The sequence below is a fragment of the Lutra lutra genome, chromosome 3 (genome assembly GCF_902655055.1).
Source record: "Lutra lutra chromosome 3, mLutLut1.2, whole genome shotgun sequence".
Classification (NCBI taxonomy): Eukaryota; Metazoa; Chordata; class Mammalia; order Carnivora; family Mustelidae; genus Lutra; species Lutra lutra.
In genome coordinates, this window is record NC_062280.1 from 68,162,536 (window position 1) to 68,450,379 (window position 287,844).

Consider the following 287,844-nt stretch of genomic DNA (forward strand, 5'->3'; position numbering starts at 1 on the left):
GCTGGTTTTTCCGAGCCAGATGTTCTGGTGGCTTGTCTCTGATGCTGACCCCAGGGTCCAAGTGCCCAATGTGGGATGCCAAGGCCCTGCTCCTCCTGAGGAAGCACGGCTCTCTCGTTGATCTCTCTCCCTACTGTGCTGCCACACTGGGGATTGCCCCTCCTACCCATCTCTGCCTCTCCTACCCATCACGATGTGGTCCTTTATATCTTTCATTGTAGAGAGCAGTTCATGATGTTTTCAGATCTTTTCCAGAGGGAAACAGCCCATATGTGGCAGTAGACTTGGAATGGTCATGGGAGGGGAAGAATTCAGGATCTTTGTATAACACCATCTTCCCCGCTGAATCTTAAAAAGTAGCTGCTAAGCACTTTTTGAATTAGATTAAGCCTTCAGAACATTTAAGTTCAGTTGTACTTAATGATCAGATAACATGTCAAAATTTAAAGTGGGACTGCAGAAAGACCTGTCAGTATCGAGGTATAAGGCTAAGGTTTTCACGTTTCAAATAGCAATGTAATTAAATTCTTAAGCTAAAAGAACTGTCTACATTAGCACTAAAACATAGCTAATCACATCTGATGTCAGTCAACATTGTATTAAGTTAATGAACAGCAAAATGAACAATATACTCTTTAAATGTTTCGCTGAAACTCTCCCATCATTTTGGCTTCATGTAATAAGGTATTTGTAGAATATGGGTTCACATTTTATGGACCATTTAAAGTGAAAGAGTTTTGTTAGCAGAGGGGGATGGTGATCAGTAGGAAATAAACCCGACTCTACTTTTGAAAAACAACAAAAAAAAAAAAACCCAAAATCTACTCAACTCCCGACTTAAAAATTAGGGTGATTTCTATACTTCTTCTCAACATGCATACACTACAGCTAATTTATATCAAAGATGTTTAAATTATATGAAAAACTGTGTATTTTACCTGCATCAGTGCTGATTCCTAAAGGGAGATCCTTGGCTCATGTCTTAGGGAAAGATGATCTGCTTTAATTCTGAGGACAGAATTCAGGAGACCAAAACCAATGTAAGCTTTAAAATATATTAGAGCCAAAGCTAGCCAGTGACTGAAATTATTCAGCAATGGATCCCAATTTCCCATGTAAAGGAAACAGTAAATGGTTTAGTTTGGCTCAGTTAGCCATCTTGTACCTGTTGGGTTAGTGACCCAAACTATATAGCATTTGTTGGGAAAAACATACGTAGGTGTGTAAGTTGAACTAGGGAGGTAGTTTCATGCTGTGGCTTGTTTTCCTGCATTTCCACACTAGCAGTCCTTTTCATGCACCTGAAAGAGTATGGGAACACAATGATTTATACCACTTATTCCACCTAGTGTTAGATGTATGTGTCCACTTGGTATCTCGCTGAAATTTTAAAAACCAAGCATTTTAATTCAGGACTTTGTGACAATTACTATAGGAACACACTACTTAATTATATGGAAAGATGAAAACGCAAACAACAAAACTGAAAAATTTGTAGGCAGCACCTAAAACACCCAATTAATGCTAACATTTGATTATTATATCTGTATTTTTGAAAAAGAGGATTTGTTGTAATCTAGAGATGAGTAGGTACAGCCCTGAGGCCACTCCTCACAGTGCTGTGTTACTTACCCAGGATTAGCCTTGATAATGACTATTAGGTTCACTTTCACAGCGTGAAGCACTTGATAACTGTCCTGAAATATACTTAAAGAATTTATGAAGTAGATTCTTGAGGAGCCAAGTCAGTCAATATCCTAAATCTTCAAAGCTCCCTTGAAAGGTAATTTTCATAGTCCTTAAATTTTAATTGTCATTTTTATTACTGTTTTGGCTACATTCTCTACAATTTCAGCAGCATCTTAAAGAGACAATGTGTCTGTATGTACAATGAAACAAAATGGCTTGCAACATGAGAAATAAGAGCCACAGTTTAACTGTACAATATTAAGGAGAATCTGTGGTTATCACCTCCTTTTTCGGCAACATGGACAACTTACATGTAGTATCAGTATTGTGAATGTGACAAATAATTCTTACAGGAGTAAAATATAACATCCTGAAAAATAATGGTTTCTACCATACAACGCAGTTAGAAATGTTCACATTTTAACAAATCTGTACAAACCACAAGAAACTTATTTATGGGACCATCATCTCACCTTTCTGATAAGAACCTTCTAGAAATATAGGATAAACATGAACAATTTATAAATCTAGTTATCTATGTGCTCCATAGCCCTAGAACCCAAGAATGTGACTTAATGAACCCTATATGTCCAAGATGGGTCATTTTTACATGCCTTGATTGTTAATGAATGCCAGCCTTTAATATCTATGATGTACAGTCAACTTGCACCTTTAAGGAGGTCATTAGATTTTTTAGCAAAGAAGCAACATCATTTAGCAGCAATTAAAGCGCCTTCAAGAAGACTTAAAAAAAATACAATATCCAATTAGAAAAGCCATATTTTTAAACATTTGTACAAGAATAAGCTGCTGAAACTTGGTAATTGAAATACAACATCTGTACAACAATTTACAATAGAGCTAGAAGGGAATTTATCATTATCCTGCATAGAACTGGTCTTATCTGCATTTGGTTACATACTGTCACTTGTTTATGAACAAGGCCTGGTAACAAAGGGAAAATATCTTAATTCAAACATGTTGAAAACATCAGAGATATTTAGTGAATTCAACTGATTTTAAAACAAGCAGCTCATTTTGTCAAAGGTATAAAGTGTGTAGGAGTAACAGCTCTCCTGTTAATGACTAGTGGAAAAAAAACAAAACAAAACAAAAATGGACACATGGTTTTGAGGTACAACTTGGTAAAAGCCAAAATAGGCAAATGACAAAGTCTAACTATGTCTAATGATTCTAACTCTCACATTCTACTATAAAACACAAATGTCACTGTCATTCAGTTCTTACTTTGGTTTCAGCAGATTAACTGCTGAATGCTGAAGAATGTATCCAGGCACTATAGTTCTTGTGTTAGAAATATTTTTTCCATGTGTTTTTAAATAATGAAAAACTACCCTTCATATTAGAACTCTCTAGTAACAACCAAATGTATTTAAGTATTATAAACGTTATTTACAGTGTTCCCCCAAACAGTTTTTCTTAACATGGTATTCCTGTTTCTGTGCAACAGGCAGTCATCCTTCACTGCTCAAGGTTATAGTCAAAAGTGTACATTTTATTCATTGTCCATGATCCACTCTCATACAAATGACGCCATGAAGAGCTTCAGTTCACAAATAGTTCTCAACCATGTCCTGCGTGAAAAAAAAAATACCAACAGAAAACAATCAAATGCTTTCAAACTCAAGTGTGTATCTGGAAGCAATTCAAAGAGATCATGCCAATTTTGGAGGAAAATCAGTAAGTGATGATGCTTGAGGAAGGGGGTGTGGGGGATGCTGTAAGCCCAGCCATGTGTAAGTTTCCTGAAGAATTCGATCTTCTCATATGCGGGAGAAGGTATGGGTCATTTGCCAGTTGGTGCACATCAAACCGATCTTCTTTTCGGTAGGCCAGACAGCGTCTTATAAAGGCCTTAAAAAAAAAAGGTTCAGAAATTAAAAATTTTGCCCCTTCTCAACATCAGTCAACTGACTCCTATGAGAAGGATGAACACATTTAAGATAATAAGTATGTTTCATTATATATTAAGTATATCTTATTATATCTCACAGCTCTTAGTTCATAGTTTAAAATTATTAATTATTAAAATTCTTACTGCTATCACTTAATGTGCATTAAGGAAAAGTGCATCTCATTTTTAAAGAATTTTATTCCAAGAGTAAAAATTAGCATTTTACTTCTTGTAAACAAGTTGTTGTGAAACATCAAGATTATCCAACGCCAGATCACTTTCATCTTCTAAAACTTATCCAATATCCAAAACAAAAGTTGAAATTCTGTACCCATTAAACAATTCACTTGTCCTTCCCCCAGCACTTGGTAACCACTATTCTGTAAGTGGAATCATACAGTATTTGTCCTTTTGTGTATGGCTTATTTCACTCAGAGTCATCCATACAGTCACATGGATCAGAATTTTGTTTCTTTTTAAGGCTGAATAATGCTCCATTTCATGTACCTACCCCATTTTGTTTATCCATTTATCTGCTGATTGACATGTGCACTGTTTCCACCTTTTGGCTATTATGAATAATGCTGCTGTGAGCAATGGCATATAAATATCTGATCCCTGGACTTGCTGGATGACATGGTAATTACTTTTAAAAACTCAAGTATAACTAACATATAACTTTGTTAGTTTTAGGTGTACAACTTAATTCGATATTTAGATTGCAAAATGATCAGCACAATAAAACTAGTTAATATATGTCACCATTGTTACAAAATTTTTCTTTCGATAAATTTTAAGATCTATTCTCATAGCAACTTTCAAATATATAGTATTACTAATTATAGTCACATACTGTACATTACATTCCTATGACTTATTTTATAACTGGAAGCTTGTCCATTTCACTTATCTCCCAACCCCTACCTTCACTAGTTTGTTCTTTGTATTCATGAACTTGAGTTTGTTTTTTTTTTTAAATAAGATTCTACATATAAGTGAGATCATATGGTATCGATATTTTGCTGACTAATCTCACTTAGCAACTGGCAAGACAGCCTTCTTTCTCATAGCTGATTACATTCCATTGTGTATATACACATTTTCTTGAGCCATTCATTCACTGATGGACACGTAGCTGTTTCCATGTCTTGGTTATTATAAATACTGCTGCAATGAACATGATGGTACAGGCGTGTTTTCCAATTAGTGTTTTCCTTTTCTTGAATAAATACCCAGAAGCAGAATTGCTGGAACATATGGTAGTTATATTTTTAATTTTTTGAGGAACCACCACATTTTCCACAGTAGCCATACCAATTTACACTCTCACTAACAGTGCACAAGGGTTCACTGTTCTCCACACCTTGCTAACACTTATTTATCTTTTTATTATTATTTTCTTAAATAGCCATTCTAACAGGTATGAGGTAGTATCTCACTGTTTTGTTTTGTTTTTTTTTTTAAGCAGGCTCCACATCTAACATGAGGCTTAAACTCACAACCCTGAGATTTAGAGTTGTGTGCTCTACCAACTGAGCCAGCCAGATGTCCCCTCACTATGGTTCTGATTAGCATTTCCCTAATTAATGATGATGAGCACCTTTTCATATACCTGTGCTATCTATTGCCTTTGGAGAATTATGTATTCAGATACTCTGCTCATTTTTACATCAGATTGTTTTTCTTTTTTTTTTTTTTTAAAGTAGGCTCCATGCCCAGTGTGGAGCCAAATGTGAGGCTTGAACTAATGACCCTGAGGATGAAGACCTGAGCTGAGATGAAGAGTCGGACACTTAACCAATTGAGCCACCCAGGTACCCCTTGTTTTTCTGCTACGGAGTTTATATATTTTAAATATTAACCCCTTATCAGCTACAATTTGCAAACATTTTCTTTCATTTGGCAGGTTGCACTTTCATCTTTTTTGATGGTGTATTTTGCTGTGCAGGTGGTTCTTCATTTGATGCAGTCCCACTTGGTTATTTGTGCTTTTGATGTCAGATCCACAAATCCTCACCAAGACTGATGTCAAGGAGATTAATGGCCACATCTTCTTTCAGGAGTTTATTGACTTTAGATCTTACATTCAAGACTTTCATCTATTATGAGTTTTTTTCGTGTACGGTTTAAGACAGTGGTCCAGTTTTCCCAACATCCATTTATTGAAGAGACTGTCCTTTTTGAACTTTATAATCTTGGTTTCTTTGGCGTAAATCAATCAATCATCTATACGTGGGTTTGTTTCTCGGCTCTCTATTCTGTTCCACTGATTTGTCTGTTTTTATGCCAAGATCATACTGTTTTGATTGCTACAGCTTTGAAATGTAGTTCAAAATCAAGGAATTTGATGCCTCTGGCTCTGTTCTTCTTTTTCAAGACTGCTGTGGCTATTCAGAGTCTTTTGTGGTTTCATACAAATTTTAGGATTGGATGATCCATTTTTGTGAAAAATGCTACTGGAATTTTGATAGGGAGTGTATTCAATTTTTAGATTGCTTTGGGTAGTATAGCCTTTTTAATATTCTTCTAATCCATGAGCAAGGAATATCTTTCCATTTATTTGCATTGTCTTCAACTCATTTCACAATGTTGTTTAGTTTTCAGAGTACATATCTTTCACCTCCTTGGTTAAATTTATTCCTAGGTTAAATTGATTCTTTTTGATGCAACTGTAAATAGGACTGTTTCCTTAACCTGATAGTTTATTAGTTTATAGAAAAGCAACAGATTTTTGTGTCCTGAAACTTTACTGAATCAATTGTTTAGTTCTATCAGTTTTGGGCACAGTCTTTAGGAGTTTCTATATATATTGTCATTTGCAAATAGTGACCTTTTTACTTCTTCCTTTCCAACTTGGATGCCTTTTATTTCTGTTTGTTGCCTAACTGCTCTGGCAAGCACTTCCAAATATTATGTTGAATAAAGAAAGCTCCATTTCTCCTTATATAATTCCAGACTTCTAGAATTTTTTTCTGCTAAAACCCCCCTCCATCCTCATTCCATCTTACTGTCCGTTTACTTTGGCTAGAGGGTATGGTGCCATTTTTTTTTTTTCCTTTTTAGCATAAAGACTTTCTTTAGATGAAGGGAACACTAAAGTGATACTGCTATTGGGGTTTGTTTCCTAGGTTGATACTGTATAATCAGTATCCCTTTTCCTTCTCAAATTGGTTCTTATATATTGTCCTTCAAATGTTGTATTAAAAAAAAATCTAACATAAGATGGTACACAAATTCTAAGTATACAGCACAAAGCAACTCTGTAGCTGGCAACCAGAATGAGAACCTCCTAAGTCTCCTCATGCCCCACCCCTATCTAGGCTTTGGCTCTGCTCCCAATCTAGCTGGGTCATCTCTGTCCTGACTTCTACTGTAGTTGAGTTTTGGTTGTTCTGAACTTTACTTAAGTGGAATTACAGCTTATGTTCTCTTTTGCCTGGTGTCTTTCACTCAATATTATATAATATACATTTAATTATATCGAAGTTTTGCAACATTTTCAAGGGTAAACTGATCATTTCCTTTATTTATGGTAGAAATAACTTTAGCTTGTCTTGAAATTCCTAACTTCCACATACATTTGTCAATTAAAAGCATTACAGGAAAACTACAACTAAGATACCTAACTTTAAAATCAAAGCTTAATCACATTAAAAAGTATTTTGTACCTTCTTTGAAATTCATTATATGTAATTTTTTCTCTAAAAACAAACTTAGCTCTTCTTACCCTTATGTCTTGGCTAGCTTACTAGCATTTATCAAAAATCCTTCTGAATCCTTAGGTCTTAATCATTTTGAGTGGTCTCTGAAACTTAAGATGGAGGAATAAAAAAAATGAAGAGTGACTGATATGTCAAAGGCAAAAGCTGGTGACAGAGAGGTTAGGAAGCCTATAAGGAGTAAATGTACTGAAGATGCCCACACTACCAGGTCAGTAAAGGTACTTAATAAAGGTGTCTTATTTCAGGACAAGGTTTGAAAAAAAAACAACACACACAAAACCCCACAAAAAACAATGTACCCCTCTGCCTCCCAGATCTGTGACTGTGGTGCCTGTGAAGAGCCTAAGGCTAGAACCAGAGATGGCTAATTGGGACTTCTTTTTGGCACTATACACTCATTCCTGGTCCTTTCTGTCAGTTAATTTATTTAGTTTCTGTTCCCACCGATGCTGCAGATAGAAAAGGCAGGCAAAATATAGATGCTAGCATTGTCAAGTTCTTTTTAAGGAGCCATATTTACCTTATGAAAAACATGTGATCTTCTTATTCTGAAGCATAATGAATTATCTTCTAAAAGTCATCCAAATAACTTGCTAAAGCCAATTAAGATGCAACAGACAAAATGAAATACAAGACCATTTGCGATTCACAAAAAACCAGTACATTTTCAATTCTGAAGGTCACTATGACCTCAATCAGTGGCAATATCTAACTGTGCTTATCTATATTCTAAAAATACAGAATCTATATAATGCCTGTTTATGAATTATCCTTATGGCCTAGACCAGTCATACCTGGAAAAAAATGGGAACTTCATGTGTTTTTCTTAGGAATTTCATAGGGTTTAAGAAAGAGACGATTCCAACAGGGATCACGGAGATAACAAAGCAGGAGTGAAAATACAAATGTGAAAAGCCACAAGGATGAAAGTGGAAAGACATTAAGCACCATAAACATTTTGTTATTAATTACAAATGCTATTCCATGTTACTAACAGACGAATTAGAACTACAGGAAGCCATTCATCATTGATTCATAGATTGCTTCCTACAAACAGAAGGGATGAAGAAGTCAGGCTTTCTCGAGAGCTACTGTAGGGCAGAAGGTCAACAGTGAATTCTGGGGTCTAGCAGAAGTGAATACTTGGGGCCACAGCTCTGCTATTTACTAGTTCATATGATTCTGGACAAAGTAATTCTGCTATGGCTTAGATGACTTCCTTATAAAATGGAAATAATGAAGATAACTAATCTATACCTCATAAGGCTGTTAAAAGATAAAGTATCAACACAATGCTTGGCACATATCACTAGATGTCAATTATTACTACTTTATTACTTCTTGTACATTTAAGTATCTCAGTATTAGCATAAGCAGATATGTAAAACATAAAGGTCTTGTGATTCTTCCCTAATTTTCAAAGCAAACTGATGTGCTTAAAGAATCAGGGAGTGTATTTGGATCTTTAAAAGGTGAAAACTACGAAAACCAAGGACCGAATGGACAGATTCTACTGTGATAGCAATCCCTTAAAGTACTGTTGACCCTTGAACAATGTGGGGACTTAGGGGGTGCAGCTGAAAATCCAAATATAACTTTTGGCTGCCCAAAAACTTAACTACAAATGGCCTAGTGTTGACGAGAAGACTTAATGATAACATAAACAGTTGAGTAATACAGATTCTGTATGTTATATGTATTATATGCTGTATTCTTTCGATAAAAAGCTAGAGAAAGGAAAATGTTAAGAAAATCATAAGAGAAAAAGTACATTTACAGTACTATACTGTTTGTTAAAGAAATCTACATTAATAATGGACCTGTGCAGTTCAAACCCATGTGGTTCAAAAGTCAACTGTACTTAAGCACAATTTATGAAATGAAATTTACTTTACAAAACCTATTTACATAAATATAATACCTTTGCTTCACTGCTTACAACTGGTTTTACAGGGAACTGGACTTCTGTGGCTTTCAATATTGTATTTTCTTGAAGAATGTCTTGTTGTGATTGATTGTGACCAAATGGCTTAAAAAAAAAAAAAAAGTTTAGAAATTTCTCCCAAAGTATTTAAGCAGAGTAATTATCAGTGAATCCCCAAAATATAAATGATTTGTGTTCTGAAAAATCTTCTTCGTTATCTGGAACTTGGGATGCATTCTCACAGAAACAAAGTTACAACTGATGAGGTGAGTAAACCCATCTAATCGATCCTTAACATAGCTTAAACACGGTGAATAAGCACAGAAAATAATGCTGTTGCGATATATTTAAGATGAAATAAAAATATTAAAAAATCAAAATTTATTTTATGACTGTTTTAAAAGTAAGTAGTAGTGGAAACATATGTGAAAATTCCAAAGAATAAAATACTTTTACTACGGTACTGTCCTTCACTGACAGCTCTGGATTTGTTCCTAACTTGCAGTGACTTCCCACAGAAGTCCCTTCACCCTCTCTCCACACTGATGAAGGAGTTGGGAAGTATCTACAGGAGCTTGCAGCTCTGACTTCAAAATAAAGAGAGGTTTTGGAAGAATTAAGACAAAGTTTGACAGAGTTTCCCTGAGGAAGCACAAGGGGACACTATGCCCAGGCTGAACCTGGTACGTGTGTGCGGTGAGGTAGGAGTGGAGGAGACAATGTGAACAAGTAGAAATAATGGAGTGTTTTGTTGGCTTGAGTATCCCTAACAGGAGAAAATGATGGCACTATTGATAGTTTCTTTCACTTAAAAAAAAGGCAGTGTGTGTGTGTGTAAAGGGACAAAAAGCAGATCAAGAAAGCTGCTAGGACATTAAAATAATCTGTATGACCCATGGAAATTTTAGCAAGAAACAAAGGCCTGGCTTTCCTTAGAAGGATCTACACTGACTTCAAGTTAATGAAATTTTACATTTAAGAGGGAAAATTCAACTTAACTCCACACAGCAGAATGTTGTATACTGTAACTTACCTTTCTACCATAAAGACACTGAAAGAAAATAACACCAACTGACCACACATCGACCTTGTTGGAAATCTTTGGTGGTTCTTTTCCAACTACAAAACACTCGGGAGGTAAATACCTACAGTTTTTTTGGGGAGAAAAGAGGAAAGGATACTATTAACAATCTGTAACTTAAGTCTTCTAAACATACCTGTAGAACACTCAGAATACTAAATACATAAAATCTCAGATGACTTTCATGAATTCAAAACTTTGTAGCATTTACATCCTTGTATCATTTGACTCGAGTCAAAACATACAACTTTGTGATAAAGTATGCAACACACACCTATTATGTGTATTATATATACTAAATTATTTTTCATTTCTGTAGGTAATATACATATATCAGTAGAAATTATAGTGTTCTACTTTGAGTAAGCAATAATAAATGCTCTCCCAAGCCCCTTCACCTGTGTTCAAACTGTAGGCAATTCTCTTCCTAACACACATATCTGACCAGCTGGCTCTTTTGTTTAGAAAAGTACATCATCATGCACTGCCAAGGTAAGACCTCACTGCTCTTGGTTTTAACACAGACCCATCCTATAATAGAAGCAACTGGCTAGGCAGACAATTCACTTAGTTCCCCACACTGCTCCCCCGCCCCCACATGCTTCTTAATGTGACCAAATCTAATGCATTCCCTAACCACTCGTAATCATTTGGTGAGCACCTTTTTATTCTTAAGACCAACTGGACCTCCATAAGCCTCTGTTCCCTCCAGGCTGAGTTTTGCTTCTTCCCCCATGTAAGCAGCTAATATTATGGTACCTCTATTATGTTATTAAACTAAAAATCACACCGAACTGTGAGCAGCTCAAGGAGTTATTATTCCCTGTGCAGTTTCTGAACACTAGCAGGATCTGAAATAAATTAAGTATTCAAAAATACTATTTTCTACTTTTAGGTGCTATTTGTAAGTTCATAATTTTATATAAAGGAAAGTAAAAATAAATTTGTCACACCTTAGCATTTAAATAAAAAGACCCATCAGGGATGCAAGTATCTCCCAACTCTAAAATTTAGATAAACTAAAAAATCCTGAAAAGTTATTATACAGCTAAATGGGAATCTAACTCTTTTCATTTAGTTTTATACTATGCTTAAAATCATTTAAATTTCAGCAAGATATGCACAGATTTCTGAAAAAAACAAATCAAACTTCTTGAAATAGAACCACCAAAGATGGGGCACCTGGGTGGCTCAATGGGTTAAGCCTCTGCCTTCGGCTTAGATCATGATCTCAGGGTCCTGGGGTCGAGCCCCGTGTCCATGTCAGACTCTCTGCTCAGCAGACAGCCTGCTTCCCTCTCTCTCTGCCTGCCTCTGCCTGCTTGTGATCTCTCTTTCAAATAAATAAATAAAATCTAAAAAAAAAAAAAACCACTAAAGATGACCAATAACTCATTTATAATGTAAATCCTTTCCTACACTCCCAAATCAAGTAAAAAGCCAGATTTATGAATAAAAGTATGTATTTCGTGTATATTTATGAGACAAGAACAGCTCTTAAACACTATGCTACACTGTCTCTTGAGACAAAAACCTATAAGCAAGGAGAGAATTATAGGAAAGACACCAAAGCTATTTGGGAAGAAATGACCACCAGGATTTAGTGAAGGACTACATTTGAGACCTGAGAGGGAATGAGGGACAAAACTAATTTTCTTCTCAGTGATACTGACAAATAGTTTACATCTACTCCTAAAAGACTATACAGAATATCCCAATTTACCAAATACAAAGCTAAAAAAGCTACTGTGGCTGTAGGAAACTAACCATTTTTCAAAACATGTTTCTATGGGAAATGCATTCCAGGTTACTACACAGAAATGCTCCAGCCTGAGGAAAATCTCCTTGCCCAGCTTTCCACTAGCAAAGCCAGAGTGCGAGGGAAACAAATAGTGGAAGTCTCTGCAGAGGAAGGATGATCTATTATTGAGAACTGTCTAAATCTATTATTTTAGGCTATCTTCCATGGAATCCAGAGTTCTACGAGAGACTTGTTGCTAAAAGTCTGAAGACTACTGATTGAGGATACCACCTTTTAGGGGGTTACTAGTTTGAATGACTTGACTTTCTTTGGAATCACTTTGATTTTCTTCAAATATGGGCTGAAAAAACTCCATGATTATCTTACTCATACTCCTAGAAAATGCTACAAGCAGAATTTTAAAGTTAAATGACTTTAAAAGAACATATGAACATGACTAATCCCTATTTCATGAAAAGTTCATACAGATCTAGAGCATCTTATGGAACTGGTTATTATGTGCCTAGGCTCTGTGAAGACTGTTCCAGAAACCCCAATGTCACATTTATGTGTGTAGTCTCTATCTTGTTCAGTAAAGTTAAGTACAATTATCTCTCTAATTATAATCTTAGTCCTTTTTGCTAAACTAAGTTTGTCTTGAAATTTTATAGTCTATATTCTTCACTTTGGTGAATTTGACAGTAAGTCTGAAAATTCACACTGAAGTGATTTTTGTCAACACCTAGGTATTCTGAAGGGAATGACATTCCTTTAGACTTAGATCTGTGAACCTACAGTTCTATCTAGAGTTTATATGTATGAAGTTATGAAATGGTATTTCTGAGAGCCAAGTCCAAAGACTAAGAATATTCCAAACTTCTTTCCCATGCATGATCAACAAAACCCACATCTCCAATAAAAACTGTCACCACAGAACCTCTACACAGAGGACTTCATGCTTATGGCTACTGCTTATAATAGTCAGGAAGTTATCTTCACTTAAGTATTTTTAACCGATGATAAACCTCACTTATACAAACAGAAGAAAATCCATGATTCTCCATGTGAGGAGTTACTGGCTGGTAGATACTGAAGTCACTTGCCAATGCCTAGTTCTTCTCCCTTTACTTTGCTGATATTTACGGTTAAGACCAGAAGAGAAAAGAAGACTTGACAACAGTCATCTCCCTCCTGACTCACACTTCATATCAGAACTCTTACCACAGTAAACTCAAAGATATATGAAAATAAAAATTAAACTCTCATAAAAAGTAATCTAGACAATTTTGCTATTTTAAATTATACATTTACCAGTAAGTGCCTGCCCCTTGAGAAGTTAGATCCATTCCATCTACACCATAGCTATCATCATCCATGATCTTGGACAGACCAAAATCAGTGATTTTGATTTCTCCACATGCTGTGCCATCTACCAGAAGGATGTTTCCTAAGAACAAAATATAAAGGCTTTTTTTTTTAATGATACACAGATGACATCGGGGGAACAGATACATATTTAACATACGTAATTAAAAATGTAAATTTAAAATATAATTTTAAAATATGGTGATTCAATGGGCATTTTAAATTCTTCTAGTATTCCACTGACTTTACAGAACTACACCAAAAAGGTTTTCAGATAATTAATAAATATGACTTTTAAAAACTATAGGCTTTAGAACTTTAAAAAGTTTAGACAAATTTTATTAATTACCTGGCTTAAGATCATAATGTATAATAGGGGGTTTGATTTCATTGAGATATCTTAGTGCATTTACAATCTGCATTACAATAGACCTAGCTTCCTTCTCTGACATTAATTTATGTTGCTTCAGATAGAAATCCAAGTCATTGCCTTCACAGTATTCCAACACTGTACAAAACCTACAATGAAGAAGAGAAAAAATTAGACATAAAACATTACCCAATAATTTATTATCACAGTGATGAAATGAAGAGTATATCATCATTACAGAATAAAGAGAGCAAAAGCAAACAGATTTTTTCTTAAAAACTAATCCTTATATTCACTTACGTATCTGTATCCAAGGAGAAATAATCATAGAGTTTAACTATTCTAGGGTGATCCAGTTCTTTGTGTATTCTATATTCTCTGCAGGCGTGTCTACGGGAAGAGAAAGTCTATTTATTCTCCATGACTATTAAATGTATTTTCATTCGATAAAAACCAGAAGGTATTAATACTTACTTGTGGTAGTTTTCCTTCTTCTCATCCCTCCAGCTTTTATTAAGCTGGTGGATCTTCACAGCAGCATATCTTTGTTCATAAAGGTCAAAAGCCTAAGATTCAAGGCACAGAAGAGTTAGGACCAAAGACCAACTGAATGGCTAAAGAGATTAAAAAAAATTGGTGTAATTTTTATAATAATATGGAATTAGAATATACACTACCGTTTTTGGTCTGCTATGACCAAAACAACATATTTACAGTCAGAAACAAGATACAAATTCCATCATATACATCAGAGAAAACTTTAATGTGAAATTTCACATTCAGGTTTCATAAATGCCAATATATTGAATCACGATAAAACAATAAAGCCGTTATTTCTTTTTTTAATATGGATCTGGCTCCTCTACAGTAGCAAAAGCAGTAAGCAGCCAACAAAACAGATGGCTATAGTGTATTTTTTATGGGTTGGATAAAGCAAACCTTTTTCCTCTACCTTTCCTAGCGATCCCTCCCACTTCCTTAAAAATAAACAAGTTTGGGCAAAAAAAATAAAATAAAAATAAACAAGTTCCTAACAATTTCCAACTGTTTAAAAAATTCTAAACTTTATGAAACTGTTCAAACATAAAGATACATCAGTATCACACCTAACTACATCAATAATGATTCCTTAAAAATCTCTTCTAATACCCAACTTGTCTTCAATTTTTATTGGTTGTCTCAAAAAAAGAGGTTTTATACTGGTTTGTTTGATCAACAGCCTTCGTCTTACGAAAAAAAAAAAAAAGAAAGATCAGTCTTCTTTTAAGGTCTCAGGTAATCAAAACATTTTTAAAAAGACTTTAATGTCATTTAAGAGCGATCTAATAATTTAGGTTCTGTGATTTACAGACAAGGTACCCCCTTTAAAAAAAAAAACACTTAAATTTTACGTATTAGAAAGAAGGTCCACAGTCTCTACTCCCCCATCAACTTAACCTAAAAATAAGAACAGCAGACTGTCACAAAACTATAAAAGCCTAAGATCAGAAATATTATAGGATGCAGTAGTTAATAATATTTTGGAGTCAGATAACCTTATCAGCTACAAAACTCTGGGTTGTTGAGAAGATTAAATGGAGTAAAACACATAAACTGTTAAATACTAGCTAATTATATTATTAAAAGCTTAAAGAAATAGAAAAGATTAAAAAGAAAAGTTCATGTGAGGGAATGTAAAAAAGCATAAAGGGTAACAGAAGAAAATAAATACACTATACTAATAAAAATTATCAATATATATGGACTTATATATGACACATTTTTCTCCCAAGATTAGGTGAGTAAAGCATACCCTTCCCATAGGGCTAATAAGGACGATTACTGAGCAACTGATTCAGTATTTCTACCTTGGTGTAGATCAAAGTCTGTCTTTTTTGACTCACAATCTGCTACTTTGTTTCACAGTGGACCTGTCAACCAGTGAAAAGGCTTTGAAGGGGTTGGAGAAAGTGGTTAGTATTTAGGTCAGTACTGAACAAAGTTATTAGGCCCCAATCTGCATTTTCTATTTCCTACATAAGCCCTTTCTTCAAAAAGAAAAGCTCCTCTTAGCCCCTATCTGCGATATTAGAAACAGTGCCAAGGCTATAGGGCACTGGCAGAAGGCTGTCATGAAAGGTCACGACAAAAAGCTCAGAAGCTGGGCAACATTAAGGCTGAGCAAGTGCTAACTATACTTTTGGTGATTTTTAGATTCAGAGTGAGCCATTATGATTTTCTTTTCTACTTTGTGGCTTCAGTAAGCCTACTTGAACCACTAAGTGCTTAACGATGAACTACTATTCGAATCAGAGAACCAGGAATTGGAAGAGCCATAGATCACTTCTCATGAGTGATGAGGGATAGAGCCACGTGGTGCTTAATGCTTGTCCAACTTAACACAACAAAAACAAAATGGTTGACAGTTGAACAAAGATCAGAACTGAAGTTTTCTGAATCCAAATCCCATTATTCTTTCCTAGAGTCAGCAACAGAATCCAGGTTTGTCTTCAGTAAACTGAGAAGGCACAGTCCTTGCCTCACTGAAGAGAGAGTATTTCTAATAATAGTCTGAAGAGCTTACATTTGCTAAGCACCAGTGTTCCTTGAATAGCTCATCTAATCATTACAGCAATCCGGGGCACCTGGGTGATTCAGTGGGTTGAGTGTCTGACTCTTGGATTCAGCTCAGGTCTAGATCTCAGGGTCCTGGGACTGAGCCCTGTGAAGGGCTCCATGCTCAGCATGGAGTTTCTCTCTCCCTCTATCCCTATCCCCATGCTCGCTCTCTCTCTCTCTCAAAAATAAGTAAATAAATGTTTAAAAAAAATCATTACTACAATCCTATGATGTAGGCACTGTTATTATTCCCAGATGGAAGAGTGAGACAGAGGACGGCAAGTCATAAGCCCAAGTATATACAGTTAGTAAACAGCAGTCAGTTCTAGTCAGGATTCAAACCCAGCCTATCTGGCTTCAGAACCCAAGCTCTTAACCACTAATTGTACTAATACATAACAAAACAAAGCACAGAGTGTCAACAAGGAGCTATAAAAGGGAGACCCACAGGGAAGTCTTCTACAGGAATTAAGTTTAAGGTGAGAATAAGCCCTTTGATAAGACTTCATCCTAATTAGGAGCAAATGGGCAGTCCCTGGGGCTTATAAGCAGGCGCATGAGATGATCAGACTGCATTTTATAAAAAAGCCACTACAGCTGCAGCATACATCAATAACTGGAGAGACTCAATGAGCCCTAAAGATGGTAATTAGCTAGGAGGCTCAGGGAGCAATGCAAACAAGAGACAAAGAGGCCTTGAGCTAAGACAGAGAGGAGAAGGGTCATTGCTAGATTTAAGAGAGCTTAATGATATAACTTAGCAGTGGGTACCAGGTACTGGTTTTATGTTGAGGGAAGAAGTTACGGAAAAGGTGGAGCAAAGGATGGCCTCTAGGTTTTTCACTTGAGGGATGGATTAGATGGATGTATTACAGTGGGGAGCAGTGTCAAAAGGAAAGGTTTTGGAGAAGAGGTAGGTAACTTTTGGGTCAGATCTGAATTTGTTCTGCATATGAAGCCTCCATGTGAGGTAAAAAGACTAAGTCATGTATACCAACAGATATGGAGCTCAGAAGGAAAGTGTAAGATGGATATTATGTATACTGCTAAAATAATGGCTTTCTTTTCCTAAGAATGAAAATCCTCTTTGGATTTCTCTTGGTTAGGAGAAACAGGCATTAATGTAGGTCTTTTTGTAAAAAAGTGAAGAGGCCTAACACAAACTTTGGAAAGCAGGAGATACACTTCCCTTCACGCCATTTTGGCTTATGAAAGGTTTCATTGGAAATTCCACTTTTGGATAGCTGGGAAACCTTATTTGAAAAGAAATTCTTCTTTATAGAATATAGGATGATAAAAGACCTTAGGAACTACAATTTTTTAAAAAGATGTATTTATTTACTTGAGAATGAGTGCATGAGTTGGGGGGGAAGAGCAGAGGGAGGGGGACAAGCAGACTCCCCTCTGAGCTTTAAGCCCAACCCCATGACCCTGAGCTGAAATAGAGTCCAACACTTAATGGACTAAGCCACTCAGGAGCCCCAAGAACCACAAAATGTAAAGGTTGGGCAGAAAGATACAACATAAAGTGAAAAAAGGTAAGATACAAAACATTGAACATGGTTGACTAAAATTTTTCTACATTTATACAGGTGCACTTAAGAAATACTGACCTTGGGTAGAGGTTTGGATAAATTTAGGACATGTAAGTCTTGTGACATGTTTAAATTAAGGGGTACAATCTTTCCACAAATGTACTGTATTAAATAGCCACCTGCCTCTCATGATTCTAATGACCATTATTTGTATCAGACTGGCTACTGGTAATGAGGTACCCAGATATCAGTGTGATGCATGGAGTCTCCACTCTTGAGATTAAGACAACATAAGCCATGAGGCTCTTTTGTAATGAGAGCTGGGACATAAAATCAGTCAAAAAATCATAAATCAATCAATGAAAGACAAGTACTTCTTAACCATGTACTTCTCTATCTTTGCTATTTTAGTGTAAGAACAGAAAAAAAAATCTGTATTACCTTATACACTTCACTAAAGCCACCTCTACCAAGCAGATGAAGTAACAAATATCTTTCATTTAACGTTGGGTGATCTTTGAACCTTAAGGGTGGGAGAAAAAGATACTTAGGTACATAAAAACACATACAAAAAGGTTCCTTACCACAATAAAGTTTCACTCTCTCTTCTATTTCAAGCTATTTCTTTCTCAGCAACTCTTCTGCTAATTTTGAATTCCATTCTGTACTGCTTTTCTTTCACGGCTGCACGGCTACTTTCAATCTGAACTCTTTGATGTTCACTAAGCTTAACGTTTAGCTGAACATTCAGGTTCAATAACCAACAGCACTCTGATAAAGACTTACCAAATCCTGTATTTCTAAGAGCTTTATGAAATCCCACAACTACTCAGTAGGAATTATTTCCAATGGAAAAATATACTTTTACATGGGAGTACGGTTAATCAAGATTTTGCAGTAGTACTGACATATGATTAAAAATAATTATATGTATAAATTGGCCTTCATACATGATTAAATTTTACTGTCTTTGGACTTCTTTAAATAAAATTTCAATTCCCAATTAAAAAATGAAAGCTTAAAAAAAAGAAACTTAGAAAAAAAATCACTTACAGATTAATACTCTTAATACTATTTAACATTTACTGCTCCTGCTATATATTAAGCATTTACATGTATTAACTCATTTATTTCTCAGCCAACCCTATGAAGTAGGCCTTGCGACTATCTTTTATTTTACAGATGAGGGCACCACTGCACACAAAGGTTAAGTAACTTGCTCTGGTCGACAGTTAATATATGACAGGGCTGTGCAGAAAAAATTGATTCCAAAATGAGCACTCTTGAAATTAAAAAACAAAACAAAATCCAAAACAATGACAGCTTTATTAATTCCATGTGTAAATATATTTTATTTTATTCAAAGTCAATTGGATAAAGTTTTGGCAATTTCTTTTCCTGAAGAACTTGTTAATAGAAGAGATTTCTGCCAAGTTTTTGTTTTTGCTTTTTTTAAAGTAAACTTTTTTGTAAAGCAAACCCCAATGTGAGGTTCGAACTCACATCCCAAGATCAAGAGTCGCAAACTCTGACTGAGCCAGCGAGGCACTCCACCGTTTGGTTTTAAAGTGAAATGAAAAGCTGTAACAATTCACTTAATTTTCATCAAGTGGGCTAACTCATATCCACAAATAAGTTTGAATATAATTTTCAGAAGAGACAACTGTAAATTAGTTTTGTCCTATCCTCTTTATTAGAACTTTCATCTGGTACATAACTACATTATTTCATTCACCTTATGCAGAGGAAGGATCTGTACATTTATGAATTATACATACACAAATGATCATGAATAGGCCTTCTTTTAAGCAAGATATTTATCGTTCATTAGAGAAACTAGCCATTTCTAACCGTGACTTTCATATTAGGTCATGAAGCTTTAAATGACACAAGTCTTATAGATAAAGTAGAAAAAGACACTCTTCCCTTCCTTCACATCAATTAAATCCCAAGTAGTGCCTTGGTTAATTTCTATCTTCTTCATAAAGCTTCCACCAGTCCACAGTTATTTTCTCTTCTTTTGAGTTAGCATTGTTATCGATGGCACTCATTTTGATAAGCAAGATAAAGACAGAGGCTATAATTTAAACTTATTTCTTCTACAGTTTTTGCATAAATTGAAATAATTTCAACTATGGCTTACTGAAATACTGTTAGTTGAAACAATTTCTCCTTCACTATTGTAGTATTTACTTTGGTATTCAGTCAACAAATATTTGGGGCCTAGCATGTGCCAGGCACTGGTCTAAGGTTTGGGGATAGAGCAAAAATAAAATGAAGTCTCTGCTCTCATGTAGCGTACATTCTAATGTGAGGAGACAGACAACAACAGAAAAATAAATCTAATTCCAGGTAGTGATAAATGCTATGAAAAAATAAAGCAAGGCAAGGATACCGAGAGAAGAGATGGAATGAGGCAAGGACTGCTATCTTATACAGGGTGGCCTAGGGACAGCCTCTCTAATGATCACTTGGAGTGAAATAAGGAGTAAGCCCCTCAGATATTTAGAGGAAGAACACTTCAGGCAGAGGAAATGACATGCACAAAAGTCCTGAGATGGGAATGTGCTAAATAAACATGTTCTAGGGGGCCAGCTTGTGCACAACATATAAATGAAGGGAGGATGACAGAGATGGGGGTGGTGAGGTGGCCAGAGACCAGATCACAAAAGGCCTTCTAAACATGGGAAGGACTTTGGATTTTTTCTTTGGATTTTTTCTAAGTGTTCTGAGAAGCCCCCCAACAAGAAAATATTGTGTGCATGCTCTCCACAGGAGAGAAAAAACTTTTTATCACATAAAATTTGTATATTATGAATAACAACTTACTGCGAATTATCTTCATTATTTATTCTTTTGAGCTCTCGAATATGAAGATTTCTGACTCTTTCCAAACGTTCAAGTTCTGCCTGGATTTCTGCCTCTTCCTGAAAATGAAGAGAGGGGACTATAACAAGCTCAATTTATTTGCAGTATAAAAAAGATATTTTTACCCATGCATCAATTTTTTACAGTGATGGGAAGAATAGTATATTATAAAGTACAACTGAGTTAAAAGACCAAAGCGTACTTTTCAATGCCTGAAAGATGGAAAGAGGTAAGGCAAAAGCCTATTACAAGAAACCATCCTCCACATGAAAATCTATACCTAATGAGATGCTGAGTTTTATTCTGTACTACAAGAAATCTATTTTTATAATATCTAAACTGAAAATGACTGCAAGGTAGTTGAGGCTGACTTATAATGCAAAATGAGATGAAAATTTTATTTCTGGTACATCCTAATTTTAATTTAAGAGGGAATAATTTAATAATACAAAACAAATGAAGGTATTTTACAATAGTCAAAAAAGGAAGAAAGGAAGAAGACAGAACCACTGATTATTTCTAAACCTTACAATGTCTGAAACAAACACACACACACACACACACACACACACAATCTGACCACTCACTTAGGATAAATCCCCCTACACTCTTAGAGACTCTAAAAACAAAAATTATATGGACAGCTGTGGTAGATCCTCAGTTATTAGAGCAGCTCTAGGCAAATTCTAAAGAAATTAACATTTAATATGAAAACTTTGATAAATATATTTCATGTCTCAAAATATACAATTTTGAGAACATTTAAAAAAAAATCAGACCCCAAATAAACAACCACCCACCTTATACATCTCTTTGATTTGTCAATATAAATCTGAATACTCCACCAGGGACAGACAAGGATATACCAAATTTTGGTGGAAAATTCTTGAAATGCCCAATTTTATAATATTTCTGAGTATCTGTTGAGTAAATCAACAAATACAAATTGCCTTGGCCTAAATGTGTATCCACTAACATTATAAATCTATACTACATGGAATAGAAGTTGTTTCTGAATATTACACTTAAACATATCTATATTATATTAGCTCCTTTTAATGATTTATTTTTTATTTAAAAAATCCTTTATCTAAAAAATAATTGTGAAGTTTACTTTGAAAATATAAGTATCATTTCATTCCAAAGCAGAGAGATGTATAAAAGGTGTAACACCTTTATCTAAGGCTTAAACTGAAAGGAATATTCTAAGTATGATAGAGAAAAACAAATGTTTGCAGATTAAAAAAAACAATCTGAGTATATTGTTTGTATTCCATTTGACCCTTAAAGTTATTTTTATTATTTGAAAATGAAACTCAAACATTACTTATTGCAGAGATATTTAATATGGAGTAGGCATTAGATGATAAATAGAAACTTTCACAGTAAATTTAAATGAAGATAAACCTTTCTAGAATTTTGGGGAGATTTTTAAAAATACCTAAACAGACAGTTTTAATTTAACTGAAATTTCTTAATACAGCTTCAGTCACAAATATTTCTTATTTTAATGAAAAAAGAAAAAGTAATAAATAGCCTAAGGGATTAAATAATTGAAAATTCATCACAAGGACAGCAAACAGATTAAAAACTTTTGGAACAAGACTCAAATCATAGCTTAATTGTCTTAATTTATAAAGACCTATAAAGTAGAATAAGAAACTGGCTATATAGGTATGTCCATGAGTATGAAAAATTCAAATTCATTTATACCGCAGAACCCTGAAAGTGTTAACTCTTTCCTTATGTATTACTAACATTTTCGATCTTAAAACTTGCCATTAATTTGATACTCACACATGTAGGAAGCAACTAAACACTTGGTAGGCTGGTAGAATTTTAAATATCCGACAATGTCTAATTATTAGGATAACTACAATAAATTGATTTAACTTTTATTTGAAATTGTGGTATGGGGATACTATTTCAAAAGAGAATTTATAGAAATTAAATTTTGCTGAGTCAATAAATACATAATTATGAGATTCAACTAGATTGTTGATAGAATTAATGTGTTTAATATTTTTTAGTAATCTTCAGAGGTCCATACAATGGCAGTAACCAATATTGCAAAATAAATACTCATTAAAGAAAGTAAAATGTAAAACTGAGGGTTGCTGGGGGGAGGGGGGTTGGGAGAAGGGGGGTAGGGTTATGGACATTGGGGAGGGTATGTGCTATGGTGAGTGCTGTGAAGTGTGTAAACCTGGCGATTCACAGACCTGTACCCCTGGGGATAAAAATATATGTTTATAAAAAAAATTAAAATTAAAATTAAAAATTAAAAAAAAAAAAAAGTAGAATGTAAGTCTTTGTCAGTTAAGTAAACTTTTTATCCTCTATAAAACTTGACAGGTATGTCCCATAAAATCTTACAATCTAAAAGCATAGGCAAGCTACATTTGGTTTGAATTATAAAGGTCACAGGAAAAAACAAAATGTCGGAAGCACTAAGGAAAAAAAAAAAAGAAAAGGAAAAAGCTGGATCCTCCATATTTAAGAGGAAATGTCAAGTAAAGGAACTTTTTTTTTCCTAATAACCAAGTCTTATATAACAATAAACATAATTCCTTCATAGTCAGTGGAATATATTTACATTTTATCTTCAATATTATAATTTATTATTTATTCCACACATCTTGGACCTTAAACTAAAGTGACATACTTCTGGGGGAAAGATAATTCTGAAATGCTTAAACCTCACTGGGGGCAAAAAAAAAAAAAAAAAAGCATACATACTCTTATGGACTGAAGGTTTGTGTTCCCCCCAAATTCATGTTTAAGCCCACTGTGATGGTATTTGGAGATGGGGCCTTTGGGAATTAGATTAGGTCATGAAGGTGGGGCCCTCATGGTGGGATTAGTGGCTTTATATGGAGGGGGAGAGAGAGAGAGTTCTACCCTCCCCATCTGGTCCCCTCTTTGTGGGAGTACAGATAATAGGACATGTGAGGACTTGAGAAGGCAGCCATCTAAAACCAGGAAGAAGGGGCACCTGGGTGGCTCAGTAGGTTAAAGCCTCTGCCTTTGGCTCAGGTCATGATCCCAGGGTCCTGGGACCGAGCCCTACATTGGGCTCTCTGCTCAGTGGGGAGCCTGCTTCCTTCTGTCTCTCTCTCTCTGCCTGCGTCTCTGCCTACTTGTGATCTCTGTCTGTCAAATAAATAAATAAAATCTTAAAGAAAAAAAAGAAAACAACAACAGGAAGAAACAGATCCTCAGAAAAAATCGAACTGTGCAGTACGTACCCTGATCTTGGATTTCCACCTTGTGAGAAAATTAATTTCTGTTGTTTAAGACACCTAGTCTATAGTATTTTGTTACGGCAGCCCAAAAGATTAATACACGTACTTTCAGGCAAATGTTAGGACAATACAGCCTCTTTACATAAAGGGGCAAAGCCCAGTTTTTGTATGGCCCCTGGGTTCAACAGTCTAGAATACAGTAGTCTCATCAACAGATCTACATTTAGTGCAGTCATTTCCAAAGATCTATCCTGTAGACTACACTCTCCTTGCTTGAGATCAGCATTAATCTCTGGGCGGTCCTCAAAATTAATCACTTTCAGAGGGCTCAGGAGAACCAAGTGTGACCCAGACTCACAACTGACCTGAGTTTATAAACAATGGAATCTTCACACCCACGGCAAAAAACTAGGCCAGATTACTAAAATATAAGAGAGAGAATCCAACTAGATAGATGGGGCTTAAGAATACCAATTTCAATCCTTGAGTCATCCACTAGCTGAGCAGTTAAAGCAGAAGAAGAAACATGTATAAGAACAGACTTTTGAGTGAGAGAGAAAGAGAGGTAGGTTTGGAGATCACATTCGGTAAAAGGAAACAGCTCTTTTCTGTTTAAACAGAAAGATACAGCAATGGACAATTTAACCGTATACACTACAGATGTTCTAACAGTATTTTAAAATAAGCTCTTAATATTCTGAATTAAAACCCAAGTCCCATACAAGTATACAACAACAGATCTCAATACTGCCTCATTGCTTAACCTACAAAACACACCACCTCCCAAAACTTTTAACTTTAAAAAATTTATATGGAAGGCAAATTCCACAGCAACTTAACCAAAATGGTTTGTCCTTCAGCATAAGTTTGACATAAAAATGCTTTGTATTTGTAAGCTAAGTCTTTTCTGGCAACTTAATATCCCCTTGGCTCGACTTCCTAAGCCAAAAGTCAGCAACAGTAATATAGAATCTCTGTAAAAATCCAGGTTAAAACTGCTAGGTCGATTTCGGTGCATTTCCCATAATGGCGATTTTTAGAACAGCAACTACTAAAAGAAAGGTGGGGTGTGTAGGCATTAAAGCTATAAAGCTTACAGAATTATAAAATGCATCTTCACATGTAAAACTAATATATTCCCTGAAAAGAATTAAACATACTAGTTTAAACTTCTTTAACAAATCTTGAGTATGTTACATGTTATATCCACAAAAACCCCTCAGTTTGGGGTGCCTGGGTGGCTCAGTGGGTTAAAGCCTCTGCCTTTGGCTCAGGTCATGATCCCAGGGTCCTGGGATCTAGCCCCACATCGGGCTCTCTGCTCAGAAGGGAGCCTGCTTCCTCCTCTCTCTCTGCCTGCCTCTCCCCCTACTTGTGATCTCTGCCTGCCAAATAAATAAATAAAATCTTAAAAAAAAAGACACACACAGGTATAACATTTATATGTAATTAAATTATTTAAAAAAAAACCCTCAGTTTCGAAGAGCTGCTTTTCTATAAAGCCAAGATAAGATAAAGTATTTTGATATATCATTCTCAGCTTGAGAATGAGAGTTGGTAAAAAAAGAAATTCTGTATGGTATACTTTGAAGATGGCAGAAGAGGAGAAAAGCATATCACTTCCAACAGTCTATTCAACAGCACTGTCACATTACTCGGTCTAGGAAAACTAGTTCAGAATGAGGTTTCAAAAAGTTTAACTCCATATTCATTTTACTAATACGAACAATATTAATCTCTCAAAAGCTGGTATCCATAGGTCCTCAAATTTTTTAATTTCATAAACTATAATGTCATTCTAAAACTTCATCACCAGGAAAGTGAAAGGTGAAATTCACAAAGGTACTATTGAAAGCTAATGGAGAGAAAGAGCCGTGCAGAAAAAAAGAATTAAAAAGAAAATCATTAACAATTTACTTAATCTTTATCCCTGTCATATGTCCCCAGATTATTTCTATTACATGCTTTCAAATACTTTAAATGTGGATAGGAGATATGAACCATTAGAAATATGAACCAACCAATCAACAAACCAAAAAAACCCACACAGATAAAGCAAATGTGAACTTCCAGAGATCAATTTTGAAACAATTGACCATAACCCTGTTTTGTATGATTATGTAGATTGAAAACTGGGTCAGAGGAGGAGAAGGGACAAAAATTATGAAATTCCTAAGACTGGGGGGCGAGTTCATTCCTAACTACATAACTACAGGGTCCCTCTACTCCCCTCCGCAATCACTGAGCTGGTTATTACTGATGGGAGCATAGTGTCTCCCTCAGATGTATTTCACTGGCTTAGATAATTATTTTAGAACCTTAATGTGTTCTTCTCTCTACACTTCATTTCCTTCTTTTTTCAGGGGGAGGGTGTGAAGGTAGGGGTGGTATTTTATTCTCTTCAAATGCATAAATACATACATTAAAACCCCTGAGAATAACTGTTAAAATAGGGAGGTTCTGATTCTGTCAGTTCCCCCATTCTATTAGAACAAGACAAAATAAAACCCTTTCCAGCAGCAAATAAATGTAACAATTCAACTGACTGGCAAAATTTAAATATTTAGTACACTTCTTGAAAAAGAAATTACAGCTGCTGTATTAGAAATTCCTTGACGTTAAACGCGAAGCAAGATGCTGACACCACACCATGGCACACACAGGCATCATGCCTTACAGCACATCGTAGTCCTCCACACTGGCTGGTTCCTCTGAACCTTCCTCAGGATTTGCGTGGATTGATAGATTTTTCTTTTTTTAAGTGTGAAAAGATTTAACTTCCTACACAATGATGGAAAGAACTTAGTCTTCTGGACTCTCTTGACGCACATGAATATACAGGTGACCCTTGAACAACATGGATTTAAACTGCACGGGTCCACCTATAGGCAGATTTTTTTCAACAAATTTAAGTACTGTAAATGTATTTTCCTCATAATTTTCTTAATAACATTTTCCTCTCGCTTCTTTTATTGTAAAAATAGAGTATATATTTAATATAGAAAATTTATGTTAATTGACTGCTTATGTTATCGGTTAAGTCTTCTGGTTAAGAGTAGGCTATTAGTAGTTAAGTTTTGGGGGAGACAAAAGTTATATGAGGGTTTTGTGCACTCGGGGGTGGAGGACAGTTGGTGCTCCTAACCCCTGCATTGTTCAAGGGTCAACTGTAAATGGTAAAAGTTATAGTTCTGATTGGGAAGGGCCGGTGGCCAAGCAACTGTTTTCTTTTTTGGTGAAATAGTGATCTCTAGACTGAATTTACAAGCATGAATTGAACTCTGCTCTAACAAATGGCTAACATGACTTCTAAAATTCTTTCTAAAATTAAAAAAATTCTATTACCTATAAAACAACTGGATTAATATTGATTAATTAATATTAATTATAGAAGCACAACACATTTTACCTCTAAATTTTCATTTTGGTAATTGAAAATCAACTACCAGGTTAAGATGTATGACTGCAAATGGGGAAACACAGAGCAAGAAATGTTTATAGATTCATAAGAGTAGGAGGTAAAATATGAACACTGGGAGTCTTCCTATCTACAGCCAGTCCCATATTCTCTCAGCAGAGTCATCTTTTATAGACTACTACTCATTTTTTAAATGAGAAACAGTAGTAAGGACAGAATATCAAGTTTAGAATTCGAACACTCTTGGCACTTTTCTTGCTCAAACATGCCAAGAAATCAGGCACCTCATAACATGGGCTTAATCATGACCTTTTCTACTACAGTGTATTTTCACCAGACTTCCACTGAAAACTACTGTCTTATACGAGTAGCATCTTTTCTTATGTTCTAGAGAAATATAATGTACAATGTGGTTGGCTTTAACTGAGAGAAGAATTCCCAAGAGATTTCTTCCAGTCATGGCCACGAATATAAAGGTGAGCACGTGATTTAGAGATTAAGCCCTCTAGAATTATACTGTTCATTATTTTCATATTTTTATTCAAACCTAAAGTGACAATAAATGTCATATGCAAACTTATTCTTTGGGTTATACTAAGGATTTGATAAATCAGATGACAATGGTATTCTAGAAAGAAAGACCAAAGGAGATATCAAACTTCAAGAATATTTGGGGGTCAATTCACCTAAAACCAATGCCCTGTATTCTCCACTGTTCAAAAGGCTTGTAGACAATCCATTGTCTTCCATTTCAACTAGTTGCATGGTCCACTGTGAAGGAGTGAGAAAAAGAGCTGTGTGCTTGTTCTTGACCTGTAAAGATTTCATCATGGAAGATTAATACTGATGCTGCAGCTGCCTGTTACTGGTTGTTTCTCTTTGCAGATGCCAATATCGGTCAGAGAACAGGATTTCAATGGCAGAGTTGTTGCTATACTGTTATCTCTTCAGAACGGAGGCACAGGGAGAGATGAATGCCACATCGCAAGGAGCAAAGGAGAGAGAGAGAAAGAAATGGTGTCAGGTGGCATGTTGGATGTGATTTTTGTTTTAGTAGAGATTGAGATGACTGCAAATTGTTTAGCTGATTCCTTCGGTCTGCAAGATACACTTGTGTTGGTGTTGATGATTCTTGACTAATCCTGTTTCAATTACAAATTGGTTATGTTTTTCAAAAAAATCTTCCAGCACTTATACTCAGGACTTAAAATTCTCTCTCACTCTTTCTCTCTCTCCCTCTCATGCATACACACAACCCAAAACACATACATTAAGGCCAATCCCTACTAACACTACTTAATATTCCATACTGAGATGTCAAATTTTTTATATGCATTATTTTCTTCAGCTGATCAAATATTTTAAATCTAAAAGGTGACAAAACTTGAAGACTAAATAAAGAGCAACACACACCTGCATGCTGTTCCCATCACACACTTGAGTAACATCAGCGGCAAGACATGGTTAGTAGTCCTATAACTTTCAAAGTTCTTATTTCCTCATCATTTTGGGATACTAAGATGGGTAACTTTTATCATTTAAATACTGACTACAGAGAGAATCTATTACAAGGATGATGGTTTTGCAGGTTTTTTTTTTTAAGTTATTTGTGTTAATTTAGTAATAATCCTAGAAAAGCATATCCATGTAGTTTTCTGCAATTCCAGAATAATCTGAACTACACAAAGAACAACCTAGCAGAACGCCTCACATCAAAAAGATAAATTCCCATACCTAGAATTTATCAAAGACTGGTATCAAAACAGGATCAACCAAAATGCTAATTGGCACAGAAATTGTTAGCTTCCTTAAGTCCAGATTCCACATGTGGCACAGGTACATAAAATGGGATAGTAGTTAGTAACCTTGCCTCAAAGAACCAACTTTTTCAAGACAGAAAATTATTCCCGCTGCCATTACAAGCTTTTAACAGGGGATAACTGCTTAAGTTTGTACATAACTATTGCCAAAGTTATTTTTTAAAAACTGTTTTGGGAATAATTTGCATAGTCTCAACATATTTTATTATATAGCTCTTCTCTGTTCTATTCTTTTAAATCCTTAAGCTACACAAAAGGCAAGATTATTTTAGAGAGCATTTATAGTTTTTATTAAAAATGTGCTTTTTCTGTTGACCTTCAAAATTAAATTTAGAGCAAAAAGCAATAAACCAGCTAATAAGAAATATTCTAGCTGATAAAATAGTCACTAACAATACTCAAGGAAAATAATATGTGAGGCAAAGAGAGTATTTGTGTGTGAAAAACTTAACTGCTCTCCTTTATCTGCAATGAAAATGAAGCCTGCTTCTGAACAAACAAAAAGCAAACACTGCCACTATGCTAAGACATATGCAAAAATGACTGTGTGTGGATTACTTCTTTTGAATACAGAGAACCAACTTGCTGTCTATGTACAACAGAAGAACTGTAAGGAGTAAGTGTATAGATACCACCAATGAAACGGGAATGGAAAAGGTTCAGGTCTGGCTTTGTAGGTTATGGGTGTTATTAATTTTGACAAAACATATGGAGAAGATCTTGGCACTCAAAAAGTTAACATTAATGTTCACTCCAGAATGGTTAAAACTTCAAAGTCTGTAAAAGGTAATATCATGTAATTCTCCTGAAATGGGAATCTGAATCGTGCCTGTATCAGGCAAAGTCTGGAAATAAATCAATAACTTAGTGAATGAGTAAGCAATGATTTGTTAAAAAGAATAACTGAAAATATTAAAGAATTCTTGATATATATTAAAAAAAAAAAGTGATGCTGCAGACTGATTTTTCTAATCTCAGAACAAAACTAATATGCCCTTAAGCTCCCAAAACATCTATTTATGTTAAACATGGACTACTGGAGGCTTTTGCTTAACTTTCATTCCTTACTCTACCCTACTGCTTTGGATTTATTATATTTCTAACTCTGCAGAATAACACAAGATGTGAACTGAACTTTATGATTTATTCAATGGCAAATATACCTTTTCATATTTCAGTTTACCTATTCAATTATTATGATAATCTTTATAAAACACAAAGTACAACATAAATTATTCATTTCAAAAAGTAAACAGGCCTTTAGTCTCATATGTCCAACATCATGGACTTCCCTCAATGAAGTAAGTTTTCTCTTTTGGTACCCACAAATTTAATCTAACAATTCTATTGAACTTTAAGAGTTTAAGAGAAAGAGAGTTTAAGAGAAAGAGACCAAGAGTATGCCAGGCTCCAAAACTAAACCCTAACATAGCTGACATAGTATAGGTTAATTCCTGTGCAGGTTACAAGGACCTTAAAATATTCACATATCAGAACCAGCCTACAGTAGAAACTATATAGTTACAAGGTGGGTACGGTTCATGCCAGGAGCACAGGGAGCTGATAAGAGAGGTGATTATATCTTTTCTCTTAACTGAAGCTTGTTCTCTATGTGTTAAAAGTATCCAATCTACTTTTTTAGAAAACAGAATGACCTATTTTAGTGGCCTATTTTCCAACTGTGCTTTAGAATGCCAAATAAGTTACTTTTAAAAACATGTGACTTAATATTTACTATTTAAATTTGCCACTCAAAAATTAATATACAGTGGTAAGCAGACAATTGGTATTTTTTTGTGCTCTAAGGTGACACTACTTAACTCAATTTTGTTCCCTGCATGTACTACCAACAACTTTCTTTATAATACATTCATTCTTCTCACTCAAAATAGCTTCTTAAAAGAAAATGTGAGACTTCAAGACATAAGAGCGTATTTCAGCATTAGTAGTTTATCCACTCTCCCAAAATATTCCATGATGTTGGTAAAAAAAAACTAATATTGTAAACAGGTTAAGAAGATAAAGTTAGAAATTTAGAGCTGCTCAGTACATCTGATAAAAGCTTAAAAAAATAAAATAGGAAAAAGATTATGGAGGGGACAGTTATTAAAAGAATGAGTAAATTAAAAAACGGAGAAGTTAAACATAGGGAAAGAGGCTAATATGGAGGTTAGAAGTGAAAGCATAGTGTTCTGCAACAGCTTGCAACTGTTTATATAAGTATCTAGACATTTAAGTATACCTTACTTTAGAACACTTACACAGAAGTGTTTCAGAGAAACCGAGTATTTTTAAAGTACCAGGAAACCTTTAAAATCAACCAAGCACAACCAATCAAAACCAGAAGGAAACCCTTCTCGGAAGCTTTTCAAAAACTGATATTTTTTTTGTAATAAAAATTACCAATTCCTAATTTAACTGCTTTATAATTTTAGATTTTATATAACAGGTTTTCATAAAATATAATACACACATGTAAAATCTCGTCACTAGAAAGAATAATTTAAAATTATTATATGTGAAAATAATAACCCTCCCATTTACGTGTCTCGTTATCATGAAAGGTTGGTTAGAAAATAATTTATAAATCTTTATAGGGGACATCTCAAACATATGTCTCTATGAGTTCATTATCAAAATAGCTTAGGTGGACACACAAATACTGGTACTAATTCTATACTATAAAATCCTTCAAGAGTCCCATTACAACTCCATCTGTTACAGAGGATAGACTGACGTTGTCTACTGTATCTCAAAGAGCAGGAAAAGTACTAATTACAACAAAACAAAATACACCTTTAAAAAAAAAAAAAGACCAGGATAAATCATGTTAGAATTTACTGTTAAAGTAGTTTGGGGTTGAAACTTTTCTGAGTAGGGGCATAGACAGATATGACATAGTGAAAAACAGTACTGCAAATTACACACACACACACACACACACACACACACACACACACACACACACACACTTATAATTTTGTTCTGTTCATTGTAATTGAATGGCAGGGGTCTAAAGCACCTTCATAGTATTCCAAAAAACAAAACAGTACACAGTATGATAGCAGCTGCCAAAGAATGGGTTTTTCTGTCCTACCTCACCCCACCCCAGAAAGACAACTTCACTGAAACTATCTAGCTCCGATTAATTCACTCACTCAATTTTATCGACTTTTCAGCCTATTAAAAAATATGTAAGTGGGGCGCCTGGGTGGCTCAGTGGGTTAAAGCCTCTGCTTTCGGCTCAGGTCATGATCCCAGAGTCCTGGGATCGAGCCCCGCATCGGGCTCTCTGCTCAGCGGGGAGCCTGCTTCCTCCTCTCTCTCTGCCTGCCTCTCTGCCTACTTGTGATCTCTGTCAAATAAATAAAATCTTTAAAAAAAAATATGTAAGTAATGTGATAAAAAGCAGAATAAAAAATGGGCCAAAAAAAAAAGAATTTTACATCTGTCAGTAACTTCAATTTGAGTGGGAAAAGCTAGTATCATTAATTTGAAATGGCTTGAACTAAAAATGTGAACTGTAAAAACAATAAACTGATTACAATGTCACAGTTTACAAATCAGTACAAAGCTATACATTATAAAAATTTACTCTAATAACACAGAGCAACATTTTGATAAACTATATGACTTCATACTATTATGATTAGGTTCTTCTAAACTTGCCAATGTACATAAATTAATTGAAACATTTATCAAACATTTGATAGCTTAAAAGTTAAGCCAAAGAAACAAGTTTGTTACTAATTTATAATTATTTCAGTTTATTATAAATGGACACAAACAATATGGAAATTTACATTTCATGTTAAAAAAGCAGCATTATTACAAAAATAGTATTTAAACAGAGTAATTCTAAGACCCTGAAAGTCTGGCCAGGAGTTACTTCTCCACTATAGGGACATGGTATTATCAGGATCTCAATGTTTGTAAGCTGCCACAAGGTAAAGGAATGTTATTTTAATATATTCAACTTAAAAATACAACTTTAATGGCCTTCTTCTTCTTCTTCTTTTTTTTTTTTTGTCTAAACTCTGGGTTCTTTTTCTCTTAAGATGACTTCTCCAATAAGACTTATAATACAAACTCTCCACAACCTCTGGTAACAAACTAAAAATTCAGCATATGCTTCACATACCTTTTTGAGATGTCCTAGTCTAAGTTTGAAAATTTCTTCTTGTTCATGATATTCTGCCAAAGTCAACCTGTCAAAAATGAAATTGTAATTCTAGATATTAAGATTAATAGTTATTACTTATTAACAACCAGCAAAAGAAGGTAAATAAGTGGAAATACTACAATCCTGACAACATTTAACCCAAAATAAGCCAAAAGTTCTTTACAATATTTTTCAGAGTACACCTAATACAGAGTACACCTAGAATTTCAGTCCTAAGGGTACAAGGAAAAAGACATTTTCTCCCTTCATTTTAGTTTGAATTTAGACTCTACAGTCCCACTAAGGCAGCAGAAAAGGAACAATTTGATAAAGAAATAAAATAATCCCTAATAACAATAAATGTTATGAAGAAAACAAAAAAGGGTGGTACGAGAATGACACTGTATTACACTACTTTGTACTGAGTGTTAGGGAGGTGGTCTTGATCTAAACATCTAAAAGACAACAAGAGAACCTGGGCGAGTTACGTTCCAGCAAGTGCAAGGATGCTAAGATGGACACAGGCTGGCATACTGTAAGAAGAGAAAAAAATGTAAGCTCACAGCCAGAGAGGCTGCAAGCAGTAGGAGAGGCAGGCAAGGGTCAGCTTCTATACGGACTTCCAGACCAAGGAATGAATTTCATTTTACTCCAAGAGTACTAGAAAATTACTATGAAGAGGGTCAGTTCAGTTGGGTGTACTGGTTTTATTTACTTATTTATTTATTTATTTCAAAGTGAGGAGGGGCACCTGGGTGGCTCAGTGGGTTAAGCTTCTGCCTTCGCCTCAGGTCATGATCCCGGGGTCCTGGGATTGAGCCCCGCATCAGGCTCTCTGCTCAGCAGGGAGCCTGCTTCCCTTTCTCTCTCTCTGCCTGCTTGTGATCTCTCTCTGTCAAATAAATAAAAATCTTAAAAAAAAAAAAAGTGAGGAAAAGGAATGCTAAAACTATAGTCAAAGCACCAGATTCTTTATAAATAGACATAAGACTTTAAATCTTGAAAGTATTTTATGTTTATTTTATTAATTTCAAATATTCATATATAACTAGTTTAATGTATGTAGAACCATAGTAAGACATATACACTTATAACATTTCCTGAGAAAAAAATTGTTTTTTCTGATTAAAAAACACTCCACAGTAAAACAACTTCCATTTTATATCCCAACACTGAAGGAACTGCTTTTATCAAAACTGTTTGTTTACTCATGTGTTCTGGGGGTATTTGGCATAACTCCTAACCTAGGTATGATTTATTTATATTTATTCAGGTCCCTCAGCAACATTTAGTATGAATGTTATAATAGTATACTATACTATACTACTATAATAGTATACTATACTATAATAATAGTATGAATGTTATTCTCCTTTAGCTAGACAGTAGTTAAATTTACTAATTCTAAAGAAACGATATTGAAAGGAAACAAACAAAAAGCTCCAAGAAATTCAGTTAGTGTTCAACCAGAAACATCTTTTTTTTTTTAAAAGATTTTATTTTATTATTTATTTGACAGAGAGAAATCACAAGTAGGCAGAGAGGCAGGCAGAGAGAGAGGAGGAAGCAGGCTCCCCGCTGAGCAGAAAGCCCGATGTGGGGCTCGAACCCAGGACCTGGGATCATGACCTGAGCCGAAGGCAGCGGCTTAACCCACTGAGCCACCCAGGCGCCCCTCAACTAGAAACATCTTAAGAGTGAAAAATTTAAAATTAAACCTGTCTACCCAGCCTTAGGTTAATACCACTGCTGGATTTTATTATACTAAATACAGCAACAGTGGACAGTTGCAGCAGATGCTCCAAGTAAACTTAAGAGAAGTTTGACTTGTGTGACTACACTGTGACTACTACAGTGTGACTATAGATGGAGTGAAAGGAAGAGGGAAAGGTGATGTTAAAAGGTTTAGAAAGTAAAATGGATAAAATCTCAACTAATCTAATAAAAGCTATAGGTATTTTTGGCAAATAGCTTCTGGGTAGGCATATATGCCACCAATGAAAATTCAGTGCAATCTTGAGTTTCCTAAAATTTTTGAAACTGCATTCTAATAAGAAGTCTGGCTCTCATGCAAACTTGCAAAGCACTTACATAGGCAGATGGCTGGGAATTTCTGTAATTTGGAGCTAAGCATATTTTGTTGTGTTTAGTTGGTATAGTTTTCAACAGCTACTATTCTTGTGAGTTAAAAAATTAATTAATTATCAATTAGTTCCAAGATGATTGTTTGTTGGATATTATTTGGTTAATCTTATAGCATAATGTAATGCATATTTGCTATTTAATATCACTTAATTCTAGTTGTTTGTATGCTGTGTTGCAGTTCAAATCATCCATGTCCCTATAGCTAAAGCAAATGCATACAAATACTTCTTCCCCAAATTTTCTTAGTAGGGTGATAATTCACTGATTTAAAAAACTTTGACCTTAGAGCATTATTTTATAGATGTACTCCTGATATTAAACACATACAATTCTCACTAAAGATAAATGGTAACTTTCATCATCAGCAGAACTTTGCTATTTACTTCCGGCATTTTGATTACTACTGTAACTACTATTAAGCTTCAAATAAGCACTTTCTCTGCTTGGTTTTGAAGCAGTTATAAGCAAAATCTGCAGAAAGTACTAAATACTAGGCTACTCATTTTCTAGGGTGGTGATTCTTACCATTTTATAATCACGGATATCTGAAAATAATCTAAAGGAATTTATAAATTTATAAAAATTTATAAATTTATAAAAATACCCTCTCTAGAAAATTTCACATATACATAAATTTGGGGGTTCATAGCTCTCCGTTTAAGAATTAGGAATCCCAGGTTCTTGTCTCACTAAATAGAAAGCAAACCTCAAAACAGCAAAGAGACATTTCTTACATTTCTCTGCATTTCCTCCCTCTAATATATCTGACATATATTAGAAATTTTAAGATATCTCTGTTATCTATTCCCATCAATGAAAAATGTCTTTTACATACAATGTAAAATATTTTTTACATTTTTACATAAAATGTAAAATATGTGAAAATGAAAAAATATATAAATTTAGATAATACGGATAGATAATTTAGAAATTAATTGAGGCCAGTCCTCTTAAAAGAATGAAAAGAGGGATGTCTGGGTGGCTCAGTCAGTTAAGTGTCTGCCTTCAGCTCAAGTCATAATCCCAGGGTCCTGGGATCAAGTGGAATCACCAGGCTCCTTTCTCAGTGGGGAGCCTGCTTCTCCCTCCCCCTGCTGCTCCCTCTGCTTGTACACTCTCTCTCTGACAAATAAATAAAATCTTTAAAAAAAAAAAGAAGAATGAAAAGAGCTAAGCTAGGATAATGTTAATTTTAATGGCATTCAATTGCTACATAATTATTTTTATGACGTGTTTTTAAGACCCTAAAAAAATTTACACTTTTAAGCAAGTCAGTTGGTTAGGTTACCTAGCAAATCTTTTATTCACAGATTAAGTCTAATTCCTCCTTATATGAATCATATCTGATATTACAGCCTGAATGATTATGTTCAAAAATACACATGTGTGCTTATTTAGGGGCACACTAAAACTCCTAAAGTGGTTTACATAGAACTTTAAAGATTTTATTTATTTGACAGAGAGATAGAGAGAGCCAGAGAGTACAAGCAGGGGGAGCGACAGAGGGAGCAGCTGAGCAGGGAGCCCAACTCAGGGCTTGATCCTAGTTGAGCTGAAAGCAGAAGCTTAACCAACTGAGCCACCCAGGCACCCCTATAAAACTTAATTTTTAAAAGCCAAGAAATATAAACCTCAAACATAAGACTTGTAAACTCTTGATAATCTTCTATAACGAGTCTGAATGGATGAGGACTTTATTTTTAATCCAAAGAACTGTTTTATAATAGTTCGATAGAAATGTGAGATGACTGTAATAGAAGTAACTAATATAAATAACAGAAAACAGGGAATATTCATTTCAAACTAATCTGATGATCAATTTTTTTAAAGACCTTATGTTTAAAAAGGAAATTAACCTGAAGTCTCAAAGTTAAGGAATGCAATCTATGGTAAGTAAGACTTTTACAGGCACTTAAGGAAAAAAAAATTAGCAAGCCCATTTATTTGTACAATTTAGCAAACCTTTACTGAACATTAAGCTATGAGCTATCCACTGAGGATTAGATTTTTAACATGAGGGAGGGTGGGACACAAGACTAGTCTGCCTTTGAAAAGCCCCCAAAAAACCAGGAATAGAAGTTCCTCAACATGATATAGGGCATTTATTAAAAACCCACAAGTGACATCATATTCAAAGGTGAAGGACTGAGAACTTTCCTTTTAAGATGAGAAATAAGAAAATGATGTTTTCACCATTACTATTCAATATTGTGCTGGAAGTCCTACCAGAGAGGTTAAGTAAGAAAAAGAAACATAACAGCATGCATCAGAATGAGAAAAGAAGTAAAACTATCTCTATTTGCAGATAACATAACTCTAGATACAGAAAATCTCGAAGAATGAAGAAAAAAACACCACCAGAGCTAATAAATCAGAAAAGTTGGGGGTACAAAATCAACCCACAAAAAATCAGTTGTGTTTCTATACACCAGCAATGAACACTCTAAATACGATATTAAGACTACAATTCCATTTATAAGAGAATCCAAAAGAGTAAAATACCTAGAAATAAATTTAACCTAGGAAGTGACTTATATACTAAAAACTACAAAACAGTGTTAAGGAAATGAATGGAAACTAACGAAATGAAAAGACTTCTATGTTCATGGGTTAGCAGACTTAATGTTGTTAAGAGGGCAATCCTCTCCAAAGTCAACCATATATTCAATATAATCCTAATCAAAATACATAGGGCCCATTTTGTTAAAATGGAAAAAAAAATTGAAAGGGGTCTCAAAAAGAAAACAACATTGAAAGAGAAAAAACAAAGTTATAGGACTCCCACTACCTATTTCAAAACTTACTATAAAGTTACGGTCATTAAAACAGTTACTACCATAAGGATAATAGAATAGTAACTATTCTATAGGATAGTTACATAGTTATAACTATTCTATAGGAATAGAAATGAGTATGGATATCCATGGCCAGTTGATTTCTGACAAGGTGCCAAGACCACTGAATGGGGGAAAGAATCATCTCTTCAACAAATGGTACTGGGACAACAGGATAACCGCATGCAAAAGAATGAAGTTGGACCCCTACCTCATTCTATATAAAAATTAACCAAAAAGTGATCAATAATCTAAATATAAGAACTAAAACTAGAAAATTCTTAAAACACAGCACGGGGGTAAATGTCTTTGACCATGGATCTGGTAAAGGATTCCTAAATTTGACACCAAAAATATAAGCAAAAAACAAAACAATAAATTTTTAATAAATTAAAATCAAATCAAAGGACATTATCAAGAAAGTAATACAATTTACAGTATGGGAGCAAATATCTACATATATCTGACAAGGGTTTAGTATCTAGAATATATAAAGGACTCTTGTAATTCAACAACAAAAAGACAAGGAGCTGGATTAAAAGCTGAGCAAAAGACTTCAATATCTATACAAAGACCAACAAGCACATTAAAAGACATTCAACATAATGAGCCATTCAGGAATGTAAATCAAAACCACAGTGAGATGACAATTTACAGCTATTAGGATGATTATAATCAAGAAACAGAAAATAAAAAGGGTTGCCAAAGATGTGAAGAAATAGGAAGGAACTCTGGTCTATTACTGGTGGGAACGTAAAATATCGCAGATACGAAAAATAGTTAAGCAGTTCTTCAAGAATTTGAACACAGAACTGCCGTATAACCTTGTAATTCTATTCCTAGGTATATACTTTAAAAAAAAAAAGAAAGGAAAAAAAAGAGAAGAAAAGAAAAAGAAGAAAACATATGTCTCATTCTATCCAGAGTGTGAAAGACACTAAGACTAAGTTTCACAAAAAGCTGCTGTATTTAGAAAAAAAAAAAGAAAAAGGAAGACGTTGTCAACAACATTTTTGCTAATACCCCATAGTGGTGTGAAAGGGTCTTTAAAAGAGTAAGTGTGGAACTCACAGGTCCCCTCAGCCTTCTCAGCAGAAGCAAAAAACAACAATAGGATTATCTAGAAAAGAATATGGAGGATCCTCTTATCTAAAGGAGTAAATGCCTGTGTCAGAGGGGCTAGATCCACAAGACAAGTTTAAACAGAAACACTGCCAGTCTGGAGTTTAAAAGGGCAGAGAGAGCACAAAATGAAAGGCTGTCAGACCCCCAAAATTCCACAAACAAGAAACAGCCTGACAAAGCTACTTAGCTACATATACATGCTAACCTTAATTTAAAAAAAAAAAAAAAAAAAAATCTTTGTGAAAAAGACTCAGAGGAAAGAACCTTGAGACCAGAAGGAGGAGCCATAGCCATAGAAAATTACTACCAGACCTTGAAACCAGTTTGCCTGGACGGATTTTCAAACTACTTGGGATCAGTGACTCCTTTCGGGTTTTATTTTCTGTTTCAACAAAATATCTTTAGCTGTTATCCTATGCCTGTCCCCACCATCGTATTCTGAGAAGAGAGTTGTTTCTTGAGGTTCACAGATCAAGAGGAATTGTTTTTGGGGGTGGATTATACAGATTCTCACCCATACCTAATTTAGATGAGATTCGAAAGTTTGAGCTGATGAAATTTTGATGAGATTTTGGATATTGAGTTGATGCTATAATTGGGATGTTGGGTTGATTCTTTTGGGGATGTTGGGATAGGAAGAATGTATTTTACATGAGGGAAGGATATGAATCTTGGGTCAGAGATGAGACGGGTAAGCAGATATCAGCTTCCAAAGATATCACATCCTAATCTTTGGAGTTTGTGAATACATTACCTTACATAGCAAAAGATTACATGGGATTAAGGTTGCTAATTAGCTGATCTTAACATAAGGTGATTATCCTGGGTAATATAGCTATGACTACACAGAGCAAAGAAAAAAATTTTTATCTGAAGGAAAGTAGGAAAAGACAGAGAAGAGATAACATCTATCCTTGATTAAAGAGGAGCAGCAGAGGGAAGTCAGGAAGAAGAAAAAGGGCATACCAGGCACCATCGTGACTCAAGTATACAGCATGCAGATATGAATGCAAAAAGAAAAATCAATGTACAGTATAGATTAAGGAAGTTCTTCTACTGACTGCTAAGAATTTTAATCAAAGATCAATGCTCGAAGTGCCTGGTTGGCTTGGCTGGTTAATTAAGCCTCTTGACTCTTGATTTTGGCTCAGGTGATGATCTCAGGGCCGTGGGACGGAGCCCCACATCAGGCTCTGTGCTCAGCAGGGAGGCTGCTTGAGATTCTCTCTCCCCCTTTTCCAACCCTCTCCAAAATAAATATTAAAAAAAAAAAAAAATCAATGCTGAATTTTGTCTCATGCTTTTTGGCATCTATTATCATATGATCCTTCTCCTTACATGGAAAAATTTACAGATTTTTTTAAATGTTAAACCAACCCTGGATACCTAAAATAAACCCAACTTGGTCTTAATAAATTATCATTTTTATATATTATATATTTGGTAGCTAATATTTTAAGATTTTTACATTTACGGTTATGAAATGAGATTAGCCTGTAACTTTCCTTCTTTATAGTATCTTTGTTAAATTCTGACACCTAGATTATGCTGGTCTCATAATATAAGCTGGAAGTATTTCTGACTTAGCTATTACTTAAAAGAAAAAAAGTTTTTAAAAAGATTGACACTATTTCTTCCTTAAGTGGATGTTATAATTCATAAATAATGTCATCTGTACCTGGACTTTTATTTTTTTTTAAAGATTTATTTATTTATTTTAGAGAGAGCACAAGGGTAAGAGAGAGAGGGAGAGAGAAACTTTAGCAGACTCCTGGCTGAACGTGGAGCCTAATCCCACAACCCTGAGATCACACCCTGACCCAAGAAACCAAGAGTCAGGTGCTCAACCAAATGCACCATCCAGGGGCCCCTGGACTTTAAATTTTTTAATAACAGATTCAATTTCTTTAACAGTTACAAAACTATTTAGACTTTTGTTTCTTCTAGTGTCAATTCTGGTAAGTTAGATTTTTCTAGAAATTTATCCATTTTACAAAAATTTCAAGTTTAAGCCATTTATATTATTTTGTTTTCCTTTAAATATCTATAGACTCTGTGGTAAATTACCTTTCTTCATTCCTGATAATGGTTGTCTTCTCTCTTTTTCAATTTTATTAGTTTAATTTTGTTTTGGAATAAAACACACACATTTTTTGGATTGGTTGATTCTCTGTATTGTATATGTTTATTTCCTGTATCATTAATTTCTGCTCTTTTTCTTCTTCCTTCTTTGGTTAATTCTACTGCTCATCTTCTAACTTACTGAAATAGATGCTTAATTTATAAAGTTTTAGATTTTCTTCTTTTTGTATATATGTACTTAAGGTTATAAATTTCCCCCGGCTACTGGTCAGATTTATCTCACAAATTTTGCTATATGGCAATTTCATTCTGAAAATATTTTTCTAGTTTCCACTGAGTTTTTTTCACTACTTTATTGTTAGTGATTTCTAGTCTAGTCTAATTCCACTGTGGTCAGGGAACATATTCTATGATTCTAATCGTCTAAATTTTATCCATGAAGTTCAACCAAATATTTAAGAAACAATCCCAGTCCTATATAAACTCCTTCACTCTTTTGAAATTTGTTGAGACTTGCTTTATGACCTAACGTGATAAATTTTTATGTTCAGAGACCATGCTTAAGAACACTTACTCTGTAGATATTAGGGGTAAAAAAAGTGTCAAGTTTATCAATCCCACTGAAATTTTCTATATCCATACTGTGTGTCGTTTTTTTATTGTTTTATTTTTTATCTGTATGTTCAATTACTAAGAAATGTGTGTGTTGAAATCTACTGTAACTTGTGGATCTGTCTATATCTCCTTAAATACTGTCAATTTTTCATTTATCTTGAGGCCACGTTATTCTATGCACACAAATTTACAATTACTTTATGTTCCCAGTAATTTGAGCCATTTATAGTTATGAAATAACCACTTCATTATAATTTTTTTGCCTTAAGTTTTATTGTGTCTCATATAATACAGCTTTCTTTGGTTGGCATTTACCTGGAATATTTTTTTCTTAACTTATAGTACCAATATATCTTTTTCTTTCCCCTCTCTGGTGACTGTTAAGAATTTTTTTCTCTCCGCCTCGATTTTTCTGAAAAACTTTTTATTATTTAAGATTGATTGATTGATTGATTGATTTGACAGACAGAGATTACAAGTATGCAGAGAGGCAGGCAGAGAGAAAGAGAGAGAAGCAGTCTCCCTACTGAGCAGAGAGTCCGATGCAGGGCTTGATCCCAGGACCTTGAGCCCATGACCTGAGCCAAAGGCAGAGGCTTAACCCACTGAGCCACCCAGGCGCCCCGATTTTTCTGAAATTTCATTATGATGTGCCTAGGTATTTCTTTTTATTCATCATACTTAGAATTCTCTGGCCACTGTGAATTTATAGATCGATCTTATTCATCTGCTTTAAAATATTCTCAGTTATTTCATCTTCAAATATTTCTTCTGCTCCATTCAATATGGTTCTTCTATGGTCAGGTGCCTTATCTAGTAATAATTTTAAGTCAAAAGACAGTAAGATACCTTCAAATAATCACCAACCTAAAATCCTAAAACCAGTAAAAATAATTTTGGGAATGAAGGCAAAATAAAGTTAGTTTCATACCAAGAAAAAACTGAAAGGTGTCACTATCAATAGACCCACACTAAAAAGAAAAAATTTCTAAAGGGTTTTCTTGGGCAGAAAGATCTTACTAGGTAAAAAAAATTGAAGCTGTAAAAATAAATGAAGAGGAAAAAAAAAGATAAATATGCAAGTAACATTTAAATGAACACAGTAACTATACCAGACAAAGATGTCTTTACATAGGGGGTGTGTCTGACAGAGAGAGAGAGAAATTAAAAACTGAGCAACCCAATAAAGAAAAAAAAAGGGACAGAGAAGAGGCAGGGCAAATAGATAGCACAAAGGAAGACCAGATTTAAGCCCCAATAAATAGATAAATACATGAAATGAAAATAGATTAAATGCTCCAATGAAAGATTTTTCAGACAGCATTTTTTAAAAAATCAATTAAACATTTGTCAAAACCCATAAAATGTGCACTATACCAAAAGTGAATTTTAATGTACACTACAAACTCTAGGTGATAATGATGTGCTAATGCACATTCCTCAACTGTAACAAATATACCACTCTGCTGCAGGATACCGATAATGGTGGAGGTTGTGTGTGGGGACAGGGAGTATATGTCAACTCTCTCTACTTTCTGATCAATTTTGGTATATACTAAAACTGCTCTGGGATCGAGCCCCGCGTCGGGCTCTCTACTCTGCGGAGAGCCTGCTTCCTCCTCTCTCTGCCTGCCTCCCTGCCTACTTGTGATCTCTCTCTCTCTCTCTCTCTCTGTCAAATAAATAAATAAAAAATCTTAAAAAAAATTAAAAATAAATTTTCTTAATTAAAAGTCCATTATAGTATTTATAAGACAATCCACTAAATAACTTTATGATATGAAAATATAATCTTGAGTTAAAATTAAAGTTTTTTTTTTTAAGATTTTATTTATTTATTTGACAGAGCACAAGTAGGCAGAGAGGCGGGCAGAGGGGTGGGGGAAACAGGCTCCCTGCTGAGCAGAAAGCCCAATGTGGGGCTCAATCCCAGGATCCTGAGATCATGACTTGAGCCAGAGGCAGAGGCTTAACCCACTAAGCCACCCAGGTGCCCGAAAATTAAAGCTTTAATGAGAAAACATAGTGACCTCTAAAATTTCCTTAATATAAAATAGAAGGTAAAATATTACTGTTACTTTGCAATCCTCTGTGCAACATGAAATACATAAATAAAATTAAAACATAATTTAAAATGTATTTAACATGAAGTCAAAATGTTGATTAAGATTAATTACAATTAACACAAGAATCATTTAGACAGCCATAGATAATATTATCTATACAAACCACTCTGAATAAAAGAAGTCTTTGTGACTAAAATTAGAAACTGCTGTCTAAAAAACCTGACCAAGGGGCGCCTGGGGGGCTCAGTGGGTTAAGGCCTCTGTCTTCGGCTTGGGTCATGATCCCCGGGTCCTGGGATCGAGCCCCACATCGGGCTCTCTGCTCGACGGGAGCCTGCTGCCCACCTCTCTCTCTGCCTGCTTCTCTGCCTATTTGTGATCTCTGTCTGTCAAATAAATGTATAAAAAATCTTTAAAAAAAACAAAATAAGACAAGACAAAACCTGACCGAATCTTGCTGGTAGTTAAAAATTAGTTAAGAGCCAGGAACCACGCAAGTATTTTAACATGCATTACCTCATATCATCCTTTCAACACTATGATATAGGTACTGTTACAAATGAGGAAATGGGAGACTCAAAGAAGTAAAAGAGCTTACCAACAATAATAACCTGAAAGAGTCCAGGATAGATTCCACATCTGTCTGTCTACAATGCTAACGTCCTAACCACTACACAGTAGTAGCTTCATTTTCTATGTTAATTTCTTGACAGAAAAATAATTAAAGATTTATGGTTTCTAATTAAACTAGATGTTCTGCATATACACAAGGTGTTCTAGTTACCACCAAACAGTTATTCAAAAGGAATTTTTAGAAGATAGTTGCAGAGAACAGCCACTAAAATATAGTTAATATATAAACCAAAGTGCTTCTGGGGCTCCTGGGTGGTGAGCCACTTGAACAGTTGAACATCCAACTCTTGATCTGGGCTGAGGTCATGATCTTGGGGTCCTGTGATCGAGTCCCCCATCGACTGAGACTCCCACAGCAGGGAGACTGCTGGAGATTCTCTCTCTCCTTTCCTTCTGCCCCTTCCTTCCCCTGCTCTCGTGCATGCTCTAATAAACAAACAAATCTTAAAAAAAAAAAAAAAAGTGACTCTATGGCTTTTTTCCCTATTTAAATCTGCATTTGTATAAAGAGACAGTCAAACTTTTATGCATTATCACTTCACCTGCCATTCCAAAAACACATAGTAGTTCACTTTAGGGTTAGTTCTCAGTCAATATGTATCATAAAGTGAGGTGGAAATAAGACAAGTCTATGACTATTAAACAATAGTTAGGCCTGTTAAGTATCTTGGAAGGCAAATAAGCAAAATACCTGTGACAAACTAGAAAAATGAAGGAGGAACTAGTGAGAAGGAGAAAATGAAGTTCAATCAAATGCTTAAGTACCAGAATTTGACATTTACTGGCCACTTTTCACGTCAGAAAACTGTGCTACATATTGGGAATATAGAAATAAAACAGTGGGATAAATGCTACATACAGAAGAGGCACATATAAAAAGGCTATGGGCACCTAACCTGAGGGGAAATGGGGGAGAAAATGGGAAGAACAAAAGTTAGAAAGGGCTTTCTACTGCAACTGGCATTTGAGCCAAGCCTTAAAAGATGAACAGGCAATGAGACAGGTGAGGAAAGGCAAGGGACGAGAGGTATAAAGGCACAGAAACAAGGACGCCTAATCCACTTAGAGAACTAAGAGTTTAACGTAAGAGATGTAAGACAGATGTAGGGAGTGAAATGAGAGAGAAAAATAAGGCCTATGAAGAGTCCTTCATGAGGGTGAATTTTATCTTGAAGGTCAGTGAAGGTTAAATGTGAAAATGACATGAAGAGACATGTGGGAAACCATAATCTAGGTTAAAAAAAGAGCTGAGGTCCTGTACTAAGATCATGGCAATGAAGATGGACAAATACAAGATGTTACAGAAACAGAGAAAGAGGGAAAGGAAAACATGAAGGATGTTTCTAGTGCCATTAACACAGTAAATGGTGATGCTGTGACTGAAGACACAGAGGACACTATCACATTAAAGTGATAATTAACCCCTATCCTTCAGGGATCAAGGAAAAGCTTTTAGGAAGAAATACCTAGTATAGGATTTAAAAGATGAAAAGGAATTAAAAACCATGGGTTGGGAGTTTGAAAGTTGGCAATGAAGGGTAGGCACTGGTTAGTGACAGAAGATGAGGCTAGAGTAGTCCGAAAATGTCAGATCAAAAGTGCTTTCAGAAATCTTCTTAGAACTTTTGGACTCTATGATTCAAGAAACAGAGAGCTATGTTAAGGTGATAAGAGAACAAAAGGATATTCTGCAAAAATGATTTTGACTGCAAAATGAAAACGAACTGGATTGCTAAACCAAAGCTGAAAGGAGCGGTAGGTGGAAAAAAATAACCCAAGTAAGAGAGGACAGTAACTTGAGTTAGAATGGTGTCTGTCAATGGAGACTTAAATAAATGGGTACACTTGAGATCTAGAAAGACTGGTGTCTCACAGGAGTGGAGCTAAACCAAACTCACACTGTATTCTGTATTAGCACTCATCTACCCATCTACCCTTTATTAAACAACAAATTTACTAATTTACAAAAAGTAAACCATCTGCTATTTTTTAAAAAAATATCATAGCTGAATGTTTTAATTCCAATTTATAAAAGCCCCTAGGATTAGAAAAGCTTTGAAGATGGAAGTAGATTTTAAGGTAGATTTTGAAAAATAAGCTTATTACCATCTATTTATTAATGGAAAATAATAAAAATGGATTAAGGAAAATAAATGAAATCTTGATCTAAAATACTAAGGATGATAATAAAAACCTAGCATATAGAACTGAGAGGACAGTAGTACCATTTACTAACAGAGAAAACACAGCAGAAGGCAAGGGGTGTGTACGTGGATGTGTAGATGAGTGTATGAGTATGTATGTGGAGAGAGACCGACTGGAACGGGAATAGTAAATTGTTTTTGTTTTGTTCTGTGTTTTTAGTAAATACAGTTTTAAAAAGGCTACATCAGAAGCACTTAAGTACTGATAACAAGAAAGGATATGACATTCAAAACCAAGATAAATTTAATATGCAAGAAAGAAAAGCAGACAAGAGACAGAAACTTGGATGTCAGAAGCATATATATGTGATAACTGAAACTCTGAGAGTAGCTAATTTTCAAGAAAAAGATGTAAAGTAGGAAGTAAGATGACCAAGACAGATCCTTAAAAGACACTTACATTTTACAAATTGGTAATGCAAATGATGTCCATAGAACAGACTGAGAAGATGAGCAGAGAAGAAAAATGAAAATTCAGAGATCAAGGTATTTCAAAAACTAAAGGCAAGAAAGAGTCCTTTGGGAAAAAATAAGAAGTCAACAATAATCCGGCTCCTGGGTGGCTCAGCTGGTTAAGTGACTGCCTTTGGCTCAGGTCATGATCCGGGGAGTCCCTGGATCCAGTCCTACATCAGGCTCCCAGGTCCATGGGGAGTCTGCTTCTCCCTCTGACCTCCTTCTCCTCTCAGGCTTGCTCGCTCTCTCTCTCTCAAATAAATAAATAAAATCTTTTTTTTTTTTTTAAAGATTTTATTTATTTATCTGACAGAGAGAAATCACAAGTAGGCAGAGAGGCAGGCAGAGAGAGAGAGGGAAGCAGGCTCCCTGCTGAGCAGAGAGCCCGACCTGGGGCTCGATCCCAGGACCCTGAGATCATGACCTGAGCCAAAGGCAGCGGCTTAACCCACTGAGCCACCCAGGCGCCCCAAATAAAGAAAATCTTAAAAACGAAAAAAAAAAAATCAACACTATTCAATGCTGCCAAGTTAAAGACTCCAATGTCTATGGCATGGAGCATCAAAAAGATAGCTCACCTTTAAAAGACAATTTCATTTAAGAAAGAAAATGGGGGGCACCTGGGTGGCTCAGTGGATTAAAGCCTCTGCCTTCAGCTCAGGTCATGCTCCCAGAATCCTGGGATAGAGCCCCATATCAGGCTCTCTGCTCAGCAGGGAGCCTGCTTCCTCCTCTCTCTCTCTCTCTCTCTCTCTCTCTGCCTGCCTCTCTGCCTAACTGTGATCTCTGTCAAATAAATAAATAAAATCTTTTAAAAAAAAAAAAAAGGAAAGAAAATGGAAGGTGAGACAGAAGAGACTGGTACAAGCAATCTTTCAAGAAACCTGGTTATAAAGATGACAGGATATGGAGACTAGAACAGAGGGATATATAATTGAAGCAGTTTTTGGTTTCATTTTGTCTTCTAAAAGGAAGGAACCAGTAGAGAACAAAAAGCTGACGACAGAAGATAAAGGAGATATCCATAGAAGAGTCCCTCATGCAGCAGGGTATGGGAATCAAAGCACAGATGAAACATTACCTTTCAACAAGGGAAGAAAAGAATACACCCACACAGAAACATCAAACAGTGTGTGTGTGTGTGTGTGTGTGTGTGTGTGTGTGTGTATTTTCTACTCAGAAAACTTAAGTTCCTACAGAACAAAAAAATTACATGTTCAGACACATCGATGAATCAAAATTTTAACAATGGTCTTCTCTGTGGATGGAATCATGGTCTATAATACTATGTTCTTTCATATTTTCCAATTTTCTATGTATAATAAGCATTTAATTATTTAAAAAGCTCTTTGCCCACTGAACTATAAAGAGTAGTTCATCACTGATTTAGAAAATTTAGAAAAGCAGAAATGGAAAAAACAATACCTATAACCTACCAATGCACTGCTTTCATAGGTTAAGAAAATAAATGTCAGTTATATTGTTTAATATTCTCTCAGAAAAAGTAACATTAACGGAAATACAGAATTGAGATAACCAAAACTAATAACTGATTCTATCATTCAGACATGAAGAAAGAGGATTCCAGTTTCCTCTTAGCTGCTATGTCTTCATTTGAAAAGAGAATTAATAAGTCTCTACTTACAAAGGCTGAATTCAGGTATTTGGACATTATTAATTTAGAAGTAAATTTTAATACTGCTTTCCTTCCTGGTCATAACTATTTTTAGTATTTAAGTATTAGCATAAATATAAATAACATCTAACACTCATGCTCACTGGCAACGATTTAAAAAAAAAAAAAAGGAAAATTAAAATGAAGGCTTACAGTTGTGGTAAATTTGGTCTAACAAAGGGATCATTCTCTGCTCCATTGACTGCTTTGTTTTTCCTTTGTTTTGGTTCAGAATTGGTAGAGGGTGCCTGAGAATTATTAGCCGTGGGAGGTTTGCGTTTGGCTAGAAGTTTCCTTTGCCTTTCAATATCTTCCCTTTGCTGATTCACCCATTCTTGTTGCCTGTATAAAAATAAATGTAAAAAACCGTATTAACTTTTTGTTACTCTTCACAGTTAAAACAAGAATATACCAATAAACATGAAAAAGCATGGAACATTAACAAATATTATGGTTCCACCTTTTTGAACCTACTTGTACTTACTGTCCAGGTCTCAGTTGAAGCATTCATTTCTAAATTCCCTAAATCCCCTGAAGTAGGGAAAAATGTGTGGCTATGTTTAATCTCATGGTACCTTGGAGATCTCTACCTCCTTCTTCCTAGTGAGTATCATTCCTATAGATACTTGATTAGAATGTCTCTAGACACACTACTGCATGAAAACCGAGACCACATCTATTTTATATCCTATTATATTCTTAGTGCCCAGCATAATCATCAGCACATACTAGGAATTTAGTTAATACTTGCTCAATGAAACAAATGGGCTATTAAAATAAAGAACAGAAATAAGCACAGAAATTTTAAACATGCATCTCATCACTTACTAGAAAAACTTTAAAAAGATAATTAAGTTAATAAAGTGTTATTTTCTAAATTTGTCTATGTCAAAAAGATTTTGGGACTGTGTAAGTGCTACCTTGAAATGAAACAAAAACTGACCTAAATATTAGAAATTTATGAAGAAAGAATTTTGACAATTTGAAGGAGACAAGAAAAAAAAAGAGGGAAACAAAAAAATCAGCATGATACTGAAAAATGAGCAAATTAATAAAAGTAAAAGTATTACTGCTTCCTATTCAAGAATCTAAAGCTTACTAACTCTAATTTCAGCAATCTGACCAGAGCAAGAGTAAGTGACAGTGAAGCTTTTTAAAACTATCCCATCACACAACTTGTTCTCATAGTAACCATGTTCCCTGTTAGGTCACCTCAACATGCTAAGAAAAAAATTTTAAACCTCTACATGGTTATGGTACTTAGATTTAAAAAAGACAAATGTTTCAATTCCTTGGCTCCCCACCCCTACTTAAAGCAGAACTACAGAACTTCTATTCTGCTGACCCAAAACTGCCTTTACACATATTGCCTGATCCTATGATTCTAGCCAGAGAGTAGAGTATGACCAGAATGAAAGAATCAATAGCCACTGAGGCAGAAGAGTAAAAGGTGGAGAAAATTCAGGAACAGCAAAGCTAGATCAAGAGTTTAACCCAGTTTTCCTTTGGAAATAGAAATATATAACTTCATTTAATTAAAAAAGTTAATTTTTAAAGCTAGTTTAGAGCACAATCAAGATGCTATAAATGAAAACAAATGGCAATAATCCTAATATTTAAAATCCTAATGGAAAGTAAAGAATTACTAGAATGAATAGAAAGCTATTATCTGATTATTTAGGAATGCCTACAGAATTTAGAGATTACTAATTTAATATTACTAATATTTATTTATTTCTCTTCTCATCCACCAACTACTTTGGTTATGTCTCTGATAAACTACTTAATTCACACTGATAAGCCGCTTGATTTAATATACGCATATGTAGTAACACAAAATAGGCCCACAATACAAGAAATGTAAGTAATTTTTTAAAAACTAGATTACCCGTTTATTATAAAAAGGAACAGCCAGATGGAAGAGATGCATAGGGTAAGTTATGGGCTAAGGGTGTGGGGCTTCCAGGTGCTCTCTAATTGCACGACTCTCCCCACACCTCCAGGTGTTCACCATCACCAACCCAGAGGCTCCAATTTTGCTGACAGCTTGATGAAGAAATTTTCGCTACAAAAAACTTATATTTTAGATTTGTATATTTAGTTTGTAGTTAAGGTTATATTATGTAGCTTATTTTATTCATTATCAGGACAACTGTAGATCGGAGTTTAGTAGCAGAAATTCTTGCCTATTTAACATTCAAAAACATGGTTTCTATCTAAAATATATCTCCTATTCTCTACCTTTCACTGTCGGCATTTTAGCTCAAGCCTAATCATCTTTCATTTGGATACCTCTGCTGTCAATAATTTATCTTTTTTCCAATATTAGTCCCACATGTATCACCAGTTATCTTTCTAAAACTTAATTCTGACCACACACACTACATACAAACCTTTGAATTAAAAGCCAAACTCCCTAGGATCACAAGAACTCTGTTCTTCATTATGGTATACCTATCACCCAGCATAGCTGGTGCTGAACAAAAGATAAATAAATCAACTGTGGGAGAGAGAAGGCCATTCTGTGCTAAGTCCTGGAACCCAGTGTTTGAAACAGCAATGTTTATATACTAGATGTAGCTTTGCCTCCATTTTCTATAGAACTCTTGCAAATCTGATGTAGATGCTGGCACTACTCCTGTTTTTGAGTTTTAAAAATTTTTAGAGTGAAAAACAAAAAAGCAGCACAGGTCCTAACTCCTTAATTCATAGTCAATCTATCCCTATCTACCATCATCTTAACTCAGTATCTGTTTTAAAGTTTGCTAGGGCAAACTTTAGCAATGTTTAGAAATGCTAAAGCTACATATTCCTCAAATAATTTATGAATTATTGTATCTAAAGCAGAAGGAACAGAAAGCAAGCAAGCAAGTGCTGAATAATAACAATGAAGTAATGACTGGAGAATGTGGAAAAAACTAAGTAGAAAAATCCCGAGAGAGAGATATGTACACACACACACACGCACACACACACACACACACACGCACACGTGTGTGTGTGTGTGCGTGTGTGTGTATTCCAAAATACATATATATCCATATATATGAATGAAAATTAAAATTTCCTCCCAAATCATCGATAAAGCTAGAGGATCAGTTTATATTTTGGAAAGTAATACTTAGAATAATATATAGTATGGATGAATGCTGACTAATCAAGAAATTGGCTAAAATTGAAATTGTAATACTTTTGTCTTACATTCCTTTCAAATGTACTAAATTCTGTGATTTCAAAGAGCAGTAATGAGTAGAAATAAAACATAATTCCAAATCTATAATCTCTGGAAGTAACGAAAACCCAAAGGAACACTACATTTTTTTAAAATATAAGAATGACTAACTTCACAAGATTCTGAAACGCAAAACCATCTGTCCATTGTTCAGTAAATGAAGCACCATGTCTAACTGTTGTGAAGTGTCCAAGGCGTAATCGGTCTTGCATACTCTTTTCTCTGCTTGACAATTTTTCTTGTGTACTCTGAAAAAAGGAGGAAAAAAAAATCATCAATTTTATTCATTTAAAAACTACACAAGGTGAAAAAGGGCCAGTGGAATGAAAATTCACTGAACTTTTTAAACTTACCTTTTCAATAAGCAGCTTTTTGCTCATTGATATACACTTATTTAGTCGTTCTTTGTATTTTTCAAGTAATTTTTGTTGTTCATCTATTTGCCGTCTGAGATCACAGTTAGCCTACAACATAAGTAAAACATAAGTAAAAATAGAAAAGGTCTAGAATTTGTGTATATGAGATACTTAGGAATATTCTTACATTCTCAATAAATTACATAAAAAGAAAAGTATTTGAGTACAATACTAAAATTATTTTTTTAAACATTAACCATGGATAATACTGTTAAGTGCTATGTAATTGTGCAGTGGAAAGTACATGGAATTTGTATCTAGACTTCATAGGTTCAAACCAACACCCTAAGGTATCTAACATCGGCTAAGTTAAGTCCATTATCTGGGAGAAAATCAATATATAGGAACAACAAAAAACTGGTATCCAAAAAATGAATTCCTATACGTTAACAATGAGACAGAAGAGAGAGAAATTAAGGAGTCGATCCCATTTACAATTGCACCCAAAACCATAAGACACCTAGGAATAAACATAGCCAAAATGGCAAAGGATTAGTACTCGGAAAACTAGAGAACACTCATGAAGGAAACTGAGGAAGGCACAAAGAAATGGAAAAATATTCCATGCTCATGGACTGGAAGAACAAATACCATTAAAATGTCTATGTTACCTAGACCAATCTACACATTCAATGCAATCCCTATCAAAATATCATCAACTTTTTTCACAGAACTGGAACAAATAATACTAAAATTTGTATGGAACCAGAAAAGATCCCAAATAGCCAGAGGAATGTTGAAAAAGAAAAGCAAAGCTGGTGGCATCACAATTCTGACTTCAAGCTCTATTACAATGCTGTCATCATCAAGACAGTATGGTACTGGCACAAAAACAGACACAAAGATCAGTGGAACAGAACAGAGCCCAGAAATGGACATTCAACTCTATGGCCAACTAATCTTTGATAAAGCAGGAAAGAATGTCCAATGGAAAAAAGACAGTCTCTTCAACAAATGGTGTTGGGAAAATTGGACAGCCACATGCAGAAGAATGAAACTGGACCATTCTCTTACACCATATGCAAAAACAGACTTGAAATGGATGAAAGAACTAAAAGTGAGACAGGAATCCACCAAAACCCTTGAGGAGGGGCGCCTGGGTGGCTCAGTGTGTTGAGCCGCTGCCTTCGGCTCAGGGTCCTGGGATCGAGTCCCGCGTTGGGCTCTCAGCTCAGCGGGGAGCCTGCTTCCCTCTCCCTCTCTCTCTGCCCGCCTCTCTGCCTACTTGTGATCTCTGTCAAATAAATAAATAAAAGCTTTAAAAAAAAAAAACAAAAAAAACCCTTGAGAACACAGACAGCAACCTCTTCGACCTTGGCCATAGCAACTTCTTGCTACACGTCTCCAAACGCAAGGGGAGAAAAGGCAAAATGAACTACTAGGACATCATCAGATAAAAAGCTTTCTCACAGGGCGCCTGGGTGGCTCAGTGGGTTAAGCCGCTGCCTTCGGCTCAGGTCATGATCTCAGGGTCCTGGGATCGAGTCCCGCATCGGGCTCTCTGCTCAGCAGGGAGCCTGCTTCCCTCTCTCTCTCTCTCTGCCTGCCTCTCCGTCTACTTGTGATCTCTCTCTGTCAAATAAATAAATAAAATCTTTAAAAAAAAAAAAAAAGCTTTCTCACAGCAAAGGAAACAGTTGACAAAACCAAAAGACAACAGAATGGGAGAAGATATTTGCAAATGTCTTATCAGATAAAGGGCTAGTATCCAAAATCTATAAAGAACTTCTCAAACTCAACACCCAAAAAATAAATAATCCAATCAAGAAATGGGCAGAAGACATGAACAGACATTTCTCCAAAGACACACAAATGGTCAACAGACACATGAAAAAGTGCTTAGGCATTAGGGAAATACAAATCAAAGCCACAATGAGATACCACCTCATATCAGTCAGAATGGCTAAAATTAACAAGTCAGGAAACAACAGATGTTGGCAAGGATGTGGAGAAAGGGGAACCCTCTTAACACTGTTGGTGGGAATGCAAGCTGGTACAACCACTCTGGAAAATAGTATGGAGGTTCCTCCAAAAGTTGAAAATAGAGCTACCTCCAATTATGCTACCAGGTATTTACCCTAAAGATACAAATGTAGTGATCTGAAAGGGCACCTCCACCCCAATGTTCACAGTAACAATGTCCACAACAGCCAAACTATGGAATGAGCCCAGATGTCCATCGACGGATGAATGGATAAAGAAGAGGTAGTACTTATATACAATGGAATATTATTCAGCCATCAAAAAATGAATTCTTGCCTTTTGCAACAACATGAATGGAAAGAGGGTATTATTGTAAGCAAAATACGTCAGAGAAATGCAATTATCATATGATCTCACTTATATGCGGACTCTAAGAAACAAGGCACAGGATCACAGGGAAAGAGAGGAAAAAATGAAACTAGACAAAACCAGAGAGGGAGACAAACCATAAGAGACTCTTAATCATAGGAAACACACTGAGGGTTGCTGGAGGGGTGGGAGGTGGAGGGATGGGGCAACTGTGTGATACACATTAAGGAGGACATGTGATGTAATGAGCACTAGGTATTATATAAGACTGAGCAATCACAGGCCTATACCTTTGAAAACAATTATATATTATATGTTAATTTAAATTTAAATTAAAAATGTTTTAAAAGTAAAAAAAAACCACAAACAGCAACCCATTAAGAAAAATGAGCAAAAAACATGACCAGTTATTTCTCTGAAGAAACGAAATTAGTATTTTAAAAGATGCTAGAAAATAGAGAACACATAATAAAAGACAAAAGACACTTTGTTACATCCATTGAACTGGCCAAAAATTTATTATATCTGATTATAATAAGCCTTAACAAAGATAATAAGCAACAAGATTATTTATTGCTCATAGGAATATAAATTAATCCAACCACTTTGGGGAAAATTTGGCATTATAAAGCAAAACTGAACATTTACATGCCATGTACTGTGGCCATGTCTCTCTTAAAGCATACAATGTAAGACAAATTTTCCACATTTGCCCTAGAAGACATGTACAATAATGTTCTTAGCAGAACTGTTCATATTAACAAAAAGCAGAAACAAAATGTCCACCAAGAGCAGAAAAAATACATTATGGTATATTCATATAATGCCTTGCTATATAGAGAGAGCATGAAATGAACAAAGTACATGACAATTCCATGTATAAAGTTAGTGAAAACAAGCAGGGCAAAAGGGTACAGAGAGCATAATTTTATGTAAAGTTCAAAAATAAACTGAAGGGGTGCCTGAGTGGCTCAGTTGGTTAAGCGTCAGTCTTCCGCTCAGGTCATGATCCCAGAGTTTTGGGACCAAGTTCCATGTTGGGCTCCTTGCTCCATGGACAGTCTGCTTCTCTGACCCTCCCCTGGCTTGTGCACTCGCTCTCTCTTTCTCTCTCAAATAAATAAAATTTAAAATTAAAAAAAAAATACTGAAATATGTTAAGAATGTACAGATACATGCGATAAAACCGTAATAATAAGGCATAATAAATAAAGAACTTAGAACAGTAGTTAATGGTAAAAGAAGGTGAGAGAGTGACTGGGATAGGATCAGGAAAGGCAAGCTGGATGTTTCAAAGGTATCAGTAATTGTGGTAGGATCACAGATGAGACACTGGTTTTATTGAGTTTCTACACTAATAGTTCTCTCAATGCTGGCTTAAATTATAATTATAATCATCTGGAGGAGTTTATTTATTTTTTTTTTGGAGCTTTTAAAACTAGCAATGCCCAAGCCCCACACCACATCAATTTAATTACAACCCCTCAGGATGGAGTTTAGGCATGTACCTTTATAAAGTGCCTCCCACCTTTCCCATTTGGTGATTCTACTGAGCGGCAAGGACTGAGAAGCACTGCTTCTTACCTTACTCACATTTTAAGTATTTTTTGATATGTCCTTTTATAAAGTTTCAATTAAAACTGAAAATTTTAAAATATTAAAATAAAAAGCTTCAATTAAAAATCTCACAGGATTGCAGTAGTTACTTCATCTTGTGTAGTATCAAATGTCAGTTAGGTTTAAAACAAAATCAATTACCTTTAAAACTAACATGAAATGGCCATCGGTCTTATGATAGCTGATCAAATGAAAATAAATTTTACAAACTTCTCTGTATTTCTCTGTTTCTCGATTCACATTTATTTATATTTATTTTAAAGATTTATTTATATTAGAGAGATAGCATAAGTGGGAGGGGGAGAGGAAGCGGGAGAGAGAAGCTCCAGTGGACTTCACTCTGAACCCAACTTGGGGCTCGAACTTGAGATCAAGACCTGAGCTGAAACCAAGAGCTGGACACTTAACTGACTATGCTACCCTGATGCCCCTCTCAATTCACATTTAAAGGCTAGTAATTTTCACTTTAAAATAGTGATTTTTCATGTACTTAAAACTACCAGAAAAAGTTTGTTTTTTTTTCCCAGCTGAAGAATTTTTTATAATGCTAATTATTTCCTCAAGTTTTATTATTGCCAAGTAATTAACTCAATTTTTTCCCTCTCCATGACTTATTACTTACCCTGAGCAAGTCATCTATACGACCTTCCTTCTTTTCCAGGTCCTGGTTTTTATTACTTTCTAATGCTGCTAATTTCAGCATTGTGAGATCAGTCTAAATGAAAGAAAGCTATTTTAATAACTCCATTATACATATCATTGCATGCAAATAAAAACTAGATTTCAGTCCTAAAAACAAAGAAAATATTTGAGTTTGTGTATGTAAAAGTTATCCCAAAAAGTCTTAGTATAGCTTTAAGTTTTAACATCTTCAGAAGTGTAAGTTCTACAAGCTTACAAAGAAACATTTAAAAAACTGATTACTAAAAGTTTTAGAATATTGTAGTGTTCTTCATTAAAACTGAATGTAGGGGCGCCTGGGTGGCTCAGTGGGTTAAAGCCTCTGCCTTCGGCTCGGGTCATGATCCCAGGGTCCTGGGATCGAGCCCCGCATCGGGCTCTCTGCTTGGCAGGGAGCCTGCTTCCTCCTCTCTCTCTCTGCCTGCCTCTCTGCCTACTTGTAATCTCTGCCTGTCAAATAAATAAATAAAATCTTTAAAAAAAAAAAAAAAAACTGAATGTAACCGCTGCTTTATGCTATCAATGCTAGCTGATCTTTGTACATAGCAAAAGCTTTCATGAGCTATTCAGTGACTGAAAGCAATGTACCTGTAATCCTAGCCTAAAGATCATCTAAAGAAAGATGTTTTGATGCATGTGCAATAGCTTGGACATGACCTAACAGAAAAGTTTAATGGCAATAAACTGGGGTAATAAAGATGGTTAAGCAAAAAGATTTACTCTTCCAATTCCCCTAATCTGATACACTAAAATCCAAAAACTATCACATGTAAAAAGTTAAAATGAAAAACGTAATACTCAAATTCATAAAATCAAGTAAGCATAAAAGATATCTAATTTTCAAATGATACCTTTAAGTGAAATATAGACACCCAAAATGAACTGCTTTAATTAAGTTCACTTGTGACAAGTATTAAGTTCAGGAAACACTGATTATATGTACTTGGATGGTATGTTCAAAAAGAAGCAATAAACAAAACTGACAAGTCATGCTTATTCTGTTTATTTAAAATGCTTATATCTACATATTTAACCAGCATGTAACAAAGGATAAGCTGATAGTAAAGTGGGTGTTTCAATTTCTTAACCCCCACCCAACAAATGGTTTTTCTGTTTAGTAATTAGCTTTCTTGATGTATAATTTTACTTTCTAACTATGTCTAAAAGAGAAGACATCTTTTTGCACTAAGTTTCTTACAAGTCATGCAAAAAATATTATTTACTATTTACCTGAGTAATTTTAAAGGATAACTGCTTTGGTTGTATAACAGGGTGGTCCCCAAAAGCTAATGCCGTAGGAGAAGGGCTATTCGGTCGAACCTTAGAAAAAGATTAAAATTTTTACATTAGCAAGAAAAATATAGGCTTTTGCTCAGCAACAACTACATAACACTTCTTAAGTTTTTATCAGGATAACAACTGAATTAAAACATAACTGACTTTTTAAAACTTTTAATCATTTATTCAATAAGCATTCATTTTTAGAGTACCCTCCCTTACATAAGGCACAGTGAAAAGAAACAACCATTTATATTCCTTGCCCGAGAAGCTTACATTCTAGAACCATAAAAAAAATTTTAAATGCTTTCAATCTGTTAAATATAACAAAGCGAAATACATTATCTCAAAACAAAAATATTAAGAACAGAGGATAGTGGTACAATAAGTAAAACTGAAAAGATCTTAATATATATCTCTTACTACCAAGGGCAATAAGTGCACACCCATATATAGTATAACATCAATCTACTGATGAGTTTCATGGTTTATCTAGTTACTAGTTTTAAAACACACCACTGAAAACAGATTCTATCATCGTATCAATGCCATCACTGTAACTCAAAATTTGTTGAGTCTGACACTTTATTTTACATATGGCAATATGATGTAGCCAATGTACAAAAGAAGTTAAGATACAATTAAGTGTGTGTCTACAGGCAAGGAGTAGAAGGGAACACTGAAGTAAAAACAGAGTACTTGAAAAAAATAAGAGATACTCTGATTTTTAAATATCTTTAATTCATTTTTAAATTACTAAAAGCCAATTCTGCTTTTCTTGTTAGACATTAAACTTTCATATAATAAAACTAAAGAAAAAATGAAATCCAAAAGGAAGACAATGCATGTAAATAGAACTAGATCTTAAAACACTAGCAACAAACCAAAAAGCTCTAAAATAATTTTTAGGCCCAAGATCCTTTTCCTATGTTGAGCTAAAATGATCCAGGGATAAAGGCTGCCTACCTTTATCTTAAGGATTCCTAGGAAAGGAAATAGGCTATACTTCAGTGGTTAAGAAATTTAATTGCTAAGAGAGTTAGAATTAGAAATCAGTAACTGAATACAGACTGATAAAAGAGTTATTTGTTTTAGTCCCATAGGCTTGACCACATTCTTTTATAAGAAACATCACTTCTTGGGATATAGTTAATTCAGGAAATCTTTAACTTAAAGATCTCACTTGAAGAAATAAAGTTCTAGCAGCATCAGATCATTAAAAAGAACTTAACTTACCTCACAGAATGATTTTCTAAAAAGATAAATACAAATAAATGTATGTAGAAGTTCTCAATGAAAAGTTATTCAGTATATATATACATATATTCAGCACACAGAAGACTACCTACACATGTAAAAACTTACAGATGAAGAAGGAGTGGAATGTGAATGTGAATTCTGTGGAGAACGGATCGCAGGAGGTATGCCTCTTACTGGACTTGAGCCATTCCCACCTTGGTACTGAGGAGAAAAAAAAAAAAAAAGGAAACATCACTCTTCATTAAAACAGGTTTAGCTAGGTGTTATTTTTGATATGACATTAAGAATTAACTTAAATAGATCTTCTTTTAAATTAAATTCGGTAGTGATTTAAATGGAACAAGAAAAAGCAAACCTAAGGTCAGTTACAGCCGAGTCCTAAAAGACTAAATAGAGAATACGGACCACAGGAATGTGAGAAGACTATTCAGTAATGACCCTTATTTCTTGAGCATTCTGACTATAATCTGTTACTGTGGCAGACTCAAGATAAATTAATTTCTCCCAAACAATGAACATATATTATTTTTCCTTCAAATTTTAATACAGCCCCACTATAAATGTTTGTTGAAGCAGTATAATCTCTAATACCCCAAAATTAACATAGTTACAAGTAGATGTTAGTGAATGTAATAAACCATCTTAAAACAGGATCATCATTCTCAAGATCTGTTAAAAATCCAAATGTTTGTAGTACTATATAAAAAATTACACAGATTAAGTCCCTTCCCTTTAACAGCACAAAATCTTATAAATATCAATCCTTTCTCTCATGCGTAACATGCATTACAGTGCATGACCTAGGTGCATATGAAGAGAAGCCACCTAATGTATTCCACAGCTAAATTTCAAATTTCTCATGTTTCTCTACCAACGGTAGGAGGAGAAAACAATTCACTGCTACTGGCTTCCTCTCAGGTGACCTCCTAATGTATCTTCGTGTAACCTTGGGACTTTGTCTAATTTTTTTTTTTTTTTAAACTACAGTACCTAGCAGAACTCGTGGCACATGAGCATTCAAGAGACCTGAGATTTATCTGTTTGAACTGATCCAATCTTTGGAAAAGATTGTTAATTGATACTAACACCGAGGGACTGACCTCAGTTAAAGAGCATCCGGTCAGCAACACTAGACGCTGAGCAACACTTTTACCATAGATACTGTAAACCCAATTAAGAAAAACAATGGATGGTAAAAAAATTTTTTTAATGCAGCCCTTCCCCTGAATGGCAAATTCTGCTCTCACACTCAATATAAATTTTTTTCTACTGAGTAGATCATGTTTGTTGTTTTAACAATCATATTAACGTTCTGTAATGTAAAATTGGTAGCAAAAAATATTTCTGCGTAGATGTACGAAAATATTCCAAACTGGGTAAGAATCTAAATTTACCACTATTTATTATTTTCAGGGCTCTCAGATTCACACTTCTATCATTATTTAATTTCTATCTAAGAGGTTCAAATGTTGCCATGGTGCTATCATAAAGGCTGCAATGACAGTAGAAACAGTTCTTAACCAGAGGCTATTAGACTCTAACTTCTCTTCTTGCTCTTCCCTTTTTTTTTTTTTAAAGATTGATTTATTCAAGTGAGAGAAAGAGGGCGCAGACACGCACAGAGAGGAGAGGGACAGAGGGAGGAGAGAATCTTAAACCAACTCCATGCTGAGTGGGGAGCCCTGCACAGGGCAGGAACTCATGACCCTGAGATCATGACCTAATCCTAAACCAAGAGTCGGATACTCAACCAACTGCGCCAACCAGGTGCCCCTCTTTGCTCTTCCACTTAGAATTTGACTTTAAATAGGCAACTTTACATCTCTGGTCCTCAGTTTCCTCATCTGTAATATAGAAACACTAATACCTACTGTACCTAACTCCTGGGTTGTCATAAGCAAATACGTGAAAAAGTACTCTGAAGATTATGATGTGCCATTCCACTGTAAAAGTAAATTTTAAAGTTCCTAGGAAGATAAGACATTACAAAAGTTTACCTTGTTCTTCAAAGAAATTATTTCAGCCCACAGTAAAATTGTATTAAGAACTAGATATTTGTTAATAGACTTACTTCAAAATAGTCACTAATTTTGTGGCCACGTCCCCCAATACTTTTTCCTAAAATATAAAAGTAAAAAAGTTTTATAGATTTAAAGTTAGTCAGGACTACTTATCATATACTATATCAGAAAAAGAATGTGTCAAACTTAATTTCCCTAATATACATAAAAATCACCTGTTTAATAAAAACAACATGATATTTTAGTTGGTTAGTAAGGGACATAGAAAAAATTGTATCAAGAGCCCTCAGAGGGTAAGATGCCAATTTCATAAATCCAAAAATGAAGTGACATTTCAATAGAAACATGTCAATTTTTAAAGTTCTAATTACTGGAGAACCAAATAAATAAATGATAGTAAAGGATTTTGTTTTTAAAACTACATTATTCATATTACTTAATGGCTACTAATTTCATAAAAGCAAATCAATGAATAAAAAAAGCAAAGTGGCAACTGCATAACTGACAAATCAACTCATACCCAGCAAATAATAAAAAAGCTTTAACACAAAATCATACAAACTGACAATAACATGCTTTAACATGAATGTTATTTTGTAAAATATTTTGATTTCTAAAAGGTATTCCCAGATTAATAGGATGCTTTTTAACAGACTAGATTTTAAATACTGCTCTTATGACCATATTGGTAAAGTGGTCCAAATCATAACATATCATAGTTCTTTAATTAAAAGTTTTGCTCTAAATTGGATCATCAATTTTATAAATATTGAATTAAGAAGATGCTAAGAAATACAGTGTTAGAGATACTGTTTTGGATGAGAGGCACCCACCCTACAATGGAACTATATAAAATACATGATTTCTTCAATACAAAGAAAAAATGACAATATCATGAACTCAAAACCTGTGGATAATACAAACATATATATTTATCAATTCAATACTGACTTTTATTCATTTATTCATTTATTTTATTCAACAAATATTTAGGTGGTTACTATATGCCAAGCATTACTGAGATGAACAAAGGTTACATTTAAGAGTTCAACAACCTTAAATTCTTTTGTGGAACAAGAAAAATTAAGTAAGTGCCCAGGACTATATAAATGGTACCTAGAAAGTGTGAACAACAGTTTTGTACAGATTTACTTAGAGGTCAGAAAGGACTGTAAAGGTTTTAAAGGCACATCTTGTTTTACTGATTTTCACTGATTTCGGTGTTTTTTTTTTTTAAACACATATTGAAGGTTTTTGGCAACCTTGCACTGAGCAAGTCTATAGACCCCATTTTTCCAATAAACAGCATTTGTTCACTTCATGTCTCTGTGTCACATTTTAGTAATTCTCACAATATTTCAAAATTTTTCATTATTATGGTATTTATTATAATTTGTTATCAGTGATTACAACTCAATGAAAGCTCAGATGACAGCATTTTTAAGTAATATTTTAAAAATTAAGATATGTATGATGTTTTTTAGACATAATGCTACTGACACACCAGAGACTACAGTATAAACACACTTTTAAATACACTGGAAAACCAAAAAAAATTGATTCATTTATCGTGATACTTGCTTTATTGTGATGGTCTGGAACCAAACCTGCAGTATGTATAAGGCACGCCTGTAAACCCAAAGAATTTTCCTCCCACCTATAACAATTTTCCTGCAGATTCTGAAGAAGGTGCTATTCTTTAAAGACAAAAGAGACAGTTTTGGTTTCCTATCCAGAAGCTATGTCCCTAATTCTTTTTCCGTAACTGAACCCAAACTTGGCTGTTAATATTTCTTCCCCACTACATACCACATGTAATATCAGGGAAAGCTGACTCCTATCTGGTCTCCACCCTAGTTCCTGTCCCCTCCTGATCAGAAATCCAATTTTGTTCAGGTATCAAACATCCCTTCTCCACAAAGTCCACATTTCTAAAAGGAACTTTACCCACTTTGAATTTCAGAGACAGACCTGGTTTTTCTAAGGGCAACAGTATGTCTCTTGGACATAACTGGGTATGGAATGAATGTGGACTCATGACCCAATTCTGGCTGACAAGATTACAGGAGAGGTTTGCTCTGGACTTGAAGAACCTTATATTCAAAGAAAGAGGGGAAAGAAAAAACACAGAAAGTCAACCTCTCTCTAAAACAAATACAAGTGTGAAAGCTCAAGCAAGTAAATCCAGTCAAAACTGGCAGCTGTTCTAAAAACGTAAGAAAATTAGACAATTCTTATGGATAGCAGACCGCAAAGAAATAAACATGGATTTTTAAAAACACAGGTTGAATCAACCAACCCAGAAGTCTCACCCTAATTTGGGACCTGCTTTTAAGTGAGTTTTTAAATCTAAAGTCGAAACTATCATAACTAATATAACTTTACACTAAATAAAGCTCCAAGGCCACTAACCGCAATCTGGTGGAATTACACTAAAACCAAAACTGAGCTTTGAGATGGAGATACAAAATACCACACTTCTACAGAAAGACGCTAGAGTGACTTAACTTCCTCCTTCCACATAGATAGTTGCTGCAAATATATTCCTTGATATCAGTGCAACATGTAAGTATTAGTAAGCCATGGGTCCTGGTCCCAGTCCTTAAAGCTAAAAAGAGCGGCTCCAAAACATGAATCATATGTATATAGACATATATGACTTAAGAACCAATTTACTGTATTTAATTTTTTTTTTACTGTATTTAATTTTGAGTGACCGAATTAAACGACAATACTGTTTTGTTGTCCATTATAAGAGTTTTGTAGATGACTTGAAAATCATCATCTTAGTCCATATCATAAGGGTAGGCATGCAAGAAAGAATGAAGAACAGGTATGGAAAGAAAAAGATGATGCTTTAATAAGCATCTCAACCATTTTTATACAGCCTTTTTTTTTTTTTTTTTAAATAAAAAGAATAAGCAAGCTTTTGGTACTTGCACTTTAAAGTGACATCTAAAGTTCTTACTCAAACACAAGAAGCCATTTCAACACTGTAATTCAGATAAAGAAAGAAAAATGAAAGGTGGTAAGGTAATGTTTGCCAGGTTTGGACATGACACTTGGTCTTTCGAATTCTCAAGCAAAAAAAAAAATAAGGGAAATGTCCAAAAGCCTAAAAACAGTAACCATATACTACCATTTCAATTTCATATTATTATTCTTTCTTATGGGAAGTACATTTATAAACTATTAATGCATGAATTTATAATAGCTATAAAAATGATAAAAATACAATATTACTTCTACAAAATATTAAGCTATTAAAATCAGATTAATTATAAATACTTATTTGGCTCTGAAAGATTTCGCTTCACTTACCCTGACTACTTTCATTCTGGTTTTCTGCTTTTCTCTTTCTTCCTCTGGATGATTCTGATTGTTTCTTCTCTGGGGTCTACAGAAAGCAAGTTAACAGAATTTAAAGTTACAGTTTTTACACACACAATTACTACAGCCAGTATAAAAATTATTATTTTCAAAACAAAAACTATTTTGTTCAATAGTGCTCATGTGATGTAAATGTATAGTTGTGTATATACAGTCTATTTAAAAGATAAATTTTGCTACTATGTAAATTTTAAACATCCAAAGTACAGAAGTCCTTGTACAAATTACTTGAAATTCACATTTACAGAATTTGACTTGAGATGGATAAAATATCTCAGAGTAAGCAGCCGTTTAAAGCACCCTTCAAATTCTTAACTGGGCAAAAAATAAGAAAAATACCCTATGTTTTTCCTATTCGTTTTCTATTATTCACACATATTTAGTCTATAAAAGTAAACTTGGATGAAAAAAGAAAAGAGCAGAATTCAAACCCCAATATATATACAATCCTACTATTATTATCTAACAACTACAGCAAATTCATAGATTATGCTCTATATCGGTGGCAGCAAACTACAGCCCAATGGCCAAATCTGCTAGCCACCTGTTTTTGTAAGGCCCATTACCTAGGCATGACTTACATTTTTAAGTAACTGGACATTTTAATAATTAAAACAATACTGTGATATGAAAATTTTAAGAAACTCAAATTTCAGTGTCCATAAATAAAGTTTTATTGGAACACAGCCATACTCATTCATTTATGTACTGACTATGGCTGCTTTCACACTATGATAGCAGAGTTAGTTCCCAGAGAGACTATATGGTCCACAAAGTCTAAAAACATCTGGCCCTTTACAGAAGTCTGCAGATTCCCCAACCCTAGATGATTGCTTGTTCTCAAATTAGCATTTTCATCAGGCTAAAATAACAAGTAATTTTTGTGGAGTCTGACAAGCTGTTATGCTTAGTTAAAAATCAAAACTAAGAACAAAAAGCACAATGCAATGGCACAAGGCCCTCAAATTCTAGAAGATTAGCAAGTATGTCTGGTGCCAGAACAAAGGACGTTTGAATGAATGATACATCGAAGCAACTTAAAATAAACCTCTAAAGCCAGTGCAGTTCCCAAACAAGAAAGGGAAATAATCTCTATTTTGTTGTCTCTGAGTAGTCTATGATTAAACAATATGAATGACAACACATAACTTGTGTTGAGCATCTATGATTCCTCTTCAGAATAATGGAGATTTTAAGTTCTCTTACCCCCCATTTTGTCAACATGATAACAGATACAGAGGATGAATCAAATGTTCCAGTGCCTGAATTCTTCAACAACAGGAATTCTATCATCTCCCCATCCCCCCATTTCCTCATGCCTAGCATACAGTTATCACTTGATAGCTACATTAATATTAAATAATTTATTCAAGGTAACCAGGATTTAAATCAAATTCAAGCCTTTACTTCCATGGCCTAAATCCTCTTTTTTTCTGTAAATGACGTGCTATGTGCCCTGTATCAAAAATTGAATGAATCAACTACACAAAAATATTTCAAAATTTTATCAAGTTTGTAAATAAAATTATAACCGATAAACTGCCTTCATGTTTTCACAACACAAACCAGAGATCTTAAAGAAATCCTCCCTAACTGGCAATCTACTCAGGAGGTAGACTGATGTATCAGCAGGTTAGGGTAAATAGTTCATTATTTATCAGACTCAGGCAAACAATAACCAAGTTTCTATTTTACTCAAAATAACACCAAATAAAAACTCTAAGCTAACATTTTTATAAAGAACCCTAAAATCTATCTTAAAACAAAAGAGGATTCCCAAATAATACTTATTCACATCTTTATCTAATCTATGTAAAAAAAAAGTAGCTTAAGATCAATAAAATATGGTTTTTCATAACAGTTTAATGTACTAATTTTTAAGCATGGCAGGATCCCATCTGTATTCCATCTTAAATCCTGACTAGCTACTTTTGATAAACAACAACAAAAAAATCACATAGAATAACACAATTCTAAAAATTATACTAGAAACATTTTCTACCTATGGTTTCGTATCACTTTCCAAAATATTTTCCAAGGAACAGTGGATGAGTTAGGTTGAGAGGATACATTTTAAATGCAGAGCAGAGTGGGACGGTTCAGCCAGGGTGAACAAAGTTAGATTTATTAACCACAAAGCTTTTAAATGCTAACATTCACCTGCTATCTCCAAAAGGGGAATGGGATGGAAAGTTTCAGTGTATGAAGAAATTCGCAAACTTATTTGGAATAACATTCATTAACCACTTTACTGGATATATATTTGAAGATACTTAAGGTCTTTTTTTTTTTTTTTTAAAGACCTACAGATTATTTAAGTAAAAACTGAGGCAAAATTTCACTACCTAAATTTAAAATTTAATGGCATGGGAAAGTGGGACAGTCCTTGGAGAAAATGTCATTTTGTTAAAAACAATGAACGAAAAAACCCAGATGCATATTTATTACAGTGTAAAAACAACCCAAAAGGCAACAAGTTTACCTCCTTTAAACCAGAGAATTTGAGGAAGGCGGGGGGCGGGGGTGGGGGGGTGGGGGGGGGAGGAGACAGGACTAAAATAAATTTTAAGACTATAATGTATGACTAGTGCAGGTAAAGAAGTTGGAAATAGGTCATAAAAAACTGAAAAGCTGAACAAAATAAAAAACAAAAAAGGAAAACCAAGATGTAACTAAATTCACCTATAAAATAAGTGTTTTTATTAAAAACAGACCATATTTCGTCCCTTCCTATAAACCCTAATCTTTTCTCACCCATGTCCTACTGTTACCACCTCATTCCTCACTCTCACCTCAGATTATTTTAGACTTGTTCTGTCAGCCCCAAAGAAACATCATTTCCCAGAAAGCAAGAACCACTGGTCTCTGAAGAACCACAGACTGAGACTAAGAATCAAATTCTGGGTCCATTATTATTTTTTTTTTTAAGGATTTTATTTATTTGACAGAGAGAGATCACAAGTAGGCAGAGAGGGGGAGAGAGAGAGAGAGAGGGAGGAGGAAGCAGGCTCCCTGCCTAGCAGAGAGCCCGATGTGGGACTCGATCCCTGAGATCATGACCTGAGCTGAAGGCAGAGGCTTATTAACCCACTGAGCCACCCAGGCAGCCCTCTGGGTCCATTATTTACGATAACTCTCCATATATTATTTAACCCAAGACTCCAATTTTTCATCAGTTTTTTTTTTTTTTTTAATAATCTCTATGCTCTACATGGGGCTCAAATTCACAACCCCAAGGATCAAGAGTCACATATTCTACTGACTGAGCCAGCCAGGCACCTTATTCTCATCAATTTTAAATGTGGTAATACAGGTGTAGGACTGTGGGGATTAAATAAGAAACACACAGAGACACACTTAGTACACCATCTGAAACAGTACACCATCTGAAACATCTATAAATGTCAGTAAGCACCCAATAAATTTTCTTATCTGAATTTAAAATTATAGTTTTTACACACACAATTACTACAGCCAGTTTAAAATTATTTTTTCAAAACAAAAACTGTTTTTTAATTATTATTATTCCAAAAATCTATGTACTTTCTATTTCAAAACTTCAATCACGTGTTAAATGATTAGCAGTTTCTTCCCTAATAGCTTAAAAATAACTTGTAGGGCTTACAAAATAAGCGATGTTTCCTCTTTAAGGTCCCATTCAAGTTTCTTTTCAACTATAAGCTACAGAACCAGCAGTCTACGGTCTAAATATGCTATCGCTAACCTCAGGAAAATGTGCATTAGGGTTTTTTTTTTGTTGTTTTTAAATTTAAGTCTGAACAGTACCTATATTAAACAAAACTAAAATTCTCAGTGAAGGTTACTGCTAACAATTCTCCTGAGTTCTCATTTCTACACGGATTTGGGAATTTAGAACCCTGGAGATTTAGGATATGCAGAGAGGTACCAAATACTTCATCTCTAAAATGGCTCACCAGTGAAGAAAAAATCAGAATGCTATCTGCGATTTTCAAACTGTACTCCAGAGATACCTTAGGAAAGGAGGTTGTGCCTCAAAAGATGTTAAAGAAGAGGAAAAGGGAAGGAAGGAGCAGGGAGCTGAACTAAGGCGCTAGCCCATCAAAGACACATCCTACCTCCACCTCCATGCTTGCAAACACAGCACCCCTCATTTTAACAGAGGTTCCATACTGGACTTACTTGAAGAAAGAGTTCTACAGCTTAAAAAAAGATTTGAAAAACCACTGATCTTGACCAGTGATCTATAGAAAATCCAAGGGACATCAACCAAGCCAGCTTTGCATTTGCACAAGGTGTAAAAATTGCACATATTGCATATTTTATAGAATGTTTTCAAGTTTATTACTGCTCTTGCTGATGCAGTCATTTCTTTCTTTGCTTCTCTATTTTTTTTTCTTAACCACTGCATTACAGCTGACCAGAAAATAGATGGCAAAATAAATACGGAAAGCAAAATATGATATGGCTTTATTTTTAAAGATTTATTCATTTGAGACAGAGAGAGCACAAGCTGGGGGAGGGCCAGCAGGAGAGAGAAAGAATCTGAAGCAGACACCACACTGAGCACGGAACCCAATGCAAGACTCCATCTCACAACTATGAGATTCATGACCTAAACAGAGACCAACAGTCAGAAGCTCAACCGAATGCACCACCCAGGTGCCCCTGATTTGGTTTTGAAAGATGGAAAGACTACCACAATTATAAAAAGTCAAAGAATTACGCTGTATAATGGAACAGTGGTTAGAAGAAAGTGAAGAAAGTAGAAAGTGGTACTATTCATATCAATTTAGCTTTATAAATGCTAATTTGTAATCATACCAAAATCTGAACGATTACTGTGGCATTTAAATGCTCTAAGATATTAGTGATAATTTACATGGTATTTTCTAGCAATTGAAAAGTATGTTCAAAAAACAAAGACAAGTGCTCGCTTTGGCAGCACATATACTAAAACAAACAAACAAACAAACAAAGACAAATCTAAAGGACTCAAGAGGTGGTAGTGATATAATTAAACTAATGCTACTATTTTATTTGGAATTTAAGCCAGGGATTATTAAACAAGTTTTCAAGTCTAATATGGGATCTTGTTTTACCTGACTCCTTGCCTTATTTTTAAAATAAAAATAAATGTGTTTCTTCAATGCAAGTAAGACAAAATATAAAAAAATCCTACAATCTTAACACTGTCACAGAAGGAGGGAAATAAATCAGTATGGATCATGCCATGATAGAAGATAACCACCTCTATCAGCCTCCAAAGAGAGCTATTTAAAATTATTGGCATAAATGCATTATAGGAAATTTTAACAGTATGTTCAGATATCATCACAAAAGAGAAGGAGTGGATATTAAAATTTTTTACCTCTACCTTAAGTAGATTTCATCAGCCCTGACTGGACATCAAAAAGAAAAGTCAGAGATCATCATCTCTAATAAAATTGCTACAGTTAATGACACAGATATATTTAATCTCTTCCCATTAAATGAGAAAATACTTTAGAATAGAAAGAAAAATGGGGCACCTGGGTGGCTCAGTCGGTTAAGCATCTGCCTTCGGCTAGCTCATGATCCCAGAGTCCTCGTACTGAACCTGCTTCTCCTTCCTCTGCCCCTCCCTGCCTTGTGCTCAATCTCTCTCTCTCAAATAAATAAATAACATCTTAAAAAAATATAGAAAGGAAAGGTACTTACTCTATTACTAAATAATATCCGTAACAAAATATTCAATCCTCCAACTTGTCAGAATGTATTTTTTCCAACTGATTCATTTAGCTACAGATTAGTTTCAAAAAATACAAATCGCTGGCTATTCCCATGATTCATAGGGTTACTCAGGTATCAAATTTAAGGTCACTATACTTCAAAAAAAACAGCATGACAAATTTATGCCAATGTTCAATCTTATTCCGTATTTCTAGGCAAAATTTGTTGAACTAGATGTGAGACAGGAAAATGTTGAAGAAATCTGTTACTTTAATGGCACATATCAAAACAGCACTGAACTAGAAAGGAAAATCTGGAGTTTTATAAAAATAGTCAATGTAAAATAGATGTTCTATTCAAGAATATCAGATGTACAAGATACTGTTTCTTCCAACCTTTTGCTATAAAAATTTGGTTAGAATGCACTGTAAGAAAACTAAAATTCTATTGTAAAAATTTCTTTGCTGCTTTGCATCCGATTTACATTTAGTTAAAACTATCATGAGATATGTACATCCTAATTCAAGGATTTTGAGCTGGCAGGACCTGAAATTCACAGTCTGTCTCTGCCCAAGAGTCAAAACTTTAATATGGAGAACAATTATTATCTGGAAATGTCTGCTTGAATCTTTGACATCTAAAGAAGATCTTTGTTACACTGCTGACTTTAATATTTAGTATAACAAGTTTATGTTATTTCTTGGAACACTGAAAAAATAAAATAAAGTTTAAATTTAAAAAAAAAGTTTATGTATGCAACATTTTGGGATCTTATCATGAAATAAGAGCATCTCCTTGCTGTTTCATGTAAATCCAATCAACACATCAGCAATTTTGAGTGTAGCCTATTTTCTGCTGTACTGCTTTTATTATTTAATAATATGTACTGTCAAAGATGGTGGAGAGCCAGTAAGATAAACTTGGCTAACTACCCAATGAAAATGTGTGCTGTCTTACAGGTTAAACTGTGCCAGTTCACATCATTTTTAAAAACCCAAAGGATCTTTACTCGCCTTACAGACAGACAACATCCACAAGCACATGAGCACCTAAAAGAACTGTAATACTACCGCATTCTTAACTCTCAATTTTTAAAAGCTACCTTAACTTGCCATCCTCATAGTCTGACTTCTCAAGCTCCTATCATCTGGACCCAGTTTAATTTGAATTTGTGTATGTTTAAAGGAGCATACCAAGTTTCAATATTGATGAATGCAATTTTATTAGCCATTTTCTTTCAATTTACAAAGCATAACTACTTCTTAGCATTTTCCCCGTCTCTGGCTTTCCCTTTAAGGCGTTATTTGTTGAACAGTATAAACCAAAAATTAAAATAAAATTGGACTTTCCCCCCTATTCATATGATCTTTTAAGTTTTCAAATCATACAACCAGAATAAAACAGACATATAGAGCAACTGCTGTGGAAGGAAAAAGCAAATTTTCAAGTTAACTTATTCTGGAAATGTTGGCATTTTGAAAGTACTTACAATAGTAAAATTTAGAACAGTGATTTCACAACTTTTCTCCCGGTGTGACACTCATGATGGAGTAAAATATACTCCTGTATAATATCCCTACAGACATTTCTCTGAACATGAATCGCTAGATCCTTAAACAATTTATTTCTTTGGGACAGACGCTTCTAAGTGTAAATGTTGTGTCACAGAATATGCACACTAAAAATTTTACATATTGCCAAAGTGCATTTTCAAAGGCAGTATCAATCACACTTTCACTGTGAGAATGCCCACTAACCTTTAAATATCTACCTGATGTGTTAAGGGAAAAAAAAAAAAAGTGGTATCCCATTGCTATTCTCTATAGCAATACATTTATAACCCTCAAAAAGTGAGTTTTTTAAAATAAATCATTCTATCATTCAGATATTAGCATGGATTCTCAATGTTACTATACATCATAATAACTTACAAAGCTTTTATTTGAAGTTCATGCTGAAGTCCCCATTCCAAATTTAACCATTTCTGGAGAGAGACCAAAGGAATCCTTACTTTTAAAGAGCTCCAGGGGCACCTGGGTGGTACAGTCAGTTAAGCATCCAACTCTAGGTTTCGGTGCAGGTTGTGATCTCATGGATCATGAGATCGAGCCCCGTGTCGGGCTCCATGCTTAGCTTAGAGTCTGCTGAAGACTCTCTCTTCTCTCTCAAATAAATAAATAAATAAATAAATCTATCTTAAAAAAAAAAAAAAAAAAAAAAAACAACAACAACAACAAAAAACCCAAAAGTGATGCCAATGTATTAGCAATAGGCAATCTATATATACAACAGTTAAGTCCTGCAATATTCCACACTGGAAATTGTTTAAAATTAAGAAATTACTCTTGGGGTACCTAGATGGCTTAGTCGGTTAAGCATCTGATTCCGGATTCTGGCTCAGGTCATGATCTCATGGGTTGTGAGATAACAGCTCCCACAAAGGGCTCCGACCTCAGCGGGAGTCTGCTTCAGATTCTCTCTTTCTCTCTGCCCTTCTCCCCACCTACAAGCAGGCACTCAGACACTCTTTCCCTCTCTCAAATAAATAAATCTTTAAAAAATAATAACATTAATATAATCTTCTATTAAAAATTAAAGAACCAAATTGTCACATATAGCAGAAAACTCATTAGGATATAAGAAGTCCAGTGGGTTGTCATGGTTACTCAGTTATTTCAGAAAATGAGAATTAATCATAATACTATGTTCTGCTAACATAAAAATACATCTAATATGTTTAAAGCTCTACTACAGTATAACATACTGAAGTCAAACTTATCAGTAATGTCAGCTTGTGCTGATTGCCCTTAAAATCCAGACTAAAAGCAGTATTTATCAGATAAAATATTTGTGAAATGCTATTAGCCCAGGCATATCTTGGACTGGCAAATTTGATGTTACTATAAATTACCTTAAATCTAAATATTTCCAATAAAAGAAAACCATTTTTTCCCCCAAAAGACTAGCTAGGAACATTTATCTAATTAATAAGCTACACATTTTCTTAGTTACACAGGGAGAGCAGAGCACAGACAGCCGTTGAGAACGTTACTTCAAAACAAAACAGATACCTTGGAATTAGAATTTTGACTGTTAACTTACTATCTGTAGGCAAATTAACTAATCTCTCTAGGCTTCTGCTTCCATACTTAGGAGACGTGAAACTTAAAAGAACTGTAATCTAGCTCCACAGGTAACATGCTCAAACTATTTATCTGCTTCATAAATGGGCGGGATTCTCAACCAGGGCATATCTGGCAATGCCTGGATATACTTTTGGTTGTCACAAGCAGGAGAGGGATGGCTGGGGTGGGGGGGTGGGGAGAGTAGGTAGATATCTAATGTGTTAGGCAGAGATGCTGCTAAACATACTACATTCACAGACAACCCCATCCCATCTCAAGAATTATCTGATCCCAAATGTCAACAACATTAAGGTTAAGGAACCTTGGTGTGATGAATATGTAAGAATAATTTGTAGTTGTTGACACAAAAACTATCTGTATAGTTTGCTACAACTAAAGTGATGTTCGATTTATTCATTCAACAAACATTTACTGAGCATATAATACTATGGTCAAGCACTATACCAGGTTCCACTTTTAAAGTTATCTTAGGATGACTTGGCATTTTTCTCTTCTAATCTTACCTTTATCAATCAACTAAGAACGTTCTTGTTCTAAAAACCACCAACCACTGACACTAAATGCACAATATTTAACAGCTATTTATTTCCTGGCTAAGTAAATGGGTTATAGAACATTATTTCAAGATTTCATGATTTATAAGAAAGTGAAAGATTATCTATACAGAGTATATTAGAACGTCTAAGCAGGAAATTCTTTTTCCTTTGAAAAATCTTTCCAGTTGACTCTGACACACACAGTCCTCCACCACCTTTATGGGAAATGGGGCACAGAGCCAGCATCAGACCTGCATTTGGTTTCCAGTTCACTTTTCCTTCCAGGAGAGCAGGGACATATATATATTCAACCAAAATAGACCTACTTCCTTTGCTGTGAACCCTGTCATATAACATATGTTGGGGTCAGACACACTAACTTTTAGGTGACTATATCTCCTATAGGACAATGTCCCTTAATGGATAGTGGTAGAATTAAATAGTTTTCTCTTTTTAAATAAACAGAAATTTTACAAATAATTCCAGGTATTTCATAAGAACTTTTAAATCCTACAATTTAGAAGTATGATTATTAGTCTTGTAAAGGAGAAAAAAAAAACCTTAATTCCTCTAATGAGAAAATGTCTTTATTACTGTTATAAAATACACCATTTTGCATGCACACACATTACTCTCCTTCAAGAGGACATTGTTATTACACATTATATATTGTATACAGCAACACTGTTAAATATAATGTCTTAGGAAAACAATTAATGTAGTAATACTTATTAAGATTTTTGGTTTGCCCACCGAACACAGTAAGAAGTAATGAGAAAATACTACCTGCGCAAAAATAAGATGGAGAAACCCATCAAGTAGAATACCACAAAAATCATTTAACAGGCTAAAACATTTTAGAAAATAATGTAGGCAGAAGGATAGAAAAGAGTATTTCGTAAAATTGATGAGGGCAATACACTAGATATCTAACAATCTTGAGGAGCTGAAGAGATTTAAACAGAATAAAGTAAAAAACAAGGTAATTCACCTAGGGGAGGAATAGACATGAAAATGTAACCTTCAGTGATACTTAACTACACATCACTAAATTCATTTTTCAAGTTTTCTTCTTTCTTACTGGGTATTCCGACTAAGACATTAAAAAAAAAAAAAGATTTCTCTGGTTATAACAAACACATATAAGACAAGTAAAACTGTAATGAATTAAAAAAAAAAATCTACCTAAAACCTAAAATTTAAAGTATTACCTCTACTTTCAAACAGAATCATAATCTCCAATCAATCTATGATATCTAAGTATTCACTGACCAAACATTTAAGCTAAATACTATTAAGAGGGCAAAAAGGAATATAAAAAGTAGAGATGGGTATGAGCAGAAACGAGATAAAAACAGGACATTCTCTTACCACTCTCCTAATTCAGCCAATTTACTAATATCAGAAAATAACCTATTTAAACCTATTTACACAGGTTTTTGTGTAATTTTTAAATACCTCCTTCAACAAAGGAGATTTTATGTTAAAAATAACCTATTAAGGAACTCTATAAACAATTACCACTAGTTCTAGAAATGGAAATAATGTCCTCCTAAAGTCAGATTCAACCTAGTTTTAGGTCTAATTCCCTGGTATTCTTAATTTCTACTTCCTCCAAAATATGAAAATAAGAAACCACACATAACATGGTCCTTTGAAAATTCTTCTAAAAAAAGGAACAAAGTATTATACCATCACTTCAACTCGAATGAGAAAAAAAAAAAATCTCATTTAGGTTTCAAGACCACTCCTAGAAACTTCATTCAAATGACAAAGCTAATCAGAACTGTCATGACCTTCATTAATCAACATTAGAGGTAAATTAAGACAATCAAGGCACCATATCATATTTTTTTCTCATTACAATCATTACAATTCTGAAAATGGATCTAAGTTTAAGTGTCTAGATACAACAACTATCCTAGCTTCCATATAATTAAAATCCTTAATCCTAAATATCTCAGAAATCAAACAAACTTGGACCAAAAATAAATAGTAATTCAATGCTAGTGGACAGAGGATTAAAGAATGGGTAATTAATTACTCAAGAGAAAGGGGGGAACTGGCTCTATAAAGAGAATTAATCTTTTTAAAAATTTTCCACACAGGGGTGCCTGGGTGGCTCCGTCAGGTAAGTGTCTGCCTTCAGCTCAGGTCATGATCCCAGGGTGCTGGGACTGAGCCCTGCGTTGGGCTCCCTGCTCAGGAGAGTCTCCCTCTGACGCTTGCCCTGCTTATGGTCTCTCTCTCTCTCAAATAAATAAATAAAATCTTTAAATAAATAAATAAATAAATAAATAAATAAAATGTGCAGCATCAATAATTCAGGTTACACAGAAGAATTTAAAAGATGAATAGTAGGGGCACCTGGGTGGCTCAGCAGGTTAAGCCTCTACCTTCGGCTCAGGTCATGATCTCAGGGTCCTGGGATCGAGCCCCGCGTTGGACTCTCTGCTCCCCCCATTTCTGCCTGCCTCTCTGCCTACTTGTGATCTCTCTCTCTCTCTGTCAAAATAAATAATTAAAATCTTAAAAAAAAAAACCCATACATTTAAAAAAGATGAATAGTAAAGATGGAGGCAAAAATAAAATAATCTGACATGTTTGCTTTACCATTATGTAATATGTTGTATGTAAGCACACAGGTATAAACAGACTCAATGTGTTTCTCCAACATTATTAAAGATGATATAATTCAATTATATTTATATTCAGTCACAAATATTTCAAGCTTAGTAAGAAATAAAATAAGACAGAATAACATAAAATACATTCTAGGACATCCAAAAGAAGAGGCAAGGAGGAGAGTTATGGAATTACTGTTCATTATAAATTCCAGTTGAGCTATAAAATAATTTCTCTTAGCATCCTGAGGTAAGGATGAGTGGAGAGGGCAAATGCGAAGTATTTAGAGAAAGTAGAGAAGGTCTTTGTGCTTATTTAGAGATGGGTCCTTGAAGAACTGCAAATAGGTGAATCAGGCAGATTTTAAAAACTTGGAAAACACTGATAATCAAGAAATATGGGCTCCTTCTCTTATCTTCATAAAATAACCTGGACTTCTAGACAGCAAACAACATGCACAGATCCTGTTTCCAACTCTTTCAAGCATTCTAAAACATTTAAAATAAGATGAATAGCCATTTCTCTCCATCCCCTACAAACTCCCTTTCTGGTCCCTCCCATAAAATGTTTATCATTCTCACACCCACAACCAACTCATGACTCTTCCTGCAGCTGATAATCTCTATTTTACTGTGGAGTAAAAGAAAGGTTATCAGGCTGGAAGTTTGCTCATCAGGGAAAAAGAGATTTCCAGTCAATTCTGTCCACAATGAACCCTGCCCACCCAGGTTCTGGGTCTTGGCATTTCATACCACTTCCCAAAAAACAGGTGCTAAGTTTGGTTCTATTTTCTTCTCTCTTTTCAGCACTTTCCTTGTCCTGTCATCACAATTCTGCTAGAAGCCCTTCCCCACACATAATATGTTAAGCCTGTTAGACTCTAGATGTCATCTCCCTTATCAAGATTCTGCCAAGAGTAGTCAATATTTGCTGTCACTATTTCCTCACTATCCAAGCTCTCTTTAATGGACTACAGTCTAGCATCTTGCTCCCATTAGTCTACTAAAACTAAGCCTAAGTGACAATTCTTAGTAACTTTTTACAGTAATTATCCTAACTGACTTCTATGACATTTAATTCTACTCCTTATTCCCCTTTCTTCCTACTGCTTGTCTACCTCCTTACCCAGACTATTGCTCTTTCTCTAGCATGCTTACCTCACCTGCTAACATTTCTCAGCATTACACACACTATTAAGATGAGTTCACCTACAGAAGCAGTTTTTAAACTTTTAGGTCCTAGGATTCCCTTACAAACTCTTAAAAACTGTCAAGGACCCCAAAGAGTTTTATTTGCATAGGCTATAACTATCGATGTTTACTATTCTAGATGTTAAAACTAAAGAAGTTTTGAAACATCAGAATATACAAGCACATGATTCATAAATCAGAATGATGATGTCATCACGTGTCATTATAGACTCTGGAAATTTTCACTGTAAACTCAAGAGAAAATGAAAAGCCAGATACGTCTTAGCATTATTGTAAAAATAAAAAGAGGGGGGGAATAATGCCTTAGCACTACTATAAAAATTATTTTGACCCAGGGAATCCCTGAAAGACTCTCAGAGACCCACCCCCAGGTATCCTACAACCACTCAAAGTGGTCACCTGTGCCAAAATCTCCTCCAAGTCTTCATCTCTAGCTCCTATTGCCTATCCAAAGTACCATCTTCATTTGGTCAATTCACAGATGTTCAAACTCAGTGCTGTCAAGAATTTAATTCATTACCTTCTATGCCAAACCTATGTTTCTTTCTTCTGTGTGTCTATCTTGGTCAAAGGCACTAACATTCACCTAAAGCTGGATACCTTTAAATAACCCTAGGCTCCTCCTTTTCCTTCTTTACCCTCATTCAGTCATCAAACCCTAAAGATTCTAATTTCATAATCTAGGGGAATCTGAGAGCTTGTTAGAAATGAAAACCCCCACCCAAGATCTAGAGACAAAAGGAACTGTTGGTAATTCACTTGCACACTTAAGTTTGAGAAGCATGGGCCTGGGTAGTAATATCAATAACCAAAGTTTGAGAATCTGAAGGAGAAGGCAGAACTCAAAAGATAAACTTGAGAACATTTTAACTAGAACCCTGGCTACTTGAAGTTTTTCCTAATATTAAACTGTGGAGGCTGGGGAGTTCTATAAAGGAGACAATATTCCTTAACTAAATGATCTTCCCAACGGAGGTATCATTGCCTCCAATTCTATCCTCTACACTACAAACTGGGGGAGCTTCTTCATCTCTACTTTGCCTTTTGTTTCTGTTTAAATGGCTCTCCATTATCTAGACAGTAGTCCAAATTCCTTACTGTCAATTACAAGGACTTTCTAACCCTGACTCCTACATATCCTTCACCATTCTTGCATTAGCCTACCTATACCAGAAGTCTTCAAACCAGCTGGCAGCTTGGTACGTTTTTTAAGCTTCTCAGGTGATCTGAAAGTGCAGGTAGGGTTGCGCATCACTGCCTCATGTCTTGAACAAAACTATTTGCCATGCTTCATGCAAAAGCAGAAGCATATCCTAGCCTTTCTGCCTGTATTCTTCTCTTAGCTTTGCCTTTGTCTTTTAGGATGAATTCATAGCCTAACAACTCAAGTATTATCTCTCCTTTAAAGGAAGACTTCACTTTTCTCCCCTCTTGTCCCTGACCGGTAGATAGAATTAGGGGTTTCTTGTTCTTTGTTCCCACAGTACCTTGTACTTACATCTATTATAGCATGGGCTACACTCTTTATGAAGCAGTTTGTTTGTCCTACCAGATAGTGATCTCATGTGAAGGTAGGGATTGTACTGTATTCACTTTTTTATATTCTCTGTGCTTGGGCACAGAGGCTAGAAGATAACACATATGCAATAAATGCTTACTGAAAACAAATTTTTGGACAACACTGAATAGACCTAGAATGATGTAAAACGAAGTAAAAACAAGACTGACACCTTCCAACTAGGCGATTTCATTTAAAAAGGGAAAAAACTTTCTGTTCTACAATTCTACATTTAGAAATAAAAGGCAAATCCATGTAAGAAGTAATTCATATATAAACTGAAATGAAAATTTTCAGTTGAAGTAGATTCGAATGAGTTTAACAGTGAATATGAGATGCTTTTCAGTTTTAAAAGTAAAAGACTAGAAAACAGAGGGGTTTTGGATGTCTGAAAGAGTACTGGGTGGGAGGAAAATGCCCAAGTGAGGAAACAAAAGTTCAAAATATGCATATTATTTGTATTAAAATGTAGGAATAAATACCAGAAAAAGCTGAAGGGCTCAAGAGCCAGGTGGGGTAGAGGTGAGCAGCAGAGAACCGCTATTTTTTTTTTTTTTAAATAAACCTTCAATACTTTTTTTCATAAAAACAAAAACTATTATTTAAGGAAATGTAATGGATCAGGGAATGGAGTACCAAAGAATAAAATGACATCAGAAGACAATGAAATACTACATAAACTTTACTACTGGTGTACCAGGAAAAAAAAGTAGTACTTCCACCCTACAATAGTTTACACCCAACAACTTCCCATGATGATCTACAAATAATCTGTATTTTGAGATGTGTAAAATTTCACCCCAAGGAAATCTGTTATAGAGTATCTAGAACAGAGATAAAACCTGAAAATCATTTCCCAGATAAGATGCTTCTTAAATGATAAAACAAAAAAACCCTGCTTCTTCAAATCTTAAGGAAAATGTATAAGCTACAGTCATTTTCAAAATACTGTGCCACTTGACTTAACAATTTATAAAAATTCCTGATAGCAAACACAGACCAGCAAAAGCCCCCAAATTTTTAAGATTTTCTACTGCTGCTTCAAATGTCAAAATTTCTATATAAATTAAGCTACGTACATGCAATGGTTAACCAAATTGTAATTCACTGTAAATTACAGTATGGTCTTTAAAAAAATTTTTTTAACTAAAAATATAGTCAAAATTGATTCTTCAAATTCTCTAAAGGGACATGGTACTTCTTATAGACTGATTCCTTTGAAAAAATTAAATACTGCATCTATAACTTATATTGGGAGCATGGGTACCTATAAAGAACATAGAAATAAATAACTATTATAGATGATCTAACTTTTACTATGTTTTGGTATTAAAAAAATCTATCAAAAACATCAGATGTGGTGGAGAAAAGGGAAATATCTAAAATTACTTTATTGCCCTTCATAACGTAACAGTCAGTGAAAGGAAAGGCATGTGAAATTACTAAATAGTCCAAAATCTGGAAATATCAAGAAATGTTCATGTCCAGGAGATATAAAGTGAAAACATTCTTGATATAGTTTCTGAAAAGCTGTACTTTGACTAAATCTAAACCTACAATTTTTAAGGACTTAATATAAGTGTGCTAATTTGAAAACAAAACAAAACAAAACAAAAAAAACTAAACTGTGATAATCTGGTACTACAGGGGCTACTAACGCTTACCTCAAGGGAACCTACTGCAGATAAAGTCCCGTCACTTGCACAGTCCTTTCAGCTGCCTGCCAGTTGTCTCTGTGGAAGGGAAAGCCTGATGAGTGAAAACCCCATGCCACACTCCTTTGGAGTGTCAGGGTGCCTGCATAGTACTGCACAAAACTGTCTACCTAGAGATTCCCAGATGCTTTCAATAACACAGGACTTTAAAAAATGCTACCTTTGATATTCTCTTTCCACTGAACACAAAAATCAAATGGCTAAGAGTTACTAAGTGCTAATGACCTATTCGTGTTAGAGAAACTGTATCTATACTAACCCATGTAGAAAAAAGACCAAACTGGATCAAAGAGAAGTTAACATTGAAGGGAAAACACACACACACACACACACACACACACACACACACACACACACACACACGCATGCACTGAAACATAACAGAAGTCTATAATCTGAGCAGAGGAAATATAGGTTGTAGCCACAAAAAGTGATGTTGCAGCAGCAAGTGAATGCTAAAACCCAAAGAACGTCTTGTCTATATATTTCAAACAGATGCCACCAAGTGTATCATGCTCAATGTTAACTATACCAAGGATCCAAATACCTACTTGTAAAATTCCATGTATGTTCTTAGTGGGATCAGTAAGTGGATGGGAGGGGAGAGGATTTTCCAGACATTTTTAAATATAAAAAATGAAAACCAACGGCATGAAATTCGACAAGAAATTTCAAAACGAGAAAAATGTATATCTGTATCTCAGGAAATGAACAAACCCTTACTCAGAACCAAACTAAGATGGAAGTATAACAAAAAATAATAGAAAACTGTAGAACACTGTTCAAAAACCACTTTCAGCTACTAGAATTATGAATGGCTAGTAACTGTCTTCCATTAAGAACATCTATAACACTAATGTACGAGTTCAGCTATGTAACCAAAGAAACTGTATTTTTTTTTCTAATGCCCAATAGTCTTCAGTCTGAATACTGTGCTTCATAAAGCAGAACAAAATGTTCCTAGTACAAGGATTTGGGGGGTGGGGGGCGCAGGCGGGAACTATTAAAAGAAAAATGTGATTCCAGCTTTTACTTTAATAGCACCATATTTAAAATGAAGTTACTTACCTCAGATTCTTTGTCACTTAAAGATCCCAAGCTTCCGAAACTGTGATTAGAACTTTCATTATTTGTTGAGGCCTGTTAAAAATTTTTAAAAAGGTAAAAATTAGGAGTAATTTTAAATGAAACATACTGCAAGGTAAATAATCTATCTTCATAAATGAAAATAAAGTATGATTCCTTTAAGCAAGAAAGTTAAATGAAGTAAATAAATATCAGGGTTCACAGGTGGCCTTCAGTTAAGTGACAGACTCTTGGTCTCAGCTGGCACCCTGATCTCAGGGTCATGAGATTGAGCCCTTTGTCAGGCTCTGTGCTCAGCCCAGTGTCAATCTGAGATTCTCTCTCCCTTTCCCTCTGCCCCTCTCCTGTGTGCACTCTTTCTCTCTCTCTCTAAAATAAATAAACATCTTAAAAATAAGAAATATCAACTTTTTTAAAGATTTTATTTATTTATTTGCTAGAGATAGAGCAAGAGAGAGGGAGAGAGAGCGAGTGCACAAGCAGGGGGAGCAGCAAGTAGAGGGAGAACCAGGCTCCCTGCCGAGCAAGAAGCCTGATGTGGGACTCAATCCCACGACCTTGGAATCATGACCCAAGCCGAAGGCAGACTCTTAATCAACTGAGCTACCCAGGCGTCCCAAGAAATATCAACTTCTTAACACTATCAATATCCTGGAAAGTTTTACCAACTCAATAAAAATCTGTGTTTCCAGAAGTGAGTTGTTTTGGCTGACTTTTTTTGAATACCAAATTCAGGAGCTAAGGAACTAGGCTATTACTAGGATAAGAAGATCCCTAAAATTACTATCCAATATACAAAAACAGATGCCTCCTTTAACTGAAAGTATTATTTGTGCTCCTTAATTCCCTTCTCAATCTTATTAAATTCCATCATATCCCATCTACCACCACCCCGTCTCTCGTTGTACTAACTAACTGGACAAACCCTGGTTTTTTGTTTGTTTTGGCTTAGTCTTTTAAGAAATCTTTTACTATCTTGACCATTTTAATTGCTTCACCCAGGAGTTTCTATATTTCCTTTGTATTATTTTTAGACAGTGACAAAGGGAAATGAACTATCATTTTGTAGGATGACATCTGCTATGTTTCCAATGTTTCTAAGATGCTCATTATTTTGCAGACTTTTTGGAACATCAGTACACTAGATCAATGTCTTCCAAGAATGTTTAGATCAGAGCATGACAACCTATGGCATATACATCAAAGATGATGAAGGCATGACTGACCTTCGTGTATAGGCAGGCCACCTGATATCCCTGTTTTCCAGCAACTTGTTAAGAATACGTGCTACCATTAGGTATTTACCCCAAAGATATAAATGTAGTGATCTGAAGGGGTACCTGCTCCCCAATGTTTATAGCAGCAATGTCCACAATAGCCAAACTATGGAAGAGCCCAAATGTCCATCGACAGATGAATGGATAAAGGCGTGTGTGTGTATACACACACACAATGGAATACCACTCAGTCATCAAAAAACAAAATCTTGCCGTTTACAACGACGTGAATAGAACTAGAGGGTATTATACTAAGTGAAATAAGTCAATCAGAGAAAGATAATTATCATATAATCCCACTCATAAGGAATTTGAGAAACAAGTTAGAGGATCACAGAGGAAGGGAGGAAAAAATAAAACAAGATGAAATCAGAGAGGTAAACAAACCATAAGAGACTTTTAATCATAGGAAACAAGCTGAAGGTCACTGGAGAGGAGGAGAGTGGGGGAGATGGGATAACTGGGTGATGGACATTAAGGAGGGCATGTGATGTAACGAGCACTGGGTATTATATAAGACTGATGAATCACTGACCTTTACCTCTGAAACTAATAACACATTAAATGTTAATTAACTGAAATTAAAGAAACAAGAAAATAAAAGTTCTGGAATGAGGGGGGGTGGATAAGAGTAGGTACTAATTGGAAGTTGGCGTACAATTACCCTTAGGCTAACTTCTAAACTGATGACTCTGAGTCATTGCATACATGTCTAGTACCATGATCAACTAGGCTGTTTTCAACTTAAACTAGCACTGGAACTGATTAAGATTCAAGCACTATTTGGAGGACAATATAATCTAATTAAAGCAAGATTATCAAACTTGAAACAAAACATACCATGAACAGCAATTAGGAAGTGGTAAATTGGATTCAGGGACAACAGAAGCCATACAAGTGTTTTTGAGCATCCCTAAATCCTCAGATAGAAATATAAACCCCAAACCAACAGACAACATTGGCTGGCTGACAAGGAATCTCCACGAGTTCCCCCAAAATAACAGGTGGGGACAAATCACCAATAAACACAGGACCTGTGTCGTAGGAGAGGAAGCAAAAGGAAACAGAGTATCTGACAGATCTGAGAATAGAGACACTGAAAATAGCAATTTGAGTAAAAAAGCTCTAACTCAAAGGGTTTCTCCTTTCAAATAGTGATTTCGTACAGGAAGTCCATGGTGAAGTTTGAAGAAGTTGGAGCTATACAGCCTCTCTGAACTCTTAAAACATCCCTGACTAAGGGGTGAGGATAAACTACTGGGTGTGGGAGTGGGATCAAAATTGAGCACAAAAGGTACAATGAAGATAAAGGAAAGAGAATATTCAGACAAAAGCAAGGAAGGGAGCAAAGTCTAGAAATTTCAGAAAGCAAATGCCACATTTTTTAAGAGTGCCAAGAAACAATAGCAGAGGGAGTTCTGTAAGAAGAGCCATTCTAAACGACAAAAATGTAAACAACAGAAAATGACTAGGTCAATCCCATGAAGTTATTATAAGGAAAGAAAAAAGAAAAGAAGATATGGAATAACATCCTAATCATAAAACCATACCAGGAACACATATCCACAAAATAGCTGAAAATTATAACCTACAATTTCAAAATGAGCTCAAAAAAAAAAAATTACAAAAATAACTCAAGACATAAAAGAACAACATAAATCAAAATTCAAAAAAACTCATATTTAAGGTTAACAGAAACTCAGGAAAACATCAGAAAGGGGGAGGGGCGGGTTTCAGAAATGAAGGTTAAGCTTGAATGAACTTGAGAGAAAACACATGTAACATATATCCAATGAACATTTATCCAAATGAAGGAATAAAAGAAAAGGCAACAACTAATGAAGCAATAAAAATTCAACATTCAAGTAAAAAGAAGTCTTAAAAGAGCACTACCATAAGAAAACAGTAAAAACTATAATTCAAGAAAATGCCCTTAAAAATTAAAAAAGTTTTTTGAAACTAATCGCTGAAAAAGCATGACGTACACCTACTATCAACTCAGAAAGCCAACATCAAACTTTTCCAAGGCCAACACTAATATGCCAGAAGAAAAGGGAGTATACATTTAAGATATTCAAGAAAATATAAATGAAGTGCTTTATATTCAGTAAAATTGCTCTTGAACACATAGAAGGCACAGATGAACTGTTATCAAAATGCTGGAGATCAGGAAATACTACTCCCACAAGCCTTCCAAAAGAACCTAGAGAAATGGGCGCCTGGGTGGCTCAGTGGGTTAAGCCGCTGCCTTCGGCTCAGGTCATGATCTCAGGGTCCTGGGATCGAGTCCCACATCGGGCTCTCTGCTCAGCAAGAAGCCTACTTCCCTCTCTCTCTCTGCCTGCCTCTCCATCTACTTGTGATCTCTCTCTGTCAAATAAATAAATAAAATCTTTAAAAAAAAAAAAAAAGAACCTAGAGAATACATGTTAGATAACCAAAGTGAACCTAAGAACTAATAGCAAGCAATAACATGATCTACTTGTTGGTAAAAGTTAAACAAGAAATACAGTAAGAGTATAAATAATGGCTAAATGTATGCAACGTTGCTAATAATAAAATATTTTTTTAAATAGGGATAGAAGTTTATAGAAAGCACTAGGAAAAAAATTTTAACTGTTTTTAGTAATCACTTTGGTCACTGTGAAAGTACAAGTACTGTTATTCTGAGACTGCTGTAAGATGTAGAAAGAAGTAAATATATTATGTGACATTCTAATTCTATCATCTGCTTTATGTCCTTGAGAACTACAACTCTTAGTATAGAAGAAGAGACACAACTAAAAACCTTGTTCTGATTTGAATTGTTAGTATTGATATAAATTCATGAAACACCTGTACCTTTTAAAACAAACAAAAAATATAATATTCTATCACAAGTGGTAGAATAGCTCATCATACCAATATTCCCACAGATAACTACATATTCTGGGGAAAAAAATACAAAAAACAACTACCTGGAGGAGCCTAAGATGGCACAGTCAGTTAAGCACCTGACTCTGTTTTAGCTTAAGTTGTGATCTCAGGGTTGTGAGATCAAGACCTTTGTTGGCCTCTGTGCTTAGCACAGTCAGCCTGAGACTCTCTCTCCCTCTCCCTGTGCTTCTCCCCCAACCCCCCACCCTGTAGTCATACATGCCCTGCCTCCCAGTCTCTAAAATAAATAAATCTTAGAGGTATCTGGGTGGCTCAGTCAGTTAAGCATCTGCCTTTGCCTCAGATCATGGTCGCAGGTTCCTGGGATTGAACCCAGCATGGGACTCCCTGCTCAGCGGGGAACCTGCTTCTCCCTCTCTCCTGCTCATGCTCTCTCACATGCACTCTCTCTCAAATAAATAAAATCTTAAAATAAATAAATCTTAAAAAAACAAAAACAAAAACAAAAACCCAACTCTCTGAGGGCACTTGAGAGCAACCAAAAGTAGGCAGGATTTGGACAGAAGACAACATTTGGAAGAATGGACTAGAACTGGGTGTTTTTACAGCTTTTACCTGAAGAAAGGTCCCTAATCTGAGCAGCACAGAGCAGCTTGAACTTGGATCAAAATATGCCATCTTACTGGCTTGAAAAACCAGAGTTTGGAGCTAGTGTACCAGCCAGAAAGTGAGAGGGCATATGCTGGAATAAATAAACACAAAAACATAGGAAACTACAGAATTTCTCTGCAGGAAAACAGAGCTTCTCAAAATATAAGACTTACAGATAGGAGGAATCGAAAATCTCTCAGAAAAATGACCCAGTCATGGCATACGATGCAAAACCTATTGATCAATAAGCCCTACCTACTCACACAAAGCATCCAACAAGTGTTCAGTGCCTAGTGCATGTATATGAACAAAACCCAGTATCACCACATATCTGAAGAAATGCAAACAAAAAATTAAAAGTCTGTAAGAGATAAAGACAACGAAGGGAGCACAAATAAACTTCACACAAAAATAAAACCGTTACTAAATATCCTAATAATAGCAAACTATAAAAACGAAACATTTAGAGAACCACCACCAAAAGGGGGAGGAGGAACCTCCTGGAAAAAGAAAATACGATAGCTAAGATAAAAAGTTAAAAAAAAAAAATGGATGGATTTGAAGATAAAACTGAATTAATCTTCCCAGGAAGGAACCCCAAAAATTTAAAAAAAAAAAAAAAAAAAAAAAGAATCCATTCAAGAGGTGGTGCTGGTCCAAATAATGAGAGTTCCAGAAAAAAAAGAGTAAGAAAATCCAGAAAGTGAAATTATCAAAGAAATAATCCAAGAAACTTTTCTAGAACCGGAAAGCATGAGTTCCTGCATTGAAAGACTTTTTTTTTTTTTTTTTAAACTCAAGTTAGTTAACTTTATGTTGGTTCCAGGAGTGAAGGGCAGACTTCTGACCAAGTACACCGGTTCAGGAAGACCCACACCAAGGCACATTATAATAAAATATTTTAAATGACAGGGATTAAAGAGAATATCGTAAAAGCTTTTAGGGATGAACAAACAGGCTACTTACAAAGGATCAGGAATCAGAATGGCATTGGAATGTTCAGCAGTAACATTGGAAGCCAGAAGGCAATGGAACAGTACCTTCAAAATTCTAACAGAACAATTTCCAAGCTAGAATTCTACAAGACAACCAACCAAGGGGAGGAGGAGAATATGCAAGGTCTCAAAAATGTAACTACTCATTAACCTTTCCTCAGGAAATGACCAATCTGTTCTACCAAAGCAAAGGAATAAACCAAGAAAAAGAGAGAGATGGCATATAGGAAGCAGAGCTCAAACACAGGACAGACACAAAAGGAATTTCCATGAGAGTCAAAAAGCAAGATTCCAGGATGACAGGCATCTAACAGAAAGAGAACAACTATCCTAAATAACAAGAGAACAACAAAATTTCAGGGAGAATGTCTCAAGAAAAATTTATATTTGAAAACAGTGAGAGATGTGCACATCTCTGCTGGAAAGTATATGAATGCTTCCACTGAATACTAAAAAACTAAAGACATAAATCAACCATAAACTCCAGAGAAAACAGAAAGTTGTACCAAAGAGGAAACATAATCATGGAGTCTTCAGTCTATTTATACATGTGTGTATCACACACACACATATATATACATAAAATCATATAATCTTACTCAGAAATATAAATAAAATGTAATAAAAAGCTACAAGATGAAAAGGATTACTTTTGTGAGGAATGAATATAAGGTTGGAAGAATAGGACATAGTTCTACTAATTTTCATTATAGGCCTGGTAGAACAATTTGCTTTTGCAGCTCTGACCATGGATTTGAATCATTTTTCTTCTTGATCTGTAGGAATTCTTTACATAATTCTGGGTATGAATCCTCTATGACTTGCCTTTTCACTCATTATTTACTGGTGTCATTTGAACATAATTACATTTATTATACATTTGCTTTATGGTTAGTGCCTTTTGTGGCCCATTTATGAAATCTGTCAAGTCATTTTCCCCCATATGAATACTCAACTGATCCATCATCTATTATAAAAGACTACCCTTTCCCCACTGCACTGCAGTATTACCTTTATCACATATCAAGTTACACACAAATGGGTCTGTTGCTAGACTCCATTCTGTTCCATTGGTCATTTTTCCTTTCCTGTGCTAATATCAGTGACTTAATTCCACTCCCCGGTATATACCTAAGAAAACTAAAAATAGAATTCTACGCAAAAACCTGTATCAGTGTTCAAAGCAGTTGTACCATGTGAATTCAAAGATTATTGAAAAATAATAAAAAATAATAGAAATTAGAAAACCAAATGTCCACCAACTGAGGCATGGATAAACAAAATGTGATACAATACAATGGAATATTCAGTCAAAAAAGGAATAAAGTACCAATATATATTACAACATTCATGAATTGTGAAAACATTATGCTAGGTAAAAAAAAGCCACACAAAAAATGGCATATATTGTATGATTCCATTTATAGAAATATTCAGAATAGGCAGGTCCACAGAGACAGAAAGTAGACACAAAATGTCCTATTTGTATGAATCCATTTATATGAAATGTTCATAAGAGGCAAATCCATTGAGACAGATAAGAGACTAATGGTTGCCAGGGTTAAAGCGTTGGGTAGGAGAGCAAGAGAATGGGAAGTTGCTGCTAATGTGTATGGGGTTTCTTTTGAGGGTGATAAAAATATTCTGGAATTAGACAGTGGTGATGACTACGTAACATAGTGATATACTAAAAACCCCTGAAATATACACTATAAAATGGGTCAATTTTATGGCATGTGACCTCTATCTCAATACAAAAAGATTATAAAAGTTTCAAATTATTGAGAAAGGTACACAGAGGGGCAAAGAAAGCTTGATAAAACCTAGTACAGAACTGTTTATATTCTCAGATACACAGTTATGTACACATGCAAGCACACAGCCCTTTGAAACCTTCCAAAAATAGATTTGGGGGTGCAAACACTCATGGGACATTTTTTAAAATATAAATGCAACACAGGCACGTGGAAGAAAATTTCATTTGCGAAATATAAATTTCTCCCTCCCACACCAGTACCAATATTCAGAGGTGACCATGTTTTAAAAAACTGTTTTTAATGAAATTTTTGAATAGGCAATACAAACAAGCTACTTCACTTTATTTTTTATTATCTTTCTAGAGGCTGTATGTCTACACTAATAAATGATATATACAAACTTGGTTCCTTCCTTCTTATTTAAAAAAATAACATAATACAAACTGTCCTGCATTGTTTCCTTTTCTCTTAATATAGGTTGGAATATTCCAAATCAACATATACCAGATTCTTGACTTCTTTTTTCCTTTGCTAATTCCTTTCTTTCAAACAGGTGCAGAGAATTTTACTATATGTACTATATTTCAAGAAGTTCTTTATTGACTTTGCCATGAAAGATGAAGAATTTATTTAGTTTTTCAGATTTTATTTATTTGACAGAGACAGCACAAGCAGGGGGAGCAGGAGAGGGAGAAGGAGGCTCCCCACTGAGCAGGGAGTATGACTTTGGGGCTTGATCCAAGGACCCTAGAATCATGACCTGAGCCGAAGGCAGACCCTTAACCAACTGAGCCACCCATGCACCCCGAAGTTCAATGGCAGTAGTTCAATGGCATCACTGTCCCCTTCATCCTGATATATTTAACTTTTTTATTTTAAATTCTTCAAATAGTTACCTTACCAAATATACACAATTTTTAAATTCTTTAAACCATGTGTGATTCCTCACTATGTAAAATAAAATCTTTACTTTTAGCTCCTTTTCCCAACATGACAGCTACACAATAACTTTTACATCAGTACACTTTATAATATTTACCTTCACCTTCACTCTGTAATCCTACAACAGAGTCACAAACTCATGCCACAAGGATCTAGGGCAAGTAAAGAATTAACAGGTGAAGCAGGCTTGAGGTAAGATTAAAGAAGTGGCATATGATCGAATAAAATTTCTCTCTCCCTCCAGTAAATTTTTGTTATTAGCTGTAAACACTGAACTAGTGAATGCTGCTAAATCATTACCTCAGGGAAATACACAGTTAGGGTCCTGCAAGCTTCTCACCACATTTTTGTTAACTAATTAATATATGACCTTGTTCTGTATAAAAGTTTGTTTTAGGATACCTTTTTAAATATATATTGTTGATTCATTTACAGTGAATTCACAGCCAACAGCACTGTAACACATGCTTAAACAAAGCTTATAAACACAAGTATTTTCTCCCTAAGGCATCTCACAAGCCCTCTTGTGCTCAGAACACTAGGCAGCACCTTAGCACTACTAACCTTGGGGGTCATTTTAAAGAGCAAAATTACCAATAAAAATCACAAAAAAGTGAAAAGCATGCCACTTTTTTTTTTTTTTCCCAGAGTAAACTGTGAAAAGAACACTTGTTTAAACTACGAGAGCTGAAACACACAGGCAGAATGTTGCTTTATTCAGCCCCCGGTGACAAATTTTTCAACATTGCACATGCATTGGCCCTTAAGTGACCAGCAAAAGCAAATCGGAGTATTGATTTTACGGTTACAAATAAATAGAGAATAAGTGAATTTACAATTACAGAATCCTTGAATAAAGAGAACTATTGTATGTGTACGTCTACCAAATCAAGCTTATAGACTATATTGTGCAAATAGTAAATCCTGTATAGCCTGCTGTTTTATACATAAACAGTCAAAATTTAAAAGAATTATATTAAAAGCCCTTGCTATAACTGCATTTTAATAAATTCACCATGTGATTTTTAGACCCACTTGATTTATAAAAATTTATAATTGTCCTATCTTCCTTATGGATTATTAGTCCTTTAAAAGTATCTATCTTTATACCACTCAGGCTTTTGTTTCTAAAACTTTTTTTTTTTTTTAAGATTTTATTTATTTATTTGTCAGAGAGAGAGAGAGCGAGCACAGGCAGACAGAGTGGCAGGCAGAATCAGAGGGAGAAGCAGGCTCCCTGCGGAGCAAGAAGCCCGACGTGGGACTCGATCCGAGGACACTGGGATCATGACCTGAGCCGAAGGCAGCTGCCCAACCAACTGAGCCACCCAGGCGTCCCAAGGCTTTTGTTTCTAAAGAATGTTTTATTTGATATATTCATTCATGCATTCAAAAATATTTATTGTAAGCCTTACTGCTGTTGCAGATGCCAGAAATATAGCAATGGAAAAAAAAAAAAAAAAACAAACTCCAAGGGCTCATGGAGCTTATACTGTACAAGAAAGGAAAGAGACAAAAACCAAACATAAATATTTGGTATTATGTAAGGAACCAATTAAGTACTTTTAAAGAAATTAAGGGGAGAGAGGGGCAGAGTGATATCTTCTTACATAGAACGGACAGAGAAAGCCTCTTTGAAGAGGTGAGAGTTGAGCAAACATTTAGAAGTATGTTTGAGGCAAGTGACAAAACAATGTGGTTGTAGTGGGATGGTTGTTAGTTGATAGGGTGGTTAGTCTAAAGTTAGGTCAGAAGGTTTTCATGATGAAGATACTGAATTGTATCTTAAATGTGATGGGAAATCTTTGGAAGGTTCTGAGTTAGGGAGAAACTGACCTCAAACTTGTATTTAATTCTAACTTTCTTCTTCTCTATGACGACCTAAAATATTCATTCTGGGGGAGATGTTTCTTGTCAAGAGCCTATAGATGGATTCTCACTTGTGATAATATATACTTGGCTTTATTTCTTCCATATTATATAATAGTTAAAATTAGAATTATTTTTTCTTCTTTCTCTCTACCTCACTTTTATTGGATTACATTTCCTTTTATTCCTCCTTCTACACCCTGTCACAGTAATGTAGAAGTTTTTTTTACAATATCTATGTTGCCTGTGCTTATAACTTTACTTTTAAGCAAACACAACATACTTCATTATAGGTAATCAATTTTTACTCTATACTCCTAGATAATTTTCTTACCTTCTTCCTATTCCTCCTCTCCCAGAGCACTGTCACTATCAGAAATTTAATCCTTGTGCTTTAAGTTCCACATTACAAACTCCTGGTTCACCGTGACTAAAAGCTGCTTACAACAATAATACTGCATTTCACAGGCACATTGTCACTACCAATTTAGATAAAACCATTATAACAGTCATTGCTCAACACTATCTTACATTCTGTAGCTTCATCTATATTTTTAAACCCAAATGAATTATTTTAAAAATACAAGCTTATCCAAAAAGAACAGTAAATCAAAATTAATTCATCATCCAACATATAGTACATACTTAAATTTCCTGAAGTATCTCAAAAACATCCTTTATAACCATTTTCTCCCAATCCAGGAGCAAATCGGGATTCATAGATTCAATCTGACTATGTCTCTTCGGTCTCAACCAATCTGGAACAGACCCTCTGCCTCCCTTTGTTCTTCATGGTACTGAACACTTTGAAGAAAGAGTCCAGGCCTGTTGTCCAGCAGGATGTTGCAGGAGTATTTTCTCATGACCAAATTCAAATCAAACATTTCCACCATGGCAGGGGGTGTGGGAGACAACCAACATTTCCACCATGAGAACTATAGATGATCTGTGTTCCTCTTATTGCATCACTTCAGAATGCGCCTTATGTCAGACTATGACACTGCCAATAAAAAATTTGAGCTTGCTTATTGTGGTGGTGACAAATCTCTCCATTTTAAATATCCATTTTCTCTTTTCTAATAAATAACTCTTCTATAGGATGAAACCTTGTGACCTTGAAAATATACTGGTATCCAGAACATTTTACTAAATGATTTTAACATCCACTGATGATCCTTGCCTTAATTAATAATTGTGCTGGGCAATACTGAATGTTGATTTCCTGATTCTACATCCCTTCTACATTAGCTGACATTCCTCCAAGAGACTATCACATAACAACAAACATACCTAGCTTGGTCCCTAAGTACTATTCCCCACTAAAATGAAGCAGGGCTACTTGGGAGAAAAATCTGTTCACATTCATTGCAGAGACCACAGTGATACTAGAAAGATGGTAGGGATGTGTCTATACATGAGCACAAAAATTCACAAAATGTTTACATCTCTTAAATCTAAATAAAGAGTATACAAGTATTCTTTGTACAATATTTTCAATTTTCTATAGGTATAATATTTTTTCAAAGTAAAAGTTGTTTTAAAAAAGTGGGGGGTGGGAAATCCTGCAGAAATGTTTAAGTATCAGTTCAAGAATATATACAATTAATATAAATGAATAAATAAGTATAGCGTATCATCCTAATACTAACTTTAAAACATCAGGAAAAACTCCATTTGTCCAATGGAAACCAAGGAATAGAGGGGAATAAAAGTGAAGTATAATTAGAAGACATCAGACAACAGATAGCAGACCAAGTCAGAAAATAACAATAATTACATTTTGCAATGGACCAGACCTACCTTTAAAAAGTAAAAATACTAATATTCTATCAAAAAAGACATGTGGTCTACAAGTACAATTAAAACAAAATGAGTAAAAAATAATAGAAAAACATATGTCCATATATCTAAGACACATATAAACCAAAAGAAAGCCAAAGATGATAATCTTAAGATTTGAAAAAAAGCAAGTATTTAAGGGAAAAGTAATTACATGGTTATAAAAAGAACAGAATCAGATGTATGTATGTAAAAATTTGGCCTCCAACTACTTCAAATAGATATTGATAACTGCAACCTGAAATACATAAATCAATAATCACAGCTAATGCTTTTTTTTTTTTTAACTGAAGCACAGTTGACACTCAATGTTACATCAGTTTCAAGTGTACAACAGAGTGACTGGACAAATCTATACATTACGCGATGGTCACCACAAGTGTAGCTGCCATCTGTCACCATACAATGCTGTTACAATACAACTGATGTTTCATATATATATATTTTTGTTCCCTATGCAGCTGAAGATCTTAATACACCACTCAGAAAAAGATCAAGCTGATAATACAGGAAATATTTAAGATCTGAACGACTAAATTTAAGAGCTATTAGATATGAAATGTTTATAAAACAGGGCACATTAACAGGGATTAATGTTATACAAACTATATTTTCAAAATGTAATGCCATAAATTAGAAATCTGTAACAAAAGAATAGCTCAAAATATTCCCATTGATAACCCTTGTCTTACTTTTTTTAAGTTTTTTTTTTTTTATTCATTTGACAGAGAAAGAGAAAGAAAAAGCACAAGCATGGGGAGCAGCAGACAGAGGGAGAGGGAGAAGCAGGCTCCCACCAAGTGGGGTGTCCAATGCAGGGCTCAATCCTAGGACCCTATAATCACAACCTGAGCCAAAGGCAGACACTTAACTGAGTGAGCCACCCAGACACCCAACCCTTGTCTTAAAAAGGATATAGGGGCGCCTGGGTGGCTCAGTGGGTTAAGCCTCTGCCTTTAGCTCAGGTTGTGATCTCAGGGTCCTGGGATTGAGCCCTGCATCAGGCTCTCTGCTCGGTGGGGAGCCTGCTTCCCCCTCTCTCTCTGCCTGCCTCTTTGCCTACTTGTGATCTCTCTTTGTCAAATAAATAATCTTTAAAAAAAAAAAATGTTTTAAAATTTAAAAAAGGATATAAAAGTGGGGTGCCTTGGGGCGCCTGGGTGGCTCAGTGGGTTAAGCCGCTGCCTTCGGCTCAGGTCATGATCTCAGGGTCCTGGGATCGAGTCCCGCATCGGGCTCTCTGCTCAGCGGGGAGCCTGCTTCCCTCCCTCCCCCGCCCCCTCTCTCTGCCTGCCTCTCCATCTACTTGTGATCTCTCTGTCAAATAAATAAATAAAATCTTAAAAAAAAAAAAAAGTGGGGTGCCTTGCTGGCTCAGTCAATGCAACAAGCAACTCTTGGATCTCAGAATTTTAGTTTGAACCCCACACTGGGTGTAGAGTTTACATAAAAAAAAAAAAATGAATAAAGTATTGTAGTATGTAGTTTTTTGGTTCTTACTTCTTTTAACTTAGAATAATCCATTCATCTGAGATGCACCATGTTGTTGCATGTTATCAATAGTCTCTTACTTTTTATTGCTAAATAGTATTTCATTGTATAAATATATATATATACACATTTCTTTTTAATACATTCCTCTTAGATGAGGAACAGCTGAGTTGTTTCCAATATTCTGAAAATTACAAATTAAGCTTTTCCTTCCTTTTAGATTTGACAGTGGTTATGTGGCATAAATATCACACAAAACAATACAGAATATTTCCATTTCCAAAGATCATGACCAATATAAAGAAAAAATATATATATACACGAGGTGTAAGAAATAAAACCATCATTTTTGGAAGATAATTATTGGTGAGAGAGGCCTAAAGAATCAAAAAACTGTTACAACCCAAAAAAAAAAAAAAAGGCCAACAGTCAATACTTTAGCCACAAAAACTTTAAAGTAGTCAGAAATTAGCCAAAAGAATTCATAAAAACTAGCCAAAAATTCTTAAGATCTCAATAGGCAAAACTGAATAAATGGAGATACATTTCATGTATTTGGATGGGACAACCTAATCACATAAAGATTTCACTACTCCTCGGGGCGCCTGGGTGGCTCAGTGGGTTAAGTCTCTGCCTTCAGCTCAGGTCATGATCTCAGGGTCCTGGGATCAAACCCTGCATCGGGCTTTCTGCTCGGAAGCAGGTAGCCTGCTTCCCCCTCTGTCTCTCTGCCTGCCTCTCTGCCTACTTGTCATCCCTCTTTCTCTGTCAAATAAATAAAATCTTAAAAAAAAAAAAAAAAGAAAGAAAAGATTTCACTACTCCTCAGTTAATCTATAAACGCAATGCATTCAAAATAAGAATTCTATCTGATAATCTAAGGAAAAAGGTACAAATAATCTATTATAGAAGACCCCCCAAATGCTAACAAACAAATGAAGTGATGCTCAAATTTTATATGAGGGAATAAAGAACCATAAAAAACCTAAATCAACTTTATAAAGGAAGATTAAAGAAGATACTTGGTCTACCTTATAAAAAAGCTGCATCAAAAATACAGCAGTATTTTTTAAAAATGTGATACTAGAACAAGAATACAGACCAGTGGAATGTAAGAGAAATTTCAGGCAGATATATATATCTATATAGGTATATAGGTACCTATATAGATATATATATCTGCCTGAAATTTCTGAATAAATGGTACCTATATAGATATATATGGCAAATTAATATATGATAAAGGTAGCATCACCAACCAGTGGAAAAATATGGATGATTTAAGAAGCAATGTGGAGAGGAGCTCCTTGGTGGCTCACTCAGTTTAAGTGTCCAACTCTGAATTTCAGCTCAGGTCATGATCTCAAGGTCATGAGATCAAGCCCTGCATAGGGCTCCACAAGCAGTGCAGAGTTTGCTTGAAGTGATCTCTCTCTCCCTCTGACCCCACCCCTCCAAAATAAATAAATAAATCTTTTAAAAAATGTTTTTAAAAAAGCAGCACTTTGGAGAAAACTGGCTCACCAGGTGGAGAAAAACAAAACTGGATCCCTATCAATACTATATAAAAGGTGGGGCCTAAAGTGCAAATATGACAGTAAAACTATAAAATTAACAGAAGAATCTGCAGAATATCTTTGTGGCCCAGGGATGGGGAAAAAGTATTTCACTCCTAGAATACCTCAGGGCCCACTGAACCCAATTTTAACGTTTGAGCTTCTTTTTCAAGTAGTTCTACCTATTTGTAAAGACTGGTATTTGTCACGAGGTGGGGTAAGAGAGGAGAAGGGTGGCACCTGGGTGTCTCAATTGGTTCAGGGTCCAACCCCTGATTTCAGCTCAGGTCATGATCTCAGGGTTGTGAGATCGAGCCCCATGTCAGGCCCACACTGGGCATGGAGCCTGCTTAAGATTCACCCTCTTCCCTGGCCCCATTCATGCTCTTTCTCTAAAAGAAGATTGATATTTGGGGACTTTTATTCTTTCTTAGAGATCATCCGAAGGATAAAACTAAAATTAATTTTTAATGGAATAAAATGCATTCTATCTTGTAATTAATCACCAGACATCCAATAGACCCTTTCACAAATTTAAATTACATTATGGGATCTTATTGATTTTATTTTTACTGTATTTTGTTATTACATCATCCTAGGAATTACCTCATTACTCATCATTGTTCATCAATTATTCCCAACTATGCTAAAACAAGCAAAAACCATTAAAGAAAAAAAAAGAAGAATGATGATATGATAGGCAGAATTATATCCCCCAATGACACTCACATTCCCAGACCTAATTCCCAGAACCTGCAAATGTTATGGGAGTTTGCACATCTAAGGAGGTAAGGACTTTGAATTGGGGGAATTATACCAGATTATCCAGATGACATGAGCCAATCTAATCACAAGTACTTAAAAGTGATGAACCTTTCTTGATTGTGGTCAGAGGGTGATGTGACATCCAAGAACAGTAAGAGAGCTGCATCACTGCTGGCTTTGAAGATGGAGGAAAGAAACTAGCAGCCATTGGGGCGCCTGGGTGTCTCAGTGGGTTAAGCCGCTGCCTTCGGCTCGGGTCATGATCTCAGGGTCCTGGGATCGAGCCCCGCATCGGGCTCTCTGCTCAGCGGGGAGCCTGCTTCCTCCTCTCTCTCTACCTGCCTCTCTGCCTGCTTGTGATCTCTCTCTGTTAAATGAATAAATAAAATCTTAAAAAAAAAAAAAAAAAAAAAAGAAACTAGCAGCCAAGAAAATTCAGGCAGCCTTTAGAAGCTAGAAAAGGCAAGGAAAAGGTCCCCCAGCCTCCTACAAGAGCCTCCAAGAAAGAATCAAGTTCTGCACACACCTTGATTTTAACCCAATGAGAACAATGTCAGACTTCTGACCCTCAAAACTATAAGAAAATAATGTCTTGTTTTAAGCAACTCTGCAGTAGTTTTTTATGGTAGAAACAGAAAAACAATGCAGATTTAATGACCTAAAAGAGTGATGCAATAGTGAAATAAGTGATCATCTCTCAAGTTATCTTCTTGTCTTGCCCAAAGTACTGCATTATCTTTCAGGAATGTACAGAAGACTAGAGACGGGGTATCTGGGTGGCTCAGTCAATTAAGTATGGACTCTTGACTTTTGAACAGGTCATGATCTCAGGGTCGTGAGACTGAGCCCCATGTCAGGCTCCACGCTCAGCAAGGAGTCTGCTTGGGTTTCTCTCCCTCAAAAAAAAAAAAAAAAAAAAAAAAAAAAGATACTAGAAACATCCTTGCAGACTGATTTTAGACGGCACGGACTCCGGTGGAGAATTAGAAATTTTCATTTCCCACCCGACTTGCTCAAGAGAAGAAAACAACAGAGAAAGACATTTTGTAATTATTAGACAAATCAGAAAGTAAGTATAAAGAGATAACAACACTTCTAGACTCTAAAACTGGTGGCAATGGCTACAGAAGTGAAATCTCAGGGTCATCGAATGATATTATCCTAGATGAATTTTCTTAAATTCAAGAATCAATGAATTCCATAACCTATTTCTAAGGAAAAAAAGGAAACATGGTATTTTCATTAGTCAGTCATTCAACTGAAGGACTTCATCATATTCTTCTATATGAATCTGGACACTTCATGCTCAAAGGATACATGACAATATCCTTTATCTTTTTTGATGTTTGTGCACCAAGATTTACTTGCTACAAAGAGGATTTTAGCTTAAATTCTTATTAAAATATCTAATAAAGTTGTCACTCGTTATACCTTTACTCCTATAAATTAATAGTAAAATAACTTAAAATATAAAAATAGCAAACGATGGGGTTCCTGGGTGGTGCAGTTGGTTAAACATCCAACTCTTGGTTTTGGCTCAGGTCATGATCTCAGGATGTAAGAACAAGCTCCATGCGCAGCAGGGAGTCTGCCTGGGTTTCTCTTTCTCTCTGCCCCTCCCGCTGCTTGCTCTCACTCTCCTTCTCTCTCTTTCTCTCATAAATAAATGTTTAAAAGAAAAAAGGAAAAGGACCTATTTGACCCTGATGGTTCATAGTGATGACTGGTTTTCTTAGTATACCAAGAGCTATTCAAAACTTGAGTTATAGCCTATAAGGGAAAAAAATCAATGAGTGTGATTATAATAAAATTCAAGAGTCCTCTAGAATGATGGATACCAGGAACAAAGGCGACAGACTGACAAAATGGGAGAAGTTATCTGCACTGTATACAACCAACAAGGAACTGATATGTAGAATATACAAGGAACATGGGAAAATCAGTTTGGGGAAAAAAGTAATCCTGATACAAAAGCAGGGAAAGTATTGTAACAATTTATAAGAGACTCACAAAAAGCTAACAAGTACATGAGGAAATGCTCAAAATAATTGGTGGAACAAGAAAAAAAAAAGAGAGAGAGAGAGAGAAAGAGGGATACTATTTTATACCTGTTAAACTATCAAAAATGAGAAATCCAGAGGATGCCAAGTGTTTCTGGGATGTGGGTACATAAATGATCATGCATTCTGTTAAAAGTACAGGTTAGGCCTGTACAACTGTTCTGAATAGCAATCTTACACTATTCATTCAATTTAACTCTATATACACTGTATAACCCAGCAATTATGCTCCTGTAAATATATCCTAAATAAATGCTCACAGAGGTCCACAAAAGAGAAAGTACATGAAATCCACTACAATGTGAGGTAATGGGGAGTTGAAGACAACGTGAGATCTATCACTGGAAAGCCTAATAGATACACTAAGGTTTTAAGCAGCAATTGTACAAATAGGAACATATACAGGTAGGACCAAGGATCACAGAGGCAAAGAAGAGACACAGGACGGGAAAAGTAAAAATTATATAATGGAAGAAGAGCAATTCAATCTACTAAATTAATTTTTACTCCTGAAACCTATTATGCCCCTGAAGTATGTTATGCTATAGTAAAAATCAGGTTTATAAATACTGGATTTTCCCCCATACATTATAAAAATTACAGTAAATAATGATTTGCTATTAAGCACATATGCAGGATTCTTTTATAAAATATATTCTGGATCATTTAATACAAAGAAAGAATGTGAAATAAAGATTTTAATTCTACTCACTTTTGCTCCAACACTGCAACTGCCAGTGCTCCCTGTGCTCCCACTTGCAACTCCTGTAAATCTAGCTTCCAGTAATTCTTGCCTTCTTGGATCCAGACTATGAAGCTCATCCATTGCACCTATTAAGAAAAGGAAAATAAAACACAAATATATATATCTTCATATACACACAAACGCAAAATATAGGGATGTGGTTAGTGGAGATGTCACTACAAACTTAATGAATGTATTCTATAAACAGATTAAGAGACTTTAAAATTTTATCATGTCCTTCGCTCATTTAACGAAACAACCAACAGTGAATTTCCAACACTTGTGACTGCAATCCAGAATAAGAAATATATTTTCCACACAACTCAGTACACAAACATATACAATCATGTATCAAAAAATTTCACAAATTCTTCTTACTGCATGCAGTGCACACCACTATTTTCTAGTCTATTTTTGTCCATTAGGTGAAAAAAACACTAGTTGTGAGCTATTTAATTGACTTCATGTGCCATTAATTGACCATAGGTCCAAAGTTTGAAAAATACCACTCTCAAAGTATAATGCTAGCTTATACAGAATTCTGACACTAAGTGACATTAATAGTTAATTATTTTATTTGTTTATACCTTTTCTGACTATATTTTAAACCGGAAAAGATTGTTTTATGACTTTCAAATCCCAGAGATTTTTGGTACATTTGATGGTTTTCAGTTTCTATCGGTGGATAAAAATTATACATATATCAAACAGATCACTGAGGTAACAGCTATTATTAAAAAATCACTGGAGAATTAAAGGGGAAAAATCAGCATCCTCGTGTAATTGCTACTATGCAGACTAAAGTAACACAAATTCTACTTAAAGTTCAATTTTAAATTTCTTTTATTCGTGTCTAACTAGACCCCTTCCACATACTCTTACATTCCTCTATCTTAAAGGTTAACAGTTATTCCTATAGATTTCATCTCTTGAAATTGTTTTCATTTTCTTTCATATTTTTTTTAAGATTTTATTTATTTATTTGACAGAGAGAGAGAGCGAACACAAGCAAAGGGAGTGGGAGAGAAAGCAGCAGGCTTCCCGCCAAGCATGGAGCTTGATGCAGGGCTCAATCCCAGGATTCTGGGATCATGACCTGAGCCCAAGGCAGACGCTTAACTGACTGAGCCACCCAGGTGCCCCTCATTATCTTTAATTTTTATCTAGACAGAGGACTGGATGGATAATGGCCATCCTTCCATATTTACTTGCATATATCTGTACCTGAATATATATTTTCTGCCCACTCCTCTTTCTTCCATCTCAAAGAGGTCACTACCTTTAAAAAGCTGAAGCCTTCAGTTTTTGCTTTTGATCCCATTCCTTCTTCATATCCAAGGGATCTTGCATTTGCATGTATAGACCTAAAACTACAGAACTCTTAGAAGAAAACACAGGGGAAAGCATCATGATCTTGGAGGATCTGACAATGATTTCTTAGATATCAAACTGGGAAATGTGGCTCCTGGGTGGCTCAGTTGTTAAGTGTCTGCCTTCGGCTAAGGTCATGATCCCAGGGTCCTTGGATGGAGTCCCGCATCAGGCTCCTTGCTCAGCAGGAAGCCTGCTTCTTCTTCTCCCATTCCCTCTGCTTGTGTTTCCTCACTCGCTGTGTATCTCGCTCTGTGAAATAAATAAGTAAAATCTTGAAAAAAAAAAAAAAAAACTAGGAAAATGCAAGATCCCTTACAGAATACATAAAGAAATCCTACAACTTAACAAAAGAACCCAAACAACCCAATTTAAAACAGGGGTAGGGGAGGAAGGGCCTGGGTGGCTCAGTTGGTTAAGCATCTGCCTTTGGCTCAGGTCATGATCTCAGGGTTCCTAGGATCAAGTCCTGCACTGGGCTCCCTGCTAAGCGGGGAGCCTGCTTCTCCCTCTCCCTTTGCTGCTCCCCCTGCTTGTGCTCTCTCACTCTGTTAAATAAATAAAATCTTTTTAAAAGAGGTGGGAGGCAAGGGGTGGGACCTGGGTGGTTCAGTCAGTTGAGCATCTGACTCTTGCTTTCAGCTCAGGTCATGATCTCAGGGTCATAGGACTGAAATCCACATTGGGCTCTGTGCTCCATGTTTGGCTCTGCACATAGCACAGAGTCTGCTTAAGATGCTCTTTCTCCCTCTCTCTCTGCCCCTCCCCCTGCTGTCTCTCTAAAATAAAATAAAATAAAATAATCTTAAAAAAAAAATGGGCAGGGGCGCCTGGGTGGCTCAGAGGGTTAAAGCCTCTGCCTTCAGCCCAGGTCATGATCCCAGGGTTCTGGGATCGAGCCCCGCATCGGGCTCTCTGCTCAGAAGGGAGCCTGCTTCCTCCTCTCTCTCTGCCTGCTTCTCTGCCTACTTGTGATCTCTGTCTGTCCAATAAATAAATAAAATCTTAAAAAAAAAAAAATGGGCAGAGTACATAAACAGACATTTCTCCAAAGATATGTAACTGGCCAGTAAGTACATGAAAAGAGGTTCAATATCAATCTTAGGGAAATGTAAATCAAAACCCACAGTGACATACCACTTCATCCCCATTAGGATGGCTACTATCATAGAACAGAAAATACTAAGTGTTAGTAAGGATGTGGAGAAATTTGAACCCTTGTGCAAGGCTAGTGGGAATGTAAACTGGTGCAACCATTGTGGAAAACTATGTGGCAATTTCTCAAAAAAAATCGAGCACAGAATTACCATATGATCCAGAAAGTCCGCTTCTCAGTATATATCCAACAGAAGTGAAAGTAAGAACTAGAACAGACCTTTTTTTTTCTTTTTTTAAAGATTGATTTATTTATTTGACAGAGAGAGATCACAAGTAGGCGGAGAGGCAGGCAGAGAGAGAGGGGGACGCATGCTCCCCACTGAGCAGAGAGCCCGATGCGGGGCTCGATCCCAGGACCCTGGGATCATGACCTGAGCCAAAGGCAGAGGCTTTAACCCACTGAGCCACCCAGGTGCCCCTAGAATAGACCTTTATACACCATGTTCATACCAGCATTATTCACAATAGCCAAAAGGTAGAAGCAACCTAAGTGTCCACTGATGAATGAATGGATTAACAAAATGTGGTATATGCATAAAATGGAGTATTATTCAGCATTAAAAATGAAGGAAATTTTGACACAGGTTAAAATATAGATGAACTTTGAAGACATTATGGTAAGTGAATTGTACAAATTGTACAAAACCAATTGTACAAATATTGTATAATTCCACTTATATGAGATTCGTAATAGCCAAATGCAGAGACAGAAAGTAGATGATGGCTGTCACAGACAGCGGGTATGGTGGAATGAGGAGTTAGGTGTTTAATGGGTACAGAGTTTCAATGGGGAAGATACAAAAGTTCTGGAAATGGATGGTGGTGATGACAGTACAATAATGTGAATATACTTATTGGCATTGAACTGTACACCTAAAAATAGCTAAAATGGTAAATGTTGTATTATGTATACTTTACGATTCTTACAAATAATTTTTAAAAAATAAATAAATTGGACTTTACCAAAATTTTAACTTTGTTAGTTCAAAAGACATGGTGGTAAAAATGAAAAACAAGAGACAGGGAGAAAATATTTATAAAACATTTATGTGCTATATATTATTTCTACTCTTTGGCTTGATAGCGCTTGAAATTTATAATGCACTGAAATTTAGTAGAGAAGATGAGGACCTAAGTCCCTACTTTTACCTGAACCAACTAATAATGTGGTATTTTGTTTACCACTGTTTTTGTTTCTTAGATATATAGCTTCCTCTAGGACCTCAGCCCTCCATGAGATCTTAGAGGAAGCTAAACACTCAAGGAATAACAAAAACTGGTTTCTAACCAAACTCCTGTAGGGAATCCCAACCTCACTAATAATCAACACGTCTAACAAGTTTTTACGACATTTTAATAGCAATGTATGCAAGAACCCTTAATATAATTGCTGACAAATAACAGATGCTTAACAAGTATTAACATAGTTGTCTATTTTTTTTTTAAGATTTTATTTATTTATCTGACAGAGAGTACAAACAGGGGGTGGGGAGCGGCAGGCAGTGGGAGAGGGAGAAGCAGGCTCTCCACTGCACAGGGAACCCAACATGGGGCTCAATCCCAGAGCTCTGGAATCGTGACCTGAGCTGAAAACAGACGCTTAACCAACTGAGCCACCCAGGCATCCCTAGCATACTTATCTAAATAAAAATATAATCTGGAATACTAGAGCCTTGCTTCCCAAAACGCAGTCCACTGACCAGCAGCCATCTGTTACCCCTCGATGCTTATAAGAAATACAAAATTGTCGGTTCCACCCCTATACCTAGCAAATCAGAATCTATATATTTTTTAAAGATTTTATTTATTTATTTGACACAGACCACAAGCAGGCAGAGAGGCAGGCAGAGAGAGAGAGGAGGAAGCAGGCTCCCCGCCAAGCAGAGAGCCCAATGTGGGCTCGATCCCAGGATCCCAAGATCATGACCCAAGCCGAAGGCAGAGGCTTAACCCACTGAGCCACCCAGGTGCCCCAGAATCTATATTTTAGTAAGATCTTCAGGAAATTATCATGTACATTCATGTCTGAGAAGCAATGCTATAGAATCTGGGTTCTCAACTTTTCCTGACAAGGGCTCAACTGTATTTCAGTCTTTGCAGGTCAAGGGCAATACCATGTAGACACTTTACATAATGAGAGAAAAATTTCTACAAACTTTTTATTGACAAAATTCAAGATATAATAACTAAGTATAGTATTTTACAATATTATAAAATATAAGTATGCTAATAAAAAATGGAATTGGGGGTACCACTTAATTTTAGTTTCCTATCATCAAAATCTATTGCAAATATTCAACTGATAATGTTGATCAGCCTATGTATTTATCTTTGAAATGTCTTTTCTAACAGGTACTGCTAAATACTGATATCAACCCACAAGTACATGATTTTAATTAAGTTAATTCATGACTTTGAAGGCAGCTATAGAAATCTCTTAGATTCTTTTGATATTTGCTTTTCAATAGGTCACTATACTGCAGATTAATCACTTCCAATTGGAAGTAAGGCAGAAGTTCCTCAAGTGCACGATTAAATGGATTTTGAGATATGGAAACTTCCTTTGCACGTGCATCAATGTGTGAAAAATGTTGCTGGCACTGTAGTTTGATGATGGAAAATATATTCATGCAAATTCATATGGGAATGAAGCTCTCGCTTTGACAGTAGAAGAAATGAATAAAGCAGCTTGATGTTACTTGTGATTCAAACATCAGTTGACACTGAAATGACTAAACTGCAGCTAAATTTCACATGTAAGCACTATTTCACCTCATCATTTTAGGTTAGATTCATTTAAAAGTATTTCCAGATATTAAAAAAAAAAAACAATTTCCAAAGCCAATAAGTATTTGACAATAGTGGTTGAAGGCCATCCCACTTCATTCAGAAAAATTTCAATCTCTGTCCTTAAGCTCAAAAAATTGTAAACAATTTTACTACTAAACCAGTCAAGAAATTCAGCTTCTATATCCAAAAAAAATTCATGCAGCTGATGCTAATTAAATCCATGAGAGCAAATTAAGTGCACCACTGATAATACTGATTCAATAACACATGATAAATTCAAAATTTTATGCAAAGTACCTACTGATGAATAACACAACAAATAACCAGAGCTTTGAACACCTCACATTTTTATAAGCTTTATAAAGTTATCCAACTAAGCCTTTTTCTGTTCCACACATTTTTACCACCATCACTTTTAACACATCTTAGCAGATTCCACTTCAGATTGTACTTAGTATTTTCTCAACTTCTTGTGTGTAGTTGTTCTCCACAGACTATTCATAGGGTCTAATTGTTCTGCCACTTCAAACTTGGCAATGACACCTTGCATAAACAACAACTGAACAGTATCAATAACATCTGTCAACTCAGCAAAAGCCAAGGAAAACCACTATAAATTACTTGTTTTTTTAATTGACTATTGATACTGCTTCAAATGTCCTTAACTCTTAAATCAACTGTTCTTGCCAAAAAATTTATATTCTAAAACGAGTTTATTTTTTCTGGACTCATTTTTTTTGCTGCAATCAAATACAATTTAATTAACTCACCATCAGTAAATGGCTTTGCTTGGCTAAGAAATGAGCCACTTGGAAACTTATTTTGGTGGCAGCCTCATTTTCAATTTATATTTCTATGAAGAAATTATGCTGTGATAAGATACCCCATTTTAAATTGACTTACTTTAAGAAAATAGAACTGAGAATAGTATAATATATGCCTAGTCTAATAATGTCAACATATATTCTTCTCTAACAGCTACAGTGTCACTGCATAATAAAAAAAAAATGTTTTGCTCTCTAATTCAACAAAATAATACATACTCCACTGTGCCTTAAAAAGCATGGCACTCAGGGGAGCCTGGGTGGCTCAGTGGGTTAAAGCCTCTGCCTTCGGCTCAGGTCATGATCTCAGGGTCCTGGGTTAGAGCCCCGCATCGGGTTCTTTGCTCATCCGGGAGCCTGATTTCCCCCCTCTCTCTGCCTGCCTATGTGCCTACTTGTGATCTCTATCTTTCTGTCAAATAAATAAATAAATAATTCTTTAAAAAAAAAAAAAACAGAAACAAAAACAAAAACATGGCACTCAGAGTCCATTTTTCTTTTCTTTTCTTGTTTTGACATGATAGATATGCACTGGCATAAAAAAATAAATACTGTAGGCTGGCGATACACATGGTACTCAAAACACTGTCAAGTTATAACAGCAATACTGAAATCTGTAATGCACCAAAAGCTGTATGAAGTAAAAAGAAAGTCATATAGGTCTCTGTCACAATTACTCTGTTCTGCCATTATAATGCAAAACAGCTGTGTTCCAATAAAACTTTATTTGTAGGCACTAATATTTGAATTTCACATATCGTAAAGTATTGCTCTTTCAATTTTTTTAACCATACAAAAATACGTACTTTGCTGACTCCTGCTGTAGCAAATACATTTCAAAAATTATAATTTTTTATGGAATCAAACTGTTATTTCTGACACCAGAAGTTTGGTCCTTAATTACAAGAGGTGAGATTTTCTGAAGAATATCTAATTTCACTAAAATCCATTAAATTCTTTATTATACATTAATATACTTTTGAAAAAGAAATTATAAAAGCCACTATAAAGACCATAGCATCCTTAAAGAATACCCATCTCTAAATACAGCCACCTGTCTCCTAATTATGCTACTATTCTTACTAAACTGCTCCATAAAATGTATTATAAACCTACAATTTCACATAAAAAATATAAGGAGATGTCACTATCCAAATTAGAGATCATACCCTTTTCTGTAAGAAAAAACTTAGGGAAACATTAAGGAAGACCACAGTTTTAACCATTAGGGAAGTATGTCATGGCCCCTTCTAATAAACATTTTCTTTCTCCCTCTCTTATATACATACACACACGCACACGCGCACACGCACACACACACACACACACACACACACACTTTCAACTAACTCAGTAGATGTTAGTTATTATAAAACTTGCCTCCCAAGGTAACCGGTCTAAAAAAGACTTATGTATTTAGACATAGTATTAGTTCTGTTTAGTCAGCATCACTTCATAGTTATATCACCTTTTTATTACAAGGAATGTATCTTTCATTATATCATTTTCTAATTACCTTAAGACTTCATCTTCCTTGGCAGACAGTCAAAACAAAATCACGATATCTAGAAAGTATGTTAATACCAGAAAGGTTAATAACAGTTACCAAAAAGTAAATGAATGTGCCCACTTAGACCTTTCTAATAGATTCAACTGCTGCTAAGCCACTGCCTTACATTTTTAAATTTAAAACTTCCTGAAGTCTGAAAATATTTTAACTCATTCCAGATTTTAATTGTTACTTTTTATATTTCATCTGATAAGCTGATTTATACAGAACAGTTAAGGTCTTTCTTCGATTAATACTTTTCACATTATACTTGATAAAGCAAAGAACTCTCTGATTAAAAACAGAAACACCATGATAAAGTTAGAAATTATTTCAACAAGATAAAATATTCCATTTAAACCACTCCTTTTCATTAGTTTTTTAACACATTACAAAGTACAGGAAACAAAAAGAATTTAAGAAGTCTACACTGTTCAACACTCCAGAATTTACTTCTGCCTCTTGTCTTTAAACACCCATTTTAACACAGTTAATAGAATATATCTATTTTCATACACAGTATTTTGTACCATATATTTAGTAAACATAGCTATTATTTTTGTTGACTACATTACATTCCAACACTTATGCCACGGCTTGCCAATTTAAAACCAAATATTCTAATTTTTTGGTACTTAAATGAACATGTTAAATGAGCTATCACAAAAGCAACCCAATTTCTTTCACAACCTTTTCCCCCTATGAATCTAATAAAAACATCTCCCACATTTTTTTTCCTTGTGAGTTTAAATACTAACATTTGGAAATTTAATCTATTTAGAATTTCATTGTATATAGTTATATAACATTTTCCAAAGGAAAATGTCATAAAATTTCTCACAAATGCAACCTTTCCCACTGATTTGAAATACTTTTCTAGCCATCTATCATATTCCCACATAAATATGGGTCTGATTCTGTACTTTATTCTGTTTCACTAAACTATCTGAGCTATATAATCTATCCATCTACCTACACATGTATGTACTGTGTGTATATATTAGTTCTGTTTAGTCGGCATCACTTGCAAAACAGCATAATGCAAAACAGCTGTGTTCCAATAAAATTTTATTTTTAGGCACTAATATTTGAATTTCACATATCATAAAGTATCTCTCTTTCAATTTTTTAACGTATATTATAGATATACATACATACACGTAACTATACTCTTTCACAGACACACATCCCAAATATTTCATCTAGAATGACTGAAAAGAGTAAGCATGAAAGCCTGATTCCTGAATCCTGTACATACATTCAATTATATATGCCTGTGGTAAATAAAGACAGGTCTAATCTAGGACCACTCCATATCAAATTAATACCTCACCTTATCTTTAAGATACTTAGTCATTTTAAACACTTTTGTTGTAACCCTTACAGCAAAGAATGCAGACATATTGAGACCAAATTATTCATATAAAAAATTATAGCTTGCATCAGAGTAAAGCAGAATAAAGTTTTGGTTTCTTCTTCTCTACCACTCATGACCTTAGATAATGAGTAATAATTTAATTCCAATTTTATTCTTATAAATAAAAGTCTCGGGGGCCTGGGGGGAAAATAAATAAATAAATAAGTGTCTGGCCATTAATTTTTCTTTCATCAAAAATAAATACACAAATAGACAAGATATGTAAGCATGGCCAAGTTCCTTAACCATGCTTCAGCTTTTTTATATATAAAATGGATAATGGGGGTGCCTGGGTGGCTCAGTTCGTTGAGCGTCTGTCTGCCTTTGGCTCAGGTCATGATTCCAGGGTCCAGGGATTGAGCCCCACATCAGGCAACCTGCTCCGCGGGAAGCCTGCTTTTCTCTCTCCTGCTCCCCCTGCCTGTGTTCCCTCTCTCGCTGTCTCTTTGTCAAATAAATAAAATCTTTTTAAATAAATAAATAAAATGAATAGAAGTATTTACCTTATAGCTGTTAGAATAAAGTAAGTGTATATGAAGTTTTAAACTAAACCTGTCACTTAGCAGTCAGTAAGTGTGAGCATATATGTATGCTACAATACAAGTACTCAATAAAGACTGGCATTTATTATGTACATAATAAGCTCCCTTCTAGCTTTCTCCCTGTGGTTAGAATTTCCTGGTAGGTAAAATAGCATATACTTCAATGCCTAATTTTTTTCTGTTAATGTCAAAGTAATGTAACTAACTCCCATTCCTCTACTTTCTTTAAGCTTATAGTAATTTGCTATTTTTAGAATCAATTTCTCTCTCATACACATATACATATACACACATATATATGCACGTACGTACATCTGTATACATACACAACATTTTTATAGGAGGCTATTTATCTACTTTAACATCCAGTTATCATCTTAAAGATAAGGCAATTGAGATACTGAGAGATTAAGTCTTATTACCTATTGTTAGAACTAATATCCACTCAATTAAGCACCCCTTATCCCAAAAGAACAGTCCAAAAGGAGAGTGTAAGGGGGGGGGGGTGTGTGCTTAAGAGAGAGAGAAAATGAACACACACGTGCTTATACATGTAAAAAGCAATGTTTTCTAAGAAAGGTCCAAAATAGGAATTTGGTAAAACCCAGACTAGTGTCAACTGGTATCCTATCACTAACCTAAGTACTAGTTACTTAAGAATCTTTTTTAAAAGTTCCATGCTTTTTCCCCATTATCAGTGTAATAAATGCTGGTTGAAATAAATAATACAGAAATATAAAAATGAAAGTCCCAAAACTCCCCTGTCTCCCAAAATCCCACTCCTCAGAGGTAACCATTTTGATATACCCTCAAAAGCATAGTGATGATTTACTGCCTCACAGTACTCCTTCTTGGTCTATTCTATCCCAATAGGGCAGGGTGAAAGAAGGGCTCCAGAACAGTTATCTGGTACAGTCCATCTGCAGCAGGGAAGTAAATCTCCAACAAGGAAGTTGCGGGTACTCTACCTAAGAAGTCCAAGTTGAGCACTATCTACCTTTTAAAACACTATCTGAAACAATGTATTATAATAAGGATAAAATATTCTAGATGTTTATACAGTGGTTTCAACAAAGGTTATTATTTCACCAATATCATCTCTATCATATCTTCAAAATGACTCTTAAAATGGATTTCTGTGGACACTTACTATTAGCAAAATAGCTTTAGGGTTAAGAGCATGGGCTCTGCTGCCAGAGTTCAAATCCCCAGCTCTGTCCTCATCCATAAAATCCTGGTAATAACTGAGCCTACTTCACAGGATTCTTATGCAAATCAATGAGATAATAATGGCAAGCCCTTAGCAGGTTCCTGGAATATACAGCCTCCATAATTTTTACTTACTATTACTGAGTCCTAGAAAATAAGCAACCTCCCCAAAACTGCATGCCAAGTAAGTGATGTGAGAAGAGAAAGCAACAGAAGGATATTAACAAACAGTAGAGCATTCCTTTATTCACTTTCAATTTCACTAGCCTAAACCTTCAAAAAAAGAAGAAAAAAATTGAATTTTTAAATTAATAAATCCAAAAGATTTCCAAAAAAATAAACCACTCTGCTTAGGAACCCTACCCACTCCAAATGCCCACAAAGACACGTTCAACATAAATTATGCTGCTCGATGAAAATAAATCTTTAACCAACAATCTTTAACCAACATTCCCAACTCTAAATTACTGTACAACTCCAGAGAATGCCAAAAGTTTAGATGCCAGATACATAAATGAGTGTATAAGCCCATCAAGATCATAACGTTTCTCTAGAAAGATACATTTCCAAAGACCAAATCACCCAAGATACAAAATAATTTTAGTAACATTTTCTATTACCTTCAACCTTGATAGAAATGCCAACCTGTAACTTTTTAATTTATATTTATAAATATATATGTGTGTGTGTGTACATATACATATATGTATGTATGTATGTGTATATATAGAGGGGGACAGGGAGATCTAATATCAGGTGAGAGGGAGAGAGAGAGAGAGAATCTTAAGCAGGCTCCATGTCCAGCACAGAGCCCAATACACGGCTTGATCTCACAACCCTGAGATCATGACCTGAGCTGAAACCAAGTCAGATGCTTAACCACCTGAGCCACCCAGGCACCCAACCAATCTGTAACTTTAGATAAATATATAAGTAAATCAATTTTAACAAAGGATAAGAAATTGTGATTTTTTTTTAAACAGGCTGAACCACATGAAGTTATATTCACACATTTTAAGTCTATAAAATAGGTTTGTATGGCTCAAACTATTCACTCCATGACCAGAATAGTCTAGAGTATAACCAATCCTCTAGTATCTTTACAAATGTTATGACTGTCATTTTATGGAAATTCAATACAGAATACAGAACTCAAAGAAACTGTGGGTCACATCATTCTCATACATTTTTAATTTGTGTATTATCTCAAAGCTGCCGAAATGGGAGCGATAAATGCAAAGCCTATTAAGTTTATACCTTATAAGGTCGGCCCTCATAGTCTTTCAGCAATCTGTACATTCAAAAAGTCTGACTTATACCAAGTTTTCTTTCAGTTATAGTAATTTTCTGACTTAACACTTATTTCTCAATGCCAAGCTATCTGCCTTATGAAAAAAAGGACACATATCTTTACAGTGACAAGAAATAAGCAATATCACTTCTTCCCCTTTTTACTATTGGTCATAAACCCCAAACTGCCAACAATAAAGAAAAATGAAAAAATGGAAAATTAAGGGCACCTGGGGGGTGCACTTGGTTAAAGCATTAGACTCTTGCTTTCGGTTCAGGTCTGATCTTGGTTGTGAGATCAAGCCCTGCATTAGGCTCCATGCTCAGTGGGTAGTCTGCTTGAGTTTCTCTCTCCCTCTTCCTCTGCCCCTCCCCACTACTTCCAGGCATACTATCTCTCTCATAAATAAATAAAGATTTAAAAAAATAAATTAAATCATGTAAAATATTAAGTACTGTTACTGGGGAAGTATTCCAGTGGCAGCATTTCTGCCTAATTATAGATTCCAAGGTGGATTCATGGACACCAGTTAGGTGGCCACTGTAGTGATCCAGTAAGAGAAGGCACCAGCTTGAACAAGTACCACATAAGATCAGAAAGATATCTAGGAGATGAAAAAAACAACAGGAGCTGGTAGTAGACAGAATCTGAAAAGTAAGGGAAAGGGAAATGTTTCTGGTTTACACATGAATAACTGGTAATAACAGTCACTATAAAAGGAACTGCTTCAGGGAGATAGATCATGAATTCCTATTTGAAGACAATGAACTTGATGTGTTTTAGGGACAACAGTGAGTTTCTTCATGCAGGCCTAACTTATCTATTCACCTAACAATGAAGACTAACCTCACAGTTACCTATTTTAAGGTAATGGTTCAATAACCATTAGCAAAGAGCACAGAACAGCAGGAAGGAAGGATAGGTATAAACAAAGCCCAGCTCAATATATAAAAAAAAAAGTACAGAGGATGAGGAAAAACTGTTTTTACTGACCATTTAGATATTTAAAAATTCATCCATACTATGGATCACTTATACAATCAGTTCTATTGTAAGTCACTGGACCTAAGAGACAAGACAGTGCTCACACTATGAACTCACAATATCAATGAGGAGAAAGACAATGTAAAAGAATAAAACTTGAAATGATTTTGGCTGGATACATCAGAACCAATTTTATGAACTACTTACCATGTATGTCTAAATACTACAGAGCATAATAACTCTCTAAACTGATTAACATACTATTTGATTACAATATACAGCAAGGTGTGAATGAGTAAGTCTATAGGACACATAAAAATCAATCCTATTTCTTTTTTAGTCACATTATATGCACTTCCTCTTCCCAGGCTGCTGTTCATGCACTTTGAAAACAATTACAGAATGTTTGGCTTCTATATTAGACTGGCTTTTGGTAAATTAGAACTTCCACTTACTGTGCTCCTCATTCTTTTAAGTTATAACCTTTATAAGTAATAATAAATTACATTAACTTACTTATCTGTACTCATAGAAAACACTGCAAGAGAGGAAAAAAACTGTGTTCTTGAAAATAATATAGTTGGCCAACATGATTTTAACATGGGCAAAGAATTTAATAAACATTTCTCCAGAGATAACACAAATGGTCAATATGCACAGAAAAAGATGCTCATATCACTAATAATTAAGGAAATGCATATAAAACCCAAATATATTGTTTCACTCCCCTTAGGATGGCTACTATTTAAAAAATAGAATGTAAGTGTTAGCAAGGATGTAGAGAAATTGGAATGCTTATGCACTGTGGATGAAATCATAAAATGGTACAGCTGCAGTGCAAAACAGTATGGCAGCTCCTCAAAAAATTAAAAAATAAAATTACCATATGATCCAAGCAATCTCACTTCTGGGTGTATACCCACAAGTACTCAAAGCTGGATCTCAGAGATATATGCACACCCATGTTTATAGCAGCATTATTCACAGCAGCCAAGGCACAACAGCCAAGCAAGCCAGGCAACCATTAATGGATAAATGGATAAACAAAATGTGGTATATACATAAAATGGAATATCATTCAGCCTTTAAAGTGCAGGATATTCCGACACATGCTACAATACAGATGAACATTGAGGATGCTGTGCTAAATGAAATAAGTCAGTCACAAAAAGACAAACATGTATGACTGTATTTATATGCATTTATATTCCTACAGTAGTTAATAGTATAAAATGGTGGTTTTCAGGGGTTGAGGGCAGAGGGGAATGGAAAGCTCTTATATAATGGGTATTACAGTTTCACTTTTGCAAGATAAAACAGATCTGGAGTTATCTACTTGGATAACCGGTTAATTTAAAGTGTTCAATTTCCTCAGAGAAAGTTACTCTATACTAGTCATAGGGAGCACTACCTGTTTTTGTACTATCCATGAACTAAAAGACTTTTTATATTTTTAAATGACTGGGAAGGGGAGATCAAAAAGAAGGGCATTTCGTGATAAAAAGAAATTGCATGAAATTCAAACTTCAGTATCCACAAATAAGACTTTATTGGAACAAAGCCACACCCATTCATTTGCACATTGCCTATGGCTGCCCTTGTACGAATCAAGGACAGAGTAGTTCTAACAGAGAACTTTTGGCCTTTTAAGCATAAAATACTGACATGCTCTTTGCAAAAAGTATGCCAACTCATGCTCTATACCTAATTCCAAAACAAGGAATTAGGTACAAAGCAAAAATAAAATGAAGTAAATAAAGAGTAAATAACTTTTTAAATTTTGATTTAATGATTCTTTTCAAAATACATAAGAAACATCTTTTACGTGGCTTTTGATTTCTAGCATCAAGACATCTGCATATACAAAGATGCACACAGACATGTGAGAACATGCATTATTTTTAATATCTGCAGCATCTAGAGTTAAGCCTCAATCCTAGGGTAAACTTTCATTAGTAGTTAAGCTCTTTGGGCACTCAATAAATACAGGATTTATTTAATTACTTAATAACACAGCTTTGTCTTCACAAATAACCGGGTTAAACTCATTTTTACTTTATACAGTATAGAAAAAATATCCTAAATAACAGTTAAAATATACAATAAAATCGCTGCAAGCTCTGATAATAAAGAGTTTGTATCACTTTTATCATTTTCTTATTAAAAGCAAACTGTGGGGTAGAGGTAAGGGTTGCAACAATGTTAGTTGTTAAAGATAACTAAAATGCTTTAAACATCAAGTTCTAGATAGATATGCATCTATGCTTTAGTCAATAACTTGTTAATAGAAAATTTAAGAACAACATTTGTTAAATTTTAAGATATTTAAAACAACATTTAACATATATACCTACGTTTTAGCAAGTAAAGAATAATTACCATAAATTGATCCTGGCAAGGAGGCTACCATAGCAGGATATACTGATTTCTATTTCAAATCTCAGATGCCAGTATTTGGGGAATAAGCTGAAATCATTAACCCTCCCCCCAAAATTGCCAATCATCTTCTTTTTTCTGCTGCTCTGTAATCTAGAGAACTAAATTAGGCAGTACAAACAAATGCAAGTAGTTTTAACATAAGAACTGTCACAGTCCTTGTAATCAGTACATACTGTAGTACAAGTAAGCTTTGGTAGAAATAACCTGTAGTAATGGGTTCATGATATCAACACTGCGACCTCAGTTAATTAACTTTCCTCCTCCCCCCCCACCCCCCAAAAATCCACCTAAATAATTTTATGATTAAGCAATTCAAAGTTGTATCCTCTTCAGTAAATTCTGAGAAACCTGAGTAATTTTTAAAACAAACCACAAACAAAAAAGGTAATAAACGTGTGGAAAACTGCTTATGTTCTTGGTAATCAAATATGTACAAGTAAAACAACCTGGAATACAACCACGCAAGCCAAACAGTTTTAAAATATACTACCACTAGAGCAGTGATGCGTCCATTAAACTGGTTCATATGCATTGCTGGTGACACTGTAAACAGGTACAACTCTTACAATACAGCAACATCCAGAAAGAAATGCATACTTTTTTACTAACTTAAATTGAAATAACTGCAACATTTGAGACATTACAATTTTCAAAGGCATACAAAGTGTTATACTGTATTTAGCAAACCCAAAAGTCAATTTCTAAAACTGAAACAGTATTGCTCAAAGGGCAATAATCTAAGAGAAGCTAAGTAACAAAGATGTGTGTCACATTCTTACCTATAGTGGAAAGAACTGAGAACAGAAAATAGAGAATACATCCAACCTGAAAGGAAGTGTATATGTCACAGCTATTATTTTTTTTAAAGGTGCAAAGATTAACTATGACCTCTTAGAACCTAATCCCTGAATAAGACACAACTCCATTATGACTGTAATCATCAAAAAACAGTTTCTCCCAGAATCAGAAAAAAATCATTAGAGTGGTAGGATTGTGTGCCACATGTTATTTTAGAATGTTATCAATTCATTGTCCTTTCGTTGTAACGGGGGGAAAAAATGTCCCAGATAACATTTACTCAACTATACATTTACTATTACTAAGGAGGAGGGATACCTGGGTGGCTGGCTCAGTGGGTTTAAAGCAAATCCCAGGGTCCTGGGATCAAGTCCCACTTGGGCTCCTTGCTCAGCAGGGAGCCTGCTTCTCCCTCTGCCTGCCACTCCCCTGCTTGTGCTTGCTCGCTCACGCTCTCTCTCTGACAAATAAATAAAATCTTAAAAAAAAAAAAAAACCTACTGAGAGGAGGAAAAAAGATTCAAATTCACCCAAACTGTTCCAACAAATTGAAATATTAAAAACAAAAGCAGGGGCGCCTGGGTGGCTCTGACTTCTAAATCCTCTGACTTCAGCTCAGGTCATGATCCCCAAGTCCTGGGATCAAGCCCCACATCGGGCTCTCTGCTCAGTGGGCTCTCTGCTCAGCCTGCTTCTCTCTCTCTCTCTGCCTGCCTCTCTGCCTACTTGTAATCTCTGTCAAATAAATAAATAAAATCTTACAAAAAAAAAATACTAAAAAAACAAACAAACAAACAAGAACTCCTAATAACGCTGATTAGATAAATCAGACCAATATTCTGGGTGGGGAAACCTGAAAACCTGGGCTAAATTATTATTTTTTTAAAGTTTGCTTATAGTTATCAGTCAGTGAAGAATCATGGGGACAAAATCAGGAAAAGAATCTCCAGAGAGTTGAGTCTGGTAAATGAGGCTTCCCCGGGCTCTAGAAGTATCTGCTGATTTCTGAACTAGTGACTCAGAAACTGAGATGCTAAGCAAAACTTTGGCAGTATCATTGGACTGTCCTGGAAAAGAAAAAAGAAAAAAAAGAAATCCAGAGCCTCCCCAAAATTCTGCATTGGGATCCCCATCTCTGAGCAAAAGTAAACAGGATTAAGGTCCAGCTTCTAATCTCAATCCTTAAAAGTGGATCAAGAAAAATCTGAGGTTTACAGTGCCCCTATATTTCTGCCAAAATTAAATGTAAGTCCTATCATGGAAGACTGCCATTATTTTAGGCCCCAAATGACCTCTATGGCTTTTAATTAAAAATGTCCCATATCCAATTAAAAAACAAAACAATGAAAGAGAAACCCAAGAAAGTAACACATGACTGAAAAGCAAATAAAACATGGAACAAGACTCAAAGGGATCAAGATAATGAAATTATCAAACACTTCTAAATAATTATGCTGAATAACAAGACTGAGAACTTTGATAGAGAACCTGAAATTACAAAAAAGAACCAAACTGTTTTCTAGAACTAAAAAAAGTAAGAGGATTTAAGTTAAGAACTCAGTAGATGAGTTTGACACATATTAAAAAGCTTAAGAGAGAATTAATGAGGGGTGCCGGGGTGGTTCAGCTGACTGAATGTTTGATTCTTGATTTCAGCTCAGGTCATGATCTCAGGGTTGTGGGACTGAGCCCCAAAAGTTAAGCTCTGCACTAGGTGTGGAACCTGCTTGAGATTCTCTGTCTCCCTCTCCTCCTGCTCCTTCCTCCCCTCCCTCTGTAATAAAAGAGAGAGAGAGAGAGAAATTCATGAACTAGAAGATATCTCAGAAAAATTTACCTTTTAAAGGCACATTAGGAATAAAAAGATGAAAATACAGAAAAGGGCATGACAAATATACAGCATACAGTAAGAAGATCTAATATATATACAACTGGATTCCCAGAGAGATGATGACAGGATAGGAAAACTATCTGAAATGATAAGGGCTGAAAATTTCCCAAAACTTATAAAAAGCTTCAACAGTGCTGTCCAACAAAATTTTCTACAATGACGGACATGATATGCTCTCCATCTGCCAAAAAGGCAGACATGTGGCTACATATGGCTACTGAGAACTTGAGGAACTTAGATTTCTAACTTCTTTTTTTTTCTTTAAGATTTTATTTATTTATTTGACAGAGATCACAAGTAGGCAAAGAGGCAGGCAGAGAGAGAGGAGGAAGCAGGCTTCCTGCTGAGCAGAGAGCCCGATGTGGGGCTCGATCCCAGGACCCTGAGATCATGACCTGAGCTGAAGGCAGAGGCTTAACCCACTGAGCCACCCAGGCACCCTAGATTTCTAACTTCTTAAATGATCATTTAAATAGACACATGTATATAGTGGCACTGCATAGTGCACCCACAAGTCAAAGATCTAAGAAGTCCTCCACACACCAAGGAGAACAAAAGAAAAGCATTCCTATACACATCAGAGTAAAACTGCTTGAAAACCAAAACTAACCTCCCTAAACCTGAAAAGCAACCAGAGACAGCAAACTAGATTACCACCAAAGGAGCAGCAATAAGACAGACAGCTGACTCCAGAACAAAATAATGGAAATCAGGTCTCAGTGGAATAACATACATTGAGCTTAAAGAATGAAAATAACTGCCTACTCAGATTCCTATGTCAGACAAAAACAACAAAAACTTCTCAAAAATAAAGATGGAGGAAAGACTTATCAGACAAGCAGTAACAGAATTCTACACCAGATAGGCCCAAAGAGAGAAAACATTAAAGAGCATTCTTTACGCAAACAGAATCAACTCTACTTAAATAAAAAAAGTAGTAACTATGTTTGTATTATAAATACAGACTTACTATAAAATACTAATAATATCTTATGGCGGTTAAAATAATGTAAAACCAAACTATACAAGGGCACCTGGGTGGCTCAGTTGGTTAAGCATCTGCCATCAACTCAGGCCATGATCCCAGAGTCCTGGGAACCCCATATCATGGGTCTCCCTGCTCAGCAGGGAGTCTGCTTCTGCTTTTCCTCCTCCTCTGCCTACTTGTGCACACACTCTCTCAAATAAAGAAAATCTTGGAAAAAAAAAAAAAAAAAAGAACCAAACCACTATTACTATGCAGTAATAGTAGTATATAATTCAGGAGCAAGAACTGTACAGTTAACAGTCTCTGAAGTTGCTGCTTGACCAGGAAGCAGAAAAAAAACTGACTTATACTATGCTTTAATAAGTCGAAGAGGCATATTTTAATTTCTGGGATAACCACTAGAAAAAATTAGGATGTAATCTAAAACAGAATATAACCATTAAGCCACCTGTGGGGAATTATTTGAAATAAAAAAAAGTACAATCCAAAACAAGGTATAAAAAGAGATTAAAAGAAAGTTCAAACAAACACAGTAAAGAGAATGAGAAACATCAACTTAAACCCAAATATATCACTAAGTATATTAAATATAAATTTACTCAATGTTCCAACTAAAACAAACATGTTAAAACTAGTTATTTTTTAAAGAACATACGCTATTTATAAGAGATAGCTAAAATATAAATAAAAGTTTTAAGGAGAAGTCTGGAAAAAGATATACCATACAAACATTTAGCAACTGAAAGCTAACAGTATCTGTCTTAATCACCAAATAAAGTACACTGCAAGGCAAAACGCATTACAAAAGATAAAGAGAAACTTGTCATGATGATAAAAGATTTGTGGGGGGAGATACAAAAGTCCTTAATCTATATGCAGCTACAACAAAAATTATATAAATACCTAAAAAAATGACAAACTATACAGAGACAAATCTACAATCACTTTGGGAATTTTTTTTTTTTTTAAGATTTATTTGAGAGAGATAGAGAGATGGGGGTGGGAGGGAAAGGGACAAGCAGACTCCCTGCTGAGCAGGGAGCTGGACACGGGGCTCCATCCCAGGACCTGGAGGATCATGATCTGAGCTGAAGTCAGGGGCCCAACTGACTGAGCCACCAGGCGCCCCTGGGACATTTTAAACCTTTAAACCTGCTCTAAGTAAGAGCAAACAAGCAAAAAAAAGTAATGATAATCTTAAGAAACAAACCTGATATAATTTATACACACACCCACACACACACACACACATCAAAACCTGTGGGAGTGAAAACTTTAAAATGGTTAATTGTATTTTATATGAATTTCACCTCAAGTTTGGGGGTAAGGCAAAAAAAAAAAAAATCAGAGAAAGGAAGTCAAACCCATGCTTAGGTACTTTATAACCTCAAATGCATTGTGGGTGGGGATGGGGAAAGAATAGAGAGGAGGGCTAAAAATCTAAGAACTAAGCCTGTGTCACACAAGTCTAGAAAAAGAACAGCAAATTAAACCCAAAGAAAGTCAAATTAGGAAACAATAAAAATCAGAATAAAAATCAATCAAATAGAAAACAAACATAAAAGACAAAGAATGAATGCTAAAAGCTGGTTCCATGAAAAAACTAATAAACTGGTAAGAGAGATCAAGAAAAAAAAGAGACAAGACACAGATAGTGACCATCTGGAATGAAAAAGGGACATCATTACAGATCAATGACACAGAAAAATCACAGAGAATATTATTTACAATTTTATGCATACACATTGGAAATTTTAGATAAAATGTAGGAATTACTAGAAAATACAATTTACCAAAACTGATATGAAAACTGAAACTCTAAAGAGTAACTGTGACATTACACAAATTGAAGTCATTATTTAGAATTTCTCCACAGAGAAAATTCCAGGTGTAGAAAGCTTCCTCACTGACATCTACCAAATACTTAAAGAATCTCTACCACCCTTCTTACATAAATTCTTTTTTTTTTTTTAAGATTTTATTTATTTATTTGAGAGAGAGACAGTGAGAGAGAGCATGAGCTAGGAGAAGGTCAGAGGGAGAAGGAGACTCCCCATGGAGCTGGGAGCCTGATGTGGGACTCGATCCCGGGATTCCGGGATCATGACCTGAGCCGAAGGCAGTCGTCCAACCAACTGAGCCACCCAGGCATCCCCTTACATAAATTCTTAAGGTAGTGGTAAAAGAAAAAGCACTTCCCAACTCATTTTTATGAAGCCAGTGTTACCTTGCTGACAAGGACATTATGCAAAAGGAAAGTTCTACACCTATGTCATTCACATACGTAGGTGCAAAAATACAAATGAAAAATCAGCAAAGTAATTCATATAAAAAAAACTAATGGTTCACAATTAAATTGGATTTAGTCTAGGAATACAAGACTGGTGTAATAAGTAAGGAGCAATAAAATAATTAACATTTTTAAAAATGCTGAAAAGTTAAAATTATCTAAATGCTAAAAAAGCATTTGATAAAAGTCAATATCCATTAATGATTTAAACAAACAAAAACAAACTCATTACCAGTAATAGAAAAGAACTTCCTTGATCTGAGAAAGGATAGATCCAAATGCCTATAAGCTAAACTGTAAAATACTGATTCTTCCCATACTTCTAAAATAGGAGCAACACAAGGATTCCCACTACAGCAATCTATTCAACACTGTACTGGCAGTTATAATCACTGCAATAAGGTTAGAAAACCAAGAAGTATAAGGATTGGTAAAATGAAATGAATTTATCACTCATAAGCCACATGTTTATAGAAAGTCAATCTAGTTGAGATATATAATCAGAATTATAACCAAAATTGCTGGTTACCAAGGCAATATGCAAAAATTAACTGAATTTCTACATATCAGCAATAGAAAATAAGTTAAAGAGATACTATTCACAGTAATATCAAAAAATAAAAATAAAACACCAAGTGTAACAATTATGCAAGATCATTATAGAGAATACTATAAAATTACTGAAATGATTAATATTCACAATCTATATGGATTAGAACACTCATTATTGTGAAGATATGATCAACAGATTCAATGCAATTTCAAACCATCAAAAGATGTTTTAGTTTTGTTTCAGTCGTAAAAGGTACCCAAAAAAAGCCAAGACAATTTTGAAGACAATCAATAAAATGTGTATTAATTTTCTATCACTGTTCTAACAAGTTGCCACAAACGTAGAGGCTTAAAAACACCTATGTATTGGGGCACCTGGGTGGCTCAGTGGTTTAAGCTGCTGCCTTCGGCTCGGGTCGTGGTCTCAGGGTCCTGGGATCGAGCCCCGCATCGGGTTCTCTGCTCAGCGGGGAGCCTGCTTCCTCCTCTCTCTCTGCCTGCCTCTCTGCCTGCTTGTGATCTCTCTCTGTCAAAAAAAAAAACAAAAAAAAAAAAAAACAAAAAAACAACACCTATGTATTATCTCCAGTTTCTGTGGATCAGCATGGCTCAACTGGTTCTCTACTTAGAACCTCACAAGGATGAAATGTATTAGATAGGCTGTGTTTCTATCTAGACACTAGAGAAGAGACTCTGTTTCCAGGTTCATTTAGGATGCTGGTAAAATTCAGTTCCAAGCAATGATAGGACAAAGGTCCCCATCTCTTTCCTGTCTGTCAAGTGAGACAGTCTCAACCACTTACATCTCCTGGCTCATGGTCCCCTTTAAAAGGCAACAACAGCAGGCCAAGTCCTTTTCATGTTTCGGAGCCAAATCCCTCTGACCTTTTTCTGCCCCACCTCTCTCTCCAGCCTTCTCTGCTGCATTTTTTGTATTCAAGGGGCTTGTGTGACTGAACTGGACCCACCCAAATAATCCAAAGCAATCTCACCATTTTAAGGTTTGTTGCTTGTGACTTTAATTACTTCTGCAAAATCCCTTCAAAGCACTACATAAGATTAAGTATTCAACTGAATACTCAAGGAAAGAAATCTTGGGAGAACATTTTTAGAATTTCACCTACCAAAAGTCAGGAAAGGGGCGCCTGGGTTGCTCAGTGGGTTAAAGCCTCTGCCTTTGGCTCAGGTCATGATCCCAGGGTCCTGGGATGGAGCCCCGCATCAGGCTCTCTTGCTCAGCGGGGAGCCTGCTTCCCGCCCACCCCCACGGCCTGCCTCTCTGCCTACTTGTGATCTCTGTCAAATAAATAAATACAATCTTGAAAAAAAAAAAAAAAGAAAGAAAGAAAATGTACAGCCTAGAAACAGACCTTTCTTTCTTCTTTCTTTCCCTCTCTCCCTCCCTTTCTTCCTTTTTTTCCTTTCTTTTCTTTCTTTATGAGGCGGGGCGGGGGGGGGGGGGGGGGCGAGCAGGGTGAGGGGCAGAGGAAGAAGCAGTCTCCCCGACCAGCAAGGAGCCTGATCCAGATCCAGGGGCTTGATCCGGGCACTCCAGGATCATGATCCGAGCCAAAAACAAATGCTCAACCAACTGAGCCATGCAGGTGCCCCAAAACAGACCTATTTCTGGGTATAGACACTTGATTCACAAAAAAAGGAAGCACTGCCAACAGTGGCAAAGAACAGTTCTTTTCAGTAAATGGTGCTAAGATAATATCAGGACAGCCATATGGAAATGACAGTATTACCTCACACCACACAGGAAAAAAAATCAACTTCAGTAGTATTATAGATCTAAGTACAAAAAACATAACAACAACAAAGTTTCTGAAAGACAATCTAATAGAATAGGATGACTTCAGGAATAGTGGCACGAGGAGCTCTGTGGACCATCTGAAACAACCGTTTAACTGGTGAAACTTTTTTCCTTAACTTTTTTTTTTAATTTGAGAGAGAAGTGCCCGCACACACCAGCTGGGGTGTAGGGGAGGGGTAGAGGGAGAAGCATTCTCCCCACTAAGCAGGGAGCCTGAGTGGGGCTCGATCCCAGGACCCCAGAATCATGACCTGAGCTGATAGCAGACCCTTAACCGACTGAGCCACCGAGGTGCCAACTTTTTTTCTTTTAAAGAACCGCCAACCATTTAATGTTTTTGGAGATCATCCTAAGGGCATACAACAAATGGAGAAACATTTATTCAAGAAAATATAGTAAATGGAGGTGAGAAAAGCAAGCATCTGTGACATCTGAGCCACAAATCACTCCCATTCACACCCCACAACGCCATGTGGCAGAAGTTCTACACCAGATGGGTGCTCCAGGAGCTAGCTCTCCTATCCCAGTCCAAGAGGATAATTTCACCCCAGAGGAGAAGGATGCTGGCATCTCTCAGCACCAACACCCCCAGCTCCATGTTGCAGAAACTCTACACCAGGCAAGAATGGATGAGAAAACTATGGAGTCCCTCCTCCCAACCAACTCCCACTTATAAGGCTGAAGCTCTGTTCTAGGTATAGTAGGCCAAAAATATTGGGTCACAGTTGCTCACTTATAAGTAAAACTTGTTCACAGGAGAGGCAAGCTGAGAAAAGGGACTACCATCCTTACCTAAGGGCCTACTCCTACAGCTGGGTGTCCCTTCAACAGAAGTTATGTCCTTTTGTGACTTCTGGATGGCTCAGTCAGTTAAGTATCCCACTCTTGATTTCCTGACTCCTGATTTTAGCTCAGGTCACGACCTCAGGCCTGTGAGACAGATATAGGCTACATGCCGGGCAGGGAGTCTACGTAAGTTCCTCTCCCTCTCCCCTCTCTTAAAACAGGAAAAACAAAAAAGAAAAAAAAAGCAGTTACTCTCCTTTCTCTCTCCCTAACTCTACTGAAGCAAAGCAGATGTTCTTCCAGAGAAAAAAAACAGGCCCTAAGAACTGAGAGCTCTATTCTCTACCTAAGGGAAGAGACTTTATCTGGCCAACTCTGGAAAAGTTCATTCCTGAGGGCATTTTCTAAAACTATGGAGATCTTGGAGGTGAATAACTAAAAGAATTGTAGTTCAGTGACAGAAGTAGCAACAAGCAAAGCTACAGACTCTCTAGAAGTTTAACTACTAAGAATGGGGCAAACAGAAAGGCAGGTACCTCTCAAAGCAAACACAAATCTCAAAAACTGGCAACCCTTAGCTTCTACAGAAACCGGACAATGCAGCAATCAGACTGTGGAGCAAGCAATTCCCAGGATGTTGATGAAAACAACAAAGCAATCAGCCAACACTTAGTGGAAGCTGAGGTGTGACAGCAATAGAAACAAACCAGTCAAAAGCTTAATGGGAAAATCAGGGTAAGAGACAAAATGAACAGGGCCAAAACCACAGTCGTATCTGACGGTCAAGGAGACTATGGTACATGCCTTTGAGAGAGCCCAGATGTTGGATTCAGCAGACAGAGCTCAAATCAGCTATTATACATATGCTCAAACAACTAAAGGAAACCATGTTTAAATAATTAAAGGGAGGTTATTATGACATGTCTCACCAAACAGCGAATGCCAATGAAAAGAGAAATTTTACAAAATAATTAAATGAAAATTCTGGAGTTTAAATGTACAATAACTAAAATGAAAAACACACTGCAGGGGCTGAATAGCACACTGCAACTGGGATAAGAATCAGAATCAGTTCTTCTGGCTACACCATAGAGTAATTTGAATCTAGATGAAAGAACATGAGTGCCAGCAAAGACAGCATAATTGCATATTTCTTCTTCTTAATTCTCTTAATTTAAAAAGTAATTATATATATGCCATGTATATAATTGTATCATTGAGCCTAAAAAGTTTAGAAATATGGGGTGCCTGAGTGGCTCAGTGGGTTAAAGCCTCTGCCTTCGGCTCAGGGTCCTGAGATCAAGCCCTGCATCAGGCTCTCTGCTCAGTGGGGAGCCTGCTTCCCCCACTCTCTCTGCCTACTTGTGATCTCTGTCAAATAAATAAACAAAATCTTTTAAAAAACTTTAAAAAAACCGTTTAGAAATATAACATCTGACAATAATAGCATGAAGGAGGCAGGCAGAAATAAACTTTTTTGAGTAAGGAAATAGTATCAGATAGTAAATCAAATCTACAGAAAGAAATGAACTGAAATGATGAATAAGTTAGTACATAAACCATAAGTATGTTTATGTTTTCCTTTCTTATCTCAGTTTCTTTAAAAGACATAGAATTATATAAAGTAATAATTATAGTGATGTATCTTTTGGTAACAGCAATGTGCTTTAAAAAAAAGGGAAGGACAAGTTAGAGCTAAATAAAGTTTCTATATATCACTAGAGTTAAGTTATTAATCTGAACTAGATTCTGATAAGTTGTGTGATGTTCCCCCCTCAAGCAATCACTAAGAAAATAGCTCAAAAAATACTTTAAGAATCATCAAGGGAACTAAAATGTTACACTAGAAAATACTCAGTGCAAAAGAATGCAAAGGAGGCAAAGAAAGACAAAAAGAGACATACAGAAAACAAAAAGCAAAATGGCAGACATAAATCCAACCATATCAATATCATTAAATGTGAATGGACTAGACACTAAAATCAAGAGGCAAAGACTGTAAAACTGGATTTAAAAAGAACAAGATCTGACTAATGCTGTCACACTTTAGACTCAAAGACACAAATAGGCTGAAAGCAAAGGAATGGACAGAGACACCATGCAAATAGCAACCGTAACAGAACTGTAGTAAATACACTAATATCAGACAATATCTAAAATGTTTTTAGAGGTGAAGAGAAACATTTTATTATATTATATATATTATGTATAATATATAAAATATATATATTTTATATATTATAAAGGGTAAACCCATCTATAAGATATAAAAATTATAAACACCTATGCACCATGCAACAGAGCCTCAAAATACATGACACAAAACTGACTGAATCAAAGAGAAACAGACAACCCTGCAACAGTTGGAAGACTTCAATACTCCATTTTCAATAACAAATAGAACGAGACAGAAATTAACAAGGAAACAGAAAGCTTAAACACCATAAACCAACAAGACCTAAGAGACATGTAGAAGATACTCCATCCAACAAGAGAACACACGTTCTCCTAAAGCACACATGGAACATTCTCAAGGACAGCCCATATGCTATGCCATAAAACTTGGTGTCAACAAATTGAAAAGGACTGAAAATAGACAAAGTATATTCTCCAATCACAAATGAATTAAATTAGAAATCAATTACAGAAAGAAACTGGGGAAATCCACAAATATGTGGAAATTAATATACTCCTAGATCAGCAACAGGTCCAAAGAAGAAATCAAAAGGATAACTGGAAAACACCTGAGATTAATAAAAACAAAAACACATCAAAACTTGATGAACTAACTGCTAATTGAGTGCTTAGAGGGAAATTTACAGTTGTAAATGCCTACTTTACGAGAGGAAATATAGGAAAACATGTTTATGAACTTGACATACTTCTTAAATACCATAAAAAGAAGGGAAAAACAGGCCACAGAAAGGGGGGGGCAGTATATTAAAAAATAAAAGAGTGTACTTATCCACAATATAAAAGAATTCCTTCAAATACCTTACTGTTTTTTTAAGACAAACACCACAAAGGAAAACTGACCAAAAGATCTGAACACTTCATATACATTAGATATTCAAAAGCCAATACAAAAAACTGGTTAACAACTTCATTCATCAGGGAAATGAAAATTAAAACCATAAATACCACCTCACAGCCATCAGATTAGCAAAAATAAATAATACTAACAATTCCAATTGTTGGTGATGCTGTGGAGCAATGGGAACGCTCAAAAAGTGCTCATGGAAATATAAATTGTTACAACCACTCTGGAAAACCAGCAAATTCATACACATAAGCCAATAAATTTACTGTTAGGTATATACTCAACATGCAAAGATTAGTATAAATGCATTCATACAGCATTATTAGTAGTAATAAGAAAGTGGAAACAACCTGAATATCAGCAGATTATATTAATTGTGGTATATACATACAAAGTAATATAAAACAATGAAAATCAACTACAGTTACAGATATTATCATGGATGAATATCAAAAACAATAATGTGGGGCAAAAATTGCTAGAAATAAAACATATATTATGTGAGTCAATTTATATAACATTCAAAAACAGGCATAACAAATCAGAATAGTGATTTCTTTGGGGAGAAGAGAGAATATAGTGACTGATGATAGAGGGAGAGGGCTTCTGAAGTGCTGTCAACGTTCTATTTCTTGACTGAGTCGTAGTTACACCGATTGTGGTTTATAATAATTCACTGAGCAAAAATTTGCATACATTTTCTCTAAGTTTTATACCTCAATAATGAAAGATAAACCAACATATAAAATTAAAAATTAAGATCAATGCATGGGGCACCTGGGTGGCTCAGTCAGTTAAGCATTTGACTTTTGGTTTTGGCTCAGGTCATGATCTCAGTGTCCTAAGATTAAGCCCTGAGTGGAGTTCTGAGCTTAGCAGGGAGTCTGCTTGAGATTTTCCCTCTCCACCCCACCCCACTCCCCGATCCCCAGCACACATGCTCCCCCTCTCAAATAAATAAATAAATATTTTTTTAAAAAATAAACTACACCACAGTAAAATTATAGTACTTGAACTTTAAAGGCTAATAATTTTTAAAGACATGTATTTAAAAATTTCACAAGGAAAAACTTGTGTTGAAGTTAATGAAAGTAGAAAACTTTATATAATGAAAAATTTACGAACACATAAAAAGGAAAATGATGGAGAAAATTGTTCCATCAACTAACTATAACAAGGACTGACATCACTACTATATATATTCTAATGCCTGAGACACAGACTTCAAGAAAAATTAGCAATGGGTTTTTGTACAAATATTAAGTTCCATCTCCTTAGCAATCAAGACACCAATTGAAACAAGAAGATACTACTTAATAAGTTGAAGGAAAACTGTGTAATTCCTTTCTCTAGAGAGCACTTTGTTCATACCTCCATGATAGAAATATAATTTCCTCCCTTCCTATTTACCTTTTTAAAGAACTTTCCTTCACAGCTGGGAAGGGTTGCTCTAGGATCCACAAGAGAACAGTACTACTGTGGTTCCTGAATTTCCAGTTTCTATTTCAGTCCCCTAGGGGTCTAACAGGGTACTAAGATATACCCAGCTAATAATAATAAATCTGTTTTGCTTAAGTTTTTTTTTTTCTTAGCAACCAAATAACCAATGGATAGAACACCTTGATATACTACATGCTACAACTATATTACAGTTCTTCTGTTTATATCAGAAGTTGAGAACTGGCAATTCACAGATTGTTTTACCTGACCCACAAGGTGTTTTTCAAAATATGAATTATGTATTATGAATTACAGTCTTCCTCATAGTCAACAGTGACCAAGCTCCTAAGAGGTACAGACTATATCTATGTATCTCTGTTTTCCCAGTGCTAGGCTCTAGATCCAAAAACACTTGCTGAATGAATAAACAAACTATGTCAATAAGGTTTCTATAAAACTAAAGCTCTGACAATTGATTCATATCTGAGAAGCAATAACAGACTCACAAATCCTAGTTATCCCATTGGGAAAACAATAACAATATAAAATGAAATATAAAATACATAGCACATAAAAAATATTTGTATCCTTTTGCCCAATAAACCAAATCCTTCAAACATATACCAAAGAAGCAATTTAAAGGAAGAAAAAATATTATATGCGTAACAAATGCCACATTATACAGTGAAAAGAAATGAGATCACAATTATTAAATTCTGGTATACATATCAACTAAATGAGTTAGTACACATTAATTTAAAATATAATTATGAAAACTGTAAGATGAGAACATATATATAGGAGGAAATGCAACCTAAACATTACTTTTCAATGACTCCTAAAATGATTTTAAATGAATTTTTTAACTTGTTTTTTTTATCCCTACCTTTCTTCTCAAAAGAAAAAATTCACCAATGCATGAACACACATACACAAATAGTAACAGCAAGTAACTTAACCAAAGTCAAACAGCTCAGAAGTGACAGAAAAAGGATATAAACCCAGATCTATAGTAAACCCATAATCCTAACCCTTCTACTACACTGCCTACACACCCACTAACAAACACACATTATTAAGCACCTAGTGCACATAAAGCAATCTCTTTGGTACAAATAAGCACACACAAAAACAAAACACGTGCCACTTTTACAAGTTTCCATGCATGCTTTAAGTGTATTTCCGCATATCCAAAGCAGTATGAAAAGCAAAATAAAGCATAAACACTGCTAATCCAAATCTAGTGCTTGGTGCCTGCTTAAATGTTGTAAACATATCTCATAAATCTGATCAACTCTCAAGCCACAAAGAATTACAAGAACTAAAATAATGAAAGTAGCAATTTTATACATCCTCTGAAATCTGCCTGTCAGACACACTCTACTAGAATTCAACAGTCCAGGGAGACAATCCATGAAAGACAAGTGTATTCCAGCCATAAGAGACCTTTATTCAGATAGTACTTTTTTATTCTTACCATTTAAGCAAAGAAAAAATTTAAATTTGAAAGCATTTTATTTATATGTAATAGTAATATTTAACATATAATGACTGGTTAATATACCATGAATTTCTCATTTAACTCTCACAACCTTGTGAAGTAGTTACTACTACTATCTCATCCTACAACCAAGAAAATCTATAGGTGCCTGAGGCACCTGGGTGGCTCAGTTGGTTAAGCCTCTGACTCTCAAATTTCAGCTCGGGTCACGACCTCAGGGTCAGGAGACTGAGCCCTGAGTCCTGCCTCCTGTTGGGCAGAAAGCCTACTCAAGGTTCTCTCTCCCCCTCTCCCTTACCACCGCCACAAATAAATAAATAAAATTTAAAAAATAACAGAACCTCTATATAAAAAAAGAAAGGAAGGAAAGAAGAAAAGAAAAGAAAATCTACAGGTGAAACAGTGAGAGGTTAGTAAATGTAGTAAATCCAAATGGAATCCAGGCCTACAAATGCATGCTTGTAACTATTACACTACACTACCTTTCTAAATCATAATGCTTTTAACATATGGTATCAATATCCAAAAACTACGTATAATGTTGTCAACTAGGCCAAAGAAGTAAGACACTAGGAAGAAAGAGAAGTAAGAGCCAAGAGTTTGCAGGATACACTTAATAAATTCCATTAGATACATGTTCAGTGTCAGGTTTGTAACCTCTCAGTTAAGTGCAAGACACTGTGTTAATAATATTGAAGTCCAGTACTTTCTAGGATGAGTTGAACCCTACCTGATTAAAAAATACAAGCTCATCTCATGTATTTTTGACACATGAGCTGAATACAATTCTTCAAATAATAATTTGGTAACATTCATGGAAAGTCCTGAAACTGTAATGCTTTTTACCCTGACAATTTCATTGAGAACGGTCTTTTAAAAAATAAAAAAAAAGCTTTTACTCGAAGATATTCATTATATCATTATCTATAATAGCAAAAAAATAAAATTTAAATTAAAAAGAAAAAGAAATAACCTAAATAACTACCTAAAATAGTTGTATTTGTTCATCATAATCCCTTTCTCAGGAAAACTGCCACTCAACTTAATCAGCATGATCTTAAGGGGATTGTCGATCATGATTTTCTGTGGGTTCCCCAACTCACCCTAACCAGAACCATAGTGACTAACGACCTCCCAGTACTTAATCTCCCAAGTTTAGGGACTGGTTAAGACACTGACAATTAGAAACATCATCATCAACCCAGAACTAACTGACATATGGACATCAGGAAAGAGGCTGTTTTTCCATTGTGGTTGCACGCTAAAAAGCAATGCATTTCTCGGGGTGCCTGCGTGTCTCAGTGGGTTGGAGCCTCTGCCTTCGGCTTAGGTCATGATCCCAGGGTCCTGGGACCCGGGCTCTCTGCTCAGCAGGGAGCCTGCTTCCCTTCCTCTCTCTCTCTCTCTGCCTACTTGTGTCTGTCAAATAAGTAAATAAATAAATAAATAGCAATGTGTTTCTGGAAGCTCCAAAAAGAGGAGGCTAGAAGAACCCAGAAATGGAAACAGAGGCTCAATGCCATTATTTGAGATCTTGGCTCAAAACTATTTTCAAAGCCATTCCATCCACCACACATACAATTCCCAGTTATGTAACCTAATAAATTCCTTTTTTAACTTATCAAAGCATGTGTTAAGTTTTTATCACAGGTAAGCAAGAGAACCATGACTAATATGCTACCTACATAATGTTTAACTGAGTAAATTATATTACATCTATTCAAAGGAATACCCGTTGAGAAGCAGTATAACTGTTAAGAGCATGCACTTACGAGCCTAGTCTGAATCCTGGCACTGCTACATAGTCTCTAAGTGTTCTTCAGTAAGTTACTTAACTTCTCTGAGCCTCAATTTCCTCATTTGTAAACAAGGATATAACGGTGCTTATTTCACATGACTGTTGGAAGAAAATGAGTTACTATTTACAAAGTACCTAGAACATTAACAAGTATATGCATAAATGAGACATGTAAGTAAAAAAAGTAACAAAGTTGACTAAACCATATAATAACAATATTTTTTAAAAACTTGTGCCCAGAAAAAGGAAAAACTGTATTTTTAAAGAAGCAAACACACTATTTACCAAAAAGGAAAAAAAAAAAAATTGGAACATGCCTCAGATCTCATGAGAGACAGAATGAATCTGACTGGCTTCAAACAAATCCCTATGACTTTCCCCATTATCATCAGATAGGAAGCACATACCTTAGTGTCAAGTGTGGAATCATGAAATCACACAATGTATCACATTTAACAATACTAGCAGATACTATTAACAGTAACACTTAAAAATCTAAATCTAGGAAAAGTTTGTCATTATCTCCAGCTAAATTAGTTTCCAAGAAAGGCACACATTTATGAGTACAACCAATTCTTAATAATCCCTTTAAATGAAAAGGAACAAATATTCTAAGTCATCCCCAAAAGTCACTCACATTTGGCTTTGTAATGCATCTTTGTAGAATATAAGCATTTTTGCTTAAAAATGGGTAAACTTGGGCACCTGGGTGGCTCAGTGGGTTAAAGCCTCTGCCTTCAGCTCAGGTCATGATCCCAGGGTCCTGGGATCGAGTCCCATATCGGGCTCTCTGCTCAGTGGGGAGCCTGCTTCACTTCCTCTCTCTCTGCCTGCCTCTCAGCCTGCTTGTGATCTGTCTGCCAAATAAATAAATAAAATCTTAAAAAAAAAAATGGGTAAACTTGTCTTCTTGATATTCCCAACATTTCAGACCTAATAATGAAGCCACATGAGAAGATTTACACTTCATAACCTACTCCCTGGATCAGATCTTTGTATCTTTCCAAACCATGTTTTGAATTCCTATTAACCTATTCAAATTCTGTCTCTCATTAGATGGACTAAATAATATATGTTACCAAGAGATTCATTTTGTATGCAATAAAGTAATTAAAACTAAGTGCTTTAAAAATCCTTCTTAAAGATGTGCCATACTGAGCTTCAAGCCTCTTTTCCCTGCCCGTGTCAAATAACAAAGATCTGCCACTAAACCACTTCAATTTTGTTCAGAGCCTTATGCACGAGGTTATATAGCCTCCACAGCTAAGTAGTAACTCTTGTCCTGACAGTGGAATATTCTTTGTTCGAATGCTAACGTTTATTTGTTATGGCTGTGGTGGGCTTATGAGGCCAAAAGAGGAAGATAAATGGCATTCTAATTTAGATTATTAAACATAAAAATAAGGTTTTTCATTAGTGTACCACTAACATTTCCCATGAAAGAACTAAACAATCTGAAAAAATGAAATCTAAGATGTGCACAGCTGGTACAGCTTTCTAAATTGGTTTGTTTGATTTGGGACTTATTATGTGTTGTTTTTTAATCTTCATACATGTATAAAACTCATGCAAAAAAAATTAACAAACTTTACAGATAAAGTGAATGAGCCTAAAAGACTGATTAATAAATTAAAATTTATGAAGGAAAAATAACTGAGAAATTAACCAAAACCAAATTTCTCTATCTCAGGCAATATATCCTTGTGGTTAAAATGCAGACTTTGTTCAAATCTCAGCCCTAACATTCAGTACTGTGATCATGGGCAAGTTTCTTCACTTCTCTGTGCTTGTTTCCTCATCTGTAAAATGAGAATAAAAATTGTACACACCTCACAGAGTTATAAGAATTAAATGAATATATATATATGCAAACAATAAATTGTAGCTGTCATTGGTGCTGCAATGCATATCATGCTCTAAAATATAATTTGCTTAAGAATAAGCAAATAACATAAAAATCTTCCTGGGTCTGAAAATATGAGCACATTAAGATATGTAATCACTCCATTTTTAAGCAAATATAATAGTCCTTCCACAAAACTTTTTACATGCTTTTTTTTTTTAAAAGATTTTATTTATTTGACAGAGATCACAAATAGGCAGAGAGGGAGGTAGAGAGAGAGAGAAGCAGGCTCCCAGCTAAGCAGAGAGCCCGATGTGGGGCTCGATCCCAGAACGCTGGGACCATGACCTGAGCTGAAGGCAGAGGCTTAACCCACTGACCCACCCAGGCACCCCTAAAGAGGACATTTTAGTATGCACCAAGAATAGAGAAATAAACAAAAAACAGTCTCTGAATTAAAGACTTTTCCATTAGTAGGCAACATAAAAACTGTAATATAAAAGGCTGCATGATGGACCTGCTACGAAATCATGACAATCCTGTAAAACACTAAGAAACAGAGCACCTAATGGGGGCAGAGGCACTGGGGGGGTGGCGGGGGAGGCCAAACACTCCAGAAACCTAGTTACTTTTTTCAGCGTACCATACTGTCATTTATGTAATTAACACCGTTCTTAATATATTCATTACAATGTTATAGAATGTAGATCATTCTAAAAAAAAAAAACAAAAAAAAAAAACAAAAAACAAAAAACAAAAAACAAGATCACTCAGCACACTATTTACCAGGCTCATAAATAAACTTAAAATTTTATTTCATGGGGCGCCTGGGTGGCTCAGTCGTTAAGTGTCTTCTGCCTTTGACTCAGGTCATGATGCCAGGGTCCTGGGATGGAGCCCTGCACTGGACTCCCTGCTCAGCAGGAAGCCTGCTTCTCCCTCTCCTACTCCCCCTGCTCTTGCTGTCTCTCTCCTGCTGTCAAATAAATAAATAAAATCTTAAAAAAAATTTTTTTTTTTCCCATAATGAAGGCTATCTTCTCTTAACAAACCGAAACATAACCTTTAAAAAGTCACATTGCGGGGCGCCTGGGTGGCTCAGTGGGTTAAAGCCTCTGCCTTCAGCTCGGGTCATGATCCCAGGGTCCTGGGATCAAGCCCCATATCGGGCTCTCTGCTCAGCAGGGAGCCTGCTTCCTCCTTTCTCTCTCTCTGCCTGCCTCTCTGCCTACTTGTGATCTCTGTCTGTCAAATAAATAAATAAATAAAAAATCTTAAAAAAAAAAAAAGTCACGTTGCTTCTTCAGGAAACATTTCTTTCACCAATAAATAAAAGTTCCCAAATTTTCCTCCAGTGAGTTATATTAGGTCAAATGTCAAAAAATAGTATTTTTGAGCTGTTAAAGACCTCTGAGAGCCATGAATTCAAAACCCTTCATTTCATAGATGAAAAGAAGCCACAAAGCATAAAGAAAAAAGCACTAAGTTGAGAGTCAAAAAACTAAATTTTGGTCCCAAGTCTCTCATAGTAAAAGCCTGGGCAAATTATCTAAGTTTCCTCATCTGTAAAATGAGAGGTTTGGACTCAATTGCTTCCAAGGTTCCTTTCAGCTCTACAATTCTCATTTTAAGAAACTGAAGCAGAGAGATAAGCAACTTGCCCAAGGTTACACAGCTAGTTAATGGCAAAGCAGGGACTACATGTGAATTCCAATTATGATCAATGTACTTTCTCATTTGTACCATAAGGCTTCTCCTACTTCATAACACTATTCTTCTAAATTATTCTAAGACTTTTGAAAATTATTAATAAGCATTAAGAATTTCATGAAACTAAATGACTTATTCCTATGGCTCTTCTAGAGAAAATGAGCTCTAATCCAAATGCAACAAGTACATGAAGTCTCAAGCTGTGTGTCACTACACTTAAATTGACCTCAACAAAGATGGGAATTTATCCTTAATTTCCCTAAAATCTAACCTTTTAATCCCAATTCACAGAAGAGATTAGGTTCCTTATAAAATTAAAATAGGAATTGTTCTAGGGGCACCTGGGTGGCTCAGTGGGTTAAAGCCTCTGCCTTCGGCCCAGGTCATGATCCCAGGGTCCTGGGATCGAGCCCCGCATCAGGCTCTCTGCTCGGCAGGGAGCCTGCTTCCCCCTCTCTCTCTGTCTGACTCTCTGCCTACTTGTAATTTCTGTCTGTCAAATAAATAAATAAATCTTTAAAAAAAATGAATTGTTCTAGGTAATGATAAATATTACATACATAATTCTCTGAATAAGATGAGAACTAAAACTCTTCATTTTAGTTTATGTCCTGGTTATATCTCAGATGCAGTTTTAAGGTCAAAAGTAATCAAAGTAGAGACTTTCCCTTCATGTATCCTCTTTTTCAGACTCTCTAGCTTTAAAACCATTACAAAAGATTAAGCAGAGTCCTCCTGAAATTGCATAAACAATCACAAATAAAAGACTATACATGGTGATAGTTTCTCTTTCAAAACTGAAAATCAGCCCCTGCAGTATCCTAAAATTCTGTGCCCAAATATATTACAAATTCTACTAAACTGTACCACAAGCAGCATCTGATTCCCTAAAATGTCTTCAAAGCTTGTTATATTTCACAGAGAATTTAGCAAGATTTCAGGAAGACTGACATGTTGATTCCAGAAAATACTAAGAGAAAAAGCACAATAAAAAAACGCAAAATAAAGCCAACAGTAGTTTCATACTAGTGACTGAAGAGAATATTCAAAATCATTCATATATATATATAAGTATAATTTAACTACAGTATTCAGCTATTTTAAAAAAAACCCACAGAATGTTTACATTTTCAAAGGGGGTGGGACCTGAAGTCACTTAATCCAAGAGCATCCAAAATAAGAATCTCTGCCCCACCCGAAAATGTCCCTGTAGAGGCTTTAAATTCTTATCACTTTATACTCTTGTTTTTTAATTTAAATTTTGTTAGTTAACATATAGTGCTATGTTGGTTTCTGGAATCGCTCAATAAAAGCAGTTTTTTCCACTGCTGGACAAGTCTAGCTGCTATACACTTGTTACATTCTGGTCAACAAACTATACTGAATTACATCCGTGCCTTTCTTTCACCTGACGTCTACATACTATAACAGCAGAATGGATCTACTGTCTCTGCGATTTATATTTTTGAAACACCTGAAGACAGCTGTCATGCTTCCCACCCTTTTCAGTGGTCTCATCTTAGGCTATAAATGTATGGTCCACAGATCTCTTCTGGGTCTTGGAGACAAGTCTGAAATACAATGTACTCCCATACCGTAAGTAACATTTTTTTTTTTTAAACCTGCCACTTGTCAAATTTTGGTGTAGTATCAGAGTATACGAACAATTTCTAAAAGAACTATTAAAATACATCAAGTTTTCTAACTACATATCTATGTAAAGCTGGAGTCTCTTCACAGTATCTCAGTCAAAATAAATCACAAGAGACTAAAAGCAGAAGCCAACTCCAGCTGTCTAAGTCAGAAATTAAAGTGCTACAAAAATATTAAACGCTACTAGTCTCACTAAAGTTTTTGTTTTAGAATTTTTATTCATTTAAAAATTTGATAAAAGTTACCAGTTTATTATTTTTAGTTAATAACTTTGAAATTATTTCTAAAACAGTAAATATCAATAGACATAACCATATAAAATCTCTGTAGAGTCCTCAGTAATATTTAAGAGAATAAAGTGTTCCTGAGACCAAAAAACGTGTTTCCCAGGGGCAGATTCCCAGACAGCTAACTATATTCTAGGATTCCCTCCTTTCTCTCTCCTCTGATGCGTAAAAAGTGCTTCTATAAAGGAGGCATCTACCATGGATCTATTCATAAGCTAAAATCCTTAAACATAAAATCCTGTCCTCCTCCAACTAGTGACTTCAAGAAACTAAAAGGTCATCTGGTATACCTTTACTTTTAACAACTCTCTACAGGTATCACTCAATCATCCAAATGATGCAGTCTGTAAACATGAAAACACAGCAACAGTTTACTCTGTGACATTATCTTTTTAATCAAACTACTTTCACTGTTTACATAAAAGTAAGCAAATTATTCAGATCTGGTAAGATGAAACAGAAAAGAAAATGCAAATCATCTGTATAATCATTTGATTCTTAGCAATAACTAATAAAAAAGTACCCATGTACTGATAGGCCAAAAAACAAAACAAAACAAAACAAACCCATCTGCTCATCTAGACAATATGACACTGGGTTCCTAGGCCTCAGTAAAGCAAAACTGACCTCTATTTGGAAATTTACTCAATTTCTTAACTTCCCAAATCTCCTTACAGGATTTTTAAAGCTAAAATGGGATAGAGATCACAGGTTTAAAAGATCCAACATGAAACTTAGAACTATACTGCTGAGCACCTCTCAGGGAACTGCAAGACTGATAAAGGAAAAGCTTCAGGACTCAGGAAAAGAAGTTGTCTACACTGTATCACAGATATTCCTAAATTCCAACAAATTCCTAAATCTTTTAATATTTAAAAGTGTATTTTATTTGTAATCAAGTAAAACTATATTAAGATGAGAATGGGAATAGGGTGAGAAAGGAAGAAAGGCAAAATATGCAGCATTGAAAATAATCAGATTATAATATTAGATTTTTGGTTTCAAATACATCAAAACTTCAAAATAATTTTTACAGGTATATGATACATCTTCAAAAATAGCCCATTTTTTTTTTTTTTAAGATTTTTATTTATTTGACAGATCACAAGTAGGCAGAGAGGCAGGCAGAGAAAGGGGGAAGCAGGCTCCCTGCTGAGCAGAGAGCCCGATGCGGGACTCGATCCCAGGACCCTGAGATCATGACCTGAGCCAAAGGCAGAGGTTAAACCCACTGAGCCACCCAGGTGCCCCCAAAATAGCCCATTTTCAAAGTTAAGTTTGCTTAAAAGCAGTTTATCACACAACTTTAAAATACATGTACACATACATATATGTGCCTTTTAAGTTTTTCTATTATATATTACATTAAATTGCTTCAATTTTTCACAGTTTGTTCCCACCTTGATACATATAATCACATTCCACTAATATTAACTATTACTATTAACAGTCACCGTAAGTCCAACGCTCTTTCAACTTCCATCAATTTATGTAATACTAATATGTATACCTACAAAAGATGCTAAACACTTGTTAAAATGAAAACTGGGATCTCACTCAATAGAAAATGTCTCCATCATTATGTCTAAGGTTTCATACATGCAATTCCTGTTAGCATTAATGATATATGAGACTGTATCTTCAAGATAAATATATATAACCCTAGAGAAAATTAACAGTTTTAACTTACAGACTGATTGGTCAAAAATATATTACTGTGGCCACAGAGGTACTTGGTGAAATACCACAATCACAAAAGCATGTCTTACTTCAGTAACAAAAGATCCACTAATTTACTTTACATAAAAGTCTACTATAATCCAAACTTCTAGAAAGAATTCTGTTTATTTGGAAGTCCAAGCTAATTTATTCTAACCCCTAAGAATTTTCAATCATCAGGAAAACTGAAGAATAGTAGAGGTTTTTTTTTAATTTTTAATTTTTTATTAACATATATTATTAGCCCCAGGGGTACAGGTCTGTGAATCGTCAGGCTTACACACTTCACAGCACTCACCATAGCACATACCTTCTTCCCCAATGTCCATAACCCAACCACCCTCTCCCTACCCCGCCCCACAACCCTCAGTTTGTTTTGTGAGATTAAGAGTTTCTTATGGTTTGTCTTACAGAAGTTTTTTTTTTTTTAACTACAGTTGAAGTAACCTCAAAAACTCACAATCTAGACTTTGCAGCCCCAAATTACTAATAGTGATAGTTGATGTTACAGATGAACAATTCAACACTATGTCCTCAGTATCTAGTACAGTCCCTGGGTCACAGAATGGCTCAATAAATATCTGAGAAACTAAAGAATGAAAAAAAAAAAGATAAAGCCTTTAAAAAAAGACGGGCTTTTCTAAGACCATCAATTACCACCCCTCATTACACTACCCCTGATAACACTATCATTAAGCATCTTAATGAAACTACAAAAATAGAAGCTTGCTAAAAGCACCAACTGCTCTATATACAAAATAAATTTTGAAACATTCATTTACAAATTTTCAAGTGCAAAAAGAAAAATCGCCAGATGCACTAAATTTGAATTAGTCAATAAATAAACTTTTATCTTCTAATAATCAGAACTCAGTGTTGAGGGTGAGATGGAAAAGGGGGAAAATGTCTGTCGGTGCATTCAGCATGTTTAATGGATGCCATAAATCAAACCTTTCCATGAATTTTCTGGAGCAAATTCATGCCAATCTTTGAGCCTATTGTCACTTTCACACATGCTCACAGGAACAAAATGACAAAGAATGCTATGCCTGAACCACCAGATTCAGGGCACAAAACACTTGATTTACAATTGTCAAGGCTGGGTAGTAAATATTGAGAGATATTTGAAAAATAAATTAACCCCGCCATTTCCTACATAAATCAAAGCTCCTGGTTTCTTTGAAGGATTCATCACTCTTGGACTTCCAAACGTTTTTTTGAAAATGTGGCTACAGTCTCCTTGTGAGACACAACTGGGAGTGAACAACCCATTTACCAATTGCTGATGAATACCGCTGAACGTTTTCCCAGACAAAAGAGCGTTAAACGCGATTCTATGCATATTTATTCTTCCTTCATAAATGCGTGTTCTCCCAAATTTCATTTTATGTCGTATACTTAAAGTTAAATACAGCAAGTTGAAATTTTAGTCAAAAAGCACTCCTGCGTCTTACTAGCTGTGTAACTGCTACATCTGGTGGCAGCACACTTGCATGCAAGAAACCAGAAAACTTAGAAAACAATTGTAACCGATCTGGTGCGTGTTTGCATTAACCTTTACGCCGATATTTCCCACAAAACCCACGACCCTGTCAGAGAACAGTAGCCTACTTGCAGAAGAGAGATAACGCACAAACACGCAGGAGGTGATGGCGAAGGAGAGAAAGTTGCAGCCATCTGGAGGGGGTGGTTTTAAAAGCCTGCCCACGAGTCAGTCTGTCGTTCAAATTGCTCTAAAGGGCCAGGCAGGGGATCAAAGTCGGCTTTGATAATTTAAGCGACGCTCCCGAAAGGGCAGGGACCCTGCTAGCGAGGGCTTCCTCCAGGTCCCGGGCTGCAAAGCTCGAAGAGCGGGGACCGCCTCTATGGGAGGAGTGCGCGAGGGAAGGGGAGGGGGCTCAAGGATGAATGCTTCAACCAGAGGGAAAACCCACCAGAGACCGGAGGCCAGGAGGTTAAGAGTACTGAGTGTACTAGCAAATGGAGCAGAAAGGGGCTGGCGTCCGGGGGGAAGGCTTCCCAGCCTAGCAGTATTGGCTCTTAGGAACCCCATACGAGTCTGCGCGCCTCGCCCCGTCCCCTCCAGCGCGCACCCCCTCGTCCGTCGCCGCCGCCACCCGCGAACCACCACCCACAGCCAGCACACCACCTCCCCGGAGCCGGGCGGCCTCGCGTCCACCCCGCCACCATCCCCCACCCTGGGGTCGGGGGAAGAGATCCGGGGGGCGCGGGGGCTACGGCGCGGGAGAGGAAGCCCGCGAGCGGGCGCGGGCGCGACGGCGCTTACCTTCCCTGGGCCTCCCGGATGGCGGCGTGTGATTCAGCAGGGACCTGGCCGCCGCCGCCGAGCCCGGGGTTGGAGACGTGGAGAGCTGGGACCAAGATGGCGGCCCCTCCAAACTTCCACTGCTACTTTGGACACTCATCAAGCTACTTTCTGGGAACCCGACTCCCCCCCTGCGACGGCAGCGGCGGCAACGGCACCGGCACCCGCCTCCGTCATGGCGGGGGCAGCGCTGAGGGCGAGCGAGGGAGCGAGGGCTGGGAGGGGAGAGTCAAGGGGATGGGGGAGGAAATCGAGAAGGGGGAGGTAGGGAGGGAAGAGGTGAGGGGAGGAGAGGGGACGGGGAGGAGGAAAAGGGGGAGAAGCGAGGGAGCAGGCGGGTGCGCCGGGGAAGAGGCGGAGGGAAGGAGCGCGGCGGCGGAGGCGTCGAGGGGGCGCCTGCCGAAGTGCAGGCGGAGTGCGGGCTGCGCCGGCTGAGGAGACTTCCGCGAGCGGAACCTGCCGGCACCTCTGCAGTGCGTCGGCCCTCGGCGTCGCCTGGGTGGCGGCGGCGGGCGGTGGGTGGCGGCTGAGGCGGCGGGGTAACCTCTGCATCAGTTACAGGCGGCGGCGGCGTCACGCGCCGCCTGTGCAAACACTATCGCGAGGCTCCTGCGCCTCCGGTAGCGGCGGCGGCGGCGGCTGCCGCGGGAGCAAGCATGGGGGAGGGACCTGCCAGGGGTTGGGGGCGGGGGGGTTGTGGAGAGGGAGCCAGCGCGCGAGGGAGAGAGGAGACGCGGGAGCCGGGCGCCCCTGGCGCACCCACGGATTGCAGCGCGGCGCGGGAGCCGGGGGCTGGCCGACTCGAGTGCGCGGGGGCCGCCACCCCGCGCCGGCCGGAGGGAGGCGCACCCCGCACGCGCCCCCGCCGAATCGCTCGGGCTCCGGTTCCCGCTCCGCTGCCACCTGACTCCCCCGCCCCCACCGCCCGCGGAAGCGCGCCTGGCTCCCGACCTAGACCCAGCCCGGGGAGAAATGCTTTTGCTCTCGCCGGGCTGTCATTCTCAGGAGTTCGAGGTGATCATTTCTCAAAATGGAACTGAAAAGTTAAGAGTTGCTTCTTTCTTGCCCCTCTGTACCGTGCAAAAAACCCCTGCGTGCGTCTCCCCGTCTGCAGAATGGGAGTGATTACCGAATAAAAGCTAAGAACCTAAGTTGGGGGCGAAGGTGGGTGAAAATAAAAACTTTTAATGTTTTCAAAAAAGAGAACGAAACTTTACCGATGTGGTGTACTCTGTGTGTGCTATAGCAGTTCTTTAAAAAAAAAATAAAATAAAAATAAATTGACAATCTAAATAGAAAATTTTTATTAACTCACATATTTAAGGAAACTATCCCGTGTTCATCTTGTGGAAGAGGGTATGGTTTCTAGAAAGTTCCAATTTGTTTCCATGCCACTGCTGAGTCCCGGCTAGAAAATCCCAAGGAAAATTACAGCATTTGCTAAAATTTATAGATACAGTGTAGCTTTCTACACACCCACACACGTAAGACACACCAGGGATTGGGCATCTTGTTCATAAAAGAGCAGTCTAATAGTTCAGGGAAAATACAGCAAGGTTATTGCTCTCTTAAAAAAAAAAAAAATTGAATAGAACACTAAACAGATTATGATATAGAGCAACTGCATAGACAGGAGGAAATGGTATGATTACCAGGGGAACAAAAATGTCATTTCTATTTTTTATTTTTATGACTTCGCATTTCTCACAGTAATGTTGTGTTCAGATAAACTATCATACTAGAATAGAACCTTGGTTGTCAGTTATCTCCAGAAGTAATTTTAGGTTTCTTATGCTTCAGATTCTTTAGTGAGTTTTTAGTCATGGTCTGCTTTTCAAACTAAAAGGCAGAACTCACAAATTAAACAATTTTTGTGAAGTGTAACTGACATACAATAAACACATATTTAAAGTGTACAGTATGTATGTTTTGATGTGTATACAACCATGAAGCCAATTCTACAATCAAGATAATGAATATGTCCATCAGTCTCCACAGTTTCCTCTACCCTGTTGATGTTCTCTTACACTCCAACCCCTTCCCCAAGTAACCACACATCTGCTTTCTGTCACTTAGTTTGCATTTTCCAGAATTTTAAATAAATGGAATCGTACAGTCTGTACTTGTCTAGCTTCTTTTTCTCAACATATCTGAGTTTCATCTACATTGTTGCACTTCATGGTTGTTTTTTGTTGTTGTTGTTTTTATTGCCTAGTATTCCATTGTATGAATATACCGTCTTGGTTGATCCATGCACCTGCTGATGAACAATTGCACTGTTGCCACATTCAGGGTATTACCAATAGTGCTACTGTGAACTTTCCCTCCTGTAGAAGTGTTTGTGTGGACATTTGCTTTCTTTTCTCTTGGATACATACCTAGGACCTTAATATTCAACTTTTATACCAAAGTACATGCACTCTAAAGGGAAGCAGAGTTTCTCTAAAAAACATCTAGGTAAATGTATGATCTTTCTGTATTTTAAGACTAAGCTTAGCTGATTGTGGTGAGATGAGCAAAACACAGAGGAAGTCAAGAAAGACATCTGCGTATTAGTCTCAGCAGGTAACAATCCCTCTTGATTCAATTTCCTCACCTGTGAAAAAGAGGTTAGTGTCGCTAGGTGGTCTCTAAAGGGCCTTCCAATGCCTAAACTTCATACAGAGCTTAGCTCCTCTATGGTAGTAAACAAAACCCAACCAAAGAGATTTGATGGTAGGTTATCTTCCTCCCAGCCTTCTCCACAGCTTCAAGTTATCTTTACACCAACCAGGTGCCTTAGTCTGAAAATGGAATACCATGCCATCATTTAAAATCAGGTTTTCAAAGAATACTGAAATAGATGATAAAATGTTCACACTGTAGTAAATGAAAAGGTATGACCCCAATTTGTGTACAAGCATACATAACAAATGACTCAAAGGTTATACCCCAAACAGTTAATACTAGCTAGCCTTGGGCTGTGAGATTAGATAATTATTCTTTGCTCCTTTATGATTTTCTAAACTTGGAAAATGGATCATTTTTAAGTAATTAAATCTAAAATCATACAAACCTGTAATTTTATGAAATGATTATGATAGATGAAAACTTCAAGGGTGAATAGAGGCTCCCACATCTTGCACATCAACTAGTATACAGGGATTCAAAAATTGTTTGATAGAGATAGATGGGATGGCTAGAGTGATGACCTGAACAATAGGACAAGGTACAGAACAGTCAGGAGAGTCCAGATTCAGACAGCAAGGAACACCTGCCACTCTGGGGAAGGAGAAATGAAAAAAAAAAAAAAAAAAAAAGCAAGGAAAGATCATTGAAAGGGGGGTTTAGGCAAGGTTCTTTGCGAAATATTCCCAGAGGGACGGCCAGCATGAGAACACAGGAGTAAACTGAGTAAGTAAAAGGAGAATGCAGTAAACCTGCCCAGAAACAATCAGGATGAGCTGGGGAAAATGTTCCTTCTGTGAATGGAGTGCTCCATGAAGACAGACTCAAGCCCTTAGTACCATGCTTGGCACAGACCAAGGACTCCATCAGTGTTTGTGGAATGAATGAATGAATGATGAAGATCAGTGAACTGGGATACAGGTGAAGGAACAATGCAGGAAAAAAGGTCAGGGTTTCCTGACAGATCATATACAAAAGAGAGTATCTGAACCCTAACCTATACCCTGATCATAATTTACAACTATGTTTATTAGACTCCATTTATATATATAATAGTAAAAATATTTGCAAGTCAAGACAATACTAGAGACAATCAATACACTTTATACCTCTTACCATTTGATTCCTTTAAATATGAGGAAATAATTAATGCCTAAGTTCCTTTACCCCAAACCAACCAGAAATGAGCCTAGAGGATGGATGGTGTCCTTTGTAAGTATGCCCCCAAACAGTGGGGTGCTAGAGCCAGTTCCTATGGCCCAGAGAGCAGACTGTGTACATCACTTAGTTCGGTGATGTCACACTGGGAGCTTGAAATCAGTATTTACAACTCCAAAGTCATCAAAAGCTACAAATCAGGGCTCCCTTACCAGCATACCGCTGCTCCCATAGCGCATACATCATTTCCTTGCTGTCCATTTCCCTGCCTTGGCTAAAAGCCTAGGAGGACAAAGACATTGTCTGTCATGTTTATAGTTGTATTCCCAATGTCTAGCACCTGCCTGGCATCAAGTTGATGCTGTATACATATTGGTTGAGCCAATTAATTACCTGTATACTGGTTAGCAAGTGCTTGAGCCTCTGAGCTAACAACCGGGCTGGCCATGCTGGCAGAGGAAGAAAGGACCAAATATCCTGCCACCCCCTCACACCGTTGGCCAATGTTTGTGATTTGGTAAAGTTTACTGCCCTTGTTAGGGTTGCCAGATGAAATATAATTTTGCATGGTCCATACGGACACTAAAACAGTATTGGTTATTTATGAGAAATTCAAATTCAGCTGAGCATCCTGTATTTTATTTATTAAATCTGGCAATCCTGGCCCTTTTGAACTAAGCAGAAAATTGTTAATGAGTTATTACCTAGTAAAATTGAATACTATGACCTGGAAATTCCATTCCACCCAAAGAATATGTCCTACAGGAATTCTTGTTCGTGAGCTACAGGACATAAGAACAAGAATGTCCATAGTAGCCAAAAACTGGAAACCACCCAAATGTGCATCGACAAGAGAATGGATAAGTAAACAGTTACGTATATTCGCACAATGGGATGCTACTCAACAATTAAAATGCTCACAAGCATAATGCTGGTTTAAAAGGACAAATTAAAGAAGGATGTAATCTGTTTGACTCCATGTGAAAATACTCAAAACCAATCAAACTAATATGTTGTTTAGGAATGGAGACATGGCAAAACCTGGAAGAAAAAAGGAAAGGGGATGAGAAGTCAAAATCAGAGTGATTACTTCTGTCAGGGAGAAGGGGGGAACTGACAGGGGCTTCAAAAGCATCAATAAATGTGCTACTTGTTAAGTTGGATGGGAGGATGGAGATATGTTTGTCTTATTCTTTTTCTTTAAGTTACTCGTGTGTAAGATGTACTCTTATTACATATGAAATACTGTCTTACAAATGTTTAAGGTATGAAGAAAGCTGTGGCTTCTTTACCAGACTGAACTTAGATGCCCTCCTTGTCTCCTCTGCTTGGACTCATCCCCAGATTTGATTTCTTTCTTTGTCCAAATGTATGCACACAGATGGGAGCTCTAAAGATGCCTGTCCTACCATTGCAACATGCCACCTCAAAAGTCTTTTTGGTAGATGCTTAGACAAATGACTCCATCACATTGGATTATGAAGAATTCTCACTTCACTGAGTTTGTTCTTACTGTGCTGCACAATTCACAAAGCTTGAAGATTTTGGTGTCCATATTCCCGCAGAGATGGTTCCAAGGTTTTGTACATAATATGCCAGGTTATACTTTCTCTGCTCTCTGTAGCATTGGAAATGGTTTCTTTCAGGTTTATCAACTCATGGGGGAAAAGGGCTGATCCATACCTAACAAAACTGGAATTACTAGATTCTCAGATTTGATTCATTTTGCCAGAGGTTAAAAATTCGTAATCAACTTCAGTGCAATATTACCTCCCCGGAGTGTACTAGAAGCTGTCCTCCAAGGACATGAGTATTACAACATGTTTACAAAAACAAAGTACAACAAGCAAACAGTGCTCATACAGCAGATTTAAAATCAACAATATATCTCTTAACAAAGCAGTCTACTAGAAAAGTGATTAAGAAAAAATATAAAACCGAGAAGTCTAGTGTTCCACTTCACTCATTCTAAGTTTTACTGATTACATTGAAATATAAATTCATCACATTAGAGGGAAGATGAAAGATTTCCAAAACCTAACACTGAACTCTATTTCTGCAACATGAAAATTTTTTGTAAGCACAGAAACTGCTGTTACTTTTTAAAAAATTAATACCGTTCTTGATTTTTGACAATAGTTTTCCAAGGACACAATTTAAAGGCTTTCAAAATCACTTAATGCTCTTCTGGGAAATATAAAGTGCTAACTCTTTCTTAATTATATACATGACAAAAATAAGTGGGGATGCCTATAACCTCATACATATTTAGAAACTTTGAAAAATATAGAAATGTCAAGTATTGATGAGCATTACTTCCCCCTCCAAAAAGGAGTAAAAATGCCACCATAAAGCAAGTGGAGGTTTTCTGAGATGCAAGTAATATTCTGTTTCTTAAACCAGGTGCTAGTTAGAAGTGTATGTTAAACAGTTTGTGAAAATCCATCAAACTGTATACTTACAATAAAAAGACAAAATGTAAAACAACAACAACAAAAATAACCCTGGCATTTGTGATTAAAAGTAAATACATACACACATAGACACACATGTAAGGGGAAATAAATTTGTTTAATGAGACAATGAAAAGGAGTTGTTGTTTTTGTTTTTGTTTTTAAAGGAAAATGTTGTTAATATGAGGGGATATGAATGGTGGTTTCTTATGGGAAGAGATTGAGAAAATGAGATCTTAAAATCCATATACATACAATGAAATTTCTAGAAGTGCCACTATGAGAAAATCCTCAAGTAAACATCTACTTCACTATTGCTCATTTCTTACTTGGTAAAGAAAGTTGTTTGGCAATGTTTGATGACATGTACATCCATCAGTAAAAACAGTTATGGACCGATAAACATTCATTTCAGGAAATACTTGTTGAGCACCTATCCTGCGTAAAGCAATTTGCCAGGTGCCGTGGGAGTAGAGAGGTGAGTCAGACATGGAGCTTAGAGGTGAAAGCAAAGAAGAGTCAGGAAAATGACTACCAGCCAAAGAAAAATGATCCATGCCAGAGGTAAAGTATAAGTAGATGGGAGAATGAAGAGTCAGGAGAGATCACACTTGAGGCCCCCTAAAAGAGTAGCCATTTTAGCTGGGCCTTCAAGGGCACCAAAAAGTGATCTAAATTATTTCCTTTTTAAGATTCAAAATTTAACTATCAGAATCTGGATCTATTCCACAAACTTAAGGCTCTCTTCTTCTTCTTTTTTTCTTGTAGTCTTAAACTTTTAGTTCAATCTTCACTTTTTTCCCTTTGGTTTCCTGTTTAGAAGCCGCTACATACTTTCCAATCCCTTGTAGAACTGCATCTTGTAATTTAGCATTCTCTTTGCTCTATGGCTTGGGATGGGTTGAGAGAGAACAGGAACACTAGTAACAAGAGTAAATTTCCCCAGTGAAACGAAGTCATCTATTGCTTGACATGCAGAAGAGAAGCCTTCCACTGAAGTCAAAAGCATTACTTACATTGGTAATCAACTAAAAAGCATGTAGGAACATTCTCCCATAAATTGACACAATTTGATGAATCATAAAATCATGAATCACTGAATCATAAAAAAAACCAACAACAACAACAACTCATGATTTGGAAGATAGGGGTTGGAAACAATTGGTGGAGATATCTAAAACAGATGTTAGCTACAGACATAAATTAATATAAATACAAATAATGAGAGATGAATTGGTAATGAGTCTAAAATGCTGACTGAACTGTAGTAAAAAATAATTATATTGAGATTTTATTTATAATGATGGGATTTCTTTTGGGAGGCCATTTAGCAATATGGATCAAGAATCTTTTTAAAAAAATTATTCCTGGGGCACATGGGTGGCTCAGCTGGTTAAGTGTCAGACTTGATTTTGGCTCAGGTCTGCCTACCAGGGTCCTGAGATGGAGCCCCTCCTAGGGCTCCCCGCACTAATTTCATTCTAGGAATCTGTGGTAAGAAAATCATCTTTTTTTTTTATTATTATTCATTGAGTTTTGTGGGGGGAAAGGGAGTGCAGAGGGGTAGAAAAAAAGTCTTAAGTAGACTCCGTGCTGAGTGGGGAGCGCCCCCCCCAACACCCTCCTCACCCCATCTGGCAGCTGGATTTCACAACCCTGAGATCAGGACCTGAGCTGAAACCAAGAATCCCGCCCCTAACCAACTGTACCACCCAGGTGCCCCTCTAAGAAAACAGTCTTAAATTAGAAAGAAAAAAAAAAGTGAGGTTTCTCTTTATGCACAAAGATAATCTTTCAACATTATTTATAATAATAAAAAATTGAAAATAACCTATGTACAATAATAAGGGTATGTAAAACTTATGGCTCATCTACTTTATAGAATATAATAAAGTCATTAAAATGATTGTGAAGGGGTGCCTGGGTAGCCCAGTCGGTTAAGTATCCAACTCTTGGTTTTGGCTCAGGTCATGATCTCAGGGTCATGAGACTGAGTCCCACCTCCTGCTCCACGTTCAACAGAGAGTCTGCTTAGGGCACCCTCTCCTTGTGCCCCTCCCCCCTCAGATAAATAAATAATCGCTTAATAAAAAAAATAATTGTGAACATTTTACAATAACCAAGAACAACCAATTCACTGATTTCAGTGAATAAAGCAGTATATGTAGTCTCGATCATATAAAATGCGCATAGTAAAAAAATTGAAAGGAAGTATACTAAAGTATTAACAGCAGTTGTCTTGGTGTGATACAATGATGGCAGATTTTTGTGACTGGCTTTGTCCTATTATCCAAATGCTTTATAGGAATAACAATTACTTTATGAGGAAAAAATAACTTGTATGTTTCCAAATGACTGGATTTACTACCCCAGATTAATAAAGAGTAACAAAAGGAAGAATTAACAGGAGATGGGGGGGAAAAATGTTTGGTGCCTTCTTTCCCATAGAGCTTCCCAGTGTTATTGTTTGACTTTGTATTGGCACAATTAAACAAATGTAGATTTTAAAAGTATTTGTTTAAAATTCTCAGGAATCTACCAGCAGAATCAGAGGAATGTCGACCTTCTAAAATCACAGTAGAAAATAAGAGCAAACAAATTAAGTCTGCAGAGCAAATGACAAAACTGAAAAGAAACAGCATGCACACATGAAAACAAAGGCACAGAAACACGGCAATAGACTAAGCATGGTAAGTTCAGTTGTTAAATTTAGATTCCCTATTAATAGAAAAAGCTACTCAGAATGTGTTAAAAATTAAAATCCAATACTTTGCTGCTTATAAAAAATACATCTAAATAAAATAACACAAAAAGACTAGAAAGGAAAGGATGGGTAAAAATGGAATAAGCAAGCTTGCAATGTATTAGAGATAGCATTACTGAGTTAAAATAGAACTCAAGGCAAGAAATCTTAAAGGTTATTTTGATTTAATACAAACACTAAATATTCCTTGTGCGTGTGCCATAGACATCAGCAATTCACAAAGTGGAAAATACAATATGTTAATTTTGGGAATGTGGTGGAACCACTACCTCTCCACACTGAGCACAAGGGAAAACCATTTCTGGGTTCCTTTCAGGGACAGTGGGCCATGTTACCAGGTAGAGACAATAGAACATGAGCAAAAGTTGGGTGTGTCCCATCCAGGCCAGGATTTGAGAGTCTGTGTGCCACCATCACACTCTTCTCTTTTAATAGGGATCACAGAAGCCACATAATAATGTGAAGCCACAAGATGAAAGTGACCTGGATCTCCCAGTCACTGCAGGGAGACCAGCTGACTTAGAAGTTGGCCCACTGGCACTGGACTTTGGACGAAGAAAAAAAAAAAAACCTATGGTGTTTTAAGTGTCTGAAATTTGGTGCTTTAGTCGCTATCTATAACCTGTTCTGTCTTAATTAATACAATAGAAAAATGTCAAACTGCCCAAATAACCAAAAAATTCAAATTAAACAAAGAGGTACCACTTTCCATATGTTAAACTGGAAAAATAACAATAACAACAACAAAAATTAAAATATTAATACCCAGGGCAATGGGAGAAAGGATAATCTTTTCTTTCCCTTTCTTTTTTTTTTTTTCTTTTCTTTTTTTAAGTAAGCTCTACGCCCAATGTGGGACTTGAACTCACAACCCTGAGGTCAAGAGTCATGTGCACTACCAACTGAGCTGGCCAGGTGCCCCAAGGATAATCTTTTCAATAAATTAGGCTGTCAAATGGATATCCACATGAAAAATAAATGCCAGATAGATTATAGATCTAAATATGAAAATAAAAAATAAAGCTCTTACAAGAAAACAAGGAAATAGCTTCATGACCTATATAGGTAGGTAAAAGTTTCTTAAAAAGGACACAAACTATGCTTACCATAATGAACAAATTTGACAGATGAAACTATATTATATGAAACTATATTAATATGATTATATAATCACCAAAAGGCTTTTGATCACCAGAAGATTTTATTAAAGATAATGAAAGCAAACAGAGTGGGAAAATACATTTCCAATACATATAGGTATAAAGGACTTATATTCAAAATACTTAAAACAACAAAACCAAAAATGTCCTACAAATCAATAAGGAAAAGACAAATAATATCTTAGAAAGGTGGACAAAAAACTGGAACAATTACTTCACAGAAGAGAACATCCAAATGCCCCACAAATATGAAAAGATGCTCAACATCTTTAGTTAAGAAGGAAATGCAGATTAAAGCCACATGAGATAGCACTCACCAGAAAGGCTAAAGTGAAAAAGATAAAATATCAGCAAGTGCGTGGAGCATTGGGTCCTATGGTACACTGGTGGGACTGAAAAGCGATACCCTTAGAAAACTCAGGGCAGTATAACTACCAAAACCAAACATACACATATGTTACGATCTGTCGGTTCTATTCCTAGGTATATTCCCAACAGAAATGCATACATATATTCATCAAAAGACATCTACAGCAATTTCATAAAACAGCACTACTCATAGCAGCCCCAAACTAGAAACTACTCAAATGTCCACAAGAATAAATACACGAGGAAACATCCACCCAATGGAACACTATACAGAAATGAGAATTAACAGATGATTACATACAGGGGCATGGGTAAACCGTACAAACATAATGCTGGACCAAAGAAGATAGACAAGAAAGATTACATACTACATGATTCCATTTACATACAGTTCAAACAGGCAAACCAGTCTATGTTACTAAAAATCAAGACAGTGTTGGGTTATGGACATGGGGGAGGGTATGTGCTATGGTGAGTGCTGTGAAGTGTGTAAACCTGGTGATTCGCAGACCTGTACCCCTGGGGCTAATAATACATTACATGTTAATAAAAATTTTTTTTTAAATTTTTAAAAAATCAAGACAGTGGTTACCCTTGGGGTGTGTGAGGGAGACTTCTGAGATGGTGGTAATGTGTTGTTTCTTGATTTAGGTTCAAGATACATAGTGTGTTCACATTGAAGATTCATCAAACTGAACACATAGATTTGTACATTTTGGTGCAAATGTATTTTACTTCATTAAAATGTTTAACATATATAATAAAAATATATGTATGCCACAAATATATCATACCAATTTATGGCAAGTACCTAGTTAAACTTGTATTCTTTTTTTCTTTAAGATTTTATTTTTAGGACGCCTGGGTGGCTCAGTCAGTTAAGCGACTGCCATTGGCTCAGGTCATAATCCGGGAGTCCCAGGATGGAGTCTGCATCTGGCTCTCTGCTCAGTGGGGAGTCTGCTTCTCCCTCTAACCCTCCTCCCTCTGGTGCTCTCACACACTCTTTCTCAAATAAATAAATAAAATCTTTTTAAAAATATTTTATTTTTAGAGAATCTCTACCCCCGCCCCGTGGGGCTCGAATTTACAATCCCCAAGATCAAAAGTCGCACATTCCACCAACTGAGCCAGCCAGCCGCCCCTAAACTTGTATTCTTACACATTGTTTTATATCAAGGAAAACCTGGCACAAGCATTTTGGAGAGTAATTTGGATATCCATGTAAGATACACATTAACTAGATTACACACAAATATATTCTCATTTCTGAGACTTTCCCAAGGGGGGGGAATATGGGGGGAAAACTATGAATAAAAATTTTTATCACATGGCTCTGGAGTCAGACAGACCTGGGTTTGAGTCCAGAATTACCTTATTTACCTTATGACCTTGGGTTAATTAGTTAACCTCCTGGGGTTTAGTTTCCTCCTCTGTAAAATAGGGCTATAATGCAAAGCCTATGGCATAATGCCCATCTAGTACTTAGCAAAGTCACAGTCACAGTAAGCCTCACTAAATGTGAACTCGAATACAGGTGATCTATCGAAAGAGAATTTATTTCTATACCTTTGTGAAGATTTTCATATGGACACATTAAAAAGCAAAAAGTGTTTTTGATCCAAAAAAAAAAAAAAGTGTTTATCACAGAGCTAAAGTCAACTATAACTATAGCATATCCTCTTGGTATATTTTTATTCAGCCACAGTGATGACTGCTTTGAAAGCTCTAGTGAAACACGACAAAAGCTTTTGGTATAATGTCAGGTAAAAAAGGAAAATGAAAATTCTGTATACCCAATTATTATTACTAAAGATATGTTAGAATAAAATAACTAAAAGGAAAACACACAAATACAACTTTCCTGCCCAGTCTCATCCCCTCTTGTAACTCCAAGGATCAAATATGTAATGAAGACCCTTAAATCTGTTTGTCCAGCCCATGCAACTTTCTTGAGCTCCAGAGTATTCAAACTGGTCACTACACATGTCCCTTTGGATGTTCCATGAGTCTCTCAATTTCTTGTTACGTTTGTTATCTTGGGTAGAAAGGTGGCCAGGAATAAGAATGGGGATAGGGATTTAATTACCAAAACCAGAGATCTGAGTCATTCCTATTTCCCTCCCATTCCTCATACCTTTACTATTTCCTAAGTCCCCACTGTCTCCGCAAGAGGGCTTTGAATTCATCCCATCCATCTATCCTCCTGCCATTGCCTTTATCATTTCCCACTCAGATTATTCCAAAAGTTTTCTAACTAGTGTTCCTGCCTTCAGTTTCAGCCCTTCAGTCCAGCTGCTGTGGTTATATTTGTAATATAACCAACTCTGAGCATGTTTTTCCACTTTGAAATTCTTCTGTGGCTACTCATAAGTACTCATAAGTGATTCGATAAAGTTCAAACTCTCTGAGTTTATGAGGTTCTTTTTATCTTTTTTATCTTGTTATCACCTGCCTGTCTTTCCAGTTTTATGCCTGCTTACTCCTTCATGGGAAGCCCACACTCTGGTCACACTAAAGTTATTACAGTGGCCAAACAGGTTATACAATGTGTTTCACTTCTCTTAGCTTTTTTCAGCTCAGAACTCTCTTTTGTCCCCCATCTTTTCCTGACCTTATTTGCCTGGCCCATCGTCTAAGACTCAGTTCAAGACTTTTCTTGACTGGGATATCTTCAATGAACACATTTTTTGCAGGGTTAGAACCACGGGATACATCCAACTTTCCATCTTATTTTTCTCACTAAAATTAAACATGAGCAATTTTCTAGTTTGCCAAGGTGCCATTCATAATTATCATTTAATACCCAAAGTTCTCTGGTTTCTCTGCTCCTTCAGTATACTGCATATAACCTTCATCGTGTCACTTACTGCTTTGTTTTGTAATGTTTTTTTTTTTTTTAAAACGTGTTCCCTCCTCCACTAGCCACTGAATTACTTGGGGGCAAGGATTTCTGTTGTGTTTATTTCTATGTCGCCAGCACAGAGTCTGCTGCCGAGCAGGAATTCACTATACGAAAGTGAATGAGTAAATAATAGTGGTTGCACTAGTACAGTAGAATACGAGTGATAGTTTTTTGCTTTTTCTCAAGTGCCCAAACTTTTTGTGGCTACTTATTCATTCGAATTCACCATCTTTAAAAAAATTAAAAAAAAAAAAAAAGAAGTAGATTGAGAATGCAATTTGCAGTGGTACTATAACACCTTCACCATCTTAATTATTTTTTTCAATTCTTTTTGATTGATCAGACATCCTATGATTCCCAGTTTTTCCTAATATGTGTATATATAATGAAGAAAGACTGGAAGAGCACGCAGTGTCTCCTGCTCTGTTTGTAACACAAACATCATGCCTAATTAATGGTTAACGCTCAGTCCTTATCATAGCTCTAGCAGGATTTGACTACCTGATTACTCCCTCCACTTTGCACTTGTCTTTTTTTTTTTTTTTTTTTTTAACCTCTAGGGCACGATCCTCTTTTCCATCCTATCTGGAGGGCTCCATTTGATCAGTCTGGTTGCCAGACCCTCTGCCTGATCCACTGAATGCTCGAGCCCACCAAGGCTTAGTCCCTTGATTCCCTTCTCTTCTTGTCTTGTCCCTTCTCTTATGACCATCAACTATTTTGTTATCTTTGGTCCTGGCTCTCAAGCCTGACTACATATTTCAAGAACGGGAGAAGCTTTTTAAAAACGTTTCAAATCCCAGCCTGTTTTGTATCAGAGCCTCTGTGGACAAAGTGAGGATTTCAGAGGTTGTAAAGCTCTCTAAGTGATTCTGTGGGACCAGTGTTGAGGATCACACGGAGTGGTTTTAAATACCATCCCCATGCAGATATATATATATATTAGATACCATCCCCATGCAGATATATATATATATATATTAAATACCATCCCCATGCAGATATATATATATATATATATATATATATATATATATATATATCCCCAGCCCTGACCTCTTTTGAGCTTCAACCTCGAATATCCAATTGGTTCATAACAGCTTCCCTTGGGCTATCTAAGAACTAGCATATCCAAAACTAAACTCTTGAATTTTGCCCCCAAACCAACTCTTTCCCCAGTCTTCCCATTGTATAAATGGTTGCATCATTTAGTAGTTGCTCACACCAAAACCCTGAGAATAATTTTTGATTCCACACTCCCTTCACTTTCCACATCCATACAATTCAGTCCTGATCTGTTATACACTAAGAGAATTTTCCATATTTACCATTTCACCTCTCCTCCCAGGCTACCACCCTAGCCTAGGCTATCATTATCTCTTACTGGCAATCAGGATCCCTGCTTCCACTCCTGGACTTCTACCCTCCATTTCCCACACAATGGCCAGAGAGATCTTGAACAAATATAAAATTGATCATACCATTCTCTTGCTTAAAACCCTTCAGTAGCTATCTTCATGCTTCAGAGAAAATCCAAATCACTAAAATCATTAGTCCACAAATGACCTGGCCCTTGTCTACATCTCCATCCTTCCTTCTGATCCTCTATGGCTTGCTTGCTTGCTTTTACCAAACTGGCCTTCTTGAAGTTCTTCTTCAAACAGAACTAGCACACGCCTACCTCAGGACCTTTTTCTTTTACAGTAAACTCCTCCCCCTACATGGGGCTCATACTCCCGGCCTGGAGATCAAGAGTCACATGCTCTACTGGCTGAGCCAGCCAGGCGCCCCCCACCTCATGACTTTGCACTTAGTTTCCTCTGCCTAGAAAGCTCTTTCACCAGACCATAACATGACCTGTTTCCTCACTTCATACAGGTCTATGCGCAAATGCCCCTTCCTCAAAGAAGCCTCCCTCAACCACTCTGTTTATAGTCTAGCATTCCCTGTGACCAGCTTTATTTTCTTTATTTTTTAAAGATTAATTCTTTTAGAGGGAGAGAGAGTATGTGAGTAGGGGGAAGAGGCAGAAGGAATTGAAGAGGGAAAGCAGACTCCCCACTGAGCAGGGAGGCCAGTCAGGACCTGAGACAAAATCAAGAGCTCAGTGCTTGACCAAATGAGCCACCCAGGCACCCGATTTATTTTTCTCCCCAGCTCTTCATCACTACCTGAAATTACATTACATATATGTATCCTTTCTTTGTTAGTATTCTGTGTTTTTAACTCTAGAATGCAAGCTCTCTGAGGGCTGACTTTTGCTTGTTCACATCTGGTTTCCCAGCACCTGTTTTTACACATAACATATCTGAAATTGGGAGGCCTCTGACAATTAATGGCATGACACAGAGAAATTAGCAGGGTTTTTTTTTTTCTTTGTTTGTATAACATAAAATAAAAGTGACTCTTATAGCCAATGTATTTTACTTTCTTTCCTTCCAATTTTATTGAGATATAATTGACATAAAGCACTGTAGAAGTAAGTTTAAGGTGTAGAGCATAGTGACTTACATATATTGTGAAATGATTACTGCAATAAATTTAGTTAACATCTATCACTTCATACACTGGCCAAAAAGAGAGTGGGGGAAAAAAAGAAAGAAAAGGAAAAAAAAATTCCCTATGATGAGAACTTTTAGGATCTACTCTCTTAGCAACTTTCATATATATGGTTCGGCAGTGGTCATCATGTGGCATTCCATATCTCCAGTACTTATTTATCTTCCAACTCAAAGTTTATGCCTTTACCATCCAATTACCCCATCCCCACCAATAATCAATGTATTTTAGACTCAATGAAATATGGTGGTAGGCACTCAAGAAATAATATAATGGGCTGGGAGCACTGAATAAGCTTATAAATAATTAGAATGAATGTTAATATACCTGGGCCCCAGAAATTATATCCTGGTTACCATACATAGAGGAAAGGCACCACAGAAATAGGAGCTATTCATTGGTGTGAAGGGGATAAAAAGCCCTGGGTTGTAGCTCAAACACTGCTGTGGGATCCCTTGGCATGCAGAACCATAGGTGGTTTTGAGGGTAGAGGGAGAGTCATGGAGAGAGAAACAAAATTTGAAACAGAACTGGTCATTGAAGAAAAAGAAGTATCAAAGAGTGATGCCTAGGTGACTCAGTCGGTTAGGTGTCTGCTTTTGGCTCTGGTCATGATCCTAGAGTCCTGGGATGGAGTCCCGAATAGGGCTCCTTGCTCAGCGGGGAGCCTGCTTCTCCTTCTCCCTCTGCTTGCTGCTCTCCTGCTTGTGTTCTCTCTCTCTCTCTCTGATAAATAAATAAAATCTTAAAAAAAAAAAGAAGAAGAAGAGGAGGAAGAAGTATCAAAGATACTGGAGAAAGTTTTGTCTGAAACCTTTCTCTTCACAACTAATAAAGTGATGCAAGTACCATAATTCTTAGGCTCCATGTCATTTCTGAATAAGGCCCCCAAAAGGATATGGCGGGATCTCCTCCCAAGGGTATAGGGTATTTTTCAAACAAAAATAGTTATAGGAGCACCTGGGTGGCTCAGTTGGTTAAGCGTCTGCCTTCATCTCAGGTCATGATCTTGGGGTCCTAGGATTGAGCCCTGCATCTGGCTCCCTGCTCAACAGGGAAGTCTGCTTCTCCCTCTTCCTCTGCCCCACCACCACTCATGCTCTCTCTCTCACTCTTAAGTAAATACATAAATAAAATCTTTAAAAAATATTTTTATATCAATAGCACCGATATTTTATTAGCTAGCATTGTTTAATGCTTATATGCCATGCATCACACTATGATTACAAGCATTATCTAACCTGATCCTAATGACAAACTCTATGGGATAGGTACTACTGTAATCCTCACTTTACAAATGAGAAAGCTGAGGCTTGGAGGGATTAGGAAATTTGTCTAAAGTCATGCAGAGAAAAAATTAATAAATAAAAATAATAAAAAAACAAAGTCATACAGGGATTAAGGGAAGAAACCAGAATAGGAACCCAGGTCTGCTTGGGGCCAGGGTCCATGCTCTCAACTGCTCTGCACACTGACTTTAATTTATTTCCATTTCCAAAGACTATGCTTCTAAATTTTTGGATGGACTGTCACAGAGCTTTCAATTACAGACAGGAGCTGAAGCGGGGGAGGTGCTCTCACCCCTTCCTACTTCCTGACTGCCTTTCTTCTTCCTTGAAGAAGAAACATAAAAGAAGGCTTGAGTGCAGACAAACTTTGTGACAACAGCGATAACAAAAGCTCTGGAACAGGTGAAACAACAGTGAAAAGATAACTCTGAGGCTAACAAGGTCACCAAGACATATCTAAGCACATTGTTAGCTGACATGGATTGAGAATCCATCAGTTTTATAAGCACAACTATCAAGAACCCTAAGATCTTAATTGTCTAAATGGAGTCAAGCCAGGCTGCTGTATGTATATTGCTTTTATTCTTTTTGTTAAACATTTATAGACTTATTAAACTAAAGAAATATAAGGTGGGTTTAAGCTTTGTACCACTTTCCTGGTTTGGGGTATCAATTTAACTGAACATTATCAAAACAGTCTTAATTTTCAAGTATTACAGACTTTTACACCAATGACAATATTTTTTTAAGATTTTATTAATTTATTTGACAGAGAAAGTGAGAGAGCATAAGCAGGCAGAGCAGCAGAGGGAGAGGGAGAAGCAGGCTCCCCACTGAGCAGGGAACCCAATGCGGGGCTCAATCCCAGGACCCTGGGATCATGACCTGAGCCAAAGGCAGATGCTTAACAACTGAGCCACCCAGGTGTCCCGACAATCAAATTTTATATATATTTTTTATTGCATTGGATAATTCAGTGGATTTTCAGTGCTGTCATATTGAATGGCTCTTTCCAAGTTTCTGAGGTAGCTGGCACCTGCTCTGGTTACAGCTTTTTATAGCTTCATCTAAAGATGGATTTGTAGACAATTCTAGTATTTATTGTTATACTGGAATGGGTCTTATATACCATGTAAGAAGATATGGAATAGCAATTACCAACTGTATAGGGAAATTGGCAATGCTACTGTGATGACAAGCACAGTTGTAGTGGTGTGACCGATTTATTCATTTCCTTAATAACCTTCATAGTTGTAATGAGTCATCCCTGTCTCTTGTTCTAAATTATAGGGCACCCTTTTATTCCCAAACCAAATGAATATACATGATGACATTTTTTTTCTTTCTCGCTCTCATTTCAAGACCTAATTTTTCATAATCTAGCAGCTAAGAGAATCAGACAGACATGAGTTGGAATCCTAGCTAAGAGGCAGAAAAGGTTAGAGAGGTGTAGATTCCTCCACTGCCCCCAACTTGTCCTCTAGACATCTTTCAGAGGCTTGAAACATAGCCAGATTCTGTCACTATGAGTCTGACATTTAAGCAGCTAGCTAGCCCCTTCTATTCCTTTTATGACAAAAGAAGGAGGAGAAGATGAAGCAGTTTTTGGTTTGACAATCAAGCAGACAGTGTTTGCTTTACGCTTCAGTTTCATTACTCACAAATAAGGAATTTTTTAAGGAGCCATTAAAGATTAGTCATCTCAGGGGCACCTGGGTGGCTCAGTGGGTTAAGCCTCTGCCTTGGGCTCACGTCATGATCTCAGGGTCCTGGGATGGAGCCCCACAACAGGCTCTCTGCTCAGTGGGGAGCCTGCTTCCCCCCACTCTCTCTGCCTGCCTCTGCCTACGTGTGATCTCTGCCTGCCAAATAAATAAATAAAATCTTTAAAAAAAAGATTTTATTTATTTATTTGTCAGGCAGAGATCACACATAGGCAGAGAGGCAAGTAGAGAGAGAGAGAGAGAGAGAGGAGGAAGCAGGTCTCCTGCTGAGCAGAGAGCCCAATGCGGGGCTCCATCCCAGGACCCTGGGATCATGACCTGAGCCGAAGGCAGAGGCTTAACCCACTGAGCCACCCAGGTGCCCCAATAAATAAAATCTTAAAAAAAAAAAAAAAAAAAAAGAACAGTCATCTGAGAAGGCAGGAGAACGCATCTGCCTTCCAGGCCCCAGTATGCTAGTAAGTGGTATTTGTCAGAGAAATTAAAATGCTGAGCTGATGAGAGAAAAAGTCCCAGCATAGCCCTTTGTATGCATATTAATATCTTTCTTCTTGAGTATAGTCATTGAAACCACAGATTAGCAACATAGTAGTGCTGCAAATTAAGGAGACATTTGTATTCTCCTATGAGTCTTGGAAAAGGAGGATGAACTATCTGAGCTGAGAAGATTGCAACATGTCTCAACTTGTTGCTTCAGTAGCACACAAGGCTGTTCTACATTGGCTTCAAAATGAGTGACAGTTACTTAGACAAAGATTTGAAACCAAGCTTTCAGTCATGTAAATTCTTCAGGTGAGTCACTTGACATGTTAGAAAAATATGTGGACCTAAAAACAATGCTGAGAAGTATCTTTAGCTTTCACATAAAGTCCGAAGTTAGAGAAGATACCCCTCATGAGATATAAAACTAATAGGGCTAGTGAAAATGTTGAAAAGTTCAGAGATGATTAACTCTGATAATGATGATTGAGGAGTTATTTTTATTTATTTAGTTAGTTTTAAAAGATTTTATTTATTTATTTGACAGAGAGAGAGAGATCACAAGTAGGCAGAGAGACAGGAAGCAGGCTCCCTGCTGAGCAGAGAGGCCCGATGCGGGACTCGATCCCAGAACCCTGAGATCATGACCTGAGTGAAGGCAGAGGCTTAACCCACTGAGCCACCCAGGCACCCGAGGAGTTGTATTTAGATCAAGGAACAGATTCATTCTGTAAGAAACCTTGAGCACAAGAAAAGTTTCTGTTTGGGTTGTGAACAAAAACAGTAAAGGTCTGCCATTTGTTCTGATCTTTCAACAGAGGCCAGAAGAATTACTGTCTCATTAAGGAAAATAGTAACTGAAACAAAATATGGTGTTTCTTTTATGAACTGGAAATAAAACATCGAAGTTGATGGTGTAAAACTGTAACAACACCAAGACCCCCAAAGTGTCAGACTCAAAGTGAAGGCAATGTTGGTTTGTTTCTTAACTTCAATTAGTATGAATCATTCCATGTGCTTACGCAATGAGGTGTAAATATAAAGACTCTGGAGCATTAATGAGCATTTGAGAAATCCAAAGTAAAAAACCGAGCCAACACATGAACCCAAGTGCTCTAAAGTGTCTGTATGTCTTCAGAGCTGCTCCTTTACGGCGTTAACAACATGGTTAACTTCAAGGTTCTAGGTCCTCAACTCTTTCCATTTCTTCCTAATCAGTCTGCTGTCTCTGGCTTCACTTCCTACATTGTCCAGCCAGACCCCACAATCCATCCCTTCAACCCCCGTCTTGCCAAGGCAATTAACTTTATTATTTTTTTGAATGGTTATTTACTGAACCCATTCTGGATCAATTCAGCCATTGGCTTCTCCCTCATATACCTGAATGTCTGGGGGGAAAAAAATCACCAGACTATCAAAATTAATATTAGTAATGGATATCTCTGGGGACAGGGCAATGGGGACATTTCACTCTTTGTAATAATAAATGTAGAAGGAATGATGGAATTAGGGAAAAAAATCAGTTTTTGGAATCAGCATAATAACAATTCAGGCAAGAGGCATCGATGAATGCTATTACCAAAGGGTGAAAGGGGAATGAGGAACAAATTTTACAGTCTCAAAGTACCTCCCCCAAATAGTAATTATTTCAGTTGAGAAACCTGGCAGATATCATCTTAAGCAACTGATCAAATCAATGTCATCAGAAAGGGACAAACTGACATTGTGGACTACCCATTGGGATTCAATAAGAAAAATCCAACTTCGCTTCTATGATGTTCCAGGATGATTCAGGTCTGATTGTAAGGAAACTTCAAATAAACCTATGTTGAGAGATATTTTACAAATTTACTGGCCTGTAGTCTTAAAAAAAAGGTCAAGGTCATGGAATTAAGAAAAGATTGAAGAACTCTTTCAGAGTGAAGGAGACTAGAGAGACATGACCACTGGGCACAGCACTACAGTATGTGGTTTTTTAACACCATGAAGCAATTAACTCAGTTCTGACACTATCTATTGTGGAGATAGCGTCAAATCCCACAAGTTAAGGGCTTAGTCTGACAAGACTGCCTCTTCCCAGTTCAGATGCCAATCACAAGCCTAGGTTGTTACCTGTACTACTGACCAATTGGCTATAAATCAGAGGTTCCCATAACCCCTTCCTCAGGTTTGATTACTTTGCTAGAACAGCTCACAGAACTCAGAGGAATATCTACTTAGGTTCACCAGTGTATTACAAAAGGATAACAGGAAGAGATGTATATGCAAGATATGAGGTAAGAGGTGAGAAACTTCCATGCTCTCTAGGTATGCCACTCTCTCCTCAAATTAACCAACTGAACTCCATCTTGAGTTTTTATGGAGGCCTCATTACATAGGCACAATTAATGAAATCATCGGCCATTGGCAATTGATTCAACCTCTAGCCCCTCTCCCAAAAAGAGGTCAGAAATGTGGGATTGAAATTTCCAACCTCCTAACTACATGTTTGGTTCCCCTGGCAATGAGCCCCCATCCTTAGGGGCTTTCCAAGTCACCTGTGGTTGAAAGGGATTGTAATGAATATCAAGACACTTTTATTGCTCTAATGACTTAGGAAATTCCAAAGGTTTTAGGATCCCCATGCCAAAAGCCAGGGTGAAGATCAAGTATATATTTCTTGTTATAAATCCTGATATCACAAACACTTAAACCTGGAGTGGATACTTTACTATAAAGAATATTACTAAGATAATTGATATATGGGAGTTCTTTGCACAATTCTTGCAACTTTTCTGTAAGCTTGAAATAGCTTCAAAATAAAAAGCAAACAAAAACAAAAACAAAACCCTGTTTTGCCATTTTTAAAATCATTAATCATTGGATACATACACATAAAAAAAACAAGTTTAAAGCAAATATAAGTTATGGGGCACCTGGGTGGCTCAGTCCGTTAAGCCTTTGCCTTTGGCTCAGGTCATGATCCTGGGGTCCTGGGACCGAGCCCCATGTCAGGCTCCCTGCCCAGCTGAGAATCTCTTCCTATCTCCCCCTCTGCCTCTCTCTACTTGTGCTCTCTCTCTTGCTCATGCTCTCTCTCAAATAAATAAATAAAATCTTTAAAAAAATAAAAATAAAGTATATGTAACTTATGACATTAAAAATAAAAATGAGGGGTGCCTGGGTGGCTCAGTGGGTTAAGCTGCTGCCTTCGGCTCAGGTCATGATCTCGGGGTCCTGGGATCGAGTCCCACATAGGGCTCTCTGCTCAGTGGGGAGCCTGCTTCCCCCTCTCTCTCTGCCTGCCTTTCTGCCTACTTGTGATCTCTGTCAAATAATAAAATCTTCAAAAAAATAAATAAAAATAAAAATAAAAATGAGTGTCTATGAATTTACCATTCATTTTGAGAAATAAAAAATCAATAATGTTAAATTTCCCAGTATGCTCTTCTCTACCTCACACCTCCACCCAGGAAACATTGCCCTGAATATGTTTTATCATTCCTTGCTTTCTTTAAAGACTTAGCACATATATAGGAATTCCTAAATAATGTTTTCTAACAACTGAAGAAATTTAGCTTTCCCCCCTTCTTTGTTTATTGATTACTTTTATTTTTTCTTTAAATCATCTCTTTTATCCTTTGCCCATTTTTCTATCAATTGGGGTTTTTCCTTATTGGTTTGGAAATAATCTTTACATACTTTGGATATTATATTTGTCTATTGTATATGTTGCAAGTATTTTTTTTTCTATTCTGATGCCTGTCTCTTTGTAGCTTTTTGTGGCTACTTTTACTGTAAAGATATTTTAAATATTTATGGGGTCAAGTCTGTCCCATAAATTTATTTATGACCACTGGGTTTCTTATCCTATCCAGTAAGGTTTTCTTTTTTAAAGATATCCTCCTATATTTTCTTCTAATACTTTGATAGTTTTGTTTGTTGTTATGTTTAGATCTTTAATCCATAAATAATTCATTCTTTGTTTATGGTGTGAGGTAGGGATCTAAATTGGCATTTTTTTCCCCACCTGTGACAGGCAGAAAGTGGCCCATAAGAGATATCAACATCCTAACCCCCAGAACCTATAAACATTACCTAACACAGCAAAAGAGATTTTACAGATGTGATTAAGGTTATGGAATTTGAAATGAGGAGACTTTCCTGGATTATTTGGGTGGACCAATCTAATTAACATGAATCCTTAAAAATGGACAATTATTCATGGCTGTGGCCAGAGGGAAACATGACTGCAGAATGGTTAGAGAAAAGCAAAGCCGTTAGCTTTGGAGATGGAAGAGGAGGCTAGGAACCGAAAAATAAGGGTGGCATCTAGAACTGGAAAAATCAAGGAAATAGATGCTTACCTAGAGTCTTCCAAGAAAGAATGCAGTCCTGTTGACACCTTGATTTTAGCTCACTGACACCTGTGTCAGACTTCTGATCTGTAGAACTGTAAGATAATGAATTCATATTGTTTAAGGCACCAGGTTTATGGTAACTTATTAATTAGAATTAATATGTCCCTCTAACCAGCACCTTTTATCAAATATTCCATTCTGTTCTTACTAAATTAAGATGCCATATTTATTGCATAAATAATTCCCATGCACATGTTTGTTTCTGAACTCTCTATTTTGTTTTGTCTTTTTTTTTTTTTAAGATTTTATTTATTTATTTGAGAGACAGAGATCACAAGTAGGCAGAGAGGCAGGCAGAGAGAGAGGGGTAAGCAGGCTCCCTGCTAAGCAGAGAGCCCAGTGCGGGGCTCGATCCCAGGACCCTGGAATCATGACATGAGCTGAAGGCAGAGGCTTTAACCCACTGAGCCACCCAGGAGCCCCTGAACTCTCTATTTTGATCCACTGGTCAGAACGGATCTCTTTTCCTGACCCAGAACCATATTGTTTTAGTTATTGTTACTTTATAATTTTTTTAATGTCTTGAATCCTTCCTCTCTTTTGTCAAAAAAATAGCAATTCTGGACTTGAACTCATGACCCTGAGATTAAGAGTCAGAGGTTTAACTGACTGAGCCACCCAGGCACTTTTTAATCCCCATTCCTACCTCTAGGAATTTAAGACCTTATTTTTATTTAAGACCTTATCATTTCTCTCTTTCTTCACTTTTCCTCTTTCCTTAACCACTTTCTGTCTCTGGTTTTACCCTCCTCCAGTTCATTTTCCACTATGTTACTAGCATGATTTAAAATAAAGGTATCATCATATTTCTACCCTTTAAGTCCTTCATGGCCATCCTTTGTCTTCAATACAAAATCCAAATTCCTTGCTAAGGTGTATAAAAATGGTATGATGAAGAATTCTGCCTATTTCACCAGTGTCATCTCCTGCCCCTTTGCTTCAGACATCAAAGAACTCGAAGTTCACAGAATGAACTACACTTTCAACCCATTGTATCCTTGGATATGTTGCTGCCTCTACCTAGAAGGTCTTCCATTCCTCCTCTGAGCCAATCAGTGCTGTATATTCAAAACTCAGAGCATCAACTTCCCTTGGCAAACTTTCTGCATTCCTCACTGTTTCACTGAACTAGTGCCCTTCCTTTGCACTCCCATAGCAGCACAAATATATCTCTTATGGGAAGCACTTATCCATTTTGCAACTATAATTGTTGATTTACTTTTTTACCTCCCTCACTAGATAGTGATCACCTTAAAGGCAGGAACTGTCTTTCATTTATGTATCCACAGTGCTTAACAGAGTGCTAACAATCTTGTAATAATAACAAAAATATGAAAAATAATGAAGTAAGCGGTACCTCTTATTAAAACCTAGGCTAAGTGGTTTTCGTAATTCAATAACCACTAAGTGTCAGCTCATAATTTTGTGTTCTTTGAAGCTGTTTTTACCTAAAAATAATATTGTCCAGCTTGTTCACTTGTCTTATTCACAAGACTTGGCTACAAGCAACTTTGGGATGTTTCCAAAGGAAGAAAGTTTCTTAGGTTGAACAAATTCAAAAGAACATGACTCAGACTCTAAAAGTAATCCAGAAAAGAATTTCTAACATATTTTGAATAGGAATGGTATCACCAGATTATTTTGATAGGAATAATCCTTATTTAAATGCCTGTGAGAACCACCAGATTTGGTTAGCCGCTCCTCCTCTGTGCTCCCATAGCAATGAACACAAACATTTAGCCAAGCACAGATTGTGTCAATGGAAGTGATGTGTCTAAATATATTTTTTTCCATTACCAGTGGTTTTCAGTCAGGAGGACCATGCAGCCTCCCCACCTCCCATTGGTGTTTGGGGAAATGTTTGATTGTCATAATGATGGGAGGGATGTGCCCCTGTCATTTAGTCTCAAGAAGCCAGACATGGTGAACAGTCTACATTGAGTAAGACAGTCTAACACAACAAAGAATTATCCCACCCGAGATGCCCACAGTGACCTCATAAAGAAGCTGACATTATTTATCTTTGATTTTCCATTTGGCTAGGAGAAACCCAGCACAAAAAGTCAATCTGAACTAAAACCACAAAGTAATGGGGGCAGGAACACCTTGTATAATGTGTAGGTTATTGGGCTTAAATGATCAGATTACTTTGTAATCACCATTCATAGTTACTTCTACATTTCTGTATTATATAATTGATGAAAGGTGAATGAATGAAAAGAGAATAAAGTCATTAAATCCAGATATTTCTTTTTCTTTTTTTTGGTCCAGGTAAGGTTAATTCTAATAGAAATAGGGGGGAAAAAACAAAAAACAAAAAAACTCATCTTTAGTATTTTCTTCCATCAATCCACCCATCTCAGGGAATCTCCTTCATATTTTGGCATCGACCTCCAGAAACCTTCCCAGTTTGGCACCACCAAGGAAAGACATCCTGGCCTAAAATATGAACATCTGATATTCCGTTCCATCGGGGTCCAAGGTCTAATTGTTTAAACTGATAATCCTAAGTTTATTCATGACTCTTGTTGAAGAGTTGAAGGGCAAGAGAAAATTTTAAGGAGAAGGGGGCACAAGACCATTTCAGTCAAGTTGGTGATTTCTGGGCTGCCGGATTCTGGGTTACTCTGATCATGATTTTTAGGAAACCAGTTTCCAGCATTCCCTAGGTCCATTCCTAGTTGGAAAACAGCATTGTTTATTGTCCACTTTTCCTAGAATGTCAACTTCATAAGAGCAAGATTCTTATCAGTTTTATTTGTACTGCATTCCCAATGCCTAGAACCATATCCGTTATACTGTGGCACTCATTAAATACTGTTGAAAAAATGAATGAATTAGTAAGTAATTTAACATAAGAATAGATTTATAGATTTTTTAATATTATTCATTTATTTGAGAGAGAGAGAGCATGAGCAGAGGGAGAGGGAGAAGCAGGTTTCAGGCCAAGCAGAAAGCCAGATGTGGGGCTCAATCTCAGGGGATCATGACCTGAGCTGAAGGCAGATACTTAACCAACTGAGCCTCCCGGATGCCACAAGAGATATAAATAAATAAATACTTACATAAATAAATAAATGGGTAGAGTAGCATATTCTATAACAAAAGGAAACTTCATGTTGTGGGGCAACTGTGTGACATATTGTAAACTCTGGACTGAATTGCAAAGTCATGGGAGGGAGGAGGAACCTTTATGCATGACATGAAATATAAAAACAGATACGGCTGAATTATAAAGACCCCTTAAGCTTGGTACAAAGATCAAATGAAGTTCATTTATCCCTCAAGTCTGACCTGGGTGAAGACTATCTGACAGGCTTTCAACAAATTTTCAACAACTTAATTTTCAACAAAATTAAGATCAATTCTCAAGTGTTACTCTGAAAAGTCCAAAGTCCATTAGCTTAACCAATAATCCTGGACACACTTAAATCATTATTTTACAGGATCCTAATATGCACATTAGGAACCAAGAAAAATATCTCGTAGGAGAAATGTTTAATACCTCTCAGTGGCATACAGAGAAATGACATTTCATTTATATAACTTGTGTTTAACAAGAGCCAGTAATTTTTCCATTTTATGAAAGGACAAAATAAAGATATGTGAAATATATAAGTCAACCATGGACTGCGAAAACCATCTTAAGTCAATACCACATCCTAAATGAAATTTCTATGCAACCAGACCGAAGAGAATTTAAATAAAATTGAAAAACCAACCCAAACATTGACAGCACCATAATTTCAAGACTTCAAATACTTGATTTTAAAATGTCAATGAGAAATATGAGAAAGACTTGTGAAAACAATGTGCTTTATTCATTGCATAGGTTAACAAATTTTTTAAATGTTCAAAGTCCCACAGAGGGTTTCAGAAGAAAGTTCGGTCTCCTGGATCCTTAATTCAAAATCACTACCATGGGAAGTGTTTCCATTTGCAATTGTATTCAGTAGCAAATAACAGAAAAACATCACAATGGTTTTTTTTGAGTAACAAGAAGTGTGAGGGTAGATGGTGACATCAGGCCAGAAAACTTCCCAGCTATCTTTCTGCATCTCTATCTTAGCACGTGGTGTTTTGCCCTTCTGATATTCTGTGGTCACAAGATGACTGCCCCATCTCTGGCATTGCACCTGAATTCTAAACAGGAACAAAGTGACAAGGCAAAGTGACAAAGAGCAAAAGGCATGTGCTAGCTAAAACTTGGAAGAGATTTTTCAGAACCCTCTATTCAGTGACTTTTCACTAATGTCTCCTTGACCAGGACTGGTCTCACCTGGCCACCCTAAGCTGTAAGAAAAGCTGTAAAAGGTGCTGCTTGGCTGACACGTTGCCCTACTCTTGGTTTCTGTAGGATCTATGCAGAGTAGACTGTTCAAGTTAATGCAGTATTGACGATCCAACTCAGGGGCACCTGGTTGTGAAAGGATGTGAACCTCAGAAGCAAATTTACCCTGATGCTGATGAAGCTTACACGTCAGCTTCCCTCACTCATATGCACCCCTCGAAAGCATTGGGCTAATTCACCTGGCACCATGATGTGAAGGTACAGGGCTCAACATAAAGCTTAGTGACAAGCCACTCTGAAAGGACATTGGTGACAAACTACTAAGCGAGTGTCTTCAACTCAAAGACCAGTCAATTAGTCACTAACGAGAACATCTGAAATGCTCTGAGATCTCATATATGAAAGAAGCTAGGTAAAAGTTTCCCAAAATTTGACGATAATCCTAAAATTTTACCTGACATTTCTGATAAGTTTTGATGCCGAAAGAAACTTTTCTAAGTTTTAGATAACAAATTTCAAGCTTGCCAGAGGAAAGCCTGAATGACTTTTCTAGTCTACACAAAATCTTTGAAACCTTCCTATGAAGAGGCAAACAATAAGCATGCAGCAAAAAATTATACTTTAAAAATAGAAGTGTGTCAGGGAGTTAATCAAATTTGTGTTGTTTTCCCTAGATTTTGTGATATTCATAGTATTTCTTAGTTTAATAAAATCTAATTTGTTGTGACTCTTTTCCTCATTTTAAAATAGCCACTTGTGTCCCTAATTTTGTATTCTTTCTATTAACAAGTTCTCTCTACCTACAAACTGGGTAACTTTCAAGCCTCACGGAGCCAGGATCTGCCCTTGAGGCTCAGGAACCCTGGGAGTCCCCCAATAAGAAGTAATCTGTAAGGCCTTCCAGATTAACCTTTACATCCTTTGGAACAAAAGAGTGTAAGAGTAACATTCTCCCCTCAAGTCAGAATCAGAGCTGACTACAGATGCCCGCATGAAATGTCCATTCCCCTGGGCTGTACCCTGAATTCACTTGGTCTTCTTAGGTGAAGGTCATGGTCAGGCATTCCACGGCAGCCAGGAGAGGGCCACAGGAAGAAGCAAAGGGGAGTTGAGTTGTTAGTTCTCTTATTCTTCCCATGGTACCCTTACCATTTGTCATGTATCCATGTTAACACTCTTTCTGCTTGGATGTAAGAAAGGGTTTACCCAGCAAGACCAACACACTTCTCTAAGAATGTCCAGTAAACATCAATCTCACAAATCTCTCCTTCTTTGGTAGGATACATTCAGGGAGTGCTACCTATTAGAATCTTCTCTGAAGATTCCCACGGCACGCTAGTATCTTCAGAGTTTTGAAAAAGTGCAGGTGGATTGTCTTTGATTCCATCATCTCCCAATCTAATTTAATCACAAGATTGTATAAACCCTAGAATACATCTCAAGAATTTTTGCTCAAAATGGATGTACAAAGATTTTATTCATGTTATTGTTATATTCATAACACAAATATCATGGCTCCAAAGGGCATTTGGATTTTTAAAGAGCTGTTGGTAACAAAAGAAAGCAATCTGTAACAATGGACTTTAGGGTGTCATGGCCCAAAGGGTAGATATAGTTTAAGACAATGTTAGAGGGCTGTCTGTACACAGTTCAAACTCCGACATGTTAATGACTGTTTTTCTAGCCATTCCCACAAGGCAGGTCTTGAACCTGCTCGCAAGAGAAGATTATAATGGAGGATGCTGTTACTTGCTTTTACTTCCACGCTGTAGTCAGATTTGGAATTAATTGCCTATTACATCAATAATACTTTAACACATGTACTTTTCAGTTTTTAGTTACAGAATCCATGGAATGATTAAGGTACAAAAGCTTCTAATTTTCTTTGGTTAATAATAATGCCAGTTTGGATTGCCATAAGAAATCTTGTTTAGGGACACCTGAGTGGCTCAGTGGGTTAAGCATCTGTCTTCTGCTCAGGTCATGATATTGGGGTCCTGGGATCAAGCCCTGTATTGGGCTCCCTCCTCAGCAGGGAGTCTGCTTCTCCCTCTCTGTCTGCCTCTGCCCCCCACTTGTTCTCACTCTCTAATAAATAAATAAAATCTTTTAAAAAATAAATCTTGGGGGCACCTGGGTGGCTCAGTGGGTTGGACCTCTGCCTTTGGCTCATGTCATGATCTCAGGGTTCTGGGATCGAGTCCCACATTGGGCTCTCTGCTCAGCAGGGATCCTGCTTCCTGTCTCTCTCTCTCTGCCTGCCTCTCTGCCTGCTACGTGATCTCTGTCTGTCAAATAAATAAATAAATCTTTAAAAAAATAAATCTTGTTTAAATTGGCTTTTCAAAACACTCTGCTCAAGTATAAACTTGTATCCATAACCAAGCATTTGATCAAAGAAGGGAATCTGTGAGCTCAGCCATATGCTAAGATAAATCAAATGCATGAAGTTAGGAGCCATCCTTAGAAATATCAATCCTGGGGCACCTGGGTGGCTCAGTCATTAAGTGTCTGCCTTTGGCTCAGGTCATGGTCTCAGGGTCCTGGGATCAGGCCCCGCATCGGACTTCCTGCTCAGCGGGGACCTGCTCCTCCCTTTCCCGCTCCCGCTGCTTGTGTTCCCTCTCTCGCTGTCTCTCTCTCTGTCAAATAAGTAAATAAAATCTTAAAAAAAAAAAAAAGAAAGAAAGAAATAACGGATTCTAAGAGTGAATGAAAGGCCTACTTTAGGAGGAAGAGAATCACTACTGCCACAACTTCATAAGCCTTGTCAAAACCCTGTGTCTTAAATGACACAAGATACAACTCCATGATGACTTCGAGTTTTCCATTTGCTTTTATTATTTATTTATTGCTTTAATAATGCAATTGCCTGGTCTTGACATATTTGGATCCTTTTTTTTTTTTTTTAAACACCTATATGCTGAAAGGAAATGTCTTACATGCCAGTGCATAGAGGACATTAACTGGGGCTCTCCATTAATGAAATACATTTCTCTGGTTTCTATTCATAATAGTCTGCAAACACAAAGTCCAGGAAATGTAGGAAAATCAGTCTCTGCAATCAGAGCTGCCACATATGGTTGTGCAGGTTGTGGACTGTACAATCCGCACAACTATATACAACACCTTGTTTTCCAATCTTTCATGCGGATCTGTGCTGTAATCTTCCATACTTGCAGAAGTAAGTTGACTGAAGAAGAGGAGTATGTAAAGAAATCTTATGAAATCCTGTAATTTTTTTTCACACATGAAGCAAAGTTGATAATTTATTCTCTAACTTTGAGCTCCACACTCTTTATTATGGAGTTAATTTTTGTAGTTGGGAGAAAAGTTTTGTAGTTGAGAGAGAAAATAAAATTTGGATAAAAATTAGAAGGGGAAGCTCATGGCTAGCTCAGTTGGAAGAGAATGCGACTCTTGATCTCAGGATCATGAGGTTGAAGCCCACAGTGGGTGTAGAATTATTAAAAAAAATAAATAAACTATTTTAAAAATTAGAAATGAAAGTCATTGTAATTATTTTCTATTAAGAGAAAAACATCCATTTTAAATATTTTAATTGAAGTGCAAGGTTCTTGGCAATGACTCCATGAATCATTATTCTGCTCATTTCCTGCTCCTTTTCTAACACACCCCTTTCCTCAATCAATTCAAAATGCAGAATGTCTACTGCTGGCAAGTTGGAGTCAATAGCAACACTCCCCTGAGATGCATTTTTATATATTTGCTGTTAGTAGAGATTGAACTAGTGAAATTCTTCCAGTCCTCAACATTAAAGACATGAAACACTCTTCATGAGCCAAATACCCCTTTCCCAACAAGATAATGTCAGACACTAAGAAGATAACAGTACCTGAACAAGATCTACAGTTAAATAGATACCATTTTCAAGAGGGCAATAATTAAATATATACTCAAATTTTGCTCCTGAAATTATGTATATCATCCCTGGACAATTGAAACTGTTCATTTTGTAATATATTGTTTTCTTAGATCTCTTTTTTGGTGAATAAACATCTAAAAATGATTGCTCTCTTGAGATTTTCTGTTGAGATCCCAATTAGTTCAAAGGCATTGTAGCTGCTTTAAGAGAGATATGATGGGACTGTTTCATTGTATGTAGATAATTGTCTCCTGCTTATCAAAAAACATCACATACATTTTTTAATGCTCTCAAAAGTTGACATATTTAAGCCAATATTATATATATATATATATATATATATATATATATAACCATATAAACAACCTATGGCCGCAGAGTAACTGTCAATTTATATCTATGTCTATGCATGTCCTTAGTTGCATGGGCAGAGCTGGTAGAGAAGTAAAACAATGAATTTCCTCTCAGGAATGTGAGCAAGGACATCCCTTTAAGCGGTTCTAAAAGCCTGACTAACTTGCAGCTGAAATGCAAAAAAAGGTCTATAGCAAAAGAAGCAGTCTGGCTGTAGGAGAGACTTCATAGTGAGTTGGCAAAGAAGGTTTTAAGATAGACTGGGGAGTGGGTGGGGTTCGGCAAGGGTTGGGGCCTTTGCTGATCAAACTCAAAATAACAAATTTTAAGAGAAAAATACCAAATTCTACAAAGCCATCACTGTTAGTAATCAGGAAACACTGTCAAAAGTATTTTTTCAGGTCAGGATATTGTCATATTATTCTTTTATCCCCCCATTTGTACTAATATATGCAAATGTCATTGCCTCTCTACTTCTTTTTTCTTTTTTTTAAAAAGATTTTATTTATTTATTCGACAGACAGTGATCACAAGTAGGCAGAGAGGCAGGCAGAGAGAGGGGAAAGCAGACTCCCCACTGAACGGAGAGCCTGATGCGGGGCTCGATCCCAGGACCCTGAGATCATGACCTGAGCCGAAGGCAGAGGCTTAACCACTGAGCCACCCAGGCATCCCTCCTCTCTACTTTCTTAACTCGCTAAAGAAATTTGGAACTACAGAATTCCACTTTCTCCAAATTTTCTGGTTTTGGTGAGACAAACTGAAACAAACTCCTGAAACATTAAATATGAATAAATAGACCCTTAAAGACTTAGTTAGTGAGGTTATTTAATGTTTTACTTTGTTTAAAACTTATTTTCAGGGTGTCTGGGTGATGCAGTTGGTTAAGCATCTAACTCTTGGTTTCAGCTCAGGTCGTGATCTCAGGGTTGTGAAGTTGAGCCCCAAGATGGATTCTGTGCTCAGTATGGAGTCTGCTTAAGACTTTTTCTCCCTCTCCTTCTGCCCCCCCCTCAAATAAATAAATAAAAACCTTTAAAAAAAACCCTTATTTTCATAATCTCTTCAAAAGTAGTGGGCATATGGCTAGAAGCTATATCTCAAGCAAATCATAATTTAGGCCTTTAGTTCGACTAGAAGAATGAAATGTTCCTCACCTGGAAGCAGGAGACCCTACCTTCAGGAAAAGGATCTATAAAGGAAAAGCGGACTCTGAGTAGTAAACCTGGAAATCTACTTTTACAAAGTGGTAACATTGTTATAAGGTATTTAATTGCACAATGTTGGGGAAAAAGATACATGATAAATTCCTAGGTTTTAGGCAACGTATTTATACTTTAAATCTACTTATACTTAACTGGTAATCTCAGAATCTGAGATTTCTTATTTTAAATTTGATAGAGAAAAACATTATGGAAAAGGAAACTGGTTAAGTAACATTTTCCTTGAAATAGCATTTGTTTTAACTTCATAACAGTACAGAACTAGAGGCACAAATATAAAACACTCAAAAGGATTTAATATTGTGTTTTCAAAGTGTTATCATCAGACCGCCTGCATCAGAATCACTGGGGGGCCTTGTTAAAATGCAGATTCTTGGATACCACCCCAAACTTTTAAAATTGGGGTAGTTGAGAACTCCAGGATCTGCATTTCACCTAATACCCTCACTTGACTCCTAAGAATGCTAAGGTATGAGAACCACTGCACCAAAGTCTCTTGTCAACAGAATAGTCATCGTGTGCCCATTTTTTTTTATCCATAGTAGTTAACATACCACCTGGCCCTGGTTGATAAATATTTATGTAGGCAACTTGTATAAAGGAGATGGTCTTTCTCCTCTTAAATCACAACTTAAGCCCAACCAAGAGTTTACATAGGGAAAGTATTCATCTAGGGGCACCTGGCTGGCTCAGTCCACAGAGTATGCAACTCTTGATCTCAGGGTTGTAAGTTCTAATACCATGTTGGGGTGTAGAGACTACTTAAAAATTGCTTTTAAAAAAAAAAGGGATTCATTTATGTTCTATAGTTACTAGGGAAAAACAAGTGCAAAAAAAAAAAAGGTGAGAGGCAAAGGACGTAGGCTGGCCAACTAGAAATACATGATGAATGTATTTGATGTGCATATTTAATGTATGATATAAATGCATAGGCTCACTTAATGTGCTATAAATTTGTCAGCTCAATTAATTAAAGCATGAAACTTTTTTGCTCAGAGACACCATTTAAGAAATAACAATGGAGGGGCACCTGGGTGGCTCAGTCAGGTAAACATCTGCCTTTGGCTCAGGTCAGGATCCCAAGGTCCTGGGATTGAGTCCTGCATTGGGCTCCCTGCTCAGCAGGAAGCCTGCTTCTTACTCGCCCACTCCCCCTACTTGTGCTCCCTCTCTCACTATGTATCTCTCTGTCAAATAAATAAATAAAATCTTAAAAAAAAAAAAAAGAAAGAACGAATCAACAGAGCTCCAATATCTCAATTGCAAAAATATATATAAAATATTTTCATCTTATGGATGAGTAGAATAATTTTCAACATAAAAATTTGCACACTTAAAACTGCAATGGAAAAATCCTAGAATGAATGTTCCAAAGTAGAGGATTGGAGTGGGTTTGGATAGGATGTATAAAAGGGTCATTATAACTATTGAATGAGCAGTTTGTGAGAACAGTGGAACTGGATAGAGTTGGTGGTTGGGTTGGCGGTGATGAGAATGGGAAGTTAGACCAGTATCCAAAGATGCATCAGAAGTGGGTCTGATTGACTAAGGGATGGAAATCAGAAATTATTACAATTGGCCTTCAAAACCCTGCACGATCAAAAAAAAAAATCTGACCCTAACAAATTTATCCTTCAATCTGGATACACAAATCTTTGGTTATTTCAGTTCTTTACTGATTGTAAATTAAAGTCTCCCATATCTATTTACCTACTGATCAATTTTAATGCAAACTAATAGCACATTTCCACACTTCAGTACCTTTTTTAACAGATAAAAGGAACAAAGCATGGCTCTGATATCACCAGAATCAACATTTTGGTAATATGTAACATAATTAAAAAATAAACCTCAAGGGTGCCTGGGTGGCTCAGTGGGTTAAGCCGCTGCCTTCGGCTCAGGTCATGATCTCAGGGTCCTGGGATGGAGTCCCGCATCGGGCTCTCTGCTCAGCGGGGAGCCTGCTTCCCTTCTTCTCTCTCTGCCTGCCTCTCAGCCTACTTGTGATTTCTCTCTCTCAAATAAAAAATAAATAAAATCTTTAAAACAAAAAATTTTAAAAAAAATAAACCTCAAGACCTGTTCATCCAGTAAGTTTCTAATGAAAGGGCCATGTACCCAAATTCATTTTTTCAAAATAATGAAAAGATTGTTTTCCAAAAGGTATCTGTAACTAAATTGTTTGCTACTTGGAAGTATTTCTCTTAGAAATAGTCTTTTAGTAACAGTGTGTATGTATGTCTTTTAGATTGGTTTTCTAGACTAGCCCACAAAATCATGCTCAGGTCACTGAACTCAAAAAGACCCAAGGTGGGCGCCTGGGTGGCTCAGTGGGTTAAGCCGCTGCCTTCGGCTCAGGTCATGATCTCAGGGTCCTGGGATTGAGTCCCGCATTGGGCTCTCTGCTCAGCAGGGAGCCTGCTTCCCTCTCTCTCTCTCTGCCTGCCTCTCTGTCTGCTTGTGATCTCTCTCTGTCAAATAAATAAATAAAATCTTAAAAAAAAAAAAAAGCCCCAAGGATAATGAATCAACCAATCTACCTGCCTGCCTGCCTTTCTTCCTTCTTTCCTTTTTTTTTTTTTTAAAGATTTTATTCATTTATTTGAGAGAAAGAGTGAGAGAGAGCATGCAGCGAGAGGGTCAGAGGGAGAAGGAAACTTCCCACTGATCTGGGAGTCCAATGCAGAACTCCATCCCAGGACTCTGGAATTATAACCTGAGCTGGAGTCAGTTGCTTAACCAATTGAGCCACCCAGGTGCCCCAGTAATGAATCCTTCTGAGCCTTGATATCTACAGCCCAGAGTCATTCTGAAGTTGGAAGTTTCACCCATCCAGTGTTTTTCCTGTATGTTTGTTTTGGGAGAGAGGCATAGCCAAAGTGGTATATCTGGGGTTGTCTTTGTTGGGTTAGTGTTTTTCAGTCACGGGGAAGGGTTATCTCGAACATTCCAAATAGAACCGGTACATTGCAGAGCCTAATCCCTTGAGAAGGTTCTACACAGTAGAAATCGTGGAATTGGAGGTTTGGTATTTTTGTGTCTTCATCGCACAGAATGCCAGTGAACAAGTAACCTGAAATGTGGTTGTTATTTTATTTTTTTAAGATTTAATTAATTTATTTATTTGACAGAGAGATCACAAATAGGCAGAGAGGCAGGCAGAGAGAGAGGAGGAAGCAGGCTCCCTGCTGAGCAGAGCGCCTGATGTGGGGCTTGATCCCAGGACGCCGGGATCACCACCTGAGCCAAAGGCAGAGGCCTTAACCCACTAAGCCACCCAGGTCCCCTGTGGTGGTTGTTATTTTAAATAGAGAAAATCCAAGGGGGGAATAAAGCTATCCCCACAGTGGATAATTAGTAAGTGCTAAGTAGAGGCCACACCTTTGACACAGATGACAATAAGGGCTCATGGGCTCCCTTTCCCTAAAAACAGAGGTACCACTTGTATGAATGTGAAAGTCTGGAAAAGAGAGGCCAACAAGGAAAGAGCTTTTCCCCCTCATTAAATATAGAACCAATGCTATAAGAAAGTAAAAACCCTTTGAAATATGCAAATAGGCATACTGCTTCTTTGGAAAACACAATGGAAGTGGAAATAGTGGGCTTTCTTCCTCTCCCATGGCTATTCCTCAGCACTCCACAGGAACATTACATTCTTTAAAATCTTTCAGTGCATCCTTCAGGTGTTTCTTTTGCCATCCGGTATGCGGATAATAAATTTCAGTTGACTTATACCATCACGTAAAGTAGTTTTCAATTTTGGTGTGTGCAACAATAATGATTTGAACATACTTGTATTATATGACTATCTGGACGTTATGATTCTTTTCTCTACGTACCATTAGGATGACTTACATAGCCCATATTCCACAATCCTGGTGTGATGTATACGGATCCATAAAGGTAGGCTTGAGCTTAGACATTTTAAAACTCAGGCAAGCTAAAATTGGACAAAATCAAAACTATTTGGGAGATTCACATCAGATACTAATCAGCATCAGAAATTTATGGGGATCCATCAGTTTCAATTTGTATTTTTTTTTTAATGTATCTAAATCACTTAAAAATTGCTTCTAAGTCACATTGGGCACTCAACTGAAACCCCATTTTCTATTATCTGCCTTCCTTATCCTAATTTCCTCACAAAAGCCTGCACATTTATAAAGTAAGTTTGTGATTAATTTTAAATTCACTTTACCAATGTTTGTCAATTCATTATGATTTAATGGCCCTCTCATTGTTTACAGATACATATGCAATGTTTCGTCATCAATCATTGAACATTCTTTGAAATCGCTGGGATGGAGAGCCCCTGTTTGGTAAGAGCCACATCATCAACACTAACCCTGCCCGGCCTTACTTCAGAGGATCTGAGAGGACAACGGGGCCATATACACAACCATTCCATTAAGGAATCACCTTTGTAACACTTTTGACAGGAGCCATCCAGCCATAGTTGGTCAGAAACTCAACTGCTCTTTAGGTGTTAGCTTACTGGATGTATAGACGGATCTAACCCTTGAGAATGCTCCTCACAGTGGCCTCACAGCTGCTTTAAGTCACTCTTCCACTTTGATTCTAATCTTTGCTCTGGGACAACTCTCAAGAAATCTAAGTGGTTCTTTAAAGGAAGCTTTTCAATCACCCTGAAGTCATATCTTTTCTGCTCAAGTCTTCCCGATTTTTACTCCAGTTTAATCAGACCACAGCAAAGAGAGAGGAGACTCTCAGCTTCCTTGGTCTGGACTTCACCATTAATTTAGCCTAAAACCACTTATACCAGTCTATCAAGCAATCACTCTATCTATCCATTCATACATTTACACAACTTACCTCACCCTGGGAGCTCATGTAGAAGCTAGAGTTTGGGACTGTTATTGGATTTTATTAACATTTATTGCGTTCCTACCATGCCTAAGGCATAGGGTGGTCAGATAAAATATAGGACATTCAGTTGAATTTGAGTCAGATAAACAATGAATTATTTTTTTTAGTATAAATATGTCCCAAATATTGCATGATTATACTTACACCAAAAAAGTGTTCATTGTTAATCTAAAATTTAAATTTAACTGTGTGTCTTCTAGTTTTGTTTGCTAACTCTGCCAGTCCTTTTAAGATATTAGCTCATTTCACCTTCATAATAATATGGTGAAATTGGGTACAATTTTACTCCCATTTTGTAGATGAACAATCTGATGCTAGTAGATCCCCCCAGTTAGTGACAGGGGAATGGGGATTCAATTTTTTTTTTTAAGATTTTATTTATTTATTTGTCATAGAGAGAGCATAAGCAGGCAGACTGGCAGGCAGAGGCAGAGAGAGAAGCAGGCTCCCTGCTGGACAAGGAGCCCGATGCGGGACTCAATCCCAGGACCCGGGGATCATGACCTGAGCCAAAGGCAGCCACCCAGCGTCCCAGGGGATTCAATTTTAACCTGTCTAAAACCACAATGCTTCAACCAGGACAAGGGTTAGTTAGAAATAACTGTTGAACTTCAGAAAAATGCAGATGCTAGGGCCTTTCACAGACCTACTGAATTAGAATCTTCAGTGGAATAGCCCAGGCATTTCTATGTTTGGAGAGAGCTGCAAATAATTCTGCTGTGCAGCTTGGGTAGAGAAGATCACTCCTACTGCTCCCAGATGTTTTCATATGAAGTGCTATTAAGCTGCTTGAGAAATTAATTTTTTTAACATACAAGCTACATTTTATATTTATCCGTTAGATTATTAAATCTGGTCTATTTTGATACCACTTTAAATTATTTTCAAATCTTAATCCTGGCACTTCTGAAGATTCTTATTTCTGTAGAATAATAGTAATTTTTTAAAGATTTTATTTATTTATTTGAGAAAGAGAGAGCAAGAGCACAAGATGGAGGAGGGTCAGAGCGAGAAGCAGACTCCCCACTGAGCAGAGAGCTGGGACTCCGATCCTGGGACTCCAGGATCACGCCCTGAGCCAAAGGCAGTTGCTTAACCAACTGAGCCTCCAGGTGCCCCAGAGTAATAGTCTTTTTTTTTTTTTTTTTTTGAAAGAGAGATCACAAGTAGGCAGAGAGACAGACAGAGAGAGAGGGGAAAGCAGACTCCCCGCTGAGCAGAGAGCCTGATGTGGGGCTCGATCCCAGGACCCTGAGACCATGACCTGAGCTGAAGGCAGAGGCTTAACCAACTGAGCCACCCAGGCACCCCCAGAGTAATAGTCTTAAGCTTCTTTTAGAGTCACATAGATTTGGGGGAATTTGAGGTAAGCTATAGATTCTTGGGGATCGGGAAAGACATGAACACCCGTGCAAGTTGACACACAATCTCAGGGGTTCTGCAACCTGTTGATCTTAAAGTTCATGGACCTTCAATTAAGAACCCATTCTTAGAGGATTTTCCACTCTCCACTGCAAAATTTACTAAAAGGGCTGTTAATATATTGTTAAGCATTGCTAATTCTTCCAGTGAACTTCACTAAACTTTGAAAAACAAAACTAGATGCTTTTTGCTTTGTAAAAGTAATTTTAGGAGAAATAAGTAGTCCTATACCCTACTGATAAAATTTCTTTTTTTTTCTTTCTTTCTTTCTTTTTTTTTTTTTTTTTTACTTTTGGCAAAATACACTTCACATAAAATTTACTATCTTATCCATAGTTGAGTAGTGTTAAGTACATTCACATTGCTGTGTAACCAATCTCCAGAACTCTTCATCTTCAGAACTAAAACTCTATACCCATTAAACAACAACTCCCCATTCCCACACTCCTCACCCTGGCAACCATCATTCTACTCTCTGTCTCCATGAATCTGATTCCTCTAGGTAACTCTATAAGTGAAGTCATACAGTATTTGTCTTTTTGCAACTAGCTTATTTCATCTATGTTGTAGTATAGACGTTGTCAGAATTTCCATCCTTTTAAAGTTAGGATAATATACTATTTAATGAATATACCCCATTTTGTTTATCCATTCATCTGTCAACAGACACTTGGGTTGCTCTGTCCTTTGGCAAGTGTGAGTAATACCACTAGGAGTATATGTATAGACAGTGAAAATTTATACAAAATTTATTGAAGGAAATTTAGCAGTGTCAATAAAGTTACTACAGATTGGTGAATGATAAGATATATAAGGATTATAAGAGAGGGAATAAGGGCAGCCTGGCTGGCTCAGTCTGTGGAGCATGAGACTCTTGATCTGGGGGTCATGGGTTCTAGCCCCATGGTGGGTGTAGAGATTACTTTAAAAAAATCTTTAGGGTAAAGATACAAACGTAGTGATCTGAAGGGGCACATGCACCCGAATGTTTATAGCAGCAATGTCTACAATAGCCAAACTATGGAAAGAACCTAGATGTCCATCAACAGACGAATGGATAAAGAAGATGTGGTATATATATACACAATGGAATACTATGCAGCCATCAAAAGAAATGAAATCTTGCCATTTGCTACGACATGGATGGAACTAGAGGGTATCATGCTTAGTGAAATAAGTCAATCGGAGAAAGACAACTATCATATGATCTCCCTGATATGAGAGAGAGGAGATGCAACATGGGGGGTTAAGGGGGTAGGAGAAGAATAAATAAAACAAGATGGGATTGGGAGGGAGACAAACCATAAGTGACTCTTAATCTCACAAAACAAACTGAAGGTTGCTGGGGGAGGCGGGTTGGGGGAGGTGGGTGGGGTTATGGACATTGGGGAGGGTATGTGCTATGGTGAGTGCTGTGAAGTGTGTAAACCTGGTGATTCACAGACCTGTACCCCTGGGGATAAAAATACATTATATGTTTATTAAATAAATAAATAAATAAATAAGGGGAATGTCCTTTAAAAAAAAAATCTTTAGGGTGCCTGGGTGGCTCAGTGGTTTAAAGCCTCTGCCTTCGGCTCAGGTCATGGTCTCAGGGTCCTGGGATCAAGCCCCACGTCGGGGTCTCTGCTCAGCAGAGAACCTGCTTCCTCCTCTCTCTCTGCCTGCCTCTCTGACTACTTGTGATCTCTGTCTATCAGATAAATAAATAAAATCTTTAACAAAAATCTTTAAAGAAAAATAAGAGGGGGGATATAAAATTATGGGTAAGCAAGGGGTTAAACATCTAAGTAGGTACATTGTACAGGAAACAAACTCAAAATTTCTATACTGGGTCAGAATTTAGAAGGATTAAAGTCAGATTGGAATATTACTGTGAAAGTGGAAAAATCAATGTCAACTCAAGATTACCAAGAGAAATATTTTTTCCAGCTCTGTCATCAAAGTGGTCCAGCAGATTTAATGTCCTGGCTACACAAGTCAGGGAACCTAATGTGGAATCTAATTTGTAACCTTAGGTGTGTGCCCAGATTTTGATCTTTAATTCTAGCAGCCATTAAAAGTATCTAATCCCACGTCCTATAATAGAGGAAAAATCAAGATAGGATTAATATATCTTAATGCTTTCAGAAAGAAAGGATGTTTGTAAAATGTCAGCGTAATGTCAAAAGGACAATGGAGGCAACCTAAAGAAAAAAGATGTTTATGGTTAACTGAAATGAGTTTCATCTGTGAAAAGCCATGAGTCTTTAATGATATACAAAAAGGGAAAAGTCTACATATATTGTATAAAATAGAAATTGTAACCTAAAAGGGTGAATGTAATAGAATATGCTTAATTTTTTAATAAATAGGGGGATGTTTACATTTATGGAAGTTGTATGGTTTTTTCCCTAATGGAAAATAACAATTAATAAATTATACATACATATTTATTGATTCTAAGACAACTTTGGGGTTTTTTGTTTTGTTTTGTTTTGTTTTACATTTTTAACATCTCTAAAATTGTGCTTGGGGCACCTGAGTGCCTCAGTTGGTTAAGCGACTGACTTTGGCTCAGGTCATGATCCCAGGATCCTGGGATCCAGTCCTGCATCGGGGTCCCAAGGAGTCTGCTTGCCATCTGACCCTCCCCCGCCATGCTCTTTCTCTCTCACTCAAATAATAAATAAAATCTTTTAAAAAAATAAAATAAAATTGTGCTTCTACTGTGGATGGATTTCCTAACTGCTGTTAGTAAAGAGTTGGGTGTTCATACTGGTAACAGCTATTCATGATGTTTTACTTTCATGGAGTAATGCACATTGTTGATAGTTCACAGGTTGAATTTAACTGTCATCTGAAATGTCTAAAAAAAGTGTCTTGTGTAATTTTGGCATTTGTCAAAATGAGGTATTGTGTACACAGAAAGTCAATGAACAGAGTAATGGAATGTCCGTTTGATATAAGCGAGGCCTTCATATCCAGGGGAATGTCAACATATACTCTGTATTTTTGTTCAATGAGACAACTGAGTCCTTTATGGAAACCAAGAAAGAAAAATGCCCACAAATAGATGGAGCTATGTTCTATTTTGTTACTAAGATACATACAAAAAGATTATTACACACCAAGAAATACAACTGAAGGCAGAAAAATTGCCAAATCCCTTGTAAGAAATAAAAGAATTTCAGAGGTGAGAGGCTAGTTTAACTAATGCCTAAGTCATTCCAGACTATTGTTAAGGCATTGTGAGTAGTTTAGTTAAATTTTCTTTAATACGGGCACCGGAGTAGCTCAGTCAGTTGAGAGTCGAAGAGTCTTGATTTCGGCTCAGGTCATGATCTCAAGGTAATGACACTGAGCCCCACCGTTGGGCTCCGTGCTCAGCACAGAGTCTGCTTGAGATTCTCTCTCTTTCTCTCCCTCTGCACCCCCCTGCTCATACTCTCTCTCTAAATAAACACAATCTTAAAAAAAAGGCTTTTTTCTTTCTTAGAAGTATATAAAATAAAGACACAGCTGACAATCAATAGCATCTTATATTTGATAAAATATGGTATGTATTTTTCTCTATTTGATTAAGAAGGGAAAGGGAAAGTCATAGAACTATGAGGTAGCCAAATAAATGAAAAAAGTAGAAACTCTACGAAAGATAAGAAGAGGTAGGAGACAAAAACACTGACAACATTAAGTATTGGTGAGGATATGGAGGACAGGAACTCTCACTCATGGCTGGGGGAAATGCAAAATGGCACAGCCACTCTGAAAGACAGTTACAGGTTTTTTTTAACAAAATTAAACACACTGTCACAATATAGTCCAGAAATGGTGCTCCTTGGTGTTTGTCCAAATGAACTGAATATGTATGTATACACGAAAACCTGCACACTGATGCTGTAGCAGCTTTGGTTAAAGTTGCCAAAGCTTGGAAGTAACAAAGCTGTCTTTAAGTAGGTGAATGCATAAGCAAACTGTGATACAACCAGACAATAGAATATTACTCAGCACTAAAAAGAAATGAGCTATCAAACCATAAAAGACAGGGGTGCCAGGGTGGCTCAGTCAGTTGAGCATCTTGATTTCAGCTCAGGGTCATAAGATAGAGCCCTGCACAGGGCTCTGTACTAGGCAAGAAACCTGCTTAAGATTCTCTCCTTCTGCCTACCTTCCCCCCCAACCCCGCTCCCATGCTCTCTCTCTAAAAAAACAAACAACAACAAAACCATGAAAGACATTGAGGTGGGGCACCTGAGTGGCTCAATCAGTTAAGTGTCTGATTTCAGCTCAGGTCATAATCTCAGGACCCTGGGATAGAGCCCTGCGTTGGGCACTCTCCTCAGTGGGGAGCCTGCTTCTCCCTCTCCCTCTGCCTGCTGCTCTCCCTGCTTGTGCTCTCTCTCCGTCAAATAAATAAAATCTTTAAAAAGAAAAAAAGAAAAAGACATTGAGGAATTTTAAGTGCATATTATTAAAGGAAGCCAGTCTGAAAAGAATATATACTCTATGATCCCAACTATATGACATTTTGGGAAAGGCAAAACTGTGGAAACAGTAAGAAAAGATCAGTGGTTGCCAGGCTTAGGTGGGATGGGAGGATATATAGTCAGAATAGAGAGGATTTTTAGGGCAGTGAAACTCTGCTGTATGATACTATAATGATAGATTCATGCCATTAATTTGTGCAAAGCCACAGAATGTACAATACCAAAAGTAATCACCAAGGTAAACTATGGACTTTAGGTCATAATGATGTGTCAGTGTAGACTCATCAGTTGTAACAAAAGTGCCACACTAGTGGGGGATATTGATAGTGGGGGAGGTTATGCACGTGTGGGGACAGGGAGATTACAGGAATTCTCTGTACTTAGTGCTCAAGTTTGCTATGAAATTGAAATTGCTCTAAAAAATAAAGGGGGTAGAGGGAGGAGAAGTATTCTGATGACAGATGATTTAGGGTTGAATAATCTCAGAAAATAAAACTACAAGTTAATTAAATTGATAATTTAGAGTCTCTGACCTGGTCTGAAGCAGTCTATTTTTTTTCTTTCTTTCTTTCTTTCTTTCTTTCTTTCTTTCTTTCTTTCTTTCTTTCTTTCTTTTTTTTTTTTAAGATTTTATTTATTTATTTGACAGAGATCACAAGTAGGCAGAGAAGCAGGCAGAGGGCAGGTGGGGAAGCAGGCTCCCTGCTGAGCAGAGAGCCCAATGTGGGGCTCAATCCCAGGACCCTGGGATCATGACCTGAGCCGAAGGCAGAGGCTTAAACCCACTGAGCCACCCAGGCGCCCCTGAAGCAGTATATTTTCTTTCTTTCTTAAATTTGTCTCTCAGAAAATTACCAGAAAGGTACAATCCCAGGAAATATGGAAATTATTATTGTTGCAACCTTAGGAACGTGTAAGAACAAGTATAGAGATAATTTTTAAAAATGTATTGGGGAGCACCTGGCCGGTTCAGTTGGCAGAGCATGTGACTCTTGATCTCAGGATCATGAGTTTGAGACCTGCGTGGAGTATAGAGATTACTTAAATAATTCAAGCTTAAAAATAAAAAAAAATATATATATATATATATATTTTAAAAAGTAATAAAATGAAAATGAATTGAACTCATGATATTGTTGCTTTAAAATTATGTTTGTCACTGCTATTTAAAACACTTGAAATATTCTAAATAATTCTTTATATTATATTAAATTTGTAATTAAATTTTAAATCCCTGAAGAGAATCAATGTTTAAATGCTTTCAGAAAACTGATTCTCTAGTTTTGTTTATTAGCTATGAGAGCTTAGGGAATGAATGACATTATGGGAGCGGAGAGTGCTCCCGTCCATGCTTCAAAGCCCATAAAACTTCGAGAAGCCCCCAAATAAGTACAGATTAAAAGCCTAAAAATGCAGATTCTCCTGGAACAACATAATCAACTTTGAGAAATTTATTTTAAGGTATTAATGAAAACATGAGTTGAAGGTAAAGCTAGAAGGATGTCGATCATAGTGTCGTTAAGTGTAGCAAAAGTGGAAACAAATGTTCAAAAATGAGGCGTTTGATACTGATAAACATCCAAAAGTTTGCAGTTTATCTTATTAAGGAGGCTGTAAAAAATTAGCTGCTGCTCACAAAACGGTGTAGCCCCTCTGCAGGGCAACTTGACAGTGTCTTCCAAAGCAACAAAGGCATTTTGACTCAGCAGTCCCACTCCTAGGAATTTATCTTAGGAATACACCTGTAATTGCAGGAAATGACATATGTATATGTTTATTCTTTGCCCTCTGCACATAATAGAAAAAGATGAGAAATAACCTTCTTTAGAGGACACTGGTTAAATAAACTATGGTTCATTCACAGAATTTTGTTTTGTGGCTGGAGGAGAGAATGAGGATGCTCTTGCAATACTAATAATGGAAAGGCTCTAGAAATATATTAAGTTAAAAAAAAAAGGAGCAGAGCAGTGTAAACCGTGTGTTCTCTTTTGTGTAAAAAAAGCAGGGGAAATAAGAATGTATATTTGCATTTGGTTTTATTTGCATAAGAAAACATCAGAAGGGGGAAAAAAAGTAATAAAAGGAGTTACTATAAGGAAAGTGGGGTAGAATAGGAGTGAGACTTTATAGTGTTTACCTTTTCTATACTGTTTGGATTTTCAATTGCATGAATTGCTAATTAAATTATGATGTGTTGTAGGACAACATACTAAGTGATGATTAAAATGATGGTATAATGTTTAAATACACAGAGAAATATTCAAAATACATAATGGGTAAGAAAAACAGGTTATAAGAAAGTAATATATGATCCTATAATTTGAGGAATTATATTCACTTCTTTAGGATCGCTTCCTAAGAGACCAACTCAGTAAAGTGTCCCTTTTAAAGTCTGTTTGTTGGGGCGCCTGGGTAGCTCAGTGGGTTAAAGCCTCTGCCTTTGGCTCAGGTCATGATCCCACTTGTGATCTCTCTCTGTCAAATAAATAAATAAAATCTTTAAAAAAAAATAAATAAAGTCTGTTTGTTGAAGTCCTAACCCCCAGTACCTCAGAATGTGACTGTATGTGGAGACAGTCTTCAAAGAGGTAACTAAGTTAAAATGAGGTCATGAGAGTGGGCCCTCACCCAATATGACTGATGTCCTTATGAGACGACAACATTTGGACACAGATATGTACAAAAGGAAGCCTATGTGAAGACAGAGAAGATGGCCATCTATAAAGCCAATGAGAGAGGCTTCAGAAGAAACCAACTCTACCTACATACACCTGGATCTTGGACTTCTAATAGAATTATAAGAAAATAAATTTGTTTGTTTTTTCTTTTAAAGATTTTATTTATTTATTTGACAGACAGAGATCACAAGTAGGCAGAAAGACAGGCAGAGAGAGAGGGGGGAAGCAGGCTCCCTGCTGAGCAGAGAGCCAAATGCGGGGCTTGATCCCAGGACCCTGAGATCATGACCTAGGCCAAAGGCAGAGGCTTAACCCACTGAGACACCCAGGCGCCCCAATTTCTGTTGTTTTAAGATACCTGGTCTGTGGGACTTTGTGACAGCAGCCCTAGCAAACTAATACGCTATGATCCACATTCTCAAGATTTTCAGGAGTTTGTAGCCATCAGTGATGTACGACAATGTCTGTTTCATGCCTTCTACTAGCTAATTAGGTAAGTAAAAATACGATATCATGCCTTAATTTGCATTTCTTTTCATTTTCTTTGTGTTAAAAAGTTACATTACTGCTCTTCTGAATTTGAATGTCATTCCACTGCCATGATCTGTGAACCAATTGATTAGTCTTAGATGAATGAAGCTGCGCTGGAGTGTGGTCACCAAGGCGCGTATTTATAGTGACCCCCACCATGGTCAGTACTGTTTCCTTTATGTGTAATAGTCTTGGCAGGGCTGCTCCACTCTCTCTCCTCTCTCTACGTCCCAGGCCTCAGTATGACTGCTGTCTTTCCAGCTTTTACACCAGTTCTCCCAAAGACCACACCTAGGCAAGTATGCAGGACAGGCAAGACTTTCAAATTGCTGAAATAATTAGAAAATCCCCATAATGAGCCCATCTAATGGGCTGAGCAACACATCAACAAAGACAATTCTCCCATACAAGAACAAAGCAAAGCAAAGCTTATATTGGAACCATCTAGGGACTAAACTAGATCCCTTACACAGAAGAACTTGCTGGCTAATTAAGTCAGGGCAAGGTTAATTCACGACAGTGCCATGAAATGTAAAGAGAGAAGCTAGGAAGTGCTAACAGGAAATAGTTTTTCTGACTTACCAGCAGGAGAAAGGAAGCTGCGTTTGAACCCAGATGCATCCCAGAGGCTGTTGAGTAACTCACCCAGCACATATATACAGCTGGACCTACCAGGGAAAGCCAGTGCCAAAGGCACTTCTAAACACAAGTCTATCTCATAAGATCTTTGTGGCGACCTCCTTTGGGCACACGAAAACCTTACTTCTGGTTGATTTCTCTACTTCCTGTCCCATGTTACATTCTTAGAAACCAAAAAGTGCTCTGAAGACAGATGTTCAACAATTCAGAGAATTCAAATCTTACACAATGGCCAGTGCCTGACACAGAGTACATATTGCCACAGAATATTTCATGCAACAAAAATGTAAAGTATTGTCTTATTGCTCACCTGGCTCACTTTGTGTAACAGATTTTGGTTGTAGGAAGCTTTTGGTTTTCACCACAAATTATTTCAAACTGTTTGTCATGGTAAATTCACTTCCTCTTCCTTTTTTTCTTTCTTTTTTTTTTTGCAGTTAAGCTCAATTAAGATGCCACAGTGTGGTTACCCCATATTTTAACATGTCAGAAATATAACATATAAAAATACTTCGTTGATGTGCATACCAAAGTTTAATTTCACAATACTGTTTTCTGATGAGGGAAACAAAGGCAAAAGAAAAATTAAATTTCCTTACTACTTACAGTCCATTGACAAGTCCTTGAAATGGGCAGAGTAACCTTCCTCTGGGAGCTCAGCTGCCTCAGTGCTGACACTTTGCTAAGGACTAAAGGCAATCTTAGCCTGACCCCCCCAGGATCCTGTGAATCTACTTTAAACATAGAAATTCCTCTGGAAACTTCCTTTATCCCTAATCCCCAAGATATATTAACATTCATCCTCCAAGCTTATGGCCCACCAATATACATCTGAAGGGTGTGATGATTAATTTTTTACTAAATGTAATAATTAAATAAATAATTTATTTATTACTAAATGTAATAAATGACCTTTTCCTAATAGTACCTAGCCCCCTCGGGTCCTGGAAACCCTGTTTCCAAAATATGTTGGAGGCTTGTGCTGTCTCTAACCACCACCCAACTTGAAAGTTGATAACCACCACCCCTCAAAACCCCAATGCAGCTCTTTCTGCCTATGGGTCCTGTCCCTAGGCTTTAATAAAACCATCTTTTTGTACCAAAGACCTCTTGAGAATTCCTTCTTGGCTATTGGCTCTGAACCCCAACACTTCTATCATTTTCCACTGACCACTCTTAGTTTACTATTCTAGATCACGAATATATCTGGTAATATAGGAATTAAATGAATCTTCCTTTCCCTTTTCCCTTCAGTTTACAGCCTGTCCAACCAGCCTTGCCAGTTTGGAACTCCAGAAATTGATTAGCATCTGTCTAAGTTCAGCCTGGCCAGAGGTTGTGTTTTATCATATGAAAACATTTCTGGTCCCCTAACTGAAAACTCCACTCCTCCTAATGCTGCCTTCTTGCCACTTATGCCCAACATCCCCAAATTTCCTGAGATCTCTTGGGTCGATATTATCTTTAAATCTTGTAATGAGTCCTGACGTTTGAGTTTATCATATCTTCCTTGCCCAGGTAAGTTAATATGTTCCCTCAAGTGAGTAAGAGAGATCCTGTTAGACTTCCCTTATCAACATCAGTGTGGTCTAAGGGAGAGGGATTCAGAACCAGGAAATAGAAGATTTCAATTCCAGCGTCAGCTCTTTTTATAACTGGTTACGTGACCTTGGAAAAGCAATTTAAGTTCTCTGTTCTTCTAGCATATAGTTTCCCAACTGTAATAAATTTTATAAATCCATTCTGTCCTCATCACTTTTATCATCAAAGAACATTTATCAAATTTCTTCTTGGTGATGGCCCCTTGCAGGGTGAGGCAGGTAGTCAAGGGCCCTGTTAATCAAGGGCCTAAGGCGGAGCATTCCAGCTTCATATGAGGCTTTGTTCAGATGAGCCTCCTATGAGAATTTGTTCACAAAGTTTTACTGCTTTGGAGGGATAAGAGAAAAACACACAGTAAAAACCCTTTTTTTAAAAAAAAATAGTCAAATTTATTTAATATTTTAAAAAATCTGTCCTTTATCTTAAGATTATACCTAATATTTTATTTTGGTATAAAATCAACTTCTTTTATAAAATTGTGATCATAGTAGGTGCTGTTTTCTTTTTTTTTCTTTCTTTCTTACGTAGGCTCTATGACCAGCGTGGAGCCCAATGCAGAGCTTCAACTCATGAACCTGAGATCAAGACCTGATCTGAGATCAAGAGTCAGATGCTTAACCGATGGAGCTACCCAGGTGCCCCTGTAGATGCTACTCTCTAAAATTGTATAGACCAAAACTAAAAAAAAAAAAATTCTTTTTAAAAAATGTTTGTCTCCAAAAATTCTGCTAAAAGTTGAATTGTAAGTCCAAGGTCTGGACTGAGCCATAACTCCCTTGAAAAAGGGTTTGCATCCTGCCTCTAGCAGCTGATATTCTCTTCTAGACTCTGTGGTGTGGTTTTAGAACATTCTGAGCTGGTGGTCTCTGGGCAAACTGGGGCCTAGTGTCTGCACTGCCTTGTAGTGTCCATGCAGAGTGGATAAGTCCTTTAACACTTTTGCATCTCAGGGTACTCATCTATAAAATGGAGTCAAGAGAGGTGTTGGGGAGGGGAAAATTTCCTCTTTCCCCTCTTAGTTCTTTTGGCTGGTTGAATAATTAAGATGACAGACTAACAAGAGTAAAACAAATTTAATTACCTACTTACCAAGACTCCACACAAACTTGAGAGATTCCAAAGACAGGCAAAATAAGGTAAATAAGTCACCTTGAACTGAGGAGAAGTGGGTAGGCGTCCGGGACTTCAAAGGGAAGGAAGACAATTCACAGGAAGATGAAGAAGAGTAAATGTTTGCTAAACAAATGTTTACTGGACTCAGGAACAAGAGGACACAGAAAAGAATTTTAACAGATTTTGCTAAATACTTCTCTGTCCACCACACCTAGCTCATATTATTCTGTAGCTATGAATGATTTAGCTATGAATCATTCAGAATGATTTAGAATGATTCTTTTAGGCAGTAAGGGAAAAGTCAAAGTTTCTTCCTGAGCCTTCTGTTTCTTAAATATATTAACCTAAAACGAGCCATTTGCCAGAGATATTTTGGGGTGGTAAATTTTGCTTCCCTACAGTGGTCACTTTTATCCTAATGAATGACAAAGATTTTCTCCTTGACCTAAATGTATTCTGGCTCTTCTAAACTCTCAAGGTCCTGACCTTGGGCTCCGTCCTTGAGCCATTTGTCCAGTTTTAGCAAGAATCCTCTTGGGTAAATTTAGCAGAAAATCCCCCATCCCTAATATCTGATCAAAGTCTTCATCGCCTCCCTCAGTATCTTATCGCTCTGGCCTGCCTTTAGCAAGAATCCTGTTCAGTCAGTCTAACAAGAATCCCATTAGCCTTGATGTTTTCTCTTAGTAATTTCTCATACCCTGATCTCCACTCTGCTCTTTGGCTATAAATCTCCACTTGTCCTTGTATTTAGAGTTGAGCCAGATTTTTCTTCCCCGCTGTAAACCCCATTGTAGTAGCCTCCTTGAGCAAAATCTTCCTTTTAACAAGTGTCATGAACAATTTTTTTAAAAGATTTATTTATTTGAGAGAGAGAGTCTTAAGCAGACTCCACACTGAGTCGGAGCCCAGCATGGGGCTCCATCTCAGGACTCTGAGATCACTACCTGAGCTGAAACCAAGAGTTATTTGCTTTACTGACAGCACCACCCAGGTGCCCCATTAATTCCTTTTTTAACATGGGCATGCCATGTGCATATGCATAGATCTCTGTGCCCCCTTCCCTGAACACTAGTTGCAGTATACATCTTCACCGCGTTCACTCTCCCTTGGTAAGGCACATCTGGATGCCAGGTGAGGTAAATTAATGCCACTTTGACAACAGTTCTCATGCTGGAGTGGACCTCAGAATAACCTCCAGCTCTTGTGCATCACAGGTTGCCAAGGCCCACCTAGAGCCTCTGATTCAGTAGGTCTGGGGTATGACTTGAAAATTTGCATTTCTCTTAAATGCAAATGATGCAAATGTTGCTGCTGGTAGTCCTGGAACCACATGGCTGAGAACTATGGTAGGAGAAGAGCTCTGAATCCACTACAATATTGAAATCAGCCAATCGTTCAGTCAATCATTCACAAACTGCACTCATTTGTATTAAATAACCTTCTACATTTTGGGTTAACTGCTGAGTTAGCAATGTCTCAAGGGTCTTCTAGCTACAAAAAAATTCTATGGTGTTTAAGTGAAGTAAGACAATGAGTTCAACAATGGAAACCTGGTTCCCACTGCAATCATACCCTCTTTCAGTTCTTTCTGGTATCTCCTCCACCCCACCTGCCTGAAGACTCTAACACTCAGTGACACAGGGACCAGGGACGGCATACTGTGGTTTTGTTTCCTGCATGAATACAGAACAGAGTAGTCTACTACAAGTCCTAGCAGTTGTGATGAGAATCCTTTATTCACCCCAGGCCTCTCTCTAAGGAGATCAGATCTACATTCTGACTTTTCTGGGTCTAAGGGAGGTCATTCCAGCCCTAGCAAATGCTGCAATTTGCTTTTAGGAATGTCCAAGACAGGTACTATAGGGATGCATTGCCCTCAGGTCACTTTAAGTTGAAATCCAAAGGAAACAAAGAAAATTTAAATTACATATATATAGGCTTTCCTAATACTGATGTATTTTCTGTGGAAACATTTCAGTCAATTATTCTTCAGAGGCTGATTGCCCAAGAGAAAGAAGAAATGCTTCTCTGGGGGTTTTGGAAGTCATTTGGCTTTACGGGTCAGCAAGAAGCCAGGAAAGGTAACTTAGCAGCATAGGGAAACCCTGCAGTTCAGGGTTTTTTTTTTAAATAAAAATAAATAAAATATTTTAAAAATAAGAATAATCAATTAATGGTTACTTATTTTTAATTAAAAAGCTAACATGGCATGTATCAAGGTGCTCCATGTGGCAGGCATTATTATAAGGGCTTTCCATATTAATTTATTTAATCCTTACAACGGTCCCATAAGTACTATCATTATATCCATTTTCCAGACAAAGTAACTAAGGCACAAAGAATTAATTAATTTGCCCAAGGTCATAGCAGTTAATAAGAGGTAAAGATAGAATTAAAACCAACTCTGGCCTCAAAGTTGTGTCCCCTGTTGCTTTTTTTTTTTTCTTTTTAACAGAGAACAACAACTTTCTAGATTAATTAAATCCATAATTCAGATGCTTTACTGAACCGTTTGACAATCAGAATCTGTTATGGGTTGAAATGTGTCCCCCCAAAAAAGATATGTTGAAGTCTTAACCCCCAGTATTACGGAATATGAACTTCTTTCAAAATAGAGTCATTGCAGATGTAATTAGTTACTTCATAATGAAATAGAGTGGGCCCTTAATCCAGTATGACCAGCATCTTTATAAGAAGGCCATGTCAAGAGAGACACAGAGATAACACCAAGTGACTACAAAGATGGATATTTGGGATAGGCAGTTGCAAGACAAGGAATGCCAAAAACTGCCAACAAACTATCCAAAGCTAGGAAGAGGCAAGAAAGGATTCTCCTACAGAGTTCAGAGGCAATAAGGCCTGGCCCCAACACCTAGATTTTAGACATCTAACCTCCAGAACTATGGAGATAATAAACTTTCATTATTTTAGGCCATCCAGTTTGTGGTTACCTTGTTATGGCAACCCTAGGAAACTAATGCAGAGCGGATACATTTTTTTCTCCACTGTCTTCTCCTCTCCCTCCCAAATTTCAACAGGAATGCCCTAGACTAGAAGATCCACTTGGTAGGACAAAAGGCAAAAATCTGAGTTGTTCATTCATTCTGAGCCTGCCTGGCATGATTCCCAGCACATGGTAGATGCTTAATAAATGTTTGTTGATTGGAGAGATGCTTCCAACATTTACTAAAGGCCCACTCTTTGTCACGATTATCTAGAAATGGCACAAGTCCCAGAAATCAAGAATAGGCAGTTAGTTACATTCCTCCTTTCAAATCCACAGATGACGTGGTAAAAATTAGCCACCGGAATGTCTTCCAACCATCCTTAACACAAGTAAAAATGACTGTTAAGATTTTGCTTCTGGGGCTTCTTGTTCCATTCATCTGGGTATTTTGGAGTAATGCTTCACCTCTTTTCCATTTTCTTGCCCTCCTCCGGTGGAGGTGCTAATGAATGGAGAAAGGTATGAAAAGCAGATGGCAGGAGGGAGAAGTACAACCCTAAACCTGATTGTGAGTGCTTGGATAATTGAGAAGACATCACTGTCAAACTAGAAAAAGCCCTCTGAACTAGACATTTTAATGTCTAAAATTAGTATCTAACGAAGGATCATAATGGTACTCTTAAAAAGGTTTGCTCTAAGACAAAGAATGAAATGATTTTTCCAAAAGCAAATTTATTAAAGATGTTGAATGAAAAGAGCAGAAGTATATGTAATATAGTCTCATTTTTATAAAACAATGATAAAAATTCCTGTGTGGGGCTGCCTGGGTCGCTCAGTGGGTTGAGCCTCTGCCTTCAGTTCAGGTCATGATATCAGGGTCCTGGGATTGAGCCCCGCGTCAGGTTCTCTTCTCAGTGGGGAGCCTGCTTCCCTCCCCATCCTGCCTGCCTCTCTGCCTGCTTGTGATCTATTTCTCTCTGTCAAATAAATAAATAAATAATCTTTTAAAAATTCCTGTGTGTATATGTGTGTATAAAACTGTTTATGTACTTACTGGGGTATAGTTGTTTCTAGGCATTGTCAATGGATAAAGTTGGGTTTTCTGGTATTAGTTTTAAGAAATAAAGCATCCTAATTTATAAACTTATAAGATATTCACCCACTCACTCCTACTCCCCTTCCCCAATAGTCTCTCTGTGAGTACTTATGGATTTCCATTGGTTGAGTACCACATACTGTCTAGGAAATAAATTTATTTCCCCAAGGAAATAAATGTCATGGTCATCTGTGGAAAATTTTGGAACACACTGTGGGAATAAGAAATTAGGTTTTGTTATTTTAGGCCACCAAAATCTGGGGTCATTTGTTGCAACCACAGAATCTAACCTAACCTGACTCTTACAGTAATTGTGTACAAGGCACTGGGCTAGGTACATTTGTACCTATTTCTATTTAGTCAATTTATTTTATTTTTTAAAAATTTTTTTAGAAAGAGAAAATGCATGCACACAAGGTGGGAGGGGCAGAGGGAAAGGAGAGAGGTTTTTTTTGTTGTGTGTTTTTTTTTTAAGATGTTATTTATTTACTTGAGAGAGAGCAAGAGTGAGAGAGAGAGCACAGAGGGGGAGAGAGAGCACAGTTGGAGATGGAGCAGTAGACTCCCTGCTGAACAGAGTCCAACGGGGGACTCCATCCCAGAACCCTGAGATACTGACCTGAGCCAAAGGCAGACACTTAACTGACTGAGCCACCCAGGCATCCCAAGAGAGAGAATTTTAAGCAGGCTCCATGCCCAGCACAGAGCATGATGCAGGACTTGATCTCACAACCCTGAGATCATGACCTGTGCCAAAATCAAGAGTTGGTTCCTTAACCGAGCCATCCAGGTGCCCCCAAATAAAAATTTTAATAGAAGGAGCAAGAAGTATTAGGAAATTAAAATCTTGTTTGCTTTCCATAAATCAGTGAGCCATCAACAGAGCAGATGATCTATTAGAAATTTAAAACTTGCCAAATTTTCTAAAAGGCATCTGGTACTCAATTCTGATATAATAAGGGCCAGTCTCTCTATGACAGAGGTTAAAACCCCAAGAGAAACAGAGTAACAGGGGTATGTTTTCCATGTAAAAATCTCTTTGCTAGAATATGAGGACTCCATGTCACTGTACAGATTTATGAAGAAAACAGAATTCTTAATAGAGCCTCGGGCATCTGCTCCTATCATGGAGGGAAAGCACTCCCAGAAGCAAGTAGACAACATTTGCCTAGAACCTGCTATTATTACACTCTGTGCATATGGTAGCTAAAAACTCATTAGTTCTATAATTCTGGCTGAAGTTGGCAAGCCACCTCCAGAAATATTTCATACAAGCAAAGTGACAGATGGCAATTTCCTTTGTTATAGGATGAGCTGGTTAGGGTAGTGGTCACATGCAAGTCATCTAGATAAGGGTGAAACTACTCTTAAGTAAAGTAATTTATCTGCAACTTCTGATAAGTCAATCTTCATAAAATTGGCCTCATTTTTGTCATCCAAAATACATTATTGGTCAAACTTACATAATCTCTTTCAAATAGGATTAGAAAATGTATTTCAGTGAATGTTGTGAGGTTGATATATAATTATTTTGTAGGAGCAAAAAATCAGAGGGTGGTCATTTGGTTCTGATTTACCTCCAAAGCTGCAGTTCCTTCTGTAAGGGCTCTTTGTTTTCTTCTCCAGCAAACCATCCCCAACCTCCTTTTAGTAAATATGTACTAGACAGTACTATATAATACAGTACCATATAATAATACTTTTGAGGCTCCCTACCACTCTTCCAGGTACTTCAGGTAGAGCTGACCCCTACTTCCATCCCCATACTCTAAGTGATGAATACATGACCCAAATCTGGCCAGTCAGAATACTGCATCTCCTGCCCTCAAGATTATTCAGAGATGGACATGTGACCCAACTTGAGCCAGTGAGAGTGTTATTCCAGTTTTGTGCTGGAACTGTTAAGAAAGATATTCCTAGATCTCCTGAGTGGCCCAGTCAGTTAAGCATCAGACTCATGATTCCAGCTCAGGTCATGATCTCATGGGTCATAATATCGAACCCCAGGTGGGGCTCTGCACTTAGTGGGGAGAGTGCTTGAGATCCTCTCTCTCTTCCTGTACCCCTCCCTCCCCACCCACTCTCTCTCTTTCTCTCAAATAAGTAAATCGATCCTAGAAAAAAAGAAAAGGAAAGAAAGAGATATTCTCTTTCCAATGGATAGAATGCAAGCCCAAGTTATTTTTGGAATCTTTGCTACCACTTCAGACAATGCAAGCAAACAGAGGAAAGCATAATCAAAAGATTCCTGGCTTCATTTTTTGGTACACAGGTCCAAATAATCTTAAAGCTACCACACCCTATACTTTTTCATTTACAGAGTCAGTAAATTTCCTTTTTTGTTTTAAGCCAGTTGGATTTTTTTTTTTCATTTGCAACCATAAGAGTTCGACTAATGCACTCATTATCATAGGACAAACAGCCAGAAAAAATATTAGTCTTTCCTGGTCTTATCTCAATGACCCACTGAACCAGTAACACAAAACAAATAAATAAAATTTCAAAAAAAAAAATTTCTTCCTAATATAGTCCATTTTCCCAAAGAATCTCAAAGCATTTACAAGCCTCAGAGAATAATACCCTGGAGCTGTACAAGGCACTCTTGTTAGAAGAGTTAAGAATAACATTGACTTTTTCCTGAGAATAGTCTATGAGCCAAAAACCATACAAGGCATTTTTTACCTTTACCTTACTTAGTATTCACTACTTCTTTATTAGATTGGTATTATTATGCCGAATTTACAGATGGGGGAGTTGAGTTCAGAGAGGTTCATTCTTCTCAGGTGACTCACCTTATAAGTGACATCCATTACATTTAAACTCAAGTCTTTGCAGCCCAAAGTCTATCTTCTTCTAAGCAACATGGCTTACCGCCTTTCTTATATCCATATTGACCTTTTTGTTAATACCTCCCTATTTACACTTCTGACTAACCCTTCTTCTCCTGAGTTCCTAGCTGTATGGCCCCAAAATAGGCACCTGACCTGGATGAGGTAATTGTATTCACTCACTTCAGAATTTAAATATGGGACACAGGGGCGCCTGAGTGGCTCAGTGGGTTAAAGCCTCTGCCTTTGGCTCAGGTCATGATCCCAGGTCCTGGGCTAGAGCCCCTGCATCAGGCTCGCTGCTCAGCAGGAAGCCTGCTACCCTCTCTCTCTGACTGCTCCGCTTACTTGTGATCTCTGTCTGTCAAATAAATAAATAAAATCTTTAATAAATAAATAAATAAATAAATAAGGGACACAAAAGGAAGTTGCACTCAGTGGTAGATTCTTGAGTTGAAACAGCATATATGTTACTTATAAATCACACTTTTCTAGCTTAACAAAACATCATCTTAAATCTTTCAATTTTCCAAATGCTTTACTCAAATTCTCCTATGTTCTTTCCCAAGATCTACTCTGTAGGGACTTCCCCCTGAACTGTCCCAAGACTTTCAGGGGCTTTCTTCATACAAAAGGATCCACCCTGTCAAACCACAAAAATAAAGAACTTGAAATCTGATTAGATCACTACTAGCATTAGTCTTGCCCCTGCCACACAGCATCACACTTCAGTGTTGGTCTTGTGCAGGCTGATGGATGATGCTTGCCTGTCTTCATTAGCCCAGAGTCTCATGCTTGGCCTCCAAGATCAGAGTATTGCTGACTTGCATTCACATATACAACACAACGCCAGGAGAGCTGGGTCTCAGAAGGAATCCAGTCAATGGGAGTATTATGTTTAGTTCAGGTGACCAGCTTAAACTCACCCTTCTCTCTCAGTGCCATCCTTTTGAGAAACTGTGGTATCCTATTTTACCAGAGAACAGGACCAGTTGGTTGACACTGATATAGGCTACTAGACTATAATTCTAAGGAAAGGTGGGTGGGTGGAAGTCTCTGCTCTCTTTCCCAGGAAGTCCCTTCCTCAAGAGAAAGGATGCTAATGACCCTGATATTTGCGTAACTAAGTTGGGGAGCAGCATTCAAAGGATTCCCTTCACAATAGTGCAACTCTGCTCCTGGATCAGTTACTTTCTTTACCTAAGAACAAAGACACCTCTAAAAACATCTTCTAAAACTGTACCTCACCAGGCATCGTGTGCCATCTTGGATCAGATGCATGATGAGCTATCTAGTAGAGGAAGGTGACTGTTGAGCTAGATAGAGAGCAAGAGGCTTTCTGACTTTGCATACAACTCCCCGTTCTGCTGTGCACAAGGCCTAGCTATTCTTGCCTTTCCATAGGTTCTGCCCAGGTTAGTGAAGTGCCATCTCTGTTTAGTAGTTCATGTTGCAGGTCAGGTTTGTGTTCCAGGAAAATGCAACTTAACAGTACTAAAGGCTAATAAAGGGTGATTTTTAAAATAATAATTAATAAGAAAGTATATGCTCCAGAAGCTCCCCATCTAACTCTTTATCCATTAACTGCTATCAAACACATCAGCAATTCATTGCTTTGCATGAATAATAGAGAAATAATAAGACTTTATGTAATCATTCTTGAAAGAGTTGGTGCTGGGCTTGATGCAAGAATTTTTTAATTATTCGGGCGCCTGGGTGGCTCAGTGGGTTAAGCCTCTGCCTTCGGCTCGGGTCATGATCTCAGGGTCCTGGGATCGAGGCCCGCATCGGGCTCTCTGCTCAGCGGGGAGCCTGCTTTCTCCTCTCTCTCTCTCTATGCCTGCCTCTCTGCATACTTGTGATCTCTCTCTCTGTTTCAAATAAATAAATAAAATCTTTAAAAAAAAAAGAATTTTTTAATTATCCTCTGGAGAACACCAAAATCAAGGACTATTAAAACATTTTGGTCAAATGGCTAGAATTAGGCAAAAGAGAAGTGGAGCAGAGAACTGACTTTATTCTTCACTATCAAGTCTGCATGTATCTGTGGACCCCAAAGCAGCTGGGAAGCATGAAGGAGCATCTTATCATGGGCTTGATGGGCCTCTCTTTCCTAATTATATAGCATTTATACACACTTTTAAATTTTGAGGTATTTGAACTATAAAGCAAAATACAGTGATTGGTGCACTGAGCTCCACAGCTCCCACACCACAACCACCATGATGTGAACCTTCAAGGAGAACCACTTGCTGGAACACAGATGTGTGGAATCTGCAAATATCTGAGTGAAATATCCCAGCCAGGTTCCAGTGGTTGTGGAAAAAAGTCTCAGGCTCTCAGATGGTTGACACAAACAGAATTATCTGATTCGATCTGACATCATGGTGCCTCAGTTCATGTGGATTGTTAGGAAAAGGATCCAGCTTCCTGCTGAAAAGGAAATCTTCCTGTTGGTGGGTAAGACAGTTCCACAGTTCAACCTAACTACAGGACAGCTTTATGAGAAAGGAATAAGATGAAGACGGATTTTCATGTGTGGCCTGCAGTGGAGAGAACATTTCTGGCTTCTGAGGGCCAACGCTGGGCTAGGTACACTTTTGTGGCTTATGTGTCTTTTGAATAGCTGGGAATTTTCAGTTACCAGACCTTTTCACAGAGACCTAGTAGTGCATTTGGAACTGGATTTATTTCTTGATATATTGGAAGGTATTGTTTCCTCAGATTAGTAAATTATCATACAGAGTTTTATTTTGAGTTTTCCTTTTTGTGCCCTGTCCTCCCAGCTGTACTCCAAGGGAAATTGTTCCTCTGAGGATCATATTTAATGAAGATATTTCCACATCAAAGTGAGGTAGTGATGTAGGAAAGACGTTAGGGTTCAAAATCAACAGCCAAGAAAGAATTCTTGAGACGTCTTTGGTGCCAAAAAGGTGGTTTTATTCAAGCACAGGGACAGGACCCGTGGTCAGAAAGAGCAGCACTGGGGTCATGAGAAGTGGCCCATTATATACTTTCAAGTTGGGTGGAGGTTAGGAATAGCGTAAGTCTTTAAGGAATTTTGGAAGCAAAGTTTCCAGGATCTTGAGGGGGCTAGTTATTGTTGGGAAAATGTCATTTATTACTGTCTAATAAAACCTTAGTCACGAGACCCTTCAGATATCTATCAGTGGGCCATATGCTCAGGGGATTGACTGCCAACACATATCTTGGGGGTTTAGAGATAAAGGAAGTTTCCAAAGGAGTTTTTATATGTTAAAGTAGACTTATAGGATCCTGGAGACCAGGCTAGGGTTGTCTTTTGCCCTTAGCAAAGTATTAACATTGAGGCAGTTGAATCCTTAGAGGAATGTCACTCTGCCTGTCTCAAGGACTTGTTAATGGGCTGTAGGTAGTACGGAAATTTAATAATTTCTCTTCTGCCTTTGTTTCCCACATCAGGTAGATGGGGTATTAAAGTGAAAGGGAAGGGGATAATGCATTTCTTCTGGATAAAGTTTGAAGTGTTAAAGATGGCTAAGTATTAAAAGCACCCAAATTAAATACTTAGCAATCAGAACACTTGCTTCACTAGATTTTGCCAACTGCCAATCATGTTGGACTGAGCTACTCTTTTTCTCTTTCTGAAACTATTAAGGTAAATAATTAACAATAAAACTTCCTCTTATAAAGATAAAGGAAGAAAAGGAAGGAAGGAAGGAAGGAAGATAGATACAGAGAATAATACCCAATAAACTTCCAAGCTTTGACATATTTTAACTTCGTGTACTATTGTATTAGTTTCCTAGGGCTGCCATAACACTTACCATAAACTTGATGGCTTAAAACAACAAAAATTTATTCTGTCAAAGTTCTAGATGCCAGAAGTCCAAAATGGAATATCTCACCATGGTTGATTCCTTCTGGAGTCTTTGAAGAAGAATATTTTCCATCTCTCTCTTCTAGCTTCTGCTGGCTGCAGGCAAACCAAGTCACTATGTACCTTCTTACCACCTCTCCTCTTCAGAAAGATACTTGTCATTGGATTTAGGGTTCACCCTGATTCAGGATGATCTCATCTCCAGATCCTTAACTTAATTACATATGCAAAGACCCTTTTTCCAAATAGGGTGATATTCATAGGATTTTGATGGAACATATTCTTTTGGAAGCCACCATTCAACCCAGTACCACTATTGACTTTAACCCTTACAAACAAAATGGTGTAGTATCATTGAAATTCCCTCCCCAACCCCTTCTATCTACTTTGCTTCAGCCCCAGATATAACAACTATCCTAAATTTCACTGCCATGTATACTCTAGTACTTTTACTACCTTTGTATCCACAAAGAACATGCAGTTGTTTATATACACATATAATGTGTTTGGAAAAAATTGGCATGTTATCTTTTCAATAGTATTTTTATATGAAACTCATAATTATGTAATTCAAGTCTTCTAGAGGCTTACTGATTTTTTTTTTTTTTACTGTTTGATCTATCAGTTTTGGATAAACGTATTAAAATCTTCCACTATGATTTCAGATTTGTAAAATTTTCTTATGATCCTGTTCATTTTTGCTTTTTAAATTTTGGCTTGGTTATTAGGCATGTACAAAGATTGCAGTTATTTTCTCTTAGCGCTTTTAAAACATTAATTCCTTTTGCCTCTGACCTCTATTCTGTAGTCTATCAATTGTTGATCCAATGTAGGTAATCTGTCTTTCCTTTCTGTTTATTTTTTAAGATATTTCTCCTTGTCCTTAACATTCTGCTATTTTGTCATGATGTTTCTAAGTAGATTCCTACTTGGAAATCTTATAGAGTCCCACAGCTGCAAAGATGTTGCTACTCAACACCCATACCCTAGGACCAATATCCTGGTTTGGTTTTACCCTGAGCTATTGGCAACTTCTGGATTTTACTACTCTGGCTTTGAGCTTTTGCTTCATTTCCAGAATTAATTGCTTTTTTTCCACACTTTTTTCTTTATTCATTTCTTCCATTAAAGAAGGATTTAGTAGAGGTGCCTGGGTGGCTCAGCCAAACATCTGCCTTTGAGTCAGTCATAATCCCAGGGTCCTAGGATCAAGCCCCAAGTCAGGCTCCCTGCTCAGCCAGGAGCCTGCTTCTCTTTTTCTTCCCTGCTCCTGCTCTCTCTCGATATCTCTGTCACTATCTCTGTCTCTCCAATAAATAGATAAAATCTTAAAAAGAAAAAAAAGAGAGAGAGATAGAGACATATTTAGTAGGGGCACCTGGGTGGCTCAGTCAGTTAAGCCTCTGATTCTTGGTCTCAGCTCAGGTCATGATCTCAGGGTCATGAGATCAAGCCCCGCATCCTGCTCTGCGCTCAGTGGGGAGTCTGCTTGAGATTCTTTATCCTTTCCTCTCTCTTCTGCTCCGCTCCTTCAAACTGAAGCTCGTGCGCTCTCTCTCTCTCTCTCTCTAAAATAAATAAATAATAAACAAATAAATAAAATCTTTAAAAAATGATTTAGTAATATTTCCCTCAGCACTTGTTTGTGTTTATAGTGGGAAGAGGTGCTTTGCCAACTCTGTTGTCAATACTGAGGAATAAGAAGGGTCTGGAATCCTCTTTACTCTTCTGTGAGATCATGAAGAAGCAATGAAGAGTCAGCTGCTTTCCACTGAGAACTTGGCATTGAGAATCAAGAAATAATATTCTTTCATCCAAAATCCCTGCATGACTTAATATCACTGTAATTTTAAAATGTGACAACTTGTAGATAAAAATGTATAAATGTGAGAGGTGCTATTGTGAGAGGACATACTATTCACACTTTATAGAGAAAGAACTGAGACTCAGAAGTTAAATAACTTGTGGCGCATGCTGGCTCAGTTGGTGGAGCATGTGACTCTTGATCTTGGGGTTGTAAGTTTGAGCCCCACATTGGGTACAGAGATTACTTAAAAATAAAATCTTAATTAAAAAAAAAAAAAAAAGACTGGTTCCTGGGTGGCTCAGTCAGTTAAGCATCTGACTCTTGACCTCAGCTCAGGTCTTGATCTCAGGGTTGTGAGTTCAATCTCAATACTGGCTCCATGCTAAGTGTGAAGACTACTTAAAAGAAAGAAAGAAAGAAAGAAAAGAAAGAAAGAAAAGAAAGAAAGAAAGAAAGAAAGAAAGAAAGAAAGAAAGAAAAGAAAAGAAAGAAAGAAAGAAAGAAAGAGAAGAAGTAATTTGTCCAAAGTTACAAGGACTGTAAGTGAAAAAACTGAGATTTTAAGCTATGTCTCTGAGACTAAAGAACGTTCTTTCCTTACTATGTTGCTTTCTAGGGAAATGTAATCTTTATATAAGAAGAGACATATTTAAAAGGTAAAAACTGAAGAATCAGACCATATTTAAGGGCTAAAGAGTATAGAACAGAAAAAACTATAAAAGGAAGATATCAACGTGGTGTATAAATCTCTCTCTCTCTTTATTCTTTTTGAGAGAAATGAAATAGCTGCATGCCAGTTGAATACATTCCTCACAGATAGAATTACCTGTTGAGTACAGTTTTGGAGGAGCTCACCAGATGGCATTCCAAATGAGAGATGCCCACGTGGACTGTGAAGGTATAATGGCTTGCAAACATCTATGTCTTTCTCTGGCAAATGATATTGCTTTGAAAGGCAGATTTTTTTTCCTCTTTTGAAGGTTATGTGCACTTGTAAAGAGACATACATATGCCTTAAATTGACTGAATCTGTGAGGACTTCAGATAGTGTGTGGTAGTTAACCCAATGATAATGGTTGATTCTGAGGGCAGAGGTACTTTAGCTGATTTTATTGCCCCTAATATTCCCATTCATATTTCTTTATAACACAAAGGGATATGATTTTGCAAGCAAGTATGCTATTTTCTGATGTAAAATTGATGCTACATGATGCCCTGAATTTTAATTCTAATGTTTTTGGCTGTATATAACAGAAAATTCAACTAAAAGTGGCTTAAACAGTAAGGAAATAATTTTTCCATATATGAGTTCTGGAGATAGAGTGATTTCCAGGTTGGTTAATTTAAGAGCAGCAGTGGCATCAAAGATTTTTTCCATGAAAAATGTGGCTCTTCATATGTTTTTGTGCTCCCATCTCCAGTGTGTTAGTTTTTGTCCTCCTGCTTTTCTCATTGTGGTTCCAAGATGGCTTCCTCATCTCCAGGCATCTTTCCCTCAAACAGCAAAGCTGAAATATCAAAAGGGGGCAGTTTTCCTTCACAATGGCAGAAAAACCTTTCCCAGAAGCTGTCATGGAAAAGTTTCTTTCAAGTCGTGTTTGCTAGAATTACCTTACACATCCATTCCTAAACAATTAATGGCAAAAAAAAGTAGAATTTCCACAATGGACTTTGCTAACAGAGACTTAGTCTTTGGAGCTAGAGAAGGACTCCTTCACTGAGCACATGGCCATGATAAGGGTGAACCAAGTCAAGGTTCTGCTGGTAAGCAATATAGGAGGGACTGGCTGTTGATAGGCAACTAACAGTACCTGAACATTTAAGTCCTGTTGGACAAGGGAAATGCGCTAACAATTATTAGCTTGGCCAATTGTTTGAAGAAGGGGGACTATCATTATTTAACCACCAAAGTCCTATGAATGACATTATGGTCTTGACCACAAATCTGTTATCCTTTTCAGTTCATGAAGCTTGAGTCTACATCTTAAAATAGTATAGCTTTGTCTGCTCAAAATAGCATTCCCCTCCTTGTTTTTTTGTTTTGTTTTTGTTTTTGTTTTTGTTTTTTTTAAAGATTTTTATTTATTTACTTGACAGAGAGAAATCACAAGTAGGCAGAGAGGCAGGCAGAGAGAGAGGAGGAAGCAGGCTCCCTGCTGAGCAGAAAGCCCGATGTGGGGCTCGAACCCAGGACCTGGGATCATGACCTGAGCCGAAGGCAGCGGCTTAACCCACTGAGCCACCCAGGCGCCCCTTGTTTTCGTTTTTTAATCAAATTTTTTACCACTGCAAACAAATTAATCTTTTGGGCACTGCTAATCACTTTACCTCCTTTCCTAACCATAGAACTGAGCATGTGACTCAGCATGGTTCACATACACTCATCTCTCTGGATACAGTGATTGGTCTGTGATGGGCACATAGCCCAGACTAGGTCAGTGTCTGTCTCAAGATTTATCTAACTGGAGATGAAAGAAAATAATGATTTTTTGAGATTTAGGATAGGATTCAAACAGAATTATAAGCTTACACATAAATGCAGCCATGATTATAGATGCATAATTATGGCTGGCTTGAAACAATGAGAGCATATGCAGAAAAAAAAACCAGAAATAAGACATGGAGTGGAGAGAGGGAGAAAGAAAGGACAGAGAAAGAGACATGATAGCACTTAACTCCCTGAACCCCTCATTTCTGCCCCTCTTAAGACTTTGTGATTTGAACTTATGAATTCTTTTTTGTTTAAGCTAATTTGAATGAGATTACTCTTAATTGCAACAAGAAGAGTCCTGATTGAACAGAGTCCTTTAATTGCCTAAAGTATAGTTAGTTAAACTATAGTTGAGGAGGAACCATTGTACAATGGAGGAACTGTATCAGTCAAGATTCAATCACAAGGTAGAAACCACATAGTAATTTGAACAGAGGAAGTTTAATATAAAGAAATATTAACCATACCAGAGAATCAGAATAATGAATGGATAGTAAGAAATAAAGGGAGTTCTAAATAGTATAGGAATAGCAGCTATCATGGAGCACCCTTACCCTGGGGGCTGAGATAGGGTAAATGTGGAAGAATTTCCCAGCCTGTCTAGGTATAGAGCCAGACCATGTTGGAGTGGTCAGGGCAGGGAATCACTGAAAGGCAGGGAAGTCTCTGTGGTGTCATGTTAGTGCAACTTTCTGGAAATACACCTTGCTAAAAAAAAAGCTTTTAAAGAAGAGGTATCTTGCTGAAAGCATTCCACTACAAAACCAGCTGAGTGGGGTGCCAAAGGAAGATTCTGGCTGCTAGGTACTGCTGACCATTGTGCCCAACAGTGGTTGAGTTCTGGAGAAAACTCGTGTATTGCTGGTTGCCAGAGTCCTGCTCTCCAGGAGCCTGCTGCAAGGCACACAGGAACTGGGAAGGAAAACAGCTTCTTCCTGCAATGTCTCTCCAGCAGTTCCTGCTGTGAAAGCTTAATGTTGTATCAATTGGCAAAGAAAAAAAATATTTAAAATATCTGAATATTCGGGACGCCTGGGTGGCTCAGTTGGTTAAGCAGCTGCCTTCGGCTCGGGTCATGATCCCAGCTTCCTGGGATCGAGTCCCACGTCGGGCTCCTTGCTCATCGGGGAACCTGCTTCTCCCTCTGCCTCTGCCTGCCATTCTGTCTGTCTGTGCTTGCTCTCTCTCTCTCTCTCTCTCTCTCTGACAAATAAATAAATAAAATCTTTAAAAAAATAAAATAAAATAAAATAAAATATCTGAATATTTAAAAGATCAAAGGGGGACCTGGGTGGCTCAGTGGGTTAAAGCCTCTGCCTTTGGCTCAGGTCATGATCTCAGGGTCCTGGAATGGAGCCCCGCATCAGGCTGTCTGCTCAGCAGGGAGCCTGCTTGCCCCCCACCCCACCTGCCTGCCTCTCTGCCTACTTGTGATCTCTGTCTGTCAAATAAATAAGTAAAATCTTAAAAAAATAATAAAATTAGGGGCGCCTGGGTGGCTCAGTGGATTAAGCCGCTGCCTTCGGCTCAGGTCATGATCTCAGGGTCCTGGGATCGAGCCCCACATCGGGCTCTCTGCTCAGCAGGGAGTCTGCTTCCTCCTCTCTCTCTCTGCCTGCCTCTCTGCCTACTTGTGATCTCTCTCTCAGTCAAATAAATAAATAAAATCTTTTTAAAAAAATAATAAAATTAAATTTAAAAAAAGAATCAGAACCTGATAGGAACTTTTATTAGGCTTTCTTCCTTAAGTTAAAATAAAGCTATGTACCCAGGGTGGGGGGGAAACCTTCTGAAACCTGTGGAAGAATTTACTAAAACATTCCAAAGAGAAATAGCTCTAAATTCAGAGCACAGAAGTCTTTTGATTTCCATCTTACTTGGAAATCTTCTCCCTGATATAAGGTAGCAAGTTGAGGATAATGTAATTGGATGGATGGCTCAACATGTGATGTGATATAAGTGGAAACCAAATTCCTGGAGGAACTGAAATCTTTATCTTAGAAATCTTTGCAAAACCAGAAATTCAGCTCCAGAGATAATTCAAATTCTACCTATGATTTTTTTTTTTTTAACCAATGCCAAAACCTCCCCTATTTATCTCAAAAGGCTTGTAAGTATTGTAAAAATTTTGGCCTTAGGGAACAAAATTCTTCCTCAAGGAACAGGCATTCTTTCCTTGTGCCTTTGAGATGTCAATGTTCTACCTGGTCTCCAACAACTCTTATCTAGGTCATCTCTTTGAAACACAAACTTCAGAGAGATAATCCTTATCAGAATCAAAACAATTGGGGAAGTTGATGCAAATGCAGAATCTAAAGAAATCTAAAGAATCTAGAAATCTAAATCTAAATCTAACCATCAGAGCAGGTTAACTTATTCCAACTATTCTTTTATAAGCTACTGAGTTTTGCATTATCATATATGTCTCAGAGCTAAAATTTCAAAATGAAAACTATAAGGTCTCTGTATCTGTCTGCATGTTGAAATGTATCTCTATACATGTGTTGCAAATGTGTGGCATTTTCTACCTGGGATTGAATTGTTAAAGTTAATTTGTGGAAGAGCTCTGTTTAATTGGCTTAAAGGAAACTAAGTGCTTATATGAATTGAGTATCCATAAAATTCTGAAAAATATAATAGAAACTAACCCAAATGCTTTATATGTTCATGTGATATTGGAAATATTTGGTATTAAAGTTAATTCAAGTTTGTTGGTTTAATTAAAATAGGCATGTCTTTGGAATTATTAACAATGACTGTAATGCAGACACACACTTTCATTCTACCTGGATTTATTAGTCAAATAAGTTCATGTTATCCCTTTTATGAAATTTGTCAGCAAGAAAAATAATGGTTTTTATGATATGCCTATGCTAGAAAAGTTTCCAAATCTTTTTGGTCACCTAAAACTTCAAAGTTTTCTAAATTAAATTAAATGACAGATATCTAATGAATATCTATGTAATTTCCAAATAAGATAAAATACTGAAACCTTAATTCCTGAACATAGGTTTATCTACTTTTGGTTTTCTTCTACAGAGAAAACGAAAAATAATTTATATTAGGAACTGTGTCAGGACACCTGGGTCGATCAGTGGGTTAAGTAAGCATCTGCCTTTAGCTCAGGTCATAATCCCAGGGTCCTGGAAATGAGTCCCAAGCCGGGGATGGGTGTGTGTGTGGGGGGGGGGGGGTGGTCCTTGCTCAGCAGGAAGTCTACTTCTCCCTTGGCTTACCATTCCCCCTGCTTATATGCTCTCTCTCTGACAAATAAGTAAATAAAATCTTAAAAAAGAAAGAAAGAAAGACGTCCAATACATTAATACTGAAAAATGTGTGAGAAAGTATGCATTTCTAAAAATTATAAAAAGACTTTACAGGTCTGCCAATCCATAGACAGCTAATACAAGAAATAGCCCACAACCATTTTCTTCCTAATTTCCACTAGAAATTAAGGTGTTTAGGACTCAAGAGTTCTAGTATATGCAATTAAAGCTACTAGGAATATTAAGGGAAACCTTTCTACATGCAAGGATATGTGTTTTCACTAAAAGAATTGATGAGGAATGGAGATGTGTTTTTGTCAAGGGAAAAGAATGTAGTTTTGTCCTAAAGTAAAACTAGTTATTTCAAAATGGGAAAGAGGAGAATTAAATACAAAATGCTACAGAAAAGGGGAAGAGGGGGCATTTGGGTGGTGCAGTTGATTAAACAACAGACTCTTGGTATCAGCTCAGGTCATGAGTCCTGCGTCAGGCTCTGCACTCAGTGCAGAGTCTGTTTGAGTTTCTCTCTGCTTCCCCCTTCCCATTCTTTTTAAAATAAATAAATAAATAAATAAAAATTTTTAAAAAGAAAGAAAATTGGGAAGAGAGAATTTTATCTTGTTTGAAGTCAAATTGGCTAAAAATGCAATTTTTTTTACAAGGTTTTGAAATAAAAGCTTTAATGTCAATAGTGTACTTAATATAAAATGAAAGCTTTATATTTTTCCTTTTTTAAAAAGATTTTATTTTTTTAAGTAATCTCTACACCCACCATGGGGCTCAAATCACAACTCCAAAATCAAGAGTCACATGCTCAACCAACTGGGCTAGCCAGGAGCCCTTAAAACTTAATTTTCTTTGATTTGCTAAAAGGACAGTTTGCTTAGACTATTGAGCTGTTCCTGTCTGTTAAGAGACTGTGACAGGTTTTTCTTTGCCTTATAAGTAATTTGCCTAGAAAACAAAGATTTTGTGTTTTGTCAAAATAATGTCCTATACTTTATCGGGTGTCTGATTTGTTCACAACTATGTAAAGTTCTGCATTTACCTTTGAAGTCTTTTATTGTCACTCTGGTCAAATAGATGATTTAATGTTTCACAATGCTCTGTAACCCTAATTAGTCATATGTCCAAATCCTTTCGATATTTTTGACAAATTTCCCAAATTCAAATTCTAAATGAAGTCCTTTTGACCTCAAAGTGACTGGTACTTTAAAGAGTGTCCCGGGAAGATCTCAAAAGATTTGTTCGCCCTCTTTATGAAAGAGAGCTGTTAAACAAATTGGCTAAATTGATATGTTAAATTATGTTAAAACTTTGTCAAGTAATGCTAATCTTTACTTTTTTTTTTTTTTAAAGATTTATTTATTTATTTATTTGACAGACAGATTACAAGTAGGCAGAGAGGCAGGCAGAGAGAGAGAGAGAGGAAGGGAAGCAGGCTCCCCGCTGAGCAGAGAGCCCGATGTGGGGGCTCAATCCCAGGACCCTGGGATCATGACCTGAGCCAAAGGCAGAGGCTTTAACCCACTGAGCCACCCAGGTGCCCCAATGCTAATCTTTAGATTATATTTTTGTAGTCTTTATGTGTCCCAGAAATTGAATGAAAGTCTAGAAATCTGATATGTCCTGGTGTAAGGTTTTTGGTCATGATTTTAGTACTATCTTACAATGTTGTATGTCACAGAAATATCCAAATGTCTTTGTCAATTGCATTGTAATGAACTCTCATCAGATCTTTAACTGTGGCCATTTTTAAGTCTTTGTCATTTACAGAAGTTACTGTTTTACTCTGATGTTTTTGCAGGTATATTTCACAGGATTCACAGGAAGGACCCTGACAAGTACAGACTTCTCATAACTTTAAGATAATCCCACTGAGGTGAATAAGAATTTAAGAGAAAACTTGATTCGTGAAACTGCTAACAGCAGAACCAGAGTTAATACCAAGGGATTGAATGAATTAATGAGGATGATTATAATTTGTTATGACGTTTTGTTTGAAACACTACTGCTGATCCTCTGATGTTTTGTTTTCCAAATTTAAGGAAACTTTTTTCTCTTTTCTCTTAACCTATCTATGACCTATAGCAATTTGGTAAAGCATACCTTTGTGAACAAAGATGAAATAATTACTTTTCCCCCCTGCACCTGATCCCTCCAGAACTCAGAAACTAAGATTTTAAAGAGTATTCTTATTTTTCATGTCAATATAGTTATTTGCATAAATCAATAAGAATCTGTTCTCCTTGTAAGGGGACACAGTTGGAAACTTTGGTTATCTTACAAAGGCTTTGGATGGAATGTCATATTTGAAAATGATGTGCATAAAATCAGATATGACCAGTTTAAATAAACTAAGGTTGACTTTACAGAACCAATAAACCCCCTTGGAAAAACAGCCTGATCTTGCTTATAGATTTCCTGACAGCCTTATCAGGTGATTAACAAAGGTTACTTCCTGGCAGATGCAAGAACCTCAGGATACTTGGGAGACCTTGAGAAGAGAGGCATTCGCCCAAATTATAGGTATTGAAGGCAAAATCTGATAGCAAGTCCTTGGCTTTCTAGCCTCAAGAGACTTTTAAAAGACCAATTTGGGATTCCTTATGAAAAGTTCCAGTAAAGCAGATTTAAAAGAATCTATACAGGGATGCCTGGCTGGTTCAGTTGTTAGACCATAAAACTCTTGCTCTCAGTGTCATGAGTTCAAGCCCCATATTGGGTGTGGAGCCTACTTAAAATAAAGAAAGAAAGAAAGAAAGAAAGAAAGAAATAGGAAGGAAGGAAGAAAGGAAGGAAAAGAAAGCAAGCCAATCACTATTCTTGCTGCACTCATGTAAATAATTAGGACAAGTTTTTGAAACTAGACTTCTTTTGTAAACAAATTTGTCTTAATTTGGCTATCTCTAGTAGAAATAAGGGGGGTTTTAAAGAGAAAAATTACATCTCAGTAGAAACTATAATACACACTTGTGGATATCAGATTCTAGTTCTGTTAATTGTCTTCTTGAAATTTTTTCCTACCTATAAACTGGACTGGATCTTTAATTTTAGTTTCCTCAAATATCTGGCTACAACTCTCCAAACTAACATTTCCCATTTTCTCCCATCATTCTGATTTGGAACTATTCCAAACAATGACTGCCTTTGAATCTCCTAGGTACTATATCAGTTTTCCTCACAATCCAAATGGAGGCCAACATCAGGGACTTAAACCTCAGTTACACATCTCATAGTTATAAAAGGGTCCACCTGACATCTCGTCCTATGCAGACACCAGAGACTTCTAAATCACATTGACTAGGAAGAGAAGTAACTGACATCAATGAAGTCCTCTTCTACACAAGATGCTGGGTCAAGCCTTCATATTCTAACATAAAACCCTTTCTTTTTCTCTTTCTTCCTTTACTCTGGCATTGGCCTGAAAAGATCATGTCATCATCTGTCTCTCCCAGACCATTGCTAAGAGGGGTAACCCTCAGATTGCTGGATTTGTTTCCAAAAACTCTGATCTATTAACAATACTGCCTTAGTGGGAGTGGTCTGTGCCCTGACAGGATTTATATTTGTCTATGGTGGTTATCATTCTCCTTGGGCCTATAAATGCCTGGGTGACTGGAAAATGCCTCTTGGGTTGCCTAACTGTGCCCCTAACTATTTATAGACAAAGACAGCTCTTTTGTCAACGACCCTAAATTTACATCGTCAATTTAGAAAAGACCTACCAGGAGACATTTGTGATTGATTCACCTCCTTTGCCAGGGCTCTATTTCCTTTGTTAGGTACAGATGTAAATGGGACTATGATCAGGAACCTCTCCCAAACTTTTGAAGATATTGTAGCATCTGCTACTAAAGCAACAGCTGCCCAATAAAAATCCTTAGACTCTCTAGCCAAAGTTGTTCTTGATAGTAGGATAAGTCTTGATTGTCTTATAGCTGAGCCAGGGGTGTCTGTTGTGGTGGACATCACCTGCTACACCTGGGTTAACACATCTGGGGAAGCTGAGACTCAGTTACATAAGATCACTGAGCAAGCCACATGGCTTAAAAACATGACTCTTTCAACAAGATCTTTCTTTGACTTATTTTTCTTTTAAGAATTAAAAAAATATATATATTTTTAAGTAATCTCTACCCCCCAATGTGGGGCTCAAACTTACAACCCTGAGATCAAGAGTTCCATGTTCCACCAACTGAGCCAGCCAGGCAGCCCTGATTTATTTGACTGACGATTGATTTGCGTCTTGGGGACCATGACTCTGAAGTACACTCTAGACATTGTGAGTTATCTTGCTTATAATAGTTATAGTAGACCCCCTGGTGAGTTGTATTTTCTCAAAAGTTTTAAATGTGGGATGCCTGGGTGGCTCGGTTGGTTAAGTATCTGCCTTCAGCTCAGATCATGATTCTAGGGTCCTGGGATTGAGTACCCTCCTCAGCAGGGAGCCTGCTTCTCCCTCTGCCTGCTGCTTCCCTCTCTCTCTCTGACAAATAAATAAATAAACTCTTAAAAAACAAAAGAAAAGAAAAGTTTTAAATGTATGTTTGCACCTGCAAACCACCAAGCAAGTGATCTCCCTAAGACTGGAACATCAGAAAAAGAATGAAGAGAATCATTGACTTTTAAAAAAGGAGTGAACATGAAGTCATGAGCTGTGAATACCACAGAAATTCAAAAAATGCCATGACCTGTGAACACCACGCAAAGGTCAGCAAAAATTGTAAAAATTTCAGAATGGTAGCTGGGAGGGCTGCTAATGCCTTAAATTTTTATCACATCTGAAAGTCTGATCAAAAGGGGGGAATTACTTAAAAAGAGATAACAGGTCAAAAATAGAGTCACTTGTGCTAAGCCCCGCATCAGCAAACCAACTTAATACCTAACCTAACTGTAGTTTCAGCTTCCCCCAGGAATATAATCTTAACTAGTCAATCTGGAATTACCTGGTCAGCACTAGTAAGGTAATCTGCCTGATAGATGGCCTTCTTCCCCCAAAGGAAGGTGACCTAGCCTGAAATATTCCACTGTTTCCTAGAATAACTTCCTTGCCCTATCTCCTTCTGCATATAAGTCTATGGACATTTTGTACAGCTCTTTGGAGGTCCTTTTTATCTGTTAGTTGGGATATTACAGATTCATGAATTGTAGGATAAAGCCAATTAGATCTTCAAATTTACTCAGTTAGATTTTGTTTTTCTTTAACACTATGTAATGGACATTGTGCAGAATCTGGATTTGGATAGCCTGGGTTTGAATTTTCATTTGGCCGTTTACTAGCTATGCAGGATACTCAAACATTCCCTTCCCTATTTCTTTCACCTATAAACTGATGATAAGAGTACCTCCTTCAGTGGTTGGTTTGAGGATGAGTAAATTAATACGCTCAATTGCTTAGAACAATTCCATGCCTCATAGTAAGTGGTGTGGGGGAGGAAAAAGAATTTTTCCTCTACCGTTCTAGATTCTTGACTGAGATATCCACATAATAAAAAGTCAGATTAACAGGAGAAAATCAAACAAAAGTTTAATAACACACATATCATTCAAGTATATAGGATAGAAATCCAGGAAAACTGAGTAACTCTCTGAAATGACCCACGCCATCACCTTAAACACCATCTTTAGCTGAAGACAAAAGAAAGATATAGGGGTTGAGGAGTCATTTAGGGGAGGTTACCAGGAAGGCACAGTAAACAAAGGTATGGTTGCTAAGCAGATTTGTCTCAGTGCCTTCTCCATTGGTAAGACTTTCTAGAGATTTGCTCATCTCTCTATTCCTGGTAAAACAAGGAAGATACCCTCACAAATGGAGATTGCCCTTATACATGTAAATGTCTTTAACAAAAGGGTAACTTCTTGGTTTTCAGAGCTTCTCCCAGGTCCGTTGTTTTTTTAAAAAGTAACCAACTTAAAATAATCAATATGACAAAGAGGCATATTTTGGGGTGACAAATTCTTCTTCCCTTTAGTTGATTTTATTATTAAAATCAGACCCTGGAAAATACAACCACTAGAGGCCTATAAATGAAGACAAGGCTGAATTATTTGCAAACCCAAACCCTCCTGTGCTCTCATTCTTGACACTTTCCCCTACCAAAAGAGCTTCTAGAGAAGTGGGTAAAACAAAGAAAGAATAGAGGAGACAAGAGAGACAGAAAGTCAGATAAAGAGAGAGAGAGAGATACTGCAGTCCCCATTCATCAAGTGTTTTCTCAGTCCCTCAGTAACCAACTGACCAGTTTCTGATGTATGCCCCCATGCTCCTGATTAGGCTCTACTTGACTGAAGAACCCACCATTCTTTGTTTCTATGGTGAAGCCTGGGTCAGTGGCAAGAGGAATTCATCCTCTTTGGATGATGCTTTCTTTGAGAAGCTCTGTTCTGACTTTATTATGAAACAGATGGCTGATAAAGTGAACAGTCATTGCATCGGTTTAAATTATGCTCTCTATCCTGACCTGAACCAAAAATTTGCAAAAGATCCTCTCTTTAAATTGCCATGATCAGAAGTGCCCTCTCTGTGAGGCCTTCCCTTCTATTCACAGTCACCAAAATGGAGCGGTGGGACTTGGTGGGGTGGGGTTGGGGGAAGAACCTGGAAAAGAGTAGGCCTATGTAGTGGGGGCAGGGTCTATCTGCTAACTAAAATAAGGAAAGGACTGACAGTACAAATTCCAGGTTGCAGAACAAAGATCCAAGAGTAGAGTAAAAAGCAGATTTTGACTGAATATAAGGTAAACTATCCTAACAGAGTCACTCTAAAACAAGATAGACCATCACACTAAGTAGTGATTTCTCCAAAGTAGCCAAAGTAGACATGTTCAAGCTCAAGTAATAGATCTTGAAAGCAGATTCTTGCTTCAGTGAGAAGAATGGACGAGGTGACCTCGAGACTTTCTATGAGTCCTTGGCATTGGATAGTACTGAGTAAGGGATAGGCTGGGCTAGGAAGGAAGAGATAGAGAGGGGGGTATGTGATCAGGCTCATAAAAATCCCCCAAATGTGGAAGTATGGGGAAACCAGAGATAAGGGAACAAACTAGACCACCCTATCCTATGTGGGGTGGGTGTTTTTTTTAAATAACAGTCACCTGTCACCAACAAAGAATAACCAGACCTTAAAAAGAAATAAGACATTGGGGTACCTGGGTGGCTCAGTGGGTTAAGCCTCTGCCTTTGGCTCGGTCGTGATCTCAGGGTCCTGGGATCGAGCCCCGCATCGGGCTCTCTGCTCAGTGGGGAGCCTGCTTCCTCCTCTCTCTCTGCCTGACTCTCTGCCTACTTGTGATCTCTGTCTAATAAATAAATAAAATTAAAAAAAAAAAAGAAAAAAGTCATTAAAGATGTTATCACTAGTCCTTACTCAAGCCAAGACATCACAAGAATGATAAGGCCAGATAAGGCCACAAGCTTCCCTGGTCGGTTCTAAATAGAAGACTGTCAGTGGAGGCCCACATTGGCAACCCTGTTGGGACTCCTCTGCACTCTTGAGAGCTCTTTCTGTATCCTTGCTTAATATAGCTCTATGGCTTTACTCACGCTCTTGTCCACAAGATTCATTCTTCAACTCTGTGGGACAGGAACCTCGCTCCCTCACTTCAGTATGAAGGGACAGGTGTGCCTTGAGAGTCAATCTTATACAGAGATCCTTGGCAATGGTCACTTGTTCAAAGGCTGGGGCATAAACTGATTCTTATTTGGGTATCCTGACTCACCAGACATCGTCAAGGCTCTCATTATTCAATCTTCTCAGCAAGCCAGGATCGATCTTCATATCATTTTTTACAAAGGAAGCAACTAAGGCTCGAAGAATGTAGGTGGTCAATCTCAATTCGAGCCCAGCCTCCTCTTTGAAGATTGTGTTCTTAAACACTTACTAAACTGAAACACTGATGGCAAAGGTGTAAACTTATTTCGATGCTATACAAAATCAAGCAAAGTTGGCAAGGAGTCAAACAAGTTTAAATACAAAACATTGTTACCAACTATGCCCCGAACAGCCAACCCTGAACAAAATCTTGACTTTTCTCTTCTGCTTTTCAGAAAGCCTTCCTGTCCACCCCCATCCCCCACCAGTTTTAAAGCTTCCAGGCCTACCGCATGTCATGCCATGAATAAATCACTCTTTTAAAGATCATCATAGACATTACAGGGTTTCTCCTTTTGCATATGTTAATTTAGAATTTTGGAAAATAAGACATTCGTGACTTTACTGTTGGTCTTCTATCTCCTTTCCTTGCCTGCCCCTTCTAGCTCCTGTTTAGAAAAAAAAATTCATATTCTTATAGGTTTTCTTGAGGAAAATGCTTCCCTTCTACTCTTCTAGGTTCTGTGGCTGGTTTAAGAATCAAGTTTGACATAAAACAGATGAACAGGGGTGAGGAGTGGGATTCTTAATTACGGGCATGGTTGCCTCCCAAAGACTCAGCAGTCAGCCAGGTGACTGAGACTTACATACATACCATCCTGAGCTAAGAAGAATTGGGGTTTGGGGCTTCTAGGTGGTAGAGGCATGGGGAGGCAATTTATGGGGAGGTGAGAGGAGGAAACGCAGGCTAAATAACAGATACCTTATTATGCAGGTAATTCTCTCAAGGGCAAAAAAGTTATCTCCGGTAGTAACTCTCATCCTGGTCCAGGTACCTTTCTAATGGAAATTTCTTTTATAAATGTAGATTTACCCAACAAATGGCTTATTTTATACCTACTTTTCGGCAGTTCAGAGGGAGATAAAATGCTTCTCCTAAAACTTTTAGGTCTTCATTCTCTTCCGTTCAAAATAATCCACAAGCCAGAGTGGTATGTTTTGGGGTGGCATGTTCTGAACACCTTCCCTTTCCTTGTTTTTTTGTTTGTTTTTTGTTTTTTTTCCCCCTTTGAGTCTTGTCCAAAGTCTGTCTAACCAATTTGTCTCCTTTAAACCAGGGAAAACTTACTCTAGTAACCAAGTTACTAATTCACTCAATTAGCTTCCTCCTTCATCACTTCCCAATTAGCTTAAGTGGCTTCTTTGCTGAACCCTGCAGTTTCACAATCTGCTCTGACCAACCTGCCTCTTCAAAGGGACTTTTTTGCTTAATCAAAATACTTCAAATACTTCTCAACAGAATAGAACCATTTAAAACTAAGTTATGCATGGGAAAGGTGTACGGGTGGGTACTCTATACACCTCAACTGATTTATATTCTCAAAAATGATGCTGTCAATAAAAATGATGTAAGTGGAATCTGAATCTGATTTTCCCCTCGGAAGCCATAGGAAGGAGAGGAAGCATCTGACTAAGGGCCTGACGCCATGATTTAATGAATGCTAGGAATTCATTAAAATGAAAGAAGTGAGAAACTGGAAGAAATTTTAAAAATCAACCAGAGACTCCATTCCTTCTGTTTTACAAATAAGAATAGCAGCCTCACACTCCACAGTCAATAAATCATATATTTAATGCTGAAGAGTGTATAGTTTTCAAAAATATATGTAATCCAAATACTAATTCATCACGCACAACTTCAATTTTCATGATAATGACATATGAACACACTATAAAAAGCCTTTGTTAATATTCCTCATAATTTGTTCCTTATTTTTACCGTAGCTAAGCAAAAATTGAAGATCATTACACCTTGAGCCAAGGAACTGAAAACAATTCTAAATGAGATGTTGAGAAAGCTTCCTGGGAAGGTAACTTTGGGGAATATTTGGGGGAGAGTTTGGGGTTTAGGAAAGTTTGTTTCATTGTCTAACTTCCTAGCTTTATAACTGAAATTAATGGTGTTAGATTGACATATAATAAAAATATATATTTGGTCTTTTCCCTCAGTTCCTGGCACAGATCTCTGATTGGAGTGTCTTTTGTTGTTCATAAGGAGCCCCTTTGAAACATATCAAAGTTTATGCTAATGATGAATTCCGGGTGAAAGCCCCTAGAGAGTCTCAGGATGGGGGCCGGGTCACCAGAAAGACCAAACTTGTGATCAAAGCCTTGGAACGTACAGTGACCCCTCCCTTCTTGTGAAGGGAGGGGTTGGAGATTGAGTTTAATCACCAATAGCCAGTGATTTAATCAACCGCATCTACTTAATGAACTTTCAATAAAAACTCTTGAACAATGAGATTCAGAAAATTTTGGGTTGGTGACATCAGTGTACTGGGAAGGATGGCATGGGAGCTATGCACTGACATCCACTCCCACCTCCAGAACCATTCCCTACGCATCTCTTACATTTGGCTGTTCCTGAGTTGTATCCTTTATAATAGACCAGTAAACATAAATAATGCTCTTTTCTAGGTTCAATGAGTTGTTCTAGAGAATCATCACATCTGAGGGAGGGTCAGGGAAACCCCTACATCTGTAGCCAAGTTGGAGAGAAGTGCAGGTAGCCTGGGGATCTAAGGCAGTTAACTGGCATCTGAAGTGGGTAATCTTGTGGGACAGAGCACTCTGGGTGGTGAGGGAATTGGATAGAATTGCAGGATGCTCAACTGGCTTAAGAAAATTAGAGAATTGATGTTGGAATAATGCATTTGCACAGGTTTGGGGTTGGAAGAAAACACACTTGAGTATATGCAAGGTTAGGAGCTAGTGGCCTAAATGTTTGTGTCCATGCAAAATTCCTATGTTGAAGTCCTAACCCCGAGTGTGATGGTATTTGGAAATGGGGCCTCTGGAAAGTAATTATTAGGTCATGAAGGTGCTGCCCTCATGAATGGGGTGGGATCCGTGCCCTTTTAAGAGGATGAAAGGACCAGAGTTTTCTCTTTCAGCCATGTGGGGATACAAAGAGAAGTCAGCGTTCTGCAACCTGGTCCCAGACTTCCAGCCTTCAGAACTGCGAGATCCATTTCTGTTGTTTATAAAACACCCAGTCTATGGCACTTTGTTATAGGACAGACTAATACAGCTTCCATTTTCTCCCAGTTGGTCCAGTTGATACTACATTGCCGCACTTGTAACACTGCGTTGAACTGCTTGTTTCTTTGTCTGACCTACTGTACTCTGAGCACTTGGAAGTGCATCTGAGTTCCAAAAGCCACACATCAGGGGCAAATCTAAGTTCTGTGCCCCTAAGGCTTATATGGTTTGGGGAGGGGAGGAGCTTTCAAAAGAATGCAAAATTGGGTGGGGAGAAATCACAACAAATTACAAATATTAAGATCTGATTAAGACCACAACATTTATAAAAATGAAATATTCCTATTCAACTGCCCGACAGCTCTCTAATGCATTTTCCCCCCTACTTTTTTGATTCCTACTTTTTGATTGCTTCTTAGGACAATAATTTAGACTTTCTGTATAGGGATTAGAAAGATAGTTCATGCTTTTCTCTAGGATAGTTAGTTAATAGGTATTCTATTACTAATCATTTTTAAAAGTTTCTTTCAGTTTCCCAACTCATTATTGATAACTCATGTACATTTCTAGGAATGTTGTCTCATTTGGGAAAATCTCTACCAGGTTTCTTTCAGATATGGGCTGATATTTCAGGCACCTCAAGTGTTGTTGGGCGTGACTAATCTTAATTATTGTTTGTATTGATCATACACTCTCACTTACCAGCACATGTACGATCACTATCACTGGCTCTGTACCTTCAGGTCACAAGAAGTGAGTTGGCACACTATGGGGGAGGAATATTCCTACAAACCATTCCTAAGCTGGGATGGCCAGCACTAACTGAACTATGCACAGAAATGACTGCCAACCACATAAAGGTATCCCATTAAACCCAAACAAAATGTATTCCTAACTTCCCGTAGATGGGTCCCTGAAGTGACCGTGGACTCTATAAGGCCATCAGACACAAAGGGAAATTATGGTATCAGACTGGAAAGAGATAACAGCCCTAACCAATTGCGGTCAAATATTTTACAGTTGCAAATTTTGCAAAAACATATGATCACGTGAATATATTACGAGGGGCCCGATGAAATAATGAGTCTCTGAAGATCAAGCTCTTTTGGCTTCACATCAAATTCTCTCCCTAGCACAGTGCCAGGCACAAAATTGGTACCTAATAATACTTAAAGAGGGTGTCAATGAGAGAGGTCACCTGTGTGCAGCCCTGTTGAAGGGCAGTAGCTACAACACGAGGGAGGGAAGAAGGAAGTAAGTGCTTTGAATTCATTATTCTAAGTCAGGGACTGTCTAAGCTTTGCTTTCAAACATTTGTCCCAAGGTAGTAAAAAATATAATAGGTTCCTCTGGTTGAAAACAGTGAAGTGATTAAATCCCAACAGCTCTGAAAATAACTTTTGTAGCACATATCTCATGTTCTCTTCTTACTGCGTAAAATCAAAGAGAGGGCTGGCAAATCCTTTGGGGGATAGGGAGTTCTGCCATGTCCCTGATTCTGAACATCCCTCTAATCACTTAGCCTCATCACCCTGGTGAGTATCATCATAATTTGGGGCAAAGTTCTTTAAAAACTTTGATATGATAAGTTCTTTCTCATCTTCAATCAGGGCTTACATTTTATACTCATCAAATAAAAATGTGAAAAAAGCTTTTAAAAATGGAAAGGGCATTCATAGGCACCATCAGGAAAATGCCTTCACAAACTGTTTAGGGAACATTTCCGATCATGAAAACAACAAACATTTCCAAAGTTTGAAAGAATAACTTTTAGAGTTTCTGTAAAAACATACCCCATCCTAATCATCTGGGCCACCCATATCCTAGCTGGAAAATGAGCTAATATTACAGAGTGTGGCAAATGTCTATATTGCTATGTAGCTTATGGTTCCTCTTATAGCCTCAATTCTGGGTTGTGCACCAAATTGTGACTTATGGGGGAAAACAGTTGTGACCTCATTGGGAGTCAGACAGGGATATCAGACTGGGAAGAACAAGTCCACTGTTGGAGAAAAGGAAAGCTAATAAAAATAGGCCATATAAAGGATGAGAGGTCATAGATAGGAACACTGGGAACACACCCAGTTTAGAGGGCAATCCTGTTGGATGTGTTTCTGTAGTTTCTCCAACACTAGGAAGTCAATTCCCCTTAAAAATTCTACATGGGAGATATTTACTATTGCTGGGCTACTCCTCAGCGTCTGAAACTCCTTCCTGGGTGCAGGGAAATGAAAGTCACTTTATGAGTCTTGGTGAGAAATAGTGCCTACTTCTCCCTGCAGAAGCAGAAAATTCCAGATGCTCATTTCCCCGTTTCCTTGCCGGGAGGTTGTGTCACAGAGTAGGCAAGGCTGATGAGAAATACCTGCTTTAGACTTTGAATCAGTGATGGGAAACGTACATATTGCAGAGATTCTTTGTATGTGTGTGTGTTGGGGGGTGGGGGTGGCAATGTCACCAGCCACATGGCAGACCTGCCTTCACTGTCCACCTGCTTGTACTCACCTTTGTCTTACATTTTGCCCTGAGCTCTTCTTAATGGTTTTCCTCTTAACTCAGGCAAATGAAACCCCGAACCCAACCTCTCTCCAACATGGCGACTGCCAGAGGCAGGGGCAGGTACACACAAAATCTCCCATGGCCCAGAGCACTGCCCGGACTGTTTGAGATAAACCTGACTCAAACTGTGCCTGCACAGATGGACAATGGAGTGACCTCTGGAATGACCTACAATTATCTTCACTTTATTAAAATACTAATATCTCTGCCCAAGGAATTGCCGTAGCCTCATTTACATAATACAGTGTTATGTATAGACATTTCCTTATGGTGCATATGTGACCTTCTGCCGGGCTCTACAGAGGATGCTTCCCTATCTAAATATTCTTCCTAACCCTAAATGAAAGGAACCCATTCCCCCTCTCTCAGGGAGTCGTGGCTCTGGAAGCCATTCTCAGCTATCTCCTTACTTGCTGCAAGTAAGTTTTCTTTGTGTGACTACTCAGCCTGATGCAATTTCTGACTCATCAAGTAGCCAACTCAAGCTGGTTCAATTACTGCAACAGTAGCAACTTCAAGTGGGGGGCAGTGGTCAGTGACATGGTTTTGGCCATGGTCCTGGAAGCTTTGTGCACTCCTTGTTCTTACTTATTTTTCAAGCCTGGCAATGGTACGAGTTATTCAATATTGCCTCAAAATTTTTTTTTCTCCCACACTTCCTTAATTTTTTTTTTTTTTTTTTTTTTACTTAAATCAGCCAGAATTAGTTTCTGTTGTGTGAAACTTGTGACCAAATTGTAGCTCTGACACCTTGGTCACAAGTAAACTGCTATTTTAGGGGGCTTAAAGGGCACTTTGAAATTTTGAGCAGTTCACTTTAAGCATTTAAATATAACTTTGTTCTGCATTTTAAACTTAAAAAAATGTTAACATCTATTATGATCATTGACTCTCATAGTAACACCTAAATAATTGGGGCACATATTAAAAATAGAACTTTATAGCCTAGGAAGCTGAGGCAGAGAGAACCCAAGTGCTCTGCCCAAGTAACAAAACCCATTTAACGGCAAGCTAAGAATGTTGAAATCCAGTCTCAGATCTTTCTTCCTTTCTTTAATAGTCTTTATTGTGAAAGCAAAAGAAAGGTGGCAGAGGATAGTGCAGTATCAGAACTCGATTGATATAAAGAACAGAAAGGGAAAGACCAGTGTCAAAATAACTTAGCTCTTTCTGTCAAGACAGCCCCCAAACTCTGAAACCGGGACCAGAAGTCAGCAGAAAGGGACTTTCAAGTTCCTCACTTGTTTTACCGCTAAAGACCCAAATCAAAAGAGTCCTCTTTTTCTGTGGTCAGCTTAGACTGTGACCAATGGTGGAGAGCAATCACCAGATAACCATTCATCAATTCTCTGTTTGAGAATGACTTCTATAAGGTTATCTTAAAGGGAGTGATTGCTGCTCAAAACACAGCCACGGAGTGGTCATCAGAAAGGCTTTTTCTGGCACAATTCCCAAAGGAGATATTTGTACTGAATAACATATTTAAAACAAACCTACTCTGAAGAATACATTTCGGTTCTCTCATAATGCTTCTGCTTTCTATAAAACTCAACTCTGTAAAGAGTAGCTTGAACAATCATAGCTCCCAGGATATCAACCCCACAACGGTAATGTGCATTTAATGAGAACTTCAAGGAACGTTCCTTAATTTGGAAGAGGTGCTGTCTACAGGCAATGGTTGAAGTTATTGCAGGCAACCACTGAGAGTTCAGCTGTTGTGTTAAAAATAAAAGGTCGGATTCCATCTTGGAGTTTCTCACAGATGATGTTCTATTCACGCTGACAAATAACAGAATGCTTTGCGAAGTTAATTCTTTGGTGAGCACTGCTTTAATTCTGACTTTTGTCTAGATTTAGTTTAAAAATGTATGGTTGCTCATTTAGATCCCCTATTATCTGGCCGCAGATAAGGAACCACAGATTGAAAGAGGCGTCCATAGCAACGGTTGCCCCTGCCTGTCGCTGGAGCGCTGGGGAACAAGTCTAGCAAAAGGGAAAGCCGACTTCTTCCTTTTGAATAAGATTTTTATTTAAGACAGTTTTAGACTGATGGAATTATTGTGAAGATGGTACTAAGAGGCTCCATATACCCCTGACCTACTGTTAACATCTCATATTAATACATCTGTTAGAGTTAATGGACCAATATTGATACATTACTATAAACCAAAGTCTACAGTTAAGTCAGATTTCTTCCGTGTTCCCCTAAAGTCCTTTTTCTGTTCCAGGATCCCACCTAGGATGCCACACATTCAGTTGTCGTGTCTCCTGAGGCTCTTGGTTCTGAGAGTTCCTCAGTTTTTCCTTGTTATTGATGACCTTTTGAGGAGTACTGGTCAGGTATTTTATAGAATGTTCCTCAAATGAGATTTGTCTGATGCTTTTTGCTCATGATCAAACTGGGCTTAAGTTGTGGTGGAGGAAGAACACAGAGGTAAAGGGCCACACTCATCCTATCTATATCAGGGGTACAGACCATCAACGTGACTTCTGTTAATGTTAGGGAAGGACCACTCTTTCTCCCAGTCTTTGGTACTTTTTTCCAGGTCCCCAAATAACACTGACTTGCTTTCCCTTCTGATTACTTAATTATTATAATTTTGAAAGTAAAATTGAAGATCTAATATTCAAAGGTATAGACAGTCCCTAATGCAAGCTGGAAGTCTATAAATTCCAGACCTGCTCCCAAGGAGATGGCAGGGGGAGACCTTTTTGTCTGAGCCTCTGTCTTCTCATTGTTCCCCTGACAAATCAAATCACCACAGACTGATGAGACTCCTCTCACATCGGAATATAAACCAGGTGATACTGTCAGGAGAGGACAAGAGGCATTGCCAGTCGTGTCAATCATATTGTCCAGTAGATTTTTATACAGCTTCGGTTTAGCTAAATATAGTTGTAATCCGTTTCTGTTGCTAAGCGTTTTATTTTTATTAGGCAAGTTACTCTACTTGAAAATGCAAACAGAGTCTGGGTTTTGTAGTGAAATGCCTGGAAAAAAAAAAAAAAGAAGGGGGATGGGACTAAATGTCAATGACTTTGGTCAGTCTGAGCTTCCAGAATAGCGTGGTACAGTTTCCTGAATCCACCTTTACAAATGAGTCCAGGGAATGACCTGCTTTCATCTTGCAGCCTACTTTATTTTATCGCCATCCCTGTATGTCTTATTTCACAGATCTTTCCTGTCAGCTATGGAAAGGCTGAGCTACGGCTATGGCTGCTGAGCTCTGTCTATCCACAGTCATGTGGTTCAGGTGACAACAAAAAAATGGCTCACTCAGATGAGCAAGGGCTCTCCAGAGCAGAGTAATCTATAGGAGAGGGAAACAAAAAGCTATTTAAAATCCTTCCTCATGAGGAGACTCTGGAAATATATTAGACAGTGCGAGGAGTCTAAGGGTTGCTAAAAATTGCAGCAGGTGACTCAGGGAGGCTTATGTAGAAAATTCTTCTCTAGCAGCTGAAGAAAAGCAGAATGGGTATTTGTCTATCTATGTGGCTTAAGAATAAGCTTCTCTTAAAACAGGCATAGGCTAAATGTATTAGTCAGTGTTCTTAGTTGCAAATGAGAAACCGACAGTAGGTTTAAGCAGAGAAGGAATGTTTTCACAGAGGTCAGCAAATGTGACCTGCTGCTTATTTCTGTATGGCCCGCAAACTAAGAATAATTTTTAAAGAGTATTTCATGACCCATGGAAACTATACAAAACTCAAACTTCCATGTCCCTAAGTAAAATGTTATTGGAACACAGCCACACTCGTTTGTTTATATATTGTCTATTGCTGCCTTCATGCACTAGTGGCAAAACTGAATATCTGGGACAAAGACTGTAGGTCCCACAGAGCCTAAAATATTTACTAATGTCTTGGTCAAATTGGCTGCCATAACAAAATACCATAGACTGACTGGCTTCAACAACAGAAATTTATCTGCCCACGTTCTGGGCATTAGAAGTCCAAGATCAAGGTGCCAGAATGGTCGGTTTCTGGCCAGCGCTTTCTTCTGTGGCTACGGACAGTGGCCTTCTTGCTGGTCCTCACATAGAGCAAGATCTCTGGTGTCTCTTCCTATAAGGGCACTAATCTGGGTCCCATTCTCCTGACCTCATCTAAAGCTAATTACTTCCCAAATCCCAATTTGATATATCATCACGTTGGGAGTTGGGGCTTCAACATAAGAATTTTGGGGGGACACAATTCAGTCCACGATCCATTCTATAAACTACCCTTTTATAGAAAAGTTTTGCTAATCCCTGTATTAAAAGACATTAATACACACACAGATTCTCCAAGAGAGCCAGAGTATTAGGCTACACACTGTGGGAAGCAGCACAGCTGGGAAATTCACAAAATCACACTGTAGCCTGGTGCAGGGAGACTCCACTTCCACTACCCCAAAGTGCTGCTAATATTTCCAACACCAGGCACTAGACAGAACTCTAGGAGCCTTAGTACTGCTGCCTCTGTAAACTGGAATGTTGCTCACCAGAATAGATAAACCCAGTGCCTGCTACTCGCACACAAATATTTGATTTAAAGTCTCGTGTGGGAGGGGGTGCCTGGCTGGCTCAGTGTGAGGAGCATGCAACTCTTGATCTCAGGGTCATGAGTTTGAGGCCCATGTTGGGTGTAGAGATTACTTAAACAAACAAACAAACAAACTTTAAATAAATTTTTTTTTAAAGATTTTATTTATTTATTTGACAGAGAGAAATCACAAGTAGGCAGAGAGGCAGGCAGAGAGAGAGGAGGAAGCAGGCTCCCCGCTGAGCAGAAAGCCCGATGTGGGGCTCGAACCCAGGACCTGGGATCATGACCTGAGCCGAAGGCAGCGGCTTAACCCACTGAGCCACCCAGGCGCCCCAACAAACTTTAAATAAATAAATATTTAAAGTCTGGTGTTGATGGATCTGATTAATGTGTTCCAGAGCACATGTCTATGTTACCTACAGCTACATGGGAGACGGAGACAATGAGTGTCTGGTTTTTGCAGTGATAGCAGTGGGGAAATCCATAATGTGGGGAATTCCCTAAATATGTAACGGTACTACCTAATAGCAAGACACAGTGTTAAAATGACTTGCTTCTGCTTTTTTTTTCCTTCACCATTTCCCCTGACGGTTGTTACGTCTTAAATGAACTCCTGTTCTCTTTGGGAAGTATCCCCATGTGGCATCCCAATATTTGCCAAGCCTTCATGGATACAGAGATTGTTCATGACAAGATGGGCTCGGTGATGAGGAGCCCTTCTACAGTGGCACGATGTGCTTGAGTCTCTCCTTCCTTTCCTTTCTAAATTCTTTGCACCAGAAATAAGCTGCTATCAGGCTTTCCCGCTTTGGAATTAGGATTTTCCTCCTCTCCCTAAGCCAGAGTCTACTTTGATTCTCTCTGACCAAAACAACAGGGGACATTTGGAGATAACTAGACAGAGAAAAATCAGAGGGTTTCGCATTTCCTTTATTCTTTTTAAAATCCCATGTCAGGTGAATTTCCACTTGTAGCCAAGATGGGGTAACAGAAACCAGCTTTGACTTCATGCAGAGAACAACCAAATCTCCCCACTTCCACCACCACAACAACAATGACAACATCAACAAAAATCCAAACCCATAAAACACCACACAAAATATATAAAATAATAGGTTTCAAAAACTGGACATCAGGCAGTGAAAGATAGGGTATAAACCCTATGATGATCTACCTACCTCGTCCTTACATAGAAAGAAAGAAAGAGCTTACAGTGTTAGGAGAGTTTCTAGGCAACAGTGTACAGGAGGAACCTAGGAGGACTATGGCCCCCTCTCTCAGTGTTGAAGAGAGCCAGCTGAGCGTCCTGGTTGATCAAGATGTCCAGTATTCCAGGGAAGAAAGAACTTCACAGAGAGAGAACTCTGCAATCTGCAGGGAGTCCCATTTGAGCATGAAGCAGAGTACTACTCATCAGCTCATATGGGTATTGTCCAAGGCTGGAGAAAGAGCAATCTTAGCATTTGAAAGAATAGTGTTCATTGTCACACAGGACCAGGAATATTGCCTGCTCCTACCAGCTCTACTGGTAAACCTCAAAGTTGAGAGGGCATTTAGGAGAGTAGGAAATAAAATCTTAGTGGGGAACTGGTCCTACCTAACAAAACTTAAAGGCAAGATAAAAAAAATATTTAAGGTTTTTCCAAGTAACTTAACTGTATCCCAGAACAAAGCTCAAAAATATTTATAAGAATACAAAAGTATCCAGCCCCTCGTAGAGTACAAATCACAATATCTGCATCCAGTTAAAACCTTCCAGGCATACAAAGAAGCAGGAAAATACAACCCAAAATAAGGACAAAAATCATCCAACTGAAACTGATACAAACTGACACAGATATAGGAATTAGTGAGAATGACATTAAAACAGCTATTATTTTATTCCAGATGTTCAAAAAGTTAAGCAGATACATGAAGAAAAAAACCAAATATCTAGAGATCAAACCTATAATATCTGAGATGAAAATTACAGTGCTGGGATTAAGGGCAGAAGAAAAGATTAATGAACTTGAGACACAGAAACAGAAATGAAACAGTAAAGAAGATTATAAAACAACAGAAAATAAATCAGTGATACAACCTCAGGCTTCCTCATATACATGTAATCAGTGTCCCCAAGTGGTGGGGTGTGGGGGGGAGCAGAAAAATGATTTGGAGAAATGATAGCTGAAGATACTCCAGTTTTTTCAAAAACTATAAACCCATAGATCCAAGAAGCTCAGCGAATTCCAACCACAAGAAACATAAAGAAAACTACATTAAAATACCTCAGAACCAAATTGCTCAAAATCAGCAACAAAGCAAAAATCTTAATAGCAGCCGGAAAACACACATTATATACAGAAAATCAAAGATAAGAATGTTTCCCTAGGGAAACAATGCACGGATAAGATAGTAGAGCAACATCTTTATAAACTGTTGAAAAAAACACTATGACTCAGAAATTTATACCCAGCAAAAATATCTTTCAAAGAGGAGGGCAGAACAAAGACTATTATGGATATACAAAAACTGAAAGATTTTATCACTAACAGATATATGCTACAATAAATTGTAAAGGAAATCTTTCAGGTAGAAGGAAGATAACATCAAATAGAAATATGGATACACACAAGAATGCAGAGCAAAAAGAAACGGTAACTATGTGAGCAAAAATATAAGATTTGTGGTTTTTTGGTTTGTTTTTGTTTTTTGGCTTTTTTCGTTTCTTTTTTTTTTTTTTTTTTTTCAGTACAATCTATGCTCAACATGGGGCTTGAAATCATGATCCCAAGGTCAAGAACTGCATGTTCTACCAGCTGAGCTAGCCAGGCACCCTGCAAGATTGTATTTTTTTTTTTAATTTGAGTACCTTTAAAAGATAATTTATGGCTCAAACAAAAATAATAACAATGTATTGCAGGGATTATAACTTATGCATTAATAAAACATGTAAAAACAGTAGCATAACTATTGAGATGGAGAGATGCAAGTATACCATTATAAAATTCACATTAATTCAAAGGGATACATGCACACCTATGTTTATTGCAGCATTATCTACAATAGCCAAGCTATGAAAGCAGTCCAAGCGTCCATTGAAAGATGAATGAATAAAGGAGATGTAGTGCATATATGTATATACACACACGTGTGCACACACATTCACACTAGAATATTATTGAGCCATAAAAAAGAATGAAATCGGGGCGCCTGGGTGGCTCAGTGGGTTAAGCCGCTGCCTTCGGCTCAGGTCATGATCCCAGGTCCTGGGTTCGAGCCCCACATCGGGCTTTCTGCTCAGCGGGGAGCCTGCTTCCTCCTCTCTCTCTGCCTGCCTCTCTGCTTACTTGTGATTTCTCTCTGTCAAATAAATAAATAAAATCTTTAAAAAAAAAAAGAATGAAATCTTACCATTTGCAGCAACATGGATGGAGCTAGAGAGTATAAAGCTAAGTGAAATAAGTCAGAGAAAGACAAATAGCATATGATTTCACTTATATGCGGAATTTAAGGAAACAAATGAGCAAAGGGGGATAAAAGAAAGAAAGGCAAACCAAGAAATTGATTCTTTAAAAAAAAAGATTTTACTTATTTATCTGATAGAGAGAACATAAGTAGCAGAGAGGCATACAGAGTGAGAGGGAGAAGCAGGTTCCCCGCTGAGCAGAGAGCCCAATGTGGGGCTCAATCCCCGGACCCTGAGATCATGACCTGAGCTGAAGGCAGAGGCTTACCCCACTGAGCCACCCAGGCACCCCAAGAAATAGATTCTTAACTAATAGAGAATAAATTGGTGGTTATCGGAAGGGAGATGGGGGGATGGGTGAAATAGGTGATGGGGGGCACCTGGTGGCTCAATTGGTTAAGCATCTGCCTTTGGCTCAGGTCATAATTCCAGGGTCCTGTGATAGAGTCCCACATCAGGCTCCTTGCTCAGTGGGGAGCCTGCTTCTCTCCCCCTGCTTATGTTCCCTCTCTCAGTCTCTCTCCTTCTCTCTCTCTCAAATAAATAAATAAAACCTTATTAAAAAAAAAGAAATAGGTAATGGAGATTAAGGAGTGAAGTTCTGATGAGCATTGGGTGTTTTATGGAAGTGCTGAATCACTATATTGTACACCTGAAACTAATATAACACTGTAGATTAACTAACTAGAATTAAAATGAAAACTTAGGGGCACCTGGGTGGCTCAGTGGGTTAAAGCTTCTGCCTTCGGCTCAGATCATGATTCCAGGGTCCTGAGATCCAGCCCCACATCAGGCTCTCTGCTCAGTGGGGAGCCTACTTCCCTTCCTCTCTCTCTGCCTGCCTCTCTGCCTACTTGTGATCTCTGTCAAATAAATAAAATCTTTGAAAAATAAAAACAAGGGGCGCCTGGGTGGCTCAGTGGGTTAAGCCGCTGCCTTCGGCTCAGGTCATGATCTCGGAGTCCTGGAATCGAGCCCCGCATCGGGCTCTCTGCTCTCTCGGGGAGCCTGCTTCCTCCTCTCTCTCTGCCTGCCTCTCTGCCTGCTTGTGATCTCTCTGTCAAATAAAAAAAGAAAAAAAATCTTTAAAAAAAAAAAAGAAAAGAAAAATAAAAACAAAAATAAAAGAAAGTAAGGGCACCTGGTTGGCTCAGTTGGTTGAGTATCCAACTCTTGATTTTTGCTCAGGTCATGATTTCAGGGTCAGGGGATCGAGCCCGCATTGGGCTCTGTGCTCAGTAGGGAGTCTGAGATTCTGTCCCTCTCCCTATGCCCCTCCCCCTGCTCTCATGCTTTCTCTCTCTCAAATAAACTAAAAAACCTTACCAAAAAAAGTAGACTGTTAAGTAAAACATATACTAACAACCCTTAAACAGCCACTAAAATAACAAACCAAAAAGTTATAGCTAATATGTCAACAAAGGAGATAAAATGGAATCATAATATATACTCATGTAAACCAAATGAAGACAAAGAAAAGAGGAATCAAGAATATAGGTGTCGGGCACCTGGGTGGCTCAGTGGGTTAAGCCTCTGCCTTCGGCTCAGGTCATGATCTCGGGGTCCTGGGATCGAGTCCCGAGTAGGGCTCTCGGCTCAGCAGGGAGTCTGCTTCCCCCTCTCTCTCCACCTGCCTCTCTGCCTACTTGTGATCTCCGTCTGTCAAATAAATAAATAAAATCTTTAAAAAAAAAGAATATAGGTGACAAATAGAAAACCAACAGTGAGGTGATAGCTTTAAATCTAACTGTGGCAATAATCACATTGTATATAATGGACTAAACACCCTAACGAAAAGTCAGCGATCGTCAGGCTGGATAAAAAAGCAAGACCTTCCTTTATGCTGTCTAAAAGGAATCCACATTACAAAAATGGACACAAACAGGCTAAAAGAAAAAGGAGGGGAAAATATATACTTTATTAGCACTAGTCAAAGAAAGCTGGAGTGGCTATATAAATAAATGAAAAGTAGATTTCAGAATGAAGAATATTGCCAAGGGTAAAGTAGGTTATTTTATAATGATAAAAGTGTCAATTCATCAATAGGACAAAATGAGAAATCAACAATTATATCCAGAGATTTCAGTAGTACTCTTTCAATAATTGGTAGAATAATACTAGCAACCAAGACTTAATGGCATCAGAAGACATCAGCAAAATAACATTCTTTTAAATTGCATACAAAATATTTACCAAGATGGACCTTGGTATAGGCCTATGTAACAGGTCTCAATAAATTTAATAATTTAAATATATATTCTCTGACCACAGTGAATTTGTATTAGAAATAAAAAAGTCCCCAGATAGTTGGGAAGTAAATAATATACTTCTAAGTAATCCACGGGTCAGAAAAAGAGCCAAAAGAGAAATTAGAAAGCTCTTTGACTTGGATGTAAATACAACATATCAAAGTTTGCACAGTGCTGCTAAAAGATGTACTTAAAAGACAACTTATGGCTCCAAATACCGATATTAGAAGGGAATAAAGGACCCAAATTATGACTTCACTTTCCACCATAAGAAATTAGGAAAAGAAGAGAAAATGACACGCAAAATGGGCAGAAGAGCAGGTATAATAAAGATCAGAGTGGAAATCAATGAAACAGAACACAGAAAACCAATAAAGAAAAATCGATGAAACCAAAAGCTGGTTTATTATCCTTATTTGAAAATAGAGTCCTACAAATGGGATTTGCAAAGCCTATATCTGACAAAGGATTTGCATGTAGAATATATTTTTTAAAAGCCTTCAAACATCAATAATAAGAAAATAAGCAGCCCAATTAAAAAAAATGGGCAAGAGATTTGAACAGACATGGAGAGCAAATAAACATATTTTACGGGTGCTGGCGGGCTCAGTCGGCTAAGTGTCTGCCTTCGGTTCAGGTTATGATCCCCAGGTCCTGGGATCAAGTTCTGTGTCAGGCATCATGCCCAATGGGGAGTTTGCCTCTCCCTCTGCCCCTCCCCCTAACCCATGTTCTCTCTCACTCACTCTGCTCTCTCTCTCTGTCAAATAAATAAATAATCTTAAGAAAGCATATTTTAAAATAGGTAAGCATCAATAATTACTAGGAAAATACAAATTGAAACCACAATTAAATACCTCTATACACTTACTGAATGGCTAAAATTAAAAAGACTGATCATACCAAGTGTTGCCAAGGAGGTAAAGGAACTTGAACTCTTACATACTGTTGGTGGGAATATAAAAGAGTACAACCAATCTGAAAAACAGTTGGGTACTTTCCTAAAAAGTGAAACACACCTACCGTATGATCTAGACATTCACTCCTGGGTATTTACTTAAGAGAAAATAAAGCATATGTCTACACAGACTTATACATGAATGCTCATAGCATCTTCATGTGTAATGGCCCCAAACTGAAAACAACCCAGATGCCCATCTATAGGTGAGCAGATAAACAAACTGTGGTATATGTACCCAATGGAATACTCCCCAGCAATAAAAAGACTGAATGCTGATACATTCAAAATAATTATGTTGAGCAAAAGAAGCAGGCAAAAAATGTATTGTATGAGTCCTTTTACATAACATTCTAGAAAATTCAAACTAATGTATAGTAACAGAAAAGAGATTAGTGGTGTCCTGGTGGATGAGATGGGCAGGTGCAAGAGGAAGGGATTACTACAGAGTGTGAGGAACCTTTTGGGAGTAGTGGGTATTTAAACTATCTTGACTGTGGTGATGATATCATGGGTATTTTCATATATCAAAACATCAAATTGTGCATTTCAACCATATGTTATTTACTGTACGTCAGTCATACATGATAAAAATAAAGGTTTAAAAATAATAAATATCAGTTGTTTGTTTTTTTTTTAAATCAGTGTATGGGATCCCTGGGTGGCTCAGAAGTTGAGTGTCTGCCTTCGTTCAGGTCATGATCCCAGAGTCCTGGGATGGAGCCACGCATCAGGCTCCCTGCTTAGTGAGAAATCTGCTTCTCCCTCTCCCACTCCCCCTGGTTGTGTTCCCTCTCTCACTGTTTCTCTGTCAAATAAATAAATAAAATCTTTGAAAAAAACAAATCAGTGTTAGGCATCACCCATACTGTGTCTGACCTCACTCTCTGAAGCTGGGATTCTTGAGTCATCATAATGGTTAGTGCCCAGAACTCATAGTTCTTTTGTGAAGTTCAGTCTGTTCTCTTAAAGCCAGGTCTTTGCAGACCATCCAGGGTGATAAGAACGGGTGAGGGGCCATAATGTTGAGCTTTTGTATTTCTCTCTTCAAGGTAGAAATTAAAGACCCTTGGGGTCCTCCAATCACAATTCCCTTAACTCATTCCAATCATTGCAGGCAGGTTACTTTGTTTTATTTTATAGAAACATAAAGAATGAGCATGATTCCTAAACAAAGTAGGATATTTGTAGATGTTCTTGTCCCTCAGTGAAGATATAAAGCCTATCTCATGAGAAAGGACACCAAGATTCCTGTGTGCCTTGCTTGAGAACAATAGACAGATGCCTCAGCTTGTTAAGTCCATCTGCTTCCCATGAGAACAAAGACTTTTTACAATGAGGCCTCAGAGGGTCTTCAGCTCCCAAGGAAGGGATTTTCCTAAGGGGATGCTTTAACAAGCTCTCTGTATCTTTAAGCCAATAGGCTCTACCTCCTAGGGTACTTTGCCTTGTCTCTAACCATGGAATAAAAAGCTTTGTCTTATCAAGAGAATTTGAGGCACGGGGACAATGCAAAGTGTTTTGGTTAATGGGCGGTGAAGTCACATGGGGGGCATTCTTCCCTGGCCAAATCAATTGTGTCGGGGAGAAAGATCCAAGGTACTGTCAGCTGCCATATTCCAGAGATCATTAGCTTTCCTGAGGCATTCAGTGACTGGAGCGGATAAACTGTTGGCAGAAGATAGTAAGGACCATAAAAAGCAAACGGGTTCAACTTCTTAGCCCATATTTGTCCGTTCTTTCTTTTCTGTGGATTTGTGGGGATATGCTTGCATAGCAAGGGGTCCCCTTCTCCCCCTTTCCCTAGCACAACTTCCCAAACCTCGGCTGCCACCCAGGTTCCAGGGCCTCTATCTCAGCAGGCCAAGAGGCAGGCCACTCTGCAATGTGATGTGTGGGTGTCCAAAGGGCTCCTACCCAAAAAACTTTCCCTTCCTTTAGGATGATTCTAGCATTCTTTCTAGTCTTCTGCACATGTGGAGCATGTGAGAGGAATCCTCGAGGGGGAACTACTCAGGATTGCAGACTGTTCTCCTGGCAAGTTTCCCTGACAGAGAATTGGGCTTTGGCTTCAATCAGCTGGATGCGGCTGGGATGCATTTTGCATGCCCGGGGTCCCAGGATATGGGTTCCTGCTTCATGAGAGCAAGGAACTGAGGGTCAGCTCTATGGCTGGGGATATGTGTGAAAAAATTGTCTGGGTATTTTGTGTGAAAATTACTATGCAACTCTAGGGAGACCCTCAATAATGAAGAAAACAACCATTCAGTCTTTTAGTAAATTAAAGCTCTCCTCATAGGAAGTGTCTCAGAAAATATTTTCAAAGGTAAGATCTGAATAAAGTGATAAGTGTTACTTTTGTCCCTATTACTTGAGGGGCTACATTAAGTTATTCTATTCTTTAAGGCCTAATCATCAGTCCCAGAAATCTTCTGAGTATAGGAACACTTTGGGTGGACATAAAACATTAAAATAAACTATATTGATCAAACTTCAGTAAAACCCAACTCTATATTTTGTTCACCCTCAAAAAGTACCTAGGGAAATATTTTGAACAAAAATGAACCCCAAATGTAATTCAATTGAGAAATAAATACATAAACCTGAAAAATATTCAATAATAAAAAAGGAGACTATAATAAAATTAGGTTCTCATCTAATCTCTGTCCCTTGTTCTCCTGTCCCTGCCATGGAGCACTGTCAACAATTATTCAATCTATACATAATCTGTACATGATGTTGATGTATACATTATGTGTATACAAATACACACACACACACATACACAAAGCAGATAGCTAAGTAGATAGATTATAGATCTCTCTCTTTTTTAAAGATTTTATTTATTTATGGGGCACCTGGGTGTCTCAGTCGGTTGGGCGCCTGCCTTAGGCTCGGGTCATGATCCCAGAGTCCTGGGACTGGCCCCGCATTGGGCTTCCTGCTCTGCGGGAGGCCTGCTTCTCCCTCTCCCACTCTCCCTGCTTGTGTTCCCTCTTTTACTGTCTCTCTTTCTCTGTCAAATAAATAAATAAAATCTTGAAAAATAAAAAGATTTTATTTATTAGAGAGAGAGAGCACATGTGCATTTTGAGTGGAAAAGGGGAAGACAGAGGAAGAGGGAAAAGCAGGCTCCCCGCTCAGCAGGGAGCCAGACCTGGGGCTCAGTCCCAGGCCCCCAGGATCATGACTTGAGCCAAAGACATTTGCTCAACAGACTGAACCACCCAGGCACCCCTAGAGAAATCTCTTATATCCTTTTTGTTATTGTCAATTTCTTCATATTACAGAAGAATATAATGTATAGGGACACCTGGGTGGCTCGGTTGGTTAAGTGGCTGTCTTCGGCTCAGGTTGTGATCCCAGTGTCCTGGGATCGAGTCCCACATTGGGCTCCTTGCTCTGCAGAGAGCCTGCTTCTCTCTCTGTCTCTGCCTGCCACTCTGTCTGCCTTTGCTCGCTCTCTCTCTCTCTCTCTGACAAATAAATAAAATCTTTAAAAAAAAGAATATAATGTATAAATGGTAGACAAAGATTATGACTCACATGAACATTGTTGTGTCAGTCATGGTACTGGAAACAGATGGCATGCTTAAATGGGCAAATTGAGTAGAGTTTCATAAAATAATTATTTACAGAGTTACAAGACAGTTTAGGGAAACCATTAAGGGATAATGCAGTACTCAATGGTTTATCCAGGTTTTGTGGGGTCTAAAGCATACTCAATTTTTAAAACCCTCTTTAAGAAAAAGAATGCAATGGGGCACCTGGGTGGCTCAGTCATTAAGCATCTGCCTTCGGCTTTGGTCATGATCCCAGGGTTCTGGGATCGAGCTCTGCATCAGGATCTCTGCTCTGCGGGAAGCTTGCTTCCCCCTCCCCTACTCCCCCTGCTTATGTTCCCTCTCTCGCTCTCTCTCTGTCAAATAAATAAATAAAATCTTTTTTAAAAAAACCACAAAATCATTAATCCAAAAAAAATTTAAAGGTTAAGATGAAAAAGAAAGCATATCAAATCACAAATCTATAAAACTACAAATACTACATGTCACAAAAGCTAGATAATGCCATCTTCATATCACTATGAAATGTATGACACCATTTTTAAATTAAATGTATCACATCTCTGTCACAGTTTTTGCCTACTTTTTTTGGTTTTTGTTTGGTTACAGGCTTTTAATCACCACTTCATATGGCATTGACATTATCCTCTACAGAAAGAATAGAAAGCTTTCCTCTAACATAGTCTCTTTCTGGATTCTCTACTCTGTTCAACTGGTCCATGAGTTCCTCCCAGCAAAAGGATGAAAACAGCCTAGTGTCACAATTGGAAAAATAATTTATAGCACATGTCCTGCCAAGCATTGCTCAGAGACACCTTTTTTTTTTTTCTTCAAGTGCAAAGGCCAAGGCATTTTACAAAGCTGAGGAAATGTAGTCCATCTTCCATGCCCAAAAATGGTTTTGTCACTTACTTGTGCCAGTGGCTCCTTACCCCTTCAGAATAAAATCTAAACTTTTCTGCATGACAAATGAGGTTTTTCTTTTCTTTTAAGGTTTTTATTTATTTGACCGGCGGAGCGGGGTAGACAGAGGGAGCAGCAGACTCCCCGCTGAGCAGGGAGCCTGATGCAGGGCTCTATCCCAGGACCCCGGGATCATGACCAGAGCTGAAGGCAGACGCTGAACCGACTGAGCCACCCAAGTGTCCCCAAATGTGGCTTTTCATCCTCCCATTGCTTCTTGCCAGCCTGGCCTCCTCCCTGACCACCTTCCTTCTACCACCTCTGCCTGTTCTGTACAGGTTATCCTGCAGTAACACAGATCGCTATAGCTCCAGAACATGCTATGCTAAGTCCCATCTCTGAGCCTGTGCACATGATGTTCTCTCTGCTTGGAATGCCCTCCTCAGCTTGTCCACCTGGCAAACCTATCCCGTGCCTTCTGGCCACAGATGAAATGCTATTCCCTTGGTACAACTTTCTTTGATTCCCTCAGACAAATTTTAGGTTTTCTTCTCCTTCGTCACAATCCCACTGACATGACGATCTTATCCTCAAGCACAGCTTTCTGGAGATCACGGACTGAAACTTCTCAAATTTGTATCCGGGCAATCAGCACAGGGCCTGGCATGCAGTAGGCACTCAATGAGTGTGTTTTCAATGAATGAGCATTGAGCAAACTTCTTTATGCCTAGCACTGTGTTATGCCCCCCCAAAAATGGGTCTGTGATTAAAGGAGCGAGACTGATATAAAGTGAAGGTCAAGCAAAGCTTTATTTCGCGCCAAGCATCAAGAATCAAACTGACTGGCCAGGGCCGCGCCACTTACAGGCCGACCCTTCTCTGTTTCACAGACTAGCTTTTAAGGGCAAAGGCCATGCGGTTGGGCCTGGCCACGCACAGGTGGCCAATGAAATTGTAACACACAGAGAAAGCTGCACAGTCATGCTAGGTGACCAACTGAATTACAATTTACCCTAGTAGACATTTGAACCAGCCTATCACTTTGGTCAGAATTGGTGCCCAAAAGGTGCCCAAAGGGCGGGGCCCATACTCCTTGGTAGCTAGGGAGACAGTATGCACCCCCCCACTGATCGGATGTCTCCACCTGGCCTGACCCACCCTTGTATTTGAGCTTTGTTACCTGGGGCTGGTTTCCAGGACTTGTTTTTAAGTAAATCCTCTGGGGGAAGGGGAGCAGGGACAGTTTAAGGGTTAAACAACAAGGTTATTGTTTAACCTTAATGAAAGCCTCTTGCTAAGTAGGTCCTTACAACTGTATTAAAATGTTATCTCATTTTTTGCTTTTAACAATCTTATGAAGAAGTATTATTACCCTTATTTTACAGATGAAGAAACTGAAGTTCAATGAGTTTAAATAATTTGCCCATAGCTACTTCAACCCAATTCTGATGCCAAAAATATATGTTGTTTCCTACATTGTGCTATTCCCCTCCCAGGTAAATTGTGCAGTTTGGGTAGCACTTAAGCTAGCTGCATACAGCACGCATGTTGATCCAAATTTTTCTGAAAAAAATGTACTATTGTTCTTCATTCCTTGAGAGAGATCAAAACCCTATTATATTTCTGAACAATCTACCCCCCTACTGCAATTGTTCTTTTTCAAGGTCACAAGTGATTTTCTTGCTGCTGAATTCAATAACCACGTTTGTCTTTTTGACTCCCAACAGTTTTCTACAAAGTTGACTTTCTCTTCATTCTGGAAATAAGTTTCTCTCTTGGCTTTTGGGACAAACCATTCTGTTTTTTTTCTTGCCTCACCGGGCACTCTGTCTCAACTCCCTTTTCTGTCTCTTTTTCCTCTTACCTACCACTGAGGACTGGACTTTTTCAGAATGAGGTCTTGAATAGACTCTCTTCTCTGCCCACTCATTGCCCTAAGTGGACTCACGCAGTCCCAGGAAAGTAGATAGGATCCATATGCTGCTCACCAATAGAATAGCTCTAGCCCAGCTATCTGCTTACACTCGTATGTCCAATAAACTACCTGATGTCTCTCCTCAATTGCTTTACATTTTGCCCTCAGATTTCTTTTTTTTTTTTTTTAAGATTTTATTTATTTGACAGGCAGAGATCACAAGTAGGCAGAGAGGCAGGCAGAGAGAGAGAGGAGAAAGCAGGCTCCCCGCGGAGCAGAGAGCCCGGTGTGGGGCTCGATCCCAGGACCCCGGGACCATGACCTGGGCCGAAGGCAGAGGCTTTAACCCACTGAGCCACCCAGGCACCCCTGCCCTCAGTTTTCATTGGCATCTCTAAATTTCTCCCGTCAAAGGTGTTCCTCTCCTAGTGGTCCAGTTACTGTTTTCTATATGACAAACCACCTCAAATCTTAATAGGTCAGGAATTCAGACAGGGCACAGCAGCAATGACTTATCTCTGCATCAGGATATCTTGGGACCTCAGTTGGGAAGACTCAAAGACTAGGGGTGACTTAACAATGCAGGGCTGGAATCATCTGGAGACATCTCCATTCACACACCTGATTTGCAGATCCTGGCTGTTAACTGGGACCTTAGCTGGGGGTGCTGATTGGAACATTTACACGTGGCTCCTTCATGTGCTGAGGCTCCTTCATAGCCTAGAGAAGCCTCAAGGTAGGTAGACTTCTTGTGAGAAGCTATGGCCTTTCATGGTCTAAATTCAGAAGTCCCAGGGTCAATTCCACTGCTACTCTATTGGTAGTAGTAGTCACAAACTCAAGGGGAAGTAGATCCCACTTCTCAGTGGGATAAATAGATACCCCTGGCACAAGTCACCATTACCTTGCATTTCCTAACTGGTCTCACTGTTTCCATGTTTGTTCCGTTCCAATATACCTTCAACAGAATAGTAAAGTGATTTACTAAAATGTCAAATCTTTTTCTTCTGCTTCAAAGCCATCAATGATTTTCCAGTGCACTCAGAATAAGATCCTAATTCTGTGTTTCTCTAACCTCATCTAATCTGCCCTTAACACATATACCACACTAGATGTATGTTCCTTCTTTTCTACTTTATGGCCTTTGTACTTGGTATTACCTCTGCCTGAAACATTCCTTCCTTCCCTGTTGCTTCCATAGGATGAGTTCTTTCTCATCCATCAAGACTTGGCTGTATGTGACCTGACCACTCATTATAGCGAACTTTATTCACTTTAGTGACCTTCTTATTCACTCTCTCATCACCCTATTTTCCTCAGAGCTCATTTACAATCTATAAGTATAATATTTGTGTACTTGTTTATTCTGGGACTTCTCCATTAGAAGGGAACTCCATGAGGGTCTCATTAACTCCTTTATCTTTAGCACCCACAGTGCCTGACACATAATAAATGCTGAAAAAGTATTTGTTGAATATAATACATAGGTAGATGGATGGTGGATCGTCTATTTATCCAATGGCAGCAAAAGAAAACACATTTCCTTCTGAGTGCTTTTTTAGCCCAAGAAGAAAAAATAATTTCCTTAAGAAGTCCTCCCCCATGAGAGCCCAGGTCCAGTTCCCAGACATCCTGAGATTCCCAGGCTTCTTGAGACTCTAGGCATCAGAGCCAGGTCCTAGAATGTACTTTGCATCTTGGATCACACTCTGTCCCTGAAGGGGGGGCGGTTATTCTTGTCAAATGATCAAAGCCATACATCACCTGCTCTCTCTTAGAGGCAGTAACATCATTAAACCAAGCTGGTTTCTAGAACTCAGAGAGGTCTGTGATGGGTTTCCTAAAATCCCCATTTTCATTCAGACAACCATATGAAACCAGGCCTGACCGTCCACTTTTAGATCATCATCTTTGCAAACATCTTGCATTCCAAAATGTCTTCCAAATACTCTGAACTCATCACAATAGCATATCTATGCATCTTAGTTCCTGCTCGTCTAAGAGCTATAGGCGTCTATTTGATTTTCCCAAACACAGAGAATCAGAATGAAGTAATTTTGAAAGTTTTTTTTTTTTTTTTTGAGAATTTTTCTATTTCTTTAAGCTTAGTAAATAGCTTCAGGTGTCGAAAGACCAGTACTCCAGATCACCCACCTAAAGGCTTCTTGACAATCACACCAGTACTGAAGGTTGGCTTACCATTTCATTTGGCCTTATCAAGATGTTATTTTTTTTTCCCTTTTATTCACACTGGATCTTCAGCCAAGGAAATGTACTTCCAGTTTCCATTCAAGGAAGATTTTGTTTTTATTGTTTTCACTTCACTTCTTTTTTCTTTATTTTTTCTTACTTTATGATAGCTTGCCATGTTCCCTCTATGGTTTACTCTTAAAACAGTATTTAAGCTTTTTACAACTTGCTACCTTTATTGATAACAAAATGGAAGCTTATTTGTCTCTTCCTTTTCAAACTCAGGAAGGATTTGCCAAGTGTGATGTTTAAAAAAAAAACCCCAACAAACCAACTGTATCTGTTTGGCAGATCCACTGCTGCATTTGCGATTCTCCTCTCTAGTACTTTTCTTGGGACTGACAGTTTTTTGGTCTATTTCACTGGCTGCCGTTAACATGTTCCCTTACACTGTCTCATTCCCAATGGTTTGGTAGCAAGTCTGTGATGAATGAGTCTGGTGAGCTGGAAAATAGCATTAACACCTGGAGCCCTCCACACTCTCCCTCCACCCCTGTATAGGTCACTTCTCATCCTTCACCTGTTGCAAAGAGCCAGGCAACTACTGTGATACCTATTCAACTATCTACAAGTGGAGAGATGAAGCCTTTATGAGTGCAAAACATGGCTGCCATATGTGGGAATTTCTCTGCTATGTTTTCCCCTCGGAGAGTTTAACTTTTCTGATATTTAAAGGATAGGTTTATAGAAAGAAAAAAGAGTGAATGTTAATGAGCAACATTTTTATCAATTCTCTCAGGCTTTCCCCAAACCATTCAACTATTTATTTCTAAGAAGAATTCTACAAAGTCTTTTCAGATGGAAATTCTTTGGAATGGTGCCTTACAGACCAACCTTGAGAACAATTTAATGTGATTGGGCTTTTATTGTTTTCAGTTCCTTCAAAGAAAGGCAAATATTTACTACACTTGATACTTTGTCTCTAGTCAACTGATTTTCTTAAAAGACGGGGGTCTTTTTGAGCACTTTTATTTTCTTCTAAGTACTCTGAAAAGTATTCTATTTTTCAGTGCTCTTCGTAATGTTCCATCTGTTCTGATTTTTCAGAGGCTTTTTTTTTTAAATCTCCTCAGAAAATTCAATGAAAAAAGGTAAAGGCTTTACTGCCAGTAAATTTTTGTTTCTCTTCTTTCTGGGAAAGAGCCAGTTTGAGTTTAAAAATAGACCTGAGAAATGTCTACAGCTTGAGATTCATTCAATCCACTAATATTTGCTCTAGATTAATAAGGAGATTTGATACATCTGAACTAAAATGATCCCCATACTTGTCACCTTTCCATTTCACATCAAATAAAACACCACGGCAGCCTTCTGTCAAAGCAATTCCATTATGTTAACTACCCGTCTCTCTTATTTTTAATTTATCCTGAAAAATGTGAAGTTGGCAGTGTAGGTCATTTTTGTGTCCTATGTTAAACATTCATCATCTGATGCTATTTATTATTACTTTCCAAGGGCAGTTACTGTGGTCCTACTATTAGATATCCACTGGGATAAAAATATTGGGGCAATAAAAAGAATGACTTAATTTTATAAAGTTTTTTTTTTAAAAAATCAGCACTATTGAGGTATAATTGACTACAGTAAAATTCACAAAATTTAAGTGTAAAATCAATGAATTCTCACAAGTGCATATATTTGTTTAACAACCCTCACAACTGGAATATCGGTGTGGTTCAGTCGGTTGAGCATCTGACTCTTGATTTGGGCTTGGATCATGCTCTCAGGGTCATGGGATCAAGCCCTGCATGGAGCTCCACCCTTGGTGCAAAGTCTCCTTGGTATTCTCTCCCTCTCCCTCTGCCCCGCCCCCCAATCTCTCTCTCAAATAAATAAATCTTCAAAAAAAAAAAAAAAAAAACCCACCTCTCACAATTAAGGCATAGAACATTTCCATCAAGCCTCAAAGATTCCCTCCTGCCCCTTTGCAATTCTCTTCCTATCTTTGGCACCAGGCCACCACTAAGCTGCTTTTAGTAACTCCTCCCTGACCACCTTCCTTCTACCACCTCTGCCTGTTCTGTACAGGTTATCCCGCAGTAACACAGATTGCTATAGCTCCAGAACATGCTATGCTCAGTCCCATCTCTGAGCCTTCGCACATGATGTTCTCTCTGCTTGGAATGCCCTCCCCAGCTTGTCCACCTGGCAAACCTACCCCGTGCCTTCTGGCCACAGATGAAATGCTATTCCCTTGGTACAACTTTCTTTGATTCCCTCAGACAAATTTTAGGTTTTCTTCTCCTTCGTCATAATCCCACTGACATGACGAAAAAGTTTTGACTTTTCCAGTATGTTACATAAATATATTACAGTGTGTGATCCTTCATATCTGCCTTCTTTTTCTTAGCATAACACTTTTGGGATTCATCCATGTTGTTATGTGTGTGAGTAGTATGTTCCTTTTTATTTCTGAGTTGCATTCCACTGTACGGACATAGCACACATTGCCTATTCCTTCATCAGTTGGTGGACATTTGGGTGATTCCAGTTTTTGATGATTATAAACAAAGTTGTTAGGAATACTCAAGTATAAGTCTTTGAGTGAAGTATGTTTTCATTTCTCTCGGGTAAATATCTAGGAGTAGGATTGCTGGATCAGATGGTAAGTGTATGTTTAATTTTGTAAGAAACAGTCACATTGCTTTCCATAGTGGATGTACAATTTTGCATTCCTACCAGCAATGTACAGACATTGTGGCCATTCCACACTCTTGCCAACTCTTGGTATTATCAGTGTTTTCAAAATTCTAGCCATCTTAGTGCCTGGGTAATGGTATTTTATTGCCATTTTAATTTTCATTTCCCAAGACTTATGGTATTAAACATTTTTTGATGCATTTATTTGCTATGTTCTTCTTTGGTGAGATTTCCTCCTATCTTTTACCTTTAAAAAAAATCACGTTGGGCACCTGGGTGGCTCAATTGGTTAAGCAACTGCCTTCAGCTCAGGTCATGATCCTGGAGTCCCAGGAAGGAGTCCCACATCGAGGCGGGGCGGGGGGGGGGGGGTCCCTGCTCAGCAGGGAGTCTGCTTCTCCGGCTGACTTCTCTCCTCTCATGCTCTCTCTCATTCTCTCTCTCTCTCTCTCAAATAAATAAAATCTTAAAAAAAAAGAAAAACACCTAAAAACCTAAAAAAATCATGTTATATTCTTAATATTGAGGTTTAAGAGTTCTTTATTCTGGATATAAGCACTTTATCAAATTTATACTTTGGAAATACTTTCTTCCAAAATAATGATGTAATTTAGCTAAAAACCAGAGGATTTCTGATAAGCTGGTAAATCTAAAATTGTGGTTTCTTGAATTTCTAATTTCAAATTGGAGTTCTATGTATTAATACACTAGTACTTTGATATAGACTTAGGAACAATGTCAAAAAATTTCTATGGATGTCCGGTTCAGGTGAGTGGATGGCTAAAAAATGGGAACGCTCTGAACAGAGACAGAGCAAGGGCCCCCAAAAACCACGGTTCCTTTTCAGTCTTCAGGTAAGTAGCTGCTGGATCTGTGGTATTTGTTATGACAACTGTAGAAGGCTAATATAATAGTTCCGAGTGTTCCCGATTTTTAGCCATCCACTCACCTGAACCGGACATCCAGTTTCCCCTATTATAAACATCTTACAATAGTATGGTATATTTGTTACAATTAATGAACTCATATTGATACATTATTATCAGCTAAAGTCCATAGTTTATTCAGATTTAATCTTTCCCTAATATGCTTTTTTCCCTCAGGATTCTTCTAGTCTACCAAGTTACATTTACTTGTCATGTCTCCTTAGGTTCCTCTTGGCTGTGACAATTTCTCAGAATTTCCTTGTTTTTGATGAACATGAAATCTTCAGGGGCACTGGTTTGGTTAAAATAGGATGCCCAGCTATTGGATTTTATCTGGTTTATTTTCATAATTAGATTAGGGTTATGAGTTTGTCCATACCAAAACAATAGCCTTCTGAGCATTCTTCTTGAAAACCAATGTAGCACAAGGTTTTTCCACTCTGGGTGAGAGGAACATAAATTACTCCTGGCCCTGTGTGAAGTCTGAAGACTGTGGGCTCCTTTCCAGTGGGTATTTTCCCTTACTTGGGTAGGTTCCTCATTCACATATCCAGTTGCTACTTACTATGAGAAACTTATTTTCTCACAGTTCTGGAGGTGGGAAGCCCAAGATCATGGTGCCTTCAGGGTTGTTTCTAGTAATCTCTCTCTCCTGGGCTTGTTGACAGCTGCTTTCTCACTGTGTCCTCACTTGGCCTTTCCTCTGTGCATGTGTGTAGAAAGAGATTCATCTCTGGTGTCTCTTCCTCTTCTTACAAGGACGCATGCCAGGACCTCACCCTTACGACATCACTGAACCTAATTGCCTTCGTAAATGCCCTCTTTCCAACTACAGTCACATTGGGGGTTAGAGCTTCAATATATGAATTTTGAAGGGACAAAATTCAGGCAACAGAGAACAGAGAAGAAAGAGATGGGAGGACAAAACATTTTGAAGAAATAATGGCTGAAAAATTTCTAAATTTAATGAAAATCCTAGGCCCACAGATCTAACGAGCTCAATAAATCCAAGCATAAGCAACAAGAAGAGAACCACACCAAAGTACACATCAGAATCAAGTTGTTCAAAACCAGTGAAAAGAGGAAAATCTTACAAACTCCCAGAAGAACAGAGATAAGAATGGTAATAGGCCAGTAAATTTCTTGTCTGGAAAAATGCAAACCAGAAGAGAATGAAGCAGTGTCTTTAAGGTACTGACAGAAAAAAACAAACCAAGCCAAACAACAACTGTCATCCTAGAATTTTATACCCAGTGAAAACATCTTTCAAAGCAAAAGGACAAATAAAGACTTCTTCAGATATACAAAAGCTGAAAAGATTTGCACCAGTGGATCTGCACTATAAGAAATGCTAAAGGACATTCAGGAAGAAGGAAAATTACACCACATGGAAATCTGGATTGCACAGAGGAAACAAGAGCACCAGTAATGGTCACTCTGTGGCTGGATATAAAAGACCCTTTTTTGGTTGGTATTTTCTTTTAAATCTCTTTAAAATATAATTGGTTATTTAAAGTAAAAAAAAATAATATATTGTGGGGTTCTGGTAAATAATTATCATAACAGTGAGTTCAGAGTGATGCTATGGCAATGACCTGAAGCTACGAAATAGGGAGAGCTGTAGGGGTTTTAACTAAAATTGCTTGCTTATTCCCTCAGAGAGCTTTAAGAAGAAGCCATTTTGAAGCTCTTTCCACATCAGTTTGTTCACAAAGCAGATGATTACATTTCATCAGATCTTTTTACCACTTGTTATACCCCTAGTATAGTGATCCCTAGGCTCATAACTCCTCTGGAAACAAGACTCCATTTTTAATAATGACTGTCTGGGAAAGCTGGAGCGGCTCAGAGTCCTGTCTTTACTGATTTCAAGCAAGAGTCATTTAAAATAAACTTGGGCTTAGCACCTGGTACAAACATACTCTTTTTTTTTTTTTTTTTAATACTTTAGAAAGGTGAGGTAGAAGTATCTCTTTAAAAGTTAGAGGCAGACATTTGGTTAGGGACATTGTACCTGGCACAGCTAATTATACCCTTTGTCAAAAAACTTGAGATTAGTGGAGGAATGGAGGGAAAAATTGGACATAATAGGCTGGGTTAAAGATGGGATAGTGCGTTTGGATTTGTAAAATGTTCTGCATGTTTCCTTATTCCCACATATGTCCTCATTGGAAGCACCACTTTGCATCACTTCCTTATAATCTAGTCTTTTTGTGTTTTTCTCAAGAATATGGGTCTTGCTTCCTCAAGTAGAAGGCAGAGTCTTTGATGGTAGGGACCCCACTTTGGCCTTTCAAAGTACAGCACTACTCCATGATAGGTGTGGCAAAATGAATAAGGAGAAAAAATGCTTCATATTTATGTAAAAATAAATGCTTTAAAAGTGATTGTCTGTAGGAATCAGCCCTGTGGGTTGGCAGGCGGTTGGGAAGAAATCAGTTACGATTTGGTATCCATTTGTTTTTTCCAGTTTTTTTGAGGTGTTATTCACATATAAAATTGTAGGATATTTCAAGTGTACTTTGTGATGATTTGCTATATGTGTACATTATGAAAGGATGTAATATGCTATTAATAAAATAAGCAGGTAACAAAATAGTGTATAGTGTCAAAAGATAAATATTCATCAAGCTGAGTGGTGTGATTTTAGATGTTTTTTTCCTTGTTTGATCATCTGTATGTTCTACTTTCTTTCCTTTTTTTTTTTTTAAGATTTTATTTATTTGACAGACAGAGATCACAAGTAGGCAGAGAGGCAGGCAGAGAGAGAGAGGGGGAAGCAGGCTCCTCGAGGAGCAGAGAGCCCAATGCGATGCGGGGCTCGATCCCAGGACCCATGGCCTGAGCTGAAGGCAGAGGCTTTAACCCATTGAGCCACCCAGGTGCCCCTCTACTTTCTTTATAAGACATATGTTTTATTTACAAAATTAGGAAAAATTACAAGGTTTCTTCTTTAGTTGAATGGAATTCTAGATTGTCATTGAGAATTTGGACACTCAAGGAGAATTTTCTGAATTATCTGTTTTCAATGGTACAGGGGTGTTTTTTACCTGGTGAGAGGTATGTGAACACATTCTCTTCAAAAGAAAATAAGCTGCTCTCCAATAGCCCAGGGAGCTCTTGAAATTATGAAGCTAAGGAATCCTCAAGAAACCAAAAGAGAAGTCTCAGGAACGTTGGAAACAACCAACAGTCCAGTGTTAGGAGATTTTAAAAGTAAATCTTGATACCTCCAGATAACTGGAATATTTGCAGCCATTAAAATCTATATTCAAGGGCACCTGGGTGGCTCAGCGGGTTAAGCCGCTGCCTTCGGCTCAGGTCATGATCTCAGGGTCCTGGGATCGAGCCCCGCATCGGGCTCTCTGCTCAGCGGAGAACCTGCTTCCTCCTCTCTCTCTGCCTGCCTCTCTGCCTGCTTGTGATCTCTCTCTGTCAAATAAATAAATAAATAAATAAATAAATAAATAAAAATTAAAATCTATATTCAAAAGAACATTTAATATCATGGGAAGATGCTCAAATTTTAACATTAAATTTAAAAATTTATATGTAGTGTTATATATTTGAAAAGAGAATTATATATGTAATTTAATTTCTAAAAGGAAATAGACCCAAGTATTAATAAACCTTATTTCTGGGTGATAAAAATATGGAAAATTTCAGCTTCTTTACTCCTCTGTTTCAAAAATTTCTACCATGGGGGCACCTGGGTGGCTCAGTCATTAAGTGTCTGCCTTCAGCTCAGGTCATGTTCCCAGGGTCCTGGGATCGAGCCCCACATCGGGCTGCCTGCTCATCCGGAAGCCTGTTTTTCCCTCTCCCACACCCCCTGCTTGTGTTCCCTCTCTTGCTATGTCTCTCTTTGTCTAATAAATAAATAAAATCTAAAAAAAAAAAATTCCTATCATGACTTACTTTTATAATTAGAACACACACACAATGTTATTATTACAATTATTTTTAAAGAAGTTGGCTTCTACACTCTGGAAAATAGCATGGAGTTTCCTCAAAAAGTTGAAAATAGAGCTACCCTATGACCCAGCAATTGCACCACTGGGTATTTACCCCAAAGATACAAATGCAGTGATCCGAAGGGGCACGTGCACCTGAATGTTTATAGCAGCAATGTCCACAATAGCCAAATTATGGAAAGAACCTAGATTTCCATCAACAGATGAATGGATAAAGAAGATATGGTATATATACACAATGGAATACTATGCAGCCATCAAAAGAAATGAAATCTTGCCATTTGAGACGACGTGGATGGAACTAGAGGGTATTATGCTTAGCAAAATAAGTCAATCAGAGAGAGACAGCTATCATATGATCTCCCTGATATGAGGAAGTGGAGATGCACCGTGGAGGGTTTGGGGGGTAGGAAAAGAATAAATGAAACAAGATGGGATCAGGAGGGAGACAAACCATAAGAGACTCTTAATCTCACAAAACAAACTGAGGGTTGCCAGGGGGCAGGGGATAGGGAGAGGGTGGTGGGGTTATGGACACTGGGGAGAGTATGTGCTATGGTGAGTGCTGTGAAGTGTATGAACCTGGTGATTCACAGACCTGTAGCCCTGGGGCTAATAATATATTATATGTTTATAAAAATTTTTAAAATTATTTTTAAAAAAAGAAGTTGGCTTCTAAAACAAAAAAGTTGGCTTATAGAGCTGGAGAGTGGTTCATCTTACCAGGCTTGAAGCAGCATAAATTTAAATGCCAGTTCTGCCAGGTAGGCAAGCCACTATCCCTTTCAGTGCCTCAATTTCCTTTTTCTTTTTTAAAAATAAATTTATTTATTTATTTTAAAGATTCTATTTATTTGTGAGAGAGAATGAGAGAGAGAGTGTGTGCACAAGATTGGGGGAGGGTCAGAGGGAGAAGCAGACTGCCTGCTGAGCAGGGAGCCTGATGCAGGACTTGATCCTAGGACTCCAGAGTCAGGACCTGAGCTGAAGGCAGTTGCTTAACCAACTGTGCCACCCAGGTGCCCCGCCCCCTTTTAATGATTATTTAGTTTAGAGAGAGAGCGAGAGAAGTGCGTGTGTGGGCACATGGGCGGGGTGGGGCAGAGGGAGAGGTATAGAGAGTCTTAAGCAGACACCATGCTGAGCACAGCACCAGATGCAGGGCTCCATCTTATAACCCCGAGATCACGACCTGAGCCAAAATAAAGAGTCAGTCGCTCAACCAATTGGGCCACCCAGGTAACCTGTCTGTGTCTCAACTTCCTTATCTTAAAATAGAGATAAATGATAGCACCTACATTACAGGGTGGTTGTAAGGTTAAAAGAGTTCAATCATAATAAAGTGCTTAAGTGTCTGATGTATAGTAAGCACCCTCAAATTAATCTATTATTATTATTGTTGTTGTTGTTGTTATACGTTAAAAGTTCTAACTTCTACCTATTCACAAGTTCTGTTATTTCAAAAAGGCCACTTTCCAAGTATAATCACGGACCTCCAAGACTCAGTGGGGCCTTTAGACAATATTTATTGCAAAAAACCCTAACAATTTTCTTGAGTATCAGGTATTTAGCTTGCTGAATTAGGCAATTGAGAGCAAACTAGTTAGAGACCAGCCTCTGGCTGCTTTTCCTCTTTCTTGATGGCTTTAATGCTGCAGGTGTGATCACTGAGTTACACTTGTTTATTCAAAGAATAGAAGGATAAAGGAGGCTTCCCTGAGTTTTTCCATGGTGGGCTCCAAATTGAAAACTGTATCTCCACTTCTCTGAGTTTTATTCGATCCTGTGATACAAATTTGGGACAAGAGATTCCATGCCCAAGGTCACCCAGATAACAAAGGGCAGACAGAGGATTTGAACTTATGTGTATCTGGCTCTACACTTCTGTGTTCAACTTGTATCTTGCAATACTTTCCATATGAAAGAAGAAAAGCTTAAAGAAGGCCATTTTATCCATCAAAACCCAATAGTGGGACATGAAGAAGATCAGTTTGCATCCCATTTCTTATTCTTAAATGTCATCAACATAAAATAAATCAAGATCCACATGGCATCAGTGCAAAAATCAGCTCCTGACTCTAAAACAGAGCACAGAGCAGAAGAGACCTATTTCCTTCATAAAACGGAGCATGAATTATAAAAAAGGCCCCATGTGCACCATGAATTGGGCTAGAAATCTGTGTCTCAGTGTCATTATCTCAGGGAAATCAATTTTCTCAGTTGAGGCAACAACCCCAGGTGAATGCATAGGAAGGGAGCAGTACCTTGGTGCTCTGAGAGCCTGGAGTTCCTCTATCTCCTGCAGCACTTACAGTCTGGGCTGTCCACCGCTATCTGTCTGCCCCCTGTCTGTATCCCTGCCTGCCCAGTAGTAGCTCTTTGACATTGTCTTATTCCTGTTTTAAAACTAGAACGCTGGGGCGCCTGGGTGGCTCAGTGGGTTAAAGCCTCTGCCTTCAGCTCGGGTCATGATCCCGGTGTCCTGGGATGGAGCCCCGCATTGGGCTCTCTGCTCAGTGGGGAGCCTGCCTCCTCCTCTCTCTGTGCCTGCCTCTCTGCCTACTTGTGATCTGTCAAATAAATAAATAAAATCTTAAAAAATAAATAAAATAAAATAAAATAAAACTAGAACGCCATCACTTCTGTGAAGCCTGATTCTACTCTCTGGGGACAGTTAACTGTGCCCCCCTCTACTGAGCTTCCCAGCTTTGGGCCTGTTCCTTCTCAGACTATGTACGGTTGTTTTCCATCCTGTCATATCCTAATTAACTCTCTGAGTTCAAAGTTTACAACTTTATATTTCGGGTTAATGGGAGAGTAAACTAAGATGAGGTAAGTAAAATGATAGTGTTGGTACATTACAGGTGTTCAATAAATGTTCTGTTTTCTTGGTTCTCCCAGTTGAAGAACCAGGACCTAGTGCAATTCCTTCAAGGCCATGGGCCATGGTTACTAAACAGATTTTTCTTTTTTCTTCTCTCTCTCTCTCTCTCTCTTTTAAAGATTTTATTTATTTGACAGATAGAAAGAAGCAAGGGGAATGGCAGGCAGAGGGAGAGAGAGAAACAGGCTCCCCACTGAGCAGAGAGCCCGATGCAGAGCTCAATCCCATAACCCCGGGATCATGACCTGAACTAAAGGCAGCCACTTAAGTGACTGATACACCAGGCATCTCTTCTTTTTTCTTTCTTTCTTTTTTTTAAAGTATTTTATTTATTTATCAGATAGAGAGTGAGAGTGAGCGAGCACAAGCAAGGGAGCAGCAGGCAGAGGGAGAAGCAGGCTCCCTGCCGAGCAGGGAGCCTGACATGGGACTTGATCCCAGGACCCTGGGATCATGACCTGAGCCCAAGAGAGATGCTTAACCCACTGAGCCACCCAGGCGTCCCCTTTTTTCTTTTTTTTAAAGATAGATGTATTTATTTGAGAGAGAGAGAAAGAGCTGGGGGGAGGGGCAGAGGGAGAGGGAGAAAAATAATCTTTTTTGGGGCGGGGGGAGAAAGAGACTCTTAAGCAGATTCCCCACTGAGTGGGAGATGTGATACAGGGTTTGATCCTATGACCCTGAGATTATGACCTGAGCCAAAATCAAGAGTTGAACGTTTAACTGACCTACCCAGGACCCATAAACAGATTTTTCTTGAATGAATAAATGAGTAAATTAACAAATGCATTCACTTCCTGCTTCCAGGGCAGGCATCATATCTTACATTGATATAGATCACTTCAATATCTTCTTTCTTTCATTTACATCCTCCGAAATATCCATTAGCACACTGGCCACATTGCTGGGTACGGTGAATATTTTGATTGATTTTCTCTGTTGTAAAGGATATTGATAGATTGACTATTTACCTCTGGGGTAGCTACAGGCAGCTATATGTCTTATATTGTCTGTTTGGTCTTAAATAGAGTAAAATTGCCAGGGGTCTTACAGACTTAGTTTCAGTCTCTCTAGTAAAATTTAGCTTAACCTGGGATGCCTGGGTGGCTCAGTTGGTTGGACGACTGCTTTCGGCTCAGGTCATGATCCCGGAGTTTCCGGATCGAGTCCCGCATCGGGCTCCCAGCTCCACAGGAAGTCTGCTTCTCCCTCTGACCTTCTCCTCGCTCATGCTCTCTCTCACTGCCTCTCTCTCAAATAAATAAATAAAATCTTAAAAAAAAAAAATTTAGCTTAACCCACTTGCCAAGGTCTGTTTTCCTTTCTTTCTTATTTTTTTTTCTAAACAGTTAATAGCCAATATAAACTCTAGAGGAATAAGCCCTCCAAAGTAAGAACCCTGCTGAAATCCAAGTATTTATTGTTATGATTCTATATAAGAATTCGAGAGTCTCATTTATTTCTCTAAGATTTATTTATTTGAGAGAGAATCTCAAGCAGACTCTGCGCTAAGTGTGGAGCCAGGTGCAGGGCTCGATCTCACGACCCAGCGATCATGAGCTGATCCTAAAGCAAGTCAGACGCTCAACTGACTGCACCACTCAGGTGCCCTGAGTCTCATTTATTTCTATATCCCCAGTGCCAGCCTAGTAGTTAGTACATAGTAGGTACTCAAAAAGCATTTCTTTAATAAATGAAGTCCCTTTTAAAGAAATGAAGAGAAGTTACAAACTCTATAGTGTAATTTTGTGAAGTCTGTGGTCTTAAAGCCATACAGTACAGAGGAGAGATGAAAAAATAATAATTCACATACCTGGATAGCATTATCTACTTGCAAAAGCATTTTCCCATGTTATATAATATTACTTACATAACATGAATGAACTCCTATTGTATAATAGGTGATTTAAATACCATAGTGTCTAATCCTGATAAATCTTGAATTATGACAATGCCCATTTTATAGGTGGAAAAATAAACTGAGATGAACTAAATGATTCACTAAGGCTATGACCAATTAAAATGTGGGCTTTACAAGGGCAGCCTCTCTAGCACTGAGCACAGTACCTGGCATATAGTAGATGCTAAATAAATACCTGTAGAAGAAATGTTGAGATTGGGTGACTCCAAAGCCTTTTCTCTTTCTATAACATCACCTGCTACTCTGTAAAATAGTCCTTTGAAGCATCCAGAGAAAACGGTACCTCTTTTTGCACGCATGAGGAACTGAGGTCCTAGGAGATGAAGTTAACTTGCTTACAGCTCACAAGGGTGGCTGGGCCAGCACTAGAACTCAACATTCCGGTTTCCTGGCAGTATTTTCTGTCAGCCAGTCTGCAGAGAGACCATAAGGCAGAGACAAGTTGTGGCCCACTTCCCTTCCCCAGGAAAATCCAGGGATCCTGACCCAGAGTTACATCCAAGACTTTCTGCCTAGAAACCAAAAGGCATCCTGAAGCTGGAAGGAAGTTATGTTCCCCAGTAGATGGGTGGGCATTTGGGGTTCAGTTTTTAATTACACCAGAATCTGATGTTCTGTTTTAATTACACCAGAATCTAAGTCTTGTGATGATGTCCAACCAGGCAGCCGAGATCTGACAATAGCTACTTCATCACAGGATTCTTTACTCTTAATTGCAACATTTTATTTTATTTTTTAAGATTTTATTTCTAAGTAATCTCTACACCCAGCGTGGGGCTTGAACTCACAATTCCAAGATCTGGAGTCACATGCTCTACTGACTGAGCCGGTGAGGTGCCCCAATCATATCATCTTAAATAGTCATGGGTGAAGTTTTCAAGTAAAAGATATGTATTCAATTAAACATCTTAAGGTTAAATGGACCTCTCATATATATATTTTTGCCAAACAGACTTTTCTTCTTTTTCATTTTATTTTCAATACCAAAGAAAATGCCTATGTACATTCTACTATGGCAGCTCCTTTTTCTATTTGCTAAGTACCCAACTCTTACGTTCCTAGGCTGGGTACGGTAAAAAGTATGTAAGTAAATATATACATAAACAAGTAAAAGTACATAATATTCCATATAGCATTAAAGGGGCCATGTAAAAATGGGCAAACATATACCAAACCATTCAAAAATCAAATAAACCTACTGTTATCTCATCTAACGGGACAATGAAGTTTTTATAGCTATAGTCAAGGGACAAGCCCATCTCAAGTGTCATTTCCCCTTTGCTTTCAGTCTGCCTTTCCTCTTTTCTTCTGCTGCTTCTTCTTGTTTTAGTCTATGAGTATGTTGCTCATTAATCTTTTCAGAGGATCAAAATCCTTGGAGCCAAACCAGAGCGTATTCTGGTGACATTGACCTCTGGAATCCCCAAACTTAAGTTTCTGGTCACAGCTTGCCGAAGAGCCAACAGACTATTCCTGATGGGGAAAGAAGTCATTGACCTCCCCAGCAGCTCATATGCTGACAAAGCCACCAAAAGAGAGATTATGTGTGGTTATTATAGCACATGGCTATGTCCTTTGTAGCTGACGTATCGGTCCCTGTATTCTCACACTGTTTCTGTTGTACTCCCTGGCAAAGCTTGCTCAGAGGACGCCGTAGAGAACCGCAGCCATGTTTTCTTTGGCTATTGTTCCTTTCCTCATATCCGCACTTAATGCCACATTGTGCAATGAAACAATTGGCAAAGTAAGAAAGAAATCAAGTCTGGATGCCAGAGGCAGCTCTTGTCATCGGAAAGGATCTGTGACTATCTCTTGCCCTTCTGTCTCCTCCTCTGTGCACTTTTGCTCTCCTCTAATTTTTCCATCTTATACATCTTTTATTGTTTTCTAAATATAGACATGCTAAAACCTCAGTGGAAAGACCATCTATTGAAACCAGAGTGATAGCAAGTAATGTGCCCAGCAGGCAAATCGCAAAACAAATAGAGGGTGCACTCAGCACTTTTGCTTCTGCTGCACAAAAGAACCCAAATAAGGCTCCTGGAAACATGGGGTGAGTAATCAAGTCCTTTTCCTGGATGTACAACAGCACAGCTTTGGGAGATAACGAATTCAGCTCATGTAACTGTACACCCGTCTAGAAGAGCAAAAGGAAGCACAAAAAAGAGAAAAAAGGCGAGTGGGCCAAACTTTTAACTGCTTGCCCTCCTTCTGCACCTGCCATGACTTGCACACATAATATCGTGTCCCAGCTGGCCACTTGTCCTGATTCTGAGACCCCAAGACACCCATTACCCTTGGAATTAAAGAATTACAAATGGAATTTTTGCACCTGCAGATTAAAAAAAAAAAGATAGTGAGAAAACTTAGAAAAGATCCTTTGAAACATTTCTATCACGCTTGCCAGGCTGTTTTCTGCCCCTGGTGAATACTAACCAGACATATGAGTAAGGACTCCAGAGGACCATTTGGCTGTTTCACTGAAATTAATTTTGGTTCCTACAGATTAACCATAAAGACATGCACTGGCTGCAGGTGTGCCAAAGCCAGCATCGGGAGCAAACCCAGCAAATTTTGCAAAGATGGTTAATGACTCTTGCAAAATTAATTTAAATTGAAATAGGATAAGAACATATGGAAAAATCAATCATTCCTTATTTTGAGTGAATATTATTTTAGCATGCATAGATTTGATATAATTTTCTTTCTTTCCCTTAAGGGTCAGGATATACTCATACACTAAGTTTTTTTGCAAAAGAGAAAGCTTTTTGTATGTTTTTTTTCCTCCCCAGGAAAGAAGAGATATGTGTTTCATAAATCTTTCTCCTTATCTGACGCTGGAACATACATCCGGGGCTCCACAGACACTGATAAAAGCCCTTCCAGAAAACAACTCTGTTCTTCGGGTAATTATGCTTTCCTAGTGTCTGGACCCTGATTCTGGCTTCCATTTGGAATAAGATCTGGGCCCACTTATTATGCATGTCCACATTAACTGGACAGTTTATAGAATTTAAATGTGAAATGAGGAAAAAGCACAGAGGCAATGGCAATAGAATGGAAAATATAAAAGAAAAATATTTTTCAAGTGTTTGGAAGGAAATGACTACATTAACAAAAACCCTGCAGCCACATGTTCACACTCTTATACTCCCATTTCAAAGCCATGTCCAAATTCCATCTCCAGTTTCTCTCAAGGGAAAAGAAACAGAAGTAGGCACACCCATTCTAAGGGATGGGTTCCCAGAGCAGGAGTCACACCACACCAGTGCAGTCTCTTCTCCACAGACATTCTTTTAATACTATTTATAGTCTGTTTACCTAGGCTCCTTATACCTTGTTCCAGGAAATGGTCAAAGGAATATTATTGATATAAATCCTCATCTCTGTCATCCACAGATATTTAATGATATTTATTTAATGATATTTATTCATTCTTCATTCAACAGGATAAACTAATATTGGTTCTGTACCAGATATTGTGTTAGGCACAGGGTAGTGGATAATACAAAGAAGGACAAAGACTAGTCCCTATTCCTGAGGACCAGGATAATTTAGGAACAAAACCTACACGTAACCCCCTAAATTTAAGTACAGCAACACTATTCATACAAAAATGGTCTACCAATTTCTTTCTCTCTTTTCATTATGGATTTATTTTCACATACACTTACTGGACTTCTATTATGTACCAGGCAGTATGCAAGGAATTGAGGATATAAATTTGGATACAAAAATCCAAAGAAGAATTTCAAAACAACATTCCACAATTCTAGGGACAGCAGAAAAGAAGTCAGAAGACATCTATCTGTAAATATCTGTGCCAATGGAAGTGGAACAGAGAACTAAGAAAATACAAAAAAAAAATCATTCCTATGTGGCTTTGGAAGAGATCCTAAATTTTGTAGGGAGTGGTGAAGAATTAATGACTGTCTAATTCAGCTTTCCTCAGGCTAATGTTACCATGAATCCCTGTTTGTTGAGCGTTTGTTAGCTGGGGACTGGGGGAGGAGGGAGAGCTGAGGGGGAAGATTAAATCCAGATTTCAGTAGTCAGGGTTCAAATGTTAACTGTACAAAATACACAGAAGAGAACATCTTGAATAAGCTGTAATTATTTATAAATCATACAACATCAGCAAAGAAAGGGGACATGAGACCCCTAGAGAAGGAAGTCCCCAAGGGAAAAGGAAAGCTGGAGGAAAGTAAAATAAAAGACAGAATTAGATAGTAACAGACCAAAAGAATAGTAGTCTTCTTCCAGAATTACTGATTAGAATCCTGATGTCAGCATTTAACCAATCAGTGTAATCAGTTTATGTGCGTCATCTGTTAATCCCCATGGGGCTGTGACTGAGCTCTGGTCATGGTATTGCCAAACCTTAGCATAGTACCTGGCCTGGAGGTGGCCTTCAGTAAGTGTTGGTTAAATAGATAAGACAGTGAGGAAGACAGAAATAAACAAACACATACATTCTGTATGTAGGAGGCTTTAGCTGCAACCCGTAAATTTCTGCATGTTCTACCTTTATTTTCATCATCTCATTTCAGATTTTTTTTCTTTGACCCATTGGTTATTTAGGCATGTGTTGTTTAATTTCCGCACATTTGAGAGTTTCCCAGATTTTCCATAGGGAAATGATAACGTTAAATTTGCGTCAGTTTGGGAGGCCCAAGATGAACACGATTTGGAGAGGACATGTATACAGAGAGTAGCATCAACACAAGGTTTCCAGGTGACTTCTGCTTAGAACCGAACTCATCCATATAAACCAGGTGCCCTCCAGCTTTCCATCCAGAGGACACAGATGCCCTCAGTAAATGCATATTCTTCCAGATTACAGATGAGAAATATATGTCCAGTTACACATGGTGGCAGGCATGGTGAGGTGGGGTACAAGGCAGAATCAGGATTCCAGCGTGGGCCACAAAGCAGCATGGCTAGGAGCTTAGGTCCAAATTCCTATTCTACCATTTTTAGGCTGTATGATCTTTGGAAAGGTACTTACTCTCTCGAGGTTTCAATTTCCTTATTTATAAAATGGGGATAATGGTAGTATCTGTCTTATAAGGTTATTATAATAGTAATTCGTATAAAACATTGCACCATAGGAAGCTTTCACGAAATGTTAGCCAGTATTATTGTTGGCACTTTGGACTCTGAAATCTGGAGACTTTAATATCAACTGTGCTGCTGTACCTCTGGGTCCCCAGTGGGTAAAAGAACTAGAGCAAGACTTCCTGCTTTGAATCCTGACTCTCCCATGTAATAGCTACGTGACCTTTATCAGATTATTCATCTCTCAGTATCAGAGTCTTCATCTCTAAAAGGGGGTTCAGAAAGACCCTCACAAGGATATTATGATAAGGTGAATTAATACAGGTAAATGTCTTTACAATAATGCCCCACTCACGCCAAGCAGGGACCCAAACCCAGTAATAATGAGATTTCAATTTTTGTTAAGGAAACAGACAAAAATCAGTGAGGAGCCAATGAAACAAAACAGTTACAATAAAATAGGGCTGAAATAGAAAATGGGGAGGGGAACCTAATTAAGATATTAAGCATTGATGAAACCTTTCCAGAGGAGGAAAATTTGAACTGAGAGCTAAAGAGAAAAAGATGAAAAGGACTGAGAAATATCCTAATCTCAGCCTTGCCAAGAACTGAAGGAATCATCTTCCAGGCATAGGGAATAGGAGATGCAAATGGCCAGAAGTGCATTTCAAATGGAATTCCCTAACACTATGTACAACTGCATAATTCTTTAGCATAAATAGATCATGTTTACAGAAACATGATATAAAATGATATAACATGACTAGACATGAGAATGCGGGCAGATACACATGCTTGAAACTTGCCAGGCATTTCACTGAGCTATGCACATGTGCTACCGTGGTCTCCTAATGAATATAATTTTCTGAAAGTGGACACATATGGACTTGAATTTTCATAGAAGACTAATGCAGATGGAAACCCTCCTAACTAATGATCCATTTAAGACCTTCAAATAAAAGTACAGAAGAGGCAGGGGGACTCTTATTTTTAGGCTTGCACAAAACCAAATTTACCCACGGCACAAGCTGATGGTGACGTATTTCCCATGTTTTAAAAATGCTGATATATAACACAATTAGGTGTACATGTTGTGTCTAGCAAAGCATTTTGGTGATTACGTACATATACAGATGCATGACAAAAGAAGAAATGGCTGCGGTACTCCTAAAGTAATTTCACTAAACTCCCAGTGTCACAGAATAGTTTGAAAAGCACCACTGCAAAAAGATCCCAGGTGGAAAATACTATCACTGTCCCCATTGGCTAGTTTTATCTCATTCGGTCATTTAACTTTTATTGAGTCTTGTGTTGGTTATTCTTTATCACCTGCCCTCTTCTTGCTGTGATCAATTCTCTAGTCTTCTCTGCACTGCCTAGTACCTTGGAAGGTGGGAGGTGACCTCTAAGGATGGCATCTTTCAGGATCCCCCATCCTTGGGCTTTTGATTCTCTACAGCTAGTGGGGAGCACAGCAGATGATTAAAGGCAAGTTGTGTCCCTGCTCGGTTCCATGGTTCTGGCAGTGACTGGGTCCCTCCATAACTAGAGCTCCTGATCCTCTAAAGTACCTCCCGTGCTCACCAACTCTAGTGACATCACCTTCTCCCTTTGTTCAGGCTGAGTGTTAACTGCTCCCCACTGTTGCTAGTCTCTTGATGCTTCAGCATCCTTTGTGGATTTCCTGCCCACACTTCTGGAAATCGTCCCTTCATTAACATTTCTTCAAAATCCAAACGGAGTAGATTTTCTTTTTGCTGCTAAGACCCTGACTTTAACAAGCCTCTGCTAGGTTCTAAACCAGTCCTGTCCAATAAAAGATATAATGGGAGTCACATAAATAATTTTAAACTTTCTAGTAGTAAAAGAAAATTTTGATATGTTTTATTTAACTCAATGTATCCAAAATATAGATCATTTTGATGTATTACCAGTATAAAAATTTATTAATAACATTTTACATTCTCTTACTGGTATGTGAAACTCTGTATTTTACATTCAAAGCTTGTCTCAATTAGAATTAGTCACATTTCAAATTCTCAGTAGCCACAGTTTCAGCTACTGTGTTGGGGCTGGAGACACAGAGATAAAGGATACTGTCTCCACATCACATAGCTGATGGTCCAGTAAGAATGATGGACGAGAAAATCATCACAAAACAATACAGTAAATGCATAATTAGTACTGTGAACAAGATCATTTGGAAATAGAGCCCCTTCTAAAGACCAGTGGTGCTTAGAGAGGACATAATAGGTAATACTTGTGTGGATCCTGAATGCTGATTAGGATTCCACCAAGAAAATGAGAGTGAAGAGGGAAATGCAAGCAGGTAAGAAGCCCCGCCTCTGCATCTGCTCTAGCTACATCTGCTCTTCTTTGACTCTACACCTAAGCAGGATATGCTGACCACCGAGGCTACACTTGGATCTCCCCAGTTATCCTGGTGCAGATTTGGGTAATCTTCGCAGTCTTAGCACAGGCTCTGGAATGAGACGTTTTCAAAGGAAACTCAACCAGGAAACAATGGAGAGGGTGCTGGTGACATGTATGTGTGTGAGGAAAATGCCTACTAATAGACACGTTGATAAAACCTGGATCCATTTTCCTACAGCAATGTAGATCCAACGGCTGATTGGCTAAGCTGGCTCAGGTTCCTGGGCACAAAGCCCAGCTTTATTTTCCACCTTTCTTGTTCCCTTTGCTATTCAATAAGCATTGTCACTGGACTGATATTAAAACATATTTGTTCCAAACCTTTGGAGATGCTTTTGTTGTTGTTTTTCATCTATTGTCCTTACATGAACCTTATTTCTCTAATGGTTCTGAGTTCTTAAGGACCAAAGTTGACATTCCCAAAGTCTGTCTCTCTTATATTAAAATCCTTCTGCCTTTAGCCACATAGGTCTGTCTTTTCCCGTTTCAAAACACAGACTCTCAATAGGACAGTTCAAGAAGTTCTTACTTCTTGTCCGAGGGACACTGACAGTTCTCTGCCCTTTGAAGGGAGGATATAACCTAAGTGACAGTAAGGAATGGTTACATCTTTCCTTCCTCAACTTCCCTTCTCAGTATACTTTGTTGGGGATTTTCAGAAGATTCACCTGGCTCTCCTGAATCCCCCAACTTCTGTTTCCTAGTGTTACAGTATTTCACACAGATAACATTAACAAAATAGAGCTCCCACCTTTCAAGCCTAGGACCTCAAGTGAGGTTCCTTTGATGCTAGTCAAGGACCCTACTGATCTCTATGGGAGACTGCACAATGCTTAGAAGCTGGTGATAACAGCTTAATAGATTGGTTCTGAAGGACACCCAAACAGTAATGGGAGAAAAAAGGAGGATAAGGCACTATTCTTAGATACTAAAAAAGAAGTATGCACTTAACTCAGACAAACATTCTGGCGCCTTTCTGTACGAGCAGACTCTGATTTCCAGGAGGCTGGAGAGCTATGGCTGTTTACATCCTTTGTCTGCAATAGTCAGATGGTATACACTGTAGCCTTATTTTCCTTGTCTCCTTAAATCAACCATAAATCATTTTCAGTGCTGAACTTTCCATAAGAATTCCCTGTGGTTTCTTTCGGTCTCTCACTCCAACTATCATATTGCGATTCCCATTGGCAATAATGTCAGCATCTGTTCTCCATACCAGCACTATTTGCAAATACTTTGAGACCAAGTCCTTGATTACCACTCAAAAGTTCAACTTCTGTTTTTTCAGAGCCAAAACACATACTGTATTATCCAGTTTAAACAGTTTCCGATCCTCATCTGGGCAGTGGACTTCTTCAGTCCTCCCATTACTCATATTATTATTATTTTTTATTGCTCTTTATCCTTTTCCTTCAATTTGCTCACCATATAGATGATTAAATTTGGTCTTGAACATCACTAACCTTCCCATTCTCAGCTGCGCTTCCTTCCCTCCCTAAGGATCTCTTCCAACCATGATGTTGTGGAATCTAAGAGGCTCTTTTATTCCCAAAGGTTATTTATTTATTTATTTTCAAATTCTATTTAAGTAATCTCTACACCCAACGTGGGGCTCCAGCTCAGAACCCCAAGATCAAGAGCTGCACGCTCTTCTCACTGAGCTGGCCAGATGCTCCCCCCACCACGGGAGCCAATTTATTGATGCCCCCTTTTTTGCTTTTCCTTTGAGTGATCTACGTTAGATCTCCCTATGCCGGGAATCAGGCCATAATTGCACACAAAGAATCAATTACTCTTAAAGAGAAATTTCCATGGCTTACATCTGCCTTCCTCCTATCTCTGGCTTAAAACATAAAACAGCAACAGTTTTGTTTTTTTGTCATGTGCATGTATGTACGTGGTTTGTTTTAGGTTTGGGTTTTGTGAGTGAGTATATGTATGGGTTTGCTTTTGGTTTGTGTTTATTTGTTATTTTTGTAAATGACTTGGTTGGACAGTTCTTCAGCAGAGCTGGATGTGCCATTCTGAGAATGGTCTGCAGTTGGCATTTTTGGGGTTTGCCCTTTTTGCACTGGCACTGTCTTTCTGGACTTGTGAGAAAACACATACTCATACGCTCGTGTGTGTGTGCGTATACACACATGCAGAACTCATGGGAATTAAAACTATGGTCAGGGTAAATACTTTACCAAACCCAGCAGACCAAAGGAGTCACATCTATATTATATAAAGAACTCTTTCATAAAAGTTAATCAAAGATATGTATGCATTTGCATAAGAACTGAAGAAATCATATAAATTATAAAGAAAATGACTAGTATCCTGCTACATAACGAATATAAATGCTATTACTAGCACTAATACTAGCATTTTTGAAGGTTCTCCACATGCCAGATACTATTCTATGTGCTTCACATTTAGAAATATGTTCAATCCTTACAACAACTCTACAGACAGGAACTATTATCAACCTGTGTACAGATGAGAAAATGGAGCCACAGAGAGGTTAAGCAACTCATCTATGGTTACACAGCCAGATAGATCCAGATAGATGGCAAAGGGCAAAATGAGCCAATTCACAGAAGGTAAATTGCAATCACAAATGGAAAAATATTCAAGATTGCCAGTAATCAAAGAAATGTGCATTAAGACGTGAAGTATAATTTCAGACCTCATCTTTAGTGAGGCTGTGATTAAGCTGTCGCTCTCAGATATGGTGGCAACAATGTAAATCAGTGCAAGCTTTTAGAAAAAGCCATTTGTCAGTACTTACAAACAACCATAAAGGGGCTCCCTTTAACTCAGTAATCATACACCTAGAAATTTATTCTTAGAAAGTTATTTAAACAAAAGTCATACGAGTAGAAAATGTGCCACAGCATTCTTTATGTTATCAAATATTGAAAGCAATCTAAATTTCCAAATACAAGAAATACTTGGGCAAACTTTGGTATGGGAATGAAACGGAATATCATACAGCCATTGAAACTACCATTATGAGTGATAATGGTAATATAAGAATGCTATATAATGTCAAGTAAAGTAAGCCACATATAAAATTTTACCTATTATGGTTACAGTTATGCAAAACTATGTATAGTTATGTTCAAAGACCAAAATGGAACACAAAAATGATAATACTTGAGATGTTAGGATGGCATCTTATATTCATTTTTTAATCTAATTTTAATTGCCTTTATTTCTGTTGCTTTCCATATGTTGGCAAAACCAAAAGTGGGGAACAAATAGAAGATGATGTTTTGCCCTTTGATAATACATAATTTAGCTGAGAGGGGCTCCTGGGTGGCTCAGTATGTTAAAGTCTCTGCCTTCAGCTTGGGTCAGGATCCCAGGGTCCTGGGATCCAGCCCCACATCAGGCTCTCTGCTCTGCAGGGAGCCTGCTTCCCTTCCTCTCTCTCTGCCTGCCTCTCTGCCTACTTGTGATCTCTGTCTGTCAAATAAATAAATAAAATCTTTAAAAAAAAAAATTTAGCCGAGAATTCAAAGAATCATTGACTTTTAGAGCTGGAAGGGACCTTATTGAACTCTTGGTACAACTTCCTAATTTTGCAGCTAAATACCTGAGGCAGAAAAAGACTGACTTCCTCAATGACACATACTGAATTTGGAGCCAGAACTTACGACCCAAAAATGCAAATCAGCCTTGGGTACATTTAGGGTACACTTCTCAATAAGAAATTGAATTATTAGGACCCTATCTTCAAATATATCATGTCAATAAAAAAGACTATCTAATTCTACTCTCCTACTGCACTATCAGCCGCCTTCTTTCCCCACCTGAAATAAGCTTATGCCAAAGCAAGAGCCCTGTTTAATTCTTTTTTTTTTTAAGATTTTATTTATTTATTTGACAGAGAGAGATCACAAGTGGGCAGAGAGGCAGGCAGAGAGAGAGAAAGGGAAGCAGGCTCCCCACTGAGCAGAGAGCCCGATGCGGGGCTCGATCCCAGGACCCTGAGATTATGACCTGAGCCGAAGGCAGCGGCTTAACCCGCTGAGCCACCCAGGCGCCCCCCCTGTTTAATTCTTGACCATATAGTACACACCATGCATATTTTTGGTGTTTAAGACACGTCAAAATATTTATAAGGAGATGAGCATTTTAGTAACAACGGGGAAGCTGCTAGTTATTTTCCTTGATGGTAGCAGCAGGAATTCAATCAAGACTTGATAAATTAAGTTGAATTTCACTTTCAAACATTAAAAAAAAATGTTTTCCAACACTGGCTAAAAAAAATCTATCTAAACCTCTTAAAAACTAGTTTCTGGGATAGAAATTAAGAATATGGGTGAATATATAAATGTTTATTAAGCCTTGCTGAGAGGCCCTTATGTACTCACCTGTGACCACAGAAGAAAAGCATGTCTTCAGGAAGAGACCCATGTGGCAGGTGAAGCTCTCTACTCTTTTTTTTTTTTTTTAGATTTTATTTATTTATTTGACAGACAGAGATTACAAGTAGGCAGAGAGAGAGGAGGAAGCAGGCTCCCTGCTGAGCAGAGAGCCTGATGCGGGGCTCGATCCCAGGACCCTGAGATCATGACCTGAGCCGCAGGCAGAGGCTTTAACCCACTGAGCCACCCAGGCGCCCCGAGGCTCTCTACTCTTAAACTCATTTAAGATTACGATAGATTTTGGCTGGGCTCTTTGAAAGGACACATGGAAAACGATAAACACAGGAAAAGGCTAGAGAAATTTTGAAGATGGCAGATTGGTGTGGGGATACTAAAGTTCCAGTTTGGTGGGGGGTTGCAGTTTATACCAAGTTTACAAGGCTGATTTGCAAGGAGTATATAAATACACAACTTGAGGGGCGCCTGGGTGGCTCAGTGGGTTAGGCCTCTGCCTTCCGCTCAGGTCATGGTCTCAGGGTCGTGGGATCGGGCCCTGCATCAGGCTCTCTGCTCAGCAGAGAGCCTGCTTCCCTTCCTCTCTCTCTCTGCCTGCCTCTCTGCCTACTTGTGATCTCTGTCTGTCAAATAACTAAATAAAATCTTAAAAAAAATAATAAATAAAATAAATAAATACACAACTTGAGGCTATGGTGTGCTTCCTACTGGGATTCAAACCTGCTTGGGCAGAGTGGTATCAACCCACTAACACTAGCAACAGTCATAGTGATTGCTGCTCCCACCAGTAGTACCCTGTACCTGAGCCTTGTCAGCAGCAGGAAGCAGCACCAGCTTTGGGCACTGGGACAGGATGGAGGCCCTCTCATTGGACTTGGTGGAAAACACCGGACGCCATTTAATAGAAGTTAAGAGAGCCGTTGAAGGACTTTAAGGACTAAAGAAGTAGAAAATAAGACAAAAAAATAAGGAATAAAATAGGAAGAATTTAAGAAGTTACTTACATATATAATCCATAGTTTCAAGTTAATATTCACATATTTAGGTTAAGAAACTTATTCAAATTAAACAATCTTACTGTTGGTTTTTTTTTCCACATCTCTAAAACAGTTTAAAATTCATGGAATTCTCTGGGATATTTTCCTTTAAGTTACACTCTGTGTTTCTCAGCTGGGCTAAACAACAAATCTCTGAGAGAATGAAAACCAACCAACCGGGGTGCCTGGCTGGCTCAGTCAGTGGAGTGAGCAACTTTTGATCTCTAGGCTGTGAGTCCAGCCCCACACTGAGTGTAGTGATTACTTAAAAATAAAATCTTAAGGGGCACCTGGGTGGCTCAGTGGGTTAAAGCCTCTGCCTTCAGCTCAGGTCATAATCCCAGGGTCCTGGATCGAGCCCCGCATCGGGCTCTCTGCTCAGAGGGGAGCCTGCTTCCTCCTCTCTCTCTCTGCCTGCCTCTCAGCCTACTTGTGATCTCTGTCTGTCAAATAAATAAATAAATAAATCTTAAAAAAAACAAACAAAAAAACAAGCCAACAATAACCAGTTGATGCTCAGCGTCCTTGTAGATGGATGAAATCAGAATCTGGCGGTGGGACCCCGGCATAAGTAATTTTAAGAGCTTCCCAGATGTTTCTAATGAAGAGCTAAGGTAGCCATCCATTTGCTCCAGTGGGAGCATTTAGACAATTTCTAGAACAGTTCTAGATTTAATGTGTATATAAATTACCAGGGAGATATTGTTAAAAATGCAGATCTTGATTTGATAGGTCTGGCATAGGGCTTGAGATTCTGTATTTCCTTCTTTTCCTTATTTCCTTTTTCTTTATTTGAGAGAGAGAATGCTTGAGCTAGAGGAGGTGCAGAAGGAGAGCAAAAGGGGAAGCAGACTCCCCACTGACCAGAGAGCCCAATGTGGGACTCTATCCCAGGACCCTGAGATCATGACCTGAGCTGAAATCAAGAGTCAGATGTTCAACTGACTGAGCCCCCCAGGCGCCCGGAGATTCTGTATTTCTAACAACCTCTCCTTGTGATGCTGACACCGCTAGTTTGCAAACAACCTCTGAGTACATAAAAGATTTAGGAAAATTAAGACCAGTGGTTAGTCACAGAATAGAATGGGCAGAGATAGACAACCAACAAAATAATGAACTTTTTACAAAATAGGGCAAACTAGGAAGTGTATATGGTCTCTTTAATACAATCAAAACTTTTAGTTTGCTCACCTGACCTAAATATTCTTTAAAGCCAGAGAAATATTGAAATTGGTAGCATGGACCTTTTTATATTGCACCCTCCCTTCCTGGTTGGCCATCTGTGACTTCTGGTCATGTCATATCTGTTCAGAAGGGCCTGCTGGGAGTGGTACTCCTTGGAACCAAGCTGTCACTGACACAGCTGGAGGAGACGTTTGGACTGAAATAGCAGGGAAACTGAGGTAAGAGAGAAGATAAGCATGAACTCAGAAAAAGGAAAATGAATCCTCTGGTCAGAAGGCATGAGGCTGGGAGCTAGAAGTGTAGTGCCTGGAATTCCAAATTAAGGTCCCCAACAAATGCTAGGGTTCTTTTTATGTCATGCCAGCACACCATGTAGGGAAAGTCAAAAGTAACACCTTTGCTTCTGGCCCTTTTCCATCTACCCATCACTTCAACCATGAGGGCTCGTCAAAGGGCTGAAATTTTCCCAGGTTTTCTTGGTGAGGGGTTTTGATTATCTGTACTTAGGGGTAGAAGGTTATGAGAAAATCCCATGGAGGTGGAAGCCCAGGATCTCCTGTACTTAAGTCCTCTCTCCTGGGACCAGGAATGAGTATGTATGGAAACTGTCAGCCCAAGTCTAAATAGGCTGGGCATGGTGAGGAATGGCAGGAGACAGGCTGGTGTGTGTGCTGATGGGAAGAGCAGAGAGCTAGGGATAGAAGGCAGCAAGTTCAAGATTTTGGAAGGCCAAGCTAAAGGGCTAGTTTTCTTTTCCAGTTTAAAAATTGTGGTAAAATACACTGTACATAAAATTCACCATCTTAGTCATTTTTAGTGTAGAGCTCAATGACGTTAAGTGCATTCAGTCACATTGTCCTGCTACCCTCACTACCAGTTAGTCATCCACAGGACTTTTTTTATTTTGCAAAACTAAAACTCTACCCATTACACAAGAACTCCCCATTTCTGGTACCCCAGCCCCTGGCAACCACAATTCTACTTTCTGTCTCTGTGAATTTTACTATTCTAGGTACCTCAAATGGAAGTGGAGTGGACCCATACTGTGTTTGTCCTTTTGTGACTTATTTCACTTAGCATGAAGTCCTCACGTTTCACCCATATGTCCGGATTTCCTTCCCTTTTAAGGCTGAATTATATGGAATTATATATATGGAAACTTGGGTTGCTTCCACCTTTTGGTTATTGTGAATAATGCTGCTATGAATATGGATGTACAAATATGTCTGAGGGTCTCTGCTTTCAATTATTTTGGATATATATCCAGAGGTGGAATTTCTGGGTCATATGGTAACTCTATTTTAAATTTTTTGAGGCACCACCATAATGTTTCCATAAATGCTGCACAATTTGTCCTTTCTACCTATAGTGTACAAGTATTTTAATTTCTCCATATCCTTGCCAAAATTTGTTACTACTGTGTCTCAGTGATAGTCATTCTAATAGGTGTGAGGTTCTATCCCACTGTGGTTTTAATTAGTGGTGTCCAACATCTTTTCATATGCTTACTAGCCATCTGTGTATCTTCTCTGATGAAATGTCTATTTAAGTCCTTTGCTCATTTTATAATTGGGCTTTTTGTTATTGTTGTTGTTATTCAGTTGTAGAAGTTCTTTATATATTCTGGATATTAACCCCTAATCAAATATGTAATTTGCAAATATTTTCTCCCATTTTGTGGGCTACTCTTTCACGACATTGAGTGTGTTCTTTGATGTACAAAAGCTTTTAATTTTGATGCAGTCTAATTGGTCTTTTTGGATTACAAAAAGATTCTTTTGTTGCTTGTGTTTTTGGTGTCATATTCCAAGTAAACACTGCTAAGCTTGTGTTATGAAGCTTTTCTTCTGTGTTTTCATTTAAGAGTTTCATAGTTTCAGGTGTTAACATTTAGGTTTTTTTAATCCATTTTGAGTTCATTTTTTATGTATTATAAATTAAGGGACCAACTTAATTATTTTGTAGGTAGATATTCAGCTTTTCCTACACAATTTGAGAAGATTGTCCTTTCCCTATTGGTGTTGGCATCTTTTTTCTTTTTTTAAGATTTCTTAATCTATTTTAGAGAGAGAGCATGGGAGCAGGGAAAGCAGGGGGAGAAGAGCGTATATTCCCAGCTAAGTGTGGAGCCCCATGCTTGGCTCCATATGGGGCTTAACCCCACAACCCCAAGATCATGACCCTGAATTCACAACCTGAGCTGAAATCAAGAGTCAGATGCTCAACCAACTGAGGTACTTAGGTACCCTGGTGTTTTGACCATATATGCAAGGTTTATTTCTGGGCTCTGCAAGGACACGTTTTTTGAGATTATGTGAGGATTGGGTGACAACTGTAAAAAGACCAGGTTCTTGGTTTGGACGACCAACTCTGGTGAATGGTGCATGGTGCAAGGAGTAGAGCTTTGTAGCACTATTCGTCTTGTAGATCTCTTGAAGGTAGCCCAAATTTCATCTCATTTGTGACCAGTCAAATGGATTATGGTGATGGTGAATACTGCTGAGAGCCATTGTGAGTGGAATCCCTAAATGCTGTGAAGGAAGTGGTCTGTGTAGAGATAGCATTATTAGAAGTGACCAGAGGGCATGACACCAGAGGGCATAGGTGCAGGGGCTATATCTTTTTTTTTTTTTTAAGATTTATTTATTTATTTATTTGAAAGAGAGAGAGAGAGAGAGATCACAAGTAGGCAGAGAAGTAGGCAGAGAGAGGGGGAAGCAGGCTCCCTGCTGAGCAGAGAGCCCCATGCGGAGCTCGATCCCAGGACCCTGAGATCATGACCTGAGCCAAAGTCAGAGGCCCAATCCACTGAGCCACCCAGGTGCCCCTGCAGGGGCTATATCTTGGGGACTTGTTCCACATGCTTTTTTTGGCTTTCACTGGGTAGCACATGACTAGATGTGTTCATGCAGGGCCTTGGAAAGGGTCTTAAAGGCATCCAAATCAGCAAAGAAGAAGTCAAACTATCACTCTTTGCAGATGATATGATACTTTTTGTGGAAAACCCAAAAGACTCCACTCCAAATCTACTAGAACTTGTATAGGAATTCAGTAAAGTGTCAGGATATAAAATCAATGCACAGAAATCAGTTGCATTTCTTTACACCAACAACAAGACAGAAGAAAGAGAAATTAAGGAGTCAATCCTGTTTACAATTGCACCCAAAACCATAAGATACCTAGGAATAAACCTAACCAAAGAGGCGAAGAATCTGTACTCAGAAAACTATAAAGTACTCATGAAAGAAACTGAGGAAGACACAAAGAAATGGAAAAATGTTCCATGCTCATGGATTGGGAGAACAAATATTATGAAAATGTCTATGCTACCTAAAGCAATCTACAGTTTTAATGCAGTCCCTATCAAAATATCATCCATTTTTTCCAAAGAAATGGAACAAATAATCCTAAAATTTATATGGAACCAGAAAAAACCTCGAATAGCCAGAGAAATGTTGAAAAAGAAAGCCAAAGTTGGTGGCATCACAATTCCAGACTTCAAGCTCTATTACAAAGCTGTCATCATCAAGACAGTATGGTACTGGCACAAAAACAGACACATAGATCAGTGGAATAGAATAGAGAGCCCAGAAATATACTCTCAACAATATGGTCAACTAAACTTCGACAAAGCAGGAAAGAATGTCCAATGAGGGGAAAAAAAAAAACAGTCTCTTCAACAAATGGTGTTGGGAAAATTGGACAGCCACATGCAGAAAAATGAAACTGGACCATATCCTTAAACCACACACAAAAATAGACACCAAATGGATGAAAGACCTCAATGTGAGAAAAGAATCCATCAAAATCCTTGAGGAGAACACAGGCAGCAACCTCTTCGACCTCAGCACAGCAACTTCTTCCTAGGAACATCACCAAAGGCAAGGGAAGCAAGGGCAAAAATGAACTATTGGCACATCATCAAGATCAAAAGGTTTTGCACAGCAAAGGAAACAATCAACAAAACCAAAAGACAACTGACAGAATGGGAGAAGGTATTTGCAAATGACATATCAGATAAAGGGCTAGTATCAAAAATCCATAAAGAACTTATCAAACTCAACACCCAAAGAACCAGTAATCCAATCAAGAAATGGGCAGAGGGCATGAACAGACATTTCTGCAAAGAAGACATCCAGATGGCCAACAGACACATGAAAAAGTGCTCCATATCACTCAGCATCAGGGAAATACAAATCAAAACCACAATGAGATACCACCTCACACCAGTCAGCATGGCTAAAATTAACAAGTCAGGGAATGACAGATGCTGGCAAGGATGCGGAGAAAGGGGAACCCTCCTACACTGTTGGTGGGAATGCAAGCTGGTGCAACCACTCTGGAAAACAGCATGGAGGTTCCTCAAAAAGTTGAAAATAGAGCTACCCTATGACCCAGCAATCGAACTACTGGGTATTTACCCTAAAGATACAAATGTAGTGATCTGAAGGGGCACGTGCACCCGAATGTTTATAGCAGCAATGTCCACAAAAGCCAAATTGTGGAAAGAACCTAGAGGTCCCTCAACAGATGAATGGGTAAAGAAGATGTTGTATATATATATACAATGGAATACTATGCAGCCATCAAAAGAAATGAAATCTTGCCATTTGCGATGTCAGGGATGGAACTAGAATTATGTAGTTCCATTCCTGTCATCTAGCATAATACTACTGTCATCCAGTAGTATTATGCTGAGCAAAATAAGTCAATCAGAGAAAGACAATTATCACATGATCTCCCTGATATGAGGAAGTTGAGAGGCAAAGTGAGGGGTTTGGGGGGGTAGGGCAGGAAAAAAATGAAACAAGATGGGATCAGGAGGAAGACAAACCATAAGTGACTCAATCTGAGGAAACAGAGGGTTGCTTGGGGGGTAAGAAGAGGATGGTTGGGTTATGGACATTGGGGAGGTTATGTGCTACAGTGAGTGCTGTGAAGTGTGTAAGCCTGATGATTCACAGACCTGTACTCCTGGGGCTAATATGTTATATGTTAATAAAAAATTAAAAATTAAAAAAAATATAAAGACATGGAAGATCGAAAAGAAAAAAAAATGAGGATGCCAACAGTAGGGTAAGCTGTGGCAGTACTGGCCAATGGACCCAAGAGGTCTAAGTAAGTGGCCAGTTGGAGCCAGGCAATTCAAGTGGGAGATACCACATTTCAGATAAATGGGCATCCATCCTATATTGTAGGCATCTAAGGAGCAAGGACCAAGTCTTATTCACTCCAGTACTGTCAGTGTCCAGCACACTTTCTGGCACACACTCCATGCTTAATAAATGTTTGAAAAGAACTGAACATAAGCAAAGGAAACAGCATTTACCTACTAAATTTTTTAAAAAAACCTTAATTCTTGGGGTGACTGAGTGACTCACTTAGTTGAGCATTCAACTCTTAGTTTTGGCTCAGGTCATAATCTCAGGATCATGAGATTGAGTCCGGCATTGGGCTCTGTCCTCAGTGAGGAGTCTGCTTGAAATTCTCTCCCTCTCTGCCTCTCCCCGCTCATCTGCATGCATGCTCTCTCTCCCTAAAATTAAATAATAAATCTTAAAGTTTTTTTTAAAAACCCTCAACTCTTCATTGTTAGGAAGTTTCTTACGGCTAATTTAAATTATACTATGCTAACGGAGGATTCCATTCTGCCCCTCCCTTCAAAAGAGACAAAGACTTGATCACCATTTTTTGTAAAATAAAATAAAATAAAATAATCTATTAGTGATAGATTAAATAATTACCACTTATTAAGCATCAATCATCTCCAGGCACCAGCCTTACATTCAATGTGCTTTGTCTTTTGTTCTTGCAACAATCTTTAGGTAAGCAATTTCATCTCCAATTTATAGTTGAGGACACTGAGGTTCAGAGATGTTAAGTATTTTGCTTAAGTTTACACAACCAGCAGCAGCAAAACTAGGCTTTATATCCAGTGGGTCCCCTGTTTCTTCTCTGAGGACCCTTTCTGCCTGTTTCTACCTGGGAGCAATCATTCCCATCTTCTAGTGTGCTCTTCTTCTACAGTAATTAACACATGTTCTTCAGCTTCTAATCATGGCCCTTACAAACAAACTATTAATAATCTTTTATCTATCTCTGGCCTTTCACCAAGTTCTCCACATTCTTTGAGTTTGGCGTCAACTCAGTCCTTAAAATACCATTCGATGGGGGAAAAAAATCACAAGTTTTGACTTTAGTAAAAGAATAGAATCATCTCCCTTCCCATTTTAAATCAGCCTAGAAACTATTAAGCACATTCACAAAAAATCATTTTTAAAAAAGTGAAAAAGTAAAGGAATAATAACCACCAGGAATCCTGGTGAAAGCTGGGTGTCACAAGGTAGTTTTGTGTGCTTCCCAACTGCATGAAAAGGTACCAGGAACAGGACAGAGCACACCTGGACTAACCATTTTCCAGGTGCGAACACCCGCACCTGGCAGCGGATGCCTCATGGTGAAGAAAGACCATAGGGTTCAGGAGGTGAAGCCAACCAAATACTGTGATGCGGAGTTTTAGTCTCCCTATGGTCTAGAGTCGGGTAGCTCAAGGTGGGGGCTGTAGGCAAGCACTGGTCCATTTCATTCCTAGCCTGTGACATGCTAAGTAGAGTAACAAAATACTTTTTCATCTCTCAAATCTAATAAAAATCTTGGGCTTATATATTGCCCATCTTCATTTTTTCTGCTCATCCCTTCATTTCCAAACACTAGAGCAGGGCCTGACATGTAGCTGGTATGTACTGGCTGCCTGGGAGATCATAAGAGAAGGTTGGAGAGAGGGCAGAGACCAGGAAACACCAAATGCCAGCAAATGGAGGACATCTTTTTTTTTTTCCTAGTAATTCATCTTTATAAAGCATTGGTCTATGACAGGTTGCAAATGTACAGAACAAAACAAAAAGCAAGAACTGGTCCTTTACCTCAGGTAGTTAGAGAAGTGCTGGTCTAGCAAGTAAATGTAGAAATGGTGCTTGGCAGAGTTGCTAGAACTCCTGGCCATTTATTTAGCGTCTAGTAAAGATTTAGGCGTGGTAATGTTCCCAGAATAAGTCACCAGTAATACCTTCGGACACTCACTTTTAGTTCCCCGTATTCCAACCATCTACGTATATCAGCGCGTTCCCTAAAGATTCCATCCATCCCTGAGGCAGATGCTTATGACCCCAGGCTTACAGGGAAATGCTAAAGAACTACTGATGGGCTCTCTCTCTAAGCAGACTACTGAGCGAGTCACAAAGGGCATAGGAGAGTCCACTGCACGTTGCTCTAGCCCACGTAAACGAAACGTAGGTTTCCTCAACTCTTAAAAAAGGTTCAGGTAATGACCCCTCCTGTTGTTTCTTGCCATGTGAAGGGACCCACCTGGTTTCTTCATTCCTGGGAGAAGCGCCTTATAGAAGTGAGTTTGGGAAATGAATTAGACATGTTTAACCCAGTCCTTCTTCACTCTTGGAAACTAGCTACTCTGTACAAGGCTACACAGGGGCAGACCCCCGGGAGCAGAGTCCTGTGGCTGTTCAGCTGTGGGTGTTGATTCCTGGATTCAGTCGTAGGAAGGAATTGTTCCCATGTACCCTGAGCCAATTTCTCCAGTATCAGCTTCTCTCAGGTGGCTTATAGTCTGGGCAGAAATACAAAGGTATTATTTGGAAGGCTTCTCTCAAACCTCACCAAATGGCAGTGATTATACATGCATTAAAGGCTTGTCTCATAGGCTTTGCTGGCCTATATTCTTCACTTGCCTTCCATTAGCCTTCTCGCAGAGGAGGGCAGATCCTGAATCACTCATGTGGTGACTATGCTGTATTGATACCTATTCTGTACCTTCCGCCGAGTAGAAGCCAGACCTTCCTTTGCCACACTGGTGAGTGATGGCAGTCTCCTGGCTCAGTCAATGCCCCTTTCTGCCTGTACTTTTCTGGGTGTGTTTCTCCTAAAGTTGTGGCTCATCTTTCCAGGTTTTTGAAGATCAATAAGCACATACTTTGTGACACATCACGATGGAAAACACAAGGGTTCTAGAATAAAAAGGAAGAATCAGATAAAAGTGAGTCTTTGCTCCTCTACAAAGTATCAAGAACAGAATGTCTTACCAGGCATTTTTACAGTTCACTCTGGGTAAACAGAGAAATGCTTATGGCTTCTGCAGCCTTCCCATTTCCAAGACCCAGTAAGGACTCTTTCTTTGGCTCTTCCTCAGTTAGGCCAGGGAGCATTAAAACTTACAGTCTATTTCTCTGAGATTCAGTTACAAGTCACTCTTGCTACAATTCTCTCTGACCTTGCATTTTTCTTTGGGTCACTGGAGTAGTTTTTGGCTAATCGCCTGTGAACACTGCCTACATTTTCTAAGCCAGAATGTGGCTTGCTTCTTCTGGTAGCCCTTCCTCGTGATGACTATGCCTGGCTGAGCTGGAGGAATGAATGACCCTAGATGCTTTGTCACCATATTGACAGCATTATGTCTCCTCAACTAGACCTTGTCTATGCCAATAGCTTTGTCTGCATTTTCCCCCACCCCCAAATATGGAATTATATTTGTAATATTACTTTATGTTACAGATTAAGTCCCTAAAGAAAGACAGTACCCACCCCCTTAATGTAGTTAAGATCTTCGTCAGTGTTTTTCATTCAACTTTGCTAGTTCAGGAGCACCTGGGTGGCTAAATCTGTTAAGCGTCTGCTTTTGGCTAAGGTCATGATCCAGGGGTCCTGGGATCAAGCACCACTTTGTATCTGGTAGCATGGCTTTGGGCTCCCTGCTCAGAGGGGTGTCTGCTTCTCCTTCTCCCTCTGCACCCCCCAATTCTAGCTCTTCTTTTGTTCACTCTCTCAAATAAATGAATAAAAATCTTAAGAAAAAAAAAAAACTTTGCTAGTCGAAACATACATTTTAATGTAAAAATGCATGAATATAGAGACGTATAGGCTTCTGGTTTAGAAAGCCTGCCTCTTTGGAAAGTTACTGACCTCATAAGAAATTATGGATAAACTCCCCAAGGTGGGATGAACAGAAAGTAACTTATACTCACATACAAACATAATTAAGTATAGATACAGATGCATAACTAAAATGAAATTTAATGTAGATGTGTCAAAGAGAAGAAAGCACAAAAAATTTATAGAACTTATATGAAGTAGGGATGCTCAGTCTGTTAAACGACTGCCTTCTGCTCAGGTCATGTTCCCAGGATCCTGGGATCAAGCCCAGCATCAGGGTCCTTGCTCAGCAGGGAGCCTGCTTCTCCCTCTGCCTGTCTCTCCCCGTTTGTACACTCTCTCTCTCTCTCTGACAAATAAATAAAAATCTTAAAAAAAAAAAAAAAAAACAGAAACAAAACTTACATGAAGTAAGAAAATGTTGAATGGGGTAATAACCAAAACTTCATTAACTTAGCAGTCTTGGGGTCCCAGAAAGTGAGGTAGCACCGGCCAGATTCCTTTGGTGTTGCATGTCCTTCTAGACCAGGCCGGGCAAGTGACAGTGGATTTGGAGTTGGGGCAAGCCCACCCCATGTTGCACAGCACACTGCACTGCAGATAGAACCCAGCAAACAGGGAATCCATTATAGTTGAGAGTTGCCCTGTGCAGACAACCAGCTTCTACCAGCACTTGGAGGAGAGACGACCCTATTAAAATACCTTTTAAAAAGCTAAAGCTAAATGACTGAACATTAAAACTTTGAGGAATGGGGGGGGGAATACTATGAGGAAATGTCAGCTTACTTATCCAGGGAATGAGCAGAACTTAATTCTCATTCCAGCATGGGGCTGTTGGGCACCCAGCTCTTTCCACTCTGGATAGAAAACAAATCCCCAAGTTGCTACTGAGCCAAACTTTAAAGGCCAGCCAGGAAATGAGCAGCACTCCCGCATAGGAAAGACTGGATCAATGTTTTTTCTAAGTAAACAAAAGATCTGCAAAAGTGTTTCCTTGCACTATTTGGCAAGAGAAAGAAGCACCTGGAGAGAGAGTTAGGATGAGAAACAGTATAAGAAATGGGAGTAAAACAAGGATGGTTATAACGAAGCTTTGTCTCGCTAATCTCCAGGGCCCAAGTGTTCTATTAGGAAACAAAGCTGCAAATGAAGAGACAATCAGGAAGACTGTTGATTAAGACTACATTCATGGAAAGGATAAATAGAATAAATACTTTTCTGGATCCTGAATCTCATCTTTCATTTGGATTTTTAAAAAACTTTAAAAATACCTTCTAGAGAGTCAAAGTGGAATATATACATTAAAATAAATGAGGGCTGTGGAGGAAGAAGTATGAGCAATGAGAAAAGCAATTATCCTTGGAGACAGAAATTTCTTTGCTTCAATGCAGCCTGTGATGCAGGCAATTTCAGCCATTCTCTTTCAGGTTGATTTTCCATGCGAGTTCCAAATGCTGCTTGAGGGGACGTGGTCTCAGTTCACCTGGGGGACTGGGGAATAACTAAAGATGTATGGAGAGCTATCAGATTCTTTAAGGCAAACATTCTGTTTCAGTAGGACAGCCTCAGGAGGAAGTCACCCTTGGGAGACAGGTAAGAGAAATGAGGCAGCAACTGCATAGTGTTGTCTGTGTTAAATACATAAACTTAAACCACCCCCAAAACCAATGCAAAGGACTCGCCGCATCTCCTCGTTAATTTTATGAAGTCACAGAGTATTAGCTCTTTTCCCAATGAAAAAGGCTTAAAGACTTGAAGGGTTAGAGCCATTCCTCAATAATTTTGAAACAACCAATAATCAATACATAAAGATTAACTGAGAAAGAAAATTCATTTCTGCTTTTTCTGCAATGAGCCTAGGGAGTGTCACATAAAGGAGCAATAGATTGAGAAAACGGCCAAAGAATTTGTATAAGCAGAACAAAACTCATAGTTTCCCTGGACCAAACCCAACAGCCCAAGCAGGAGAGATGATGCTTGGGGGCTTTTTAGGAGGCGATCGATGGCTCACTTGATTTGGTAGGCAACATTTGATAGAAAAGCACATATTTTGCGGAGCCCAGCCTCTACTTAGTGCCTACCTGCTGGAGAAAATCAAAGATAAAGATGCAAATCCCTGGGAAGCCAGGGACACAGCTAACTGGATGCCATTTGTGACTATTTGAAGTCCATGAGTTCCTCAAGTATTGATCTTTTTTTCTCCTTATGAAATGTTAACGTGTGTTCTTATTCATTCACCTGCCTCTGGCTGTTCCTTACTAAAGGTTAAGTGGTTGTGAAACCACATGCACTACAGAATCCAAAGCAGCTGTTTGAAACTCTTGAACAAGGAGTAGTGCCTTGTAGCTCCCGGGGCAGCTGAGGGTGGGCTCTCTCTGACCATCTGTAGGTTTTAATGTGCTCCGTCCATCTCGTGCCAGCGTGGCTTGCCAAGAGTTGGAGTCACTGTGCTTGGAGACACTGCAGGAGGGGGTCAAGGTGGGGCGGGGGGGGGGGGGGGCGTGCTCTGCAGCCTCCTGGGCCTCTCCAGCAGGTGCACTTGCCTTTTCATTCTGAGGCTGTTTTTCTTACCCTCCACAAGCACTCATACACAGAACTGTTATTACTTGTTACTGCATGTTGCTGATTCATACTCAGAGGAAAAAGTAATTTTGTCTTCAACACCTCTTCCCTGTCATGTAAGGCATATGTTAATGAAAGACAGATTTTGGCATCCACTCTCCTCTGTAGCTTTGAAGCCACAATATAAGATTCATTATAAATGAAGATGCAACTGTTATTTTACTTCTATTTATATTTATAACAACACCAAAGCCATCTTGCAGGTACCTTTGCGCCTCTTGAATCCCAAACCATATTCCAAGAAATGGTCAACATTTTATGCTTGAATTGGCATTAATGTGGCATTAACGTACATACAATGTTTTAAAATAAAGATGTTTTCACTCATATTTTGTTACTGACAATCCCTGAATTCACATCTTTTAGATTATACTAAAGCTGAATCCCTTGGAAGACATTTTAAGGCTTTTTCAGACTGCCTTTTTTTCCCCCCTCTCTGTAAGTGAGGAGTATGCAGGCGATGGGTGCTCGGCTTGCAGGCTCGGCTCGGAGGGGAGCCAAGTGGAAGCCAGAAGTGGGTGGGGCAGGAGCAGAAGTAAACATATGCAGAATGCTGAAAAGAACTGATTGAAAGCTTTTGCTTTGTCATTCCTCTTAGTTCCTTTCCTTCTTTTCCTTCCCATTTTGTAACTGTGGACCAGTGCAATGTACTTATTTCATAGAATCACTGGCTCTGGAATGAGCTGTCACCTTGTAGATTGTCTCATCCAAACTCCTACCCATTGCTATAATTCTCCACTTGATTCAGGAGCTCCTTTTCTTCTCCAGCAGCTTTCCCAGCAGCATGTGAGCTATCGATTAAAAGTGTGCTGATGAGACTAGAGTTTTTGGAATCAGACAGTTCTGGGTCCAAACCGTGGCTCTGCCACGGATTCGCAGTGACATCTGGGCAAGTCTCAGAGCCCCAGTGTCATCTGTTAGATGGTCAGGACAGAAATGAATTCATAGGCGTCTGAAGATGAAATGAAGTAATAATGTAATATATAAAAATATAATATATAGAAGACTCAGCACTGGTTGCTAAATTAAGAGTAGTTAAGTGGTTCAAAAGGAACCAAGACCCATACTTTCTGTTTGACTCTGAGGCAATTCTTTTACACCGCATCTTACTGTCTTTCTCACAAGGTCTCATAAAGCCACTGAAAAAGTTTCTGTTGCTGGAATACTCTCCGTATGTGGCCTTGCAGACTGTAAATGCTGTTATTAAGAACAATACCTCCCATATATTCAGTGCTTTAGAATTTACAATGCACTTTCACAAGTGCAGGGTGGGGAGGTGGGGAGGGGAGGCAGGGGAGTACCCATACCAGCTCGATGTCTACTGGTGACTAACAGAGGCCGGAAGCAGGAGCTGCGGAGGCTCTGAAAGAGGTCTATTAGTGATGCAAGTGTGAAGTTATCTGCACTTGTGAGGAGCATAATAAACATTAAAACCAATTAGAAGTAACAACGAGTGATATATTCAGGCTTCAGAACTTGGCTTTGAGGAGTTGGCAAACCGTAGGAATACAGCACGGGAGTTTGGGGGCAAGAAATTTACCTGAAGTGTAGCAGTCGAAATATGGGTGCGTTTTCCCATACAAACTAGAGTATAGTGACTATTTAGATTGCAGAATGGTAGAAACCTCCATGTGTTCATAGTTTAGAGACAAAGCATATGGAATTGAATCCAGCAAAGCAAGTCATTTCTCAGAATCAACATTCACTGAGTGCTTCAATACGATAAATCTATCACACTGAATGCAAAACTTTTAATAATAGAAACTGTTACCTTGACGTTCTTACAAAATTCTGAAATAGTTCTTCATGTATGAGAGTTTTTACATTTGGAAAACGCTCAAAAGCGAATTTTTAGAAGTGGAGAGAAAAGAGGCTGCATTTTTAATATAGAATATTTCATTGTTTCTGTATCGTAAGAAGATGAAGGAACATCTTTTTCTGTTAGAAAGAAAATGGTCCTTTTGAAATTCAGCTCCCTCTGAAGATGAATTTTTAAATCTCAAATTCTGTCTAACTAACTGGTCCTAACTTTATGTCCATGCAGAAAAAATAAGAATTTCATGCAGCTATCAAATATTTTAACCTAATATCCAGGCAGATACATTTGCAACACTTCATGATTTTTTAATACCTACAGGCAATATTCCAAATCAGGTCTTTCTCCCCCCCCACCCCAATACCCCAAAAATCTGTATTTTGTCTAGTAGGAGGCTGATTTAGGTGGGCTAAGCAAGAGAAAAGACTGACCAGACAAGTGGAAAGACACTTGTAGAAATGGCCCTACCGAGTAGCCATGTGGCACGGGAGGTCTATGCTAGACAGAGTCCAGAAGAGCCCAGTTTGTGTCTCACAGTCCAAATTTGGCTGATGTATTTTTGAAGTTTCTAAAGGTTAACTACATGCTATAATACAGTATAGAAAGACACAAAGCTGAATTTTACTCTGCCAGTCAAAAGCCTGGCTTTAAACTGCTATTTAGGACTGAGAGAGAGAGTGTACAATTTACATGTGTGAGAATGTGAGAATGATTTTACCTTCTGTTGTTTTTAAAACCACCTTAGGCCATGATTTTTAAATTGAGGCACAAGAAGATCTGCTGGGGTTCCCATAGCGACATTAACTTGTTTAACTGTCCTTGTTGTATGTAATACTTTCAGGACTAGTTTGGCTTTTTTTTTTTTTTTTTTAAGTTTTTTTTTTTTTTTTTTAAAGGTTTTATTTATTTGTCAGAGAGAGAGAGGGAGAGAGAGCGAGCACAGGCAGACAGAATGGCAGGCAGAGGCAGAGGGAGAATTAGGCTCCCTGACGAGCAAGGAGCCCGACGCGGGACTCGATCCCAGGACCCTGGGATCATGACCTGAGCCGAAGGCAGCTGCTTAACCAACTGAGCCACCCAGGTGTCCCCTAGTTTGGCTTTTAAATGTATACTTTAATTATGAAATACAACTGAGTGAAGAGTCTCAGGCACATTTTAACTTCTGCATTTATTGACTGATGCCATGTAAACAGAAAGCTTGATATTGTACTTCTGAGGAACTGCCCCCAAGGCAAGTGTATGCAAAACCTTTTATGTGGTCTTCCTGCCCCGATGTCTGGCCTCACTGCATTCCATTCCATATGGGATGCCTCAATCTCTCTAAATGTATTTATAACATGAGTAGGATAAAACAGAAACAAACTGGGGCGCCTGGGTGGCTCAGTTGGTTGGGCAGCTGCCTTCAGCTCAGGTCATGATCCCAGCGTCCTGGGATCGAGTCCCACATCGGGCTCCTTGCTCAGCGGGAGCCTGCTTCTCCCTCTGCCTCTGCCTGCCTCTCTGTCTGCCTGTGCTCGCTCTGACAAATAAATAAAATCTAAAAAAAAAAAAAAAAAAAAAAAAAACCAGAAACAAACTAACCTCGGATTGCTCCAGACTAGAGACC

The 287,844-nt window shown here is 37.5% G+C and overlaps 1 protein-coding gene and 1 pseudogene across 2 annotated transcripts; one reads left to right on the forward strand and one right to left on the reverse strand.

Moving 5' to 3' along the window:
- Positions 1-1,799: 1,799 nt before the first annotated feature.
- Positions 1,800-144,486, reverse strand: TLK1 (tousled like kinase 1). Of its 2 annotated transcripts, XM_047722116.1 has the most exons (22): positions 143,841-144,486; positions 101,835-101,953; positions 83,026-83,097; positions 65,407-65,482; positions 62,136-62,182; positions 60,170-60,265; positions 58,757-58,846; positions 57,468-57,560; positions 52,874-52,984; positions 52,632-52,768; positions 49,442-49,630; positions 33,433-33,499; positions 20,770-20,867; positions 18,382-18,463; positions 14,282-14,373; positions 14,108-14,197; positions 13,787-13,956; positions 13,384-13,519; positions 10,284-10,395; positions 9,248-9,355; positions 7,847-7,919; positions 3,434-3,564 (listed from the first exon to the last, which is right to left on the reverse strand). In XM_047722116.1, exons 1-21 carry the CDS (start codon positions 143,977-143,979, stop codon positions 7,890-7,892), a joined length of 2,154 nt encoding a protein of 717 aa, XP_047578072.1. In that variant the 5' UTR covers positions 143,980-144,486; the 3' UTR covers positions 3,434-3,564; positions 7,847-7,889. The 2 variants fall into 2 exon arrangements, with proteins under 2 accessions (XP_047578071.1, XP_047578072.1); XM_047722115.1 differs by lacking the exon at positions 7,847-7,919 and having other exon boundaries at positions 1,800-3,564; positions 143,841-144,479.
- A 59,509-nt stretch (positions 144,487-203,995) lies between these two features.
- On the forward strand, positions 203,996-204,347 carry LOC125096175 (gamma-aminobutyric acid receptor-associated protein-like 2; annotated as a pseudogene).
- Positions 204,348-287,844: the final 83,497 nt, after the last annotated feature.

What these genes read in the sequence shown, in the direction of transcription:
- TLK1 (XM_047722115.1), bottom strand. Translation starts at nt 143,979, where the DNA reads ATGAGTGTCCAAAGTAGCAGTGGAAGTTTGGAGGGGCCGCCATCTTGG. An exon ending in AAGAAGGAAAACTACCACAA is followed by an intron (nt 14,198 to 14,281) that starts GTAAGTATTAAT and finishes CTCTTCCCGTAG; the next exon opens with ACACGCCTGCAGAGAATATA. An exon ending in ACATTATGATCTTAAGCCAG is followed by an intron (nt 13,520 to 13,786) that starts GTAATTAATAAA and finishes TTTTGTTCTTAG; the next exon opens with GAAACATCCTTCTGGTAGAT.